This window comes from Anomaloglossus baeobatrachus, chromosome 3 (assembly GCF_048569485.1).
Source record: "Anomaloglossus baeobatrachus isolate aAnoBae1 chromosome 3, aAnoBae1.hap1, whole genome shotgun sequence".
NCBI classification, from domain to species: Eukaryota; Metazoa; Chordata; class Amphibia; order Anura; family Aromobatidae; genus Anomaloglossus; species Anomaloglossus baeobatrachus.
The window spans coordinates 502,608,749-502,897,106 of record NC_134355.1 but is presented as its reverse complement, the minus strand read 5'-3'; the positions used below and the strand labels follow the sequence as shown (position 1 = coordinate 502,897,106).

General features: G+C 47.7%; 1 protein-coding gene and 1 long non-coding RNA gene across 2 annotated transcripts; both read left to right on the top strand.

The window, feature by feature from the left end:
* The first annotated feature begins 33,422 nt into the window (after positions 1-33,422).
* Positions 33,423-39,838, top strand: LOC142295469 (uncharacterized). Its single transcript, XR_012751465.1, has 3 exons — positions 33,423-33,493; positions 36,569-36,650; positions 38,501-39,838. It is a non-coding gene; the product is annotated as an uncharacterized LOC142295469 (long non-coding RNA).
* Positions 39,839-66,372: 26,534 nt separating this feature from the next.
* Positions 66,373-197,492, top strand: NMD3 (NMD3 ribosome export adaptor). Its single transcript, XM_075338570.1, has 16 exons — positions 66,373-66,454; positions 76,393-76,446; positions 77,069-77,203; positions 95,222-95,318; positions 98,447-98,527; positions 98,699-98,827; positions 108,265-108,355; positions 111,367-111,445; positions 133,550-133,646; positions 134,964-135,081; positions 136,265-136,410; positions 141,562-141,674; positions 157,130-157,202; positions 183,611-183,717; positions 185,661-185,731; positions 197,176-197,492. The coding sequence occupies exons 2-16, from the start codon at positions 76,403-76,405 to the stop codon at positions 197,307-197,309; spliced, it is 1,515 nt and encodes a 504-aa protein (XP_075194685.1). The 5' UTR covers positions 66,373-66,454; positions 76,393-76,402; the 3' UTR covers positions 197,310-197,492.
* Positions 197,493-288,358: the final 90,866 nt, after the last annotated feature.

Below are 288,358 nucleotides of genomic sequence, written 5' to 3'. Positions count from 1 at the left end.
AATTAGACTGGGATTTCATGGTGTAGCCACCACATGTAGCAATGTAGCCCAGGCTAGCACGTGCAGTGGCCAACAACCATAATACAGGTATACTGAAAGATTACCTCCAAAATCACATGGCCAGTGCATATGAGTGGGCTTCAGCTCCATGAGTTACTAACAGCCAATATTTGAGGGTATTTCAATTATCATATAATTGCTAATAAAAAACATCCTCCAGACTTACAGCACCAAGAGAATGGAGTGATGCTAGATGAAAACTTGCAGAAAATGGCAGGAAAATGCAATTCCTAGATCATTGAGTACAGTAGTTAGGGAAAAATGCCCATGACCACATGAATGCTACAAAAAGAAACCACAATGCTCCTGGTCAAATATTCTCTTAAACACATAACTGGGTGACAATGATTGACTTCAGAATTTGCTGAAAGTAGAACTGTCACAAGTGTGTCACAGGTGACAGTCATGTGGTTTCTGGCCATAGAAGGTCACAACGTCTGGCTGCGCAGAATGCTCCCTGACTTTCCATTTTTCTTGCTGTCAGTATTCATTGGTATAGATAGCTTTCCTGCTGGATTCATCTCTCCTTTTTTGGACCCAGTAGGAGCTCACCTTCTACCCAGCTGCTGATCACCAGCATTACTGATCACCAGATTTATCTTAGTGCTTAAATATCCCTTCCTTCCTTCGACTGGTGCTGGTGATGATTTCAGTTCATTCAAGCCTTTTTTTGCAAGCAGGTGGCTTGTACTGCTCTGTGGTAGTATTGCTGAAAACTCTGCTGAACTTACACTTGTGTCATCTGTAAATATGTAGTTCATGCATTTTCCCTCTGTCTGTCCTCCTTGTGTCATCTATAGTGTTTAGTGGGCTTGACGAAGACCTCATCCCATCTGGTCCCTATTTAGGGCCCAGCACTAGGAATACCTAGGGTCAGGTATCCGTCTCAGCGCATAGGTGCGGAACCTATCTATGGTGGTGAGGGACCCCAGGGACCAGTAGTAGGTTTGGTTACCTTCTTCCCTTTCCCTAGACACAGGGTTTCCCTTCCCTGTCGCTGTTCGCTTGGTACTTCCCCGTAACTAGCGTGACAAGAACTGTCATTCCCACATAAAATCCCTCTCATAAACAGAAAAAAACATGATTTACTACCATAAAGTCCATAGCCTTTTAGTCACACTCCCTGAGGCTGATATCTCATCTTAAAAGCACACATAGTAATTATCAGTTATCTATCTACTGAGATATGAAAGTGTTTTTCTTACTCTAGATGTTTCACATTCATTTATAAGTCCCCTAAATTTAAACTTTAAGAGATGTTGTAAATACTGTACAAGTTCCTCCCTATTCAGAGATACTGTGTGTGTACAGTCATATGAAAAAGTTTGGGCACCCCTATTAATGTTAACCTTTTTTCTTTATAACAATTTGGGTTTTTGCAACAGCTATTTCAGTTTCATATATCTAATAACTGATGGACTCAGTAATATTTCTGGTTTGAAATGAGGTTTATTGTACTAACAGAAAATGTGCAATCTGCATTTAAACAAAATCTGACAGGTGCATAAGTATGGGCACCCTCAACATAAAAGTGACATTAATATTTTGTAGATACTCCTTTTGCAAAAATCACAGCCTCTAGTCGTTTCCTATAGCTTTTAATGAGTTCCTGGATCCTGGATGAAGGTATATTTGACCATTCCTGTTTACAAAACAATTCCAGTTCAGTTAAGTTTGATGGTCGCCGAGCATGGACAGCACGCTTCAAATCATCCCACAGATGTTCAATGATATTCAGGTCTGGGGACTGGGATGGCCATTCCAGAACATTGTAATTGTTCCTCTGCATGAATACCTGAGTAGATTTGGAGCGGTGTTTTGGATCATTGTTTTGCTGAAATATCCATCCCCTGCGTAACTTCAACTTCGTCACTGATTCTTGCACATTATTGTCAAGAATCTGCTGATACTGAGTTGAATCCATGCAACCCTCAACTTTAACAAGATTCCCGGTGCCGGCATTGGCCACACAGCCCCAAAGCATGATGGAACCTCCACCAAATTTTACTGTGGGTAGCAAGTGTTTTTCTTGGAATGCCGTGTTTTTTTGCCTCCATGCATAACGCCTTTTTGTATGACCAAACAACTCAATCTTTGTATCATCAGTCCACAGGACTTTATTCCAAAATGTAACTGGCTTGTCCAAATGTGCTTTTGAATACCTCAAGAGACTCTGTTTGTGGCATGCTTGCAGAAACGGCTTCTTTTGCATCACTCTCCCATACAGCTTCTCCCTGTGCAAAGTGCGCTGTATTGTTGACCGATGCACATTGACACCATCTGCAGCAAGATGATGCTGCAGGTCTTTGGAGGTGGTCTGTGGATTGTCCTTGACTGTTCTCACCATTCTTCTTCTCTGCCTTTCTGATATTTTTCTTGGCCTGCCACTTCTGGGCTTAACAAGAACTGTACCTGTGTTCTTCCATTTCCTTACTATGTTCCTCACAGTGGAAACTGACTGTTTAAATCTCTGAGACAACTTTTTGTATCCTTCCCCTGAACAACTATGTTGTATAATCTTTGTTTTCAGATCATTTGAGAGTTGTTTTGAGGAGCCCATGATGCCACTCTTTATAGGAGATTCAAATAGGAGAACAACTTGCAAGTGGCCACCTTTTCTCATGATTGAATACACCTGCCTATGAAGTTCAAAGCTCAATGAGGTTACAAAACCAATTTAGTGCTTCAGTAAGTTAGTAAAAAGTAGTTAGGAGTGTTCACGTCAAGAAATTGATAAGGGTGGCCATACTTATGCACCTGTCAAATTTTGTTTAAATGCAGATTGGACATTTTCTGTTAGTACAATAAACCTCATTTCAATCCAGAAATATTACTCAGTCCATCAGTTATTAGATATATGAAACTGAAATAGCTGTTGCAAAAACCCAAATTGTTATAAAAAAAAAAAGTTAACATTAATAGGGGTGCCCAAACTTTTTCATATGACTGTATGTATATATAAATACACACACACTGGAGATCAAAATTAGAGAACAATGTATGATCACTTGCTTTTTTCAGAAACAATATAATCTACAGATTATAACTAAATTTTCTGAAGGTATCACAATTCACCAATCAGTAGGAAGTGTACAGGCCTTTGCTTTGGATGAGTTCAGCACATCTGCAGCCAAAGGACATCACTAGTTTCTCACATTGCTCTCGTGTGATTTTGGTCCACTCTTCCAGTTCTTTGACTGTTGCAGTTTTATTGGCCATAACTTTGTCACCAAGGATTTTCCAGAAGTTTTCTATTAGGTTTAGATGAGCACTCTGGGCTGGCCATTTCATTGTTTCAATATTTTTTGTTTCAAGGCACTGCTTTACTCGTTTTGCTGTGTGACAAGGGGCATTGTCCTGCGACGAAATTGCTGGCTAATTGAGTGATGAATGCAAGTAAGGAACCACGTGTTGTACAAGAAGTGTGTGATACATACTTGCATTCACTCTGCTATTTAGCTGTATGAGAGATCCAACTCCTTCTGCAGAAAACATTCCCCAAACCATGACACTTCATCCACTTCTTAACACACATTGGGTCCAGTCTTTCCCCAGTTTGTTGACAAACATAATGTTTCCCATCAGACCCAAATAAATAATATTTGCTTTCATCACTAAAATGAACTGTGGACTACTTCTTTGTCCAAACAACATGCTCCTCACCAAAGGTGAGTCTAGCCTTTTGAATCTTTCTGCTAATGAGACGTTTAGTCACTGCAGAGTGGGCTTTCAATCCAAATGCTCTTAAATGTCATGACACTGTATGACAAGACAGATCCTTACCCTGTTCAGTGCTGAACTGGCGAGCAATTCCAGCTGCAGTGTTGAAACGATTACCTATGGAGAGTCTCCGAATTATCCTGTCTTCTCTTGCATTTGTCTTTCAAGGGCGACCAGCCTTCTTGGGGGACTTAAAAGAGTTTGTGATGTTGTAAAGATGCAATAGTCTCAAAATCAAAGACTTGGAACAACCAACTTCCCTTGCTATGGCTGATAGAGTCACCCCTTTGGCCTTCATCTGGACAACCTGCTGCCGGAGGGATTCAGTCACTTTGGAAACGGCACACAATTTTTTGCAAAGTCAGTGCAAACTGGAAAATTAGGCTGCCAATTACATACGGTTGTCTGATAATTAAGGAAATTAGCACCAGGTGCCAGATTAAAACCAATAACTTGCAGGTATCTGAAAGTCTTCTCTAATTTTGATCAGTGTTCTTTTTCATTTATCTCATTTACATTTTGATGTGATTTTGATAAAATGCAATTTATGAGATAAGCTTAAAATACTGCTAGTTTACTCATGTTAAAATATAATCACACAATGACCTTAACATTTAGGACATTGTGTGTTCTCTATTTTGATCTCCAGTGTATATTATATATCACAAAAATGAGTACACCCGTCATATTTTTGTTAAATAGTTTATTATATCTTTTCATGGGACAATACTGAACATATTACACTTTGATACAATGTAAAGTAGGCAGTGTCCAGCTTGTATAAGAGTGTAAATTTGGTGTGGCCTCTAAAAAACTCAACACACATCCATTAATGTCAAAACCGCTAGCAACAAACATGACTAAACCCCTAAGTGTCAATATTCTCTGTGGCCACCATTATTCTCAAGAACAGTCTTAGCTCTCTTGGCCATGGAGTTCACTATGGAGCTTCACAGGAGCCACTGGAATCCTCTTCTATTCTCCATGACGACATTACAGAACTGGTGGATGTTAGATACGTTTTACTCCTCCACCTTCTGTTTAAGGATGCCCAACAATTATGTGCAAATCTGTTTTTTTCTGTTTCATAGTTTTAAGGTTGAAGGTAGATTTAAGTTCATCAAGTTCAACCTATAGCCTAACATGTTGATCCAAAGGAAGGTAAAAACCTCATGGAGCTTACAGTAAGCTCCACATTAGGGGAAAAGTTCCTTCCTGACTTTACTTATGACCATCAGACTAGTTCCCTGAATCACAAAATCTAGTGCACATAACCAGTGATATTATATTTTTCAAAAAGGTATCCAGGCCTCTCTTGAATTTCAGTTGTGAATCAACCCTTACAACATCATGTGGCTGAGAGTTCCAACAACCAACGGCAAGGCAACCTCTTTTTGTTGGGTCCCTACCTGGCATTAGAGTAGGCAGGGACCCAACAAAAAGAGGTTGCCTTGCCATTGGCTGTTGGGCTCACATAAAACTTGCCATTTTTGTGTGCTAAGTATCTCAATTTTTACATGTTTATCATAGCAGTAATGCAAGTCTATATTTCCCTATTCATTGGTACACATAAATTAGCACTACAGAGTGCAACTGTCTCATTTTTGTTACTATGTTTCATGTTCAGTTTGAACCTGTTCACAATAGAAAAGTAGGATGTACCATCAGTCTTTTTCTTAGATTACATGGTCATACCTTTTGATTGAGCACTCCTGCTCTTCAGCCTCAGGCAATTTTAATTCATTTGCATGTTCCTGTCCGCCCATAAATTGGAGGTTTTTTTTTTAACCTAAAAGAGAGGTATTAGATTAGGCAAGGACCTAAGAAAAATAGGTTGCCTTGCTGTTGGGCTCACAAAACTTGGCCATTTTTGTGTTGGAAGTACTCAATATTTTTTTTTTATCTCAATTTTTATTTTTCATAGAAGTAATGCAAGTCTTTATTGCCATATTCATTGTTACACATATCTTAGCACTAGAGAGTGCAACTGTCTCCTTTTTGTGATTGGCTGCAGTCAGAGTGCCGACGTAGTTGTCCTCAGAGAGGCTGCCTGTCTGCCCGAATAAACTGTAAAAATAAATAAATAAATAAATAAATAAATAAATAAAAAGCTGCCGGGTCCCCCATATATAGATATTCAGTGCAGATAAAGCATACAGCCACAGGCTACAGCCCCCAACCGTGTGTTTATATTGGTTATCTATCAAAATATGAGAAACCCAATGCGGCTTTTTTAATTATTGAAATAAATAATTTGAAAAAATGGTGTGAGGCCCCGCCCCATTTTTGATGCCCAGCCAAGATAAAGCCGACAGCTGGGAGATGGTATTCTCAGGCTGGTGAGATGCATGGTTATTGGTCCGGCCAGTCTATAACTAGCAACCCACAGCTGCCCAGAATTTTTGCATCCATTAGATGCAACACTCCCGACACTTTACTCGGCTCATCCCGTTTTCCCTGGTGTGGTGGCTATTAGGGTAATATAGGGGGTAATATAGGGGGTTAATGACAGCTCACAGCTACCACTCTGCCCTAGATTAGTAATGACAAGGGGTCCATGAGACCCCCCTATCACTAGTACTGTAAGTGAAAAGAAATAAAACCCAGAGAAAAATCCTTTATTTAAAATAAAATACAAAAATCCCCTCTTTCTCCAATTTATTAACCCCACAAACACCCAGGTCTGATGAAATCCCACAACATTCCCTACTCTGCCACATGCTGAAGTCACAGCATGCGGGCAAAGAACATGCCCGCATGCTGTGGCTGCAGGCAGAGACTGAGTCGCAGCTGTGATCGATGACGTCACTGAGTTTATGAGCTTTTACAGATGGAGATCCCCACAGTACCTTATTTATGACTGCAGGTAAACTCATCTCAGGTGACCTCATTGACTTCCCCTCAGTTCAATCACACCTGCATGTCTTGCCATAAAACAACATTTTTTTTTGGCCAAGAGATGGAAATTTGGGGCTGAAAAATACACCAAATTCCTGCTTTGTTTTTGCTAGGAGATGCGTATTTGGTGTAGAAATTTGGTGTATAAATGTCAGCACCACATCTGCATCTCTTGGCAAAAAAACCACACAAAAACGGTTTTGACACCTTTTTCGGTGCGGTTTTCTGCCAGGAGATTTTGAAATGTCTGCATCAAATTTGCATCCCCTGGTAGATGGCATCAAACCGTTTTTGTGTGTGGTTTTTTGGCAATACATGAAGATTTGGTGCTGAAATTTATACACCAAATTCCTGCACCAAATCTGCATCTTCTGGCAAAAAATGCAATTAAACACAATGTGGTTTAGATGCATTTTATTTCCAGATACAGACTTGGTGCAGGAATGTGGTGTATAGATTTCAGCACCAATTCTGCATCTCCTGGAAAAACAATGTGTTTTTCTGCCAGAAGATGACTCGCAATCTGACAGTCCGGCAGCGGCTTCAAAGTGAAAGCGCTGTCAGATTGTCGGACAGCTGGACATGACCTTGACCCACAATCCGACAGTCCAGCAATGGCTTGAAAGCAATGGCTTGAAAGTGAAAGTGCTGCTGGATTGTCAAACTAGCAGCACTTTCACATTCACTTTAAACCTGCAGCCGTGTCTCGCTGTCTGACAGTCAGGTCACCAATGACAAACCATGGGAACCCGGCTGTGACCTCCTGTGAATTGAGTGACATCACTGCACACAGCCAGGCTCCCCCCACCGCTGTCAGTAATTCCCAAGCTTGAAGAAAGCAAACGCTTCTCCTCTCTCCAAGCTCCGGATGTAGCAGAGCTGAGGATTGTTGTGCAACTTCGTTTGGATTACGACGGATCTTCAAGGGTGTTTTTGGGGTTAATAAAGGGGAGAAAAATGGTGTGTGTATTTTATTTCAAATAAATTATTTTTTCGATGTTTGTGTTTTATTTGGTTTCACTTAAAGGATTAGTAATTGGGGAGTCTCATAACTGCCTCCCATTACTAATATAGGACTTGATGGCAGCTGACAAATCACAGCTGTCATTAATAACTTATATTACCCCGATTTCCACCGCATCAGGGCAATCGGGATGAGCCTGGTAAAGCGTGGAATTGTCGCATCTAATAGATATGACAATTCTGGGCAGTTGTGGGCTGTTATTTTTAGGCTGGGGGGCAATATCCATGGTGCCTCCCATCCTGATAATACCAACCCCACCTGTCTGCTTTACTTTAACTAGATATAAAAAATGAGGGAGACTCTATATCTTTTTTTTTACCCTGTGTTGATATTTAGCCACAGTAAAGCTGACAGGTAAGGACTGCAGACTGCGCATGTTGTTTACCCGGGGTCTTATGTCATTTTTTGAAAAAAATGTATTTCTTTTTACACAACTATACAGCAAACTAACTGTAACCAATCACAGACATGGACACAGGGTGGAGGGTGTGTATAGCAGTCTGCAATCAATCATAGACATTGACACAGAGAGTGGGCGAGGGAAACCGTGAAAATTCATGAACCTTAATTAGCGGACCCCGAAGAGAGTCTGACTGAAGCGTGATCCTGTGGGAAACATGGTATGTGTAACTATCCTGCTCTTACTACCTTTTAACTTCCACCACAGTCCCCTAGCGCTGACTACGACCATTTTACAGCTCCAAATGTCTCGTCCCCATTGACTTATATAGGGTTCGTTGTTTAGGGTTAGGTTGGGCGTTACGTTCATTTGCTAATCTCGATTTTTTTTTGTGAAGGTTTGGCAGACCAAAATATCCACTGTTTTGCTCATCACTAGTCATGGGGTTAGACGAGTTTTAGTTTTTTTTATATTTATTTGTATTGCCACAATGGAGGCACTATTAATAGCAAACATGGTGTTTCTTAGAGGGAGGGTGCTTTCTTTATCAGACTGGCACTCTGCAGCGTGATCTAGACAATATAAGAAGACCATGTATTTGTTATATGGCACACAATCTTTTTTTCCAGGGAGCAATATCTGGCCTGTTAGGCTAGTGTCTGGTGTCTTTTGTCTGTCACACAGTGCCCCCCGCACGGATTGGCCGCTCGCCCAGGCTCCGCCCCCCCCACGGATTGGCCTCTTGCCCCGGCCCCCTGCATGCATTGGCAACTCGGCCACGCCCCGCCCCCCTCACGCATTGCACGCTCGCTCTGGCCCCGCCCCCCGCACACATTCCCCGAACCGACACGGAGCCACGACTCCCAGGTGAGTGCTGTACCCCCGGGAGCCCACACCAGCGTACGCCGGCAACCCAGCCGAGACATACCCTCACATTGCTGGGGTTGCCGGTGTACGCTGGTGTGGGCTCCCGTGCGTGCGGGGGGCGGGGTACGCTGGTAACCATGGTACACATCGGGTAATATTGTGTAGCATGGTTACCAGCGTATGCCGGCTCCCTGCCCATTCAGATCGTTGGTCTCCCGCTGTCACACGCTGATGCGTGCTGCACAGCAGGAGACCAACAAGTGACCCAGCACTGTCTCTTTGAATACTTACCTGATGTGTACCATGCTTACTAGCATACCTCGACTCCCGGCACACGTACGCTGATAACAATGATACAAATCAGGTAACTATGGAAACCGCTTTGCATAGTTGCCCCCTCGGCCACGCCCCCACGTTCGGCCACGCCCCCCCACTCGGCCTCTGCCCTGCTCGGCCATGCCCCGCCCCACACTCTGCCTCGCTCGGCCACGCCCCCCCACACTCTGCCTCGCTCGGCCATGCCCCCACACTCTGCCCCGCTCAACCACGCCCCCCACGCTCGGCCATGCCTCCCCGCTTGGCCATGCCCCCCACGCTTGGCCATGCCCCCCACACTCTGCCCCCCACACGCTGCCCCTCGGCCACGCCCCCCACACGCTGCCCCCTCGGCCACGCCCCCACACGCTCGGCCATGCCTCCCCGCTCGGCCACGTGTGCCCCGCTCGGCCACGCCCCCCACACACATTGGGCACCTATACACCTCCCCCAGGACTACTCCACCTATCAGACACCTCTCCTCCAGGACTACTCCTCCTATTATACTCCCCTTCCCCAGGACTACTTCTCCTATTATCCTGCTCTCCCCCCCAGGACTACTCCTCCTATTATACTCCTCTCCCCCCAGGACTGCTCCTCCTATTATCCTCCTCACCTCCAGGACTACACCTCCTATTATACTCCTCACCTCCAGGACTACTCCTCCTATTATCCTGCTCTCCCCCCAGGACTACTCCTCCTATTATACTCCTCACCCCCCAGGACTACTCCTCCTATTATCCTCCTCTCCCCCCAGGACTACTCCTCCTATTATTCTTCTCCCCCCCAGGACTACTCCTCCTATTATACTCCTCACCTCCAGGGCTACTCCTCCTATTATACTCCTCTCTCCCAGGACTACTCCTCCTATTATACTCCTCTCCCCCAGGACTACTCCTCCAATTATCTTCCTCTCTCCCCAGGACTACTCCTCCTATTATCCTCCTCTCCCCCCAGGACTACTCCTCCTATTATCCTCCTCTCCCCCCAGGACTACTCCTCCTATTATACTCCTCACCTCCAGGACTACTCCTCCTATTATCCTCCTCTCCCTCCAGGACTACTCCTCCAACACACACACTGCACAAAACATACCTCCCCCACACACACACACCCACACAAACCGCACAACACACACAGCACCAAACACACACAACGCTGCAGACACACAGCGCTCCACAAACAACACAAAACACCCAACGCAACACACAGCACCACACACACACACACACAACACTGCAGACACACAGCGCTCTACAAACAACACAACACACAAACAACACCGCTCTCACACATCCCCACCCAGACAACACCCAGAACATTTACAGCGCACTACACAAATACTTGCCAACTACAGACAACATCTATATATATAACAAAAATCATACAGTAACTACACAATAAATTCTAGAATACCCGATGCGTTAGAATAGGGCCACCTTCTAGTATATATATATATATATATATATATATATATATATATACATACCACTACATAGCAAAGGTTTTATGCATTAGAATTTGGACAAATTGTTGAATAAGACATGAATTCTACAAGATACCAGAATAATTATATGCAGAATTTCTGTTCATCGATCTCAAAATATAGAGCCATTCAGGGTTACAACAAGAGACAAGGTAAAGTGTATCCCAAGCGGAGCCATGGCCGGAGCTATCCCATGACTCAGCTATGTAGGGCAGGGTAAGCATTAAAAAGTTTAAAAGATGCTAAGGGAAAGGGGTAAGGGTACTTTCACACCTCCGGTTTTTCTTCTGCGGCACAATCCGGCACTTTGCAGGAAAATCGCAACCGGTTTTTTTTGCTGCCGGTTGCGATTTTCCTGCATAGACTTTAATTAGTGCCGCATTGTGCCGCATGGCCTTGCGTTCCATCCGGTTTTTGCCGCATGCGGCAGATTTAGCCGATGCGGCGGCCGGATGGAACGTTGCCTGGCACGTTTTTTCGTGCGGCAAAAAAAACTGCATCGCGCCGCATTCGGCCGATGCGGCGCATCTCTCAATGCATGCCTATGGCGGCCGCATGCGTTTTTTGCCACTGCGCATGCTCAGTAGCATGCCGCAAGCGGCAAAAACCGGGCGGGCCGCATGGGAAAAACTTATGCAAAGGATGCGGTGTTTTCACCGCATCCGTTGCATAGCTTGCACAGCCGGATTGAGCCGCAGGGCTCAAGCCAGATGTGTGAAAGTAGCCTTAAATGTTCATAGGAAGGGAAAAGGGAGACAAGAGTAAAAAGAGAGCAAAGCCATAAATGGGGGTGGGGGCTGGCCTATTAAACTGACAGGTAGGCACCTCACCCACTCTGTTAACTTTGTTAAGTGTAGGTTAAGGTATTCAGGAAAAAATGGTGATGGTCTAATTTTGGGAGCTGGTGGGGAGGGGGTTCTTCCAGTTGGTGTCAAAAATTTTGAGTGGGAGGTTATGCATCGTGGAGATGGTAACCTCCTATTGGTTGCCAGAGCCTGCCAGATTTTGGTGCCCTACATGGTAGGGTCCCTGAGGGTCAGTGGTATCCACTTTCCACTTTTCAGCAATAGAGGTACCCCAAGCTTTTGGTTGCAACAGGGGGTAATAAAGGAGGGCTATTTTTATATATATATATGAAAAAATTCCAGCAGCACACTGTGAAAAAACAAAATAAATTCTTATTTATGTCCTTACTTATACATAAATGGAGGTATTCAGAATATTCTAGTGGCCATTGTAATACCAGCCCAGCGCCCCTTCACGGCAACCTCCTTTGCTGGGTCCTACACTACACTGCATCTTCTCTGGGTTTAAAAACCTACAAGATCAGCAAGTAAACAAAGAGGAGGCTAATGAAGCAGCCAGGAGCTGGGGTGCAAATGTACAATATCTTATATATTATATATATAATTTTTTTCTCATATTTATACACCATTAAGATACGCACCTGTTCACATTGTAAGGCTATGTGCGCACGTTGCGTAATTACATGCAGTTACACTGCGCTTTGTAGCGCAGCGTAACTGCATGCATCCTGCGTCCCCTGCACAATCTATGGAGATTGTGCAGGAGCCGTGCGCACGCGGCGTATTAGAATGCAGCGCTTCGGCTGCTGCCCGAAGCGCGCGTTCTAAGAAGTGACGTCACTTCTTTCCTGCGCTTTGCCTGCAGCCCCTGCTCTGTCTATGGGAGGAGCTGCAGGCAGAGCGCATGGAATCGGCTTTTTTTTTCTTCACTACGGACATTTTCAGCAGCGATTTGAAGCGCACGTGTGCTCTTCAGATCGCTGCAGAAATTGCTGCAGTGAAGTACGCAACGTGCGCACATAGCCTAAAGGTGCTGCCAGTACGGGTTGAAGTCAGGTTAGTACCAGCGTGGGAAACCAGCAAGGGAACCCCTGTTTCATTCTGTTTTTGTCTATTGTATAATGCATATAAGGCTATGTGCGCACGTGTGCGCTCTGCACCGCACCTAAAAGGTGCGCTTCAGAGCGCAGCTGAAAAGTTCTGTTCTGAAGCGCATGGTGCCGGCAGAGAATGTGCGCTCTGCATGCTGACTCTCCCTATAGACAGCATGGAAACCGCACGAAAGAAGTGACATGTCACTTCTTAGAACGCAGCGATTCGGGCAGCAGCCGAATCGCTGCGTTCTAATATGCCACGTGCGCACGGCTCCTGCACAATCTCCATAGACTGTGCAGGGGACGCAGGACGCATGCAGTTACGCTGCGCTGCAGATCGCAGCGTAACTGCATGTAATACGCACACGTGCGCACATAGCCTTACAGGGAGTCTGTTTGCTGGATTTGCACCCCAGCTCCTGGCTGCTTCATTAGCCTCCTCTTTGTTCACCTGCTGATCTTGTAGGTTTTTTAAAACCCAGAGAAGATGCAGTGTCGTGTAGGACCCAGCAAAGGAGGGTGCCGTGAAGGGGTGCTGGGCTGGTATTACAATGGCCATTATAATATTCCAAATACCTCCATTTATGTATAAGGTAAAATTTATTTTTGTTTTTCACAGTGTGAGGCTGGAATTTTTTCTCATATTTATACACCATCCAGATACGCACCAGTCCACATTGTAAAGGTGCTGCCACTCTGGTTTGAAGTCAGGTTAGTACCAGCGTGGGAAACCAGCAAGGGAACCCCTGTTTCATTCTGGTTTTTTTCTATTGTATAATATATATATATATATACATATTTTTATCCGCTATGTTTGGAGCTAGAAGGACCTCCTTACCTCAAATTGTATATTTATATGTAATTTTTATTGTAATAAGGGATGATTTGGACAATTTATCCAAGAAGTGTTGGTGTTGTTTTTTTGGGGTAGGATTAAGTGGAGAAAAAGGGGGAGGGGATAAGAGTTTAGAAACGGTAGGTGTCATTGGTAATTAAAGGTGGTAGCCTCTATATACAGCGCAACAGAAACTGTCAGAGGTGACCTCATGGGACTGGGATTTCTGTCTGTGCAAGACTTTATAGATATCGCTCAGGCTGATGACATACACATTGCTTAAACCTGCTCCTGTGACTGTAAAATAAATTACCATAAAAGAATGATTTGACATTAGTGAGCTGCGCTATGCCAGGGCTGTAGTAGAATAAGTCAATGCAGTATCTGTTTTATGTTCTATGTATATACTTTGTGTTCAATGACTGCCATTCATACCTGGAAATCCTAGATACGGGGCTGCTTTTTATGGGTTTTTTTAAATGGGTCCTATTATCTTTTCTATCACCATGAGGAAATAAATCAATTTTATATTTTTCACCAAGGATCTAGAAGACAATGTTCTAGCCATGGGCATGGGGCAATATGCATTTCATTATAACCCTTGACTGCACATGGTTTTGATCTTTTCCTTGTTTATTATATCATGGTAAGATTTATAGACCATGTGGCTCTTTGTCTATAACACAGCTATTGTTGTTCTGGGTTTCATCCCACAAGCCGGCTGCAAGAATAGCTTTGAACATCTGACATCAAAATAGGTATTGACATGGCCCAATGTATATGCATAGAAATGCTCATGCTGGATTCTAGGCCAAGGAAATATAGCCCGTGATCGGCTGAAAAATGAGCAAATGTGGCTGATTGCATCTAAAAATTACTAGTGATCAGCTGCCCAATCTGTCCTGCAAACAAGGTCGTGCTGCCGAACATAAAGAATGTGACGGTGAACAAAGTGCTGCCGATCATAAAAAGTATGATGGAAGAACAATGCCGGAGCAGAGCGGTGGGCGGGAATATGGTCGAGGAAGGAGGTGAATATTCATCTACCATTAACACAAGTTTCAATCACTGATGCCGGCACAGAGGGATAGGCAGGATTATGGGCAGGGGAAGGAACGGAATATTAATTTGCTAATTACACACGCTTCAATAACTGATACCGGCGCAGAGGGATGGGCAAGGGAAGGGGTGAATATTAATTTCCCATTAATTAGCCGGCATGTGACTATAAATTCTGGGCTTACAGCAATACAACGGGGCTACGTACACCAATAAAAGTTACATATCCTAAAAGGGCTGCCCAGGCCCTATTTAAGAATACTGTTATAGGATAGTAAGCAACTATGGCTTATTTTTGGAGTAGGGCTTATATCATAAGCAATGAGCATACTCCAAAAAGGCTGAAAAATGCTGCTAGGGCTTATTTTTAGAAAAACATATAATATAGAACAATACTCTTGTATTGGTATATAAGCAATCTGCTGAGTGTAGGTTCAAGTCCTCTAATGGGTAGACAAAATACAGTAATTTAAAAAAATACATTTTTTTGAAAATGTGAAAAAGTAAAAAATTATACAAATTTGACTCACCCCTCCATCACTGTTCCCCTTATTAAACATAAAGAAATAAAAAAAATAAACAAACATATCATGCTCCTATAAAAGAATATATATATAAAAAAAAATCAAACAAATTAACCAAATTAGTAAACACCATAGAATTATTTTTTTTTCCGACGGCTAATGTAAAAAGAAGTATTCAAACATTGTATCTACCTCAACATGGTATCAATAAAAATGTTAATTCAGAGCTCAAAAAGCAAGGCCTTACGCAGCCCCATCAACGCAAAATGTTTTGAATTTTTCTTTACAACTTACAGTGGTGTGAAAAAGTGTTTACCGCTACTTGATTTCTTATTCGTTTGCATTCATTGACAGTGACTGGCTGCCCATATATCATAGGATCCAATTCAAACTGCTTGTTCTCACCCACAAAGCTCTCCACAGTGCAGCACCCCCCTACATCTCCACCCTCCTCTCTGTCTATCAGTCCACCCGTTCTCTACGCTCTGCAAGCGACTTTCGACTAACATCCACACTAATTCGAACCTCCCACTCCCGGATCCAAGACTTCTTCCGAGCTGCACCAACCCTCTGGAACGCTCTACCCCAAGAAGTTAGGACAAATCACAACTTACTCAGCTTCAGACGCACCCTAAAGACGCATCTTTTTAGGGCGGCCTATCACACTCCCTAATCAGATTCGATTCACATAGTCCCTCTACAACCTCTCACAACATAGCTCCACATCAAACTCCATGGCACCCAAAGGCATCTCAAGGCTCGGGCCCACTGGTCCAGGAAACCATTATCCAGCCCCATTTCCGTGAGATGGTTGGATTGTCATTGTAAATAAGCACTTGAACCTTGCCTCTCCCCCCATCTCATTGTAGATTGTAAGCTCTCACGAGCAGGGTTGTATTTTTTTTTCCCCTCTAAATATTGTATTTCTATAACTGTTACTTGTTTGTATATGATCCTCCTGAATTGTAAAGCGCTACGGAATATGTTGGCGCTATAGAAATAAAGATTATTATTATTATTAGTTATCGCAAATGCTTGATTGCACATTTTGCAGCTAAAAGTGGCCCATCCAATTATCGGGTTCAGGGAGTAATCACTTTTTCACATAGGGCCTTGAAGGTTTGGATTTCTTAAGGTACCGTCACACTTAGCGACGCTCCAGCGATCCCACCAGCGATCTAACCTGATCGCTGGAGCGTCGCTACATAGTCGCTGATGAGCTGTCAGTCAGGCAGATCTCCACAGAGATCAGAGATCAGAGATCAGCTACCAGCGACCCGTGTTACGACGCTGTGCTTGGTAACCATAGTACACATCGGGTTACTAAGCAAAGCGCTTTGCTTATAGTTACCCCATGTGTACCTTGGCTACGTGTGCAGGGAGCCAGTTTCTAGAAGCTGCGGACGCTGGTAACCAAGGTAAATATCGGGTAACCAAGCAAAGCGCTTTGCTTGGTTACTCGATGTGTACCTTGGTTATCAGCGTCCGCAGAAGCCGGCTCCCTGCACATTCAGATCGTTGCTCTCTCGCTGTCAAAGACAGCGATGTGTGCTTCACAGCGGGAGAGCAATGACCAAAAAATGGTCCAGGACATTTAGCAACGAACGGCGACCTCACAGCAGGGGCCAGGTCGTTGCTGGATGTCACACACAGCGACATCGCTAGCAAGATCGCAGTTGCGTCACAAACCGTGACTCAACAGCGATGTCGCTAGCGATGTCGCTTAGTGAGAAGTGGCCTTTATTCTCTTAATAATAAACACGTTAATTTATAAATTGAATTTTATGTTTATTTCTGTTATCTTTGTCTAATATTTAAATTTGTTTGAAGTGTGAAAAACATGCAAAAGAAGTCAGAAACCACTGTAAATAAAAAAAATACAATTTTGACATTGCCACAATCGCACTGACCTGTAGAATCATATTGCATGGTCTAGTGACAAGTTTTGGCACTTTAGCTATTTACCAAAACATATTCAATATACAGTTATATAATCAATATGGGCTTAAAGTGCAGTGTCCCAGCATTAATTAGAGGGTTTTCACATTCTAATGGGAGAAAGGGTTTAGGAATTAAAGCTCTTTAATATGTAGCTGCCTTGGACAATGATCTCAGAAGCTCTTTAATGGGCTGTATGGGCTATTTCCTCATTAATTTATTATCATTTAAGCAGATAAACAGTCTAGAGCTGATTCCAAGCATGGCATTTGCATTTGGAAGTTGTTGCTGTGAATGTACATGTGTTTAAAGAAGCAGTCAATGGAAGTGAGACAGACCATTATTAGGCTGGTAAAAAAGAAGAAATCCATCAAAAAGATAGCAGAAATGTTATGAGTGGCTAATCAACAGTTTGGTACATTCTGTGAAAGAAAAAAAAAAAGAGGTGCTCTGGTGAGCTTGGGAGCTCAAAGGTGCCAGGACATCAACAGAAAACAACAATGGTGGATGATGGCAGAATCCTTTCCATGTTGAAGAAAAACCCCTTCAGAACATCAACCCACGTGAAGAACACTGTCTATGAAGTAGGTGTTCAACCCTAGAATTCGCAACCAGGTATGCGTTCTAGGGTAAGTATCTAAGTCTACCATAAAGAGACTTCATGAGATTAAATACAGAGGGTTCACCACAAGGTGCAAACTATTAATCAGGCTTCAGAATGATGGGAAGAATGTATAGAGAAGTCTTGTAAAGACTGATGATCCAAAGCATACCACATCCTCTGTGAAATATGGTGGAGGCAGTGTGATAGCATGGGCATGCATGGCTTCCAATGGCAATGGGTCAATCCTGGTTATTGATGATGTGACTGAAAGCACAAGCAGCCGGATGAATTCTGAAGTGTACAGGGCTATAATTTCTGCTAAGATTCAATGAAATGCAACAAGAATTATTGTACAGCGCTTTCACTGAACAGATGGACAATATGTCACGGATGTGTCACGCTTGACAGACCAGTAGTTTTTGGCTGTAGAAGATCACAGCGTTTGGCTACACAAGCTGCTCTCTGACTTTCCCTTTTTCACCGCTTGGGGTTTATCCCTGTATCTTTAGGATCCTGTGAATTTCCTCATATTTGCAGCTGTTAATCTTCAGCACTTCACTTTGCGTCATTAAATACCTTCATTCCCCTACTCTGTGCTGGTGATAGGTCTAATACCCCTAACAAGTCTTTAGTGCAAGCAGTCAGCTTGTATTCATCTGGAAAATTTTGTTGTTGCAGTTCCTCTCCCCGAGTCATCTAGAGATGTTATTTGTTTACTTTCCGCTATATGTATTTGTTGTGTGTTCTGTTAGAGCTTAGTGGGGTTGACTAAGCGATCATTCCATCCATTCCCTACTTGGGGCCTATTTCAAGGTTAGACAGGGTCAGTTATCTGGCTTGGCACATTGGTACGGAACCTATGTAAGATGTTGAAGAAAGCCAAGGGCCAGAGGTTTGTTTGGTCAGGGGTCCCCATCTCCACTTTCCCTGGACACACAGTTTGTCTTCTCTTCTTTTTCGCCGTTCGCTTGGTACTTCCCTGAACCTAGCATGACACAATGGCTCAATACATACAGAGAAAGTACCCAGGAGTTTTTTTAAGGCAAAGAAGTAGAATATTTTGCAATGGCTGAGTCAAGCACCAGATTTCATTCCGATCGAGCTGCATTTCACATGCTTAAGACACAACTTAAGGCAGAAAGACTCGCAAGCAACAACTGAAGCCAGCTGCAGTAAAGGCCGGCAAAGCCTCAATAGAGGAAACCCAGTGTTTTTTGTCATCCATGGCTTCCAGACTTCAGGCAGTCTTTACCTGGAAATGATTCTCTACAAAGTAAATAAAAATTATTTATGGTAAAGTTAATTTATCCAATTATTTTTGAGCCACTGAAATGGTTGTAATTCCTAAACGTTTCCCAGGATATTTTTATTTAACCCCTTTAATAAATGTTAAAGTCTACATATCAATTGCATCTCAGTTGTCCGATTTTAAATATAAAATAGTGTCATGCAGAGCCCAAATCACGAAGATTCGGTTACTGTCCAAATATTTCTGTATCTAACATACAGCACACAACAAGAAAGAAACAGTGCACATGGGTGAAAGAGGTCAAATGACGCAACACATACAATACACAAATCCAGAGGAATGACATACAACAGATATATTGGAAAGCTAAAAGAATGTGACACATGTCCACTGCTCCTGTCAGCACCACTAAGCCTAGACAGAAGTTCATTTCACCGCACTCCCGATGCGATAGCATCGAGCCTATTTCTAGTCATTTATAAATAAATATTCAAATGTGCCCTGAATGTCTTTTATGATTGTGTGAGGGGCACAATGTGTGGAATTAAAGAGGTTGTCCCCTACTTTTACACTGATATCCTATCCTTACCATCAATGTCTGATCAGCCGGGATCGGACACTCTGCACCCCTGCCAATCAGCTGTTCTCGGGAGGCAGCCGGAAATGCACAGTTCCGGAGCGGCTCCGTCTACGGATAATGGCCAAGTCCGGGTACTGCACATCCGCCTCCCATTCAGATCAATAGGAGGCGGATGTGCAGAACTCGGCTGCGGCCACTATCAGAAAATGAAGCAGCATTTCCGGCTGCCTGCTGCCACCGCTGGGAACGAGAACAGCTGATCGGCGGGGGTGCTGGGAGTCGGACCCCGGTTGATCAGACATTGATGATTTATCCTAGGAATAGGCCATCAATGTAAAAGCAGGGGACAATGTCTTTAATAAAATTAAATAAAATAAGCAGGAAAAAAACATAAAAAAGAAAGATGCTGCCAGACAAGTTGGGCACGGTTTGAAAAAAGTGTCCACTTTGTCCACGGAAAGGGGAACACCATTTAAAAAAATTTTTCAGTAGTCTTTTTTGGTCCCCCCCTCCCTCCACCACAATAAAAAAATGTGAAAAACAGACACGTATTTCCTTTTTTATATTTTCCCTTGATTAAAAAAAATGACATAAAAATTAGACTTGTGCATCATTAAAAAAATAGAGGTAAAAAATATTTGAATATCTGAAGGAGAAAAAAATATTGCGCTCTCAAAATCATGTTAGAAAAAAATGTGCATGGTCATGAATGGGGAAAATGGACACAAATTAGAGCATTTCCCATTGCTGGAGACCAATATGTCAAATGTCACAAGTCAGTGTTGAATTCTTGGCAAATTGTGACATGTAGGTTGCAATGTAGAGGATTTGTATTTGTTCTAGGTCTTTTCAAACATCGCTCTGACCTGTCTGAATGAGTTGACCTCTTTTGTGTCTTATTTCGAAATGCATTAATTTACTGTTATAGGTATCTGGTGTTGTGTTTCTTGAGCTGTGTTCACTATGTGGTGTCTCCCCTGTGTGCTGTGTGTGTGTTTACACTATGTGGTCTCTTGTAAGCGGATTATCCACGGAATTTTTTTTGGGGCTAATTAAATGTGTTAAAGGCTGTTTGTATTTTTATTGTAAATAAACAAAATGTGTGCGTGTGTGTGTATATATATATATTTTTTTCTCTCTCTCTCTAAAGGCCCCTTTACACACTGAGACTTTCAGCGATCCCACCAGCGATCCCAACCTGGTCGGGATCGCTACAAAGTCTCTGGTGAGTCTCTGGTGAGCTGTCAAACAGGCAAACCTGGCCAACGACGCAACAGCGATACGGATCTGCAGAACGACCTAGCTAGTCAAACACTGGAAACGAGTGATGTGTCACAATATCTGTCAATCACTATTCTCTGTCAGTCGATCTCTCCCTCTCGGTCTCTATTCTCTCTCTGTCGGTCCGTCACTATCTCTGTCCCTCTCTCACAGTCTGTCGGTCATTTTCCCCTCCTCTCTCATACTCACCGATCCCCGGCGCTGCACGGCATTCACACTGCTGCGGCGGCTTTTACTATTTTGAAAAAGCCGGCCGCTCATTAAACAATTTCGTATTCCCTACTTTCCCCGCCCACAGGTGCCTATGATTGGATGCAGTGAGACACGCCCCCACGCTGAGTGACAGGTGTCTCACTGCACCCAATCACAGCAGCCGGTGGGCGGGTCTATACTGTGCAGTGAAATAAATAATTAAATAATTAAAAAAAACGGCGTGCGGTCCCCCCCAATTTTAATACCAGCCAGATAAAGCCATACGGCTGAAGGCTGGTATTCTCAGGATGGGGAGCTCCACGTTATGGGGAGCCCCCCAGCCTAACAATATCAGTCAGCAGCCGCCCAGAATTGCCGCATACATTATATGCGACAGTTCTGGGACTGTATCCGGCTCTTCCCGATTTGCCTTGGTGCGTTGGCAAATCGGGGTAATAAGGAGTTAATGGCAGCCAATAGCTGCCAATAAGTCCTAGATTAATCATGTCAGGTGTCTCCTGGAGAAACCTTCCATGATTAATCTGTAAATTACAGTAAATAAACACACACAACTGAAAAAAATCATTTATTAGAAATAAAAAACACAAACACATTCCCTCATCACCAATTTAATCAGCCCCAAAAAGCCCTCCTTGTCCGGCGTACTCCAGGATGGTCCAGCGTCGCTTCCAGCTGTGCTGCATGCAGGTGACAGGAACAGCAGAAGACACCGCCGCTCCTGTCACCTCCACGCAGCTAATGAAGGCAATAGCGTGATCGGCTGAGCTGTCACTGAGGTTACCTGGATCCAGCGGTGGATGCAGCGGTGGATGCAGCGGTGGCCGCGGGTAACCTCAGTGACAGCTCAGCTGATCGCGCTACTCACCTCAGTTGCTGCGTGGAGCTGACCAGAGCGGCGGTGAGTAGCGCGATCAACTGAGCTGTCACTGAGGTTACCCGCGGCCACCGCTGCATCCACCGCTGGATCCAGTGACAGCGGGTAACCTCAGTGACAGCTCAGCCGATCGCGCGGCTGTCATCATTAGCTGCGTGGAGGTGACAGGAGCGGCTGTGTATTCTGCAGCTCCTGTCACCTCCATGCAGCGCTGGAGGTCCGTGGATTACGCCGGACAAGGAGGGCTTTTTGGGGCTTATTAAATTGGTGATGAGGGAATGTGTTTGTGTTTTTTATTTCTAATAAAGGATTTTTTCGGGTGTGTGTGTTTATTTACTGTAATTTACAGATTTATCATGGAAGGAATCTCGGGGAGACGCCTGACATGATTAATCTAGGACTTATTGGCAGCTATGGGCTGCCAATAACTCCTTATTACCCCGATTTGCCAACGCACCAGGGCAAATCGGGAAGAGCCGGGTACAGTCCCAGAACTGTCGCATATAATGTATGCGGCAATTCTGGGCGGCTGCTGACTGATATTGTTAGGCTGGGGGGCTCCCCATAACGTGGAGCTCCCCATCCTGAGAATACCAGCCTTCAGCCGTATGGCTTTATCTGGCTGGTATTAAAATTGGGGGGGACCGCACGCCGGTTTTTTTAATTATTTAATTATTTATTTCACTGCACAGTATAGACCCGCCCACCGGCTGCTGTGATTGGGTGCAGTGAGACACCTGTCACTCAGCGTGGGGGCGTGTCTCACTGCAACCAATCATAGGCGCCTGTGGGCGGGGAAAGTAGGGAATACGAAATTGTTTAATGAGCGGCCGGCTTTTTCAAAAGAGGAAAAGCCGCTGCAGCAGTGTGAATGCCGTGCAGTGCCGCGCCGGGGATCGGGGATCGGGGAGTATGAGAGAGGAGGGGAAAATGACCGACAGACTGTGAGAGAGGGACAGAGATAGTGACGGACCGACAGAGAGAGAATAGAGACCGAGAGAGAGAGACCGACTGACAGAGAATAGTGATTGACAGATATTGTGACACATCACTCGTTTCCAGTGTTTTAAGTCCCCTTTACACACTGAGACTTTGCTGCACAGCGGGAAACAAAGGACCAAAGAATGGTCCTGAACGATTTGTAGCGATCAGCAACTTCACAGCAGGGGCCAGGTCGCTGATGTATTTCACACACTGCAATGTCGCTGGGGAGGTCGCTATTACGTCACAAAACCGGTGACGTTACAGCGATGTCGTTTGAGATGTTGCAGTGTGTAAAGCCACCTTAACACACACATACAGCTCTGGTATACACTCAGCTCTAAGACACACATACACACAGCTCTGCTATACACTCAGCTCTAACACACACACACACACACACACACACAGTTGTCCTATACACTCAGCTCTAACACACACAGCTGTGCTATAAACTCAGCTCTATCATACACACAGCTCTGCTATACACTCAGCTCTATCACACACACAGCTCTGCTATACACTCAGCTCAAATACACACACACACACACACACACACAGCTCTGCTATACACTCAGCTCTACCACACACACAGCTGTTATACACTGAGCTCTAACACACAGACACACACAGACACACACACAGCTCTGCTATATACTGAGCTCACGCACAGCTCCGCTATATATCCAGCTCTAGCACACACATTGCTCTGCTATACACTCAGCTCTACACACAACTGTGCTATACACTCAGCTCTAACACACACAGCTCTGCTATACCCTCAGCTAACACACACAGCTCTGCTGTAGACTGAAATCTAATGTCAGCATCACACCGTACGATATATCGGGTTATATGTCGTCGGGGTCACGTCGTTAGTGACACACATCCGGCATCGTTAGACATATCGTACCGTGTGACACCTCGGAACGACTGTGAATGAGCAAAAATACTCACCTTATCGTTGCCACGTCATTCATTTTCAAAATGTCGGTCCTCCTTCTGTGCGCCGGTTGTTCATCGTTCCCGAGGCAGTACACATCGCTCCGTGTGACACCCCGGGAACGGCGAACACAGCTTACCTGCGTCCCACTGGCAATGCGGAAGGAAGAAGGTGGGCGGGATGTTACGTCCCGCTCATCTCCGCCCCTCCGCTTCTATTGGCCGGCCGCAGTGTCACATCACTGTGACGCCGAACATCCCTCCCCCTTCAGGAAGAGGATGTTTGCCGCCCACAGCGAGGTCGTCCGGGAGGTAAGTACGTGTGAAGGGGGTTCACGACTTTGTGCGCCACGGTGAACAAATTGCCCGTGACGCACAAACGACGGGGGCGGGTACGATCACTCGTGCGATCGCACGATAGATCGTCCCGTGTGACGCCGACATAACACTCAGCTCTAACACACACACAGCTCTGCTATACACTCAGATAACACACATACACAGCTCTGCTATACACTCAGCTCTAACACACACACAGCTCTGCTATGCACTCAGCTCTAACACACACAGCTCTGCTATACACACAGCTCTAACACACACAGCTCTGCTATACACTCAGCTCTAACACACACACAGCTCTCTCTCGCCCGTCACATCGCACACGGAGCAGTAAGGAGGTGTGGCCGGGTATGTCCATGCTTCCCTGACATCGCCATGCCTTCAGCGATGTTGCTGTGACAGGCAATCGCAGACATACCCGGCCACGCTTCCATACTCTTCCGTGACATCGCACATCTGTGATCATCAGTACCGCCGCGAGGCGCAGCTGCTACTCCTGTGGGCGCAGACAGATTTGGTGGGGGCTGAAGGTATACAGATATGGTGAGAGGGGCTGTTGTCATACACTTCGGGCGAGGGGGGCTGGGGGCATACAGATCTGGTGAGGGGGGGGCTGGAGGCATACAACTCTGGTGATGGCGGGTCTGGAGGCATACAGCTCTGTTGAGGGAGGTGCTGGAGGCATACAGATATGGCGGGGGCTGGAGGCATACAGATCTGGTGAGGGGGGGCTGGAGGCATACAGTTATGGTGACATACAGATCTGGTGGGAGGTCTGGAGGCATACAGCTCTGGTGAGGGGGGTGCTGGAGGCATACAGATATGGCGGGGGGCTGGAGGCATACAGATCTGGTGAGGGGGGGCTGGAGGCATACAGTTATGGTGACATACAGATCTGGTGGGGGGGCTGGGGGCATACAGATCTGGTGGGGGGGCATACAGATCTTGGTGGGGGTGGGCTGGGGGCATACAGATCTGGTGGGGGGGCTGATGTCCCCTTCTGTAATGTCCCCATTGTATAGTAATGTCCCCTGCCATAATGTCCCCATTGTATAGTAAGGTGCCCTGCAGTAATGAGTTCATTCTTTAGTAATGTGCCCTGGTGTAATGAGCCCATTGTTTAATAATGTACTCCTGCTGGTTCCCTTCTGTCCCCTATTATGCCATTGTTTACACACAATAAAAGCTATTCTCACCTCTCCTCCATTCCCGCGGTGCCTCAAGCTGCTTCTTGCAGTCCGCAGTCACACAGACCCCTCCTTAATAGTGTTCGGTGTACGGAGCAGCAGGATGTTGTCATGGATTTTCTGCATTTGAATGCTTTACGCGCCATAAAGCATTCAACTGCAGTAAAGCGCTGACAGTAGAAGCGGTGGCCCCGGACAGCTGAGTATACAGCAGTGTGTGTGAGTATGTGTGAGTGAAGACATACAGTATGTGTGTGTATGTGCTTGGTGTAACCATGTGTGTCTGCTATGTGTGTATATGTGCTCACGTGTGTGCGTGCATGTGTGGCGCCCTGGACTAGCCAGGTCGTCACAGGTAACACACACACACCTGTTACATCTCGTGGCTCTCCTGAGGCAAGGACTGAGGCAGTCTCCCATTCCTTGCCTGCCACGAGCACTCCTGCTCAGCAGCGCCGAAGGTCTGCCAGACTGCGCGGTGTGCAGGAGATACCTTCTCAGAGAGGCAGCAGAAGGGTGACACCTAGTGGTTCTCCTGTTACAAGGAGTGAAGCGGTCTCCCATTCCTGGCCTGCCGCAGACTCTCCTGCTCAGCGGCCCCGAAGGTCTGCGAGGCTGCACAATGTGCAGAGGTTTACTGCTCAGGGAAGCAGTGAGATTCCTGATATCTCTGCACATTGTGAGACCGAGGATCCCGCCTCTATTTCCCAGAGGCAGGAGGGTGAGCATGTGCAATGCGTGGTGGGTCCTGATTCGCTCACTGACGTCACACGGCTTGATGACAAGGCTGGTGACGTGGTGAATCCTGACTGGCCAGGCTGGGACGTCGTGGACCCTGATTGGGTCAAGTCCGTCATCTCCGCCTCGCACCCGCCCTCGGGTGGAGCTGCACCTCCTTAAAAGCTCCCCCTGCCATCATGGTGGCGCGCGACCGTCCTTCTATGTTTGGATGTCTGGCAGCGTGCTGCCACGCCACTGCTCAGGCATTACTGTCTCTTGTGGGCTTGGCCCTTGCTGCTCTGGCAGTACCTCGTTTGCAGGCCGTGTTCCTGCCCCAGGTGAGCTCCTCAAGTCTCCATTGGACTCACCTGGTTATTGAAAGCACACGTGCGTGGGCACCTCTGTGCTACCCTCGGGCCATATTCTCGTGACTTCCACTGGCACACGTGCGTGGGCACCTCTGTGCTTCCCCGTGCAACAGGTACACCGAGCCGTGAGATCTGTGCCATACAACCCTCACGGGTTAGGGCAGATCGGTGTACATAGATCGTCTGTGACATTCCAGACGATCGCTAGCAGCAACCCGCTCACTCTTCACCCACCATAGCGGCGGTCCCTTACACCGCACAGTGGACCTTGACCGGCGGAAACAGTCCATTTCCCATCTTGGCACGCTTCCCCGGGTCCCCCTCGTAACATTACGGTCGCGCCAAAGGTCTGGCTATGGCTGAAGAGCAGCAGCAGTTGCTGCGTTATGTGCAGCAGTTGGAGTCACGATTGGCAGCAGTGGAGCAGTCTTCCTCCGATAAGACTACTCTGACGACAGTCGCCACCCAGGCGGCTACCCAGGCTGTGCTATTGGGCGGAAGGTCTCCTCGCCTTGCGCTTCCAGAGCGCTTTAGCGGCAACAGCTCTGAGTGCCGTGGTTTTATAAACCAGGTTACCACCTACTTAGAGCTGTCCGCGACTCTTTACGCTACCGAGAAGGCGAAGGTAGCCTTCGTCCAGTCCCTGCTCACAGGGAGAGCGCTGAAGTGGTCCACGCCGTTGTGGGAGCGCGGAGATCGTGTGGTGAATAACTTAGCAGCTTATCTTGGGGCCATGAGAATGGTGTTCCTCGGGCCTCAAGTCACCCACGATTCCGCGCTGCGCCTCCTACGACTTCGGCAAGGGTCTGCTTCAGTCGGGGACTTTGCTGTACACTTTAGGACACTGGCCGCAGAGCTGGACTGGCCGGATAAGGTCCTTGTCCCTGTGTTTTGGGAGGGCCTGGCAGGGTTTGTCAAAGACGCACTGGCCACACGTGAGGTGCCTGCCACTTTAGAGTCCTTGATTCAGGTTGCCTCTCGCATAGACATCCGCCAGGCGGAGCGAAGGCTCGAGGTCTCTTCAGCACCCACGTCTTCTCGGCCTAAAAAGCGTCTGACTCCCGTCTTCCATCAGACAGGTCCCCCAGCCAGTCCTGTAGGCGACTCCGTGGAGTCAATGGAGGTGTCCAAGGTGGTCTCCTCTGCCCCAGGTTCTAGGTCTTGTGTCATCTGCTTTTCCTGTGGGCAGAGGGGACACATAGCTACCCGATGTCCCAAACCGTCGGGAAAAGACAGCGTCTAGTTTCTATCAGAGGGGGGACTCTAGACGCTACTTCTCCCTCTAGGTTGACTATCAGCGCCCAGTTGCAGTTCGGCACTACTCTCTTCTCTGCCCTGGCTTGCTTGGACTCAGGCGCTGAAGGCAATTTCATCTCGACCTCCCTGGCAACCCGATACTCAGTTCCCCTGGTTCTGTTGCCCAAGCCACTCAGGGTCCGGGTAGTCGACGGGTCCATACTACTCGATCCTATCACCCAGATCACCATCCCTCTCAGGATGGATGTACCACCGGGACACCATGAGCAGGTGTCCTTCCTGGTGCTTCCAGGGGGGACGGATGAGATCCTACTGGGCCTTCCCTGGTTGAGACAGCATGCTCCTATACTCAACTGGGCAACAGGGGAGATCTCATCCTGGGCAGGATCCTGTAGAGAGCACCTCGTGACTACCGAACCACCCGCTACCATTAGGTCGGTTGGGTCCTCAGGGAATACTGAGGGGCCGGGTTTACCGACACCTTATGAGGCCTACAGGGATGTCTTTTCCAAAAGGGCCGCAGATACTCTTCCTCCCCACCGGCCATATGATTGCTGAATAGACCTGAAGCCAGGCTCCGAGCCCCCCAGGGGCAGAGTGTATCCACTCTCTGCTCCAGAGACGGAGGCTATGTCCAAATATATTCAGGACAGCCTGGCGAAGGGGTTCATTCGCAAGTCTATTTCACCGGCTGGTGCAGGGTTCTTTTTTGTGCAGAAGAAGGAAGGGGATCTGCGCCCCTGTATCGATTACAGGGGATTAAATGCAATCACAATCAAGAACAAATACCCTTTGCCCCTCATTACTGAGCTATTTGATCGATTCCGCGGGGCAAAGGTCTTCACAAAGCTGGATCTACGCGGGGCGTATAATCTAGTGCGAGTCCGAAAGGGCGATGAGTGGAAGACCGCCTTTAACACCAGGGACGGTCACTACGAGTATCTAGTAATGCCCTTCGGACTCTACAATGCCCCCGCCGTATTTCAAGACTTTGTGAATGACATTTTACGGGATTTGTATCTTTCCGTGGTTGCATACCTGGATGACATTCTTATCTTCTCCCCCGATCTTACCACCCATCGGAGGGATGTCATCCGAGTACTTAAGAGGCTCCGCACCCATTCGTTATATGCTAAGCTGGAAAAGTGCGTTTTTGAACAGGAATCCTTGCCGTTCCTGGGGTACATAGTGTCCAGTCAGGGGTTAGCAATGGATCCGGGGAAGTTGGAGACAGTGATGAACTGGCCTGAGCCCCGCTCGCTGAAGGCGATCCAGCGATTCTTGGGGTTTATCAATTATTATCGCCAGTTCATTCCCAACTTCTCGACGGTGGCAGCACCCATCATTGCCCTTACTCGCAAGGGCGCTAATCCCAAAGCATGGACACGGGAAACGGTAGAGGCATTTCACACTCTCAAAACTCACTTCTCCAGAGCTCCCATCCTTCATCGTCCAGACATCTCCAAACCCTTCCTACTGGAGGTAGACGCCTCTTCGGTCGGTGCAGGTGCAGTCCTGTACCAGAAAAACGAACGAGGAAGGAAACATCCGTGTTTCTTTTTCTCCAAGAACTTTTCTCCGGCCGAGAGGAACTACTCCATAGGGGATAGGGAGTTACTGGCGATGAAACTAGCATTCCAGGAATGGCGGCATCTCCTGGAGGGTGCGAAGCATCCATTTGAGGTTTTTTCTGACCACAAAAACCTCACATACCTCCAGACAGCACAACGCCTGAACCCAAGGCAGGCCCGTTGGTCTTTATTCTTCTCCCGGTTCCGCTTTATTATCCGCCACCTGGCCGGTGAGAAGAACGTACGGGCCGATGCCTTGTCACCTTGTATGGTTGTGTTGGAGGAGGACGAGGAGGAGCCTCGTCTTATACTACCCCCGGACAGCTTGAGGATGGTCACTCCCACTTCTTTGGACCAGGTGCCACCTGGCAAAACCCTCGTTCCCCCTGAACTACGGAACGAGGTGCTATCGTGGGCCCATGCCTCCAAGGTCGGGGGTCACTTCGGGGTCAAAAGGACCAGAGACCTGGTGACCAGGCATTATTGGTGGCCGAGACTACCCCAGGACATACAGGAATATGTGGGAGCCTGTATGTCGTGTGCTCGGAATAAGCCGTCCCGGCAGAGACCGGCAGGTCTTCTTCACCCACTGCCAGTGCCGGATCGTCCCTGGGAAGTGGTAGGGATGGACTTCCTGGGAGATCTGCCCAAGTCAGCAGGGCACAGGGTCGTATGGGTCATCACGGACCACTTCTCTAAAATGGTCCACTTGGTGCCTCTCCCACGACTCCCGACGTCACGTGCTCTCGCCACCTTGTTCATTCGGCATGTATTTAGGTTGCATGGCATGCCTGACAAGGTGGTGAGCGACCGGGGTCCCCAGTTCGCGTCTCGCTTCTGGAGAGAGCTCTGTAAGCTCCTGAAGATAGAGTTGAACATCTCCTCCGCATACCATCCCGAGACCAATGGACTAGTGGAGAGGACTAATCAGACCTTGGTAACTTACCTCCGCCATTTTATATCCGCGCACCACGACAACTGGGCTAACCTCCTTCCTTGGGCCGAATTTGCCATTAACAATTCGGTCCATGAATCCTCTGGCCAGACTCCGTTCCTACTCAATAACGGACAACATCCCAGAATCCCGGTTCCGATGCCCATTACGTCACCCGATACTAGAGTGGAGGATTGGGCGACCAAGGCCCGGGAGATCTGGGATGACACCCAAGAGGCTCTTAAAAGGGCTAAAGACCGGATGGTGACAACGGCTGATGTTCGCCGCCGCCCTGCACCATCCTTCGCCCCTGGTGACCTAGTATGGCTGTCCTCTAAGAATGTTAACCTACGGGTACAGGCAGCCAAATTCGCCCCTAGGTATCTGGGTCCGTTTAAAGTACTACAGCAGGTAAACCCAGTGGCATATCGACTCCAGCTCCCTCCACGCTGGGCTATAGCCAACACCTTTCACGTGTCCCTCCTGAAACCCGTACGACTTAATAAATTCTCGGGGTCCCTGCCGGCTCAAACCGACTCCCCGTCCGACGACCCTGAGGTGGCAAAACTTGTGGAGACAAAAGTCATACAGGGCAAGAGGTACTACCTCGTGGAGTGGGCCGGCTGTGGTCCAGAGCATAGATCCTGGGAGTTGGAGGATCATATCCGCGCCCCGGGTTTGATAGCGGCCTTCGAGCTCGGACAGGGGGGGGGGCCTAGACAGGGGGGTAATGTTACATCTCGTGGCTCTCCTGAGGCAAGGACTGAGGCAGTCTCCCATTCCTTGCCTGACACGAGCACTCCTGCTCAGCAGCGCCGAAGGTCTGCCAGACTGCGCGGTGTGCAGGAGATACCTTCTCAGAGAGGCAGCAGAAGGGTGACACCTAGTGGTTCTCCTGTTACAAGGAGTGAAGCGGTCTCCCATTCCTGGCCTGCCGCAGACTCTCCTGCTCAGCGGCCCCGAAGGTCTGCGAGGCTGCACAATGTGCAGAGGTTTACTGCTCAGGGAAGCAGTGAGATTCCCGTTATCTCTGCACATTGTGAGACCGAGGATCCCGCCTCTATTTCCCAGAGGCAGGAGGGTGAGCATGTGCAATGCGTGGTGGGTCCTGATTCGCTCACTGACGTCACGCGGCTTGATGACAAGGCTGGTGACGTGGTGAATCCTGACTGGCCAGGCTGGGACGTCGTGGACCCTGATTGGGTCAAGTCCGTCATCTCCGCCTCGCACCCGCCCTCGGGTGGAGCTGCACCTCCTTAAAAGCTCCCCCTGCCATCATGGCGGCGCGCGACCGTCCTTCTATGTTTGGATGTCTGGCAGCGTGCTGCCACGCCACTGCTCAGGCATTACTGTCTCTTGTGGGCTTGGCCCTTGCTGCTCTGGCAGTACCTCGTTTGCAGGCCGTGTTCCTGCCTTGCTGCTCCGGCAGTACCCCCATCAACAGGCCGTGTTCCTGTCCCAGGTGAGCTCCTCAAGTCTCCATTGGACTCACCTGGTTATTGAAAGCACACGTGCGTGGGCACCTCTGTGCTACCCTCGGGCCATATTCTCGTGACTTCCACTGGCACACGTGCGTGGGCACCTCTGTGCTTCCCCGTGCAACAGGTACACCGAGCCGTGAGATCTGTGCCATACAACCCTCACGGGTTAGGGCAGATCGGTGTACATAGATCGTCTGTGACATTCCAGACGATCGCTAGCAGCAACCCGCTCACTCTTCACCCACCATAGCGGCGGTCCCTTACACCGCACAGTGGACCTTGACCGGCGGAAGCAGTCCATTTCCCATCTTGGCACGCTTCCCCGGGTCCCCCTCGTAACACACACCCCCACCCCCACTAGACAGTTACATTAGCCAAACACAAAACCCTTGTTGCCTCCCTCCAGGGTCTGATGTTCACACCGGGTGGGGCGGAGCCAAGCGGTTGGCCCCGCCCACCGAGGAGTTCACAGGCCTGGAGGCGGGAAAAGGAGCAGTTAGAGTTTGGAGTTTAGTCCAGGAGGTTGAAGTGAGAGGAGTAAAGTGAAGAGTGTCTGGGTTTGTGGCCCAGGCACTGACAACAAGGTTGGCAGACGGTGGTGGCCGTCTGCAGTAGTGGTGGATCAACGCGGAATCGTAGGACCGGGGTCGGGCGGTGGCCCGCCGGTACCGACCGGGGAGCGAAGTGAAGCCAGCACACACAGGCAGGGCCATCGGACCCCGACTAGGCTTGGAGTTGCCGTCAACAGTCAAATCCGAGTGTGACAGGAACCCCAGGGGTTTCCTAACAACCAAAGACCCGTTAGAAGGCAACCGTCCGCACCGTGAGGGTATACAGCTACCGCCAAAGGCTAGAGACCCAAGGGCCAGCGCCTGCGGGCAAACGAGCTCCTCCGGCATCCATACACCGGGGAGCGGACTACCGTTGGGGACCCATCGTAGTCAAGACAGTACACAAAGGTGCAGGGAAAGACAGCCACCATCACCTGTCCGGGGAGAGACACTGCAGCCAGCTGCAGGACCCGTCCATCCAGCCGTTTGGTTTACCGCAGACTTTGTGCACCTTTTGCTGAGTGAGTACACCCGTGCCATCCGGCACCGCGCCGCGCTGTCCCTGCAACCCTGCACCTCACCTACCCTGCCTCCCCATCACACCACCCGCCCCCGGGACCACCAACCCCTACCCACGGAGGGGGAAAACAACATCCCAGCTGCTCCCTACCATCGCTCCCGGGATCCCCGTCATCAGCAGCGGTGGTGCCCATCTTCACCACAACCCGTGGATGGCGTCACGGACTAAATCCCCAAACTAACTACCCCCTTTTCAGTCACGGGCGAGGAGCGCCGCTTGAGTCCCCGGATCCGGCCCACCACTCGAGCCACCAAGCAGCAGCAGCGCCGGACCCGAGCGTTAGCGAGCGCAGCTCCCCGCCGCCCGCGACACATGCAGTGAGGACGTGGAAGCTGGAGCATCAGTCAAACTGCGCCCGTGCAACTGACGGTGTATGTGTATGTATGTATGTATGTATGTATGTATGTATGTATATATATATATATATATATATATATATATATATATATATATAAAAATGTAGGAGAATTGGGATTCAGCAAAAGGATGAAATTTCACTAGAATTATAAAAAGCTACTTCTTTATTGATCCACTATCTATATATATAATTGCCTTATTCTGTCTGTCTGTCTGTCTGTCTGTCATGCTCCGAAATTGTGTCCTTACGGGGACACAAAGCTGATTGGCCGCTGGGCTCGCCATGGCCCCGCCCCCCCACACGGATTGGCCTCTCGCCCCGGCTCTCTGCAGGCCCCGCCCCCCTCACGCAATGCACGCTCGCTGTGGCCCAACTGACACGGGGCTCCGATTCCCAGGTGAGTACACACACACGCATCAGATCACACTCACTCTCACACACACCTCACACATCACAACATCCTGGGATATCGCTTGCTTCTACACCGGCTCCGTCAGGATCCCGGCAGCGCCACACATAACCTTGCGATGCTGGGATCTTAACGGAGGCCGTGAAAGCTGGTAACCATTATACACATCGGGTAACTAAGGTCCCTTAGTTACCCGATGTGTATCATAGTTACCAGTGTACACCGGCTCACACTCACTCTCATACACACCTCACACACATCACATCGCATCCACACATCAAGGTCCTGCAGCTGCGGAACATACATAACATAACAGCACACACATAACAGCACACACATACACACACACAAATCAGATCACACTCACTCACACACATCACATCGCATCCAAATACTCACAACATCCTGGGATATCGCTTGCTTCTCAGCGGCGATATTGTGCTGTGAGCTTCCAGGACCTGACGGAGGATCACATGGCCAGAAGCATGTGATATCCCCGGAAGTTGTGAGTATCAGCGCGTATGTGCAATATCGTCAGTGTCTGTGTGTGTGAGTGGATGCGATCGGGTGTGTGTGAGTGGATGCGATCGGGTGTGTGTGAGTGGATGCGATCGGGTGTGTGTGAGTAGATGCGATCGGGTGTGTGTGAGTGGATGCGATCGGTTGTGTGTGTGAGTGGATGCGATCGGTTGTGTGGGTGAGTGGATGCGATCGGTTGTGTGGGTGAGTGGATGCGATCGGTTGTGTGGGTGAGTGGATGCGATCGGTTGTGTGGGTGAGTGGATGCGATCGGGTGTGGGTGAGTGTCGGCAGAGGAGCACGGCGTGCTGGAGGAGGCTGGGAGCAGAGAGGCTGATCTTGGGGAAGGCTGGGAGGGGGAGGCTGATGCTGAGGGAGGCTGGAAGGAGAGAGGCTGAGCAAACGTGCTCCATCCGCCATACTGCGCACTCCCCATCGTGCTGCATCCCCCATGCTGCGCACTCCCAAACGTGGTCCATCCGCCATGCTACGCACTCCCAAACGTGGTCCATCCGCCATGCTGCGCACTCCCAAACGTGCTCCATCCGCCATGCTGCGCACTCCCAAACGTGCTCCATCCGCCATACTGCGCACTCCCAAACGTGCTCCATCCGCCATACTGCGCACTCCCCATCGTGCACCATCCGGCATGCTGCGCACTCCCAAGCGGATGGAGCATGATGAGGGGTGCGCAGCATGGCGGATGGAGCACGTTTGGGAGTGCGCAGCATGGCGGATGGAGCACGTTTGGGAGTGCGCAGCATGACGGATGGAGCACGTTTGGGAGTGCGCAGCATGACGGATGGAGCACGTTTGGGAGTGCGCAGCATGCCGAATGGTGCACGATGGGGAGTGCGCAGTATGGCGGATGGAGCACGTTTGGGAGTGCGCAGTATGGCGGATGGAGCACGTTTGGGAGTGCGCAGCATGGCGGATGGAGCACGTTTGGGAGTGCGCAGCATGGCGGATGGACCACGTTTGGGAGTGCGCAGCATGGCGGATGGAGCACGTTTGGGAGTGCGCAGCATGGCGGATGGAGCACGTTTGGGAGTGCGCAGCATGGCGGATGGAGCACGTTTGGGAGTGCGCAGCATGGCGGATGGAGCACGTTTGGGAGTGCGCAGCATGCCGGATGGTGCACGATGGGGAGTGCGCAGCATGGCGGATGGAGCACGATGGGGAGTGCGCAGCATGGCGGATGGAGCACGTTTGGGAGTGCGCAGCATGGCGGATGGAGCACGTTTGGGAGTGCGCAGCATGGCGGATGGACCACGTTTGGGAGTGCGCAGCATGGCGGATGGACCACGTTTGGGAGTGCGCAGCATGGCGGATGGAGCACGTTTGGGAGTGCGCAGCATGGCGGGTGGAGCACGTTTGGGAGTGCGCAGCATGGCGGATGGAGCATGATAGGGGGTGCGCAGCATGGCGGATGGAGCACGTTTGGGAGTGCGCAGCATGGCGGATGGAGCACGTTTGGGAGTGTGCAGCATGGCGGATAGAGCACGATGGGGAGTGCGCAGCATGGCGGATGGAGCACGTTTGGGAGTGCGCAGCATGGGGGATGCAGCACGATGGGGAGTGCGCAGTATGGCGGATGGAGCACGTTTGGGAGTGCGCAGCATGGCGGATGGACCACGTTTGGGAGTGCGCAGCATGGCGGATGGAGCACGTTTGGGAGTGCGCAGCATGGGGGATGCAACACGATGGGGGGTGCGCAGCATGGGGGATGGAGCACGATGGGAGGTGCACACCTCCCCCCAACACACACACACACGCGCACTGCACAACACACACACACTAGGAATCACAAACAACGCCCTACACAGACACCCACACACACAGACAACGCTGCACACACAAATATACGCACATACTGCACAACACACACATTGCTCAAAACATACCTCCCCCCAAAACACACCACACACACACAAACCGCACAACACACACACACACACAACGCTACAGACACACAGCGCTCCACAAACAACGCAACACACATACAACACCGCTCTCACCCCCCGCGACACTCAGAACATGTACAGCGCCCTACACAAACACTTGGTAACTACACACAACAACATCTATATATATATATATATATATATATATATATATATATATATATATATATAAACAAAAATCATACATGAACTACACAATACGTAAATTCTAGAATACCCGATGCGTAGAATCGGGCCACCTTCTAGTGTAATATAAAAGTATAAGGGTATAATGTGTGGGGGGCGGAGCCGCGGGTATAATGTGCGGTGAGCGGAGCTGCGGGTAAAATGTGCGGGGGGTGGAGCCCCGGGTATAATATGCGGGAGGCGGAGCCGTGGGTATAATGTGCGGGGGCGGAGCTGAGGTTGTAATGTGTGTGGGGCGGAGCCGCGGGTATAATGTGCAGGGGATGGAGCCGCATGTGTAATATGCGGGGGGGCAGAACCGCGTGTGTAATGTGGAGGGGAGGGGGGTCGCGTGTGTAATGTGCGGGGGTGGAGCCGTGTGTGGATCTGCGGGTGATGTGTGTAACTTGCACAGGTGCAGTTCGAACTACAGATGCACAACTGACAGTGGCGTGGTGCATGATGGAATAGGAGAACAGACAAAAACTGGTGATTATGTAAGTAGATTTACCCTATAACTGTCACATTCATCCCAGTTGCAGGGCAACATCAGCCTTCTGGCTGCACTACTGAGCTGATCTGAGTCTGTTATGACCCAGCAGCTCCTGCTCCCTCCTAGCACCTGGCAATCATGATTACTGGGGCCAGAGGAAAAAGCACTGTCAGTTTCTCCTAATCTGTATTCCTTCAGAGGTATGTATACAACTGTATACAACAATTAGAAAGGCAGAGATGGTAATATACCGTTTCTGCCATCTTTATGAGGGATCTAACTATATCTCAGAGGTGGCACTGTGCCCTAGAATGATATTGCAGCTTACTATGCAATGACATATTAGAGCATTATTGCAGAGTATTATGTGAACTGTCCGGTCATTTAACGTCTGTGGACATACTGGAGGTAGCTAAAGGGGTAGTCCACTACAAAGTATAGTGGCTATATTGATGTAAAGCTGTGATAGAAGGCTTTTTCTAAATACCTTCTGTTCTCAATTCTGCCTGTGAGTGCCGCTATCGCTGTCTGCTCATCCTGTGACCCGGGCTGCAGTGACCTGTGATGTCCAGTGATGTCACGTCAACTTCTGGAATTGGAAGTTGACCCAGCATCACCGAGGTGGGAGTCAGTCTCCGTGAGTGACTGGAACACCATTCTAAGTCTGAACTGGGTGCAAAAACGTGAAAAAACATCACTATATGTAGAGAAGGTATGCACACCAGTGACTATGCAAGGGGAATACATGTAATAGCAGAAACTGCTGTGTGAATACTGGCCTGAAAAATACAATAGCTACATGTAAAAATGAAATTGGAATCTGCATTACTGCCATGAAATATGAATAAAGAGAAATTTAGCTATTGAATTGATCAATGCAACAGAGCCCCATAACCTGTTCACAGTATTCTCTTATTTTTGGGGTCCCTAGCTAATGTGTGTCCTCTCATGCAGTTAAAAAAACTTACCATGTATGGGAAGCTGAGACCCAGGCTATATAGGTATAATGTGGACCGGCAAGGTATGGGTGGGGTCGGGTTCACAAACGAAAGACTACTAACAAATAAAGAAATAACGTTTGGAACACCATTGTAAGTCTGAACTGGGTGCAAAAACCTAAAAACAAAATCACTATATGCATTTTTGCATGTAGCTATTGTATTTTTCAGGCCAGTATTCACACAGCAGTTTCTGCTATTACATGTATTCCCCTTGCATAGTAACTGGTGTGCATACCTTCTCTCCATATAATAATATCCGTGAGTGACTGGGCTGTGGGTGGAATTTCACCGTACATCACAGCCCAGCATCGCAACTGCTTACTGCGCTCTGCGGTAAAGGAGAGAATGCGCAAGATGATGGGCAGTGACGTGGGAGGAAATTCCGCTCACAGCCAGTCACTCAAGGAGACTGGGTCCCGCCTCGGTGATGCCGAGTCAACTTCCAATTCCAGAAGTTGACGTGACATCACTGGACATCAGAGATCACTGCAGCCCGGGTCATGGGATGGGGATGAGCGGACAGCGATAGCGCCACTCACAGGCAGAATTGACAACAGAAGGTATTTAGAAAAAGTCTTCTGTCTCAGCTTTACATCGATGTGGCCACTTTGCTTTGTAGTGGACCACCTCTTTAAGGTGTAACATTGCTAAACACGTAGTAACAGTAAATATGTGCTGCAAATGAGGGTAGTTTTGGAGAATGCATTGTCTAATGAGTTTGAGGTTTTTGTGCCTACTTTTGCTATGGTAGTAGAACAGAAGATGGGGCGCTGTGGCTCATAATTTTATGTTTACTGCGTCTGCACATGCTTCACAGTTTACCTAAAGACTGACATCTTGACTAATTATACAGGTAATTTTTCCACATTGGAAGAGAACAGATATCCTTATACAAAGAAATCATTCTTCTGTGACAAAGAACAGAGACAGGAAAAATTCCTCTTTTGGATGAGTCGAGATTTTTCTCATGATAACCCTTCGCCTGCAGCAGCTTCTTCACGAATAATTGAAAATAGTGTGAAATATTTTTTTTTAGAAGTTGCAGAAATTACTACTGTCAATTACTGTGCTGGAGCGACTTCAGCCTTTGGACATGTTTTCCTTCAGGCTTCCACCATCTGTTTATATGCCTAATAACTAATTGAAATTTGACGATTATGAAGACTGAAATTGCTGCTGTAACACCCAACTATGGCCTCAGGCGTGTAGCTTACCAGACTTGTGTGCGACCTTCCTTTCACTGCTTGATGATACCCCAGGCATTTAGGGCGATATAAACAAGCACAATGCGATTACCGCCTCCACAGTAATTGATTGTTTCTTTTTCATATTATTTTATAACACGTGAAGTAAGAATTGAAGCCGAACTCCACACAAAACCTGTGAATTACATGCTGACTGCAGGTATAAGTAAAAGACTGGTGACTTAAGGTGGCTTTCCACGCTACGAGATCGCTAAAGCGATCTTGTTGGGGTCACGGAATTTGTGACGCACATCCGGCCGCTTTAGTGATGTCGTTGCATGTGACACCTATTAGCGATTTTGAATCGTAGCAAAAACGTTCAAAATCGCTAATCGGTGACATGCCCCCCTCTTCCCAAATATCATTGCTGCTGCAGTAACGATGTTGTTCCTCGTTTCTGCGGCAGCACACATCGCTCCGTGTGACACCGCAGGAACGAGGAACCTCTCCTTACCTGCGTCCCGCCAGCAATGAGGAAGGAAGGAGGTGGGCGGGATGTTTGTCTTGCTTATCTCCGCCCCTCCGCTTTGATTGGGCAGCCGCTTAGTTACGTCGCTCTGGCCGGCGAACCGCCCCCTTAGAAAGGAGGCAGTTTGCCGGTCACAACGACGTCGCAGAGCAGGTATGTGTGTGTGACGCTGCCGTAGCGATAATGTTCTCTACGGCAGCAATCACCACATATCGGCCGTACGATGGGGGCGGGTGCTATCACGCTCGACATCGCTAGCATCGGGTAGCGATGTCGCAGCGTGTAAAGCGGTCTTTAGGGAATGTTTACATATTGCGTGTTTTTTCCCACGAAAAAGGCAGAGGATTAGCAAGAAAAACGCGAATATTATGCCCACTTGTTCTGCGTTGTTTGTGTTTTTGCAGCTTTCTTTCACAAATTAAACTGAAATGCTGAAAGAATTGACATACTGTTTGAAAAAATAAAACAATCACACAAGGGAAAAAACACGTGTGAATGAGATTTTATACATTTAATTTATTTTCCTACTACTGTAAAACGCTGCATTTTTTTCTGCACATAAAGAAAAAATATAAGCAAAAAAATATTTAAAAAAGTAGCGTGTGAACAGATCCTTACATGATTCCAGAAAGTGATGGTCTCGGTGGGCTCAATAATCCTCTTTACCTAATAACGAAGAATAATGCTCAACAGTGTTAAAGGGGCTGCACATTTTTTTTTAAAAGGGGTAACATTTAAAATTGTGTTAATATAATAAAATTACATTACTTAGGTATTCTGAGCTGCTGCAAAGGTCCCTCCTGAGCCTTTAGTGATGGTAGATGGTATCATACCCACTGTTCACAATCACTGGCATTAGTGGTCACATGCCAACCTTACCAATGATGCCAGTGATTGGTAGCAACAGTCTTATGAATTATGGATGTGACATCATCACTACAGGACTCTCGGGCTACCACCTGAGCAGTGGGGGATTGAAAAGGTAAGCAATACCCATTTTATGTCACTTTTATTTTATATTGTGACTATCTATAACCCTTTTGTGATGTCTATTTAATATTTACCTGCTAAATACAGATAATGTAACCTTTACCTTTTACTTGGTAGTGTACTGATATTAAAGAGATATACCCCGCTAATGTGACAGGAAGTGAAATAATCAGTTCTGTGTCACAAAACATAATTTAAAATCTATTTAAACCCTTTGGTGACCACCAACATGACATAACTGACCAGAGACATAAGTGAATAGCATCCCCTAATGGGTGAAGATGTGTTATGTCAGCTGTGTACTATAGCTGAATCCCTGCTGCATCAGACACAATCGGTGTTGACACTGACTATGGCTGTTTAACCCCTTAGATACTGCTGTCAATAGTGACTGCGGCATATAGATGGTTAACAGTGTGGGGTACTCCTTCTATAAAGCCTAGCACACATGGCGAGTAATACGGAGCACGTGGAATGCGATAAAAAAAATCCCATTCCACTGGGCCCAATGTTACTCTATGGGGCAGCCATGAGCGATTATATTCTCAGCCCTAATCGGTCCGAAAAAAACAGTCGTAACAAGCATTCAAGTCTATGGGGCGAAAAAAACATTGCATTGCTCTCGCGTTACACCGGTGTAACGTGAGAACAGTGTGATTCTCGCATCAGCCGGCAACAGAGGAGATAGGGAGATAAATCCCTCCCTCTCCTCCACAGCGCCGACCCTCCCCTCTGCAACTGTGGTCTGATCGCACAATTGGACCACAGTCGCATGACACTCAGCTCCCGCTTTGCTGCAAGCATGAGGCAAGTGTCATGCGAGGACTCGCACAAATCCCCGTGTGGCCTCAGCCTAACCCCATCGCCATTCTGAGATCATGATCGTGCGGTCCTGATGGCTGCCAGTTCACGGCCAAGTTACGGCCTTAGTCTGACAGATATAGTGACCTGTTCAGAAGCTGGCAACATTTAGGTGGTAAAAATTAGTTTTTCTTTCCTGTGATGCCACTTTAATTCCTGAAAAGCAGCTGAAGGGTTAATAAACTACCTGACATCAGTTCTGAATGAAGCGCCCCTGAAGCCATCAGGGTGCTACAAGGTTCTGCATCCCCACCAGGATGCAGGGCCTACCCCATAGGGCCCCGGGAGACCAGTGTCGGTCACACACAAAAACTCCAGGTAATCCCAGTTTTCCCCAACAATCCCCCATACAATTGTACAGGGCTAGAGTCGGACCAATGGATGGCCGCCTAGAGGTGGAGCCAATCCAGTCCACTAGTTGACCAGGTGGGAGGGGCGGACTGAGGACAGGGAGTCAGATATTCTGAGGGAGTCGAGGAGTGAAGGTGGACGGGAGGAGATGTACTGACGCAGGGTTAACAGTGACCTGGTACCCTGGAGAGTAGTTGCCAGTGGAGTACTCCCAGAACTACGCACCAATGGGGTACAGGACCCTTGGACGGGAAGGAGCTCCAAGCCGACCTGTTAACACCTGCACAGCGAGGGGACCATCAAGATCTCGCTGACCTTAAGAATCCGAAGACTCAGTAGCAAAGGGAAAACCGGGAACAGGACCAGAGACTCCAACCCCACAGGGTTCACGCTACCGTCAGGCGGACAGAAGTGGACAAACGACCGGACAGGGACCCCCAGTTGCTCTACGCCATTTACGAAAGGCAGGTGCAGGGGAAGAAGGTACCAGATCACTACACTGGCACGAAGGGGACCTGGAGGTGAAAACAGCCGGCCTCGGGTAACCAGTTACCATCAACCAGCAGTGAGTAAAAAACAGTTGCACTAAACCTGTGTGGGGACTACCTTCTTCCGACGTCCGTCACATCAGGCCTGACCCTGCTTGTGGAGGGCCTACTATCCAGGCTGCAATTAACACCAGTCCCAGTAGTGACATTCTGCAGTGGTGGCTCCATCTAAATAGCCGCAACACCGCAAGTGGCGTCACGTATAAACACTAACCTAATTCCCCTGTAAATACACTCCCCATTACAAAAATGGCCCAGGGCACGGAACCGGGCAACGGCCACCACCGTGACATTCCCAATTTGACCAAAGGTCAGGAAATGAGGAAATGATGGGAATGTAATGCCTCTGTAGGTGAGGTGCTGGGGAGGAGAAAGAGTCCTGGTGGAGTAGTGGTGACAGTAGTGATGGCGGTGCCTACAGAAGCATTACACTCCCATTATTTCCTGACTTTTGGTCGAATTTGATATACTGCAAAAGTGTGGCACCTCACAGTGTGTCCTTGATGGCAGTCCGCCAGTGACCCATGTTGCCTCTCCTTTACCTTCACGCAAAACCTTGAAAAACGCTCTAGTAGCCGAAACGTCGGGTGTTTTGCTAAATTACTTGGTGCACTTTTTTGCAGATTATCAAAAAAATACTAATAAAAATATTCAAAATTACTATATTTGTCCACTATGTGAGTGCTGGGGTTCTTACTTCTTAGTTTGTCTATTTACCCCAATAGCACCTATTTACTTATAGTGGTTGAGCCTGGCTTACCCTGCCTAATAAAATATAATATGTCACGGAAAAACACTCTCAAAATCACTGGGATATGTTGAAATATTGTAGGGTTATTGACACAAAGTGACACGTCAGATTTAAAGGAACCTGGGAGATGCAATGTGCACTGAGAACCGCGAGCAGTTCTGGGTGCATATTGCTAGTCCCTGCCTAACTGTCCCTGTATACACTAGCATAGATAAAGAGATCTTTAGATAAACTATTTCTAAAGATCTTTTATTATATGCTAATGAGCACAGAAATTAGTCGCAAGGGCGTTATATCCCCCGATTAGTCTGCCCTCTTAGCATGTTAGCACGCCCCTGTAGGCTATTGAATGCCTATTGCCCAGTGTCATCAGCGGTGACGCGCGTACCTGTGTCTGTTGTCACCAACCTCAGACGCCGGGTTTAGACTAAAGGCTACTTTACACGCTGCGATATCGGTCCCGATATCGCTAGCGTGGGTACCCGCCCCCATCTGTTGTGCGTCACGGGCAAATCGCTGCCCGTGCCGCACAACATCGCGCAGACCCGTCACACATACTCACCTGCCCGGCGACGTCGCTGTGACCGGCGAACCGCCTCCTTTCTAAGAGGGCGGTCCGTGCGGCGTCACAGCAACGTCACTGAGCGGCCGCCCAATAGAAGCGGAGGGGCGGAGATGAGCGGGACGTAACATCCCGCCCACCTCCTTCCTTCCTCATAGCGGCCGGGAGGCAGATAAGGAAAGGTTCCTCGTCCCTGCGGCATCACACATAGCGATGTGTGCTGCCGCAGGAGCGACGAACTACATCGTTACTGCTGCAGTAACGATAATCGAGAATGGACCCCCATGTCACCGATGAGCGATTTTGCACGTTTCTGCAACGATGCAAAATCGCTCATCGGTGTCACACGCAGCAACATCGCTAATGCGGCCGGATGTGCGTCACAAATTCCGTGACCCCAACGACACCGCATTAGCGATGTCGCAGCGTGTAAAGCCCCTTTTAGGGTACTTTCACACTTGCGTTCAGCGGAGTCCGTCACTATGGAGAATAGCGCAGTCTGTTAACGCACTGCACTATTCTCCATAGACTTGTATGGACAACGCACTGTAACGCAAGTGTCTGCGTTGCATCCGCTGGACGACGCAGCGTCGTTATTTTGACGCTGTGTCGGGCGGAAGAAACGCAGCATGTAACTTTTTTTGAGCAACGCAATCCGTATTATTTCACTGCGCATGCTTTTTTTTTTTTTTAAATCACAAACTTTATTTTGTCTCGCTGTGGCTGAACGCTCAGCTGAGCGCCCACCCGCCGGCATGCCCGGCCGCCGGCAAGTGACAGTTGTCTGCTGCCGGTAAAACTGTAAAGAAGAAAAAAAAAAAGCTTTCCGTTGTTTTGTACGTTCCGTAGCATCCGTTGTGCTATTATATGCAACGCATCCGTTGCATCCGTCACACAACGCAATGCTACGGAAGCTGTCCAACGCAAGTGTGAAAGTAGCCTTAGTGCACATGATCAGAAGTCCCTGGCACTTCCAGTCATGCACACTAGACCTCTCTGAAGGAAGAACGTGTACACCCGGCTTTATAGTACTCATGACCGGAAGTACGGTAACTTCTGAACATGCACACTGTGCCTAAACCCGGCAGTCTAGCTGGCCTTAGTGGCCTGGTCGCTAAGGGGTTAATATTAGGCCAAATACACACCGTGCCATTACAGCTCTGCACAAGCTCCGAAGTGTACAAATCAGATTCATAGTTTTACAGATTGCATCTAGGGGAGATATCTTCAATAGAATAATGCCATAGTCTTTGGCCATTGCCAGGTCGCCTTAAGGTTGTGTGCGCACTAGAAAAGTGATTTTTCTTGAGAAACTTCTGGGAATTGAAGATTACCGCACCTGCGGTAAAAAACCGCAACAAAACCGCGGGGAAAACGCATGCGTTTTTGCCGCGTTTTTCCACAAGTTTGTCCCTGCAGTTTTTTTATGCTGAACTGCAATAAATAATATAGATAATAGATAGATAATCGATAGATAGACAGATAATGGATAGAGGGAAAGATGGATAGATGAATATAGATAGATAGATGAGAAAGACCTATATAATGTTCCACCCCCCTGCATATTCTAAGCTGGCACCCTTTAGTGACTTTCATGTGACACTAAAGGGTGCCTAGCCTTGTATTTAGCCAAAAAATAAGTAAATAATTAAAAAAAAATGACGTGAGGTCCCCCCATCTTTTGTAGCCAGCGAGGGTAAAGCAGACGGCTGCAGCCTGCAGACCACAGCTGGCAGCTTCACCTTGGCTGGTAATCCAAAACAGAGGGAACCCCACGCTGTTATTTTACATTAAATAAATAATTTAAAACAAAAAACGTGGGGTCCCCCCCATATTGGATCACCAGCCAAGGTAAAGCGGACAGCTGAGGTCTGATATTCTCAGACTAGGGAGGTCCACTGTAATTGGACACTCCCCAGCCTAAAAATAGCACTATGGGGAGATAAGGTATGCACACCAGTGACTATGTAAGGGGAATACATGGAATAGCAGAAACTGCTGTGTGAATACTGACTTGAAAAATCCAATAGCTATATGAAGAGTGAAAATGTGAAAAATGGAATCTGCATTACTGCCATGAACATATGAATCAAGAGAAATTTAGCTACTGAATTGATCAATGCAATAGAGCCCCAACACTACGCCAAAGTATTTCTCTACGTTGGGGTCCCTAGCTTGTGTGTGTCCTCTCATGCAGTTAAAAAACTTACCGTGTATGGGAAGCTGAGACCCAGGCTATTTATGCGTATTATATGGATTGGCAATAGGTGTGGTGGGGAGGGTTCACAAACGAAAAACTACTAACAATAACGAATAACGTTTGGAACACCATTCTAAGTCTGAACTGGGTGCAAAAAAACTAAAAAAACATCACTATGGGGAGATAAGGTATGCACACCAGTGACTATGTAAGGGGAATACATGGAATAGCAGAAACTGCTGTGTGAATACTGACTTGAAAAATCCAATAGCTATATGAAGAGTGAAAATGTGAAAAATGGAATCTGCATTACTGCCATGAACATATGAATCAAGAGAAATTTAGCTACTGAATTGATCAATGCAATAGAGCCCCAACACTACGCCAGAGTATTTCTCTACGTTGGGGTCCCTAGCTTGTGTGTGTCCTCTCATGCAGTTAAAAAACTTACCGTGTATGGGAAGCTGAGACCCAGGCTATTTATGCGTATTATATGGATTGGCAATAGGTGTGGTGGGGAGGGTTCACAAACGAAAAACTACTAACAATAACGAATAACGTTTGGAACACCATTCTAAGTCTGAACTGGGTGCAAAAAACCTAAAAAAACATCACTATGGGGAGATAAGGTATGCACACCAGTGACTATGTAAGGGGAATACATGGAATAGCAGAAACTGCTGTGTGAATACTGACTTGAAAAATCCAATAGCTATATGAAGAGTGAAAATGTGAAAAATGGAATCTGCATTACTGCCATGAACATATGAAAAAATAGCAGGCCGCAGCCGCCCCAGAAGTGGCGCATCCATTAGACGTGCCAATCCTGGCGCTTCGCCCCAACTCATCCCGTTGCCCTGGTGCGGTAGCAAACGGGGTAATATATGGGGTTGATGCCAGATGTGTAATGTCACCTGGCATCAAGCCCTGGGGTTCGTGATGTCACATGTCTATCAGATACCTGACATCACCAACCCAGTCAGTAAGAAATAAAAAATAAATAGACAACAAAAAAAGTTTTATTTGAAAAAACACTCCCCACATTCACTCTTTCACCAATTTATTGACAAGAACAATCAAATCCGGGTCCGGCGTAATCCAATAAGGGGGGGGGGGGGTCCCACGACGATCCATACCATAGTCACTGTCCCAGTAAGTGAAGAACAGAAGGTTCCCCATTGGCTGGGAGAGTAATGCAGTGACCTGAGCTAACATCCATAGGTCAGCTCAGGTCACTGCAGGGGATGACAAGTGCTGCTGTCAGGAGGTTAGATGAGATCATTACCTGCTGTGATGATCTCCTGCAGTCCTGCCATCAGCGCTGTCACTGACTTCTATGCCCGCCGCGTTGTCAGCAGTATCGCGAGAGCCCGTTATGTCACCGCTAGTGACAGTCTTGGGCCGCGGGCATAGACGGCAGTGACAGCGGTGACGTCAGGAGGCAGGAGATCATCACAGCAGGTAATGATCTCATCTCACCTCCTGACAGCAGCGCTCGGCATCCCCGCGGCTGCACGCACTGCTGTGTGTCAGTGCCTGCGCTGGAGGGTGACAAGCTGCTGACACTGCGGGCAGACACTGACACACTGCAGGGCAGGCAGCCGCGGGGCCGGAGCGGGACACAGACTGCACGGGCACCCGCCGGATGTCACACGGAAGTGCTTCTGTGCGGCGTCCAGGGAGTGTGACGTCTGTGTTTACTCTGCTCCGCTTCCTCTTCTGTCATAATGACATCACTCCCTGCAAAACCGCAGGCAGCGATGAGCATTACCGGAGGTAAATCGCGGCTATACCGGGGGGTATACCGCCCATCTTTTGCTACCTGCGGTATACCCCCGGAATTTCGCGATTACATTACAGTGAATGGAGTGAAATACCGGGGGTATTCCGCAGGTACCTGCGGAAAAGAAGTGACATGCACATTTTCTCAAGAAATTTTCTCAAGAAAAGCTTCACAAAGAATTTTCTTGAGAAAAAAACGCAGTGTGCGCACAGCTATTTTTTTTCCCATAGGTTTTGCTGGGAAATGTCTGCAGAAAGATTTCAAACATTTCTCAAGAAATTTCCGCAGCAAAACCGCGGGTAAATCCGTGGGTAAAACGGCCTAGTGCGCACATAGCCTAAGGCCTTGCTCCCACTTGCTTGTACATACGGCAAGTGCAATGCGAGAATAAAAAGGGATGGCACTAGGCCCAATGTTATTCAATGAGTCAGTGCTGATCTGAGATTTTTTTTCTTCACCTGTATTTGGCCTGAGGAAAAAATTGCAGCATGCAGTGTATGGTCGCGTAAAACAGCCAAGACTAACCAATGGAAGTGTAAGGGTGCGAGAAAAAAAAAAATGGACGGCACACAGAACATCCTAATATCGAACACTGTATATAGTCCTGGAAAAGATTTTAGAATAACAGTTATTAAAGAAAAAAAAATGCATTGCATACGGAAGACACTTGTCCTGCTCTTCTTCTAGATGAAATTCGGACTTATTTTTTTACACGCAGATGTGAGCGAACCCGTACGCCAAGTTCCCACGGCCAGTATTCGGTTCAAGAGCAGCACATGGACCGCACTCAGACCAATAGTATTCAATGGAGCAGTGCAAATGAACAATTGTTTTCACTGAGTGAACAAAATGGCAGCATGCACTAGTTTTTTCTGAAAATCAGATTCAAGTCTGTGTGCGCAAAAAAAATGGGATGCCATACGAGTTATTCTTTAACATACAAAACTGTAAATAGACAAGTGAAAAAAATTGTCCAAATTTTTTTTTATACGCTGGTGTGATTGTACCTTAATGTGTGGACTGTATGAAGAAGAAAGCAAGGAGGACCTGAGACAGATAAGAAGAGCACTTATTAGTGACCCAGGGACGTATGGCTGTGGGATTCAAATGTACGACATGACGAGCCACCCTTCTGAATTCTTTAGTCGCAGTCTAAAAACTAAAATATTTTTCTAGCATCCTTCAAACCCTATAGAAGACCCAAAGGGAATAAAGCAATACTCTAACCTTGCTCAGTTTTAAAAGTGGAATGAAAGCCAAAAGCAAAAATGCTGAGTGTGATGATTTTTCCACAATTTGCCAAAGACTAAAGTAACATGGGGCAGCATATTTGACCCCATAAATCTGACGTGTAAATGTACTTTCAGAATAAGTTGTGGTGTTCACACAGTAATAAAGCTATTTCTGTCCATTTTCTGCAGTTTTCCCTTACATTAGAGCCGCAGCCTTTTCTCTGTGTTCTCTGCCTTTTGCTCCCTTCAGGTTTGCTCCATCTTGGCTTCAATGGGTGATTGGATATTTTATGTTGGCACCACAATTATTACCAGCAGATCATCCTGTGTAACAGCACATACATAGCAATAATATGATGCTGTACGGCGACAGAAAAATCATAATTCAGGGGTTGTCTAGTGCTGGGAACCCTTCATGAATAGTCCATTGTGCTGGATAAAGCAAAACAAATCTATACTATCCTCCTGGATAAGTGCACCTGCTCCGCTCACAGCCCTGTGTCCCCTACCATTCTAGTGGCATAAACAAGGTCACATAACCGATGCAGTCAATCACTGACTGTTGATCGGCTGTAGCCTTTATATTTACGTCCTAGTGGGAAAGATATACTGTTCTTTCACTGACTCAAAAGGGTGAAGGCTGCACCCAATCAGAACAAGCTCACTGACACATTCTTAGCTAATCCAATCTGCAGCATGCAGTAAACAGTGTGACACAAAGAGCAAACCGTGCAAATGTTTTTTAATGAAACCCAAAAATGTATTTTTAGGCCAAGATACATGCATTTCATTAAAAAAAAAAAAAAAAGCCCACGGAAGGTGTCCATAGCCTTTAAAGGGGTTTTCTATCAGTCTTCAGTAGCGTACCGCTCTCCTTCCTTCCGACTTTCTTCTTACAGGGGGGGGGCAGTGCGCTCCTGAATGTTTAGCATTTTAGGCCCATAGCATCATTGCATCACTGGTCTGAATGCTTCCCCTGTGCTACAAAGAGAAGCAGTGCAACGCTCACCGCTGGTATTGAGACGGTGAGCAACAGTGGACCCACAGGACCACAGGAGGGAAACTGGCTTACCCTTTAGTGGGAGTGGCTTTACTAAGGTACTACTCACAGGTCAGTGAACGGGACTGTGGCAGCTGACACCCAGGAAAGTAGACGGACTCTGGAACGGACACAGGAGCAGGCAGGTACAGGTATGGGTGGCTGAGGCAGACAGGAAGGTGGGTACAGACAGGTAAGGTGGGCACAGCAGGGACAGGTATGGGAAGGTGGGCATAGGTACAGGTGATGGACACAGGAATAACAGGACATGACAACTAACTAGCAGACAGTAGACTAACTAACTAAAGGTGTTGCGCAGGTACCTCCCCTAAAGGGACAGTGTCTTAAATACTTAAGTAGCTTCGTCTTGGACCATGAATGGAAGATGGCACTGGATTCCAGGGTATTCATCAATGGGGCTTCAGGAACCAAATGTTTGTGGCAATTCTGCCCCCAATATAACACCTATCCAGATTTCCAGTCCATGGTAGGCTGGTGGGACAAGAACCAAGGGAGACCCAGGATCAGGAAAAATATCTTCTACGTATGCAAAGTTCCCACATGAAGTTCTACCTGCTGGGAAATGAAGTGTATAGGTTATGTCCAGAGTTTATCATCCACCGCAGACACCATCAAGGGACTTCGGAGGCGTTGTTCGGGTATCCGGTAGTGATCCACAATTGCCTGTTGAATAAACTTCCCAGCAGATCCAGACTCTAGGTGGGCAGGCTCAGAGAACTGAAAGCCATTACACAATATGGACATGGGCAGAGTCAACGAGGATTTGCTCTCGCCGAGAGAGACCGTCCTATAGGCCCCTGGCAAGAGGGCCTCATGGATGAAGTGTTCCACACCTCCACAGTAGAAACACAGACCCATGCTCATGGCTCAACGATCTCAACATTGTTCATAAATCTTGACATGGTCAACTTACATGGGTTGAGGAACAACTGAAAAATAGGACACCAGCAGCTTCTGGAGGAAAGGAGCCAGATGTATAGGTTCCCTATCACGTTTCATCTCCATGTATCTCTCCTGAAACTTGAGGTCGACCTGGGTAGCGAAGGAAATCAGATGATCCAGAGTAATGAGAATATCACGGCTTAACAGTTCATCCTTAAGGCCCCGTCACACTAAGCAACATCGCTAGCAACATCGCTGCTAACGAACAACTTTTGTGACGTTGCTAGCGATGTTGCTGTGTGTGACATCCAGCAACAACCTGGCCCCTGCTGTGAGGTCGTTGGTTGTTGCTGAATGTCCTGGGCCATTTTTTAGTTGTTGCTGTCCCGCTGTGAAGCACAGATCACTGTGTGTGACAGCGAGACAGCAACAACTAAATGTGCAGGCAGCAGGAGCCGGCTTCTGCGGAGGCTGGTAACCAATGTAAACATCGGGTAACCAAGAAGCCCTGTCCTTGGTTACCCGATATTTACCTTTGTTACCAGCCTCCGCCGCTCTCACTGTCAGTGCCGGCTCCTGCTCTGTGCACATGTAGCTGCAGGACACATCGGGTTAATTAACCCGATGTGTGCTGTAGCTAGGAGAGCAAGGAACCAGTGCTAAGCATTGTGCGCTGCTCCCTGCTCTGTACACATTTAGCTGCAGCACACATCGGGTAATTAACCCCATGTGTGCTGTAGCTAGGAGAGCAAGGAGCCAGCGCTAAGCATTGTGCGCTGCTCCCTGCTCTGTGCACATTTAGCTGCAGCACACATCGGGTAATTAACCCGATGTGTGCTGTACTAGGAGAGCAGGGAGCCAGCGCTCAGTGTGCGCTGCTCCCTGCTCTCTGCACGTGTAGCTGCGTGAGCTGGTAACCAAGGTAAATATCGGGTTGGTTACCCGACATTTACCTTAGTTACCAAGCGCAGCATCTTCCACGCGGCGCTGGGGGCTGGTCACTGGTTGCTGGTGAGCTCACCAGCAACTCGTGTAGCGACGCTCCAGCGATCCCTGCCAGGTCAGGTTGCTGGTGGGATCGCTGGAGCGTCGCAGTGTGACATCTCACCAGCAACCTCCTAGCAACTTACCAGCGATCCCTATCGTTATTGGGATCGCTGGTAAGTTGTTTAGTGTGACTGGACCTTTATTGTTTCCTGATAAGCCTTCCCAAAAGGTGGTTCATTATTCCAGCAAAGTTCTAGGAGAGGGTGCGGAATTGAACCGTATATTGGCTAACAGTCTCTACACCTCTTCGTAACTGGAGAAGGAAGGATGCAGCTGTGGCGACACAAACCATTCATCGAAAACTTTCCAAAAGACTTCCAGAAAGTCTAGGAAGCCGGAGGTGACTAGGTCTCATCTCTCCCACAGGGGATTGATCAAAGTGAGAGCCTCCCTGACAAAGTGCGAAATGAGGAATGCCACTTTGAACAGCTCCAAAGGGAACCAATGTGGCAAAATATTAAAGTGCAAGGAACATTGATTGATGAACCCTCGGCATTGCTTGGGATTACTGTCAAAACGTAGTAGAGCAGACAAACAAGACCAGGATCCTGACGATACTGGAGCTGCAGGCTGGACAGATGCCGATAAAACAGCCGAGCCCAGGTCGTTCAGATTGGTGTTGACGGTCCACAGAAAGGAAATTATCTGTTGTTACTGTGCCCGCGTCTGCAACATCTCCCGATACAATGCTGACAGCAAAAGGGTGTCGGAGTTAGCGGAGTCCATGGCTTGCGCAAACTGTAATGCTCACAGCTGGTTTTGAGGCGGCGATCAAGAGTGGATCTAAAGGTCCAGGGGGACCTGAACTTACCCTTTAGTGGAAGTGGCCCAACTAAACGCGTGCCGTGAGGCACCACTCCCAGTCCAGTGGCCGGAACTGTGGAAGCGGAGTGGAGTGACAGCAGAACCAGGGTCAGGTAACGGATAGGACAGGCCCTGGCAGGACATCAGGACACAGGACATTAGGCGGATGCAGCCGGAATGGCTGAGGCAGATAGGACAACAGGAGCAGGTGGGTCTGTACATAGGTGCAGGATACAGGCTGGTACCAGAGTACAGACAGGCACAGACAGGAAATGTCCACGGACACAGACAGGGAAGACACAGCAGACTCAGAGCTGTTTACATGTAGGACTGGTCCTGGATACTAGCAGACCAGAGGAGACAGGCTGACCCAACAGGCAGGCTGTAGGATGAAAAGCTAATGACTTATAAATATATATAAATATATATATATATATGATAAATGCAGAGTGATCGAAAATGTTATGCACCCAAATATCCACCAAATAACATTCAACTCAATCCACAAAATCATAAGTTGCCAATCAGGTCTGTCATCTGTCAATAGAAATATAGGGGGCTTCAATGTTAGTTGTAGCACAAAGGCTCTGGGAAAACGCTATGGCTCTCCCAAAAAAGAAATCCAGAAAAATCTGCGCTCCTAAATCCAAATGCCCCCTTCCCTTCTGAGCTGCACAATGTGCCTAAACCACAGTTAGCGTCCACATGTTTGGCATTATTGTAGTGAGGAGAGTCCGCTTAATTTACGGGGTTCAGGTATCTAGAAGCACGAGCTGGGTGCAATGTACAGGCACTACAATGTACTGGGCATGACAAGGGATTATTTTCATGTTTTAATTCTGCAACATTCACTGCATTTGATACCGTGCGTGTTTTCCAGAGACTAAATCGTCACTATACCCGTAGATGAACTCTCAAAGGGGTGTAATTTTCAAAACTGTGGTCACTTGAGGGGCTTTCTGCTGTTCTGGCACTTAGGGGCTCTGCAAATGGAATCCACAAACTACTGTAGGAAAATCTGTGCTCCAAAAATCAAATGGTACTCCTTCTCTCCTGAGCCCTGCGATGCGGTTAAACAGTACTGTACAGTCACATGTGGGGTATTGCCACGTTCAGGAGACATTGTGTAACACATCATGGGGCCTTTTTTTATACCTATTCCACTTATGCAAATTGGAAATCTGGGATTTAAACAACATTTTAGTAGTACAAGTGAAATTATTTTGTCTTCACCACCCAATAGTATAACTTTTTTTGTTTCAATTTTTTTTTATTGATTTTCAGGTTCAACATGGCAAATCATAGCAAAATATTTTGTCAATCATTCGACTTACAAATTGAATGCCAACGTATACATTATAGAGACAAAAAATGGGAATAAGGAAAGGAGATTGGAGAATCCTGATAATATAGAGGTTAGAGAAAAGAAAAGCGAAATGAGAAGAGATGGCGAGTCAATGAAATATTCCCGTTAGGGAAATAAAGAGAGAAGAGAAAAAGGAAATATTAAAGCTCCAAGTACATTACTCAACCCTACTGCGGTGAATGTCCACGGGGGACATGTGTGCGCAATCATGTTTCCCACAGCACGAACCTATCTTAGAACTGTTTGGAACAACGAGGAAGAGAGGAAAGCCTCCCAATTAAACCACTTAGTTCCCACCACTGATTGCTCGTTATTGACTGGGCCAACAAGGTCTCCATCCTGTGGGTCAAGGAAACCTCGGTGAACCACTTCTCAAGAGTGGGAGGGTCCGTTGACCTCCAATGGCGGGGAATTATTGTCTTAGCTGCTTGCAATAAATGTCGCAATAAAGATTTTTTATAGGCAGTCTTAGACATTGGAAAAATGAACAAAAGCACTGCTTCTGGAGAAGCTGGCACTGAGACATCTGTGACCTCCTTCACCATCCTGAGCCCCCCCTCCCATAAGGCTCACCCGATCCACAACGCCAGCAGATTGGATAGCCCCGGAAACCATTTCTGCAGAACCACAGGAACGCGATACCATCTTGAGATTATCTTGAAACTCGTCTCTTGAGCTTTTGTTGCTATGATAGATTTATGAAACAGGAAAAAACACCTGTCCCACTGTTCTTTTGTGAGCGTGATATAAATTTGCATTCCCATGCCTCATAAAACGATGGGGGCGCCCTCAGTCCCTCTGCCGTCAGCATAGAATAAAGGGAAGAGATAGCATGAGGAGGCATTGATGGGGCAATACAGAGTTCCTCAAATCCTGTGAGAGGGCGCCCAAGGATGGATTTATCTGTAATTGTTTGCAAGTAATGTTTGAGTTGCATGTATTCAAAGGTATGCCGAGGCAAGGCCACGCGATCCCCCAAGATGGATTGTAAGGGGAGAAGGGCACCTTTTGGAGCGACATGATGCATGCGAAGCGGTGTTCTTTTAGAGCTGGATAAAAACGAATGTGTGGAAATGCCCGTTGGGAAACGAACGGAGCTACCGGTTGTAGGGGTCCGTTAGGATCTATCAGAACTCCCCTGACTGACGGAGTGAGAATAATTTGTAAGGTTTGTTTAACTGAAAAGGATAAGGGGATGTTTTCCAGAGCGAAAGAGGGCCAGGTCCATGGGGTCGTAACCACCGATAAGGGACACGTTTCATGGGCTAGTTGTACTCACAACTTAGAGGCTCAACAATGAATTAAGTCTAACAGTCTCGCATGTGTGGTCGCAAAATAGTAGCGTCTACAGTCGGGTAACCTGGTTCCGCTGGCCAATCTTGGTCGAGTCAGCACCTCAAAACGAAGTCTAGGCTTCTTAGAGGCCCAAACAAATCCCTTGAAGGCACGTTGCATCCTAATCCAAAAGGGGGCAGGGATATATATCGGGATGGTCTGCAGGAGGTATAGCAACCTGGGGAGGAATGTCATCTTAAGGATATTAATTCTACTGAACAAAGAAAATTCTGTCCTATCCCAGGCCGCCAAGTTCTCCTCCAGCTTTGCCTGCCACGGCTGGAAGTTCAACATAAACAGTCTCGTAAGGTCGGATGGAATGAGATCCCCAATTAGCCTATAGCCTTATTGGGGGGCCACCGAAATGGATAGGTAGACTGTACTATCCCAATTACCAGTTGGGGGAGGGCAACGCCTAATACCTCGGATTTATCTAAATTGAGTGTAAAATTGGACCAGTCTCTGAAACGCTGGATCACAGACATCAATGGCGGCAGAGAAGTGAGCCGGGCAGAAATGTAAACCAATAGGTCGTCTGCAAAAGCTGGAACCACTCCTGTGGCTCTGACCCCTCTAATGCCCTGGTCCTCACGAATCGCATGCAGCAAATGTTCTATTACTAACACATAAAGGAGGGGGGATAACGGGCGGTCCAGGCGCGTTCCATTTCTAAAGGAAAAGGAGTCAGTGTACCATTAATCTTTATTTTAGCCGAGGGGGATTGATTCAGGGCCATCACCTTTGAGGAAAATCTAGGACCCAGGCCAATGTTTCGCAAAGTTTGAGAAGTGGCAGGCCAGGAAATCCTATCAAAGGCCTTCTCTGCGTCTAGCAACAATACCGTAAGGGGCGATTTATTGATATTTGCGTAATTAATGATAGCTATAGTTTTAATGGTATTATCGCAAGCATCTCTACCCAAAATGAAGCCGGCCTGATCTAGATGGATTAATTTAGGGAGGAGGGGATTTAATCTTCTTGCCAACATCTTAGCAATAACCTTAAAGTCAATATTTAGAAAAGAGATTGGTCGGAAACTCGTACATAGTTTGGGGTCTTTCGCTAGCTTAAAGGTGGTGTCACACATAGCGACGCAGCAGCGATCACGACCAGCGATCTGACCTTATCAGGATCGCTGCTGCGTCGTTACATGGTCGCTGGTGGGCTATCAAACAGGCAGATCTCACCAGCGACCAGCCCCCAGCTAGCAGCGACGCGTGGAAGCGTAACTAAGGTATATATCGGGTAACCAAGGAAAGCACTTCTCTTGGTTACCCGATATTTACCTTAGTTACTAGCGTCCGACGCTCTCACGCTGCCAGTGCCGGCTCCCTGTTCCCTGCACTCCTAGGAAAGAGTACACAACTGGTTAATTCCCCGATGTGTACTCCAGCTACATGTGCAGGGAGCTGGCACTGGCAGCGTGAGAGCACACCGCTTAGCGCTGGCTCCCTGCACTCCTAGCCAGAGTACACATCGGGTTAATTACCCGATGTGTGCTCCTGCTACGTGTGCAGGGAGCAGGGAGCCCGCACTGGCAGCGTGAGAGTGGCGGACGCTAGTAACTAAGGTAAATATTGGGTAACCAAGGAAAGGGCTTCTTGGTTACCCGATGTTTACCTTAGTTACAGCTTACCGCAGGCTGACAGACGCCGGCTCCCTGCTAGCTTCAGTTCGTCGCTCTCTCGCTGTCACACACAGCGATGTGTGCTTCACAGCGGGAGAGCGATGAGCAAAAAATGAAGCAGGACATTCAGCAACGACCGGCGACCTCACAGCAGGGGCCAGGTCGTTGCTGGATGTCACACACAGCGACGGGAAGTCGCTGCTACGTCACAGAAAATGGTGACTTAGCAGCGACGTCGTTGTCGTCGTCGCAATGTGTGACACCACCTTAAGGATCACAGAAATAAACGCAGATATGGATTGGTGGGGGAAGGGGGAGGAATCCGTCACAGAATTGAAGGCCACCAAAATCACTGGAGACAAAAGCTCAGAGAAATCTTTGTAAAATTTAGAGGTAAGGCCATCTGGGCCCGGACTTTTATTGCCCGGCAGATCACCTATTGTTTCAATTAATTCCTGTAGTGAGAAGGGGGCCTTCAACTCCTCGACCACCTCCGGGGCCAAGGGCGGGAAAGGGGGAGGGTAGGTCAACTACTGGAGATTCGGGGGGGATAAATTATATAGCTTAGAGTAATATGCTTGGAAAGCCTCAAGAATTTTGGGGTTGGTGTTAACCATCACATCATGCGAGTTTTTAACACACAGAAAATGGTTTTGAACAACTCTTGTTTTCAGCGTCCTGTCCTGCATTCTACTGGGCTTATTCCCGAACTCGTAAAACTTACTACGACCCAGCTTGAGAAGACGCTGAAAAGAGGCATCCAACAGACGCTTAACTTCCGTTCTACCCTTCAGAAGGCACCTAAGAGTTTCAGTGGAGAGAGCATGTTAGTGTGCCATCTCCAATTTACTCATGGTCTGTAGAGCTATCGTTAGTTTCCGAGCCTTCTCTCTTTTCAATCTTGCTCCATTCTTTATGAAGACTCCCCGAAGTACGCATTTTAAAGCCTCCCATTTCACCGGGTGGGCAGTATTGTCGGCCCCATGGTCCGAGACAAAGTTGGAGATGGTATCCGCAATCTCCGGCCTGCAGGTCAGATCAAGAAGCAACGATTCATTCAGTCTCCAGGGATGAAATGGTTTGGTGAAGGAGGGGACCCTAAGGGAGCAATATACGGGAGCATGGTCTGAACATAGATTACTAATGGTAGAGGAAGAGACCCAATGCAGGGCACTATGTTGAATTAGAATGTGATCTATCCTGCTGTGTCGCCCAGAGAATGGGGTACTCGGTCCCAGGCAGTGTTTAGCCGGGGAATGTCACTTTGGTGGCTATTGCTCAATCCCGTGCCCTGGGTGCTTTTTAATGGGGAGTATTTACAGGGGAGAATAAAGTCATTTGTGTGACGCCACCTGCGGGAGGCGGTTAATATGGGGGAACCGCCGCTGTTGGATTGGTTACTCCTAGGGCTGGTGGTAATGGCAGCTGAGGTGGTAGGCCCTCTGCAGGTAGGGCAGAGCCCAGGGAGCTGTATGGTGGATGTACCGAAATAAGGGAGGCCACACGGGGGTTGTAATTAACAGTCTCTACTCACTCTGAATTCTTGGACGGCTAGTTCAGGTCCCTGTATTTCCAGTGCCAGTTGATGACTCGGTTGCTCTGTCCCCAGCACTCTCAGTGTGGTTGGGTCCCTGTAGCGTGGAGCGTTTGGGGCCCGGCTGTCCCTTTGTGGTGGCAGCCTCCTTGTCCGTACGGCGGACAGTGTGGACCCTGTAGGGCTGGTCTGTGTCCCAAACCCTGATCCTTGCTTTACTGTTGGTGCCCCCGGATTTGTGGGTCAGTGAGGTCCGTGAAGGTCCCCTCACTGTGCAGGTAATTGCCAGGCCGTCTAAAACTGTTGCTTGACCTAGGGCCCTGTGCGTGCTCTGTTCCCAGCGGTACTCAGGTGTACCTGCCCTGGTGACCACTCTCCTGTGCCCCCGAGCCACCGTTACACGACCCAGCTCTCAGGCACGTCTTTCCACTTTCACTTCTTACTCAGACTGCCTGCTCTCCCCTCCCATCAGGTTGTCTAGTCCCTCTGGTTTGGCTCCGCCCTCTAGGTGGCCATCGCCTTGAGACTGACTAGCCAATTACCCCTGGTGTGGAGTGGTAACTAGGATTTTGGTGTGTGGGTGGGTGTTTCTGGCACTGGTGTTCCAGGGGGCAGGCCCTGCATCCTGGTGAGGATGCAGTTCCTATTAGTGCCCTTGTGGAGGTCGCCTGAGCTATAGCTTTGTTTGTTCAAACGTAATAACAATATCTGTGTATATAAATAATCAAAATGTAGATGTAGTTGTATAACAATCTGTCTGTCTATGTAGCAATTGCACAGATCTATAATACTCCCTGTTTAAAGCTGTATAGTCATGAAGGAGTTAACCAAAAATAATGAAGCCAGAATGTGAAGCTGCAAAGTCTTATCAGTAGCTTTCACACAGAAAGAATGTAGAAGAAACAAACTGTGCTGTGAGAAATTAAGGAGTAAAAGTACTCCCTGTCTAGCTTCAAGGTTAGAGATGCAAACTGTATAATTGGGTGTCTTGCCATACACGAATTCAGTTGAAGACGCTGGCTGAAAGAGGGAGAGCATGTCTGTGTGTTCATTGTCTTATACATTGATATATTGGCACTGATATACAGCTAATACGGCACCGTCTGTGGATATCCCAAAGGAAGACTCCATTAGCAGTCTTCACCCAAATTCCTCCCTTGACACCCTGAGTAGCTCAGGGATGCTACACTGCTATACGATTCGTGGGGCGAGGAATAAAAGCTATAATCCCTGTCTGCCGGGAGTTGAATTCTCCATGCGTTGACGAGTTGTAACCGTAATAAAGCCTTTTTAATGCATTTTATTAGTTTTAGTTTTTAGTTTTTAAGGTTGAAGGGAGACTCTAAGTCTATCTAGTTGCTGCATAAGAAATGTGTGACTTTTTCTTAGTTATCTAAAATTGGAACTAATGTAACATTAAGATCCGCTCATAGAATCGTCGTTCCAATGACCAATGGAGAGATCACCTCGACCAGATCGAGCATGTAACTTGCCCGGTCTTGATTAGGGATGTATAGGTTAATGAATGTGAATAGTTGGCCCTCAATCTTTAATGTGAGAACCAACTAGTGAGCTTTGGGTCAACGGTACATTTAAGGGTTTGAAAAGAGAGGGATTTGTGTATAGCTATGGCTACTCCTTTGGACTGTGCCAGGGGGTTATTAGCAAAATGCCACGTCATATCGTGTCTATGCTTTATGGATGGTGGGTTGCTGGACTTAGTGAGTTTCCTGAAAACAAATAATGTGTACCTTTCGGCGATGGAATTGCTGGAGGATCTGTGCACGCTTCTCTGGAGTGTTGAGTCCCCGGTCATTGAACGATGCGGTATTCAGGTTGGCCATAGTACTTTCACCGGATGCAATATGTGGAGATAAGAGTAGTTTCCCACGCTCAGAGCAAAAAGAAGGAGAGATAGGAAGAGTTAATGGAAAGAAAAGAGAGAGGATAATTTGGAAACAAAAAAGCAGAGGTAAATCCTCTGCCAACATTGCTAGTTTACTACCATCGAAAAGAAGGAGTATGGATGGTCCCGCAGGGCCAAGCAGTGGCTCCCAACCTATTGGGGGGGAATACATCGTCCAACATGCATGGAGCGAGTCATGATCCCCGGAACATATCAATAGATAAAGATTTTAGAATCCCATATAAAAGTATGGATATGCTGCTATGGGTAAAACAACAGATAAATGCACAATAAAACTGTATATCGAGGGCAAAAACATGGCATTAAATGGTATAGGGCCGCCAGGCATGAGCAGCCTTCAACAAGGAGGTGTTACGGATGACTCTCGTTCCTCTGTGAATTTTTCCCCACTTGACGGATGCCTGAGCAAGATCCCGCTGGAGACCCAATGAGATCAGATCTGAGGCCTCCGATGTTCCCCTCAGCACCTCCGATCACCGCGGGAGCGTAAGATTAGGGAGATCCAGACCAGAAAGAAATGCTGGAAAGTCCCAGGGAGCACGAAGAGAGTAGGAGCGAGAACCCTTCCTTACCGTGAATGAGAAGGAAAATTCCCATCTAAAGGGAATGCTCTTATCATGGCGAAGATCCAGCAAGGGTTTAACTGCTGAGCACTGAAGGAGGGTGAATCTTGATAAGTCAGGGATAATTCTAATCGTGTGCCCGTTGTATGAAAGTTTTTTTTTTGTGTGGAATGCCTGAAGAATGTCCTCGTTGATGACATAAAAGTGAATGCGGCAGATGATATCCCTTGGACGAGGGTCGTTAGGATTGGGGGGACGCAAGACCCTGTGAGCTCTGTCCATTTCAATGTGCGCCCCTGGCGGATGCCCGAGCAGTCCATTGAAGATCGAAGTTAAGACTGAGGGGATGTCAGATGGGGAGATAGATTCCGTCAGCCCCTGAATCCTTAGATTATTTCTACGGTTTCGATTTTCAAGGTCGTCCAGATTCTGATGAAGCTCCTATATTTGAGTCACGGTTTCTGTCAGGGTCTTGATAGAGGTCTCATTTCGGTCTTGGTTCTGAGAGATGGAGTTTACTTTTATGTTTAAGGTGGTAAGCTCTGCCCAAAACTGAGCAAACTCCAGTTTGTGGTTAAAGTAGAAATATCCTGTTTGGTGGGGATGGACTTGCATGAGAAGGCATAAGTCAGCAAGAGAGGCTGGTCTTTGGTTCTCCCTAGATTCGGAAATGATAGCTATGGTCTCATCTCTGCCCCCTTGAGGACCACGCGGCGGGGACCATGCCTCCATGATGTTTCGTAGAGAGATAGTGCCATCCAAGCATGCCAGGACTTTTGGGGCGAGACCCTGGGATTTAGTTTCCGCCTGGGGGAGAGGAGCATGCATACCCTTTGCCTCATGAGACCCCATGGGGTTGGAGGGAGGGGACAACCAGGATGACCCGGTCGACCACCCGGGAAAAGAGTTGTGTTCCATTACCGTGGGGGGGGGGTTGCACCAGGAAAGCTGAACCGTAAGACCTCCCCGCTGCTGTTCTAAATATTCTGAGGTTTTCAGCACCTGAGATGGGTGAGCCTGTGGGTATATTGTGGGTGAATCAGGCCCATGGTTAGAGTTTGGGCTCTGGGAGGGTAGTGATAGAGATGGTTGTGTGGTTTGATCATGGGATCTGTGTCCTCCAACATGAGAAGGCCTTCCTGGCACATCTACTGCTCTTTTTTCTTTTATGTCCTGAGAGGACCCACATGATGGCACCTGACTAGATTCTGTAATGGAAAGGGACAGCGTCACTGCAGGTCCCCCTGGGATCCAGTGTTGTTATTTGCCTGGGGACCCCCCACTACACCACTGTCCAAGTCTTCGGACCAGTGTTGGGCTGAGCCCAGTGGTCCTTTAGAGCCTGAGAAGGAGAACCGCTCAGGTCTCCACCCTTCCCCCTCCGACGCCGCAAGACATCGATCTGCAGCAGATCTCTACACCACATTTACTTCCGTAGCTCTGCTGTCTCCATTTGCGGGTCAGGGGTCTTCCAGGAGGAACCAGCTGAAGCCCCTCTCCCCCTCAGCTGCTCCTGGAGTTGTAATTGACTGTTGCAGGCGAGGGCTGGCAGCGAGGGTTGCGGCCGGTCTTCACTCACCACGAGGCGGTGGCCATCTTGTGAAGCCTCCATAACATCTTCTTACCCCGGTCGGATTGAAACCTCGGCGTCGGGGGGCCTGCGAGGTCGCAGGAGTCTCGTTTGAAGTCGGAAAATGGGTGCCAGGGGATCCGCGATGAGAACGGCTCTGATGCGTAATACCCGTGGGTGGTGGTTCAGTCTGATCCTGTGCCGCCGGGGCCATACTATCACGGTGGGAGAGGAACATAGAGATGTCCTCGGTGGGGGGAGAGGGCTTTGAGGAGTAGTGGGACCTCAATTTTCTGTTAGATTTTCCCGTGGTGCGGGGGGTATTTGTTAATTTTCAAAATTTCTGCTCATGAGCTCTGCACCTTGCATCTTCACTCTTGCATGGTTGGCCACACCCCCAATAGTATAACACATTGAGGGGTGCTGTTTGTAAAATAGGGTCACTTGTGGGGGGGTTTCTGCTGTTCTGGCACCTCAGGGGCTCTGCCCATGTTACATGACACCCGCAAACAATTCCAACTAAATTTGAACTTTAATATATCGCTTGTTCCCTTCTTCACTTTGTACTGTGCCTCAAAAATATTTTTTGACCACATAAGAGGTATCAACACACTTAGGAGAAATTTCACAACACATTGTACTGTTTCTCCTGTGATGCTAGTGAAAATGAAATATTTGAGGTTAAAGCAACATTTTTGTGGTTAAAAATGTATTTTTTCATTTTCATGGCTCAACGTTATAAAATTCTGTGAAGCACCTGGGGGTTCAAGGTCCTCAGCAAACATCTACATAAATTCCTTGAGGGGCCTAGTTTCCAAAATGGGCTCCCTTGTGGGGGAGTTCCACTGTTTAGGCACCTCAGGGGCTCTCCAAATGCGACATGGTGTCTTTAACAATTCTAGCTAATTTTGTATTCAAAAATCAAATATTGCTCCTGCCCTACCGTGCATTCAAACAGTAATTTCCACCACATGTGAGGTATTGGTGTACTCAGAAGAAATTTCACAATAAATTTCAAGGATCATTTTTTCCTGTTACCCTTGTGAAACTACAAAATTTGGAGCTACATTAACATTTTTGTGGGAAAGAGTAAAATTTCATTTTTTTCCTGCCAAGCTGCTTTAGTTCCCGTGAAGCACCTAAAGGGTTAAGAAACTTCTTGGATGTGGTTTTGAGCAGTGTGAGGGGTGCAGATTTTAGAATGGTGTCACTTTTGGGTATTTTCTGTCACTTAGGCCTCTCAAAGTCACTTCAAGTGTGATGTGGTCCCTAAAAATTGGGTTTTCAGCCCCCGGGCACTTTCCGTTTTTGCGTTTTTGTTTTTTGCTCCTTTTCTTCCGAGAGCCGTAACTTTTTTATTATTCCATCAATCTTGCCATATGAGGGCTTGTTTTTTGCGGGACGAGTTGTACTTTTAAATGAAACCATGGGTTTTACCATATAGTGTACTGGGAAACAGCAAAAAAATTCCAAGTGTGGAAAAACTGCAAAAAAGTGTGATTGCACAATAGTTTTTGGGATGTTTTATTCACCGTGTTCACTTTATGGAAAAACCGATGTATCTATGTGATGCCTCAGGTCGGTGCGAGTTTGTTGACAACAAACATGTATAGGTTTACTTGTATCTAAGGGGTTAAAAAAAATTCACAAGTTTGTCCAATAAAAGTGGCGTACGTTTTGCGCCATTTTCCGAAACACATAGCGTTCTCATTTTTCGGGATCTATGGCTCAGTGACGACTTATTTTTTGCGTCTCGCGTTAACATTTTTAATGGTACCATTTTTGCGCAGATGCTACGTTTTGATCGCCTGTTATTGCATTTTGCGTAAAATATGCGACGACCAAAAAACGTAATTTTGGCGTTTGGAATTTTTTTGCCACTATGCCGTTTACCAATCAGATTAATTGATTTTATATTTTGATAGATCGGGCATTTCTGAACGCGGCGATACCAAATATGTGTATATTTATTTTTTAACCCTGTAATTTTCAATGGGGTGAAAGGGGGGTGATTTGAACTTTTAGGTTTTGTTTTTTTTATTTTTTAAAAGTTTTTTTTTTTACTTTTTTTTATTTTACTAGTCCCCCTAGGGGGCTATAGCGATCAGCAATCCTATCGCTCTTATCTATCTGCTGATCACAGCTACACAGCTGTAAACAGCAGAAATAGTCACTTTCTTTTTCCCTCTGCTCCCGGCCGTGTAAAAACGAAAGTGAAACTTCGTAGCTGCAGGCGTCATCACATGACCCTGTGCTACGATGGCAACCACCAATAGTCACGTGATCACGCACGTGACTTCCGGTGGGGGCGGCGGTAAGTAAAAAACATGGCCGCGCGCATTTAGATCTTGTTGTCAGACTTTGGCAGCAAGATTTAAGGGGTTAATTGCCGCGGGTGGAAGCGATTCCACCCGCGGCTAGCAGGCACACATGTCAGCTGTTAAAAACAGATGATATGTGCGCCGACCGCCGCCTGCCTGCGGCAGGGGGCGGGGCTTAACGGGACACGATCCATGATGGATAGATCCGTCCAAGGTCGTGAAGGGGTTAAATTTTGTTGGAAAAATGAGAAATTGCTGATGAACTTTGACCCCTTCTAACCCCAAAAAATGTTGTTTCAAAAATTGTGCTGATGTAAAGTAGACAAGTGGGAAATGTTAAATAAACGCAAAACATATCGTCCTAATTTTACCACTATCATGAAGTATATAATATGTTACGAAAAACAATCTCAGAATCATTGGGATCCACTGAAGCGTTCCAGAGTTATAACCTCATAAAGGGACACTGGTCAGAATTGCAAATAGCGACCTGGGCATTAAGGTGAACATGGGCTAGGCGGTGAAGGGGTTAACTCATGTACTTCTCATATAAGTTACAAACCCTATACTCAGCTGGTGGTGACTTTCCAGTGATGGCGGCTTCCGGCTCGTAGACTTCTCCTGGCTTTATGATTACCGGCGGCCGCTGATTGTCGGCAGCGGTCACATAATAATGCCTAGAGCAGACATTGCTAGAATGTCTCCAGAGCGAGAAATTAATGGATGATATTTCTTATTTATTTATTTTACAAGACAGAGTATGTCATTTGCAAAAAAAAAAAAAGTTCCTCCTGGCAGTGGACAGCCCCTCTAAGCCTCCAGCATGTGATATATTATTACTATTACTCCTCCTGGCAGTGGACAGACCCTCTAAGCCTCCAGCTTGTGATATATTATTACTATTACTCCTCCTGGCAGTGGACAGACCCTCTAAGCCTCCAGCATGTGATATATTATTACTATTACTCCTCCTGGCAGTGGACAGACCCTCTAAGCCTCCAGCATGTGATATATTATTACTTATACTCCTCCTGGCAGTGGACAGACCCTCTAAGCCTCCAGCATGTGATATATTATTACTATTACTCCTCCTGGCAGTGGACAGACCCTCTAAGCCTCCAGCATGTGATATATTATTACTATTACTCCTCCTGGCAGTGGACAGACCCTCTAAGCCTCCAGCATGTGATATATTATTACTTATACTCCTCCTGGCAGTGGACAGACCATCTAAGCCTCCAGCACGTGATATAATATTACTATTACTCCTCCTGGCAGTGGACAGCCCCTCTAAGCCTCCAGCACGTGATATATTATTATTACTCCTCCTGGCAGTGGACAGCCCCTCTAAGCCTCCAACACGTGATATAATATTACTATTACTCCTCCTGGCAGTGGACAGCCCCTCTAAGCCTCCAGCACGTGATATATTAGTATTACTCCTCCTGGCAGTGGACAGCCCCTCTAAGCCTCCAGCACGTGGTATATTATTACTCTTTCAAATGTTTATAAACATGCGTGAATAGTAGTTTCCCCAATAAGATACATGAATAAGTCACCTCGGCCCCTCCACACTGGCTGGCAGGGTGACTGACCGCAGAGGTGGGAGCCTCCTAACCCCGCACTAGATTCTCGTGCGGCAGCTCCAGGACAGGCAGCGGCACGAACACCCCAACAAGGCCCCTAGCAGTGACGTCAGCGGAAGTGTTTCCTGCCACGTGGTGCACAGCTCCTGTTCTCGGTGTGCCCGGCCGCGGCTCGTGGTAACAGCAGCAAGCCGGTCAGTATAGCAGACTGTCAGCAGTGATCGGGGAGGCTGCAGGCGGTCAGTATAGCAGACTGTCAGCAGTGATCGGGGAGGCTGCAGGGGGTCAGTATAGCAGACTGTCAGCAGTGATCGGGGAGGTTGCAGGTGGTCAGTATAGCAGACTGTCAGCAGTGATCGGGGAGGCTGCAGGCGGTCAGTATAGCAGACTGTCAGCAGTGATCGGGGAGGCTGCAGGCGGTCAGTATAGCAGACTGTCAGCAGTGATCGGGGAGGCTGCAGGGGGTCAGTATAGCAGACTGTCAGCAGTGATCGGGGAGGTTGCAGGTGGTCAGTATAGCAGACTGTCAGCAGTGATCGGGGAGGCTGCAGGCAGTCAGTATAGCAGACTGTCAGTAGTGATCGGGGAGGCTGCAGGCGGTCAGTATAGCAGACTGTCAGCAGTGATCGGGGAGGCTGCAGGGGGTCAGTATAGCAGACTGTCAGCAGTGATCGGGGAGGTTGCAGGTGGTCAGTATAGCAGACTGTCAGCAGTGATCGGGGAGGCTGCAGGCAGTCAGTATAGCAGACTGTCAGTAGTGATCGGGGAGGCTGCAGGCGGTCAGTATAGCAGACTGTCAGCAGTGATCGGGGAGGTTGCAGACGGTCAGTATAGCAGACTGTCAGTAGTGATCGGGGAGGTTGCAGGTGGTCAGTATAGCAGACTGTCAGCAGTGATCGGGGAGGCTGCAGGCAGTCAGTATAGCAGACTGTCAGTAGTGATCGGGGAGGTTGCAGACGGTCAGTATAGCAGACTGTCAGCAGTGATCGGGGAGGTTGCAGGCGATCAGTATAGCAGACTGTCAGTAGTGATCGGGGAGGTTGCAGGCGGTCAGTATAGCAGACTGTCAGCAGTGATCGGGGAGGTTGCAGACGGTCAGTATAGCAGACTGTCAGCAGTGATCGGGGAGGCTGCAGGCGGTCAGTATAGCAGACTGTCAGCAGTGATCGGGGAGGTTGCAGGCGATCAGTATAGCAGACTGCCAGCAGTGATCGGGGAAGTTGCAGGCGGTCAGTATAGCAGACTGTCAGCAGTGATCGGGGAGGTTGCAGGCGGTCAGTATAGCAGACAGCAGTGATCGGGGAGGTTGCAGGCGGTCAGTATAGCAGACTGTCAGCAGTGATCGGGGAGGTTGCAGGCAGTCAGTATAACAGACAGCAGTGATCGGGGAGGTTGCAGGCGGTCAGTATAGCAGACTGTCAGCAGTGATCGGGGAGGTTGCAGGCAGTCAGTATAGCAGACAGCAGTGATCGGGGAGGTTGCAGGCGGTCAGTATAGCAGACTGACAGCAGTGATCGGGGAGGCTGCAGGGGGTCAGTATAGCAGACTGTCAGCAGTGATCGGGGAGGTTGCAGGCGGTCAGTATAGCAGACTGACAGGAGTGATCGGGGAGGCTGCAGGGGGTCAGTATAGCAGACTGTCAGCAGTGATCGGGGAGGCTGCAGGCGGTCAGTATAGCAGACTGTCAGCAGTGATGTGGGAGGTTGCAGACGGTCAGTATAGCAGACTGTCAGCAGTGATCGGGGAGGCTGCAGGCGGTCAGTATAGCAGACTGTCAGCAGTGATGTGGGAGGTTGCAGACGGTCAGTATAGCAGACTGTCAGCAGTGATCGGGGAGGTTGCAGGCGGTCAGTATAGCAGACTGTCAGCAGTGATGTGGGAGGTTGCAGACGGTCAGTATAGCAGACTGTCAGCAGTGATCGGGGAGGTTGCAGATGGTCAGTATAGCAGACTGTCAGCAGTGATCGGGGAGGTTGCAGGCGGTCAGTATAGCAGACTGTCAGCAGTGATCGGGGAGGCTGCAGGCGGTCAGTATAGCAGACAGCAGTGATCGGGGAGGTTGCAGGCGGTCAGTATAGCAGACTGTTAGCAGTGATCGAGGAGGTTGCAGGCAGTCAGTATAGCAGACAGCAGTGATGGGGGAGGTTGCAGGCGGTCAGTATAGCAGACTGTCAGCAGTGATCGGGGAGGTTGCAGGCGGTCAGTATAGCAGACTGACAGCAGTGATCGGGGAGGCTGCAGGGGGTCAGTATAGCAGACTGTCAGCAGTGATCGGGGAGGCTGCAGGTGGTCAGTATAGCAGACTGTCAGCAGTGATGTGGGAGGTTGCAGACGGTCAGTATAGCAGACTGTCAGCAGTGATCGGGGAGGTTGCAGACGGTCAGTATAGCAGACTGTCAGCAGTGATCGGGGAGGTTGCAGGCGGTCAGTATAGCAGACTGTCAGCAGTGATAGGGGAGGTTGCAGACGGTCAGTATAGCAGACTGTCAGCAGTGATCGGGGAGGCTGTAGGCGGTCAGTATAGCAGACTGTCAGCAGTGATCGGGGAGGCTGCAGGCGGTCAGTATAGCAGACTGTCAGCAGTGATCAGGGAGGTTGCAGGCGGTCAGTATAGCAGACTGTCAGCAGTGATCGGGGAGGCTGCAGGGGGTCAGTATAGCAGACTGTCAGCAGTGATGTGGGAGGTTGCAGACGGTCAGTATAGCAGACTGTCAGCAGTGATCGGGGAGGTTGCAGGCGGTCAGTATAGCAGACTGTCAGCAGTGATGTGGGAGGTTGCAGACGGTCAGTATAGCAGACTGTCAGCAGTGATCGGGGAGGTTGCAGATGGTCAGTATAGCAGACTGTCAGCAGTGATCGGGGAGGTTGCAGGCGGTCAGTATAGCAGACTGTCAGCAGTGATCGGGGAGGCTGCAGGCGGTCAGTATAGCAGACAGCAGTGATCGGGGAGGTTGCAGGCGGTCAGTATAGCAGACTGTTAGCAGTGATCGAGGAGGTTGCAGGCAGTCAGTATAGCAGACAGCAGTGATGGGGGAGGTTGCAGGCGGTCAGTATAGCAGACTGTCAGCAGTGATCGGGGAGGTTGCAGGCGGTCAGTATAGCAGACTGACAGCAGTGATCGGGGAGGCTGCAGGGGGTCAGTATAGCAGACTGTCAGCAGTGATCGGGGAGGCTGCAGGTGGTCAGTATAGCAGACTGTCAGCAGTGATGTGGGAGGTTGCAGACGGTCAGTATAGCAGACTGTCAGCAGTGATCGGGGAGGTTGCAGACTGTCAGTATAGCAGACTGTCAGCAGTGATAGGGGAGGTTGCAGACGGTCAGTATAGCAGACTGTCAGCAGTGATCGGGGAGGCTGTAGGCGGTCAGTATAGCAGACTGTCAGCAGTGATCGGGGAGGCTGCAGGCGGTCAGTATAGCAGACTGTCAGCAGTGATCGGGGAGGCTGCAGGCGGTCAGTATAGCAGACTGTCAGCAGTGATCAGGGAGGTTGCAGGCGGTCAGTATAGCAGACTGTCAGCAGTGATCGGGGAGGCTGCAGGGGGTCAGTATAGCAGACTGTCAGCAGTGATCGGGGAGGCTGCAGGTGGTCAGTATAGCAGACTGTCAGCAGTGATGTGGGAGGTTGCAAACGGTCAGTATAGCAGACTGTCAGCAGTGATCGGGGAGGTTGCAGACTGTCAGTATAGCAGACTGTCAGTAGTGATCGGGGAGGTTGCAGGCGGTCAGTATAGCAGACTGTCAGCAGTGATCGGGGAGGTTGCAGACGGTCAGTATAGCAGACTGTCAGCAGTGATCGGGGAGGCTGCAGGCGGTCAGTATAGCAGACTGTCAGCAGTGATCGGGGAGGCTGCAGGCGGTCAGTATAGCAGACTGTCAGCAGTGATCGGGGAGGTTGCAGGCGATCAGTATAGCAGACTGCCAGCAGTGATCGGGGAAGTTGCAGGCGGTCAGTATAGCAGACTGTCAGCAGTGATCGGGGAGGTTGCAGGCAGTCAGTATAGCAGACAGCAGTGATCGGGGAGGTTGCAGGCGGTCAGTATAGCAGACTGTCAGCAGTGATCGGGGAGGTTGCAGGCAGTCAGTATAACAGACAGCAGTGATCGGGGAGGTTGCAGGCGGTCAGTATAGCAGACTGTCAGCAGTGATCGGGGAGGTTGCAGGCAGTCAGTATAGCAGACAGCAGTGATCGGGGAGGTTGCAGGCGGTCAGTATAGCAGACTGTCAGCAGTGATCGGGGAGGCTGCAGGGGGTCAGTATAGCAGACTGTCAGCAGTGATCGGGGAGGCTGCAGGTGGTCAGTATAGCAGACTGTCAGCAGTGATCGGGGAGGCTGCAGGTGGTCAGTATAGCAGACTGTCAGCAGTGATGTGGGAGGTTGCAAACGGTCAGTATAGCAGACTGTCAGCAGTGATCGGGGAGGTTGCAGACTGTCAGTATAGCAGACTGTCAGTAGTGATCGGGGAGGTTGCAGGCGGTCAGTATAGCAGACTGTCAGCAGTGATCGGGGAGGTTGCAGACGGTCAGTATAGCAGACTGTCAGCAGTGATCGGGGAGGCTGCAGGCGGTCAGTATAGCAGACTGTCAGCAGTGATCGGGGAGGCTGCAGGCGGTCAGTATAGCAGACTGCCAGCAGTGATCGGGGAAGTTGCAGGCGGTCAGTATAGCAGACTGTCAGCAGTGATCGGGGAGGTTGCAGGCAGTCAGTATAGCAGACAGCAGTGATCGGGGAGGTTGCAAGCGGTCAGTATAGCAGACTGTCAGCAGTGATCGGGGAGGTTGCAGGCAGTCAGTATAACAGACAGCAGTGATCGGGGAGGTTGCAGGCAGTCAGTATAGCAGACAGCAGTGATCGGGGAGGTTGCAGGCGGTCAGTATAGCAGACTGACAGCAGCGATCGGGGAGGCTGCAGGGGGTCAGTATAGCAGACTGTCAGCAGTGATCGGGGAGGTTGCAGGCGGTCAGTATAGCAGACTGACAGGAGTGATCGGGGAGGCTGCAGGGGGTCAGTATAGCAGACTGTCAGCAGTGATCGGGGAGGCTGCAGGCGGTCAGTATAGCAGACTGTCAGCAGTGATCGGGGAGGTTGCAGGCGGTCAGTATAGCAGACTGTCAGCAGTGATGTGGGAGGTTGCAGACGGTCAGTATAGCAGACTGTCAGCAGTGATCGGGGAGGTTGCAGATGGTCAGTATAGCAGACTGTCAGCAGTGATCGGGGAGGTTGCAGGCGGTCAGTATAGCAGACTGTCAGCAGTGATCGGGGAGGCTGCAGGCGGTCAGTATAGCAGACAGCAGTGATCGGGGAGGTTGCAGGCGGTCAGTATAGCAGACTGTTAGCAGTGATCGAGGAGGTTGCAGGCAGTCAGTATAGCAGACAGCAGTGATGGGGGAGGTTGCAGGCGGTCAGTATAGCAGACTGTCAGCAGTGATCGGGGAGGTTGCAGGCGGTCAGTATAGCAGACTGACAGCAGTGATCGGGGAGGCTGCAGGGGGTCAGTATAGCAGACTGTCAGCAGTGATCGGGGAGGCTGCAGGTGGTCAGTATAGCAGACTGTCAGCAGTGATGTGGGAGGTTGCAGACGGTCAGTATAGCAGACTGTCAGCAGTGATCGGGGAGGTTGCAGACTGTCAGTATAGCAGACTGTCAGCAGTGATCGGGGAGGTTGCAGACGGTCAGTATAGCAGACTGTCCGCAATGATCGGGGAGGTTGCAGACTGTCAATATAGCAGACTGTCAGCAGTGATCGGGGAGGTTGCAGACGGTCAGTATAGCAGACTGTCAGCAGTGATCGGGGAGGTTGCAGGCGGTCAGTATAGCAGACTGTCAGCAGTGATAAGGGAGGTTGCAGACGGTCAGTATAGCAGACTGTCAGCAGTGATCGGGGAGGCTGTAGGCGGTCAGTATAGCAGACTGTCAGCAGTGATCGGGGAGGCTGCAGGCGGTCAGTATAGCAGACTGTCAGCAGTGATCGGGGAGGTTGCAGGCGGTCAGTATAGCAGACTGTCAGCAGTGATCGGGGAGGCTGCAGGGGGTCAGTATAGCAGACTGTCAGCAGTGATCGGGGAGGCTGCAGGGGGTCAGTATAGCAGACTGTCAGCAGTGATGTGGGAGGTTGCAGACTGTCAGTATAGCAGACTGTCAGCAGTGATCGGGGAGGTTGCAGACGGTCAGTATAGCAGACTGTCAGCAGTGATCGGGGAGGTTGCAGACGGTCAGTATAGCAGACTGTCAGCAGTGATCGGGGAGGTTGCAGACGGTCAGCATAGCAGACTGTCAGCAGTGATCGGGGAGGTTGCAGACGGTCAGTATAGCAGACTGTCAGCAGTGATCGGGGAGGTTGCAGACGGTCAGCATAGCAGACTGTCAGCAGTGATCGGGGAGGTTGCAGACGGTCAGTATAGCAGGCGGTCAGCATAGCAGACTGTCAGCAGTGATCGGGGAGGTTGCAGACGGTCAGTATAGCAGGCGGTCAGCATAGCAGACTGTCAGCAGTGATCGGGAATCACTTAACCTGCAGATAATGGAGTTAATAGCGGTCTAAAGCCGCCCGGCCAACGCACTGAAAGTAGGAGACTGCCTGGAGCTGGAGGAATAAAATCCATTTCCTCCAGGTAGCTGGGCTGTCAGTGCGGTGGTCTGGCAGCCTTAGAATGCTGTTAACCCCATATTTGCAGGTCATGCTTTTTGACTTGACAGGTTCCCTTTAAGTCTAGTGTATTTCTATGTGTTTCACATATGGAGCCTGTGCCTGTTATCTATGTGAGCATTATCCAGTCATGTAGATCTTCGACTGATTGTGGAGACTTGTCTATTTCTTTCATCCATGTCTCAGATCACAATCGCCCAGACATTTCTAGGAGTCTGTGACCATCCCTGACACATTGTCGTCTGTGTACTCGGTTTCTAGCATGGTCCTGGGGCAGAGAGGCTTTGCAGATTTGTATTTTTTTTTGTAGCAGATCCACACTCTCATATCACTGTGGTGACCATATCCTGCGTAAAATGACTTTCCGTGGATACGAAGTCAGCGCCAGCTTATGCTGTGGATGTGATTTCTGAACATGTCATGCACATTGATGCTACTGTAATATTTTGCTGATCTTCCACCTGGGACATCGAGATAGAAAATGTAGCTTTGCTGATCTCCATATAAAGCTATATAGACGTCCTACTATAGTCCGATTTGTGGCCCAAACTCCTCCACTAAAGTAAATTCGTCTCCAGATAAATGGGCAGGTGTCCTCCACGCTGTATCAGTGTGCAGTCTCCATCATAGCATAAAAATACGTACATGAGGAATGAGCAAAAACACCTGGCACACTGATGGAAGCAGGTCTGCGTTTTTCTTTGCAGATGAGACAACCCCCTCACATTACCAAAAAAACCCAATACCCAAAAACCTGTGTAAATTTAGCCTTAAGGGGGCTTTACATGCTACGACATCGCTAGCAATTGCTAGCGATATCGAGCGTGTAAGCACCCGCCCCCGTCGTGTGTGCGATATGGTGTGTTCGCTCCCGTAGCGAACATTATCGCTACGGCAGCGTCACACGCACTTACCTGGTCGGCGGCGTTGCTGTGACTGCGGAACAATCCCTCCCTCAAGGGGGAGGGACGTTTGGCATCACAGCGACGTCACCGCGAAGTCACTAAGTGGCCGGCCAATCAAAGCGGAGGGGCGGATATGAGTGGGACGTAACATCCCGCCCACCTCCTTCCTTCCGCATTGCTGCCGGCGGCAGGTAAGGAGACGTTCCTCGCTCCTGTGGTGTCACACACAGCGATGTGTGCTGCCGCAGAAGCGACGAACAACATCGATAATCAACCATTACCGATCTTTGGTTTTGGGACGACCTCTCCATGGTGAACGATTTTCACCATTTTTGAGGTCGCTTAAGGTCGCTGGTAAGTGTCACACGCTGCGATATCGTTAATGACGCCGGATGTGTGTCACTAACAACTTGACCCCGACGACAAAACATTAACGATATCGTAGCGTGTAAAGCCCCCTTTATATTCGGAGGGTTCTATGTTCTGGATTCTCATGTCTTGGCCAGTGTGGACATCAATTCTGAAGAGTATCTGTAGGACCTGTCCTTTTCTGTTTCCATACAGACAGCACATCGATGTGATTGAGCACTGTGTACAGACCTCCATACACTAGACTAAAGTCAGCTGAACCCACAGATATCGGCAGGATTGGCCAACCGGCTAATACAGTATGTATGTCTGGTGATGTCAGGGAATAGAAGGATCCGACCTGCTGAATTTCAGTGGCTGAATATTTTGTTTTTCTGGAGATAAGCCGCTGCCAGACGAGTCTGCGAGTGCCGCTCTCATAGAGAACACTGGAGCGCTCGGAAGTACTTAACCTACCTGTGTATGGCCGACCGTTATCTAATGTGTGAGGGCCTTACTGCTTTACTAACCCCTCAGACTCCTATAGGGGAAATAAGCGCAGCCAGAGGAGTCTGAAGGACGCTCTTACAGAAAGCGCAGGAGTGCACAGCCTATGTATGGGGCAGTCCGGAAACTGAGCTGTGGACGAACACTAGCTGACCGACTGTTATCGAGTGTGTGAGGGCCTTACTGCTTTACTAACCCCGCAGACCCCTATAGGAGAAATAGATGCTGCTAGAGGAGTCTGCGAGTGACGCTCTCAAAGACAGCACAGGAGCCCTCGGCAGCACTGAGTCTTCCAGGTGTATGGCCGACCGTTATTGAATGTGTGAGGGCCTTACTGCTTTACTAACCCCGCAGACCCCTATAGGAGAAATAGATGCTGCTAGAGGAGTCTGCGAGTGATGCTCTCATAAAGGACATGGGAGCACTCGGCAGCACTGAGCCTACTGGTGTATGGCCGACCGTTATGTAATGTGTGAGGGCCTTACTGCAGTACTAACCCCTCAGACCCCTATAGAAGAAATATACACTGGCAGGTTTTTGCACTGATTGCAGCTGAACGCTGGGGGACACTTCATAGTCTGCTTATTATTCAGGGATACCTTTAACAAATAGATATTTTTGAGCACACCGCCTTTTTATGGAACGTCAAATCTTGCTGTAAAGTCTGCATGAAATCAAGCTGACTTTGTAGTGGATTTCCTTGTGGAGATGCCCCAGATGTGATTCCGATTTCACCCTTTTGTACAGCCGGATATCCACAGCAGATTACCATGATATGGATGTCGGGTAGCAGCGCCTGTTTATTTCTGCTGTAGATTTTCTCTACATCGTGTGATTAGATTATATGGCGTCTCATCCGCAGTGTTGTTACATTTAGATGTTGAATATTCCACCCTGAAAAGCTTAGCTGCAAACCTCACTCCATGTCAGAAAAGTGTTGGATTACCCTGAGCTAAGCGGAGCTGTGATGGAGCGGTGACTCCTTTCTGGCTTTGTCACAAAATAAACATCTTTAAATTAATAGATTTTTTTAAAAAGGTACAGAACATTTTAGGCTATGTGCGCACTAGAGATGTGAAGTTTCTCGAGAAAATCTTCTCGAGAAACTTCTGGGAGTGAAAGATTTGCTGACCTCCGGAAAAAATCCGCGGCAAAACCGCATGCAGATTTGCCGCGGATTTGCCGCGGATTTGCCGCGATTTTCCCGCGGGTGGTTCCCTGCGGATTTTTGCAGTCTGTACTGCAGAAATCCGCGGGATACCTGCGGATTTAATGGACATGTTCATTTTCTCAAGAAACTTTCTCGAGAAACTTTTCTCAAGAAACTTTCTTGAGAAAAATCCGCACCAGTGCGCACAGCTTTTTTTTTTTTCTCATAGAATTTCATGGGAAATGTCTGCACAAAGATTGCAGACATTTCTCAAGAAATTTCCGCGGCAAATCCGCGGGTAAATCCGCGGGTATTTTGCTCTAGTGCGCACATAGCCTTAGGGAAACGTGCAATTTGCCGAATGTGGATCCAGCAGGAAGGAGAAGGCTTTCTTCTAGATCTTCCATTTACTTCTGACCATGGCTCAAAAACCTAATACAAAAACGACTGAGCATCTAATGCAGGAATAACTCCAGATATCGGCCTCCTGTCTGATTAGCCCAGTTATGCTGCTTTTTGTGGAATCAATAACTTTGTTTCAAGAAATTTTAATGGCCAAATGTTTCTTTATTTTCCAGATTGATCAGGATGGAGTACATGACGGGACCCTCCAAAAGCAGCCAAGGAAACATGTAAGAAGTTATCCTCAATGAGTTCTCTAGGCCAGATTCACACATGTTTAGTGATCGAGTACAGAGCGTGGTGCACGGATCGACCGCAGAACTCCTGACGGCCCCATGAAGCTGTTGAGTTTGGGTCAGGAGACTCCCGGACATTCTGTATTCAGACCGGGAAACATTGATGTGTCAAATTGCCTTAAAACTGGGATATTTTGTTGCAAATTTTTTGTAGATTTTACTCTATTCATTACATTTCCTCCCGGCTTCCCTTGTGGTGTATTAAGCTGTCATTTTTCTCATATTAAAGTGCAGCTTGTGAATATACTAGTGTAAAGGAGCACCAGGTAAGTTATAGTTCACTCCCTGCTGACATCTCGGATTATTAGGACTTTTTATTTTATTTTTGGGTATATAATACCTTTATAAAGCTATTATATATTTCTGTGAAAACGCTGTGTAAGATACCAGCACAGTTGGAGAATCTTAAACTGTTCACTCATATTTGATGTTCAGATCCTCGAATTGTTCATCTTACTGACGTCGGTCATATCGCATCTTCTCCAGAGGAATTAGCACCTAGATGGTATTTCTTAAGTTATCGGCATGTTCAGTGTGTTTTCTTTTTTTCTTCTAGCCTTTGTTGCCAATGTGGTGTTCCAATCCCCCCAAACCCTGCAAATATGTGTGTGGCCTGTTTACGAACACAAGTTGACATCAGTGAAGGGATCCCGAAACAAGTGTCAGTCCATTTCTGCAAACAGTGTGAACGGTAGGTACGAGATAACAGACCTTTCCACTCTTTCAGCCAACAAATATAGTATCACATGTACAATATGGCACACCTGTAGAAACCGCCTCTCATTTCAAGTGTTTTATTAAAATAAAAATAAAGGAAAATAGGAGAGCGCGAAGTAGGTTAATATCTGTGATGAGCAAACCCAAAGTCTAAAGTTTGTGGTTTGTACCGAACACCGGGTGATCGGGTCTCGGCCCCAAACATGGACTTTGAAAAAAATAAAGAAAGAAATAAAAAAATTCCATATCCGACTCGGAGTTCGAGTACTATTCGTTTGCTAATAAAGTTTGTTGAAAAGGCTTTACGGCATGTGCAAGTTGGTGGCACACGACTGTAAACAATAAAGAAAAAGAAATAAACGACTATATTTTTGATAGCCCGTGCAGGTAAAGCAGAGAACTGCGGTCAGCAACCCTCAGCTGTCTGCTTTATCTTGGCTAGTTATCAGAAATAGAGGGGATCCCACTCAGTTTTTTAAACTTATTTAATGTCCTCATATGGTGACAGTCAGGGTAATACTGTTGGGGTTATTGTTAGCTGTGAATTCACAGCTGGCATCAAACCCAGCGGTTAGTAAGGGGTAGGTGTTTATCAGACACCACCATTACTAACCCAGCAAGTATAGTGTTAAAAAACCCCAAACACAAACGCAGGAAAAAAAAAGTTGGTTTGAATAAAGACTCAGTCACACACCCTTGTTCACCAATTCATTAATAAAAAAAAATCCTCAACTTTCTAACATAATACAATTTGGGAATAAACACTCCCCCCACACTCCCTTGTTCACCAATTTATTAATTAAAAAGAAATCTCTGAAGTTCTGACGTAATCCAAAGAGTAATGTCCAGAGTCGTCAGACAACCCCCCCCCCCCTTCTCCGAGTAGTGACATCCAGCTCCTGCCCCCACAGTAGTGGCACCCAGAGCCGCCATTATCAGTATAATAACAGTTAAAACTTGATCATAGAAATCACCCTGAGGCCATATCTTTACATGCAGGGGTTCCCACTTTACCTCCATTTGGTATCCCCACATCAAGTGCTCTCACCACACTATTGTAAACCTTCAGCTGGCCGTACCATCCTCTCTGCAGCTTGCCATTCTCGGCGAATCCTCATAGTACGCTGTGAGGATTCTCCGGGGCTGAGCTCGGGTGAGTGCACGACCACAAGTATGCAATTCGCTTATGTGTCGCCCACGGATAGGGGGTACTCAGATCCGGGCCAAGGGGTCGCTTCTGGAGGTATCACGGTGGCGTGACCCAGTCTGTGATCCCAGGCACCACAACGAAAAGGGGCATTATATACAGGGGAGATTTGGTAGTCTATGTTACGTGACGCCACCTGTGGTGTGCGGTGAGGTAATGGAGCACCACCGCTGCCGGTCACAGGATCCCGGGGATAGTAATGGCCAGCAAGGTGGTGATTTTCCCTCCACGGGTAGGGTGTTGATGTCCTGGGACCCCCGGTGTGATGGATTGGGGAGTAACGACTGCAGTCCACGGCTTGAACCGGGTGGTGCAGGAGTACTCACAGTATAAGCAATAACTGACACGAATCCAGAATTTAACCAAGTTGCTGGTAACTGGTGCCCACGGCCGGCTGCTGTGAGGACGGGTCCCACACCCGTGTGTGCAATTCGGGTGTTTTTCTCCCAGCTCCCCACGGGAGCTGCTCCCTGACTTCTCCCCTCCAGCAGACTGACTGCAGCTCAAACTCTGCTCTCACCAAGCTCCTCTCTCTCCCCCCCCTCCCATTTTTCCTGAGGAGGGGGGTGAGTGGGGCCTGATTGGCTGGTGTGTGTTTGTGTGGAAACTCCCCAAGGGAGAGTGAGATCTGCACCAAAACATGGATGCAGACCTCTGTGACACCCTGGTTTTGCCAGGGCGGCACACTTACATGCTGTCACGTGCTGACTAGACGTGCACAGCCTCGCTCAATACAAGTGAATGGAGTGGTCTAGTCAGGATGTGTCCGGCAGTAAGCAATTCACATTCTTGTCACATGACCACTGCCCCCAGCACCTGAGAATCCTATGAGTATTCACAAGTCTGCAATCTCATAGTGACGGCAGACCAGAGCCCAAAGCCTCCACAACACCTTTAATTTACCTCTCCAACTTTAGAGGGGAAATCCGGTCTAAATCCACAAGTCTGCAGTCACTCTGTGACTGCGCTAGATGAGATGTAGCGTGGAACTTCAATCAAATTGAAATCAATTAATCTGAGCATTCCCAAAAGTGTGAAAATAATTGCTTTCTTTGTCGCTCCATTGGGAGACCCAGACAATTGGGTGTATAGCTTATGCCTCCGGAGGCCACACAAAGTATTACACTAAAAGTGTAAAGCCCCTCCCCTTCTGCCTATTCACCCCCCGTGCATCACGGGCTCCTCAGTTTTTATGCTTTGTGCGAAGGAGGCTGACATCCACGAAATCAACCCTTGCTCGGTGGATCAAGGAACCAATTCTCGAAGCTTATCGTTCCTCGGGGCTTCCGGTTCCCTCAGGGCTGAAGGCCCATTCTACCAGGGCCGTGGGAGCGTCCTGGGCCTTGCGGCACCAGGCTACGGCTCAGCAGGTGTGTCAGGCAGCTACCTGGTCGAGCCTGCACACTTTCACGAAACACTATCAGGTGCATACCTATGCTTCGGCAGATGCCAGCCTAGGTAGGCGAGTACTTCAGGCGGCGGTTGCCCACCTGTAGGACGGAGCCGTTTACGGCTCTATTATGAGGTATTATTTACCCACCCAGGGACTGCTTTTGGACGTCCCAATTGTCTGGGTCTCCCAATGGAGCGACAAAGAAGAAGGGAATTTTGTTTACTTACCGTAAATTCCTTTTCTTCTAGCTCCAATTGGGAGACCCAGCACCCACCCCTGTGCCCTTCGGGCTGTTGTTCTTTGTGTATACATGTTGTTCATGTTGAATGGTTTCAGTTCTCCGATATTCCTTCGGATTGAATTTACTTTAAACCAATTTATAATTTTTTCCTCCTTCTTGCTTTTGCACCAAAACTGAGGAGCCCGTGATGCACGGGGGGTGTATAGGCAGAAGGGGAGGGGCTTTACACTTTTAGTGTAATACTTTGTGTGGCCTCCGGAGGCATAAGCTATACACCCAATTGTCTGGGTCTCCCAATTGGAGCTAGAAGAAAAGGAATTTACGGTAAGTAAACAAAATTCCCTTCTTTTATTAAACTGGATTCACCACATTGTTTAACAACAAGCAATTATTTTTCTTCTGTGACTGCAGACTTGTGACTCCTCACAGTGTATTGTGTGTGTGCTGAGGATTCTCCGGTGTCAGAGCCGGGAACGGCGATCACGTGGCTGTGAGTTGTGATATGTATACTCCAGTCGGAATCTGCCTAGAGGGGGCGCAGCCTCGCTCAGTATGTTTGCATTGATCGAGCCCGCTCTCTTCTAGTTGGATTCTGACTGGGAGTATACATATCACATACTTGTGACCGCCGTTCCCAGAGAATCCTCACCGTGTACAGTGTGCGATGTGAGGATTCAGAAGTCTGCAGTTACATAGAGTGACTGCAGACTTACTGATTTTAGACTAGACAATCCCTTTAAGCGAGTTTCTGTGCATATAGATCAGCTCTTCGGTGTGCAGATAATCGCCATCTGGAGACCTGCTTTTGACATCGGTTTGTTAGATTTAGTTCTACTGCAAACCACACATTATAGGCCCGTGAGCCGCAAGTGGTTGTGGAGCCATAGATGGGGACTCCTGTTCTGCATAATGAATACACCTTTTACTGAACTTGTGAAAAGCGCTGGCGCCCTTGTTACTTGTAGTTCTACAAATGTTCATTGTGTTTTCATTCAAGGTAACCTGTCAGCAGAAGTGGCCTTTAAGCTGCGGCCACCACCACCGGCCTCTTATATACAGCATTCTAACATGCTGTGTAGAACGTAAAAATCACTTTATAATACTTACCTAAATGGTCGCTGCGATGGAGTTGGGTCATATGGGCGTCCCTGTTCTCCGGTACCGGCGCTTCCTCTTTTTGCCATCTTCGTCCTCCTTCTGAAACCTGTGCATGACATGTCCTACGTCATCCACACTCGCCGGTCCTGCGCAAGTGCACTACAATACTTTGATTTGCCCTGCTCAGGACTGCAATGCCAGCGCGTGTGCATGATGTAGGACGAGTCATGCACCCCAGCTTTAGATGTTGGACGAGAAAGATGGTCAAAAGAAAAAGCGCCGACACCGTAGAACAGAGGTGCCCATATGACCCAACTCCACCGCAGCGACCGGTTTAGGTAAGTAATATAAAGTGATTTTTACATTATACACAGTGGCCTGCGCTCTTATATAAGGCATGTTAGAATGCTTTATATAAGAGCCCACTGGTGGTGGCCGTAGCTTCTAGGCCCCAAATCTGGTGACAGGTTCCCTTTTTAATATAGAAAAAAAGACGTTCCTGGCACATAACGCCATATTTATCAATAATACCAAATCCTTAGTCAATGCAAACTTACATTACCCAGTCTTAAAAGGAACATGTGATCGGATTTGTGCTGCCTGAACTATAATCGGCATGATGCCGGGGTCAGACGGCCGTATAACGCTGACAAGTATCACATCACAGTGCACTCGCTGGCTGCGGCTCTCCTGACCTGAGCATGACTGCTTCATGTATTTCTATACAGCCCTCATGCTCGGGTCAGTGGAGCTGCTGGCCAGTCCACTCATTTTGATATGGCCGTCTGACCCCAGGCTGAATCAGAGCCTGGGTGTGCGACTGAACCCGCTATACTTCACTCTGAAACGCTGCAACATACTGAAAAGCCGGCTGGGGACAGTGCGTCTCAGATGATTAGTCCAATGTGGTCCCAAGCCGGCTTCTCCCTGCCACAGTCACTCTGATTGACAGGTCTCTTCCCATGATTAAACATATAAACGTAAAAAAGTGCCAATAAAGTTCCAAAATATTACACACATAAAGTCATTATAGCAATTTTCTGTACAGCTGAAAGTCTGAAAAAAAAAGAAAAGAAAATAAAAATGAAAAACAGGGCTGCTCAACACTGCTCACTGGTGCCATAAAGAAACTCCCAGACCCCTGCAGATTTTATATATATTTATATATTATATTATAGCTACTTGGACCAGGCAGCATCCATTAGATTAGATGTGAGATTTTGGCTTTACACTTGGCAGATATCTATGACATTTTGTCTCCAAATAAACATCCTAATTTTCTATGAAAGAGTAGCCAAGACCAAGTGTAAAGCGATTCACAAATGTTCTATTTTAAAATACAATTGGCGCACTCACAAGCGCTTAGGATAGTGCGTATATCAGCTCAATACTCTCATCGTCTTGCATGATCCCAGGGTTTCCCCCCTTTTGGCTTCTTCTGGGGTCGGACAGGACAATGAATGCATGGATTTGTTTTCCTGAACTTGGATTATATTGATGCACTGACTAATTTATTCTCTTTAGTAAGTACACTGATTGCATTTTAAAATAGAAAACAAGTTTTGAATGGATTTACATTGTCTAGGCATCTCTGATTTATAGAGAATCCTGCTGTTTGGATAGGAAGATCTGGGGCATTAAGAACAGCTGCCAAGTATAAGGTTGCATTCCAGCTCTATCCTAATAGATGGTGCCATAAACGCATCTTCGTGAAAGCTTAGAGGGTCTGTGAGTGTTTTTTCAACAGTACCCCACTGTGATAGTGGTGTGCAGCCCTAACTTTGCTTTTTTTTTTATATTTTGCATGATAGGCCATGCCCTGTTTGAGAGATTGCGCTCCCATGTCAAACATTGTGCAGAAAGTGGCTAAAACAATTAACAAATAAGTGAAACAATTTATGGTGAAAATTGCTCTCAAAATTCTGGTGGATTTAGATTAATATGCCTCGTTCAGTGAAACAAAAAAAAAAAAGTTTCCTATCAGACTTTGTTTTTCTTTATCGTTCCTTTCATGGGAGACCCAAACCATGGGTGTATAGCTAGCGCCTCCGGAGGACACACAAAGTACTACACTCAAACGTGTAGCTCCTCCCTCCGGGCTATATACACTCCCTGGATGACAATCTACCCAGTTCAATGCTTTGTGTTTCAGGAGGATACACACACTTGCATTCTCTGATATTTTTTTCTCATTTTTATTTTAATTTTAAAGATTTGGAAGAAAAGCGGGTCCAGTCTGGTCTCCCGGCATGTCCCTTCACACCCCACTCTGTCGGCGGTGCTGTTAAGGTTGACTTTATAAGGCTGGAGCCTTCACATGCCGCGCTCCTTCACATCCTCTAAGAGGCTCTGGGTTGAAGTGGGAGCCTCCACGGTCCTCTCTGCCTGCAGAAGACCGGTCTCCATCCGCAGCCCTGTCTGGTCCCTGCTGGAAGGAGCATTTACCCCCCTCTCCAGGGACATGGCCCTGCGTCTCAAAGCTAAGTATTGAGACGTTTTTCAGGGGTCCCGGGTACTTTTATTAGGGGGACAGTATGTGTTTTAGCGTTACTGTAAATTCCGGCCGATTCTGGGGATTTCCCCTGAGAACCGCGCCGAAGGTGCCTGCTCGTCGGCCGCATTTTTAAATCTAGGCCCCGGCTTCAGTTTGGGCCTAGTTTCGGTTTTGGCTTCTCTGCATGTTTTGCATACAGCGCCGCCCACCGCCCGACCAGCAGAGGGGAGGGCACTCCTCTCTGGGGAGATGTTCCCTCCCCTGTATATCTCCCTGTATCTCTCTGCCCTCCGTTTTTCCCGCTCTTGGGCTTATACACGCCCCCCCTCTTTCTCCCAGCGCCATTTTCTCAGCGTTCTTACACTGGAAGGCGCTGGATGCTGCAGCTGCATACTGTTAGGCAGGCTGACGCTTCACAGGGGAGCGGTGGAATCCGGAGGGCACACAGAGAGCACGGGCTGGTAAGCCACAACCTCTGGTTGTGGACTTTTATTACACTCTCAGGCATTCTACAGGAGTGTATTCTGGCTGCAGAACTTCCACCTCAGCAGCATGTCTGTCACGAGGAGCAAGGCTGAAAACATGTACGCTATATGCACTGCATGTAAGCTCATTCTGCCAGAGCCAAGCACATACCCACATTGTGATGCCTGTGCTAACATGGTTGTGTCTCAGCCTGGAGCCTCCGCAGGGGTCCCTCCGGCTGCTTCGGCCCCGGTGGCTGAACCCCCGGCTTGGGTAGCATCCTTTTTCACAAGCTATTTCCCAGTCTTTTGCCGACTCCATGGGGCAGCTGTCCCGGACACTGCTGACCATGCATCAGCCCCCCTTCTCAGGGTGCTTCGGCTGCTCCTAGCTCTGCGGAGCTCCCAGAGCATGTCCCAGGACCCCGTCCCCCTAAACGGAAACGCACGGACCCTTCTCCTTCCTCTTCCCACGGCTCTGATTCACGTACCGAGGTACAGGGCGAGGAGGACTCGTTTACTGTGGGCTCAGACGCTACCTCTATGTACCCCATTGACTTGTCTGAGGGTGATGCGGATGTTAGTGACTTGATTGCGTCCATTAATTCCGTACTGAACCTCAACCCACCAGAGTCTGAGGAACAAGCCTCTCTGGTAGAGATACACCAGTTTACCTCACCTAAGAAAGCTAAAAGTATGTTTTTTAACCACTCCAGCTTTCAGACCACTGTTACCAAACCCAGGGCCTGTCCTGACAAACGTTTTCCGAAGCGTAGTTCAGATGACCGTTTTCCCTTTTCCACCAGAGGTGGTTAAGGAATGGGCTCAGTCCCCAAAAGGTAGACCCTCCGGTGTCCAGAATCTCAGCCCGCACAGTCGTAGCTGTGGCTGATGGCACTTCTCTTAAGGATCCCACTGACCGCCAGGTTGACCTTTTGGACAAGTCTGTATATGAGGCGGCTGGAGCCTCGTTCTCCCCGTCTTTTGCGGCAGTGTGGGCTCTCAAGGCAGTCTCTGCCTCTCTGGAGGAGATGCATTCCCTCACCAGGGACTCTATGCCTGAGATGGAGGGCCTTAACTTCTCAAGCTTCGGCTTTTGCATCCTACGCCATGTCTGCCATCCTGGAGGCTTCTCACCGCACGGCGGTGGCCTCCGCTAACTCCCTCGCGATCCGCAGGATCTTGTGGCTTCGAGAGTGGAAAGCAGACGCTTCCTCTAAAAAGTACCTTGCGAGTCTCCCTTTTGCTGGGTCCCGGCTGTTTGGGGAACAGCTGGATGACATAATCAAAGGAGGCTACTGGCGGAAGAGTACTTCCTTGCCTCAAACTAAGGCCAGGAAACCTGTCCAGGGCAGGATCCAATCGAGGTTTCGTTCCTTTCGTTCCTCTAACTGGTCATCCTCGAAGCCCTCGACCGCGTCCACTACCGCAGCCAAGGATCGTAAATCGAACTGGCGCGCAAAGCCGCGTCCTCAAAAGACCGGAGGAGCCGCTGCAACTAAGGCAGCCTCCTCTTGACTATCTGGCTGCGCCAGCAACGTCCTTGGTCGGTGGCAGGCTCTCCCACTTTGGAGACGTGTGGTTCCAACACGTCGCCGATCAGTGGGTGCGGGATATCATCTCCCACGGCTACAGGATAGAATTTTCTTCCAGCCCGCCAAACAGATTTTTTCTGTCCACACCCTCTTGCTCCAAGGCCGCCGCCTTCTCTCAGGCTGTGGCATCCCTGCAGGCCAACGGGGTAATTGTTCCGGTTCCCGCCCGGGAACGGTTCAGCGGTTTCTACTCAAACCTCTTTCTAGTCCCCAAGAAGGACGGTTCCTCCCGGCCCATCCTGGATCTCAAGCTTCTCAACAAGCATGTTCTGGTGTGGCACTTTCGCATGGAATCTCTGAGATCGGTCATTGCCTCAATGACCCAAGGAGATTTTCTGGCATCCATCGACATCAGAAATGCCTATCTGCATGTGCCTATTGCGGTCTCACACCAGCGTTGGCTACGCTTTGCAATCGGAGAGGAACATTTCCAGTTCGTGGCTCTTCCCTTTGGCTTAGCCACGGCCCCTCGAGTGTTCACCAAGATCATGGCAGCAGTGGTTGCGGTCCTGCACCTCCAGGGATTGGCAGTGATTCCTTACCTGGACGACCTTCTAGTCAAGGCCTCATCCAGTGTAGACTGCCAGCGGAGTGTCTCTCTCACTGTCGCCACGCTAGTTCAGTTCGGGTGGCTTGTCAACCTGCCCAAGTCCACTCTGACCCCGACCCAGGTACTTCTGTACCTAGGGATGCAATTCGAGACTCTGCCGGCACTTGTCAAGTTGCCCTTAGTCAAACAGCAGTCCCTTCGTCTGGCGGTGCGCTCTCTGCTGAGGCACCGCCGTCATTCCATCAGACACCTCATGCAGGTGCTGGGTCAGATGGTGGCGTCAATGGAAGCGGTTCCCTTTGCCCAGTTCCATCTGCGTCCCTTGCAGCTGGACATTCTCCGCTGTTGGGACAAGCGGATCTCTTCCTTGGACAGGCTGGTGGCTCTGTCATCACAGGCCAGGAACTCCCTTCAGTGGTGGCTTCAGCCCCTCTCCCTGTCACAGGAACGCTCCTTCCTGACTCCGTCCTGGGTGATCCTCACCACGGATGCCAGCCTCTCCGGTTGGGGAGCGGTATTTCTCCATCACCGAGCACAGGGCACTTGGACTCCGTCCGAATCAGCCCTCCCGATCAATGTGCTGGAGATCAGAGCTGTGTTTCTAGCTCTCCTAGACTTTCACCACCTGTTGGCGGGCAAGCACATTCTGGTTCAGTCGGACAACGCGACAGCTGTTGCCTACATCAATCACCAGGGCGGGACTCACAGCCGTCTGGCGATGTTGGAGGTTCAACGAATCCTCCAGTGGACGGAGGACTTCAAGTCCACCATATCTGCAGTCCACATCCCAGGCGTGGAAAACTGGGAGGCCGATTATCTCAGCCGTCAAACCGTGGACGGCGGCGAGTGGGCCCTGCATCCGTCAGTGTTCAGATCGATCTGCCGCAAATGGGGCACTCCGGAAGTGGATCTAATGGCTTCCCGGCACAACAACAAGGTTCCGGTTTACGTGGCTCGCTCCCACGATCCTCAAGCCTTCGCAGCAGACGCACTGGTTCAAGATTGGTCTCAGTTCCGTCTGGCCTATGTGTTTCCCCCTCTAGCGCTCTTGCCCAGGGTTCTGCGCAAGATCGGAACGGAGGGCCGTCGAGTCATACTCATTGCTCCGGACTGGCCCAGGCGAGCTTGGTACCCAGACCTGCTCCATCTGTCCGTAGAGGTGCCGTGGCATCTCCCGGACCGCCCAGACCTTCTCTCTCAAGGTCCGTTCTTCCGCCAGAATTCTGCGGCTCTCAGATTGACGGCGTGGCTCTTGAGTCCTGGATCCTGACGGCTTCAGGCATTCCCTGTGAGGTCATCTCCACCATGACTCAGGCTCGGAAGTCTTCCTCGGCCAAGATTTACCACAGGACTTGGAGAATTTCCTGTCCTGGTGTCGCTCTTCCGGCCATGCTCCTTGGCCGTTCTCCTTGCCGACCATCCTGTCTTTTCTACAGTCAGGTCTACAGTTAGGTCTGTCCCTCAATTCCCTCAAGGAACAGGTGTCGACTTTGTCGGTATTGTTCCAGCGGCGTATCGCCCGACTGGCTCAGGTGCGCACCTTCATGCAGGGCGCATCTCACATCATCCCTCCTTACCGGCGGCCCTTGGATCCCTGGGACCTTAATCTGGTCCTCACGGCCTTACAGAAACCCCCTTTTGAGCCTCTCAGGGAGGTTCCTTTGTCTAGACTTTCACAGAAAGTTGTCTTTCTAGTAGCCATAACTTCTCTCAGGAGAGTTTCTGATTTGGCTGCGCTTTCTTCGGAATCCCCCTTTTTGGTGTTTCACCATGACAAGGTGGTTCTTCGTCCGACTCCGGACTTTCTCCCTAAGGTGGTGTCTTCCTTCCACCTTAACCAGGACATTTCATTGCCCTCTCTTTGTCCGGCCCCTGTGCATCGCTTTGAGAAGGCGTTGCACACCTTGGATTTGGTGCGGGCGCTCCGAATCTATGTGTCACGCACCGGTGCACCTCACTTTTTGTGCTAGCCACGGGTCAGCGCAAGGGTCTCTCTGCTTCTAAACCGACCCTGGCTCGTTGGGTTAGGTCGGCTATCGCCGATGCCTACCAGTGTTCTCAGGTGCCTCCCCCGCCGGGGATTAAGGCGCACTCGACCAGAGCTGTCGGTGCCTCCTGGGCTTTCAGGCACCAGGCTACGGCTCAGCAGGTGTGTCAGGCTGCCACTTGGTCCAGTCTGCACACTTTTTCGAAGCACTACCAAGTGCATGCTCATGCTTCGGCAGATGCGAGCTTGGGCAGACGCATCCTTCAGGAGGCTGTCGCCCATTTGTGAAGTTAGGTTTTGCCTACTTCTCAGTTTGGTTTATTTCCCACCCATGGACTGCTTTGGTACGTCCCATGGTTTGGGTCTCCCATGGAAGGAACGATAAAGAAAAAGAGAATTTTGTTTACTTACCGTAAATTCTTTTTCTTGTAGTTCCGACATGGGAGACCCAGCACCCTCCCTGTTGCCTGTTGGCAGTTTTTTGTTCCGTGTGTTTCAGCGGCTGTTGTTAGTAAACAGAGTTCTGGTTTTGCCGAGTTTTACTCTATCTCTACTTATGAGTGGATGTCCTCCTTCAGCTTTTGCACTGAACTGGGTAGATTGTCATCCAGGGAGTGTATATAGCCCGGAGGGAGGAGCTACACGTTTGAGTGTAGTACTTTGTGTGTCCTCCGGAGGCAGTAGCTATACACCCATGGTTTGGGTCTCCCATGTCGGAACTACAAGAAAAAGAATTTACGGTAAGTAAACAAAATTCTCTCTTTTTTTTTTTTTAGTATTTTTCACAAACAAAAATAAAACAGACAAAAACATACACATGTTAAAATGCCAGGTGAATTCTGCCTAAAAAGAAGCTTTCTTTTTCGCTCCTAATTGGGAGACCCAGACAGTGGGTGTATAGCTACTGCCCTCTGGAGGCCGCACAAAGAACTACACTTAAAAGTGTAAGGCCCCTCCCCTTCTGGCTATACACCCTCCCGTAGGAGTACAGATTCCTCAGTTTTAGCTTTGTGCGCAAGGAGGTCAGACACGCACGCATAGCTCCATTGTTTTTAGTCAGCAGCAGCTGCTGACTATGTCGGATGGAAGAAAAGAGGACACATATAGTGTCCCCAGCATGCTCCCTTCTCACCCCACTGTATGTCGGAGGTGTTTGTAAGGTTGAGGTACCCATTGCGGGTACGGCGGCAGGAGCCCACATGCTGATTCCTTCCCCATCCCTTTTTACAGGGCTCTGGGTGAAGTGGGATTTACCGGTCTCCAGGCACTGAGACCGTGCTCCATCTACAGCCCCTGGAGAAGATGCTGGATGGAGCGGAGTACATCAGGGACATGGCCCTGCTTCCTCAAGGTACTCTGTGTCCCCGTGCATTTGGCGCTCACACCGCAGCATGCTGGGTGTTGTAGTGCGCCGGGGGACATCAGCGCTACGGTGCTTGTGCCAGGCCTCATTCAGCTTCGCTGAAGCAGGCACACTTCTAGGAATCGGTCGCGCCGGCCGCTGGGACTGCGGCGCGGCTGGCACTTGTGGTGCGCCGGGGACTTCAGCGCGGCCCGCGCTTTTACGGCGGCCGCGCTGATAACTCGAGTCCCCGGCTTTTGCGGCCTGCTTCCGTTCGTTCCCGCCCCCGGACCTGCCAGTCAGGAGAGGGGCGGGACGCTGGCCACGTCTAGGAATCGGTCATGCCGGCCGCTGGGACTGCGGCGCGGCTGGCACTTGTGGTGCGCCGGGGACTTCAGCGCGGCCCGCGCTTTTACGGCGGCCGCGCTGATAACTCGAGTCCCCGGCTTTTGCGGCCTGCTTCCGTTCGTTCCCGCCCCCGGACCTGCCAGTCAGGAGAGGGGCGGGACGCTGGCCAGTGCATCAGCGCTGAGGGCTGGAGTCGTTTTTACATACTCCAGCCCTCACAATCGGCACAGAGGGGACACTGTTTCCCGCACTTTTGTTTGGGAACTCCCACGGACCGCCCCTCTCCACAGACGCCGGCAGCCATTCCTGCTGACACGCTGAGCTGCAGAGGGGAGCCGGGGAGACCCAGACAAGGAATCTGCAGCCTCTTACCCGCTATTCAGCGGGCGGTAAGCAGCCCTCAGGGCTCACCCCCTCTTGTGCCAGTATTATTCTTAGTATTTTGTTTCTACAAATACTTTGTATTGCATAGCGCTGGTCGCCCTTTGCCTATAGACTCTCTCACATTGCAGAGAGCCAGCAACATGTCGTCCGTAAAACGCAAGGGTGCCAAGGCACAGACATTATATGCCTCCTGCACCGCTTGTGGGACTTTTCTACCGGCAGGCTCCACGGACCCCCATTGTGTGCAGTGCTCGGCCCCTGCGGCGCTTGCACAGTCGGGACCTCTGCTGGACGTGTCCCAGGGTGTACCACCTGTGAATGCTGTCCAGGTGACAGGAACTGAGTTTGCAGCTTTTGCTGACAGAATGTCTCTCACTATGTCACAAATTCTTGACACATTGCGAGCTAGGCCTGTACTTCAGGCCACGGACACTGTGCAATCATTGCCCCCTGGTCCCCCTCAGCTCCAAGCTCCGGGACGGGCATATACACCTCAGGGTGAAGACTCTGACTCGGACGATGGCCCCGGGCAGCCTAAGCGGGCTCGCTATGACGGGCCTTCACATTCATCTCAATGGTCAGGATCCCAGCGAGATGAATCTATGGGTGATGAGGCGGACGTAACTGATCAGGATTCTGATCCTGGGACCGCTCTCAATCTAGATACACCAGATGGTGACGCCATAGTTAATGATCTTATATTTAACATCAATAAGATGTTAAATATTTCCCCACCAGCTCCTCTTGTGGAGGAGTCAGCTTCGCAGCACGAGAGAATCCATTTCAGATACCCTAAGCGTACTTTAAGCACTTTTCTGGACCACGCTGACTTTAGAGACGCAATCCAGAAACCCCACGCTTATCCTGAAAGGCGTTTTCCTAAACGGCTTAAAGATACACGCTATCCTTTTCCCCCTGAGGTGGTCAAGGGTTGGACCCAGTGTCCAAAAGTGGATCCTCCAATTTCCAGGCTTGCAGCTAGATCCTTGGTTGCAGTTGAAGATGGAGCGGCACTTAAAGATGCCACTGACAGGCAGATGGAGCTCTGGCTGAAATCCATCTATGAAGCGATTGGAGCGTCATTAGCGCCTTCTTTTGCGGCCGTATGGGCACTCCAAGCTATCTCAGCCGGGCTTGCGCGAGTTGACTCCGTCACACGTGCATGTGCCCCGCAGGTAGCACCATTGACCTCGCAAATGGCGGCATTCGCGTCGTACGCGATTAATGCTGTTCTTGACGCTACAAGCCGCACGGCAGTGGCGTCAGCCAACTCCGTTGTTTTGCGTAGGGCCCTGTGGTTGAGACATTGGAAAGCAGATTCTCATTCCAAGAAGTGCTTAACCAATTTGCCTTTTTCTCGTGACCGATTGTTTGGAGAGCGTTTGGATGAAATCATCAAACACTCCAAGGGTAAGGACTCATCCTTACCGCAACACAGACAAAACAGACCCCAACAGAGGAAGGGTCAGTCTGGTTATCGGTCCTTTCGAGGACCGGGCAGGTCCCAATTCGCCTCGTCAAAAAAGACTCAAAAAGACCAGAGACGCTCAGATTCTTGGAGGTCTCAGTCACGCCCAAAAAGGACAGCCGGAGGAACCGTTGCCAAGACGGCGTCCTCCTGACTTGCGGTCTCCGATTCCCACACCCGCGGTCGGTGGGAGGCTTTCCCACTTTGGCGACATCTGGCTGTCACACGTCAAAGACCGTTGGGTGAGGGATATTCTGTCTCACGGGTACAGGATAGAGTTCAGGAAAGATGGTAGCAGCAATGGAGGCAGTCCCGTTCGCGCAGTTTCATCTGCGCCCTCTACAATGGGACATTCTACGCCAATGGGACGGGAAATCGACGTCCCTCGACAGGACTGTCTCCCTCTCTCAGACTGCCAAGGACTCTCTCCGTTGGTGGCTTCTCCCCACCTCATTGTCACAGGGAAAGTCGTTCCTTCCCCCGTCCTGGGCAGTGGTCACGACGGATGCGAGCCTATCAGGGTGGGGAGCGGTGTATCTCCACCACAGGGCTCAGGGGATGTGGACTCTGGAAGAGTCCACCCTGCAGATCAATGTTCTGGAAATCAGAGCAATCTATCTTGCCCTGCGAGCCTTCCAACAATGGCTGGAAGGCAAGCAGATTCGGATTCAGTCGGACAATTCTACGGCGGTGGCGTACATCAACCACCAAGGGGGAACACGCAGTCGCCAAGCTTTTCAAGAAGTCCAACGGATTTTGACGTGGGTGGAAAGCAGAGCGTCCACCATATCCGCAGTTCACATCCCAGGCGTGGAAAACTGGGAAGCAGACTTTCTCAGTCGCCAGGGCATGGACGCAGGAGAATGGTCCCTTCACCCGGACGTGTTTCAGCAGATCTGTTGCCGCTGGGGGACGCCGGACGTCGATCTGATGGCGTCACGGCACAACAACAAGGTCCCAGTTTTCATGGCACGGTCTCACGATCACCGAGCACTGGCGGCAGACGCCTTGGTTCAGGATTGGTCGCAATTCCGACTCCCCTATGTGTTCCCACCTCTAGCATTGTTACCCAGAGTTCTCCGGAAAATCAGGTCCGACTGCCATCGAGCCATACTCGTCGCTCCAGATTGGCCAAGAAGGTCGTGGTACCCGGATCTGTGGCATCTCACGGTAGGCCAACCGTGGACACTTCCAGACCGTCCAGATTTGCTGTCTCAAGGGCCGTTTTTCCATCTGAATTCTGCGGCCCTGAACCTGACTGTGTGGCCATTGAGTCCTGGATCCTAGCGGCCTCAGGTTTATCCCATAAAGTTGTTGCCACAATGAGACAGGCTAGAAAACCATCCTCAGCTAAGATCTATCACAGAACGTGGAAGATTTTCTTAGCGTGGTGCTTGGCTCAAGGGTTTTCTCCCTGGCCATTTGCATTGCCAATTTTTCTTTCCTTCCTGCAGTCTGGGTTGGAAAAAGGTTTGTCGCTTAGCTCTCTTAAGGGTCAAGTCTCCGCGCTATCCGTATTCTTTCAGAAGCGCTTGGCACAGCTTTCTAAAGTACGCACGTTTCTCCAAGGAGTTTGTCATATCGTTCCTCCTTACAGACGGCCATTGGAACCCTGGGATCTGAACAAGGTTCTCATTGCTCTCCAGAAGCCGCCTTTCGAGCCTTTGAAAGAGGTTCCCCTTTCTCGGCTTTCACAAAAGGTAGTTTTTCTTGTGGCGGTCACGTCTCTTCGAAGAGTGTCCGAGCTAGCGGCGTTATCTTGCAAATCTCCCTTCCTGGTGTTTCACCAAGACAAGGTAGTACTGCGTCCAATTCCAGAGTTTTCTCCCAAGGTGGTTTCTTCCTTTCATCTCAATCAGGATATCACTTTACCATCTTTGTGTCCGCATCCAGTTCACCAATTTGAAAAGGGTTTACATCTGTTGGACCTGGTGAGAGCACTCAGGATTTACATTTCTCGCACGGCGGCTCTACGCCGTTCTGATGCGCTCTTTGTCCTAGTCGCTGGTCAGCATAAGGGATCGCAAGCTTCCAAATCCACCCTGGCGCGGTGGATCAAGGAACCAATTCTTCACACATACCGTTCTGCTGGGCTTCCGATTCCATCTGGACTGAAGGCCCATTCTACCAGAGCCGTGGGTGCGTCCTGGGCATTACGGCATCAGGCTACGGCTCAGCAAGTGTGCCAGGCGGCTACCTGGTCGAGTCTGCACACGTTTACCAAACACTATCAAGTGCATACCTACGCTTCGGCAGATGCCAGCCTAGGTAGACAGGTCCTTCAGGCGGCGGTGGCCCACCTGTAGGAGGAGGCTGTCTGACAGCCCGTTCATGTGGTATCTTTTTACCCACCCAGGGACTGCTTTTGGACGTCCCACTGTCTGGGTCTCCCAATTAGGAGCGAAAAAGAAGAAGGGAATTTTGTTTACTTACCGTAAATTCCTTTTCTTCTAGCTCCAATTGGGAGACCCAGCACCCGCCCTATTTGTTCTTAGGGTTTCGTTTTTTCGGGTGCACATGTTGTTCATGTTGTTTCTTAAGTTCTCCGATCGTGTTATCGGATTGAATTTGTTTTTGAAACTGTTATTGGCTTTCCTCCTTCTTGCTTTGGTACTAAAACTGAGGAATCTGTACTCCTACGGGAGGGTGTATAGCCAGAAGGGGAGGGGCCTTACACTTTTAAGTGTAGTTCTTTGTGCGGCCTCCAGAGGGCAGTAGCTATACACCCACTGTCTGGGTCTCCCAATTGGAGCTAGAAGAAAAGGAATTTACGGTAAGTAAACAAAATTCCCTTCTTTTAACCCAAGGATATAGTTTTGAAATATACGACCTCTTGAAACCTAAGCGTAAAGGTTGTTTTCATTTTTATTTCATAAATCAGTCGTATGCATGAAAACAAGAAACTCTGTAATATATCTTATCAGACAAATCTGCTTCTTTCTCCTCCTGGATTGGTCTTTATTCTCAGTTCCTTGGTAAAATCGGTCTTCCTTGAAGATCTATTTTCCCATTACTGAGATAGGAGATGGCAGTTGTTGCTTTTAAAATTGTATGGTGATGGAGGAGGTGGAGGCAGAAACAGAAATTCTGCAGAAAGTTCTCTTGAAAGAAGTTGCAGTTCTTCATACAACTTTATAAGCACCAGCTGTCATCTCCTATCTCCATAATGGGAGAGTCTGTATTTGAAGACAGACTTTACTCCTGATTTGATCATTTTGAGAATGAAAAATCAATCCAGGACGGGAAGGAAGCGGATTTCTCTAATAAGATATATCATAGTTTCTCTCTTTCACATGCATTAATGATGTATTAAACAAAAAATAAATTCCAGTTCTTAAAGATGTTCCCAGTCCAATATACTGAGCTCATGCAGCAATGAGCTGTGAGTGACTGTTGTGCTATTCTTTTTCCTCTTCTTTAGCTATCTACAACCTCCGGGAACATGGATGCAGTGCGCCTTGGAGTCGAGAGAGCTGCTCACTTTGTGTCTGAAAAAACTGAAGGCTTCTTTGAGCAAGGTGTGACTGATGATTGTGGAGTATTATTTCTGCATTTGTTATGGGACAGATGTAGCAATTATTAAAAAAAAAAAATTCTTATCTTATAGGGAAAAATTCTTTTGGTATAGTAGTATGGACTCGTAATTTCTAAAAAGTAATTTACACAATTGCAGTCAGTGCTTTGGTATAACCAGCTCAAAACATAAAAGGTTTTCCACTATTAATGTGACCCCCTTTCATTTGTCCTAACTATTCCTAACTAACACTTTCCTGATATACTTCTGCTACCTACCCTGCTCCTGTAAGCTGATCTCTCTGCAGCTGATATATTCCTATATTGATGTTTTAGCTTTGATCCTTCCAGTCTGGAGACCAAAATCGGACCAACTGAGCTGGGCACGTTCTTGGTGGGGGCAGGGTTGCCTCTCTGTGAGTGACGCTGTCTGGGCGCGCATGCCCATATCACTCTTCACTCTCCTCTCAGCCTGATTTACAGTGCGATGCTTTCATGTGACCAGTGCTGCAATGTGCTGATCATTAGATAGGTCATCACATTGCATGATCTGCTTGGGAATGCGTGGCCAGACTACTGTCACTCACTGAGAAGTATTGCTGACCCTCACCAGTACTGTGCCCTGCTCAGTTGGACTGATTCCAGTCTCCAGACCAGAAGGATCTTAGCTGAAACATTAAAATAGGAATAAATGTTCCACAGAGAGATCAGCTTAGAGAAGCAGGGTAGGTAGCAGAAGTATGTTAGGAAAGTGTTAGTTAGGAAGAGTTAGGATAAAAGAAAAAGGATCACGTTCGTAGTGGAAAACCTCTTTTAAGGCTATGTGCGCACAGTGCAGATTTGTTTCTCCAGCGAAAAACGCACCTTTTGGCAGAAAAACGCACATAGCTACTGAAAATCCACACCAAAAATGCATGCGCTTTTTGGTGCGGATATACTGCGTTTTTGCCTGTGGTTTTGTCCCTGTGGTTTTTTAACATTGTCAATGGTTTGCAAAACACAGGGAAAAACTCAGAAAAGAAGTGACACGCTGCTTCTTTTTGCTGCAGAAATTCTGTACCAAAATCTGTAAGGAAAAAAGACGCAACATGCGCACAGCATTTTGGATTTCTCGTAGACTTTGTTGGGGAAGGACTGCAGGAAGCTTATGAACAAAAAAACAAACGAAAAAGTGCACTAATTCTGCAGCAAAACACGAAGAAAAGCTGCAGCAAAAACGCAGTGTGTGCACAGGGCCTTAAAGGATTTTTCCACTAGCAAAATAAGTGGTCCCCAAATAATAGAACTCCTGTAAGATAACAAAACCACATAGTGCTCACCTTCCCCTAGTCCAATGCTGGTTCTCTGCTACTGCTTTGGTCTTTGTTTTAACTGCATCACATCACATTGACAGCTGACCTCACCGCTGCAGCCAGTCATGAGCTCCCTGACTGGTGCGGTCTTCATTTGCAGAGTTGCTGTGGTGGTGAAGTGATCTGTCAACATGACGTCGCCACTGCAACCAAAACACTCATAATTGAGCAGGGAGACAGCGCTGGACCTGGGGAGGGTGCGTCCTATCTGATTTTGTTATTTTACACAGGTTTTATTATTTTGGGACAACTTTTTCTGAAGAGTGGAAAACTTCTTTAATGTCTAATTCCTTGAAGACCGTAGGATAATCTGCTTTCCAGATGTGCAGTGTGATCCTCGTCTCTCCATCAGGGATACATGTGAAGCACTTATTTCATTTCTCTAAACTGTGCTATACTGGGATTGCTGTGGTCCCAAGTAGGGCTCAATCCAATGTCTTATCACATATGCATGTGGGCCAGTTTCATTACCGGTATGTTTTTGGGGTTTTGGAGGAAACCAGAGGAAATCATATAAACTCCATTAAGATATTACTCTAGGTGGGATTCAGATCCAGGACCCCAGCGGTGTAAGAAAACCGTACTAACCACTAATGTGCCCTATTCACAAAGAATCCAAAATGCTCCTCAGGTTCAGATTTTCCCGCTGTAAAGACACAAGCCCCAGTGGACTGATTTGAACACCTAATTTAAACTTTTTTCTGACATTGATGGGTGACCCGGACCCAGGCTTCACCACCAATGTGCAGGGATCGGGTGGTCTTAGTGACACATTTGACATCTCGTGTGCTGGGGCTGCTTGTGGAGATTACGGCCTCCGAGCCACATATCATCAGGGTGATCGGCTTATTCCGTCTTAGCATCACCTTCTATTTTTGCACAGCATGGAACTAAATCCAGTTAGCGACCTGTAATGTTTGTGCTGTCAAGGCAAAGTATTTCTGTTCAGCAGATCATGTCTCCCATTGAAGCATTATTATAATGTGATAGATAAAATTATAAGATACCTGGTAGATAGATGTGGATGTGCAGAACCTTAGTTAGGATATTTTTATGCATCTAGTGTTTGCCTGATATTTAATCATTAAAATGAGGGCTGCAACCATTATTTCAATATCCCAACAAGGTGCAATTTTTATGTCACTTTTTCATATTTTCATGGACGGGTGGTATTGGGAGGAAAATGGGAAGATAAATTAAATGACATGTCTATTTTGTACATTTTTTATTTTTTTAAAGACTAGAACGCACCACTAAAAAGGATTTAAAAATGTATATCCCTTTCTGCAGCAATTTTTTTTTTAAGGTTTATTTCAACATTTTAAATGCATGTTTATTTTTGCTGAATTTCCCTGTAACTTGGGCTGGTATATTGGCCCCTTCCCAACAGCTAATCTGATTTTGATCTGCACCTGATGATCACTGGGATCGGAGAAGGAAGCACTGTTAGTTCTTCCTATACTTTTATAGGAAGTGTTTATTCAGCATTATATATAGAATGATCAGGAAGGCAAAGCTGGTAATAAACCCTCTCTGCCTTCTTTATTGGGAGTCTGTTAGCCGGCTTCCCGCTTCTACGGCTGCACAATGTCAGTACAGGGGGAGAGATGACTGTACTAGCCTGTGATCTCCATTTTTTTTTATGTCACTTGCCCTCCCATACATCTCATACACGTTAACAGTCACGTACACTTTATGCTACTCGCAGACTTCAAATGAGTTCAGTGTTCAGATTATCATTGAAGTTAGACACTGATTATGTTGGTGCCATTTTTCTATAGGTGCGTCTCATCGATGCTGGCTTTATTTGGACAGAACCTCATTCAAAGAGACTGAAATTGAAATTAACGATACAGAAAGAAGTATGTAAAATCATGGTGGAACATATGTGAAATGAAACCCTTGCTACCTCTCTTGTCATCGTTGCTCCAGATTCTTGGAAGTGACAGCCGCTATTCCGAGTATTCCTCAGACTGGCATCTGAAATTGTAAACGTGCTGCATAGACGGCTCACACTATTTATTTTCCAACAGGTGATGAATGGCGCAATCCTTCAGCAAGTCTTTGTAGTGGACTATGTGGTACAGTCACAGATGTGTGATGATTGCCATAGAGTGGAAGCTAAGGATTTCTGGAAAGCTGTGGTCCAGGTCCGCCAAAAAGTGAGTACAAAAAAACTGACCAGCAGCTTTGAACAGAAAAATGCAATGACTGCATAATATACAAACAAAAGAATACAGCAGCACTCTGTAATGTATGTAAACATTAAATATATTACTCTTGAACGGCACTACTGCTGTATAGAATACAAGTATTAAAATAAAGGTACTTAGTGCATGGTCAAGTCATGACAGCTCATCAGCCATGACAAGGCGTACCTTTTTTTTTTTTTTTAATGGGACTCTAACCTAATATCATGCTTCTCCTGGTCTAAAAGGCTACATATTTAAAGAGCAGGTAGGATCCAGCCTTAAGGGTACTTTACACACAACGATATTGCTAACGATATATCGTCGGAGTCACGGTGTTCGTGACGCACATCCGGCGCCATTAGGGATATCGTTGTGTGTGACTAAAAGGAGCAATGATCGCAACAACGTCAAAAATCGTTGACACGTCGCTCATTATCATAATATCGTTGGTGGAGCATGCCGCTGGTTGTTCGTCGTTCCTGCGGCATCACATATCGCTATGTGTGACACCGCAGGAACGACGAACATCTCCTTACCTGCGTCCACCGCAATGAGGAAGGAAGGAGGTGGGCGGCATGTTCCGGCCGATCATCTCCGCCCCTCCTCTGCTATTGGGCGGCCGCTTAGTGACGCCGCTGTGACGCCGAATGAACCTCCCCCTTAAAGGAAATATTGTTCGGTGTCTCCAGCGACGTCGCTAAGCAGGTATGTGCGTGTGACGCTGCCGTAGCGATATTGTTCGCTATGGCAGCGATCACCCCCATGACGAAGCAGCGACGTGGGCGGGTGCTATCGCTAGCGATGTCGCAGCATGTAAAGCACCCTTTAGGCTAATGTGAGGAGTACTTGGTCCGAAAAGGAGGCAGTCAAAATTTAAGAAAAGTTAAGAACTTCTGCTTTTTTCCACTTATTGCTACCTCCAATAGGTGGCACTGGAGTTCGTCTACTTCCTAACTGAAAAGACAGTTTGCATTTTTCCAGGAGGAGCATTGCAGCTAAAAGTCTCACTACTGCTATGCTGGATTGGTGTGTCAGTCTCCGCAAGGAGAATACCTTTCTCCTTAGACCCCGTCTTAGCTTCTCATACAGCCAGATCAGGTCTCATACTTTGCACTGACGAGGGGCAATTATCCTGAAAACCTTGTCTGCAAATCAGGTTCTGATCTGGCATAAATGCTAAGCCATACGACAAGGCTCATTAAAGGGTCACTTTTGACTTTTAGGATTGCTACTTTCAATACGTGGCACTAGCGTTTGTCTACTTCCTCCCTGAAGAGAGTTTGCATCTTTCCATATAAACAAGGAGATGTATTGAATCTGGTCAAAGGAAAAGTGGAGATGTTGGCCATCAGTCTGGTGGCTGTTCTTATTTTCCATTTCACCTTTTGATAATTGGGGTGTGGAGTCTAATGATATGTGCAAAATCAGATTTTCTTCATCGTTCCTTATGGGAGACCCAGACCATGGGTGTATAGCTTCTGCCTCCGGAGGACACACAAAGTACTACACTCAAACGTGTAGCTCCTCCCTCCTAGCATATACACCCCCTGGTAGCCAGTCCTAGCCAGTTTCAATGCTTTGTGTTCAGGAGGTCACACACACACACATGCATTCTCTGATTTTTGATTTCTGATTTTCAAAGATTTGGAAGAAAAGCGGGTCCAATCTGGACTCCCGGCATGTCCCTTCTCACCCCACTGTGTCGGCGGTGCTGTTTAGGTTGATTTTACAAGGCTGGAGCCTTCACATGCCGCGCTCCTTCACCATCCTCTGAGGCTCTGGCTTGAAGTGGGAGCCATCACGGTTCTCACTGCTTTGCAGGAGACCGGTCTCCATACGCAGCCCTGTCAGGATCCTGCCGGACGGAGCGATCACTCCTCAGGGACCTGGCCCTGCGTCTCATAAGCTAAGTATTGAGACGTTATTCAGGGGTCCCTTGTACATTTATTGTGGGGAGTTGTGTTATTTCACTTTGTTGTGATTTCCGGCCGGTTCTCTGGTTTTTACCCGAGAACCGCGCCGATGGTGCCTGTTTGCCGGCCGCATTGTTAAATCTAGGCCCCGGCTTCGCCTGAGGCCTAGTTTCGATTTCACTGCCCCTGCATGTCAGTCATGCAGAGGGACAGTGCGGCTCCGCCCAGCGGCTGTTCGGCACAGGGGAGACACACTCCTCTCTGAGGAAAGATTCCCTCCCCTGTATATCTCCTTGGCCCTCCGGATCCCGCTCTTAGAGTAGGCCCCGCCCCCTCTCCTCGCTCCGGCGCCATTTTTTCAGCGTCCTTATGCCATGTCTGCACAGCGATCGGCGCTGACTGCAGCATCTCTCTGGGGCTCCGGGCTGTGGGATCTGGAGGGCACAGAGACAATGTCAAAACAGTCTGGCAAGCCACAACCTCCGGTTGTGGACCTGCTTATATACTGCTTATATACTGCTTATGTACCGCTTATATACTGCTTATATACTGCAATACTCTGCTGGGGGTCATTCTGGCTCAGAGCCCCCACTTCAGCAGCATGTCTCACACGAGAGGTAAGGCTGCAAGGCTGCACTCAATATGCACTGCATGTAGGCTCGTACTGCCTGTACCGAGCACATAACCACATTGTGATTCCTGCTCTAACATGGTGGTGCCTCAGCCTGGAGTCTCATCCCCAGTGGTCCCTCCGGCTGCTCCGGCTCCGGTGGCTGAACCCCCGGCTTGGGTAGAATCCTTCTCTCCATGGGACAGCTGTCCCGGACTCTGCTGAGCATGCATTAGCCCCCTTCTCAGGGCGCCTCTGCTGCTACGGCTCGCTCAGCGAGGCCTACAGAGGATTCTTCTTCTGGTCCCAGACCCCGTCCTCCTCACAGGAGAAGCAGGGTCCCCTCTCCTTCCTCGTCCCGCGGCTCTGATTCAACGAGCTGACTCGCAGGACGAAGAGGATCCCTTTACTGGGGGCTCGGACGCTTTCCATGTCCCCCATTGATCGGTCCGAGGGTGACGCAGATATTAGTGTTTCGTTTGCGTACATTAATTCTGTACTGGACCTCAATCCGCCAGTATCAGAGGAGCAACCCTCTCTGGCAAAAAGGCACCAGTTTACCTTGCCTAAGAGAACAAGGAGTGTGTTCCTTAACCACTCCAGTTTTCAGGCCACTGTGACCAAGCCCAGGGTCTGCTCTGACAAACGCTTCCCGAAGCGTGGTTCTGATAACCGTTTTCCCTTTCCACCAGAGGTCGTCAAGGAGTGGGCTCATTCACCAAAGGTGGACCCTCCGGTGTTTAGACTCTCAGCCTGGACCGTTGTATCAGTGGCTGATGGCACCTCACTTAAGGTTTTGCTGTCCGCCAGGTTGTCCTTCTGGCCAAATCTGTATGGAGGCGGCAGGGGCCTCGTTCTCCCCATCTTTTGCAGCAGTGTGGGCTTTCAAAGCCATCTCTGCTTCTCTAGAGGAGATGCATTCCCTCACAGGGACTCTATGCCCGAAATGGTTGCCTTAACTTCCAGACTTCAGTCTTTTCATCCTATGCCATGTCTGCCATGCTGGAGACTCTCACCGCACTGCGGTGGCCTCGGCTAATTCCCTCGCTATCCGCAGGCTCCTGTGGCTTCGAGAGTGGAAGGCAGATGCTTCTAAAGAAGTTCCTTGCTGGGCTCCCTTTTGCTGGGACCAGACTATTCGGGAACAACTGGATGAAATTATTAAGGAAGCTCTTGGCGGGAAGAGTTCTTCCATGCCACAAACCTAAACCAGGAAACCTGTCCAGGGCAGGAATCAGTCGAGGTTTCGTTCCTTTCGTTCCTCCATCTGATCGTTCTCTAAGCCCTCGGCCTCGTCCACTAGCTCAGCCAAGGATCGTAAACCCAACTGGCGCACGAAGCCGCGTCCTCAGAAGACCGCAGGAGCTGCTGCCACTAAGTCAGCCTCCTCCTGGCTATCTGGCCACGCCAGGAACGTCCTTGGTCGGTGGCAGGCTCTCCCACTTTGGCGACGTATGGTTTTAACACATCTCCGATCAGTGGGTGCGGGATACCATCTCCCACGACTACAGGATAGAATTCTATCCAGCCCGCCAAACAGATTTTTTTCTGTCAACTCCCCCCTGCTCCAAGGCCGCCGCCTTCTCACAGGCCGTGGCATTCTTGCAGGCCAATGGAGTAATTGTATCGGTTCCCGACTGGGAACGGTTCTGAGATTTCTACTTAAATCTATTCCTAGTCCCCGAAAAGGGCGGTGCCTTCCGACCTGGATCTCAAGCTTCTCATCAAGCATGTTCAGGTGCGGCATTTTCGCATGGAGTCTCTGCGATCAATCAATGACCCAAGGAGATTCCCTAGCATCCATCGACATCAGAGATGCCTATCTGCATGTGCCAATCGCAGTTTCACACCAGCGTTGGCTACGTTTTGCAATCGGAGTGGTCCAATTCGTGGCTCTTCCCTTGGGGTTAGCCACGGCCCCTCGAGTATCCTCAAGGTCGGGGCAGCTGTGATTGCGGTCCTGCACCTCTAGGGGTTGGCAGTGATCCTTTTGTCCTGGACGGCCTTCTAGTCAGGGCTTCATCCAGTGCAGACTGTTAGCGGAGTGCCTCGCTCACTCTCGCCACTCTAGCCAATTCGGGTGGCTTGTCATTCTGTCCATGTCCACTCTGACTTCGACCCAGAAGTTCACATACCCAGGGACGCAATTCGAGACTCTGTCGGCACTTGTGAAGCTGCCCTTAGTCAAACAGCAGTCCCTCCTCTGGCGGCCGACGTCATTCCATCAGGCACCTAATACAGGTGCTGGATCAGATGGTGGCGTCAATGGAAGCGATTCCCTTGCCCAGTTCCATCTGCGTCCTCTGCAGCTGGACATTTTCCGCTGTTGGAACAAGCGGACTTCCTCCTTCCACGGGGTGGTGGCTTCGCCACAGACCAGGGGCTCGTTTCAGTGGTGGCTTCGGCCCCTCTGTCTCAGGGACGTTCCTTCCTGGCCCCGTCCCGGGTGATCCTCACCAGGATGCTAGTCTATCCGGCTGGGGAGCAGTATATCTCCACCATGGAGCGCAGGGCACTTGGACTCCGTCCGAATCAGCCCTCTGGATCAATGTGCTGGAAATCAGAGCTGTGTTTCTAGCTCTCCTAGCCTTTCACCATCTGTTGGCGGCCAGGCACATTCGAGTCCAGTCAGACAACGCGACAGCGTTTGCCTACATCAACCTCCAGGGCGGGACACTCAGCCGCCTGGCAATGTTAGAGGTTCAACGCATTCTTCAGTGGACGGAGGACTCCTAGTCCACCATATCCGCAGTCCACATCCCAGACGTGGAAAACTGGGAGGCAGATTATCTCAGCCGTCAAACCGTGGACAGCGGCGAGTGGGCTCTGCATCCGGCAGTGTTTCGGTCAATCTGCCGCAAGTAGGGCTCTCCGGACGTGGATCTTCGCTCCACGATCCTCAGGCTTTTGTAGCAGACGCACTGGTTCAAGATTGGTCCCAGCTTCGTCTGTCTTACGTGTTTCACCCTCTAGCTCTTGCCCAGAGTCCTGCGCAAGATCAGAATGGAGGGCCGTCGGGTCATTCTCATTGCTCCAGACTGACCCAGGCGAGCTTGGTACCCTGACCTGCTCCATCTGTCCGTAGAGGTGCCATGGCATCTCCCGGACTGTCCAGACCTTCTCTCACGAGGTCCGTCTTTCCGCCAGAATCCTGCGGCTCTCAGATTGACGGCGTGGCTTTTGAGTCCTGGATCTTGACGACTTCTGGTATCCCTCCTGAAGTCATCTCCACTATGACTCGGGCTCGGAAGTATCCTCTGGCCTTTTTGCCTTGCCGACCCTCCTGTCCCTTCTACAGTCCGGTCTGCAGCTAGGACTATCCCTCAATTCCCTCAAGGGACAGGTCTCGGCTCTGTCAGTGTTGTGCCAGCGGCGTATCGCCCGGCTGGCTCAGGTGCGCTCCTTCATGCAGGGCGCATCTCACATCATTCCGCCTTACCGGCGGCCTTTGGAGCCCTGGGACCTTAATCCGGTCCTCACGGCTTCCGGAAACCCCCCTTTGAGCCTCTTAGGGAGGTTTCTTTGTTTTGTCTTTCACAGAAAGTGGTCTTTCTAGTGGCCATAACTTCCCTTAAGAGAGTTTCTGTTTTGCCTGCACTCTCTTCGGAGTCACCCCTTTTTTGGTTTTTCATCAAGACAAGGTGGTTCTCCGTCCGACTCCGGACTTTCTCCCTAAGGTGGTTGCTGCTTCCACCTTAACCAGGACATTTCCCTGCCTTCCTTTTGTCCGGCTCCTGTTCATCGCTTTGAAAAGGCGTTGCATACTCTGGATCTGGTGCGGGCGCTCCGGATCTATGTGGCTCGCACCGCTGTTCTTAGGCGGTGCACCTCTCTTTTGTGCTGACCACTGGTCAGCGTAAGGGCCTCTCGGCATCTAAGCCGACCCTGGCTCGTTGGATTAGGTCGGCCATTTCCGATACCTACCAGTGTACTCAAGTGCCTCTCCCGCCGGGGATCAAGGCACACTTGACCAGAGCTGTCGGTGCCTCTTAGGCTTTCAGGCCCAGGCTACGGCTCAGCACATGCTCATGCTTCGGCAGATGCGAGCTTGGGCAGACGCATCCTTCAGGCGGCTGTCGCCCATTTGTGAAGTTAGGTTTCGCCTACTTCTCAGTTTTTCTGTTTATTCCCACCCATGGACTGCTTTGGAACGTCCCATGGTCTGGGTCTCCCATAAGGAACGATGAAGAAAAAGAGAATTTTGTTACTTACCGTAAATTCTTTTTCTTATAGTTCCGACATGGGAGACCCAGCACCCTCCCTGTTGCCTGTTGGCAGGTTTCTTGTTCCGTGTGTTTTCACCGGCTGTTGTTGTTGTAGACAGAGGTTCCGGTTGTTCCGGGTTTTGCTCTATCTCTACTTGTTGGTGGATGTCCTCCTTCAGCTTTTGCACTAAACTGGCTAGAACTGGCTACCAGGGGGTGTATATGCTAGGAGGGAGGAGCTACACGTTTGAGTGTAGTACTTTGTGTGTCCTCCGGAGGCAGAAGCTATACACCCATGGTCTGGGTCTCCCATGTCGGAACTATAAGAAAAAGAATTTACGGTAAGTAACAAAATTCTCTTTTTTATGTGTGTTTTGAAATGTAATGCAATGTATTTTGAAATGGTCTACTTCAAAATTGATATCAAAAACGGTTTTCAATACTCTATTAAATAAATTTAAGAGGAAATTCACATTGAGTTTTTTTTTTTGCAACAAAGTTTTGAAAACCTTCCTGTGAGAAGAAAAGAAGTGACATACCACTACATTTGTCACCTCTTTGCTGGTATGCGCCATCATACTCACTGTGGGATTCGCCCTGAGCGTGGCCAGTTTGCTGCTGAATCCGCCTGTTGCTGCCGAGTCTTCTCCTGGCTATAGGGGGCGTGGCCAGACTTGGCAGGAATTTGTATTCCCTGTGTCCTGCAATGTGTCTGTCCTGCAAGCACTCACTATTTCAGGCAGTCACTCCCTCCACACGTGTCTGACCTTTTGCAAGCTTTTGTTTTTCTTGATGGCTTGTTCTGTCTGTCTGGTCTTAGAATGCTTTTGTTTCTGCCTGCTGGCAAGTTCTGCCTGTTTGCTCTGTTTTGCTTTGTTTACCTGCCTTTTTGCAAGCTCTGTTTGTTTGCTTTGTCTGCCTGATCTGAAGTACTTCTTGTTCTGTTTGCCTGTAGGGCTCTGTCTGTTCAGTCATTGCTTTGTTTGTCTTGTTTTTGCCCTGGCTTGCCTACCGTTTGTCCTGACCTGTTCTTGTATGTTTATTATTCTTAACTGTGTGTCCATGTGTCTGGGTTCTGTCTTGTCAGTCTCCTGCACTTTGACCCTCCGGTCAGCTGCTGCAGGCTCGAGGACTGCCCTGGAGTAGCACCTGCTGACTACCCGCGCCTCAGGCCTACCCTCACCATCAGAGGCTCCAGTGAAAACCAGGTAGCCACTTATGCTTCTCCAGGGTAAGCCTGGCCCCGTGGGGCAGTCGGTCCACAAAACTGCCTTGTCAGTCACAACTATAATGCAGAGTTCTCATGAATGAAAAAAAAACACATGGTGGTAAAGAGAATTTAAAAAGTGCTTCAAAAACAGATCTGAAAGACTAATTAAAATATATCCAGACTCCTGACAAGGATTGCTCTTAAAAAAAAACAAACAAACAAACAAAAAAAAACCCAAAAAAACTTCTGCCTAAACCCCACCCCCCTCCCACCCCCAAAAAAAATAATTCTGCCCATGCCTTTAGGTGTTATTGTAAAAACTTGTGTACTTTTCCCTTGCTCCAGTTTTATTACATCTGCCCTGTAGGCTGCTCTTACACGTACCACCTTATAATCTTTGGGTAAGGCTGGAACCTGAGCTGAAAATTAATAAACCTACCCGCATTCATGTCAATAATGCTTGGAAGTGCAGAATTTACATTTTGCAAAGAAATTTGTAGAGCCAAGAAGCCAAGTAATTTGCAGAGGAGACAAGTTACTTCTGGGACAAGCCTATCACAAGCAGAAGGCAGGGGAGACGGGCTAAAGCTGCAGCACTTAGGATACACTAAGAATCTGCAATGTGTGATGGCTGATAGCAGTTCTTTGTCACACCTTGTTTCGGTGGAATGGCATTTATGCTCTCTTGATAAAAAGTGTCAACTAAGGCCGGCGTCACACGGGACGATCGATCGTACCCGCCCCCGTCGTTTGTCCGTCACGAGCAATTAGTTGTCCGTGGCGCACAAAGTCATTAACCCCCCCCCCCCCCGTCACACGCACTTACCTGTCGGACGACGTCGCTGTGGGCGGCGCACATCCTCTTCCTGAAGGGGGAGGGACGTTCGGCGTCACAGCGACGTCACACAGCGGCCGGCCAATAGAAGCGGAGGGGCGGAGATGAGCGAGACGTAAACATCCCGCCCACCTCCTTCCTTCCGCATTGCTGGCGGGACGCAGGTAAGCTGTTGTTCATCGTTCCTGGGGTGTCACACGGAGCGATGTGTGCTGCCGCAGGAACGATGAACAACCGGCGCAGAGAAGGTGGGACGATATTACGGAAATAAACGACGTGTCAACGAGCAACGATAAGGTGAGTATTTTTGCTCGTTCACCGTCGTTCAGAGGTGTCACACGGTACGATATATCTAACGATGCCGGATGTGCGTCACTAACGACGTGACCCTGACGACATATTGCTCGATATATCGTACCGTGTGACGCCGGCATTAGTACTGTATGTTATTTACATGTACTGTTGCTATATTACTATTCATTTATTTAACTGCAGGATATTTGCTAATTTGTTTTTATAATTGGTTGTCTGTCACTGTACACCTACACATTGCACTTATACCAACCAGTTTGTGCTGACCCATTTCTTCTGTTTTTGCTTGAATTTGTTATATATATACTCTGTTCTTCCCCAGGTTCTTCATAAGAAGACATTTTACTACTTAGAGCAAATTATTCTGAAACACAGACTTCACCAAAACACCCTACGTGTTAAAGAAATCCATGGTAAGGGGAACTTACTCTCTATCTCTTAAGTCGAAGGGACCGCTCTACTATGAAGAAGGAATGGTTAATGTCATTTTCTATTACATTTCTAAGATATAAAAGCATATTTGATAAATGATTACAATAGATCTTCTATGTGTTCCTACAAATGTGTTAAAGAAAATCTGCTCTACCATTTAACAATCTTATATTGAATTTTAGGAGAGACGAATGTTCAAACACAAAAGCCTATTATGACTTCAAGTAGATACATAGAATTGCACAGCATTGTGCATTGAAGTAATAAATGGCTGCTTGGAATAGCAGCGAACTATTATGTGCAAAAAAGAGAAGAAAGTGAATGGAAGCACTAGAATAGATTGTATGGTGGGATAAGGCTAGGATGTGCGCTTATAGTGAGAGCATCTACAGCCATTTCTGGATGAGCTGAACTGACCCAGAGGGACCAGATTTCTGAGAATTTACTAAATTTACACTACAGTTCAAACGTTTAGGGTCACTTAAATATTTCCTTGGTTTTGAAAGAAAAGCACATTTTTTTTCAATGAAGCTATCATTAAATTAAACCGAAATACACTCTATACATTGTTAATGTGGTAAATGATTATTGTAGCTTCAAACGTCTAGTTTTTAATGCAATATCTACATAGGTGTATAGAGGCCCATTTCCAACAATCACCACTCCAGTGTTCTTATGGTACATTGTGTTTTCTGTGTTAGAAGGCTAATGGATGTTAAGAAATCCCTTGAAAACCCTTGTGCAAGTATGTTAGCACAGCTGGAAACAGTTTTGCTGATTAGAGAAGCAATAAAATTGACTTTCCTTTGAGCTAGTTGAGAATCTGGAGCAGTACATTTGTTGGTTCCATTAAACTCTCAAAATGGCCAGAAATAGAGAACTTTCAGGGCAGAGTGGCAAAGAAAAAGCCATATCTCAGACTGGCTAATAAAAGGAAAAGATTAATATGGGCGAAAGAACAGACATTGGACAGAGGAAGATTGGAAAAACGTTATGGACAGACGAGTCGAAGTTTGAGGTGTTTAGATCACACAGAAGAACATTTGTGAGATGCAGGACAACTGAAAAGATGCTAGAAGAGTGCCTGACGCTATCTGTCAAGCATGGTGGAGGTAATGTGCTGGTCTGGGGTTGCTTTGGTGCTGGTAAAGTGGGATATTTGTACAAGGTAAAATGGATTTTGAAAAGGAAGGCTATCATTCTATTTTGCAAGGCCATGCCATACAACAGGACAATGACCCAAAGCACACCTCCAAATTATGCATGAAGTATTTAGGGAAGAAGCAGACAGCTGGTATTCTATCTGTAATGGAGTGGCCAGCCCAGTCACCAGATCTCAACCCTATTGAGCTGTTGTAGGAGCAGCTTGACCGTATGGTGCGCAAAAAGTGCCCATCAAGCCAATCCAACTTGTGGGAGAAGCTTCTGAAAGCATGGGGGGAAATATCTCCAGAATACCTCAGCAAATTAACAGCTAGAATGCCAAAGGTCTGCAGAGCTGGAATTGCTGCAAAGGGAGCATTTTTTGACAAAAGCAAAGTTTGAAGGAGAAAATTATTTCAAGTAAAAAACATTATTTCTAACCTCGTCAATGTCTGGACTATATTTTCTATTCATTATGCAACTCATTTGACAAATAAAAGTATGATTTTTCATGGAAAAGACAAAATTGTCTGGGTGACCCAAAACTTTTAAAGTGTAGTGTATCTAAAGGAATAGTACTTTGTAAGTTTTCTAATCATCAGTCTAGACCTGGACCAACTGGAGACATAACTGCCAGATTTGGGCAGAGACCATACAGTTAGGTCCAAAACTATTTGGACAGTGACCTAAGCTTGGGCATGTTAGCAGATTCCCAAAAGATTTTCACGATAGTTATATAATCAATATGGCCTTAAAGTGCAGACTTTCAGCTTTAATTTGTGGGTATTCACATCCTAATTGTAGTTTGGGTTTAACACTAGAAGTCCCAAGAATTTCGAGCTCCATAGGGTTCCAATGGTAGAAATGTTAAATGATCCCTCTCTGGGACTTCTAGTGTTAAAAAATTACAGCTCCTTAATATGTAACTGCCTTTTTTCAAGGGACCAAAAGTATTTGGACAATTATCTAAAAAATCCAAAAACCTCTTTAATGGGCTGCATTTCCTCATTAAACAACCATCAATTTGGCAGGTAAAATGTCTGGAGCTAATTCCAGGTGTGGCGTTTGCATCTGGAAGCTGTTGCTGTGAAGCCACAACATGTGCAAAAATGAGCTCAATAGAAAAAAAACAGACCATCATTACCCTGGAAAAGAGAAGAAATCCATCAGAGATATAGCAGAAATGTTGGGAGTGGCCAAATCAACAGTTTGGTACTTTAAAAAAAATAAATAAAACACTGCATTGGTGAGCTTGGGAACTCAAAAAGGCCTGGATGTTAGTAGAAGACAACAATGGGGGATGATCACGGAATCCATTCAATGGTGAAGAAAAGTCCTTTCACAACATCCACCCAAGTGAAGAACACTTGAGAAAGTAGGTGTTTCAGTATCTAAGTCTACCATAAAGAGAAGACTTCATGAGTACAAATACAGGGGGTTCACCTTCAGACGCAAACCATTAATCAGTCTTAAAAATAGAATGTCCAGACTAGACTTTGACAAAAAAACATCTAAAATGGCCAGCCCAGTTCTGTAAATCATTTTTTGGACAGATGAAACTAAGATCAACCTGTAGCAGAATGACTGGAAGAAGAAATTATGGAGAAGGCATGGAACGGCTTATCTAAAGTACAGCACATCCTCTGTAACACATGGTGGAGGCAGTGTGATGGCTGGGCATGCATGGCACCAATGGCACTGGGTCACTAGTGGTTATTGATCATGGGACTAAAAACAGAAGCAGCTGGAGGAATTCTTAAGCACTGATCCAGGAGTACATTGTGAACAGAGCTCTTGATTATTGACATGCTACATTATTTACAAATTCTTTTTTTTCTTCTATTTATAGATGGGCTGGACTTTTACTATGCGTCTAAGCAGCATGCACAGAAGATGGTAGAGTTCCTCCAGTGCACAGTGCCTTGCAGGTATGTATTTATTCCTGCTGTTTGCTGCCAAGTGGTGTCTTATATAGACATCATATTTAGAAGTATAAAATCCAACAAGTTTTGAGACTGACACAAATTAAAATTTTCACAAAGTTTGTTGCTTCAGATTTTTTTTGTGGAAATTACATTAACTCTAGATTGTTTTGGAGAGTGATCGATTGATTTCAAATGTAAATCAACCATGTATCAAGAACTTTAATGAAAGTAGTTCAGTTACTGTGACAAAAGCTTTAGGGTGCCCAGGATAGTTGAGCAAATGCCAGGACCTTCTCCTAAAGAGGCTTCAGCTAAGGGATCGGTTTAGAAGAGCTTGCTCAGAAATGGCAGCAGTCGGGTGTCAGTGCATCTGCACGCCAGTGTGGTGGAGGCTTTTGGATGCTAGCCTATTGTCTATTGTCAAGAAGAATAAAAAAAATCTGCGCTGTTTGGAGTTTAAACTTTCATTCTTTACTTATTTTATATGGTAAGAGTATATCTAAAATATCTAAAAGTATTGATCCCCCTCCTCCTATCCAATTTAATTCCAGGAAGAGCTGTTAGGCTATGTTCACACAGGACGTTTTTGTAGCGTTATTTTCCTGACCAAAACCTAATCTTGTGGCAGGATGTCTCCTGGGAGTCATTTGCGGTTTTGGTGCGTTTTTTGGGGCGTTCTTACTGTGTTTTTGTATGTGCTGTCAAGACCAGTAAGGGTTTAAGAGTGCTGGGCCGAGCCGAGATTTACCTGGATCCGGCACTTGGGTAGTGTAAAAAAAAAAAAAGGGGGGGGGAAGAAAAAAAGGGGGGGGGGAAGAAAAAAAGGGGACTATACTTACCAGTCTCCAGTAGGTGCTGGAGTGTATGGGCTCCTTCCAGGTATGATTCTTCATCAGGCCCTTATCACATGGGGGGGGGGGCAGGGTGGCAAAGCATGATTGTAGTGGCAGGGAGAAAACATCTCCAAGCTCACTAACCAAGCCGTTCACACCCACTAACGTGGAAGGAGCCCATACAATCTAGGATCATCCGTAGCTGCTCCCGTGGACCCTCCTACTTCTGGTGCCGCTCATTAGCCTCATGCATATTCACTGCTCCCCCCCACACTGGAGTCTGCCAGTCTATTGTACAGTAAAAAAATAAATAAATAAAACAAATGGCGTAGGGTCCCCCCATATTATGCTACGCATCACAGATAAAGCCTACAGCCACAGGCTGTAGCGACCAGCTGTGCTTATCTTGGCTGTGTATCAAAATGAGAGGGACCACATGCTGTTGTTTTAATTATTTAAATAAGTAATTAAAAAAAAAAAAAAAAAAAGCAGTGTGCAGTCCCCCTCAATTTTGATACCCAGCCATGATAAAGACCACAGCTGGGGGCTGGTATTCTCAGGCTGGAGCCTCCCATCCTAAAAATATCAGCCTGCAGCTGTCCAGGATTGTCGCATTCATTAGTTGTGACAATCTGAGCACTTTATCCGGCTCTTCCCAAATTGCCCTGGTGCGGTGGCAATCGTGGTAATAAGGGGTTAATCGCAGCTCCTAGCTGTGACTAAGCCCTAGATTGGTGATGGGGGTGCCTCATAGACGCCTGCCATTACCAATCTGTAATAAGTGACAAGAAATAAACACAAACACCGAAAAAATCCTTTTTCTTTATCGTTCCTATGGGAGACCCAGACATTGGGTGTATAGCTTCTGCCTCCGGAGGACACACAAAGTACTACACTCAAAAGTGTAGCTCCTCCCTCTGAGCCTTTACACTCCCTGGAGAGCCAGATCTAACCAGTTCATTGCTTTGTGTTCAGGAGGCATACATCCACACATGCATTCTCATCTGATTTTTTATTTTTTGGAAAGAGTTTGAAGAAAAGCGGGTCCAAGCCTGGACCCCCGGCATGTCCCTTCTCACCCCACTGTGTCGGCGGTGCTGTTAAGGTTGATTCCCAGGCTGGAGCCTTACATGCTGTGCTCCTTCACCATCCCTCCGGGGATCTGGCTTGAAGTGGGAGCCAGCACAGTTCTCCATGCTTGGCATGAGACCGGTCTCCATCCGCAGCCCTTCAGGACCCTGCTGGACCGGAGCACTCTTCCCCCAGGGACATGGCCCTGAGTCTCAGCAAGCTAACTACCTGAGACATTGTTGTATGGGGGTCCTTTGTACTTTATTGTTGGGGAGAGTGTGCTGAGTGATTTTTTTTTTTTTTAGGACATTTCCGGCGGGTTCTCTGGCTGTCGCCAGAGAACCGCGCCGATGGTGCCTGCGCGCCGGCCGCACCGATCAAATTTAGGCCCCGGCTTCGCCAGAGGACTACTTTCGGTTTCACTGTCCTCGCATGTCATTCATGCAGAGGGACAGCGTGGCTCTGCCCAGCGGCCGTTCTACACAGGGGAGAGACACTCCTCACTGAGTACATGTCTCCTCCCCTGTGAATACCATTGTCCGTCCAGATCCCGCTCTCAGAGTGAGTTCCGCCCCCTCTCTTCTCTCCGGTGGCCATTTTCTCAGCGTTTTTCCCTGTGATCTCCACTGGTCTGCAGCATCTCTGCTGAGGTGCTTGGGAGTCTGGGCTTCGGGATCTGGAGGGCACACAAACCGCTCCGGCGGTCTGGTAAGCCACAACCCTTGGTTGTGGACCTTCTTTATATACTCTCTGGGGGTCTTTCTGGCAAGAGCCCCCACTCCAGTAGCATGTCTCACACGAGGAGCAAGGCTCAAAAGCTGTATGCAGTATGCACTGCCTGTAAGCTCCTACTGCCTGAACAGAGCACCAATCCCCATTGTGCTGCCTGCTCTAACCTGACGATGCCTCAGCCTGGAATCGTACCCCCAGGGGTCTCTCCGGCTGCTCCGGCTCCTGTGGCTGAACCCCCGGCTTGGGTAGAATCCTTATCTAGGTCTATATCCCAGTCTTTTGCCGACTCCATGGGACATCTGTCCAGGACTCTGCTAAGCATACATCAGCCCCCTTCACAGGGTGCCTCTGCTGCTAGGGCTCTCTCAGCGGAGCTCACAGAGGATTCATCTTCTGGTCCCAGACCCCGTCCTCCCAAGAGGAGACGCAGGACTCCCTCTCCTTCCTCGTCCCGTGGCTCTGATTCAGGAGCTGACTCGCGGGATGAGGAGGATGCCTTTACAGGGGGCTCGGAGGCTAATTCCATGTGCCCCATTGATCTGTCCGAAACCGACTCAGATGTCAGTGATTTGATTGCGTCCATTAATTCTGTACTGGACCTCAATGCGCCAGTATCAGAGGAGAAACCCTCTCTGGCAGAAAAGCACCAGTTTACCTCGCCTAAGAGGAAAAAGAGTGTGTTCTTTAGCCACTCCAGTTTTCAGGCCGCTGTGACCAAGCCCAGAGCTTGTCCTGACAAACGCTTTCCAAAGCGCGGTTCTGATGACCGTTTTCCTTTTCCACCTGAGGTGGTCAAGGAGTGGGCTCATTCACCAAAGGTGGACCCCCCGGTGTCTAGACTCTCAGCCCGGACTGTTGTATCAGTGGCTGATGGCACCTCTCTTAAGGATTCCACTGACCGCCAGGTTGACCTTCTGGCCAAATCTGTATATGAGGCGGCAGGGTCCTCGTTCTCCCCAACCTTTGCAGCAGTGTGGGCTCTCAAAGCCATCTCTGCTTCTCTGGAGGAGATGCACTCCCTCACCAGGGATTCTATGCCCGAAATGGTTGCCTTAACTTCCCAAGCTTCAGCTTTTTCATCCTATGCCATGTCTGCCATGCTGGAGGCTTCTCACCGCACTGCGGTGGCTTCGGCTAATTCCCTCGCTATCCGCAGGATCCTGTGGCTTCGAGAGTGGAAGGCAGATGCTTCCTCAAAGAAGTTCCTTGCTGGACTTCCTTTTGCTGGGTCCAGGCTGTTCGGTGAACAGCTGGATGAAATTATTAAGGAAGCTACTGGCGGGAAGAGTACTTCCATGCCACAAACCAAAACCAGGAAACCTGCCCAGGGTAGGAATCAGTCGAGGTTTCGTTCCTTTCGTTTCTCCAACTGGTCGTCCTCTAAGCCCTCGGCCTCGTCCAGTGACACGGCCAAGGACCAAAAATCCAGCTGGCGCACAAAAGCGTGTCCTCAGAAGACCGCAGAAGCTGCTGCCACTAAGGCAGCCTCCTCTTGACTATCTGTCCGCGCCAGCAACATCCATAGTCGGTGGCAGGCTCTCCCACTTTGGAGACGTGTGGTTTCAACACGTCTCCGATCAGTGGGTGCGGGATATCATCTCCCACGGCTACAGGATAGAATTCTCTTCCAGCCCGCCAAACAGATTTTTTCTGTCAACTCCCCCCTGCTCCAAGGCCGCCGCCTTCTCACAGGCCGTGGCATCCCTGGAGGCCAACGAAGTAATTGTACCGGTTCCCGCCCGGGAACGGTTCAGAGGTTTCTACTCAAATCTCTTCCAAGTCCCCAAAAAGGACGGTTCCTTCCAGCCCATCCTGGATCTCAAGCTTCTCAACAAGCATGTTCAGGTGCGGCATTTTCGCATGGAGTCCCTGCGGTCAGTCATTGCCTCAATGACCCAAGGGGATTTCCTGGCATCCATCGACATCAGAGATGCCTATCTGCATGTGCCAATTGCAGTTTCACACCAGCGTTGGCTACGTTTTGCAATCGGAGGGGAACATTTCCAATTCGTGGCTCTTCCCTTCGGGCTGGCCACGGCCCCTCGAGTATTCACCAAGGTCATGGCAGCAGTGGTTGCGGTTCTGCACCTACAGTGGTTGGCAGTGATTCCTTACCTGGACGACCTTCTAGTCAAGGCTTCATCCAGCGCAGACTGTCAGCGGAGTGTCTCGCTCACTCTGGCCACTCTAGCCCAATTCGGGTGGATTGTCAATCTTCCCAAATCCACTCTGACTCCGACTCAGTGTCTCACGTACCTAGGGATGCAGTTCGAGACTTTGCCGGCACTTGTGAAGTTGCCCTTAGTCAAACAGCAGTCCCTCCAACTGGCGGTGCGCTCTCTGCTGAGGCCCCGCCGTTATTCCATCAGGCGCCTGATGCAGGTCCTGGGTCAGATGGTGGCGTCAATGGAGGCTGTTCCCTTTGCCCAGTTCCATCTGCGGTCACTGCAGCTGGACATTCTCCGCTGTTGGGACAAGCGGCCTTCCTCCTTACACAGGTTAGTGGCTCTGTCGCCACAGACCAGGAGTGCCCTTCAGTGGTGGCTTCGGCCTCTCTCTCTGTCTCAGGGGCGCTCCTTCCTGACTCCGTCCTGGGTGATTCTCACCACGGATGCCAGTCTTTCCGGCTGGGGAGCGGTATGTCTCCACCACCGAGTGCAGGGCACTTGGACTCCGTCCGAGTCAGCCCTCTCGATCAATGTGCTGGAAACCAGAGCTGTGCTTCTAGCTCTCCTAGCCTTTCACCACTTGTTGGCGGGCAAGCACATCCGAGTCCAGTCAGACAACGCGACAGCAGTTGCCTACATCAATCACCAAGGCGGGACACGCAGCCACCTGGCAATGCTAGAGGTACAACGCATTCTTCAATGGACGGAGGACTCCAAGTCCACCATATCCGCAGTCCACATCCCAGGCGTGGAAAACTGGGAAGCGGATTATCTCAGCCGTCAAACCGTGGACAGTGGCAAGTGGTCCCTGAATCCAGCAGTGTTTCAGTCAATCTGCCGCAAGTGGGGCACTCCGGACGTGGACCTAATGGCATCCCGTCACAACAACAAGGTTCCGGTTTACGTGGCTCGCTCCCACGATCCTCAGGTCTTTGCCGCGGTCGCTCTGGTTCCGTTTTTCCGCCAGAATTCTGCGGCTCTCAGATTGACGGCGTGGCTCTTGAGTCCTGGATCTTGACGGCTTCTGGTATCCCTCCTGAAGTCATCTCCACCATGACTCGGGCGCGTAAGTCTTCCTCTGCCAAGATCTATCACAGGACTTGGAAGATTTTCCTGTCCTGGTGTCGCTCTTCCTGCCATTCTCCTTGACCTTTTTCCTTGCCGACCCTTCTGTCTTTTCTACAGTCCGGTCTGCAGCTGGGATTGTCCCTTAACTCTCTCAAGGGACAAGTCTCGGCTCTGTCAGTGTTGTTCCAGCGGTGTCTCGCCCGGCTGGCTCAGGTCCGCACCTTCATGCAAGGTGCGTCTCACATCATTCCGCCTTACCGGCGGCCCTTGGATCCCTGGGACCTCAATTTGGTTCTCACGGCTTTGCAGAAGCCCCCCTTTGAACCTCTTAGGGAGGTTTCTTTGTTTCGTCTTTCACAGAAAGTGGTCTTTCTAGTGGCCATAACTTCCCTCAGGAGAGTCTCTGATTTGGCTGCGCTCTCTTCGGAGTCACCTTTTTTGGTTTCTTCATCAAGACAAGGTGGTTCTCCGTCCGACTCCGGACTTTCTCCCTAAGGTGGTTTTTCCTTTCCACCTTAACCAGGACATTTCCCTGCCTTCCTTTTGTCCGGCTCCTGTTCATCGCTTTGAAAAAGCGTTGCATACTCTGGATCTGGTGCGGGCGCTCCGGATCTATGTGTCTCGCACCGCTGCTCTTAGGCGGTGCACCTCTCTTTTTGTGCTAACCACAGGTCGCCGTAAGGGTCTCTCTGCTTCTAAGCCGACCTTAGCCCGTTGGATCAGGTCCACTATCTCGGAGGCCTACCTGTGCTCTCAAGTGCCGCCCCCGCCGGGGATCAAGGCACACTCGACCAGAGCTGTTGGTGCCTCTTGGGCTTTCAGGCACCAGGCTACGGCTCAGCAAGTCTGTCAGGCTGCCACTTGGACTAGCCTGCATACCTTTTCGAAGCACTATAAAGTACATGCTCATGCTTCGGCAGATGCGAGTTTGGGCAGACGCATCCTTCAGGCGGCTGTCGCCCATTTGTGAAGTTAGGCTCCGCCTACTTCTCAGTTGTTCTGATTATTCCCACCCATGGACTGCTTTGAGACGTCCCAATGTCTGGGTCTCCCATAGGAACGATAAAGAAAAAGAGAATTTTGTTTACTTACCGTAAATTCTTTTTCTTATAGTTCCGTATTGGGAGACCCAGCACCCTCCCTGTTGCCTGTTGGCACTTTCTTGTTTCGTGTGTTATCACCGGCTGTTGTTGTTGACAGAGTCTCCAGTTGTTCCGGTTCTTGCTCTGTTTTTACTTGTGGGTGGCTATTTTCCTTCAGCTTTTGCACTAAACTGGTTAGATCTGGCTCTCCAGGGGGTGTATAGGCTCAGAGGGAGGAGCTACACTTTTGAGTGTAGTACTTTGTGTGTCCTCCGGAGGCAGAAGCTATACACCCAATGTCTGGGTCTCCCAATATGGAACTATAAGAAAAAGAATTTACGGTAAGTAAACAAAATTCTCTTTATTTGAAATTTCATCACTTTATTAACTCCATAATCATCATTGCAGTTCCGGCGTAATCCACGCGAGGTCCCACGGCGATTGAGCTCTGCTACATCTGAAGATCGCAGCGAGCAGCCATAGAACAGGACTGCCCACTGTGAGCTCCAGAGGATGAATGAGCCGGGCGATGAGCGGTCACTTCACTCAGGTGATTCCAGGGCACAGCTGGCGATACCTGTGACCGGGAATAGCCTGAGTGAGGTGACCGCTGAACGCGCGGCTCACTTATTCTCTGTATAGACCCGCAGACCAGGTCTGTGATTAGTTGTAGTCAGATGCTGGGGGCGCGTCTGACTGCAACCAATCACAGGTGAAAGTGAATATGGAATGAGTGGGGAACTGGAGGAGCTGCGGGAGCTGGGGATTCGGTAAATAGTCCTCTCCTGCTTCAATCCCCCTATCCCCACCACCATTTACAGTAAGTGCCAGCCAGATACCCTGGATCAATTCCGGGTATCTAGGGACAGATGGATTCTCAGGGTATCTGCGAGTCCACCTGTCACTGGGGTGAAAACCGTAGCTAAAGCACTGGAAAGATTTGACATGTTCATTCTTTTCAGGACGCAGCAAAACCAGAGGCGGTTTACAAAACCGTCAGGAAAACAAATCCTGACGTTTGTGTGTGTGTGTGTGTGTGTGTGTGTGCGCGCGCGCGCGATTTCAGAAATCTCATAGAGTTTGCAGGGACTGTAAAAAGCAGCATTTTATTAGCATGGATTTGCATAAAACCAAGGCAAGTCTGCAGTTAAAAAAACGCTGCAAAAATGCCCAGTGTGAACATAGCCTTAGTCTGCTCAGGATTGAATTACTAACTTGGGAGACTAGTTAATATTTAGAAATACATAAATAGATATAAAATCATACAATTGGTTGGTTGCTGTGGCCGGTAGCAAATCACCCTAAAACTAAAGTCAATACAAAACAAGAGATAAGGTAAAAAAGATGAGGAAGATAAATGCAATACATTTAATCCATATAGGTTCATATAAGTTCACAAGGTCCGTGGGTTCAAATGAGTTCAGACAAGTTCTGAAAACAGTATTATATTATCCACTTGTGGAGAAAAGCCCTGCATCCACTGAATAAAGTTCTGCCAGGTTGTACAGTTCAATTTATAGTAATTCAGTTACTTTTTCAGTCACTAGTTCATATATTCAGTATAGTTCATACTGAATATTGCCAGATTTAGCAGAGAGGCTGGGTGCTTACCCTTGATGTTGCGGCTGGGTGCTGACCCTTGATGTTGCTCTGATCTCCGTGCCGCTGCTCTTATGATCTCATTACCTGCCACTCTACAGTATACCTGGTCTAAAAGGACCACAATGGAGCGCTTTTAGGGTACCGTCTCACGTAGCGACGCACCAACGATCTCACCAGCGATCCGACCTTGCAGGGATCGTCGGTGCGTCACTACATGGTCGCTGTTGAGCTGTCAGTCTAGCAGATCTCACCAGCCACCATCTACGATGCTGCGCCTGGTAACCAGGATAAATATCGGGTAACTAAGCAAAGCGCTTTGCTTGGTTACCCGATATTTACCCTGGTTATCAGTATACACCGCTTACAGGCTCCAGCGCTGGCTCCCTGTATACGTAGCTAGGGTACACATCGGGTTACTAAGCAAAGCGCTTTGCTTAGTTATCCGATATTTACCCTGGTTACCAGCGTACACTGCTTACATAGAGTCGGTGCTCGTTGGTCTCCCGCCGTCAAACACGCTGATGCGTGCTGCACAGTGGGAGACGAATGAGCAAAATATTAATGAGGACAGTGTGTAACGATCAGCGATTTCACAGCAGGGGCCAGATCGCTGCTTAGTGTCACACACAGCGAGATCGCTGATGAGGTCACTGGTACGTCACAAAACCTGTGACTCAGCAGCGATCTCACTATGTGAGAAGTACCCCTTAGGGAAAAAGATCAGATGGTGTCCAGGAGATAGTGTCAACGAAAGGCAGTTTTTACAGAGGTCTTTGCTGTCTGCTATGGATCTGACGGCTCTGCTGTTTGAATTTCCCACCACCGCACACACAGCTCCTGCAGGGTTAGAGATAATCCTGCTAGGGATGATTAGGGCAGTTGCATTCAAACAGATAAGTTCCTCTTCCAGGATGGTCAAGAAGAACATCAAGGACTGAAAATCTGTAGAGAATTCAGGGAATGGATTGCAGAAAAATGGAGTAAAAGTAAGAAGCCCCCTTCAGACTGTTTAGTCCAGAGAAGAAAAGATGACCACTATCATGAGTTCTGTGTCATACCAATAGGTAAAGTATCCTGAGACCACTCGTGTGGAGTTGCTTTTCATCCAGTTTCACCCAACGCTGCCATGAATAAGAATACTATCTAATGATTATCCAAGATCAACTTCTCCCAATGAATCGGGAGCAATTTTGTGATGAGCAATGCTTTTTCCAGCATGATGGAGACCATGCCATGAGGCAGAAGGGATAACTGGTGAAGAAAACTTTTGATGGTTGGGGTTCATGGACAGTATACCGTATTTCCCAGATCCCAATCCCATTGAGAACCTCAGGTCAATCTCAAAATGCATGTGAGCAAACTAAAACATAGAAATTGTGATAAACTCCAAACAATGATCAGGGCAGAATGTGTTGTCATCAGTCAGGATTTGGCCAAGAAGCGGATATCCAGCATGTCGGGGCAAATTTCAAAAGTCTTGAAAAATAAGGGTCAACACTGTAATTGTTTAGTCTTTGTTTATTCTTGTATTTCTGAATAAAAGTGTAAACGCCTATGAAAAAATGCTGCAAATTCTACTTCAGTAGCCATAGAAACATGACTAAAAGATCTAAAAACACTGAAGTAGAAAACTGAAAAATAACGTGTCCGTCTCACTCTCAAAACCTTTGGCATGACTGTATATCTGCATCATGTGATCATTTTGTACATGGTTGATTGTATCCCAAGATGACAATAGTTTCCTTCTTGAAAGTGATGTGAAGTGAAGCCCTTTAAAAATGTACAGATGAGGTGTATATAGCTTCTCTCCGCTGTCTCCATAGAATCCATAGGATGGTAACATAGTTTGTAAGCTTGAAAAATCAACTTTTGTCCATTTGTGGTAGTTCTTTGAGAAAGGCAATAAAGGTGTGGTTAGCTTTACTTTGTTGGGCTCCTTTCACATTGCGTTTCAGTGGCTTTGTTGGGGCATACGTCCAAAATCCCGCCCCTCTCCCCACAAAACGTGTTTCGGACGTATGCGCCGACAGGGCCATTGAGTGTAATGCAGCAGACAAAGCAAGCGTATGCTCTGTCTTGCACCATTTTCAGATGTATACAATTTCTTCAGCGCTCTATTGGGAGACCCAGACGATTGGGGTATAGCTACTGCCCTCTGGAGGCCACACAAAGCACTACACTAAAAGTGCAAGGCCCCTCCCTCTCTGGCTATACCCCCCCGTGGTATCACGGGTACTCCAGTTTTAGCTTTGTGTGCGAAGGAGGTCAGACATTCCATGCATAGCTCCACAGATTTTAGTCAGCAGTAGCGGCTGACTAGTTCGGATGGAAGAAAAGAGGACACATATAGTGTTCCCAGCATGCTCCCTTCTCACCCCTGGATGGTGTTGTAAGGTTGAGGTACCTATTGCTGGTACAGGGCTGGAGCCTGACATGCTGTTTTTCCTTCCACATCCCCTTGGGGGTTCTGTGGAAGTGGGATCCTGCCGGCCTCAAAGCTCTGTCGCCGGGCTCCATCCACAGACCCATCAGAACCTGATGGATACGGAGCAGGAGTACCATCAGGGACCGGGCCCTGCATCATACAGGTACTCTGTGTCCCCGGCAGGCACAGACACACTCCGGGCTGGCTGGGTGTTGTAGTGCGCCGGGGACCGTACACTGAGCTGGTGTTCCTACAGTCATCTGGGGGACTTTGTGTTCTGGGAACGCAGCGCCGACCCTCACTGGACCGGGCGGCGCTGCTGTGACTTGTGGTGCGCCGGGGATACGCCGACCGCGCTTTTACGGCGGCGGCGTTTATAACTCTAGTCCCCGGCTTTTGGGCCTAGGACGCCGGCAGCTCCGATCGTTCCCGCCCCCACCCTGTCAATCAGGGTAGGGGAGAGACGCTGTTTCACGGCAGCGAGGAGGGCTGGAGCCTGATTTACATGCTCCAGCCCTCACACTAGGCACAGAGGGAGCAGGCTTCCCGCTCTTGGTCAGGAACGCCCAGGGCCCGCCCCCCTTCTTCCCTCAGGACGCCGGCAGCCATTACATGCATGGCTGGCTGGAAGAAGGACGCAAGGCTCTGGGAGACCTAGACTGAGGGGCTTTGGAAGACCACACACCCGCTCTTTAGCGGGCGGTAAGCGGCTTTTCAGCTGGCCCCTCTAGTGCCTCAGTGTATGTTAGTGTATTGTGTCACTGGACATAGAGATTTATTGATTTCTTGCACTGTGAGGTCGCTTCCTGGCTGAATACCCCAGATCGCTCTGAGGAAGCAGCAGCATGTCATCCACAAGACGCAAAGCTGCCAAGGCTAGGGCTGTGTGCACTGTGTGTGCTGCTTGTGGGACTGCTCTACCAGCAGGTTCCAAAGACCCCCATTGTGTGCAATGCTCAGATCCGGTGCTGCTTCGCCAGCCGGAGCCAGGAGAGATAGTGACCCAGGCTGAGACGCCTGTAAGTCCTGCCCCGGTGTCAGGGTCAGACTTTGCAGTTTTTGCGGTTAATATGTCGGTGACCATGGCAAAAATCCTGGAAACTTTGCAATCCATGCCTGGGGCTCAGTCTATGGACACGGCGAGGTCTATGTCCTCTAACCCTCCGCAGTTGGATTTAATCCAGACTGCAAGGGGGTCCCCGGCCTCTCAGGATGAGTATGATGACTCAGATGATTGCCCCAGCCACCCCAAGCGGGCTCGCTGGGAAAGACCCTCAACGTCATCACACTGCTCAGGGTCTCAGCGCAATCAGTCTCCCTGTGATGTGTCTGAAGAGAGTGATCAGGAGTCTAATCCTGGAACCCCTCTCAATCTGGATACCCCGGATGGGGACGCCATGGTAAACGATCTTATCTCAGCCATCAATAGGCTGTTAGATATTTCTCCCCCAACCCCTTCAGCAGAAGAGGCAGCGGCAGAGCAGGAGAAATTTCGTTTCCTCTATCCCAAGCGTAAATTAAGTGCTCTGTTGGATCACTCTGACTTCAGAGAATCAATCCAGAAACACGATGCTCATCCAGAAAAGCGTTTCTCTAAACGTTCTAAGGATACACGTTATCCTTTCCCCCCTGAGGTGGTCAAGCGCTGGACCCAGTGTCCAAAGGTGGATCCCCCGATTTCCAAACTTGCAGCTAGATCCATAGTTGCAGTGGAAGATGGCGCTTCACTTAAAGATGCCAATGACAGACAGATGGACCTTTGGTTAAAATCTGTCTATGAAGCTATCGGCGCGTCGTTTGCTCCAGCATTCGCAGCCGTATGGGCGCTACAAGCTATTTCAGCTGGTTTAGCGAAAGTGGATGCTATCTTACATCCAGCGGTGCCGCAAGTGGCGTCCCTTACCTCGCAGATGTCCGCGTTTGCGTCTTACGCTATCAATGCGGTCCTAGAATCTACCAGCCGCACCTCAATGGCGTCTGCCAATTCGGTAGTTTTGCGCAGGGCATTGTGGTTAAAGGACTGGAAAGCAGATGCTGGTTCCAAAAAATGTTTAACCAGCTTGCCTTTGTCTAGAGAAAGACTGTTTGGCGAGCCACTGGCTGACATCATTAAACAGTCCAAGGGTAAAGACTCCTCTTTACCCCAGCCCAGATCAAGCAAACCTCAGCAGAGAAAGTGGCAGCAGAAGTTTCAGTCCTTTCGAGGTTCGGGCAAAACACAATTCTCCTCGTCCAAAGGGACTCAGAGGACGCAAAGAAACTCAGATTCCTGGAGGGCTCATTCACGCCCCAAGAAAGCAAATGGAGGAACCGCTTCCAAAGCGGCTACCTCATGACTTCCAGTCCCCTCCCTCCGCATCTCCGGTCGGGGGCAGGCTCTCCCGCTTTTACGACACTTGGATGTCACAGGTCAAAGACCGGTGGGTGACGGACATTTTGTCGCGCGGGTACAGAATCGAGTTCAGTTCTCGTCCTCCAGCTCGGTTCTTCAGAACCTCCCCACACCCAGACCGTGTAGATGTCCTGCGGCAGGCGGTGGACTCCCTAAGAGCGGAGGGAGTAGTGGTTCCTGTACCGTTTCAGGAACAAGGGAGAGGGTTTTACTCCAATCTCTTTGTGGTGCCAAAAAAGGACGGCTCATTCCGTCCTGTTCTGGACCTAAAACTGCTCAACAAACATGTGCACGCCAGGAGGTTCCGGATGGAAACCCTCCGTTCTGTCATTGCCTCAATGTCTCAAGGAGACTTCCTTGCCTCAATAGACATCAAGGATGCTTATCTCCACGTGCCAATTGCTACAGAACATCAACGTTTTCTACGTTTTGTGTTAGGAGACGACCATTTTCAGTTCGTAGCTCTGCCATTTGGTCTGGCGACAGCCCCACGGGTCTTCACCAAGGTCATGGCGGCGGTGGTAGCAGTCTTGCACTCTCAGGGACACTCGGTGATCCCTTACCTAGACGATCTACTTGTCAAGGCACCCTCTCAAGAGGCATGCCAACTCAGTCTACAGGCTACGCTGGAGACTCTCCAGACTTTTGGATGGATCATCAACTTTCCAAAGTCAAATCTGTCACCGACACAGTCACTAACGTATCTTGGCATGGAGTTTCATACTCGAGCAGCGAGAGTGAAGCTTCCGCTAAACAAGCAGCGGTCCCTACAGACAGGGGTGCAATCGCTCCTTCAGGGCCAGTCGCACCCCTTACGGCGCCTCATGCACTTCCTAGGGAAGATGGTGGCAGCCATGGAAGCAGTTCCCTTTGCGCAGTTTCATCTGCGTCCACTTCAATGGGACATTCTCCGCCAATGGGACGGGAAGACGACTTCCCTAGACAGGAAAGTCTCTCTTTCCCAGACGGCCAAGGACTCTCTGCAATGGTGGCTCCTTCCCACCTCATTGTCTCAGGGAAGATCCTTCCTGCCCCCATCCTGGGCAGTAGTCACGACAGATGCGAGTCTGTCGGGGTGGGGAGCAGTGTTTCTACACCACAGGGCTCAGGGGACGTGGACTCAGCAGGAGTCCACCCTTCAGATCAATGTTCTGGAAATCAGGGCAGTGTATCTTGCCCTACTGGCCTTCCAACAGTGGCTGGAAGGAAAGCAGATCCGAATCCAATCGGACAACTCCACAGCGGTGGCATACATCAACCACCAAGGAGGGACGCGCAGCCGGCAAGCCTTTCAGGAAGTCCGGCGCATTCTGATGTGGGTGGAGGAAAGAGCATCCACCATATCCGCAGTTCACATCCCGGGCGTAGAAAACTGGGAAGCAGACTTCCTCAGTCGCCAGGGCATGGACGCGGGGGAATGGTCCCTTCACCCGGACGTGTTTCAGGAAATCTGTCGCCGATGGGGAGTGCCGGACGTCGACCTAATGGCGTCTCGGCACAACAACAAGGTCCCGGCATTCATGGCGCGGTCGCGAGATCAAAGAGCGCTGGCGGCAGACGCCTTGGTGCAAGATTGGTCGCACTTCCGCCTCCCATATGTATTCCCGCCTCTGGCACTCTTGCCCAGAGTACTACGCAAGATCAGATCCGATTGCAGCCGCATCATACTCGTCGCCCCAGACTGGCCGAGGAGATCGTGGTATCCGGATCTGTGGCATCTCACGGTCGGCCGACCGTGGTCGCTTCCAGACCGTCCAGACCTGCTGTCTCAAGGGCCGTTTTTCCATCAGAATTCTGCGGCCCTGAACCTGACTGTGTGGCCATTGAGTCCTGGATCCTATCGTCAACAGGATTATCCCAGGGAGTGGTAGCCACAATGAGACAAGCTAGGAAGTCAACTTCTGCTAAGATCTACCACAGAACGTGGAAGATTTTCTTAACCTGGTGCTCTGCTCAGGGAGTGTCTCCCTGGCCATTTGCATTGCCCACTTTTCTATCTTTCCTGCAATCAGGGTTGGAAAAGGGCTTGTCGCTCGGCTCCCTTAAAGGGCAAGTCTCGGCACTATCCGTGTTTTTTCAGAAGCGTCTAGCACGTCTTCCTAAGGTGCGCACGTTCCTGCAGGGGGTCTGTCATATTGTGCCCCCGTACAAGCGGCCGTTGGATCCATGGGATCTGAACAGGGTACTAGTGGCTCTCCAGAAGCCGCCCTTCGAGCCTCTCAAAGAAGTTTCTTTTTCTCGCCTGTCACAGAAAGTGGCGTTTCTTGTTGCGATCACATCGCTTCGGCGAGTGTCTGAGCTGGCTGATCTGTCATCCAAGGCTCCCTTCTTGGTGTTCCACCAGGACAAGGTTGTGCTGCGCCCCATTCCGGAGTTTCTCCCTAAGGTCGTATCCTCGTTTCATCTTAATCAGGATATATCATTGCCTTCCTTTTATCCTCATCCGGTTCACCGGTATGAAAGGGACTTGCGTTTGCTAGATCTGGTGAGAGCACTCAGGATCTACATTTCCCGCACGGCGCCCATGCGCCGTTCCGATGCACTTTTTGTCCTTGTCGCCGGTCCGCGCAAGGGGTTGCAGGCTTCTAAAGCCACCTTGGCTCGATGGATCAAAGAACCAATTATAGAGGCCTACCGTTCTGCTGGGCTTCCGGTTCCTTCAGGGCTAAAAGCCCACTCAACCAGAGCCGTAGGTGCGTCCTGGGCATTACGGCACCAGGCTTCGGCTCAACAGGTGTGTCAGGCGGCTACCTGGTCGAGTCTGCACACGTTCACCAAGCATTATCAGGTGCATACCTATGCTTCGGCGGATGCCAGCTTAGGTAGAAGAGTCCTGCAGGCGGCAGTGACATCCCCGTAGGGGGGGGCTGTTTTGCAGCTCTAACATGAGGTATTTCTTTACCCACCCAGGGACAGCTTTTGGACGTCCCAATCGTCTGGGTCTCCCAATAGAGCGCTGAAGAAGAAGGGAATTTTGTTACTTACCGTAAATTCCTTTTCTTCTAGCTCTTATTGGGAGACCCAGCACCCGCCCTGTTGTCCTTCGGGATTGTTTTTGCTGTTTGCGGGTACACATGTTGTTCATGTTGAACGGTTTTTCAGTTCTCCGATGTTACTCGGAGTTAATTTGTTTAAACCAGTTGTTGGCTTCCTCCTTCTTGCTTTGGCACTAAAACTGGAGTACCCGTGATACCACGGGGGGGTATAGCCAGAGAGGGAGGGGCCTTGCACTTTTAGTGTAGTGCTTTGTGTGGCCTCCAGAGGGCAGTAGCTATACCCCAATCGTCTGGGTCTCCCAATAAGAGCTAGAAGAAAAGGAATTTACGGTAAGTAACAAAATTCCCTTCTTCTGCAGGCGGATGCCCAGACGTAGCAGACTATGTTCGGGTGTCCGCCTGCAAAAAGCGTATACACCCGAAAATGGTGCAAGACAGAGCATACGCTTGCTCTGTCAGCTCCATTATACTTAATGATCCTGTTGGCGCATATGTCTGAGACTCGTTTTGTGGTGGGAGGGGCGTGATTTCGGACATATGCCCCGACGGAGCCACTGAAATTTAATGTGAAAGGGGCCTTAGTGAATTATCAGGTCCTCGTCAAAGATCGGTTTTGGTCGGCGGTCCATTTCCGGTGACTTGTAATACACTCAGATAATGATGATGGTGATTGGGTTATGATGACCTTTTTTCCCATACATATATGTACATGTACATGTACATGTGTGTGTGTGTGTGTGTGTGTGTATATATATATATATATATATATATATATATATATATATATGTACATGTACATGTACATACACAGTTAGGTCCAGAAATATTTGGACAGTGACACAAGTTTTGTTATTTTAGCTGTTTACAAAAACATGTTCAGAAATACAATTATATATATAATATGGCCTGAAAGTGCACACTCCCAGCTGCAATATGAGCGTTTTCACATCCAAATCGGAGAAAGGGTTTAGGAATCATAGCTCTGTAATGCATAGCCTCCTCTTTTTCAAGGGACCAAAAGTAATTGGACAAGGGACTCTAAGGGCTGCAATTAACTCTGAAGGCGTCTCCCTCGTTAACCTGTAATCAATGAAGTAGTTAAAAGGTCTGGGGTTGATTACAGGTGTGTGGTTTTGCATTTGGAAGTTGTTGCTGTGACCAGACAACATGCGGTCTAAGGAACTCTCAATTGAGGTGAAGCAGAACATCCTGAGGCTGAAAAAAAAGAAAAAATCCATCAGAGAGATACCAGACATGCTTGGAGTAGCAAAATCAACAGTCGGGTACATTCTGAGAAAAAAGGAATTGACTGGTGAGCTTGGGAACTCAAAAAGGCCTGGGCGTCCACGAATGACAACAGTGGTGGATGATCGACGCATACTTTCTTTGGTGAAGAAGAACCCGTTCACAACATCAACTGAAGTCCAGAACACTCTCAGTGAAGTAGGTGTATCTGTCTCTAAGTCAACAGTAAAGAGAAGACTCCATGAAAGTAAATACAATGGGTTCACATCTAGATGCTAACCATTCATCAATTCCAAAAATAGACAGGCCAGAGTTAAATTTGCTTAAAAACACCTCATGAAGCCAGCTCAGTTCTGGAAAAGTATTCTATGGACAGATGAGACAAAGATCAACCTGTACCAGAATGATGGGAAGAAAAAAGTTTGGAGAAGAAAGGGAATGGCACATGATCCAAGGCACACCACATCCTCTGTAAAACATGGTGGAGGCAACATGATGGCATGGGCATGCATGGCTTTCAATGGCACTGGGTCACTTGTGTTTATTGATGACATAACAGCAGACAAGAGTAGCCGGATGAATTCTGAAGTGTACCGGGATATACTTTCAGCCCAGATTCAGCCAAATGCCGCAAAGTTGATCGGACGGCGCTTCATAGTACAGATGGACAATGACCCCAAGCATACAGCCAAAGCTACCAAGGAGTTCATGAGTGCAAAAAAGTGGAACATTCTGCAATGGCCAAGTCAATCACCAGATCTTAACCCAATTGAGCATGCATTTCACTTGCTCAAATCCAGACTTAAGACGGAAAGAACCACAAACAAGCAAGACCTGAAGGCTGCGGCTGTAAAGGCCTGGCAAAGCATTAAGAAGGAGGAAACCCAGCGTTTGGTGATGTCCATGGGTTCCAGACTTAAGGCAGTGATTGCCTCCAAAGGATTCGCAACAAAATATTGAAAATAAAAATATTTTGTTTGGGTTTGGTTTATTTGTCCAATTACTTTTGACCTCCTAAAATGTGGAGTGTTTGTAAAGAAATGTGTACAATTCCTACAATTTCTATCAGATATTTTTGTTCAAACCTTCAAATTAAACGTTACAATCTGCACTTGAATTCTGTTGTAGAGATTTCATTTCAAATCCAATGTGGTGGCATGCAGAGCCCAACTCGTGAAAATTGTGTCACTGTCCAAATATTTCTGGACCTAACTGTATGTGTGTGTGTGTGTGTGTATATATATATATATATATATATATATATATATATATATATATCTCTATCTAATAATAATAATAATAATAATATTCTGAGTCCATGCTCAAGTGTATGCACAGACTCACACTTTCTAATGATCTCGCTGCATACTCGGGCAGGAGCTTGGCTCTCCTGTGTGACAATTTGCGTTTCAGAGATATCACCGGGAACTTCAGGACCTTGACCGTTATGTGTTTCAGAGAGATCACCGGGAACTTCAGGACTGGACGCGTCATCAATCTGCTATATATGTCATGAAGTACCTATCATTTATCTATGCTCTTTAGCTTGCCATGTATCAGTGTATGTGATTGTAAATCAGTCTGAGTTATGGACCTTGTATTGGGTTGTACGTTTATGTGGTTATTAGAGAGTTGAACATCTTTCCAGGCTACATAAATCTAGCCGGTACCATTTATATCTATGATCTCGCCTGATGTGTGCACCTTGCCAATAAAGTTACTGAAGTGGTAGCACTGTAGTCTGCAGCGCTGGGCTCCTGGGTTCAAATTCCAGCAAGAGTGATATCTGCTGTTTGTATGTTTCATTGTGGCTGCGTGGGTTTCTTTCGGGTTCTCAGATTTCCTCTCATACTCCAAAAACATATACAGTATATATTTTTTTTACCGGCCTTCTGCTCGATCTCAAACCATGGTGACTTGGTAGGTGAACACTCTGAAAGAAGAGTGATGTTGTGCAACCTTAGATACGTCCACCAGGGTCTTCTCCACCGTTATCTTGATGGTATTAAGCCATCCAAAAATATACTGATAGGGAATTTATATTTTGAGCCCCCAATGGAGACAGTGATGATCACATCTGTAAAGCACTGAATTAATAGCGCTATAGAAATGAGTAAAATAAATATATTTGCTCACACAATGTATATGTGTAGTCTGTGTTACTGCAGGGTATGTGCAGCATTATGTAATGTTGAAGTGTTAGATCTTTTTTATGTAGAACCTGATGCTTTGTGACCATGGTTTAGTGGTAAATGACCGCACATGGTTCCATCTTGGGCCTTTCTGCTGCGTCTGTTTTATATTTATACTGCGTTCTGTATGGTATATATTAAACATCAAAGTGCCATTATTGTAGAGTGCGGTATAAATTAAAGTGATACCTCGGAGTACATTGAGGATTGTCTCGCATCATACCACATTTATTTCTGAAGAGCACAATCTGGCCCATGTGTGGCGCATTAACTAGTTCAGGATCGGCCATTTACCCTCACTCCTGACCAAGCACATTTCCGTGTTTTTTTGTTATATATATGTGGTTGAAAAAGCTGTAATACATTTTCCTTATTTGGTTATTCCAATTTTTATATTTTTTGATACTTGCAGCCTCATTTATTCCTATTAGTATTTTCATATTTTTTTTTTATAATATTTTTACCAACCATCAGTAGGAAAATGAAAGAAATAAGTTTCTGTTTTACACATTTCTTTTTTTTATGACCATAAAAGACCACTGAAATACATTTATAATTGTGTCCCTTTTATAATTGTGTCCCTTTTTCTGCAACAATCAAGTTTGGATATCCGCCACACTTTTTTTTTTTTCCCCATCGGGGACAGGGCCAGTAACAGCAATTCCAATTCAACTGGACTTTTTCTTATTTTTTTTTTTTTTTTGTCCTGCTTTTTTATTATTTTGTGCCCCCATAAGGTTATGAAAGACCTTTTGAGGGCCATTTCCATATTTAAATACTTTTTTTTTTTTTTTTTTTTATCTGATTTATTTTTTGTCCTGTAACTGTGGCTGGTATGTTAGCCCTAGTTACAGTGGAAATGCAGCCTCCTGTAATGCTGACTGTCTCATTGTTCACAAGAGCTCATGCTCCCTACTTGGAGCCAGTGATCACATGACCGCTGTATGGCGGAGGCAGCATCAGTAGAGTTCTCTTACTGTATGCACAGAGCTTCTACAGGTCCTTGTATACAGCAATAGAAAAGGCAGAAATGGTAATAAACCCTCTCTGCCTTCTTCATGGGAATCTGCTTTGTCTGACAGCCAGCTTCTCACTATTGCAGTTGCTTGATCGCTTGCAACTCCTCCTGTATCCAGTGCCATTTTAGAACGTCACTACAAAGCACAATGTGAATCAAAAGGTTTATAACCACCAAAGACCTTTATCAACTAATCACAGGATTGGTTAAAAATGATTGCTGCATGTTCCATTATTGGGATTCTCATGAATTAGAAGAAGGGATCTTGATACCCCTTACCTCTTCACTCTCTTTGGCAATAAATGGAATGATCGGCACTCCAGTCATTGTCTGTCGGACTGCAAGAAATTTCCGAAAGCTGCACTAGTTCATCATCTGCAGCAGATGGTGAATGAAGCCCTAGTGATCAGTGTAGGGGTCAGACATTTACCACCTATTTTGTGGCTTGGTAATAGATGGTATGACCCCTGTATCTGTTCATACCTGTATAACCCTTGCGTTGATTCCACGTGTTGAAATTAGTGGCTGTTAAAGGGGTCCCATCACACAATTCATACTGCTAGCATAAATCAGATCCTCCGTACTACGATTGCAGCCAGGTGTAGTTTTTTTTTTTTCTGAAATGCTCTGGTGTTTCCTAGAAAACATAGTTTGAAAATCCAGCTGGGGACCATAGAGAGACGAGGACTATGGGAGTAATCTTGGAAATCTAAGTTGGCAAATAGATAGTTCTGGTTCTTTCCTAAGTCGGTGACAACACAACTTGCATCATGCAAAGCATCAGAAGGGAGTAAAGTCCGCATATGTGCAATCTAGACATCAGCCAGTTTTATATTGATGAGCCATCTATAGGCCCCCATCTGTCAGCTGTTATCGGCTCTGGTGGTGGCAGAAGGTCTCAGTTCCATGCAATGTTTGGTGACCTCTGCATCTCTGCTCCTGTTGACAGAGCTAATCTACAGCACCTAGCGGCATCTATTGCTCAGTGTATGGAGCTGTACTGTTCTGCTGTGTACTCTTTCTTCAGCGAAGCCCCCATCAGAGGCAATAACCACTGATAATTGGGGGTTCCGTGTGTAGCACCCCCACCCATCTGATATTGATGTCCTAAACTATCAATAGGTTTTTGGTGTAAAAGTGTTGGTCGACCCCTTTACTTTTTAGTCTGTGGGGAAATAGAGGCGCTATATTTAATGGTCCTGGTGTATTTACTATGTAACCATATAATTCAGTTATGGTTTTGCCATCACACGAAAACTAATAACTATTGTCTTTTCTCTTAGGTCTAAAGCTTCCCAGCGGCTCATTTCCCACGATATCCATTCAAACTCCTACAATTACAAGAGCACCTTCTCCGTGGAAATTGTTCCGATATGTAAGGTTAGTCTGAGAAACTTCGCCTTTGTTTTGTCCCTCTTGCTCTGTGCCATTGGTGCTACTCGCACAGGAATTGTTACAAATGTATTCCAGCCCACGACTCTAGTACATTTCTTGTGATGGCACACGGCAGTTGGAAGAATTGCCAAATTCACCGTGACACGGAGGACCTACAAAACGCCAGATCAGCCCCAAAATGTTCAGTTCGATCTGTAACACAGGGAATATTAGATATTTTTGGAGTTCTGACGGTAACAAACGAGCTTGCTAATCTAATTGTTCTCCTCATTCATACATCCTCTTTATAGCTGTCACTCTGGGACAGGGAAGTACCAAAGCGAACAGTGAAAGGGAAGGAAAGGGAAACCCTGTATCTAGGGAAAAGGAAGATGGTCACCCCTGACCAAACCTACTGCTGGTCTCTGGGGTCCCTCACCACCCTTGATAGGTTCCGCACCTATGAGCTGAGCTGGATACCTGACCTAGGTATCCCTAGTGCTGGGCCCTAAATAGGGAACAGATGGGATGAGGTCTTCGTCAACCTCACTAAATGCTATAGATGACACAAGGAAGACAGACAGAGGGAAAATGCATGAACTATGTATCTACAGATGACACAGTTAGAAGTTTAGCAAAGTTTTTAGCAATGATATCACAGAGGTGTACAAACAACCTGCTTGCAACCAAGGCTTGAATGAACTGAAAAATATCACCAGCACCAGCCCAAGGAAGGAAGGGGTATTTAAGCACCAAGATAATGCTGGTGATCAGCAGCTGGGTAGAAGGCAAGCTCCTGCTGGGTCCAAAGAGGGAGAGATGAATCCAGCAGGAAAGATACCTATACCAATGAATACTGACAGCAAGAACAATGGAAAGTCAGGAAGTATTCTGCGCTGCTAAATGCGGTGACCATCTGTGGCCAGAAACCAGATGACTTTCTGTCACCCGTGACAATAGCCTATCTGATTAATATATGCGGGTACTGAATGGGGACTCCACATCTATTAATTCAGAATTCACTAATAGGATAAATGAAAATTAGTTTTCTCAACCAGACAGCAGCTTTTTATGTGTCAGACGTGTTGAACCATCTGAAAAATGGATGTATTTGCAATGGAATCAAAGAAGTGTAGATACATTATTTGTATTCATTTGTTTACAGTGGAATCAGATTCTGTGTTGTTTTTGCCAGCGCTGAAATTTTTTCCATTGAAAATGCCCACTAAGATTATGGCTAAGGGTCTTATATGTACAGAACTGATGGATACCTGGACTTTGTGTCTTCAGTTTGGTTGACCTCTCTTCTCTTTGTTTCCACAGGACAATGTGGTTTGTCTGTCTCCAAAGTTAGCGCAGAGTCTGGGGAACCTGAGTCAGATCTGTGTGTGTGTTCGAGTCACAAGCGCTATTCACCTCATTGACCCCAATACTCTGCAGAGTAAGTCTGAACGCTCTGACATCTTGTTTAACAAGTAGCTCTCCACAATTTCTAACGGTAAAGTGAGTGACATCCTCACAGACCGGCCTTATGAGGCGCTGCTTTGTGAGGCAATTATGGCTGCTTGATCTGCACTTGAAATACCATGTTTTTCAAACTATAGGACACACCTTACGATAAGACGTACCCCAGGTTTAGCTCAGCTGTGTATTGGGGCGCTCAGCTCAGCTGCGTATTGGGGCGCTCAGCTCAGCTGTGTATTGGGGCGCTCAGCTCAGCTGTGTATTGGGGCGCTCAGCTCAGCTGTGTATTGGGGCGCTCAGCTCAGCTGTGTATTGGGGCGCTCAGCTCAGCTGTGTATTGGGGCGCTCAGCTCAGCTGTGTATTGGGGCGCTCAGCTCAGCTGTGTATTGGGGCGCTCAGCTCAGCTGTGTATTGGGGCGCTCAGCTCAGCTGTGTATTGGGGCGCTCAGCTCAGCTGTGTATTGGGGCGCTCAGCTCAGCTGTGTATTGGGGCGCTCAGCTCAGCTGTGTATTGGGGCGCTCAGCTCAGCTGTGTATTGGGGCGCTCAGCTCAGCTGTGTATTGGGGCGCTCAGCTGTGTATTGGGGCGCTCAGCTCAGCTGTGTATTGGGGCGCTCAGCTCTGCTGTGTATTGGGGCGCTCAGCTCTGCTGTGTATTGGGGCGCTCAGCTCTGCTGTGCATTCTGGCGCTCAGCTCTGCTGTGCATTCTGGCGCTCACCTCTGCTGTGCATTCGGGAGCTCAGCTCTGCTGTGCATGCGGGCGCTCAGCTCTTCTGCTGTTGACACTTATCATATCCTCAGGCCGATGACCAGGGTCGTGTCTGTCCACAACTAGCACCAGAACTCCACACAATTTCCCCCTTTTTGTGTCCATGTTGGTGGCTTCTTTCAGCTTCACAGTAAAGCCAGTGTATAGATCTAAATGCTGCTTTCTTTAGCGGCTCCATCACACATACTCCTTACCTAATCATACGTGTAATGGAGCAATATCGTATCTATGAGCAGTATGTCATAAATGAACATGGCTTTTCCACCTGCACCTGGAACCACTTTTCTGATTGAAGCCATTCCCTACATGTGAAATGACTGCATTATGATCTGTTACTTATTTCTGATGAAAGACATGACTTTTCCTTTATTCATCTTTTGCCGCTGTAGTTGGTGAAGTCGATGGGAACACATATTGGCGGCATCCCTTTCACAGCTTGTTTCATCCCAAGCAGCTGGAGGAGTTCATTGTGATGGACATAGACCTTGTCAGAGACCGGAAACAAGGAGCAGGTGCAGGAGTGAGATCAAACAAGGTGTGGCTTACATTTCCTCCACATGGCCGTAGTCAATGGAGGTTCCAGAATGAAGATTTAGGACCACATCATGTTGGGACAGTTATTTCTGACGATAATCACATAGAAAATAAATGATCCTGTGCTAGATACTTACTATCAACTGCAGTATTGTGCCTTGTAAGTTATAACAGTACTAGAAGGTGGCCCGATTCTAACGTATCGGGTAGTCTAGAATGTGTATGTAGGTTAGCAGATTGAATAATAAGGTAATGAATGGACTGGATGGGTTAGGTTTAATTTAGTATTCTTATAGTTGTTTATTGGTTTTAAAATGACAAACAACAGAAGGAACAGTTTTAATAGATGAGTCTAATGTTTAATGATGTCCATGGCTTGTAATGAAAGAAGGCCATGAACAGTGTAAAAATATACTGATGCTATGATGTGGCCCAGTGCTGGTATGTGCCCCCATCATGATGCAGCCACGATCCTGACATGTGCCCCCATCCTGCGGGGTAAGGGCGCTTTCACACTTGCGTTCAGCGCAATCTGCCACTATGGAGAATAGCACAGTTCGTTAACGCACTGCGCTGTTCTCCATAGACTTGTATTGACGACGTACTGTAATGCAAGTGTCTACGTTGCATCCGCTGGACGACGCTGAGTCGATATTTTGATGCAGCGTCGCCCGGAGGGAATGCTACATGTAGCGTTTTTTTGGGTCGTTAAAATAACGCACATTGACGGATTCCGTTGGAATCCGCCAAGGTGTCTAATGATTGTCTATGGTGGCGGATTCCGCCGCTTTGCGCTAAGTGGCGGAATCCGCTGACAAATTCCGTCACGTTCTACTGAGCATGCTCAGCATGTCCAGCAGAACGTTCTAAATCGTTTTTAAAATCACTCCTGCTCTCTGGTCTCCACCTCTTCCCCCCCCACCCCCCCTCATACTCACCGATCACAGGCGCGGCGCTGCACGGCTGTCACAAAGCTCCGGTGGCTTTTCCTCTTTTGAAAATGCCGGCCACTCATTGTTCAATCTCGTATTCCCTGCTTCCCACGCCCACCGGCGCCTATGATTGGTTGCAGTCAGACCCGCCCCCACGCTGAGTGACAGCTGTCTCACTGCAACCAATCACAGCCGCTGGTGGGCGGGTCTATATCGTGCAGTAAAATAAATAAATAATTAAAAAAAAAACGACGTGCGGTCCCCCCAATTTTGATACCAGCCAAGATAAAGCCACATGGCTGAAGGCTGGTATTCTCAGGAAGGGGAGCCCCACGTTATGGGGAGCCCCAGCCTAACAATATCAGCCAGCAGTCGCCTGGAATTGCCGCATCCATGAGATGCAACAGTCCCGGAACTCTACCCGCCTCATCCCAAATTGCCCTGGTGCCATGGCAATCGAGGTAATAAGGAGTTAATGGCAGCAGCCCATAGCTGCCACTAAATCCTAGGTTAATCATGGCAGGCGTCTCCCCGAGATACCTTCCATGATTAACCTGTAAGTTAAAGAAAATAAACACATACACCCGAAAAAATCCTTTATTTGGAGTAAAAGACAAAAAAAACCCCTTTCACCGCTTTCTTAATACCCCTCCAGGTCCGACGTAATCCACAGAGGTCCCACGACGCTTTCAGCTCTGCTACATGAAGCTGACAGGAGCGGCCGTAGAACACGACCTCTCTCGATCAGCATCACGCAGCAACTGAAGTGAGCCGCGCGATCAGCTGTGCCCTCATTCAGGTGACCCGCGGACACAGCTGTCGGGTGGAGGACTGCAGCTGTGGCCGCGGGTCACCTGAGTGACTGCACTGCTGATCACGCGGCTCACTCGGGATTTGCGGTTACCTCTCTCTCTTTCTCCTCCAGACCGCAAATCTCCAGGAAGGGGGTGGGGGGCAGAGCCGAGCGGGGAAGTGTCAGGCATCTTCCTGTCGGCCCGTTGTTCGGCCTGTTCAGTTAGGCTCCCTGCACACGTAGCCAGGGTAAATATCGGGTAACTAAGCAAAGCGCTTTGCTTAGTAACCCGATGTGTACCCTGGTTACGTGTGCAGGGAGCCTTAGCTGAGCCATTGGTTGCAGGCTCTTTAGCGCACGCGCGGTGGCGACTGTTGTCACTGTAATGATGTCATTTTGGAGCAAGACAGACAGAATAAGGCAATTATATATATAGATATTTTGGCTTCTATAGAAATCTGTATTCTATAGGCTAGTCCGAATTTGTCTAGGAAATTTTAAGCAGTGTCCTATACACGCCGACTTCTGAACCGTTCTGGCCTCCTAAACATGGCGGAGCAACCGTGAGTAAGGAACAGCTTGGGCTATGGTCACTGGTTTTTCATGCAGGAACCTCCTGAGCAAATGCTGTTTTTATGATATTTTAAGGCCCTGTGTGCACTGGAAAACGGAATTTTCTTAAGAAAATTCCGCAGGGTCTGAAAGATTACCGCACCCGTAAAAAACCGCGGCAAACCGCACCCGAAAATCGCATGCAGTTTGCCGCGGTATTGCCGCAGTTTTGCCGCGTGCGGGTTGGTACATGTGCTTTAATGCATTCAATGCAATAAAGCACATTTGAAAAGAAAAAAAAAAGTAATTTCCTTCTGAGATAGATAGCAGACAGATAAATGGCTAAATAGAAGAATAGATAGAGGGATAGATTGAGGGATAGAGTCCCTGTGAGCACATGCTGCATTTCTCCCGAACGGTAATGTGTTGTTCGCACTACCGGCCATGGGAAATGACCTGTGGTTACCTCTGCTGTCTCGTTGCAAGGCTGCATTCAATAGTGTGTCAGTCGCGGCTGGATGCAAGCATCAGAGGACGTGGATTACGCCGGAGCTGTGTGTTTTGGGGGGTTAAGAAAGGGGTGAACCAGGGGCTTTTTTGTGTTTTATTTAAAATAAAGGATTTTTCGGTGTGTGTTTTTTCACTTACGGGTTGATCATGTCAGCTGTCACACAGACTCTGCCATGATCAAGCCTGGACTTAGTGGGGGCGATCCGCCGCCATTAACTCCTTATATTACCCTGATTACCACCGCATCACGGCAACAGGAAAATCCGGGGACACTCCGGTACTGCTGCAAAATGGATGCGACAGTCCCGGGGCAGCTGCGGGCTGATATTCTCGGCTGTGAGAGGGATGGGGGGCATTAACCCTGGCCCTCCCCAGCCTGAGAATACCGGGCCGCCGCTGTGTGTTTACCTCGGCTGGAAGGTAAAAATATGGTGGAGCCCGCGTGTTTTTTTTTCTTTTTTCTATATGTTCGTTTGCTTTCTATGTGTATTCTATATATCTGTGTCTGTGCGTGTGTGTGATGTGTGTAATCTATGTCTGTGTGTTTTCTATGTCTGTCTGTGATATGTGTGTGTGTTTACTCTCTGCTCCGCTTCTTCTTCCTGTCATAATGACATCACTTCCCTGCAAACCGCAGGGCAGCGATGAACATTACCGCAGGTAAACCGAGAAATACCGCAGGGAATAACACAGGAAAACGCAATGAACCGCACAGAATTTGCTGCCTGCGTTATTCCCTGCGGGATTTCACGATTACATGGCAGTCAATGGAGTGAAATCCCGCAGCGACGTGTGGAAAAGAAGTGACATGCAACTGTTTTTGCTGCGGGATTCCCGCAGCAAAACATGCAGCTGTCAAATTCCGCATAGTGCGCACAGCATCTTTGTTTCGCATAGGTTTTGCTGGTGAATCACTGCAGAGATGTTATGAACATAACATGCAGTGAAACATGCAGCAAATCTGCAGGAAATCCGCGGCAAAAACTGGCAAGTGCGCACAGGGCCTAAAGGAGTTTTTCTTTTCTTAATTAGTTTTGGAGATGCTTTTTTTTTCTGAACCTTTTTTATATTGTTTTGGAGCCTTTTGATTTGACATGTACATTATTTTTTCCACCAGGTGTTTTTTTTTTTTTTTTCTTTCAAAACAAACACCTGAAAAAAAAGTGCTTTGAAAACTTCTGATTTTGAGGAAGTTTCTGTAGATAAAAATCCACCAAATCTCTGAGAACATAGAGCACACAGCAGTAGTGCCTCATTATTTATGTAGTCCTATTTCACGGCATCGGGCAGTAGTTTCCAGCAGAGTAGATCATACTACTGTATCACTTTCTTTATGCCTAAGTCCTATATAATTATGTGCTGTGGCTTCCCCCATCTCCCCACTGCTGATGGCCCGCTGATATTTCTATACGCAGTGTAGGAAGCAAGCGGTCAATCAGCAGTGGACGGGCACTGTGACTACGGCTTATGAGTACGGGAATCCCAGTGTTGTAGCCGATAACCAGGGATTTTATGCACAATAATAAAATCCAGTAATACACCCCTCGAATCAGGGCCTCTGATATTCCTCCAGATCGAGGTCATAAACCCGGTGACAATGGGAGAAGTAGGAAGAGCCGTCCTCCAAATGAATATACGGTCAACTAAATCTAGCAAATAAGTGTGAGAAAAGCAAAGTGCATCAGTTATGTTCATTTGGATTCAATGTATCTTTTTTTTTTTTTTTTTTTTTTTTATCAATTTCTGTTTAGTATAAGAAAACTTGCCATAAATGTCTAATTGTGGGTTTCGACTGCCCAATAGCTGTGGATCACTTCAGTATTCAGAACTCCCATAACAGTGAATGGAGCATGCTCGGCACCATCTCTTGGCACTATAGTTTGGGGGATAATCTAAGGCCCCCTTTACATGTGTGTTTCCAGTACATGTGCCATTTTTTTTTTTCATGAAAATCATACGTATCAATTATCCAATTTTTTTTTTTTTTTACTGACCGCACGGATGACCAGGGCCAATACAAGTCTATGGATCCGTGTAAACCTATACAGCACATGAATGGCAACCATGTTTCCGTCTGTGTGCTGTATGTGCTTAACATTGAAAGTATCGGAGAAGCTTTGTAATATTTTTTCTTTAACAATACCAGAAAAACATGGATGAGTTGCACGTACATACGGATGACAAAAACAGTCTAGCATGAAAGGGCCTGAATGGCAGAATAGGGCAGCATTCTAGAGATGTCAGATTAATTTCGTGATCTTATGACCCAAGAGGACCCAGCTTGTATTTTTTGCTCATAATACAATTTCTTGGCTTTTTGGAGACACTTTGTACCAACCTTTGTGATCATGTTTCTCTTTTCCAGCACTCCCTTGCTGAGGTTTGGGTGCAGAAAACATCAGAATTGAACACAAACCAACAGTACCACTGCCGCACTCATCTGGGGCATCTGCTGAGTCCAGGAGACCTGGTGCAGGGGTAAGATATTCCCGAAATCTCCAGGTAGATCTCTGTAGACGTGGCCATACATGACACCACGATGGGCCGAAATGGGGCTGTTATTGTCTGACATATCATATGGATAAATTATCTGACTGTCATCATTCATGTGTTTGGCATTTTTGCAAAACACTGGAAAGCCACAGGCTCCAGACATGAGTAGGTTCAGTAGAAGCCTTGCTTAGTACAACCAGGATGCCAGGAACAGCCATTAGTGATGAGGGAGCCCTAAGATACTCAGTACTCGAATTGAGCGGATCAGACTTTCGGACGGGCTCAACTCCATCAAGTCAATGGGAAACTGAATTTTTTTTACAAAAGAGTCTTCTGGAAAACTGTTTGAGTTTCCCATTGACTACCATCATACTCATAATGGAGTTGAGCCTGTCCAAGAGTGCGATCTGCTTGATTCGAGTACTGAGTATCTTGGTGCTCGCTCATCACTAATAGCCATGGCCACGTGGCACTACAATTCCATTGACGACCTACTTGCTGTACATCGAATAGCGTGGCAGTTTTACGAGCAGTGAGCTTTAGATACAGACACCTTTGGGGCAGTTTGGTTTTTCATAAATAAATGTGTTTTGAGCTATAATTAATTTTTAAAATTGACTTTGTAAACGTTTGCACAAGTTGACTTCTGTAGCCCTTGTAATTCACTGTCTATTGCTGGCTGCAGAATGAGTTATCAAAGAATCTGTCAGTGAGCGCCTTCTGAGTGAGCTTTTGACTCTTTTATCTGACTTTTTCTGAGTCCCAATTAACTGTTTTATGACCATAGACCACATCAGATAAGAACTGGAATTTGTGGTTATAAATTGGCTGCTAAGGGCTCCAAGAAATAGAGCCTACAGGTTTCTCTGATCCTTTCCAACCATTTATAAGAAGCTACATGAATTTTTTTTTTTTTAAATGTTCGGCAATGAATGGAGGGGAAAAACCTCCATATCATAATATTTTCTTACAGAATAAATTGGTAATATTGTAGTTTTTAAAGCACCACTCCAGCACTTTTTCTATTTCACCGCTGGAGTGGTGCTTTATATGTAAGTCCCCTTCCCCCGGTATTATACTCCTCTTCATTTTCTATAACCTCCGCTCCGGTGGGCCTCCTGTGATTGGTGACCTGCTGGTGGCTCTGGTGGAGAGGGACTTGAGCAGTGGGATGCTGGTGTAGTAGTTATCTACATACAGGTGATAACCCTTATCCAGTGGGTGCACCAAATCCCACACAATTTTCCTACTCACTCCCAGGACAGGGGTGTGTTTCAGGTGTTGAATCTGGCTGCCCATCTCTTCATAAACCCTAAATCTGTGCCTGTACCCTGAGGTACTCTCACATAGCTTGTAGAGTTTAATTCCGTACCTGGCCCTCTTACTGGGCAGGTACTGCTGGAATTTCAGCACTTGAAGTGAGTTAGGGACTCATCCACGTAGATTTATTTCTGGGAAATGTACACTCCAGCAAATTTATTATTGATGACCGGCCAAAATTTGAAAATCCGATCCAAATCGGGGTCATCTGCGGGAGGATGTTGTTGCATTATCATTGAAAATGCAAAAATTTGCGACTGGTCCCAAAACTTTATGGGTCATTGCCACGCGGAATACTATAGTGTAGTATAAACATCAACACTCCAATATTGCCGAATTTCTGGCTTTTTCACTATCCCATGTGAAGAACAAAACCCCAAAACTTCATCATTTCTACTGTGTCAATGAGAGTCCAGTTGGAAAATGACAAAGGGGAGTTTTGTGTGAAAATTATTTGGCAATACAAATTTATTACAGCCACCACGAGATTTATGAAATTGTCAGAGAAAGATTTTGAAAGTCAATTTTTTTTTTTTTTTTTAAGGCCGACCGTGTCAAATTTAGATTCCTGATTGGGCTACAAAATCAGGAATCTGTGGCTCATAATTTTCGGTGGTTGGCTCTTTTGGTGTCCTGGGGCGTATCCATAGGGGTTCTGTTTCACTGTAGGAAGAGGACAAGGAAAAATAAAGGCAGGTGGGATCCTCCCCTAACTGTCCGCGTCAGAGGCAAGAAAGGAGTATGCCTCCTTGACCGGATACAGTCTTTCAACGAGAGGAACATTTTTTTTTTTGTGTGCGTGCATGTGCGACCTATACTACAATGCACCACAAAAACAATGCCATCAAATAAATTATATTAAAGAAAAATAAAAAAAGTAAAAAAAAAATACATAGAAAAACACCTAAACATATAGGTTCCATGTATATCCAACAGACAACATACTTCTAAGTACTGAACAACTGCAAGTGACCCTAAACCTGACTATTTTCAGTAAACAAAATATTATAGTAGACGAGATTAGTGCAAATAATCAAAATATTCCGTATGACGTCACCATAAATTATTACATGCAGGTCAAAAACCCCCCAAAGAGAACCCCCAAAGATTCAAATGAAAGGGATAGTGACAAATTAATAATATAAAATATAATTTTTTATTAATTTTTAAAATTAAAAATATCATGTGCAGTATAAATAAAAAACATAAATACTGGACCGGATCTATTTCCCAAATATTAGCCACGGATTAACAGGTTTTGTAAAGTGCCTAGTGCAGTGACCAAATAGTAAAAGTTATATATAGCCTAGATATTAATATCATTAAAGGTCATCCCCAAACTTAACAAGTGCAAAAAATTTATGGATAAGTCCAAATTATATAAATCATTATAGGGACACAATACCTTAGGATGGTCACAAGTCCTGTATATCGCTGAACCCCCGACTCACGTTTCAAGCGATGTTTTCCTCATTTGAATCTTTTTAGATTAGTGGAATATATTTTTACTGTCCCTAATCTAGCCAATCAACTAATCTAAATTATTTTTGGATTATTTTCCTTTTTTTTTTTTTTATTCTAACCCAACAACCAGATACTGATCAGTGACGACAGTTACTGATCAGTATCAATTATTGCAGGATGCACTCACCGATGTGGTGCAAAGCGAGGGGAAAACACTCATGGGAGGAAAAAAAAAAGTCCTGGCCAAAAATGAACAAGCGCAGATGCGGATCAGTCAAGTCAGTCACTGATCAGCGACTGCAGGAAGCATGCACATAGGTGATGCAAAAAGAGGGGGAAAAAAGGACAGGGGAGGGGGAGAAAAAGTCCTAAGCCAAATGTGAGCAAGAATGTGGTGCAAAAAAAAGGACAAAAATGGACGGGGGGGAAAAAATTCCTGGACAAAAGCAGGCACGGACGCCGAACAGTGATTTGCATTACTGATCACCACTCGGCAGCTGCAGGACGTGGATACAGGTGGTGCAAAAAACCAAACTGCCAATCAAGTACTGATCAGTACTTGGCAGCAGAAGAGGAAGATGGAGAAAGGGTTAGGGAGAGGGACAAAAGGGGGGGATAGAGTGGAAAAGGGAGGAAGAGAGATCGGTGCTAAGAAAAAGGAGGGGACATGAGCAGAAAAAGGAAAAAGATCTTCAATCAGGAACAGCAGCAGTGGTAGCACATGCTTGAAAAGGCTTGTGACACCACAAGGCCCGATAGATCTGCGAAAGAATGACAGTGACCGCTCCTCTCCTCACGCCTCTAAACTGGAAAGCGGTCATTGAGATGTCAGCCTGCAGGTCTGCTGTCTGATTGAAGCGATCGCAGTCACAGGATGATTGCTCCAATCAGTTTTGCTGTTGCTAGGCTCCAGCCTATAATTGCTCCTGTTATTCAACTGATCATACCTGGACCTCAATGTTTCAGGCAGTTTTATTGCCTGAAACATTGAAATCGCTGCGATTGACTGTTCAAGATTGAGCAGCTGATCACACAGCGATTGTCGTTGCGGAGGGGTCGGCGAAGCCCCCCATGCCAATGAGTCCCAGTTCCCTGCTGTGAGAAGCAGCCGGCAACTTCATGTGATCGCCATGATTTCCAAACCATGACGTATGGTTTGTCAAATGTTGGGAATGGGTTAAACAAGTGTCCAGCAGGCAGTTGACTATAATAAGGAGTTACTCAAATCTTCTTCTAATTTCAAAAGGACCACATGGAAGAGAAATGTCACAAGACCGGAGGAAAAAATTATTTACACAAGAAAGGTGAAAACAACTAGTAGTTCAGCAAAGCTTTACACAGCAGTCAGTATACTGCTTAAACTGATACAAAACTTTAAGACTATATGCACATGATACGTTTTTTGATGCAGATTTTGATGCGTTTTTTGAGAAATCTGCACCAAAATCTGCATGCCTCTCCTGAAGCCAGAAAAGTCGGAGATTTCTGAAGTGCTGTGCACCTTGTTGCTTTTTTTTTTTCCGTGCAGATTTGGTGCAGACAAAAATTTGCAGCATGTCAATTGTTGGGGCATATTCTCCTGCATTTTTTTCGTCCTTCCAGACATTGACTTCATAAAAAATGGCAAAAAAATCACCAAAACCTCATGTGTCTTTCGGTTTGTTTTTCTTTGTCGCTCCATTGGGAGACCCAGACAATTGGGTGTATAGCTTCTGCCTCTGGAGGCCACACAAAGTATTACACTTTTAAAAAAGTGTAACCCCTCCCCTCTGCCTATACACCCTCCCGTGGATCACGGGCTCCTCAGTTTTATGCTTTGTGTGGAAGGAGGCACACATCCACTCATGCATTCTCATACATAGTTATGACGGATGGAAGAAAAGAGGACCCCGATGGGGTCCCCGGCATGTTCCCTTCTCACCCCACTATGTCGGCGGTGTTGTTAAGGTTGAGGTACCCATTGCGGGTACGGAGGCAGGAGCCACATGCCGTCTCCTTCACCATCACTTATGCGGCTCTGGGAGAAGTGGGATCCTAAGCGGTCATCCACGTGCTGGGACCGTGCTCCATCCGCAGCCCCTGGTGGAACCTGCCGGTCTGGAGCTTCTTCACCCCCAGGGACCGGGCCCTGCAACTCGGAGACGCCCCGGCCTTTGCGGCCGTGTGGGCTCTCCAAGCAATCTCGGCATGTCTGACTGAGATTAATACCGTCACGCGGAATTCTGCTCCGCAGGTTTCTTCCTTGACCTCTCAGGCATCAGCATTTTCGTCCTACGCCTTGAACGCCGTCCTGGACTCCGCTAGCCGTACGGCTGTGGCATCCGCTAACTCCGTGGCAGTCCGCAGGGCCATGTGGCTGCGCGAATGGAAAGCAGACTCTGCTTCCAAAAGGTTCTTAACTGGTTTGCCTTTTTCTGGCGACCGATTGTTTGGCGAACGGTTGGATGAGATTATTAAGGAATCCTCGGGAAAGGACTCCTCCTTACCCCAGTCCAAACCTCAGAGACCTCAGGAGAGAAAAATCCAATCGAGGTTTCGGTCCTTTCGTCCCTCCACCAAGACCCAATCCTCGTCGTCCAACCGGCCGGAGAAATGCCAGAGGAACTCCTATGCGTGGCGGTCCAAGTCATGCCCCCAAAAGGCCGCGGGAGGCACTGCCTCCAAGACATCCTCCACATGACTCTCGGCCTCATCTAACCACATCCTCGGTCGGTGGCAGGCTCTCCCGCCTTGGCGACGCCTGGTGGCCACATGTTCAAGACCGATGGGTGAGAGACATTCTGTCTCATGGTTACAGGATAGAGTTCAACTCTCGTCCTGCGGCTCGTTTCTTCCGAACCTCCCCACCCCCCCCCCCGCACAGGCCGACGCACTTTTTCAGGCAGTGGACGCTCTAAAGATAGAGGGAGTTGTGATTCCCGTTCCCCTTGAGGAACGTGGTCGCGGATTTTACTCCAACTTGTTCGTGGTGCCAAAAAAGGACGGGTCATTCCGTCCCGTTCTGGACCTCAAGCTGCTCAACAGACATGTGAGAACCAGACGTTTTCGGATGGAATCTCTCCGCTCGGTCATCGCCTCGATGTCACAAGGAGACTTCCTAGCATCGATCGACATCAAAGATGCTTATCTCCATGTGCCGATCGCACCCGAACATCAACGTTTCCTGCGTTTCGCCATCGGGGACGAACACCTCCAGTTCGTGGCATTGCCTTTCGGCCTGGCGACAGCCCCACGGGTTTTCACCAAAGTCATGGCATCCGTCGTGGCGGTCCTGCACTCTCAGGGCCACTCGGTGATCCCTTACTTGGACGATCTCCTAGTCAGGGCCCCTTCTCTGGTGGCGTGTCAACAAAGTCTTACCGTCAGTCTGGCAACTCTCCAGCAGTTCGGGTGGATCATCAATTTCCCGAAATCCAAGTTGACGCCGACCCAATCACTGACTTACCTCGGGATGGAATTTCATACCCAGCCAGCGTTAGTCATGCTACCGCGGGACAAACCGCTTTCTCTGCAGGCGGGGGTGCAGTCACTTCTTCGGAGTCAGTCACACCCCTTAAGGCGCCTCATGCACTTCCTGGGGAAGATGGTTGCAGCCATGGAGGCAGTGCCGTTCGCGCAATTCCATCTACGGCCACTCCAATGGGACATTCTTCGCAAACGGGACAAGAGTGCGGCTTCCCTCGACAAGAACATCTCTTTCCCTTGCAACCAAAACATCACTTCAGTGGTGGCTCCTACCCACATCTCTGGCCCGGGGAAAATCCTACCCCCAACCTGGGCCGTGGTCACCACGGACGCGAGCCTGTCAGGTTGGGGAGCGGTTTTTCTCCACCACAGGGCTCAAGGAACCTGGACTCCAATAGAATCGTCCCTTTAGATCAATATCCTGGAGATAAGGGCAGTATATCTAGCCCTATTGGCTTTCCATCGGTGGCTGGAGGGCAGGCAGATCCGAATCCAGTCGGACAACGCCACTGCCGTCGCCTACATCAACCACCAAGGCGGCATTAGCAGTCGTCAAGCCTTCCAGGAAGTCCGGCGGATTCTGCAGTGGGTGGAAGACACAGACTCCACCATCTCCGCAGTTCACATCCCAGGCGTAGAAAACTGGGAAGCAGATTTTCTCAGTCGTCAGGGCATGGACGCGGGGGAATGGTCTCTTCACCCAGACGTGTTTCGAGAGATCTGTCGCCACTGGGGAACGCCGGACGTCGATCTCATGGCGTCACGACACAACAACAAGGTCCCGGCCTTCATGGCACGGTCTCAGGATCACAGAGCTCTGGCAGCGGACGCTTTGGTCCAGGATTGGTCGCAGTTTCGACTGCCATACGTGTTTTCCCCCTCTGGCGATGCTGCCCAGGGTACTACGCAAGATCCGGTCCGAATGCCGTCACGCCATTCTCGTCGCTCCAGACTGGCCGAGGCGGTCGTGGTATCCGGATCTGTGGCATCTCACGGTGGGTCAACCATGGGCACTTCCAGACCGCCCAGACTTGCTGTCACAAGGCCCGTTTTTCCATCTGAATTCTGTGGCCCTCAACCTGACTGCGTGGCCATTGAGTCCTGGCTCCTAGCGTCTTCAGGGTTATCTCAGGATGTCATTGCCACCATGAGACAATCCAGGAAACCAACGTCCGCCAAGATCTATCACAGATCAAATCTTCTTATCCTGGTGCTCTGATAACGGTTTTCCTCCATGGCCGTTTGCCTTTCCCACTTTTCTTTCATTCCTACAATCTGGAATGGACAAGGGTTTGTCCCTCGGCTCTCTCAAGGGCCAAGTGTCGGCGCTCTCCGTGTTTTTTTAAACGCGTCTAGCCAGGCTTCCGCAGGTCCGCACGTTCCTGCAGGGGGTTTGCCACATGGTTCCACCTTACAAACGTCCGTTGGAACCTTGGGATCTTAACAGGGTCCTGACGGCTCTTCAAAAGCCGCCTTTTGAGCCGCTGCGGGATGTCTCTCTCTCCCATCTTTCTCAGAAGGTGGCCTTCCTGGTGGCAGTCACATCACTTCGCAGAGTGTCTGAGCTTGCAGCGCTGTCATGCAAAGCTCCCTTCCTGGGTTTTCACCAGGATAAGGTGGTTCTGCGTCCTGTACCGGAATTTCTCCCTAAGGTGGTATCCCCTTTTCATCTAAATCAGGATATCTCCTTGCCTTCCTTTTGCCCTAATCCAATTCACCAGTGTGAAAAGGATTTGCACTCTTTGGATCTAGTGAGAGCACTCCGGGTCTACGTGTCTCGCACGGCGCCCCTGCGCCGTTCAGACGCGCTCTTTGTCCTTGTCGCTGGCCAGCGTAAGGGATCTCAGGCCTCCAAGTCAACCTTGGCTCGGTGGATCAAGGAACCGATTCTCGAGGCCTACCGTACTTCTGGGCTTCCGCCCCCTTCAGGGTTGAAAGCCCATTCTACCAGAGCCGTAGGTGCGTCCTGGGCATTGCGGCACCGGGCGACGGCTCAGCAGGTGTGTCAGGCGGCTACGTGGTCTAGTCTGCACACTTTCACGAAGCACTATCTCAAGTGCATACCTATGCCATCGGGGACGAACACCTCCAGTTCGTGGCATTGCCTTTCGGCCTGGCGACAGCCCCACGGGTTTTCACCAAAGTCATGGCATCCGTCGTGGCGGTCCTGCACTCTCAGGGCCACTCGGTGATCCCTTACTTGGACGATCTCCTAGTCAGGGCCCCTTCTCTGGTGGCGTGTCAACAAAGTCTTACCGTCAGTCTGGCAACTCTCCAGCAGTTCGGGTGGATCATCAATTTCCCGAAATCCAAGTTGACGCCGACCCAATCACTGACTTACCTCGGGATGGAATTTCATACCCAGCCAGCGTTAGTCATGCTACCGCGGGACAAACCGCTTTCTCTGCAGGCGGGGGTGCAGTCACTTCTTCGGAGTCAGTCACACCCCTTAAGGCGCCTCATGCACTTCCTGGGGAAGATGGTTGCAGCCATGGAGGCAGTGCCGTTCGCGCAATTCCATCTACGGCCACTCCAATGGGACATTCTTCGCAAACGGGACAAGAGTGCGGCTTCCCTCGACAAGAACATCTCTTTCCCTTGCAACCAAAACATCACTTCAGTGGTGGCTCCTACCCACATCTCTGGCCCGGGGAAAATCCTACCCCCAACCTGGGCCGTGGTCACCACGGACGCGAGCCTGTCAGGTTGGGGAGCGGTTTTTCTCCACCACAGGGCTCAAGGAACCTGGACTCCAATAGAATCGTCCCTTTAGATCAATATCCTGGAGATAAGGGCAGTATATCTAGCCCTATTGGCTTTCCATCGGTGGCTGGAGGGCAGGCAGATCCGAATCCAGTCGGACAACGCCACTGCCGTCGCCTACATCAACCACCAAGGCGGCATTAGCAGTCGTCAAGCCTTCCAGGAAGTCCGGCGGATTCTGCAGTGGGTGGAAGACACAGACTCCACCATCTCCGCAGTTCACATCCCAGGCGTAGAAAACTGGGAAGCAGATTTTCTCAGTCGTCAGGGCATGGACGCGGGGGAATGGTCTCTTCACCCAGACGTGTTTCGAGAGATCTGTCGCCACTGGGGAACGCCGGACGTCGATCTCATGGCGTCACGACACAACAACAAGGTCCCGGCCTTCATGGCACGGTCTCAGGATCACAGAGCTCTGGCAGCGGACGCTTTGGTCCAGGATTGGTCGCAGTTTCGACTGCCATACGTGTTTTCCCCCTCTGGCGATGCTGCCCAGGGTACTACGCAAGATCCGGTCCGAATGCCGTCACGCCATTCTCGTCGCTCCAGACTGGCCGAGGCGGTCGTGGTATCCGGATCTGTGGCATCTCACGGTGGGTCAACCATGGGCACTTCCAGACCGCCCAGACTTGCTGTCACAAGGCCCGTTTTTCCATCTGAATTCTGTGGCCCTCAACCTGACTGCGTGGCCATTGAGTCCTGGCTCCTAGCGTCTTCAGGGTTATCTCAGGATGTCATTGCCACCATGAGACAATCCAGGAAACCAACGTCCGCCAAGATCTATCACAGATCAAATCTTCTTATCCTGGTGCTCTGATAACGGTTTTCCTCCATGGCCGTTTGCCTTTCCCACTTTTCTTTCATTCCTACAATCTGGAATGGACAAGGGTTTGTCCCTCGGCTCTCTCAAGGGCCAAGTGTCGGCGCTCTCCGTGTTTTTTTAAACGCGTCTAGCCAGGCTTCCGCAGGTCCGCACGTTCCTGCAGGGGGTTTGCCACATGGTTCCACCTTACAAACGTCCGTTGGAACCTTGGGATCTTAACAGGGTCCTGACGGCTCTTCAAAAGCCGCCTTTTGAGCCGCTGCGGGATGTCTCTCTCTCCCATCTTTCTCAGAAGGTGGCCTTCCTGGTGGCAGTCACATCACTTCGCAGAGTGTCTGAGCTTGCAGCGCTGTCATGCAAAGCTCCCTTCCTGGGTTTTCACCAGGATAAGGTGGTTCTGCGTCCTGTACCGGAATTTCTCCCTAAGGTGGTATCCCCTTTTCATCTAAATCAGGATATCTCCTTGCCTTCCTTTTGCCCTAATCCAATTCACCAGTGTGAAAAGGATTTGCACTCTTTGGATCTAGTGAGAGCACTCCGGGTCTACGTGTCTCGCACGGCGCCCCTGCGCCGTTCAGACGCGCTCTTTGTCCTTGTCGCTGGCCAGCGTAAGGGATCTCAGGCCTCCAAGTCAACCTTGGCTCGGTGGATCAAGGAACCGATTCTCGAGGCCTACCGTACTTCTGGGCTTCCGCCCCCTTCAGGGTTGAAAGCCCATTCTACCAGAGCCGTAGGTGCGTCCTGGGCATTGCGGCACCGGGCGACGGCTCAGCAGGTGTGTCAGGCGGCTACGTGGTCTAGTCTGCACACTTTCACGAAGCACTATCTCAAGTGCATACCTATGCTTCGGCAGACGCCAGTCTAGGTAGGCGAGTCCTCCAGGCGGCGGTTGCCCACCTGTAAGAGGGGGCCGCCGTTCGGCTCTTTTTATTGAGGTATTGCTTTACCCACCCAGGGACTGCTCTTGGACGTCCCAATTGTCTGGGTCTCCCAATGGAGCGACAAAGAAAAAGGGAATTTTGTTTACTTACCGTAAATTCCTTTTCTTCTAGCTCCTATTGGGAGACCCAGCACCCACCCCTGTGCCCTTCGGGCTGGTTGTTCTTTTGTGTACACATGTTGTTGATGTTGATTTGTTCTTTGGGCTCATGGTCTTCAGTTCTCCGAACATCCTTCGGATTGAATTTACCCTAGACCAATTTATAAGTTTTCTCCTTCCTGCTTTTGCACCAAAACTGAGGAGCCCGTGATCCACGGGAGGGTGTATAGGCAGAGGGGAGGGGTTACACTTTTTTAAAGTGTAATACTTTGTGTGGCCTCCAGAGGCAGAAGCTATACACCCAATTGTCTGGGTCTCCCAATAGGAGCTAGAAGAAAAGGAATTTACGGTAAGTAAACAAAATTCCCTTTTTTTGGTGCATTTTTCTGCCACAAGGTGCAGAAACTGCACCCATCTCAGACACGTCCAGGTCGACCAAGTTATCATCTAAACAGGAACATCTGATTAGAAGGGTTGAAGAAAATGGACATGCAAGTTCACTGCAGTTAGCTAAAGTAGAACGCCATACCGGGTGAGTGTTTACACTGATACAATACATATGAACAAACAATACCAAAAAACACGAAGAATCTCGTGCCATGATTAGCATATGGAGCGAGCCATATACAGAAATTCGATGTGGCAAGTAGAAAAGAATCTGTACAACGGCTTTTTAATTGCAAAAGAGTATCTAAATTTTATTAGGTAGAAAATACATAAGACAAGAAAGGGTTAAAAGAGGTACACCTCCTAGTTGGTGACGCGATGCACATACCTTTTAACTTCCGGTACCGCGTCACTGTGGGGGTGGAGTTAAAATCGGCACTTTGGGCCACTCACCAATGGTAGATACTATTGGAGTTTAGTTTGGAGGATTATCACATAATGGGACGTTTGATTGGTCCGGACTGACATGGCTTTTGATTGGACGCATATCATTTATAAGGATGCTCCTTTTAACTTGAAACCACCCCCGGAAGAAGGATTACAACACCGAAACCTATAGTTCGGGGCCCTGGACTCTCACCTCACGCTTTAGGTATGGCAGATTTGTAATTTGTATGATCACCCAGACATTCTGTGGTAATAATTATGCCTGCACTTTCAAGTAAATTGTTGGTATTGTATTATAACCTCAGCACAGTTAATGTCTGACAGTCAGCATATCTTAGCATTATGACGATTTATTTTTATATATTATCTAGCTGCCTTTTTGCTGACTGCTTTGCAGTATCTGCTTATGTACCGGTGTTTCGTGAGGGCGCCATCTGGTGGTATTCATCACCTGTCTCTGCATCTTTTAGCCCTTTCTTGTCTTATGTATTTTCTACCTAATAAAATATATATACTCTTTTTGCAATTAAAAAGCTGTTGTACAGATTCTTTTCTACTTGCTACTGATACAATACAGTATACATGACAGAGGAATGGCATGAGTGTTGTCCACAAAGGAAGCCTCTCCTAAAGCCCATGCACAAAAAAGCTGGCTACGATGTATCAGGGCCCATGCTGAAAAATATGAAGATCGCTGGGACCCTATACTCTGGAGTGTTTAGACAAGGATAAACATTTTTGGAACTATTGTCTTCAAAACTTTATGGTGTTGCAAACGTGGGGAGTACAAAGAAACATATATGGTGCCTACAGTGAAACATGGTGGGGACAGAGTCCTTATGTGTGGCTGCATGAGAGCTGCTGGTGTCAGAGAGATACATTCATTATACATGATACAGTCATATAACTATTATGACAAAAAGATACAGTTGCACTCTGTAATGCTTGAGATATGAGTAACAATGAATATAGGAGTATAGAAATGCAATAGTGCTATGGAAATCATGTAAAAAATGAGATACTTAGCATACAAAAATGGCAAGTTTTATGTCAGCCCAACAGCATGTTCAGTTTACACCTGTTAAAATGACAAAGTTAGGAAGTGCCATCAGTCTTTTCTTAAATTACAGGGTTATGCCTTCTGATTGAGCACTCCTGTTCTTCAGCCTTAGGCGATTTTGATTCTTCATTTGTAGGTTCCTGTTCACCCATAAATTGGAGGTTTTAAGGGAGGCATTAGAGCAGGCAAGGACCCAACAAAAAGAGGGCTCACATAAAACTGGCCTTTTTTGTGTGCTACGTATCTCATTTTTTTTTTTACATATTTTCCATAGCAGTATTGCATGTCTATATTCCTATATTCATTGTCCCAGGTATCTTCGCACTACAGAGTTCAGCTGTCTTTTTTTTTTCTTTTGTTTGTTACTATGTTTCATGCAGTTAAGGGTACTTATTCCTCAGAGCCGCTTATTAACGACGTTGAGGCAGAAGTCATTAAAATCTCTGGGGTTTCAGCAACTGAGAGTAACTAAGACCCCGGAGAACATGATCAGGGTGTTTTTTTTTTTGTTTTTTTTTTTATAACTGTCTTTGGTCCTGTAATCTGCCATTCAACGAATAACTGTGATCATATTTAAAAAAACAAAAAAAAACAAAACAAAACACAAAACTATCTATAAATATATTTTTCTTTTATCTGACCAGATCTAACATGTCAGATGAGAGAAAAAAGGTGTCCCAAGACCCCCACAGTACTTTGGAACTAGAAAAGTCTTCCCCCGGCCATTCTCCTCTTCCCGTTCAAAAATGTCAGGTGCATGCACCTGCTAAGATCTGCCTTTGGCTCACAGCAATGGTCAGGAACCAGTTACATTTGAACACTATAATAGACCATTTCACAGTAATCAAATCCCCAATATTTAGCAATTGTTGGGAGCCCTGGGCTGTGCCTCTCTCCTCTCCCCATTGTAACTGTTCTGGGAGAGAAGAGAGATGCAAGTGCTGCCAGTGAAGAATACAATCAAATATCCACTAAATCCTTCTTCAATTTCCTAATCACCCCTTGATCATCTTGCTAGTCAGATTAAATTTTTTTATTTTTTTTTTAATGTTATAATTTTTTTTTCTTAGCTAGGGTTTAAAAAAAAATCTAAATAAATAAAAATAATATCTTTTTTTCTATAGCACCAACATATTCCACAGTGCCTTACAATACCATGTTATACAATATATTAAAATTACAACTTTTACATTAGGTTTAGTAGTGATAGATTAGGTTTTTTGTTGTTGTGTTTTTTTGTTTTCTTTTTCTTTCATGAGGCATTTATAAAATATGATGGCGGCCCGCAATATGTTCATCACGGAGCAGGCATAGACGATGCTTTGTTCTGCCAGTCCCGTGATGGATACCGAATTTACCTCTGAAGCGGAACTGTTTTTACACAGTGACAACTCTGCTTCCTCCACGGGAGCCCACAGCCCGATGGGAGCGGAGTCAGGCGTCCCTGCTGAAACGTCAAAGGCAGAGCCAAGTTCTGCTGTCTCTCCTCCATTGTGGTATCCCAACAATGCATTTTCCCCTCAAATTCCCCCGTTTTTTGCAACCCCTGGTATAAACATAGATGTCATAAATTTTACCATTTTCTGTTTTTCCATTTTTTTTTTCACTCAAGAAGTTCTAGAATTAATTGCCCATCAAACAACGTTCTATGCCTGTCAATATATTTCCCAAAAACCCACACTCTTCCATTTCCATTCCTAATATTTACAAAAAGTGAGGGGGGTGTGTTTATGCATATATTTATGTATGCATATATATGTGTGTGTGTGTGTGTGTGTGTGTGTGTGTGTGTACATATGTGTGTATGTGTGTATATATGTGTATGTATATATGTGTGTGTGTATACATGTGTATATATATATATATATATATATATGTGTGTGTGTGTATATATGTGTATGTATATGTGTGCGTGTGTGTATACATATGTGTATATATATGTGTGTGTGTGTGTACATATGTGTGTATGTGTGTGTATATATGTGTATGCATATATGTGTGTGTGTGTATACATATGTGTGTATATATATATATATATGTGTGTGTGTGTGTGTGTATATGTATATATATATATATATATATATATATATATATATATATATGTATATGTATATGTATATGTATATGTATATATATATATATATGTATATATATATATATATATATATATTTATTTACACCGACAGGTACAGAAATATTTGGCTAGTGATCTAATCTTCGTGATTCAGGTTCTGCATGCTGCCATTTTTGATTTACAGTTGGTGTTGCCTGACTTTATATTTATACTGTACATGCACATGTTCTATATTGGTGTCTGTCTATATAGCCCTGTGTCTGCTTTACTTTAGTGTGTTCCTGCAGTAAGCTCCATAGGGTATCCCCTGAATGTTATTTTAGCCCAGTTTGTGCCCCTGTAGTGCCGCCTGTCACTGCCGTTCCCGAGCAGTTTGTTATCCGGCGTGCTGGGAGCCTCTGCTCCCTCTGGAGAGTGTGCGGTTGTACTTGTACATTGCGCACACCTCCAGGCATCCCAGCACCGCTGCTCCCTGATGATCTGCTTTGTTTCAGCACTTGTGAATATTGCTGAACTGAAAGAAGAAAATAATACGGAAACTGTGCAATAATACCGCCAGTAACAGCCATTGCTGATGACCCTTATGTTTCTGTTTCAGGTTTGATTTGGCAAACTGTAATTTGAATGATGAATTTATTAACAAGATGAATCCTCATCATGTGCCTGACGTGGTAAGTCTCTTCACTGCCTCTAGATGGCACTCTTGGGTTAGAAACAGGATCTGGTACGAGAGCTGGTCAGCTGCAGTATACATTATGTATCCTCCTCCGGCAGGGCTATGGCTTTTATATATGTTCTTTTATCTTTGTCATGTCCAGTATGTTTACTTGCTCACAGGTTAATGCTAAATCTGCACATTTTGTAACATAGATTATAGTGCCGGCACCTGTATGTAGCTACTAGCTGATATCAGAACGACTACGTCTGCATTTAGATGGACTAATGCTGCCATTATGGAGATAAGTACTTGTCAGTGGCCACTAAGCTATGAGAGGGGCTACTATGTTCCACCCCGTACATCGCTTTTGACTACTGATGGAGTAACTTGCAGCTGATTGCCGGGCGTGCATGATTTCACAATCCCACCAATATAATATACGGACACCCCACCCTCTAAGGGGTAATTGACATGACTCTATAGCATCTTGTCTTCATTACGGCAAAAATTAAATATTTTATGACACAAACTGACAGAATGTGCGTGAATAATATACTTAGTCCGGATCATGAGACCCGTAGTTGTGACGGGACTTGCTTCAGTAATACTGACGAGAAAATATGGCTGATGTAAAATCTTGGGAATCAGCCCTGTTTGGAACCTAGTTTCATATTGTTCTGGCCGTCTTTCGTTACAATTCCTGCACACGTTGGAAAACGTCACACACTGTGGGCACAATTATTAGAGAAATTGTATTTTTGATGATTAGTTAAAGGGAACCTGTCAGGTGCTGAGGACCACGAGCAGTTCTGGGTGCATATTGCTAATCCCTGCCTAACTGCCCTTGTATCTAGTGGCATACATAAAAAGATCTGTAAAAAAAAAAAAAAAAAAAGTATTTCTAAAGATCCTTCACTATATGCTAATGAGGCCAGTGACTAGTCCCAAGGGCATTATTTCCCCTGGCTGGTCGACCCCTTAGCACGTAAGCACGCTCCTTGTGGGCGTGCTAACATGCTAATGAATGCGCAGAGTCAGAGGCATGGTCGCGCTCACCTCTGCTGCCACCATGCCCTACGCTGGATTTCAGCTCAGTGCGCATGACCCCCGGACTTCCGGTCATGCGCCGTATGAAGCTGGGTGTTCGCGTCCCGGCTGCAAGCTGGTGTATTGTAAATGACTGGAGGTTCCGGGGACTTATGCCTAGCTGTCACGAACCACCGGGGGGGGTCACTCAGAAATCCCACCGCTGCCACCAATATGTCACGAACCACCGGGGGGGTCACTCAGAAATCCCCCGCGCTGGTTACCAGTACGTCACAATTGGGGGGTAACAAGTGGGGGTCAACCCTCCTTTATACCTCCCGACCGACAGACAGAGCACGTGACGCGCTCTCTAGCACCCCTCTTATAGTCAGGCCAATTATGGAATTGCCCGACAATAAGCAAGGAGGCCGCTATACTACTTATGCCGATTATTGAAGGGTCCCCGGTGAGAGTAGGGTATATATTCCCCCGACCTCCGCGGGCGGAATATATAAAATCTCCCCGAATCTCACTGGCCTCCCCACAATAATCCTTGGCACAACTCGCTGCCACCAACCGATTTACGGTAACTATTAGCCGAACACACAGACGTGGGATTCAAGATCGAGATAACAGAACAGCCCAAGATTAATTATATATTTTAATCAGCCTAAAGCACACTAGAACTACAATATATACAATAGGGGATCTACAGAATGTACAGTTATGTCAGAGTACAGTTACAGACAAAGCATGGTTTACAAACAGGCATACACAGTTCCAGCAGTTACCTTGTGCGTCTGGCCACAGGGGGGCGCCGTGGACCAGGTTTCCAGGATCTCCCTCACAGGTCTTCCCTGACCAGACCCCCGAGCAAAAGAACACTGGGAAATGGCCGAAGTAGGGTTATCAACCTGGGCAAATCCAGGTCCCCTCCTACCTTAGTGATCTCACAGGGAAGCACTGCCACTCCCCCTGCATTGAGTTAGAGTAATATCCCAGAAGGGGCTATTACCTGCAACTCCGGACTGGGAGGTCCGATCGGGATGGTTCTGGTGCCATCAGATCCGCCCGGGTCCCCTCTGCATTTTGAGTCCAAGCACGACTCATTTACCGGACTCCTACTAGCAGTTCTCTATATCTCGCCGCCCCAGGGTGCCATATAGACGTCGAGGATATGCCCAGATTCGGCTTGAAGTCCCGATTCTAACGATGTAGGAGGTGTATGGCTGAGACGCACGGTAATATCATAACTGGGTATGATATTACGGAGCCAGCAGTATGCTCTCCTGTGGTGACTAGCTTTGGTTTTGCTAGGTCACTGTCCACTTTCTTTGATGAGTGGACACAGCTCCCAGGGGCTCTTCCTCTCTCTCTTTGTTTTAGAGGCCTGAGAGAACAAGCAATCTCCATATCAGAGGAGATGGCTGTTGGAGGTGTAAGTGGGACTTCACACCTTTCCAGATGCTGGCATCTGAGAAGTACCTCAGTGTGTGAAGGGACAAGGGAGGGGGGTTGCCCTCAGGGGGGGTGATGAGAGAAATGATGACTGGACATAATCATTCCTCTTAATATCCCAGGATTTCCCTCACACCTCCCCCCTTTTGAGGGCGCTAGGGGGCAACACACTCCGGTGTTCCCCCGTGCGCCCGTCCGCGACCTCTCCTTGTCGGGACAGTCCGTCTGCGTTACCGTGGTCACGGCCCCTTTTGTGGCGAATGGTGAAGTGGTATTGCTGGAGCGCAAGGCTCCATCGCAACAACCTCCCATTTGTCCCAGAGACGGTGTGTAACCAGCTGAGGGGATTGTGGTCCGTCTCCACGATGAAGTGGTGCCCGTATAGATAGGGTTGCAGACGCTGCAGGGCCCACACTATGGCCAGGCATTCCTTTTCCATCGTGTAATAGGCCACTTCCCTTGGTAACAGCTTCCTGCTCAGGTACAAGACTGGGTGCTCTTGGCTCGCAGAGTCCACCTGGCTGAGCACCGCACCGAGGCCGAAGTCACTGGCATCGGTCTGTACTACAAACGGCCGCGTGAAGTCGGCTGCCTGTAGCACGGGCGGGCTGGACAGGGCGTCCTTTAGGGCCCGGAAGGCTGTCTCGCAGTCCATTGTCCAATCGACTGCAGAGGGCAGCTTCTTCTTGGTGAGGTCCGTCAAGGGCTTTGCCAGGCTACTATAGCGTGGAACAAACCTCCTATAGTACCCGGCGGTCCCCAAGAAGGACATCACCTGCTTCTTGGTCCTGGGGGTGGGCCAGGATGCGATGGCCTCCATTTTCTCAGGCTCGGGCTTCAGTGTTCTCCCGCCTACCCGGTGACCGAGGTACTGGACCTCGCTCATGGCCAGCTGACACTTTCTCGGCTTGATGGTCAAACCTGCCTGGTGGATCCGCCTGAGCACCTGTGCTAGATGCTCTAGGTGGTCCTCCCAGGTGGGACTGAAGACGGCAATGTTATCCAGGTACGCAGCCGCGTACCCTTCAAGTCCCGTGAGCAAGGGTGTTGACCATCTGCTGGAAAGTGGCAGGGGCACTCCTCATCCCAAATGGCATCACCGTGGACTCGTACAGTCCAAATGGGGTAATAAAGGCAGAGCGTTCCCTGGCCTTGCGAGTCAGGGGGATCTGCCAATATCCCCGGCTCAGATCCATGATGGTCAGGTACTGAGCCCCGGCCAACTGATCGAGCAGGTCATCGATGCGTGGCATTGGGTACGCATCAGCGACCGTGACAGCATTGAGCCCCCTGTAGTCCACGCAGAACCGAGTGGTTCGGTCCTTCTTAGGGACGAGGACTACAGGCGAGGCCCAAGCGCTGTTGGATGCCTGGATCACCCCCAGCTTCAGCATCTCGTCAATCTCCTGGCGCATGTGTTGCTGCACCTCCAGGGAGACCCGATATGCTGAACGCCGGATCGGGGGATGATCCCCAGTGTCCACGTGATGGACAGCCAAGTCAGTCTTTCCGGGCTGGTTGGTAAACAACCCCCGGAAGGGGTGTAGGGTGGCCCACAGCTGGGACCGTTGGTCCTCCAAGAGCTGGTGGCCAACCTCCACATCCTCAATGGATCCGCCTGCCCTAACCTGGGCTGGCATATCCAAGAGGGTTTCCACTTCTCCCTCCTCGGGCAGGTTGCACACAGGGAGTGCACACGCCTCCCGCTCATGATGTGCCTTCATCATGTTCACATGGAAGGGCTTCCGCCTTCCACGGGCAGGGTCCAGGGTGACCAGGTACGTTACAGGGTTGAGCTGCTGGTACACGAGGTATGGGCCTTCCCAGGCTGCCTGAAGCTTGTCCTGTGGTACGGGGACAAGTACCCACACCTTTTGACCCACTTGGTAGGTCCTCTCACAAGCGTTCTGGTCGTACCAACGCTTCTGATCGGCCTGGGCTTGAGCCATATTGTCGTGTACCAGTTGCGTCACGGCCTGCATTTTGTCCCGGAAGCACATGACATACTCGATAACCGACACTCCAGGGGTGGCCAAATCCCCTTCCCAAGCCTCTTTCACCAGAGCCAGGGGGCCCCGCACACGTCGCCCGTACAGGAGCTCAAACGGTGAGAATCCCGTTGAGGCCTGTGGAACCTCCCGGTAAGCAAATAACAGGTGTGGGAGATACCGCTCCCAGTCACGCCCGTGGGAGTCGACCAACATCTTAAGCATCTGCTTTAAGGTGCCATTGAACCGCTCGCACAGGCCATTAGTCTGTGGATGGTACGGGCTGGCCACCAGATGTCGCATCTGGACTTGCTTACAGAGGGCCTCCATCAGCTGAGACATGAATTGGGTCCCCCGGTCAGTGAGCATTTCCTGGGGAAAACCCACTCGGGAGAAAATCTCCAGCAAGGCGGTGGCCACCTTGTCAGCCCGAATGGACGACAAGGCCACTGCTTCTGGGTACCGGGTGGCATAGTCCACTACCGTCAGTATGAAGCGTTTCCCGGAGCTACTGGGGATGGCCAGCGGGCCGACCAGATCCACAGCCACCCTCCTGAAAGGCTCATCGATGATGGGCAGAGATACCAGTGGGGCTTTGGGGTGTGGCCCCGCCTTCCCCACTCTGACAGGTTTCACACGAACGGCAGTAGGCAGCCACTTCGGCCCCCATTTTTGGCCAGTAGAAATGCTGGTTTAACCTGGCCTTGGTCTTAGCGATCCCTAGGTGTCCGGCCATCGGAATCTCATGTGCGATCCGCAACAACTCCGTCCGGAACGGATAGGGTACCACCAACTGTCGGTCCCTGGGCCACGCCTCCGGTGTACCCTGCTGGACCGTGACCCGGTACAGCCGTCCTTGGTCCCAGACCACTCGGTCCGAGTCCGAGGGAGGCTGTGCCGCCTGCTCCTTTAGAGCTTTCAGGCTGTCGTCAGCTTCTAACGCTGCCTGAAACCCCTGACTAGATGTGGCCAGAATCGACGAGACTGTCACATCTTCGGTCAGTACCCCGGGACCTGTGTCCTGGCCTCCACCTGACTCGGCTGCCACTTGGTCAGAAGGGGAAGAGCTATCGGACCTCCGGGAGGCCCCTTGGCTTCCAGCACTCCCACTGCGGGTGACAGCGGCCACAGCCGCTGCGACCGTGGGTCGTACCTGCTCCTCCTCCGTTCCTGACCAAGTCGCCGGTTCAGGCAGACCTACCTGGCTTCCTGACACCCCGGTTGTGGGGGAACCCTGCACCGAGATCTTACCTGGGAGCACTTCCGCTCCGGGACCGGCCCCAATCTCACCTGCCTGTTCCCCCCCCTGCAGCAACAGAACCCCGCTGTGAAATCTCTGGGGACCCCACATTTGCTGTGGTAGCCCCCACCCCACACACTGGTCCTCCCCCTGCAGCACCCTGCTCTCTGCTTATCCCTGCAGAGGGCAACAGATCCCAGCTCACTGGCTGATTACTTGTAGAGGCATTGTCACACCTTTCTCTGACCCCCTCCCCTCCTGTCACAGCTGCAGCTGTGTGTGTGTCTATGCAAGCAGACAAATCAGAGTTCACTCCCTCCTCCCTTACATCATTCATAGATAACACATTAACATTGTCAGGAGGCATGTCAGTACTGGCTGAAGGTTCAGCCCTTGGGGGGGGGCCCAAACTGGGAGGTTATCTGCCCCAAATCTGTCCCAAGTAGCACGTTTGCGGGGATCCGATCAGTTACCCCCACCTCCCTCACCCCTCGCCCTGCGCCCCAGTCCAAATAAATGCCAGCAACAGGCAGCGCCGGGTCAATGCCTCCAATCCCGGAGACAGCGAGGGTTTTTCCAGGTACCAAGTCTTGGGGGGACACCATCTCAGGCCGCACCAGAGTCACCTCCGAGGCGCTGTCTCGCAGTCCTATGGTCACAGACCGGCCGACTGTGACAGGTTGGAAGCTGTCCAGGGACCTACCACCACCCCCACCCACACAATACACCTTGGGCAGCCCTTGGGACAGGGACGGAGCCGGGGCCTTGGGACGCTGAGGGCACATGGCCTTGAAGTGTCCAGGTTGGTTGCACTGGTGGCACCATCTTGGTTCTGCCACGGGCCTGGAGAGGGGAGTTGAGGGGGACACCCCCTACAGTCTAGGGGCAGGTGGGGCAGTCGCAGAATTTATCTTACCCCCTCTCCAGGTGCTACTGGTGGCCGCTCTCCTGGCCTCAGGGGCCCGATTGTTGGTGTAGTCATCAGCCAGGGCAGCTGTAGCCGTGGACCCCTTTGGCTTCTGGTCTCGGATGAACTGGAGGAGATCCTCAGGGCAGTTCCACAAGAGTTGCTCCGTGATGACCAAGTCCAGGATCTCCGGTCCGGTGGAAAGCTGCAAGCCTTGGGTCCAGTGGTCGGCAGCTCGGGCAAGTGCCCGCCGGTGGTCAGCCCAGGAGTCCTTTGGTCCCTTCTGCAGGGTCCGGAACTTCTTGCGGTAGGACTCCGGAGTGAGGTTGTACTGTTGGATCAGGGCCCGCTTGATGGTGTCGTAGCCCTGATCTGCCTCAGTAGGCAAGTCCCCAAGGATTTCCAGGGCCTTACCCCTTAAACGGGGGGTCAGGTATTTGGCCCACTGGTCCTTGTCCAGATGGTGCTGCAGGCAAGTCCGTTCAAAAGCAGTCAGGAAAGAGTCCAAGTCTCCATCCTTCTCCAGTACGGGAAAGTCCTCAACACGGACCTTTGGAAGTTTGGTGTCTTGAAGGTCACGTGTGGCTGATGAGGGCTGGAGCTTGGCAAGCTGCAGCTGGTGCTCACGGTCTGCCTGTCGCTCTCGCTCTTCACGCGCTGCCTGCCGCTCCGCAGCCTCAGCCTCACACGCTGCCCTGCGCTCTGCCCGGCGCTCCGCAGCTTCACGTTCTGCCCTGCGCTCTCGCTCCGCAGCCTCACGCTCTGCCTTGCGCTCTGCCATGAGTTCCTTGTAGCCCTCCCGGTCTCCAGCCTGGAGTAGGGCCATAGCCATTTGAAGAAGGCTATCCGAGCCTCCCAGGCTCGGTGGAATGGAACGTGGTGATCTGCGGCACACTGCAGAGCCAGGTGATTCACTGTCCATTTCAGAGCGGAGGACTGGCATCTGGCTCGTTGAGGACCCTTGGGTGAGCTGCTCCTCATCTTGTCCATAATTGCCAGGTTGTGCGCTGTCCTCTGCAGAACGGTTCTCTGGCGTCGGGCTCCTGGAGGGCTCGTGGACAACCTCCTCATCGTCTCTGGCCTGAGCATCGGCCATTCCTTTTGGCTTTGCTCCTGGTGCTCTCAGCCATTGTTGCAGACTTTGGTCACTGACACAGAACTGCCACCTGATGCACCCACACACCTCACAGTATCTGCACTCTGACACTCTAGTGTTGAGCTGGTCTGAAGACCCCAGCAGCCACAGCTGCTGCAGGCAGTCTTTAGTGTCTGGGAGTATGGGTCTCACACTCACACACACTATTATCTCGATCCCACCGCTATGCCACCAATATGTCACGAACCACCGGGGGGGTCACTCAGAAATCCCCCGCGCTGGTTACCAGTACGTCACAATCGGGGGGTAACAAGTGGTGGTCAACCCTCCTTTATACCTCCCGACCGACAGACAGAGCACGTGACGCGCTCTCTAGCGCCCCTCTTATAGTCAGGCCAATTATGGAATTGCCCGACAATAAGCAAGGAGGCCGCTATACTACTTATGCCGATTATTGAAGGGTCCCCGGTGAGAGTAGGGTATATATTCCCCCGACCTCCGAATTTCACTGGCCTCCCCACAATAATCCTTGGCACAACTCGCTGCCACCAACCGATTTACGGTAACTATTAGCCGAACACACAGACGTGGGATTCAAGATCGAGATAACAGAACAGCCCAAGATTAATTATATATTTTAATCAGCCTAAAGCACATTAGAACTACAATATATACAATAGGAGATCTACAGAATGTACAGTTATGTCAGAGTACAGTTACAGACAAAGCATGGTTTACAAACAGGCATACACAGTTCCAGCAGTTACCTTGTGCGTCTGGCCACAGGGGGGCGCCGTGGACCAGGTTTCCAGGATCTCCCTCACAGGTCTTCCCTGACCAGACCCCCGAGCAAAAGAACACTGGGAAATGGCCGAAGTAGGGTTATCAACCTGGGCAAATCCAGGTCCCCTCCTACCTTAGTGACCTCACAGGGAAGCACTGCCACTCCCCCTGCATTGAGTTAGAGTAATATCCCAGAAGGGGCTATTACCTGCAACTCCGGACTGGGAGGTCCGATCGGGATGGTTCTGGTGCCATCAGATCCGCCCGGGTCCCCTCTGCATTTTGAGTCCAAGCACGACTCATTTACCGGACTCCTACTAGCAGTTCTCTATATCTCGCCGCCCCAGGGTGCCATATAGACGTCGAGGATATGCCCAGATTCGGCTTGAAGTCCCGATTCTAACGATGTAGGAGGTGTATGGCTGAGACGCACGGTAATATCATAACTGGGTATGATATTACGGAGCCAGCAGTATGCTCTCCTGTGGTGACTAGCTTCCTTTTGGTTTTGCTAGGTCACTGTCCACTTTCTTTGATGAGTGGACACAGCTCCCAGGGGCTCTTCCTCTCTCTCTTTGTTTTAGAGGCCTGAGAGAACAAGCAATCTCCATATCAGAGGAGATGGCTGTTGGAGGTGTAAGTGGGACTTCACACCTTTCCAGATGCTGGCATCTGAGAAGTACCTCAGTGTGTGAAGGGACAAGGGAGGGGGGTTGCCCTCAGGGGGGGTGATGAGAGAAATGATGACTGGACATAATCATTCCTCTTAATATCCCAGGATTTCCCTCACACTAGCGTTCTGAGGCGGTGCAATGAACACAGGTGCACATGTAACTGCCAAACATGACACTGGGCATTGAATAGTATGTCAGCATGCCCCTGTGGGTGTACTAAAATGCTAAGAGGGCGGAATGAGATCAGGAACGAACGCCCTAGCGACTAGTCCCTGCGCTCATTAGCATATCATAAAGGATCATTAGAAATACTTCTTCTAAAGATCTCTTTATTTATGCGACTAGATACAGGGACGGTTAGGCAGGGATTAGCAATATGCACCCAGATCTGCTCCTGGATCTGGGTGCGTATTGCACCTGACAGGTTCCCTTTAAATTAATGAATGACTATAGTGCTGTCAATTAATCCAAAAGGTTAATAAGCTTGAAACATGAATATTTAAGAAAGTAAAAGTGAGTTTTTCTCTTTAGTAGAATATCTGTGAAGATTTATTATACAAGTAAATGAAAACTAAATCTTTTTCATGTCATTTGTTTATTTTCATCCTTTAAAGTGAGAATAATCATCAAACAACTCAAGATGTACAAAAATATATTTCTGACTAATAAAAAGCAATATTAGTGACCAATATAGTCACCCTTCTAATCAATAACCGTCATAAGCCTTCCATCCATGGAGTCTGTTAGGTTCTTAACTTCTTAATGATGAACTGTTTGGGCAGCACCAACCACAGCCCCCCAGACTGTGATCTCAGAGGTGACTGCTTTCCTTCACCGTAAATCTCCTGATTAAGAAAGGGCCCACAAGCTCTCAATAGGGTTAAGTCAGGTGAGGAAAGACCATGTCATTGTTCTTTCATCCTTTCCTGGTAGCCTTACAGTGGAGTACTGCAATGCAAGAGATGGAGCATTGTCCTTTATAAAAGTCATGGTTTTCTTGAAATATACAGGCTGTTTCTTGTACCATTGCTTGAAGAAGGTTTAGATGTTGATTTTGTCCATATTCAAATCATCCATCTTTAATAATACCAGCCCATAGCTGGACCCCACCTCCACCTTGTTGGAATATGAGTTGAAGTGGAGGTCTGTGCCCATTACTCACACTGACCACAGGCCCACCCATCTGATGCATCCTCACTTTCATCTGATCAGTCCACAGAAGCTATGATAAATCTGTCTTCAGATATTTCTTGGCCCAGTCTAGACGTTTCACCTTATATGCCTTGTTCAATGGTGGTTTATTTTGGTTTTCCCTACCTTGGCTAAGCCTCTGAGCTTCTTGTAGATCTGGGCACTCCAGGGCAGGGATAAGTTCTGGAATATGCCAGCACTGGAGGCTAGTGGGTTTCATATAGTTTCTTGAGTCCGTTAACTCTTATTTCCCCGGTTTACCCTAGGAAAACTAGCTGTTTAACCCCATAGCGACGGCCTAACGTCTCAAGACGTCGGAAAAACAGGGTACTTATTCTGTTCCGACGTCTTGAGACGTCAGGCCGGAAAAAGCTTGTAGCGCCCCCCAGTGACGAAAAATCTCGGGGGTTTCAGCTACCGGGGGTAGCTGAGACCCCCAAGATTATGAATCGGGGTGTTTTTTTTTTGGACCCCGATAATGTGATCGCCGGTATACACCGTATACCGACGTACCCATAAAAAAAAAAAAAATGGCAAATAATACTGATTTCTTTCTCATCTGACATGATCAAACATGTCAGATGATAAAGAAATATAATCCTCTAGTGCCCCCAAAGCCCCCGGTACCGGAGAAATCAACCCCCACCCCCACCGGACTTCCAAACTGCCGCCGCCGCCGGCTCTGCATTCATTTCCCTCCGATCTGAGATGATGAAACATTTCAGATCGGAGGGAAATGTCCTCCCCCTGACCCCCTCCTCCAGTACACCGGAGATCTCTGGTCCCCCGGAGCACCCTCCGGTTCTCCAGAGCGCTCCCCCTTCCCTCCTCCGGAGCGTGCAAGATGGCGGCGTGCAGCGCACAGTAGCGCGCGGCCGCATTCATCCTGCTCTTTCTGCTGCATGTGACACGTCACATGCGACAAAAGTCATCTCCAGGTCCCGCCGTCACCCCCCCATAGCCCCCGGTCTTCCGTTACCTGGCTGCTGCTCAGTCCCCGCGATCACTCCGCCTCCCCTGGTAAGCTGGCGGCGCATGTGCAGACAGCAGCTGTCAGCTGGATCCTTGCAAGCAGGGACGCTGACCGCGCTGCTTGCACATGCTGCTGTACTGTGGACCGGGGGAGAGTGAGTGCAGTAATCTGCAGCCACACTCCTCACATGGAGAGGCTGCTGTTCTAGAAAATGGGGGGGTACGTTCTGTGAGCGTGCCCCTCATATTCTGGAATGAGGTTACTGCAGGTCACTCTGACCTAGGTTGGACCGGGGCAGTGTGAGTGCAGTATTCTCAGATTACTGCACCCACACTGCTCATGGAGAGCTTGCTCTTCCAGAAAATGGGGGATACGTTCCCTGAACGTGCCCCCATATTCTAGAAGGTCCATAGTCGCCGAGGGACCTCCAAAATGGATTACAGCGACCGAAATTTATTTATTTTCAATAAATTGGTGAAAAAGGAATGTTTCGGGGAGTTTTTTTTCCAAATAAATTTTTTTTTTGTCTTTAGTTTTTTCTATTACTGACTGGGTTAGTGATGTCGGGTATCTGTTTAGATGCCGTGACATCACTAACCCCAGGGCTTGATGCCAGGTGACATTACAGCTGGTATCAACCCTGTATATTACCCCGTTTGCCACTGCACCAGGGCGCGGGATGAGCTGGAGCGAAGCGCTAGGATTGTCGCATCTAATGGATGCGCCACTTCTGGGGCGGCTGCGGCCTGCTATTTTTAGGCTGGGAAGAGTCCAATAACCATGGCTCTTCCCACCCTGAGAATACCAGACCCAAGCTGTCCGCTTCACCTTGGCTGGTGATCTAATTTGGGGGGGACCCCACGTTTGTTTGTTTGTTTTGTTTTTTTTTTTAAAAAAAACGCTTGGGGAGCCCTCCAAATTGATCACCAGCCAAGGTGAAGCTGTCAGCTGTGGTTTGCAGGTTACAGCGGTCTGCTTTACCCTAGCTGGCTATCAAAAATAGGGGGTCCCCACGTCGTTTATTTTAATTATTCATTTTTTAGGGGGGCTAAATACAAGGCTAGGCACCCTTTAGTGCCACATGAAAGGCACTAAAGGGTGCCAGCTTAGAATATGCAGGGGAATGGGACGTTATATTTGTTTGACATCTATCCATTCATCCATTGTAGCATTTTAGGCTGTGCGCCCACAATCGGGATTTGCAGCTTTTTGGGCGCAGAGTGTTTTCCCTGCATCCATAGCACTGCGTTGTGCAATAGAAGCACAGTGGAAGGATTTTTAGACATCCCATGCCCACTGTGCTTCTCTTCTCCGCAGCATAAACCGACCTGTGGTGCAGCTTCCCGAGCCTCAGCATGTCAGTTTATGCTGCGGAGACAAGAGTGTTCTCTGCAGGTAGCTTAGAGCTCCACAGCAGCCTGAACCCAAATCGTGGGCATGGGCAGCTGCGTTCTCCCGTGGACAACACTCATATCTCTGCAGGAAGGCTGACACTGTGTACTAGACGCCGTGTCGCTGGATCATGGCCACATAGCCTAAAAGTGAGAAATTTGTTGCTACAGCAACATTTTTGTGAAGTACCTGTGGATTCAAAATGCTTACTATCCTCCTGAATAAAATTCAGTTTCCAAAATAGGGTCACTTGTGGGGGGTTTCTGCTGTATAGGTACCCAAGGGGCCCTGCTAATGTGACATGGTGCCCGCAATTTATTTCAACTTTTCCAGAATTCAAATGGTGCTCCTTCCATTCCAAGCCCTCCCATTTATCCAAACAGAGGTTTTTGGCCACATGTGGGGTATCCCTGTGCTCATAAGACATTGGATAACAACCTCTTGGGTCCACGGTTTGTTGTTGCCTCTTGAAAAAGTAAGAAATCTGATGCTAAAGCAACATTTTTGTGAAAAAAATGAAAATTTTCAATATGGCAACCTTAGCTTATCAAATTCTGTGAAGTACTCTTGGATTCAAACTGCTCAATATACACCTAGATAAAAGCCTTGAAGTGTCTTGTTTCCAGAATGGGGTCACTTGTTGGGGACCTCCACTGTTTAGGCACCTTAGGGGCTTTCCAAATGCAACATAGCGTCAGCTAATGATTCCAGCCAATTGTGCAGTCAAATGGCGCTCCTTCCCTTCCGAGCCCTGCTGTGCACCCAAACAGTTGATTTCCACCACACATAAGGTATCAGCATACTCAGGAGAAATTGCACAATAAATCTTATGCTGAATTTTTTCCTTTTACACTTGTAAAAAAAAAGCTACCTGGTTGAAGTAACAATTTTGCGGTAAAAATGTATTTTTTTTATTTTCACAGCTCAACATTATAAACTTCTGTGAAGCACCTGGGGGTTCAGGATACTCACCAAACATCTAGATAAATTCCTTGTGGGGTCCATTTTCCGAAATGTGGCCACATGTTGAGGAGCTTCACTGTATAGGCACCTCAGGCGCTCTTCTAATGCAACATGGTGTCCGCTATTGCCAGACAATTTTGCAGTCAAATGGCACTCCTTCCCTTCCGACCCCCGCCGTGTGCCCAAACAGTTGATTTCCACCACATATAAGGTATCGCCAAACTCAGGAGAAATTGCACAATACATTTCATGGTGATTTTTTTCCTGTTACCCTTGTGAAAAAAAAGCTACCTGGTTGAAATAACAATTTTGTGGTAAAATTTTATTTTTTTTATTTTTATGGCTCAACGTTATAAAATTCTGTGAAGCACCTGGGGGTTCAGGGTACTCACCAAACATCTAGATAAATTCCTTGAGGGGCCTAGTTTTCAAAATGGGGTCACTTGTGCGGGGTTTCTGCTGTTTAGGTACCTTAGGGGACCTCTAAATGCGACATGGTGCCCGCAATCTTTTTCAGCCAAATTTCCTTTCCAAAATTCAAATATTGTTCCTTCCGTTCCAAGCCCTCCCATTTGTCCAAACAAAGGTTTTAGACCACATGTGAGGTATCACCGCGCTCATAAAAAAGTGGGTAACAAACCTTGAGGTCAAATTTTTGGAATTACCTCTTGAAAAAGTGAGAAAATTGATGCTAAAGCAACATTTTTGAGAAAATTATTAAAATTTTCAATATGACAACGTAACATTAACAAAATCTGTGAAGTACCTGTGGATCCAAAATGCTCACTATACCCCTAGATAGAAGCCTTGAGGGGTCTAGTTTCCAAAATGGCGTCACTTGTGAGGGGTTTCTTCTGTTTAGGTACCTTAGCGGACCTGTAAATGCAACATGGTGCCCCAATCTATTTCAGATAAAATTTGCTTTCCAAAATTCAAATATTGCTCTTTCTGTTCCGAGCCCTCCCATTTGTCCAAACAGAGGTTTCTGACCACATGTGGGGTATCCATGCGTTCATAACAAAGTGGGGAACACGTTTTGTGGTCCATTTTGTTCTGTTATTTCTTTTAAAAGTGAATAAATTTGGGTTAGAGCAACATTTTTAGGTAAAATTTAATTTTTGCTTTTTTTCATTCCACATTGCTTTTGTTCATGTGAAGCACCTGAAGGGTTAATAAACTTCTTGAATGTGGTTTTGAGTACTTTGGAGGGTGCAGTTTTTAGAATGGTGTCACTTTTGGGTATTTTCTGTCATCTAGGCCTCTCAAAGTCACTTCAAATGTGATGTGGTCCCTAAAAAAATGGTTTTGTATATTTTAATGTAAAAATGAGAACTCGCTGATAAACTTTGAACTCTTCTAACTTCCTAACAAAAAAAAATGTTGTTTCCAAAATTGTGCTTATGTAAAGTAGACATGTGGGAAATGTTATTTCTTCATCGTTCCTTATGGGAGACCCAGACCATGGGGTGTATAGCTTCTGCCTCCGGAGGACACACAAAGTACTACACTCAAACGTGTAGCTCCTCCCTCCTAGCATATACACCCCCTGGTAGCCAGTCCTAGCCAGTTTCAATGCTTTGTGTTCAGGAGGTCACACACACACATGCATTCTCTGATTTTTGATTTTTTGGATTTCAAAGATTTGGAAGAAAAGCGGGTCCAGTCTGGACTCCCGGCATGTCCCTTCTCACCCCACTGTGTCGGCGGTGCTGTTAAGGTTGATTTTCCAAGGCTGGAGCCTTCATATGCCGCGCTCCTTCATCATCCCCTGGGGCTCTGGCTTGAAGTGGGAGCCATCACGGTTCTCACTGCTTTGCAGGAGACCGGTCTCCATCCGCAGCCCTTTCAGGATCCTGCCGGACGGAGCGCTCACCTCCCAGGGACCTGGCACCTGCGTCTCACAAGCTAAGTACTGAGACGTTATTACCACAGAAAGTGGTCTTTCCAGGGGTCCCTTGTACTTTATTTATTGGGGAGAGTGTGTTTTATGACTGTGTTAACATTTCCGGCCGGTTCTCCAGTTTTCACTGGAGAACCGCGCCGATGGTGCCTGCACGCTGGCCGCATGTTTAAATCTAGGCCCCGGCTTCGCCTGAGGCCTAGTTTCGGTTTTCACTGCCCCTGCATGTCAGTCATGCAGAGGTACAGTGCGGCTCCGCCCAGCGGCTGTTCAGCACAGGGAACGGACACTCCTCACTGAGGAAAGATTCCCTCCCCTGTCTACCTCATTTGCCCGCTCTCAGAGTAGGCCCCGCCCCCTCTCCTCGCTCCGGTCGCCATTTTCTCAGCGTTCTCAATGTCTGCATAGGCACAGAGATACCACATTGTGACAAATGGGGGCCTGGGCTGGGGGACTGGAGGGCACAGAAATGTATGTTAAACGGTCTGGCAAGCCACAACCTCCGGTTGTGCAGCTGCTTATATTATCGGTTTATATACCCTGCTGGGGGTCATTCTTGACAGAGCCCCCACTTCTGCAGCATGTCTCACATCAGAGCAAGGCTGCAAGGCTGTTCTTAATATGCACTGCATGTAGACTCGTACGGCTTGTACCGAGCACATAAACACAGTGGTCCCTCAGCCTGGAGGCTCATCAGTGGTTCGTCCAGCTGCTCCGGTGGCTGAACCCCCGGTTTGGGTAGAATCCGCTCTTTCCAGGGGACAGCTGTCCCGGACTCTGCTGAGCATGCATTAGCCCCCTTCTCAGGGCGCTTCTGCTGCTACGGTTCGCTCAGCAAAGCTCACAGAGGACTCTTTTTCTGGTCTCAGACCCCGTCCTCCTAAAATGGAGACGCAGGGTCCCCTGTCCTTCCCCGTCCCGCAGCTCTGATTCACGAGCTGACTCACTGGACGAGGAGGATGTCTTTACTAGAGGCTCGGACGCTACTTCATGTACCATTGATCTGTCCGAAGGTGATGCAGATGCTAATGATTTGATTGCGTCCATTATACTTGTACTGGACCTCCATCCGCCTGTATCAGGGGAGCATCCCCCGCTGGCAGAAAGGCATCAGTATACCTTAAAGAGAACAAGGAGTGTGTTCCTTAACCACTCCAGTTTTCAGCCCACTGTGACCAAGCCCAGAGCCTGTCCTGTCAGAAGCTCCAAAAGCGTGGTTCTTATGACTGTTTCCCCCTTCCACCAGAGGTGGTCAAGGAGTGAGCTCATTCACCAAGGGTGGTCCCTCCGGTGTCTAGACTTTCAGCCCGGATAGTTGTATCAGTGGCTGAGGGCACCTCTCTAAGGATCCCACTGTACATTAATTCTGTACTGGACCTCAATCCGCCAGAGTTTACCTTGCCTAAGAGAACAAGGAGTGTGTTCCTTAACCACTCCAGTTTTCAGGCCACTGTGACCAAGCCCAGGGTCTGCTCTGACAAACGCTTCCCAAAGCGTGGTTCTGATGACAGTTTTCCCTTTCCACCAGTGGTGGTCAAGGAGTGGGCTCATTCACCAAAGATGGCTCAGCCCGGACCGTTGTATCAGTGGCTGATGGCTCCTCACTTAAGGTTTTGCTGTCCGCCAGGTTGTCCTTCTGGCCAAATCTGTATGGAGGCGGCAGGAGCCTCGTTCTCCTCAGCTTTTGCAGCAGTACGGGCTTTCAAAGCCATCTCTGCTTCTCTAGAGGAGATGCATTCCCTCACAGGGACTCTATGCCCGAAATGGTTGCCTTAACTTCCAGACTTCAGTCTTTTCATCCTATGCCATGTCTGCCATGCTGGAAACTCTCACCGCACTGCGGTGGCCTCGGCTAATTTCCTCGCTATCCGCAGGCTCCTGTGGCTTCGGAAGTGGAAGGCAGATGCTTCTAAAGAAGTTCCTTGCTGGGCTCCCTTTTGTTGGGACCAGACTATTCGGGAACAACTGGATGAAATTATTAAGGAACCTGTTGGCGGGAAGAGTTCTTCCATGCCACAAACCTAAACCAGGAAACCTGTCCAGGGCAGGAATCAGTCGAGGTTTCGTTCTTTTCGTTCCTCCATCTGATCGTTCTCTAAGCCCTCGGCCTCGTCCACTAGCTCAACCAAGGATCGTAAACCCAAATGGCGCACGAAGCCGCGTCTTCAGAAACCGCAGGAGATGCTGCCACTAAGTCAGCCTCCTCCGGGCTATCTGGCCACGCCAGCAACGTCCTTGGTCGGTGGCAGGCTCTCCCACTTTGGCGACGTATGGTTTTAACACGTCTCCGATCAGTGGGTGCGGGATACCATCTCCCACGGCTACAGGATAGAATTCTATCCAGCCCGCCAAACAGATTTTTTCTGTCAACTCCCCCCTGCTCCAAGGCCGCCGCCTTCTCACAGGTCGTGGCATTCTTGCAGGCCAATGGAGTAATTGTACCGGTTCCCGACTGGGAACGGTTCTGAGATTTCTGCTTAAATCTATTCCTAGTCCCCGAAGAGGGCGGTGGCTTCCGACCTGGATCTCAAGCTTCTCAAGCATGTTCAGGTGCGGCATTTTCGCATGGAGTCTCGGCGATCAATCAATGACCCAAGGAGATTCCTTAGCATCCATCGACATCAGAGATGCCTATCTGCATGTGCCAATCGCAGTTTCACACCAGCGTTGGCTACGTTTTGCAATCGGAGTGGTCCAATTCGTGGCTCTTCCCTTGGGGTTAGCCACGGCCCCTCGAGTATTCTCAAGGTCGGGGCAGCTGTGATTGCGGTCCTGCACCTCTAGGGGTTGGCAGTGATCCTTTTGCCCTGGACGGCCTTCTAGTCTGGGCTTCATCCAGTGCAGACTGTTAGCGGAGTGCCTCGCTCACTCTCGCCACTCTAACCAATTCGGGTGGCTTGTCATTCTGTCCAAGTCCACTCTGACTTCGACCCAGAAGTTCACGTACCCAGGGACGCAATTCGAGACTCTGTCGGCACTTGTGAAGCTGCCCTTAGTCAAACAGCAGTCCCTCCGCTGGCGGTCGACGTCGTTCCATCAGGCACCTAATACAGGTGCTGGGTCAGATGGTGGCGTCAATGGAAGCGATTCCCTTGCCCAGTTCCACCTGCGTCCTCTGCGGCTGGATATTTTCCACTGTTGGAACAAGCGGACTTCCTCCTTCCACGGGGTGGTGGCTTCGCCACAGACCAGGGGCTCGTTTTAGTGGTGGCTTCGGCCCCTCTGTCTCAGGGACGCTCCTTCCTGGCCCCGTCCCGGGTGATCCTCACCAGGATGCTAGTCTATCCGGCTGGGGAGCAGTATATCTCCACCATGGAGCGCAGGGCACTTGGACTCTGTCCGAATCAGCCCTCTGGATCAATGTGCTGGAAATCAGAGCTATGTTTCTAGCTCTCTAAGCCTTTCACCATCTGTTGGCGGCCAGGCACATTCGAGTCCAGTCAGACAACGCGACAGCGTTTGCCTACATCAACTTCCAGGGCGGGACACTCAGCCGCCTGGCAATGTTGGAGGCTCAATGCATTCTTCAGTGGACGAAGGACTCCTAGTCCACCATATTCGCAGCCCATATCCCAGACGTGGAAAACTGTGAGGCAGATTATCTCAGCCGTCAAACCGTGGCTCCACGATCCTCAGGTTTTTGCGGCAGACGCACTGGTTCAAGTTTGGTCCCAGCTTCGTCTGTCTTACGTGTTTCACCCTCTAGCTCTTGCCCAGAGTCCTGTGCAAGATCAGAAAGGAGGGCTGTCGGGTCATTCTCATACTCCAGACTGACCCAGGCAAGCTTGGTACCCTGACCTGCTCCATCTGTCCGTAGAGGTGCCATGGCATCTCCCGGACTGTCCAGACCTTCTCTCACGAGGTCCGTCTTTCCGCCAGAATCCTGCGGCTCTCAGATTGACGGCGTGGCGTTTGAGTCCTGGATCTTGACGACTTCTGGTATCCCTCCTGAAGTCATCTCCACTATGACTCGAGCTCCGAAGTATCCTTTGGCCTTTTTGGCCTTGCCGACCCTCCTGTCCCTTCTACAGTCCGGTCTGCACCTAGGACTATCCCTCAATTCCCTTAAGGGACAGGTCTCGGCTCTGTCAGTGTTGTGCCAGCGGCGTATTGCCCGGCTGGCTCAGGTGCGCTCCTTCATGCAGGGCGCATCTCACATCATTCCGCCTTACCGGCGGCCTTTGGAGCCCTGGGACCTTAATCCGGTCCTCACGGCTTCCGGAAACCCCCCCTTTTGAGCCTCTTAGGGAGGTTTCTTTGTTTCGTCTTTCACAGAAAGTGGTCTTTCTAGTGGCCATAATTTCCCTCAAGAGAGTCTCTGTTTTGGCTGCACTCTCTTCGGAGTCACCCCCTTTTTTGGTTTTTCATCAAGACAAGGTGGTTCTCCGTCCGACTCCGGACTTTCTCCCTAAGGTGGTTGCTGCTTCCACCTTAACCGGGGCATTTTCCCTGCCTTCCTTTTGTCCGGCTCCTGTTCATCGCTTTGAAAAGGCGTTGCATACTCTGAATCTGGTGCGGGCGCTCCGGATCTATGTGTCTCGCACCGCTGTTCTTAGGCGGTGCACCTCTCTTTTGTGCTGACCACTGGTCAGCGTAAGGGCCTCTCGGCATCTAAGCCGACCCTGGCTCGTTGGATTAGGTCGGCCATTTCCGATACCTACCAGTGTACTCAAGTGCCTCCCCCGCCGGGGATCAAGGCACACTTGACCAGAGCTGTCGGTGCCTCTTAGGCTTTCAGGCCCAGGCTGCGGCTCAGCAGGTCTGTCAGACTGCCACTTGGATTAGTCTGCATACCTTTTCGAAGCACTACCAAGTGCATGCTCATGCTTCGGCAGATGCGAGCTTGGGCAGACGCATCCTTCAGGCGGCTGTCGCCCATTTGTGAAGTTAGGTTTCGCCTACTTCTCAGTTTTTCTGTTTATTCCCACCCATGGACTGCTTTGGAACGTCCCATGGTCTGGGTCTCCCATAAGGAACGATGAAGAAAAAGAGAATTTTGTTACTTACCGTAAATTCTTTTTCTTATAGTTCCGACATGGGAGACCCAGCACCCTCCCTATTGCCTGTTGGCAGGTTTCTTGTTCCGTGTGTTTTCACCGGCTGTTGTTGTAGACAGAGGTTCCGGTTGTTCCGGGTTTTGCTCTGTCTCTACTTGTGGGTGGATTTCCTCCTTCAGCTTTTGCACTAAACTGGCTAGGACTGGCTACCAGGGGGTGTATATGCTAGGAGGGAGGAGCTACACGTTTGAGTGTAGTACTTTGTGTGTCCTCCGGAGGCAGAAGCTATACACCCCATGGTCTGGGTCTCCCATGTCGGAACTATAAGAAAAAGAATTTACGGTAAGTAACAAAATTCTCTTTTTATTAACTATTTTGTGTCACAGAAATCTCTGGTTTAACCCCTTAACGACCTTGGACGTACTGAGTACGTCATGGTCACATGGTGCTAAACGACCCATGACGTACTCAGTACGTCCTGGCGAAATCGCGGTCCCGGAGCCCCGGGGAGTGAAATTTGTTTACCTAAACGGTGGATTCGGGAAGGAGGGGACCTCTGCCTGACCTCAGGAGGGGTGGTGCCTCCTCCCCGAACCTACAGAGACTGTGATTGGCTGACGAACGCCGCTCAGCCAATTACAGTCACTGTAGTGTGTCAGCCATTGAAAATGGCTAACACATTGCAATCCAGCCATAATCAGTGCTGCTGTAGCACTGATGATTGGCTGGAGCTGGGTGAACTTTGTTTCACCCGCCCCCAGCTCTGATTGGAGAGACCGGCCTTGTGACCGATCTCTCCCAATCACTGTGGATCTTGTGCCGGTGACCTGTATGTGACCGCTACCCTCAGCTTCACTCCGTCCGTGAAAGCTGATGAGAGCGGTCGCTGCAGGTGCCCATCGGTAAGTTATAGCACCCCCCCCGATCCACCGCTGCTCCCCCGCCGCTCCCCGCCGAGATCCCCCGCCGCTCCCCGCCGAGATCCGCCGAGATCCACCGCCGCTCCCCGCCGAGATACACCGCCGCTCCCCGCCGAGATCCCCCGCCGCTCCCCGCCGAGATCCACCGCCGCTCCCCGCCGAGATCCACCGCCGCTCCCCGCCGAGATCCACCGCCGCTCCCCGCCGAGATCCACCGCCGAGATCCACCGCCGCGATCCACCGCCGCTCCCCGCCGAGATCCACCGCCGCTCCCCGCCGAGATCCACCGCCGCTCCCCGCCGAGATCCACCGCCGCTCCCCGCCGATCCACCGCTGCTGTCCCTGCCCGCCGATCCACCGCTGCTGCCCGCCACGCCGCTGTTCCCGCCGCTGTCCCTGCCCGCCACGCCGCTGTTCCCGCCGCTGTCCCTGCCCGCCGATCCACCGCTGCTGCCCGCCGATCCACCGCTGCTGCCCGCCACGCCGCTGTCCCTGGCCGCCACGCCGCTTTACACGCCGCTGTCCCTGCCGCCACCGTCCCCTTTCAGTCGCACCCACCTTTTTCAGCCGCCGCTGCACCCGATCGGCCACCGCCTCCATCGGCTGCCACTGCACCTAATCGGCTCCCCCCCTCCATGTGCTGCCTCCCCTCCCCCCCTCCATGTGCTGCCTCCCCTCCCCCCCTCCATGTGCTGCCTCCCCCCTCCATGTGCTGCCTCCCCCCTCCATGTGCTGCCCCCCCCTCCATGTGCTGCCTTCCCCCCTCCATGTGCTGCCTTCCCCCCCTCCATGTGCTGCCTTCCCCCCCTCCATGTGCTGCCTTCCCCCCCTCCATGTGCTGCCTTCCCCCCCCTCCATGTGCTGCCTTCCCCCCCTCCATGTGCTGCCTTCCCCCCCTCCATGTGCTGCCTTCCCCCCCCCCCCATGTGCTGCCTCCCCCCATGTGCTGCCTCCCCCCATGTGCTGCCTCCCCCCATGTGCTGCCTCTTCCCATGTGCTGCCTCCCCCCCCATGTGCTGCCTCCCCCCCATGTGCTGCCTCCCCCCCATGTGCTGCCTCCCCCCCATGTGCTGCCTCCCCCCCCATGTGCTGCCTCCCCCCCATGTGCTGCCTCCCCCCCCATGTGCTGCCTTCCCCCCCCATGTGCTGCCTCCCCCCCCATGTGCTGCCTCCCCCCCATGTGCTGCCTCCCCCCCCATGTGCTGCCTCCACCCCCATGTGCTGCCCCCCCCCATCTGCTGCCTCCCCCCTCCCATCAGACTCTGCCCCCCTCCCTGATCTGCTGCCTGCTCTCTCCCATCCTTTTCACCCTCCTTCATCTGCTGCCTCTTCTGTCTGCTGTGATCCTGCTGCCTAGATCCATCCTGTAAGGTAGGTATCCCCATCTCACCCCCCCATCCTCTGCCGCTCCTCCATCCGCTGCGCCATTTCCCATCATCCATCCGCTGCGCCCTTTCCCATCCTCTGCCGCTCCTCCATCCGCTGCGCCCTTTCCCATCTTCCATCCGCTGCGCCCTTTCTCATCTGCCGCCCCGCCCTCTCGCATCGCATTATCCAGCGCAGTTGCTCGCTTCCAGACTGCAGTGGATGATGCGATGCGAGACTCGTGCATTGCTCTCACGTTTGGCACTGGTCTTAGTGGCAGGCGCTCTTTTTTTTTTTTTTTTTTTTTTTTTTTACTGATGTCTGTATTTTTTATTTCGCCAAACTAATTTTTTTTGTATGGGAAGGGGGGGGGTCTAGTTTCCAAAATGGGATCACATGTGGGGGAGCTCCATTGTTTAGGCACCTCAGGGGGGTCTCCAAATGAAACATGGCGTCTGCTAATAATTCCAATCAATTTTACTGTGAAATGGCGCTCCTTCTCTTCTGAGCCCCGCCGTACGCCCAAACAATTGATTTCCACCACATATGAGGTATCGTCGTACTCAGGAGAAATTGCACAATACATTTTATGGTGCATTTTTTTCTGATACCCTTGTGGAAAAAAAAGCTACCTGTTTGAAAAAACAATTTTGTGGTAAAAAAAAGAATAAAATATTTTCACGGCTGAACATTACAAACGTTTGTGAAGCCTCCAGGGGTTCAAAGTGCTCACTAAACAGCTAGATAAATTCCATGAGGGGTCTAGTTTCCAAAATGGGGTCAATTGTGGGGGAGCTCCATTGTTTAGGCACTTCAGGGGGGTCTCCAAATGAAACATGGCGTCCGCTAATAATTCCAACCAATTTTGCTGTGAAATGGCGCTCCTTGCCTTCCGAGTCCTGCCGTGCGCCCAAACATTTGATTTCCACCACATATGGGGTATCTGCGTACTCAGGAGAAAATGCACCATAAATTTTATGGTGCATTTTTTCCTGATACCCTTGTGATAAAAAAAGCTACCTGGTTGAAGCAACAGTTTTGTGGTAAAAAAATTTTTTTTTCTTTTCACGGCTCAACGTTATAAACTTCTGTGAAGCCCCCAGGGGTTCAAAGTGCACATCAAACATCTAGAAAAAATATTTGAGGGCTCTAGTTTCCAAAATGGGGTCATTTGTGGGGGAGCTCCATTGTTTAGGCACCTCAGGGGGTCTTCAAACCCGACATGGCGTCCGCTAATGAGTGCAGCTAATTTTGCACTCAAAAATTCAAATGGCGCTCCTTGCCTTCCGAGTCCTGCTGTGTGCCCAAACATTTGATTACCACCACATATGGGGTATCTGCGTACTCAGGAGAAAATGCACGATACATTTTATGATGCATTTTTCCTGATACCCTTGTGAAAATACTAATTTTTATGGCTAAAGTAACATTTTTGTGTTAAAAAAGTAAAATTTTCATTTTTTCGTCTACATTGCTTTCGTTGCTGTGAAGCTCCTAAAGGGTTAATAAACTTCTTGGATGTGGTTTTGAGCAGAGTGAGGGGTGCAGATTTTAGAATTGGGTCACTTTTGGGTATTTTCTGTCGCCTAGGTTTCTCAAATCACTCCAAATGTGATGTGGTACCTAAACAATTTTTTTTTGTAAATTTTGTTGGAAAAATGAGAAATTGGTGATGAACTTTGAACCCTTCTAACTTCCTAACGGAAATTTTTTTTTTTTTTCAAAAATTGCGCTGGTGTAAAGTAGACATGTGGGAAATGTTATTTAGTAACTTTTTTGTGTGACATATCTCTCAGATTTATGGGCATAAAATTTCAAATTTTGAAAATTGCAAAATTTTCAAAATTTTCACTAAATTTCCGAAATTTTCACAAACGCAAAACATATCGGCCTAAATTTACCACTGACATGAAGTACAATATGTCACGAAAAAACAATGTCAGAATCGCCAGGATCCGTTGAAGTGTTCCAGAGTTATAACCTGTCAAAGTGACACTGGTCAAAATTGCAAAAAATGGCCGGGTCTTTAAGGTGAAAACAGGCTGGGGGCTGAAGGGGTTAACGGTATAAAAATTCAAAAGTTGAAAATTGCTAAATTTTCAAAATTTTTGCCAAAATTCAATTTTTTTCATAAATAAACGCAAAAAATATTGTCCTAAATTTGGTACTAACATGAAGTCCAATATGTGACGAAAAAACAGTCTCAGAATCACCGGGATCCGTTGAAGCGTTCCAGAGTTATAACCTCATGAAGTGACACTGGTCAGAATTGCAAAATTTGGTCTGGTCATTAAGGTGAAAATTAGCTCCGTCACTAAGGGGTTAATAATTCTCCACACCCTGATAAAGTGTATTGATATCATAAGACTGCACCCTCCCTCATTACTCAAATACACATTACCTGATCTGCTTCATCTAATAAGCATTCAGGTACCATATTTTTCGGATTATAAGACGTACTTTTCCTTCCAAAAAATTTGGCAGGAAAATGAGGGGTGCGTCTTAGAATCTGAATGTAGCTTACTGGGGGGTAAGAATGGTGGAGAATGGTGGCATGAGTCAGGAGCAATGTTGCAGGCTGTGTGCTGTTCTGGGCTGTGGGTTGCTCTGTGCTGCAGTCGGCTGGTGCTACGGGCAGTAAGGCAGGGGACATCCTTTGATGACGTTGGCGGTGCGGTCTTTAGATAATGGCGCCTGGTAGTCGGCGCATGCATAGATGGAGCTCTCGGCTCAAGATCTCCCGCAGCACTGTCCGCAGCAATGCTCCTGCCTCTTGTGACCCCTGCTTCACCACCGCTGCCGTTCCCACCTGTAAGACACCTTAGATTAGAAGATGGACCCCATTTTTTTTAACCTTTTTTTTTTCTTCTATATTTGGGATGCATCTTATAATCCGGTGCGTCTTTATAAAATGAAAAAGACAGTATATAACGGCTTTGAGTTGGAAAATAAAAATGATTAATATGTATAGTACAGAGCTTCTAATGTCCAAAATGTCAGATGGAGGCCCAATTTGTTGGGATTTTTTGATCGCCAGCTTCTTCCCATTTCTCACATGTGCCCTTGGTTTGAGAAATGAGTGGTAGGGCTCCATCTAGAAGAAATGTTATGCCACTTTATCTGCAGGAGTATGAGACCAGAGCGGTCAAGCAGCCTGCACAGAGGAAGTCTATGTTACACTTGTAGGAGGGGCTCCGTCCCTAGGAAGCATGTATATAGCACGTGTGTGTATATGTATATTTATACACTCACCTACCTCTTGGCTGTGCTAGTTGTCTTTTGAGAGTACGTTCCCAGATGTTCGGTCCCTTTTTATCTATAATCTATATTTACTTTTCTAATGTAATATATTTTTTTTATGCAAGTAGCACTTTTCTATTTTTTTTAATTTGTTGTATTTAGAAAATGATTTATAATTCCAGGAATTGGATAAAAACAGATTGGTGGTAGGGGATCTTTAACATGCCAAGAGGTAGTTTAATTGCCATGTGGTCAGATAATTTCTTTTGATTGCCTCTGACGTAGATTTCTTTTGATCTTTCGTTCAGGTTTTAATCAAGAAGAGTTATAACCGTACTAGACGTCAGCGGAGGAGAAACTGGAAGCTGAAAGAGCTGGAAAGAGAAAAGGAAGGCACGGACACAGATGATGAAAGGTCTGTAGGTCGAATAGCCTTCTGTTCTGGCTCTGTAGTTTTAGGTCAATAGGTCTATTTTGTGTATATTTTTGCAGATGAATGTGACATAATGGCGCTCATCACGTCTTCAGTTACGTTTAATGTCCTTAAAATTTTCTTAATTCATGTACTTATGAACGGAGGAATGCAAAGTACTTGAAATGTAATCTCTGAAAGACAGATGTAGGTTTTCACAACTTCTAAGAAACTTAGTATTTTTAATCCCTTGTGCTAACTGTAACGTTTTGGGCACAAAATGCGTTGTGGTCTTAGACAGTTTTTTTGGTTTTATGTTGGGTTTTTTGGTTTCAGTATAAGCACATTTTATAGGGGCATTCCTATCTTATGCATGTATGGCATATGGACATCATATTCCATAAATGTGTAGCAGATGCAGACCTCATCTCTCTGACCCACAAGTGTCTTCAGATTGGCGCTTCCCTGACACCTGTCCTCCTTGGTGAGGCTAACCCGCACCCATGTAAAGAATACATGGAGAGATGGGTTCTTGCTCTGTTTTATATGTTCCAATATAGGTAATGGTAAGGCTTAGGTCCATCATCATAATAAAAATTTTGACCTTTTATTTTAATTGATTAAAACATGGTGAAGATAAAATACGACACCTGACGCGTTTCTCATCCCCTATGATTAAGGAATCTGTCTGAAACGCAGCAAATCTCATCGTATTTTATCTTCTCCATGTTTTAATCAATTACAGTAAAGGTCAAGAGTTTTATTTTGGTGCTGGACCTCCGCCTTCCTGTTACTTCACTTTGTGGACACCAGCCACATGGATCCGAGTGTGAGCGGTTAACGTTTCTTGATTGTATGTTCCAGTATAACCAGGATTAGGTACTAGATCTTGGAGTAAGACCAATAATCTGTCACAAACTTCAGTCTTCACTATGTCACAGGGTTTTCTATGGAGAACTTAAGCAGAGGCTCGGCCTTGTCATTTTTGACCAAATTGGGATGCCAATTATGCACAAGACATAATCACTCCACGTTACAAGTTTTCTTTTGGCCTCTGCTTCCATCTGTTTTGGTGAAAGTCTGATCAGAGCATAGAAGTGGCCTCTGTTAGATATTCGTGTACACATATCTGCAAAAACCTACAGGGTAGATACGGCTTTCTTTAAGCTTGCATAGCCTGTGTATGAAGTGCGGTGGTCTGATTCATGCTGCCCGCCAAGGTGACTAGTCAGAGACATATCTCTTCACTGTCTTTTTCCTGCCTGCTCACCTAGATTGATCGGAGAGACTTGGCAGTCTAGTGGAGCAGACAACGAAAAGCCAGCAGGGACCTGCCTCTTGTCTGATTATCCTGCCTCTGACCCCGGTCTCAATAGTTTTCCATTTTTGCATTTCTATTTTATTTAAGCACACAGATGGGATAGGGGATAAAAAGAAACAACACATGGCCTACCGCTGCTTAATGTCCTCCATGACGTTCCTGCAGGGCCTGAGCAATGGATGACTTAAAGCAGCCATAGGCCATGTGCTGATCATTTGTATTCCTAGTTCTATCTATGTACGTCTAATAAATGAAGACTTGTATACCTTCCCCTATTGGGGGCCACAACTGAATTTATTTGATGAAGCTATTTCTGAGACTGTTGCTCTGAACCACAGAAGAGATTCCATTGTTTGGATGTATATTATTGCCGCTAGGTGAAGCTCGTAGATGAGCGGTGTCGGCATACTCTGGATGAATACATGGAAGCTTGTAGGGCAGGCGTTTCTCTGATTTTTGCTGCCTGATGTTTGTGCAGTGTGAATCGCTCACCGGTTCCTTTTTATTGTGGTTTTAAATGTACCCTGAAACCGGTAGAAAGATTTTGTAAAAATTTAGCAGCGGAATATTTTGGTATCCATGTTGTTCCATTTAATTGTCTTTATTTTTTCCTCTCTCTTACCAGGCAATATCAAGATTTCCTTGAAGATCTAGAGGAAGATGAAATTTTGCGGAAAAATGTTAACATTTATAAAAGTAAGAACTGCAGTTTGTTTAATCCCAAAATTGCTAATCTGGTATATTAATTTTACAATGAATAGAAATTAGGCAATGAGGCATGTTAACAGTGTCAAATGATGGCCCCTGTGCACATTGGACTAACAATTGGACTAACATTGTGTTAACCTGCTTTTATAATGTTTATTACATTGGGACAACCTCTCTGCGGAGTTCCTTTAAACCCTATGAGTAGGTGTATGTACCCCGAAGAATTGATGCCATTGAAGGCAAATGGTCACACCAAATACTGATTTAATTGCTCTTAGGTTCATTCACTTTGTATCTTAATTCATAAAAGTAAATTAACACTTCTATTTTTGAAGTATTCTTACTAAGCAAAATGTTTCCCACATCTGCCTTTTTATCATGTTTGACTTGTGACAACTTAAAGATAGGAAATATTAAAGTGGATTTGCTAAGCTAAGAGTTCTTGCATAATATGTTCCAAAAAATGGTCTTGCAATCTCGCACCACTATTTGATTTAGGTAGTGTTTGTGCCGTGCTCATCATAAGGCGTAGCTTCATGGAATGGTGGAGAAAGGCAACAACATTCCAAAAAGTTTGGGGAAAATTTGTGGTACAAATTAAGCCAACTAATACATGTTGTATACTTTAAGCTAGACCGTCTACCGATTCCCCAGATTTATCATCCAGCATGAACCACTATGATTAATATGATTAGTGTGACTGTCTAGTTTAAAGCACCCCACAAATATTAGATGTATGTCAGACGAACAACGTCCGATTTGGCAGACAGGTTTCTCTCCCACGTTTGCCATACACAGAAGTGCTTCAGTGAATCAGGAGAGAGGGGTTGTAATGCCGCGCTGCTGGATAGACTCAGAAGTATCATTAAAATCAGCAGGTTTTATTGTTCATAGTTCTACACATTTCGGAGTTAGCATGCTCCTTCTTCAGTAACAAACAATATCAGTGTATGTTGCTATTGTTGGCTCCTGAAGGAGCATGCTAACTCCAAAACATGTAAAACTATGAACAATAAAACCTGCTGATTTTATTGAAAATTCTTCTGAGTCTATCTGGCAGCGCGGCATTACAACCCCTCTCTCCTGATTCACTGAATTACTTATCCTCGTGGGGCTGCAGCAGCCGTGTTTTTTTTTTTTTTTTTTCCACGCTAACAAGCTGTCTACAGTACTTGTGACTTGCACAACTTACCCAGGTGAGTAAAGCCCCCGTCACATTTAACGACTTGCCAGCGATCCCGAAAACGATGCAACCTGATAAGGATCACTGGTAAGTTGCTGGGAGGTTGCTGTGAGATGTCGCATAGTCAGACCTTACCAACGACTCAGTAACGATACAGGTCGCAAGTAGCAACCTGTATAACGATCTCTGCTGTCATTGGGACACTGTCACGCAGTGTCAAACATAGCGATGTGTCCTGCCCAGAAGGACATCGTCTTTGAAGAACATGGTCCAGGACATTCAGCAACGACAGGCGACCTCAAAGCAGGGGCCAGGTCGTTGCTGGATGTCACACAGCGACATCGCTAGCAAGATCGCTGTTGCATCACAAAAACCGTGACTCAGCAGCGATGTTGCTAGCGATGTCGCTTAGTGAGGCGTGGTCTTAATTCTCTACAGCCTCTTACACTGGTTTCATCTGAATAAGACGCCAGGTTTGAGCCTTCTTGATTTTTCAGCTCCTTTGTTCTGAATACACAGAAGTGCTAGCTCTGCTGATCACTCCTGTGATCTCCATGACTAAGGGTACCGTCTCACTAAACGACGTACCAGCGATTCCGACCACGATATGACCTGTTCAGGATTGCTGGTGCGTCGCTACATGGTCGCTGGTGAGCTGTCAATAAGGCAGATCTCATCAGCGACCAGTGACCAGCCACCAGCCCGCAGCGACTCGTGGAAACGATGCTGCGCTTGGTAACCAAGGTAAATATCGGGTAACTAAGCAAAATGCTTTGCTTGGTTACCCGATATTTACCCTGGTTACCAGCGCACACCGCTTAGCGCTGGCTCCCTGCACTCGTAGCCAGGGTACACATCAGGTTACTAAGCAAAGCGCTTCGCTTAGTTACCTGATGTGTACTCTGGCTACGTGTGCAGGGAGCCAGCACTGGCAGCCTGAGAGCGGCGTACGCTAGTAACCAAGGTAAATATCGGGTAACGAAGCAAAGCGTTTCGCTTAGTTACCCGATGTGTACCTTGGTTACCAGTGTCCGCAGCTTCCAGATGCCGGCTCCCTGCTCCCTGCACATTCAGATCGTTGCTCTCTCGCTGTCAAACACAGCGATGTGTGCTTCACAGCGGGAGAGCAACGAGCAAAAAATGAACCAGCACTGTGTGTAACGATCAATGATTTCACAGCAGGGGCCAGGTCGCCGCCTAGTGTCACACACAGCGAGATCGCTGATCAGGTCACTGGTATGTCACAAAAACCGTGACTCAGCAGCCATCTCGCTATGTGAGAAGTACCCCTAAGTCATTATGAGGCTCCTTGGCATTATCTTATCTCAGGAATAAGAAAATGAATACCAACAAAAGTATCCTTTTCTCCGAACGTCATCTGTTGGAAGAGAGTTTGGAAGCTTCCATACACTATTATATATAGATGGGTAGATAGCTACAGTAATGGCCAAAATTGTTGGCACCCTTGAAATTGTTCCAGAAAATAAAGTATTTCTCACAGAGAATTATTCCAATCACACTTCTTGTTATACACATGTTTTTCTTTGTCGCTCCTAATTGGGAGACCCAGACAATTGGGTGTATAGCTACTGCCTCCGGAGGCCACACAAAGCACTACACTTAAAAGTGTAAAGCCCCTCCCCTTCTGCCTATACACCCCCCGTGGGATCACGGGCTCCTCAGTTTTCATGCTTTGTGCGAAGGAGGTCAGACATCCACGCATAGCTCCACTGTTTAGTCAGCAGCAGCTGCTGACTATGTCGGATGGAAGAAAAGAGGGCCCATACTAGGGCCCCCAGCATGCTCCCTTCTCACCCCACTTTTGTCGGCGGTGTTTGTTAAGGTTGAGGTACCCATTGCGGGTACGGAGGCTGGAGCCCACATGCTGCTTCCTTCCCCATCCCCCTTAGGGCTCTGGGTGAAGTGGGATTTTACCGGTCTCCAGGCACTGAGACCGTGCTCCATCCACAGCCGCTGGGGAATCTGCTGGATATGGAGCTGAGTATCGTCAGGGACATGGCCCTGCTACGTCAAGGTACTCTGTGTCCCCGTACAGACCGCGCGCAGACACACTGCAGCATTGCTGGGTTTGTTAGTGCGCCGGGGACAACAGCGCTGCGCGCTTGTGCCACTACTCACTACAGCTCTGCTGAGTGAGTTAATGTATTGGGAACTGCCGCGCCGGCCGCTGCTGTCAGTTTACGCTGCGGCGCGGCTGGGACTTGTGGTGCGCCGGGGACTTCCGCGCTGGCCGTGCATATATGGCGGCCGCGCTTATTACTCGAGTCCCCGGCTTTTGCGGCCTAGTTTCGCTTCGTTCCCGCCCCCAGGCCTGCCAGTCAGGGGAAGGGCGGGACGCTGTACAGAACATCAGCGCAGAGGGCTGGAGTCTACTTTACATACTCCAGCCCTCACACTGGACACAGTGGGACGCCAGTTTCCCGCACTTTGTCTGAGGCACGCCCACGGTCCTCCCCTCTTCACAGAACGCCGGCAGCCATTCCTGTGTGCAGTCTGAGCTGGAGAGGGGAGACAAGTTCTGGGAGACCCAGACACGGGATTCTGGCGACCACACACCCGCGTTTGAGCGGGCGGTAAGCGGCACCTCTGGTGCTGACCCCACTAGTGCCGAAGTGTACATTTGTATTTTTATGCTTGCATGCTATACATTGCACTGTACGGTCGCTGGTGATTCTTGGCTATATACCCTCCTAGATTGCTCAGAGGAGACAACAGCATGTCATCCGCAAAAAGCAAGGGTGCCAAGGCACAGGCTTTCTATGCTGCTTGTACCGCATGTGAGGCTACTCTACCGGCAGGTTCCACTGACCCCCATTGTGTGCAGTGCTCGGCCCCTGTGGCACTTGCTCGGCCGGGGCCTCTGCTAGAGGTGACCCAGGGAGAACCACCTGTGAATACTGTCCAGGTGACGGGGACGGAGTTTGCAGTTTTTGCGGATAGATTGTCTGTGACTATGACTAAAATTCTAGAAACTTTGCAGTCTAGACCAGTAACTCAGACCATGGGCACTGTTGAATCATTGCTCCCTGGTCCCCCTCAGTTGGAACAGCTCCGGGCTCCGGGGGTGTCCCATGCATCCCAGGGTGAAGGCTCTGACACGGACGACAGTCCCAGACAGCCTAAGCGAGCTCGCTATGAGCGGCCCTCGACTTCATCACACTGGTCAGGGTCCCAGCAGGAGGACTCTCTGTATGATGAGGCGGAGGTAGCTGATCAGGATTCTGATCCTGAGACCGCTCTCAATCTGGATACTCCTGATGGTGACGCCATAGTGAATGATCTTATAGCGTCCATCAATAGAATGTTGGATATTTCTCCCCCAGCTCCTCCAGTGGAGGAGTCAGCTTCCCAGCAGGAGAAATTCCATTTCAGGTATCCCAAGCGTAAATTAAGTACTTTTCTGGACCACTCTGACTTTAGAGAGTCAGTCCAGAAACACCACGCTTATCCAGATAAGCGTTTCTCCAAACGGCTTAAGGATACACGTTATCCCTTTCCCCCTGACGTGGTCAAGGGCTGGACCCAGTGTCCCAAGGTGGATCCTCCAATCTCCAGGCTTGCGGCTAGATCCATAGTTGCAGTGGAAGATGGGGCTGCACTTAAAGATGCCACTGACAGACAGATGGAGCTCTGGTTGAAATCCATCTATGAAGCTATCGGCGCGTCGTTTGCTCCAGCATTCGCAGCCGTATGGGCACTCCAAGCTATTTCAGCTGGTCTTACACAGATTGACACGGTCACACGTACATCTGTTCCGCAGGTGGCATCCTTAACCGCTCAAATGTCTGCATTTGCGTCTTACGCGATTAATGCTGTCCTGGACTCTACGAGCCGTACGGCAGTGGCGTCCGCCAACTCCGTGGTTTTACGCAGAGCCTTGTGGTTAAGGGAATGGAAGGCAGATTCTGCTTCCAAAAAGTGCTTAACCAGTTTGCCATTTTCTGGTGACCGACTGTTTGGTGAGCGTTTGGATGAAATCATTAAACAGTCCAAGGGTAAGGATTCATCCTTACCTCAGCCCAGACAAAACAAACCCCAACAGAGGAGGGGACAGTCGGGGTTTCGGTCCTTTCGAGGCTCGGGCAGGTCCCGATTCTCCTCGTCCAAAAGGACTCAAAAGGATCAGAGGAGCTCAGATTCTTGGCGGGCTCAGTCACGCCCAAAAAAGACAGCCGGAAGACCCGCTACCAAGGCGGCTTCCTCATGACTTTCGGCCTCCTCTCTCCGCATCCTCGGTCGGTGGCAGGCTCTCCCGCTTTGGCGACATTTGGCTGCCACAGGTCAAAGACCGTTGGGTGAGAGACATTCTGTCTCACGGGTACAGGATAGAGTTCAGTTCTCGTCCTCCAACTCGATTCTTCAGAACTTCTCCACCTCCCGACCGAGCCGATGCTCTTCTGCAAGCGGTGTGCACTCTAAAGGCAGAAGGAGTGGTGACCCCTGTTCCTCTTCAGGAGCAAGGTCACGGTTTTTACTCCAATTTGTTTGTGGTGCCAAAAAAGGACGGGTCTTTCCGTCCCGTTCTGGATTTAAAACTGCTCAACAAGCACGTGAAAACCAGGCGGTTCCGGATGGAATCTCTCCGCTCCGTCATCGCCTCAATGTCTCAAGGAGATTTCCTAGCATCAATAGACATCAAGGATGCTTATCTCCACGTGCCGATTGCTCCAGAGCATCAGCGTTTTCTACGCTTCGTTATAGGAGACGAACACCTTCAGTTCGGAGCTCTGCCTTTCGGGCTGGCGACAGCCCCACGGGTCTTCACCAAGGTCATGGCAGCAGTAGTAGCAGTCCTGCACTCTCAAGGTCACTCTGTGATCCCGTATTTGGACGATCTACTGGTCAAGGCACCCTCTCAAGAGGCACGCCAACACAGCCTGAACGTTGCGCTGGAGACTCTCCAGAGTTTCGGGTGGATCATCAACTTTTCAAAGTCAAATCTGACTCCGACCCAATCGCTAACATATCTTGGCATGGAGTTTCATATTCTCTCAGCGATAGTGAAGCTTCCGCTGGTCAAACAGCGTTCACTACAGACAGGGGTGCAATCTCTCCTTCAAGGCCAGTCACACCCCTTGAGACGCCTCATGCACTTCCTAGGGAAGATGGTAGCAACAATGGAGGCAGTCCCTTTCGCGCAGTTTCATCTGCGTCCACTACAATGGGACATTCTCCGCCAATGGGACGGGAAGTCGACGTCCCTCGACAGGAATGTCTCCCTTTCTCAGGCGGCCAAGGAATCTCTTCGGTGGTGGCTTCTTCCCACTTCATTGTCAAAAGGAAAGTCCTTTCTACCCCCATCCTGGGCGGTGGTTACGACAGACGCGAGTCTTTCAGGGTGGGGAGCAGTTTTTCTCCACCACAGGGCTCAAGGTACGTGGACTCAGCAAGAGTCCACCCTTCAGATCAATGTTCTGGAAATCAGAGCAGTGTATCTTGCCCTACAAGCCTTCCAGCAGTGGCTGGAAGGCAAGCAGATCCGAATTCAGTCGGACAACTCCACAACGGTGGCATACATCAACCACCAAGGAGGAACACGCAGTCGGCAAGCCTTCCAGGAAGTCCGGCGGATTCTGACGTGGGTGGAAGACATGGCATCCACCATATCCGCAGTTCACATCCCAGGCGTGGAAAACTGGGAAGCAGACTTCCTCAGTCGCCAGGGTATGGACGCAGGGGAATGGTCTCTTCACCCGGACGTGTTTCAGGAGATCTGTCGCCGCTGGGGGATGCCGGATGTCGACCTAATGGCGTCCCGGCACAACAACAAGGTCCCGGCTTTCATGGCACGGTCTCACGATCACCGAGCTCTGGCGGCGGACGCCTTAGTTCAAGATTGGTCGCTGTTCCGGCTACCTTATGTGTTTCCACCTCTGGCACTGTTGCCCAGAGTGCTGCGCAAGATCAGGTCCGACTGCCGCCGCGCCATCCTCGTCGCTCCAGACTGGCCGAGGAGGTCGTGGTACCCGGATCTGTGGCACCTCACGGTAGGCCAACCGTGGGCACTACCAGACCGACCAGACTTGTTGTCCCAAGGGCCGTTTTTCCATCAGAATTCTGCGGCCCTGAACCTGACTGTGTGGCCATTGAGTCCTGGATCCTAGAGTCTTCAGGATTATCTCAAGAGGTCATTGCCACCATGAGACAGGCTAGAAAACCATCCTCCGCCAAGATCTACCACAGGACGTGGAAGATATTCTTATCTTGGTGCTCTGCTTAGGGAGTTTCTCCCTGGCCATTTGCATTGCCTACTCTTCTTTCTTTCCTACAATCCGGTTTGGATAAAGGTTTGTCGCTCGGCTCCCTTAAAGGACAAGTCTCAGCGCTATCTGTATTTTTTCAGAAACGCCTAGCACGACTTCCTCAGGTACGCACGTTCCTGCAAGGGGTTTGTCATATCGTCCCTCCTTACAAGCGGCCTTTAGAGCCCTGGGATCTGAACAGGGTTCTAATTGCTCTCCAGAAGCCGCCTTTCGAGCCTATGAGGGATGTTTCCCTTTCTCGCCTTTCACAGAAAGTGGCCTTTCTAGTAGCGGTCACGTCTCTTCGGAGAGTGTCCGAGCTAGCAGCGCTGTCATGCAAATCTCCCTTTCTGGTGTTTCACCAGGACAAGGTGGTTCTGCGCCCGATTCCGGAGTTTCTCCCTAAGGTGGTATCCCCCTTTCATCTTAATCAGGATATCGTCTTACCTTCTTTGTGTCCTCATCCAGTTCATCAATGTGAAAAGGATTTGCATTTGTTGGATCTGGTGAGAGCACTCAGAATCTACATTTCCCGCACGGCGCCTCTGCGCCGCTCGGATGCACTCTTTATCCTTGTCGCTGGTCAGCGTAAAGGGTCGCAAGCTTCCAAATCCACCCTAGCTCGGTGGATCAAGGAACCAATTCTTGAAGCCTACCGTTCTGCTGGGATTCCGGTTCCCTCAGGGCTGAAGGCCCATTCTACCAGAGCCGTGGGTGCGTCCTGGGCATTACGGCACCAGGCTACGGCTCAGCAGGTGTGCCAGGCGGCTACCTGGTCGAGTCTGCACACTTTTACCAAGCATTATCAGGGGCATACCTACGCTTTGGCGGACGCCAGCCTAGGTAGACAAGTCCTTCAGGCGGCGGTTGCCCACCTGTAGGAAAGGGCTGTTTTTTCGGCCCTATCACGAGGTGTTATTTTACCCACCCAGGGACTGCTTTTGAACGTCCCAATTGTCTGGGTCTCCCAATTAGGAGCGACAAAGAAGAAGGGAATTTTGTTTACTTACCGTAAATTCCTTTTCTTCTAGCTCCAATTGGGAGACCCAGCACCCGCCCTGTTTTCTTAGGGATTTTTGTTTTTTCGGGTACACATGTTGTTCATGTTGAATGGTTTCAGTTCTCCGATGTTTCTTCGGATCGAATTTGTTTTTAAACCAGTTATTGGCTTTCCTCCTTCTTGCTTTTGCACTAAAACTGAGGAGCCCGTGATCCCACGGGGGGTGTATAGGCAGAAGGGGAGGGGCTTTACACTTTTAAGTGTAGTGCTTTGTGTGGCCTCCGGAGGCAGTAGCTATACACCCAATTGTCTGGGTCTCCCAATTGGAGCTAGAAGAAAAGGAATTTACGGTAAGTAAACAAAATTCCCTTCATTTCCTTGGTGTGTATTGGAACAACACAAAAAAACAGAGAAGGCAAGCAATTATAACATAATTTCACACAAAAATGGGCCGGACAACATTGTTGGCACTCTTAACTTAAAAGTTGCACACCCTTTGGATTAAATAACTGAAATCAATCGCTTTCTATAACCTAGAACAAGTGAATAACCACTCTTCTTTTGCAGACTGCTCCAGTTCTCTCATATTTGAAGACTCCTTTTCCCCAACAGCAAATTTAACATTTCCCGATAGGAGTTCAATAGGATTTAGATCCAGACTCCTTGCTGGTCACTTTTGAAGTCTCCAGCACTTTGGTTCCATCCGTTTCTGGGGGCTTTTTGAAGTATGTTTGGAGTCATTTTCCTGATGGAAGACTCATGACCTAGTACGCAAACCCAGTTATTTACCCACAATTTTGGGGAGTTGGCAACAATTTTGTTCAACCCATTTTGAGGGGGTTTGTGTGAAGCTATGTCCAGTTAACCTTTTTCCTGTTTTTCTTTGGGTTATTCCAAAACACACAAAGGAAACAAACATCAATGACCAAACTTTTTCTGAGAGAAATACTTCATTTTCTGGAACACTTTCAAGGGTGCCAACACTTTCGAGCCTGACTGTGTATGTGCGTGTCTGTCTGTGTGTGTACATGTATTTGTACCTGCAAGGAAAGATATATGCACACCAGTGGAGAAGGATAATTTTTAGATATACAGTGCTGGCCAAAAGTATTGGCACCCCTGCAATTCTGTCAGATAATACTCAGTTTCTTCTTGAAAATGATTGCAATCACAAATTCTTTGGTATTATTATCTTCATTTAATTTGTCTTCAATGAAAAAACACAAAAGAGAATGAAACAAATATCAAATCATTGGTCATTTCACACAAAACTCCAAAAATGGGACAGACAAAAGTATTGACACCCTTAGCCTAATACTTGGCTGCACAACCTTTAGCCAAAGTAACTGCGAACAATCACTTCCGGTAACCATCAATGAGTTTCTTACAATGCTCTGCTGGAATTTTAGACCATTCTTCTTTGGCAAACTGCTCCAGGTCCCTGAGATTTGAAGGGTGCCTTCTCCAAACTGCCATTTTTGAGATCTCTCCACAGGTGTTCTATGGGATTTAGGTCTGGACTCATTGCTGGCCACTTTAGTAGTCTCCAGTGCTTTCTCTTAAACCATTTTCTAGTGCTTTTTGAAGTGTGTTTTGGGTCATTGTCCTGCTGGAGGACCCATGACCTCTGAGGAAGACCCAGCTTTCTCACACTGGGCCCTACATTATGCTGCAAAATTTGTTGGTAGTCTTCGGACTTCATAATGCCATGCACACGGTCAAGCAGTCCAGTGTCAGAGGCAGCAAAGCAACCCCAAAACATTAGGGAACATCCGCCATGTTTGACTGTAGGGACCGTGTTCATTTCTTTGAATGCCTCTTTTTTTTTTTTTCCTGTAAACTCTATGTTGATGGCTTTTCCCAAAAAGCTCTACTTTTGTCTCATCTGACCAGAGAACATTCTTCCAAAACGTTTTCGGCTTTCTCAGGTAAGTTTTGGCAAACTCCAGCTTGGCTTTTTTATGTCTCGGGGTAAGAAGTAGGGTCTTCCTGGATATCCTACCATACAGTCCCTTTTGATTCAGACGCCGACGGATAGTACGGGTTGACACTGTTGTACCCTCGGACTGCAGTGCAGCTTGAACTTGTTTGGATATTAGTCGAGGTTCTTTATCCACCATCCGCACAATCTTGTGTTGAAATCTCTCGTCAATTTTTCTTTTCCTTCCACATCTAGGGAGGTTAGCCACAGTGCCATGGGCTTTAAACTTCTTGATGACACTGCTCACCGTAGACACAGGAACTTTCAGGTCTTTGGAGATGGACTTGTAGCCTTGAGATTGCTCATGCTTCCTCACAATTTGGATTCTCAAGTCCTCAGATAGTTCTTTGGTCTTCTTTCTTTTCTCCATGCTCAATGTGGTACACACAAGGACACAGGACAGAGGTTGAGTCAACTTTAATCCATGTCAACTGGCTGCAAGTGTGATTTAGTTATTGCCAACACCTGTTAGGTGCCACAGGTAAGTTACAGGTGCTGTTAATTACACAAATTAGAGAAGCATCACATGATTTTTCACACAGTGCCAAAACTTTTGTCCACCCCCTTTTTTATGTTTGGTGTGGAATTATATCCAATTTGGCTTTGACAATTTTTTTTATTTTTTTTTCATTGAAGACAAATTAAATGAAGATAATAATACCAAAGAATGTGTGATTGCAATCATTTTCAAGAAGAAACTGAGTATTATCTGACAGAATTGCAGGGGTGCCAATACTTTTGGCCAGCACTGTATATTTAAATTTATATTTGTAAAAGTCTTTCCTGGTGTGAATATCAGTGCACACATAGATCTCTTAACTGTTACACCGTATATCTTTATCACTGGAATGCATTGGTTATGAATTGTATGCACGTAGTTGATATGCTTTCCTGTGTGAGCACTACAGAGAGCCCTTCAGGTACTGAACAACCTGCATTATCTGCTTTCCTGGCACTTTTTGTCCTGCTCCATTTCTGAGCTCATGCTGGCTTTTCTTCTTTCAGACGCTAACATTCCAGTGGAGAGTGACACTGATGAGGAGGGAGCTCCCAGAATCAGCCTGGCAGAGATGCTAGAAGATCTTCACATTTCTCACGATGCCACCGGTGGGGAAGGGGCAGAAATGCTGACAGAATAGACTTGCTTCAAAGCATCCCGCTGCTGTGTCTCATAGAAGAGGATTTAAAATGTGTCCAATTTCATTTTGAACCATCTGAAACGTGCGCTCATACATATTTCTCTCTGAACTTGGATTACTGTACACTAAGCTCTTGTGTGTTTTCCCCTCCAACTGCCAAATATTAAAATAACTTGTGGTTAAGCTGTTTGGATCTTTCTATTTTCTCCTGCGCAGACATCTTATGAGGAGCTGATGAGCACAACACATACTCCAGGTGTCTGCAGGACAGATTACCACAAACTACACTGTAACAAAACCTCACGAGACCTGGAGCTTCACAGCACACGTCTGATGTCTCTGGCAGCTGTGCTATAGAAGGAGCTCGAGACACTTCATTTCGCTTCTAAATGCAATGTAAATATTAAAGGGGTTTTCCACTTTAAGGAAAGGGAACTCTAAAAGCTCTTGTATACCTAAAATATCTGACAGAGTAGTTACTTGCTCTCCCTAGTTTCAGCGCTGGCACTCCCCCTCTCCAGCACGGGTACTTCTTCCTGGTTACAGCATGGGCACTCTTCCCTTCTTTGTGTTGTTCCAATACACACAAAGGAAATCAACATCTATGACCAAACTGCAATCATTTTCTGGGAGAAATACTTCATTTTCTGGAACACTTTCAAAGGTGCCAATACATACATATATGTGTACGTGTATATTTAATATAATATAAAATGTATGCACAGGTACGATTCCCTTCGGCCAGCACGGGCACGCTTCCCTTTGGGCAGCACGGGCACGCTTCCCTTTGGGCAGCACGGGCACGCTTCCCTTTGGGCAGCACGGGCACGCTTCCCTTTGGCCAGCACGGGCACGCTTCCTTTCGGCCAGCACGGGCACGCTTCCCTTTGGCCAGCACGGGCACGCTTCCCTTTGGCCAGCACGGGCACGCTTCCCTTTGGCCAGCACGGGCACGCTTCCCTTCGGCCAGCACGGGCACGCTTCCCTTCGGCCAGCACGGGCACGCTTCCCTTCGGCCAGCACGGGCACGCTTCCCTTTGGCCAGCACGGGCACGCTTCCCTTTGGCCAGCACGGGCACGCTTCCCTTCGGCCAGCACGGGCACGCTTCCCTTCGGCCAGCACGGGCACGCTTCCCTTCGGCCAGCACGGGCACGCTTCCCTTCGGCCAGCACGGGCACGCTTCCCTTCGGCCAGCACGGGCACGCTTCCCTTTGTCCAGCACGGGTACTCTCTGTCCCCCCCCCCCCCCTCTTTCTTCCGGCACGGGTACCCTCCGCTACCCCCCCCGGCACGGGTACGCTTCCCAGCGTCCAGCACGGGTACTCTCTTCCCCCCACCCCTTCTTCCAGCATGGGTACCTTCCCCTAAACCCCCCCCCATCCCGGCACGGTACTTTTCCCTTCGTCCAGCACGGTTACTCTCTCCATCCCCCTCTCTTCTCACCCCTTCGTCCAGCACGGGTACTGTATTCCCCCCACACCTTCTTCCGAGACGGGTACCCCCCCCCCCTCCCCTCCCCTCCTTCATCCAGCATTGGTACTCCCCCCTTCGTCTGGCAGAGGTACTCCCCCTCTCCTTTCCAAAACATCTAAACATAAAGCGCCACAGTTTGTTTAGATGTTTTGACTGCAGTGCTGACATCTCATTGACATCATGCATCACTGCTGTAGCCAGTCACTGAGCTTAGAAGCTGTGTCAAGGTAAATGATATGTGCAGCTGTGCTCAGGGATTGCTGACAACGCGCTATCTCCACTGCATCCAAAACCTAATCAGTGATGGGGAGCTGGCACTGGACCCAGGGATTGAGCGTACCTGCTGTTTTGGTTATTTTAGGTATATAAAAGGATTTTACGGTTCACTTTCAATAAAGTGGAAAACCCCTTTAAATGACAGTCATGAACACAGTCTGACATTGACGGTTCTGTGAGGATGGCAGCAAGTTTGTGAAGTCCCTTTTGTTTTAAGTCCTAAGGTGTGGAGACATTAGGACTGAAATATGACTGGATTCAAATGTGTCTGCCTACACCTATGTATTTTATCCCCCTAGGACGGGCATACACATTGGATAACCCTTTTCACAGCCCGATCGTAAAGTGCACCTTCCCAGCTTCTTGTTTTCCATCTATGTCTGCCATCGTCTGAATCCTGTACATCAGGCAGAGATGTATGGAAAACAATATAGGTGGGAAGGTGCACCGGACTGCTCGGCCATGTCCAGGGTGCACCGGGCTCGTGTGCTTGACTGGAGTAGACATTCTGTGCTGATGGACTCCATGTAAGCCATGTGATTGCCTTATGAGGCTATAATACATAGAATTTTAAGACCATGGATATTTTGGGGACCTATTGGGTCAAAACTTTACAGCAATCTCAGGGCTTTAAATATTGGATTCTCCCCAAATCGTATGACAAATGATCCCCATCGACATAAGGATCCCATGTAATATACAATATCCCAATTTAATTTGTTTCACCTCTCACAGGCAATTTAATTTATAAAGCTACAATTTTGCAATCTCAATCTCCTGGAAGATCACATTGCAAATCCCTGCCCGAGGTAAGCTGCTGAATCCGATGTGTCTGATGCATGTTTATGATCCTGAAGCACAAGTCTGTTGTATCCCAATGATCAGCACTACCCCATAGACTTCATTATAATATCCATAGGAGCTATTACCACTATAACTGGTTCTCTTGTGCTCCGCTCTCCATGAAATCCAGGTATAGTTTGCTGTGTCCTATAGCTCTCACCATGCACTAACACACCATCTCTAAAGCAATTTTCTATGCTCCTCAGCTCTTTATATGAAAGATGCTGGTTCAGCTGGAAACTACTGACAGTTTAACCTGCTTTGCAAATGACAGATGTGATTAAAGGCTCTGGATCTATCAATCGATGATGAACTTGGGGTTTCATGACCCACATCACTGATTTCTAGCCCTTAAATCTCTCGCTGACAGTCGATGTGCTCAGAAGCATGGACATGCAATGAGTGTTATCCACTAGAGCCACTAGATGGCAGTAATGGTCAGCATTTCCGATCTCCCTTTGCCTTAATCAGAAAGTGTAGTCAGTTCTGCCTCCATCAACGTCGTGCTCTCTCAGATGCGTCCCTTTGTGAATTCTAATAAATGTCATGATTGCTTATTTACTTAGTTGCAAAGTAGTTGTGGAGCCCATAGCCTCTCCCCTCCCAGGGATGAAAGTGAACCTAATTAGAATGTAAACTGCTGCGCCGTCAAGCAAGGTAAACTATGAAAGATTACACCTGGCTCCTGCACAAATCATGTCACATCATGGCAGAAGTGACGTCACTATGGGAAATGTGTGATATCTGGCAGTGGACAGTTAATAAGTGGAGTCTTCAAGATCCGCAATGTAATTTTAGCTGTCAGGAAATGTTTCCTCCGGTCCCACTGGCTCCCTCAGCTGCGTGTCATCTGTTGGGTTATAGTTTTGTGTCAGCAGCCTGTAATTACTGTAAATGGGACAGTCCGCTCCACGCAGCAAAGTGCAATTTACAATATTTTACATTATCAAAAATCTGCATTGACGTGCTGCTGCCAGTAGATGGCGCCAACACCATATATAAGACTAGTCTTTCGGAGCGATCTTCTCTGACCCTGTGATTTCGTGTTTTGTGTTTTTAGCCTGATTCCTAACCCCTCCAGAATAAGCGGGATAATCTGCAATGTCAATTGTAGTTTATTGTGTGTGATAGATGGTCAGTGACGGGCTTACACTGTATATCGGATGGTAAATATTTCATGCTGGAGGTTTCTTTCATATATTATAGATATAGTTGGCGTATAGTGGGTCGGAGAAATCTACAATTTAGGAGCTAAATGAATTTCAGGTTTCGCATGCCGTACTATTGATATGCCTGAGGATACTTGGAAATACGATGGAATAAACTAACAGGTTGTTTTCTCCAGAAACTGCTCCACACCAGTCCTCAGGTAGGGTAGGTTACTGCAGCTCTGTGCTACCTGCAATACTAGGCTCAACCTTGGTGTGGCGCTTTTTTTATGGGTCTTGTCCACATGTCCGTGTTTCATCCATTTTGTTTGTTTTTTTTCATGGATAACACACGTACTCCAGACTTTTTGTGATCTTCCTATGTCCATGTTTTTACCAGCAGTACAGATGACAAGTCTATGGGTCCCTACATAAGCAATGATGGTTGACCTTAGGGACATCAACATCCAACACCGCGGAGACACCATCACGTGTTTCTCAACGCAGTGATTCTACAGCAATGCCCCCTGGGAAATATTCAAAACAAGAAAGCCTGCGGAGACACCATCACATGTTTTTCAACGCTGGCAGGAAACTAGCCAGGTCTTTCACCGGGAAGGAACAACCACGGGAAGGGCAGTCTCCAGTCAAGGAGACCACCTATGCCAAACATGGTATCCATCCACAGACAGCTCTTTCTGGGTATTTGCCCCTCATCAGTGTGGAATAGGAAACTGGCTAGTGGGGAGCAATGCCTGGTAGAAGACTACATAAGCAATGATGGTTGACCTTAGGGACATCAACAACTTTTTTTAAGTCTATTGGTCCATGAAAAACACGTAGAGCACATGGATGACGTTGGAGTGATGTATGTCATTAACATTCCAAAGAATGGGAGAACCTTTGGCATTTCTTGTTTCTTTATAACACACTGATGGGGGAAAAAATGGGCGATGATCCAAACCACTGATGACAATGGTAAGGTTTTTTCACATCCGGATGTGAGAGGAGGCCTTAGATAATGCCATTAATGAGCACCTACCAGTGATGACTGTGAGGTGGGGTGGTCCTGCAGATGTGGGAGAGTGGTATTGGCAACCCTAATATATTGGAGTATTTCCTTATTTTGGTTCCCTGTATAAGCAAAATCCCACATAATGGGAGGTTTATCGATTTTGCTGTTGCTGAGATCTGCCCTTGTTATATTTTCACAAATGTAAAAGGGATCATGTTTAGTAGGAAAAGACAGTGATCCTATCAATCATAAGCGGTAACCTCAGCTCAGAAAAAGAGTATGAGGTGAGTATATTCTTTAAAATCCAGGACTAGTGAAAACATGAATGCCAGCGTTTCGACCAGTGAAATGTTCTGTGGGTTCCATGGAACAGAGAAAAGAAACGGTCCCATGGATTTGGTTTAGGCGATCTGTGTGAGGAAGGAGCCCTGGTGTATGGTCATGTGAGGCATTATGGAATTCACCTGTATTTACCAATGCCGGATCATAAAAAAAAATACTCCCCTTTCCAAAAACACCGAGCCTTCATCTTTTTCAGTGCTCAGGTTACCCATTATATTTTCAGCATGGCCTGAATGTGAACAGTAATTCAGCATTTTACGTCCCGATAATTTTTCAAAAAGTATTGTATAGTATATGTAATTTTTGACACACAGACTTTCTTTAACCCCTTAACGCCTGCAGGTAGTAATATTACTTCCCTGTGATCATAGTGTTAATCCCCATTGGCTGCGCGCACGTCGGCTGATTTGTACAGCTGATGTGTGCCTTGCAGGCACAAGTGGAATCGCTATCCACCCCGTACCTGTTAACCCCTTAAATGCCACTCTCAAATTGTGACAGTGTCATTTCAATGGCGATTGCAGTAGATCTGTACTCACCGGCTTCCACCGGAAGTCACGTGACGTGATCATGTGGATACGATGGTTGTCATGATTGTGCAGGGTCATGTGATGACTCCTGTAGCTCATGTGACTCAGGTCCTCTAAGGCTATGTTCACACAGTGTTTTTTTGGTAAGTTTTTTTTTTCCTGACCAAAACCTGATCTTGTGGCAGGAAATCTCCTTTGAGTCATTTGTGTTTTTGGTACGTTTTTTCTACAAAATGGGTTGTATCAATGGAAAGTCGCTGCAAAGAATTGGCATAGTCACTCTTTGAAATCTGCAGCAAAACGCATAGATTTGTCAAAACAGGAAAAAATCTGCAGGTGTTTGTGTGTGTGCAATGAGATTTCAGAAATCTCAGACTTTGCTGGTACTGTAAAAGCAGCATTTTATTAGCATAGATTTGCATAAAACCAAGGCAAATCTGCAGCAAAAAAAACCCCGCAGCAACAACTTACCAAAAAAAGCCCTGTGTGAACATACCCTAACAAGTAGCAGAGTACTGCAAGTTACAGGAGATGAACATTTCTCCTGATCTGAGCGGTGGTGCTCTGATTGGGAGAAAAGAATGAGCAATCAGACTGCTGATCCTTATAGCCCTCTAGGGGAACTAGTAAAAATAAAAAGAAAAAAAAAGTTTGAAAAAATTAAAAAAACAAAAAAACCCCTAAAAGTTCAAATCACCCCCCCTTTCACCTCATTGAAAATCAAAGGGTTAAAAAAAATTAAAAAAATATACACACATTTGGTATCGCCGCGTTCAGAAATGCCCGATTTTTCAAAATATAAAATCAATTAATCTGATTGGAATTTTTTTGCCGCTGCGCTGTTAACCAAACGCCAAAAGTAAGGTTTTTTTGGTCATCGTACATTTTGCGCAAAATGCAATAACAGGCGATCAAACCGTAGCATGTGCGCAAAAATGGTATAGTTAAAAACTTCAGCTCAAGACTCTTGAGCCATAGATCCTGAAAAATGAGAACACTACGGGTCACGGAAAATGGTGCAAAATGTGCGCCACTTTTTTGGACAAACTTAAGATTATTTTTTAGCCCCCTAACCCGTAGTCTACTACGTTTTGGTGTACGCCTGCAGAAACGTATATGCCTGAAAATAGTACAAAACAGAACAAACGCTAATGTAGTCTGCTTCCTTACAGTCGATGGCCCTGTCGGCGCATGCATCCAAAACACGTTTTGCGGGGTGGGGGAGGGGCGGTTCAGACGGATGCCCTGATAGGACTACTAAACATAAGGCAAAACGCAGTGTGAAAGGGGCCTTAGGTGTGGAATACATGCGTTTTTGAAGGGTTTACGACATGTAAACTTACCAAAAACACGTGGTTTTAGCTGAGGATATTCCACATCTAATAAAAGTCTATAGGAAAAATCTGCATAGAAAACGCCACGTATCCGCAAGAGAAGCTGAGGTGTTGTGAAAATGATACACGCATCGCTGGTCAGATTACACGGAGTAAAAAAGAAGAGATCTCCGTAAACCCCGTCAACTTTGCTGGAACTGTAGCATTTCTGACATAGCAAAAATACGCAGGGTCAAAAATGCATCAAAAGCTCATCGTGGCAATGTAGCCCACGGCCATGTGCACAAGTTCAGTATTTGGTGAGACTTTTACCTCAGTATTTGTAGCCAAAACCAGGAATGGAATAATCAGAGGAAAAGTATAATAGAAACACGAGCACCACTTCTGGATTTTTTACCCGCTCCTGGTCTTGGCTTACAAATACTGAGGTAAAAAAACTCACCAAATACTCAAAGTGTGCACGTGGCCTAATATGAAATATAAAAAATTCATTGAGAGGTGGGGCTCTTAATTAATCCGATGCATCTTTCAACTGTTGTGTGCTTCTGTCAGAAAAATATACTAATGAGGGAGTGCTATAATTCATGCCTCTGTGGTGGAGTAAATTAGATGAATTAGTCAGGGGATCTTGACCTCACCCCATCCTTTCTGAGGCTTGTCCACTTTTCAAAAAGTTGGTGAATCTGGCCAGGACATCAAAAGTCACAACATTTTTGTGCAACTTTAAAGTTGCGCAAAAATTTGGCAACATTTCAAGCAGTTATATGCCAGAAATGTAATTGTAATGCTTGAAGATTCAAGGACTATGTGTCCTAAAAAAAAGATCAGCAATCACTTAGTGCAGTATAAGCATGGTGATACAGGCACCGAAAATATCCAACACACATAAAGCAAAAACAGCAGCGCACAATACCTGTAATACTATGAGACTATCTAAGTAGCTATGTTAATAGATGGACCTTTAGATTGCAGAGGCCATGCCTTCTTAAAGGTTTAGTCAGAGTTATTAGGGTTATCGCTAAAGATGAGCGAATACGAACAGTAAACTTCGGGGTTCGTACCGAAAGTGGACTTTACAAAAAAATAAATCAGTTTTTGAGTTCAGAGTTTGGTGTTTGTGTATACTGATCACTCGATCGAGCAACCCTGTGCCCTGGTACACTCTGTGCTCTGCCCAGTACGAGCCGCTTAGGCTATGTGTCCACGGTAGAATGTACCTGCGGATTTTTCTGCATGAAAATCCGCGACTTTCGCGGCAAATCCGCACCCGCGGATTTGCCGCGGATTTATTTGCCCCATTCTATACCCAAAATCCGCACCAAATCTGCAACAAACAATTGACATGCTGCAGATTTTTCCGGATCAAAATCCGCGGCAAATCCGCAGCGGAAAAATCCACAGCATGGACACAGCATTTCCAAAATGCCATTGAAATGGCTTGGAAGTGCCGCTGCTGCAGATTTTCGGGAAATCCGTGGCAAATCCGCGGCAAAATCCGCGGTAAATCCGCAGCGTGGGCACATAGCCTTACAGTCCCTGAATAGCTCTCACGAGAAGTTACAAAAAAGTCCAGCTGAACCTGGCAAACCCGAACTTCTATGAGTCCACTCATCTCTAGTTATCACTTTGGAGCGGACAAGAAGCGCCAATCGTAACATTATATTTCTATAAATCGCCCTAGCTAGATAAAGTACTATGGCGCATGTCTGTTAGATAACCTAAGTCACCTCAACTGGTCAATGTTTAGTTTTGGATATCTGTTAGGCTGGTTTAGATTGACTTATTGAAAATCATCAGGTTTTTTTTATCCAGAAAAAGCTGATGATTTTCATCTATATTGTTAACTATATATCCATTTATTCTGTTATTACGTCCATATCAAATTTGTTCTTATACTCCAGCAATTAATGTAATATACCAGACCAAATACAGTTTCTTATCTTAACATTTTTAACGTCAGGTTTATTCTAACTGATCTCCTGGAAGGATGATCTAGAGCATGAGGAGCTGATCAGATTAATATGCATTTTGTGGGAAAAGTTTCAATGGGTGGTCTTATACATTGACAGTTTTCCCTGTATGAGACCTGTCAGTCACTAGTAGCACCGCCCACTGGACTCCTAAACGTACAAACACCTGAGATTTCAATGGTAAAATAGAAGTTCTAAGGAACTTTTTCTATACCTATGTATCACTCTGCTCAGCTTCTCCTCTATGCCATGACGTCCACAGAACAGATTACATGTATAATGTGACAAGTTCTCTTTGAGAATTGTAATTTATCTATAAAAAACAATTGCCATACAGATGATCTATATGGGACTTGGGTCTTTTGCGCAGCCATAGACTTAAATGAACATATCACATCTGAAAAATGGAGACTACTGTAATGTAAGCGGTGATTTTCCTCACACAGTCTCTCTGACCTATCCTGTTGAATAACATGGGTCCGTGGGCTATCTGATTTTAAGACGGCCAGGCACGCATACATGTAATACACCTGTTTTCATTAGCTCTAAGCCAGCTATTATCTAAATCCCATTGGTGAGCATGCATGCGGTCTATATAGTGTTGTCATAATATTCCTCTACTACTTGGACGAACCGTACATCTCAGGGGGTTTACAATAGTCTGGCACTGCATGCTGGGACTCTGTATTTCCCCTTTTAACAAAGCCATAGCTTAAGAAGACTACCCATGAGCATGGCCATTAATCATGCTACAAGCTTCTTTCTAATCTGCCTCTTCTCTGCTAGGCCTCATTCAGTTGTCCGTTTGTCACGTATATGTTTTAGCAGTGCTTTTCCTTTGACTGTTCATGTGACTGTGGTTTTTTCCAGTCTAAGTGTCTGCAAAAAAACCAAGACACAAGTCTGTTTTTGATCCAAGTCATGTTTAAACCCCCCCCCCCCCCCCCCCGACAACACTCGGATGACATCCTAGCTACATCCATGTGCTGTCCATTGTTCATTGGCCGATGTTGGGAGAAGCTTGAATAACCTCCATCAGGGTTTTTGTTACATACTAGGAGAACTGGTGAAACACTGATGGAGATCAGACCTTTTTAATTTTTGAACACAACATCTGAAAGAGGCCTTATGTAGAGGAGGGGGTGATATACTACTAATATTAAAGGGAATCTGTCACCAGGTTTTTCATACCCAATCTGAAAGCATCATGATGTAGAGGCAAAGACCCTGATTCCACTAATTTCCCACTTACTTGGCTGATTGCTGCAGTTTTGATAAAATCACAATTTTATCTACTGCAAATCTATTAGTCCTCTGAATACTGAGCTCTGTATAACAATGCCCACATGACTGACAGCTTTCTGTCCATCCTGTGCATAACCAGAACGCTGACAATCAGTGGTGATGGTGGATTATACAGAGATCATGAATATGGAGGACTACATGGTAGTAAATTTACTAATCCTCTAGTGATAATGTCCTGTGATATTATCTACAGCCAACAGCCAAGTTATGCATTGCTTGGTAGATAGGTGCAGGGCGGTAGTCTTGGGCGAGGGATTGACTCCGGAGACTGGGCACGCTATATTAAATACATGGTCCTGGCTTGGTGTATGGACTTTGGCCGTATGGGCTAGGATCCCATGTAGGCTCCATACTGCCGCTGTTGTCAGCTGGCTAGGACTGGATGAAGACCCACGTTCACAAGGAGACCAACGGTTAATTTTAAACAACTGTATTGCATGGTTCATTCTTTTTTACATGTTTATATTCCAGATAGCGGGCACTTATCTTCCAGCACTTTACAGTTTTATTCAGTATTATCAAACACAGTTCATCTTCTTTCTGTGTTCCATCAGATCGAACTGTGGCGTTGCGTCCCAGTGCAACACAGTCCAGCACACACTGTGAGGTCACCATCCTTTTCTGTATATGCACATCCAGTCTCCTTGGGGGTCCCATAATTTATGGAGTAAAGATTTCCACTCTCAGATGTCTAGCAGGAAACCGCTTGGTGGGTTGATTGCATTGTCATGCCAGTTAAGGTTAACCTGATACTTTGACTGTAAGGCTGGAGTCACACTTGCGAGTGTCTCACGTGTAACTTGCGCGAGTCTCTCATTGCATTACTCGGCACGGCCGCACACTCTCCTGACAGGAGCAGGTCAGTTGCATGGATCTCTATGCAGCTGAGATGCTCCTGTCCGGAGAGTGTGCGGCCATGCCGGGTGATGCAATGAGAAACTCGCGCGAGTTACACGTGAGACACTCCCAAGTGTGACTCCAGCCTTAAATTACCTGTCCACTAGAGTCCTGCGTCACTAAAGATCCGGTACCTTGACGGTTTAAGGGGTCTGACAGCAAGGGTTCCGTCCTCCAGCTCTTATCATCTGGGGTTACTGCATTTGAGTCTTTAGTTACAACTCTGTTTATACCCTGTCTCTCCGGCCACTCTCATGGTTTACGCTATCTTGCCTTCAGCCTCCTTTTCTTCATTTACACAAACCCCCCACCGTACGTGACCTTCACTCGTGACTGACTTCACGTCTGTCACGTTAGCTCACTAGACCTTCACTGACTTGACCTTCACTGACTCTTCTAGAATGAACCGTCACGTTGCCTTTCAGCTGTGAAATTTTGCCATGTGGGCTGAGAACCCATGTGGGCAGCATACTGACATTGGCTAGCATGCTCAGATAATGACTCACAAGGAGACCAACAGTTCACTTTTAACAACAACTCATTACTGTACAGTTCATTCTCTTTTACAACTTTACATTCTAGATAGCGGGCACTTATCTTCCAGCACTACAGTACACAGGGTGTCATCACCTTCCTTTCCTACAGTCCCAGGGCCACGTCCAGTTTCTTTAGGGGTCCCATAATGGCTGGAGTAAAGATTTGCACTCCCAGACGTCTAGTTGGAAACTGCTCAAGTGGTTAACTATGTTTACACATAAGCTGAGATTAATCCAGTACCCTGATGGTTTAGGGGCCTGTCCAATAGAATAGTTTCCTACACCAGTAAAGATCACCCAGTACCTTAACAGTGGGGTATGGCTGCTAGGGTTGTTCACACCCTCTCTCTCCGGCCACACTCAAGGTTCCCGCTATGTTACCTTCTGTCTCCTTTCTTTCGTTGCCACAAACCACCCACTGTATGAAACCTTCACCACTGAGTGACTACATGTCTGTCACATTCGCTCACTAGGCTTTCAGTGATTCTTCTAGAATGAACCATCACTTTCCCTTTTAGATGACCCCTCCCAGGGTGGGCTAGTTCTAACACTTTACTTCTGGCACTGTAGTGCAGCAACTCCCTGACAAGTGCTATATAACACATACAATACATTATATTCTTGCAAACAACACTGCTATACCTTATATATCATTGCTATTAATGATGAGCGAGTTTTAAAATACTCGGATTTGCGATACTCGTAACAAGTACTGTGTAATACTCACGTATGCGTTCCGCATAGCATGTGCAATGCAAGTCCATGGGTAATACTCACAATGTAACCCGAATGCCGGACTATTTGTGCGAGTAGTGAATAATACGGCATTCGGGTTACTCGTTACATTGCGAGTTTTTCCCCATTGACTTGCATTGCACATGCTATTCGGAATGAACACGCGAGTATTAGACAGTACTCGTTATGAGTATCACGGATCTGAATATTTCAAAACTCGCTCATCATTAATTACAATACATTACTATATATTATCACACTCTACATCACAATACAATTCACATGACACAATATTTACAAAAGACGCAAGACACCATACTCATAATACCTTGATGCGATTGGTGTCTTCAGGGGTAGGAACTGAACAACAATTGACCAACACCCTTAGGCTATGTGCCCACAGGAGCTTGCACCTGTGGATATATCCGCAGGTACGGCTGCGGGGTTCCCCCAGCTGCTCGCCGCAATCCGCAGCTATTTTTAGCTGCGGTAGTACAGCGAAATAGCTGCGGTAAAGCTGCGGATTACCTGGAGAAGTCCCGGCCCTATCTCCATAGTGGAGGGCCGGGGTTTCCGCAGGTAATTCCGCAGAAAGAATTGACATGCAATTACGTGCGGCTGCGGGACATCCGCAGCATGGACACAGCACTCCCCATGTCCCATAGGATAACATGGGGAGTGTCTGTGCATGCTGAAACCTGCGGATTTATCTGGAAAATCCAGAAAGTCCGCAGATTTTCCACAGATAAATCCGCAGGTTTAATCTCCCGTGGGTATTTAGCCTTACAGCTGCGAGGGTCTCTGTCTCTACATTTTGCTCATATTTTTGTCTTTCAGATAAGGTGGCAAAAACCTTGGTGACAGATTCCCTTTAAGCTCAATGTAAACGTATATTCATGTTTCCATATTTTGTACGTTTTCCTACAGTTGTTTTTTATGGGGCAATTTTACAACATTCCTTAGGGCCCAATTTGGCACATATACTCCAGAGAAAAAAAGCATAACCTCACAGAATAATGGGCTGTGAGTCCTACAGATAGATCTCATAGGAGGACAGAGATTGAGGTAGATGCTCTCCATACTTGCCATCTATCTTCATTAGTTTGGTATTCCATTACTCCATAGAGAACTTAAGACTTTGTTTATATCCATCTCCATGTCATATAATGGAGTGCCGAAAACATGCAATAGCATCTGCTGATGGACGCCATTTAGCATGTCTATACAATTGACAGCAATGACATGCTCTTATAACCTAAATTTATGACCAGTATGCCTGACACAAGGCAACAATCAGTAAAGCTCGGTATGATCAATGAGGGGTATGTCAGGCAGTCACGTTAAAATGATAACCTACCCAACATGGACACACTACTGGTGATTTTCAGTAGGGCAATTAGAGTCCCGAAATCACTAATGATCAACAGAGGCTTCTATGGACAATTACAGTGTACAGGGTCTTCCTTACTTCGTGCTTGTTCCATATTCACAAACCTAAGCCTAATTGATTACCTACATTTTGATTTTACAGTTTTTCGTTTTTTCTATGTATTTCACATACTCATCTGGAGCTGTAATCAGCATAATTTTCAGTTCTGGAAGAACCTAATATTCCCAAAGCAATAACCTAAAATCTCACTGTATTTTGTAATCAGCTTAATCCTATGTTTTAAGGCAAAAAAAAGAAACTGTGAAATGTCACAGGGTACTTGGAAAATCACATGTCTACTATGAGCGTACATGCAATCAGTGGGAAAAGTCACTTGGCTCTTGCTACTCAATTCTAAATGAAGGAAATTACATGTCTACAAACATGGTATTACAGCCTGCCAATACAGCGCCGAGAGCAAACAAGACAGCTCTATATGTGATTAGAAAAATACAACGGAGCGCAACCAGGGCATGTGTATGCGGTATTCTAATAGGATTTTATACAAATCTAATCTTAGTGTTAGAATAGAGGAAAGAATTATGGCCCCAATTTATTAAGACTGGCATTTTATACTTCAATACAATGTTGATTGTCCAGGAGTAAGGTGCACCGAATTTATTAAGAGGCACTCGTCACTTTATGAATTAGGTGTCTTTTATCAATGGTGTCTGCCTCTGTATGCTCCGCTAGAAATATTACTCCAGGCATTAACTAGAGTAGAATTCTGGCCGTGGCGTAACTTTTGAAGAATTTGTTGGGCTTGTTTTGCTCCATCTCACCCGTGTTTTCCCACTTTGGTGGACCTAGTAGGGACTGGCGTGAAAATTTAGACAGAAATCTGACTACAGCACTGATTAATTATATCTTCAGTCTCATTTAATCCTTTATGATATTAAAGTTTAACATATACAGTTGTGTAAAAAATATGAGTTAAGCCCCAATAATAGAATAGTTTTTATTGTCTATTTTCTAAGGCCGGTTTCACACTTGCGTTCAGCGCAATCCGCCGCTATGGAGAATAGCGCAGTCCGTTAACGTACTGCGCTATTCTCCATAGACTTGTATGGACGACGCACTGTAACGTAAGTGTCTGCATTGCATCCGCTGCACGACGCAGCGTCAACATTTTTTGTGTCATTAAAATATCGCAACTTGACGGATTACGTTAGTATCCGCCAAGGTGATAATGATTGTCTATGGCGGCGGATTCCGCCGCAATGCTCTAAGCATCGGAATCCGCTGACGGTTCCCATCATGTTCTACTGAGCATGCTCATCATGTCCAGCAGAACGATCTAAATTGTTTAAAATCACTCCTGGTCTCTCTCCCCCCTCTCACACCCTCTCTCATACTCACCGATCACTGGCACGGCGCTGCATGGCGTTCACACTGCTCCGGCGGCTTTTCCTCTTTTGAAAATGCCGGCTGCTCATTAATCCATCTCGTATTCACTGCTTTCCCCGCCCACCAGCGTCCATGATTGGTTGCAGTCAGACCCGCCCCCACGCTGAGTGACAGCTGTCTCACTGCAACCAATCACAGCCGCCGGTGGGCGGATCTATATCGTGCAGTAAAATAAATAAATAAATAGTTAAAAAAAAGGGCGTGCGGTCCCCCCAATTTTGATACTAGCCAAGATAAAGCCACATGGCTGAAGGCTGGTATTCTCAGGATGGGGAGCCCCACAGCCTAAAAATATCAGCCAGCAGCCGCCCGGAATTCCCGCATCCATTAGATGCGACAGTCTCGGGACTCTACCCGGCTAATTCCGAATTGCCCTGGTGCGGTGGCAATCGGGGTAATAAGGAGTTAAATGGCAGCTTATAGCTGCCACTAACTCCTAGGTGAATCATGGCAGGCGTCTCCCCGAGATACCTTCCATGATTAACCTGTAAGTGAAAATAAATAAACACAAACACCCAAAAAAATCCTTTATTTGGAATAAAAGACAAACCCCCCCCCTTTCTCCACTTTATTAATCCTCAAACACCCCTCCAGGTCCGGCGTAATCCACAAAAGGTCCCGCAACGCTTTCAGCTCTGCTACATGAAGCTGACAGGAGTGGCTGTAGAACACGACCGCTCTCTATTAGCTCCACGCAGCAACTGAAGTGAGCCGCGCGATTAGCTGTGCCCTCATTCAGGTAACCCGGGTGGAGGACTGCAGCTGTGGCCGCGGGTCACCTGACTGACGACACAGCTTATTGCGCGGCTCACTGCAGTCACTCAGGGGATTTGCGGTCACCTCTCTCTCTCGCTTTCCTCTCGACCGCAAATCTCCTTTCCCGGCGAAACATTAACAAAAAAAACAACGCGAAACGTTCTTTTAAAGGAATCCGTTAGCTTTATTAGCACACTATTTGCAATGCATCCGTCACATGCATCACACAACGCACTGTGACGGATGCCTCACAACGCAAATGTGAAACCGGCCTAAATCAAAACCTGCAGAGAAATTTCTATCATTTTTAACTACTTTACAGAAAATAAAAAAAAACCAAACATAGGGCTGTTCCAAAAAATAGCAGTGTCTGCATTTGTCTTTACATACTAAAATCCTGTCCTTTTTATTCAGGATTTGGCATTTCTGCAACTCTCTTACCTAATATTTAGTTGTATAACCACTGCTTTTTAGAACTGCTTCACATCTATGTTGCGTAGGCAACCAACTTCTGGCACCTGTCAACTCTTAAGGGTGCTTTACACGCTGCAACACCACTAGCGATTGCTAGCGATGTTGCAAGCGTTAGCACCCGCCACCGTCGTTGGTGCGATATGTGGTGATCACTACGGCAGCGTCACATGCACATACCTGTTTTGCGATGTCGCTGTGCCCTTCGAACAATCCCTCCTTCAAGGGGGAGGTGCGTTCGGTGTCACAGCGACGTCATAAAACGACCGTCCAATAGCAGAGGAGGGGCGGAGATGAGCGGCTGGAACATGCCACCCACCTTCTTCCTTCCTCATTGCTGGTGGACGGAGGTAAGGAGATGATCGTCGCTCCTGAGGTTTCACAACGAGGAACAACCTCGCTACGTACGAGACAACGATTTTTGGTAAATGAACGACCTCTCATATACCAACGATTTTTGTCTGTTTTGCGATCATTTAAGGTCGCTCCTGCCTGTCACACACTGCGATGTTGCTAACGGCGCCGGATGTGCGTCACAAACACCGTGACCCTGACGATATATCATTAGCGATGTTGCAGTGTGTAAATGGTCTTTTATTCCAGCCCATGATGCTTTGACTACATCCCACACTTTATTTGCCTTTATTAAAAGAGTGTGGGCAAGATGTGACGTGAAAAATTGCATTGAATGCAGACTACACCCTAATAATCAGTATATGAATGAAAGAACAAGGGGAAGGGTAGTCAAAGGTCATCCAACAGACCAGCCAAGCATAAAGGACGTCAATCACTACTTTTTTGCAAAAATATGACAAGTATTTATTGAATTGAATAAATAGCAAAAAAGTGACATAAAGACATAAACAAGCACATTACATACAGATCAGGCTCAAAAGGAGATGTCACTATAATATAATATATATAATTATAATATATAATAAACCAAGGATCCATATCCCATCAGGGGAGCAGTATAGCAAGATAGTGGAGAGGGAACATGGTTTGAAGGAGACTCCGGACAGTAGATATAGTACAACTCCAATGTCTCCAAGTGTGCACCCCTATGACAGTAGGCACACACAGGGACAACAACAATAAGGGGTCCAATGACCGGAGAATCAGACCATGAACCATGTATCAAACATATCCAAACAGGTGACAGTCATTAAATATACCAAGTCGTATTAGTCCCTGTACTGCACTCACCCATGATGTGGAGGTGGAACCCGAGCAAAACGTGCCCCGACGCGCACGTTTTGATGTCTTCTTCGGGGGGCCGTGGTGTGATATGACATAGTGTACCCGCGTTTAAATATACCGCTCCCATACTATGGCCGGGCCCCGATTGGACGCGTGCGGGGTGGGAACTCCGGCAGTGAGCCGCGTCATAGGGCATTCCCGGATACGACGCGAGCACTTCCTGTGTCGTCACACAGGGCGCCCGCGTCACTCCGTACGGAAGCCAGCTGGCGCGAGCACGCCTGGAGTCCCAGCGCGCACGCGCTCCACAGCTACGGCCATTAAAGAGATGGGCAAAGAAGAGGGCAAGTAGAAATTGAATAATAAGGGAAAATATCTACAACTTCATGCAACCAAATATTAGATCTCAAGGGACTGCATATACGGGAATCATCCCATCTAATATTGCCCAAAAATTGACAAAGCATGAAACTAGGACACCGGAGATAACATCTAACAATGATACCAGTTATAATTATGAACCTACACACAGATATGGAAACAGTCTTTAAAGGGGGGCAAGGATATATGTTATACTAAAGGAAAGCTGAGAAAAGACATATGTATATTATATATTATCATATCCATACAAAGTGCTGTATGGACAATTGCACATTTCCTTCTTTAATGGCTTTTTTTCTTTCTTTCTTTTGCTACGTTGGAGGAATTGGAGGAGGAGTCTATGGGTACTCTCACAGGTAAATTTCCACCCAAGGTGTACCCTAAATCTACCACGTTCCCCCCTGTGGCCCTTTGCCCGCAGGTGGAGATTTTTAACAAACTAGTGATGGAAGATCTGAAAAAACTTGATAGATCAAGTCACCATCACAACCTCTCCATTAAACAGAAAAATGCTTTGAGTGAGCTGAGATCAATGGAGGGGATCTTAATCAAACCTGCGGACAAAGGTGGGAACGTGGTCATATGGCCAGTTCAGATGTATGAGCGTGAAGCCTTTAAACAGCTTAAGGTTCAGGAAGCATACACCCCATTGTCTTACAACCTCACTGGTGAATTCATCATCTCTTTAATGGCCGTAGCTGTGGAGCGCGTGCGCGCTGGGACTCCAGGCATGCTCGCGCCAGCCGGCTTCCGTACGGAGTGACGCGGGCGCCCTGTGTGACGACACAGGAAGTGCTCGCGTCGTATCCGGGAATGCCCTATGACGCGGCTCACTGCCGGAGTTCCCACCCCGCACGCGTCCAATCGGGGCCCGGCCATAGTATGGGAGCGGTATATTTAAACGCGGGTACACTATGTCATATCACACCACGGCCCCCCGAAGAAGACATCGAAACGTGCGCGTCGGGGCACGTTTTGCTCGGGTTCCACCTCCACATCATGGGTGAGTGCAGTACAGGGACTAATACGACTTGGTATATTTAATGACTGTCACCTGTTTGGATATGTTTGATACATGGTTCATGGTCTGATTCTCCGGTCATTGGACCCCTTATTGTTGTTGTCCCTGTGTGTGCCTACTGTCATAGGGGTGCACACTTGGAAACATTGGAGTTGTACTATATCTACTGTCCGGAGTCTCCTTCAAACCATGTTCCCTCTCCACTATCTTGCTATACTGCTCCCCTGATGGGATATGGATCCTTGGTTTATTATACTTCAGTGACATCTCCTTTTGAGCCTGATCTGTATGTAATGTGCTTGTTTATGTCTTTATGTCACTTTTTTGCTATTTATTCAATTCAATAAATACTTGTCATATTTTTGCAAAAAAGTAGTGATTGACGTCCTTTATGCTTGGCTGGTCTGTTGGATGACCTTTGACTACCCTTCCCCTTGTTCTCTCATTCATATACTTTATTTGCCTTTGTTGGCTTTGCCTCAAAAACAGCATTTTTGATGTGCCTCCACAAGTGTTCTATCGGATTTAAGGCCCTGTCACACACAGAGATAAATCTGCGGCAGATCTGTGGTTGCAGTGAAATTGTGGACAATCAGTGCCAGGTTTGTGGCTGTGTACAAATGGAACAATATGTCCATGATTTCACTGCAACCACAGATCTGCCAAAGATTTATCTCTGTGTGTGATGGGGCCTTAAGGTCCGGAGATTGGGCTGGCCACTCCATAACCTCAATTTTTTGAGACTGGAACAAAGATTTATCTCGTTTACTGGTGTGTTTGGGGTCATTGTCTTGTCAAAACACTCATTTCAAGGGCATTTCCTCTTCAGCATAAGGCAACATAACCTCTTCAAGTATTTTGATATATGCAAATTGGTCCATGATCACCATAGTAAGAGAAACATTCCCATATCATGATTGCACCTCCATGCTTCATGGTCTTCAGAGTGTACTGTGCCTTGAATTCAGAGTTTGGGGTCATCTGAAGAACTGTCTTGGACCCAAAAAGAACAATCTTGCTTTCATCTGTCCACAAAATGTTTCTCTCTTTCTCTTTAGGCCAGTTGATGTGTTCTTTGGCAAATTGTATCTGCTTCAGTATTTTTTTTTTTTTTTTTTAACAGTGGGTCTTTGCAGGGATGTCTTGTTAATAGATTATCTTCCCACAGGCGTCTTCTATCTGTCACAGGTAACTTGAGACTGTGTTTGATCATCCTGGAGCTGATCATTGGCTGAGCCTTTGCTATTCTGTCTATTCTTCCATCCATTCGAATGGACGTCTTCCGTTATCTTCCACGTCTCTCTGTTTTTGCTTTCCATTTTAAAGCATTGTAGATCATTTTAGCCAAGCAGCCAATCAGCGTCTGTACTTCTTTATAAGTTTTACCCTTTCCAATCAACTTTTTAATCAAAATGCGTTGCTCTTCTGAACAATGTCTGGAGCGACCCTTATTTCTCTGGCTTTCAAGGAGAAATGCATGTACAACATTTGCTGGCTTCACCCTTAAATAAAGGCCACTTGGTTCACTCCGGTTTCTTCAAAGAATGATTGACCTCATGTACCGCCGCGCGGCCTTGGCAGCGACCGCCGAGCCGCTCGGATCCAAGCTTGCACTGCGGGCAGTGGCTCGAGCCCCTCACGGACCCGGGGGTCACGTCGCTCTGAAAGGGGGTTTGGCGCTACACGCGGGCGAATGCGGGTGTTTGGTTTTGAGATGATTGTTCATGACGCCACCCACGGGTTGTAGTGATGGTGGACACCACCGCTGCAGTGAAAGTATGGGGACTCCCGGGAGCGGTGTAGTGGTGCAGCTAGGTGTTGACCCCTCCGTGGGTAGGGGATATTGGTCCTGGGGCCCAGTTGCGCGAGGGTCGGGGTGCAGGGCGGCGCGGTTCCAGATGGCACTGGTGTACTCACGATTAAACCACACAGAGTCACTGGTAAACCAAACAGAGGGATGGACGGGGCCCGCAGCCGGCTGCAGCTTCCTAGTCGGGTTGGCAATGTCCGCCTTTCTCCTGCACCTTGGTTTGTAGTGTGACCACTGTGTCTGGGCACTGGTAGTCCGCTCCCCGGCGTGTATGTGTCGTAGGAGCCCCTTTTGCCCGCAGGCGCTGGCCCTTGGATCTCTGGCCTCTGGCGGTGGCTACTATCTGGACGGGTTGGGCTGTTGCCTTCAAATGGGACTTTGGTGGGAATGAACCCCTGAGTTCCAGACCGCAATCAGTTAATTCGACTATGGTGGTGGCATATAGCCTAGTTCGGGGTCTGAGTACACTGCCTGGTGCTCCGGTATCCTGTTGGTTCCCCGGTTCGGTTCCGGCGGGCTACTACCCTGTCCCGGTCCCTTACGGTTCCACCGGTTGTATTCCCGGTCTCCTGCAGGCAGCCACTGCCGTCTGCCTGTCTGACTGATCTGGGGTCCTAGGCTCCAGCCCAGGCCCCAAGCAGAACGGTACTCCACTACTCTCCACTCCGCTGTACTGAACTGAACTATTTACTGTGTTCCTGCCTCAGGCCAGCAGACTCCTTAGGGGGGCATGTCTTTCCGCCTGACTCCGCCCACTTGGTGTGCCTGTCTGACTCTGAGGGAGGCAATCAGGTCTTTGTGGTTGACTGGTGGTACCTTTCTAGTGTGGGGGTGTAGGTAGTGAGTGTTATGACTTGTGACCCCTGGGTTCCAGGGCGTCACATTCACCTCTGCTTTCAATTAATTATTCAAATACACAGACTCAAAAACCTGCAGAACATGAATGCCAAGTCTGGTGCTTTTCTAGCAATCTATTGTACCAACTGGTTAATTGCTTGACATGTGGTGATATAATTTATACCAAAAACAGTGAATAATCTGGTTAGTCATATTGGACTGCTATTATTTTGAACTGTACTGTATGAAGACCGGCCACAGTGTGGCTTACTGGCAGGAGTACACCTCTATATCCCTGCTACCGGAGGCGACAAGTGAAATGAAGAGAGAATTGATGAAGCACTATAAGACTATTTAAGTCAAAACACTAAGAAGATATGGTGTAATAAATAGAAGTAGCCAATAAATGTTTAGTAATAGTAATTTATTAAAGATAATTATATTAAAAATACAATAAGCAGTGCCTCTAAAATAGAGGGAGACATAGGAGTACGCAACTATGGATGGAAGCTGAAAAACGGTAACAGATGCAATATAAGCACAACTAAACAATGGCCTATCCCTGTGGATATTAACCCTTTAACGACCGCGGGCAGTAAAATTACGTCCTAGCGGTCATGACGTTACTGCCCGCGGTCTGCCGGCAGCAGCATGCCGCGATCTGCGCACATCTCAGCTAATTTTCACAACTGAGATGTGTGCCTGCTAGATAATGATTCTGCTCGTGCCGTTTAACCCCTGAAATGGCGCTGTCAATATGTGACAGCGCCATTATAATCGCGATCGCGGTAAAGTTTTACTTACCGCCCAATACCGGAAGTCACGTGACATGATCACGTGACTTCCGGTGGTTGTCATGGTAGCACAGGGTCATGTGATGAGACTCCTGTGCTAGACATGAACCACTTTCAGTTTCGCTTTCTACGGAGGCCAGGGAAGCAGGAAGTGCACATATCTACTGTTTACAGCTGTGTAGCTGTGATCTAGCGATCGGATTGCTGATCGCAATAGCCCTCTAGGGGACTAGTAAAATTTAAAAAAAAAAAACAAAAAAAAAACACCTAAACGTTCAAATCACCCCCCTTTCGCCCCGTTGAAAATTAAAGGGTTAGAAAAATAAAAAATATACACACATTTGGTATCGCCGCGTTCAGAAACGCCCGATCTATCAAAATATAAAATCAATTAATCTGATCAGTAAACGGCGTAGCGTCAAAAAAATTCCAAACACCAAAATGACGTTTTTTGTCGCCACAACTTTTGCGCAAAATGCAATAACAGGCGATCAAAACGTAGCATCTGCGCAAAAATGGTACCGTTAAAAGCGTCAGCTCGAGTCGCAAAAAATAAGCCATCACTGAGCCATAGATCCCGAAAAATGAGAACGCTACGGGTCACGGAATATGGCATAAAATGTGCGCCACTTTTTTCAGACAAACTTCCGAATTTTTTTTAACCCCTTATATAAAAGTAAACCTATACATGTTTGGTGTCTACGAACTCGCACTGACCTGAGGCATCACACCCACACATCAATTTTACCATACAGTGAACACAGGGAATAAAATATCTCAAATACAATAGTGCTATCGCACTTTTTTTTGCAATTTTTCTGCATTTGGAATTTTTTTGCCGTTTTCCAGTACACTATATGGTAAAACCTATGGTTTCATTTAAAAGTACAGCTCGTTCCACAAAAAATGAGCCCTCACATGACCATATTGACTAAAAAATAAAAAAGTTACGTCTCTCAGAAAAAGAATGGCGAAAAAAAATGGAAAGCGAAAAATCGGCCGGTCGTGAAGGGGTTAATTAATCATAGTTATTATAAGTATAAGGTGCCAGAGTGCATCGGTATAATTTACCTGAAAGATGGCAGTAAAATGTGTGTTTCTTCAGGTAGGCATTTTACCAAGCTTTTTGCCCCCTGAAGAAGCTGGGTGAAACGCGCGTCAGGGTGGAGGGACATGGAGGTAACTTCATTTTACTACTATGGGATCTTTCAGGTAAATTATACTGATGCACTCTGGCATTTATACTTTGCTGCACTTTATCCTCTGTGGATCTATTGGTACATAGCTGCACCTGATCACCTATTGTATTCTATGTGGCTAATACATGACCATGCATACTGAAGGGATTATGATTGGGTTCACTGATATAATATCACTATGATTATCCTTTACTAGCCGTAGGGATAGGCGCTTGTTCAGTTGTTCAGTTGACGTCAGCTGCTGGCCTCTGATACATTGGCGGCCATTTTAATAACCACATCAGATATTTGGACTAGCAAGAGAGTGCTGATCAGGAATGGAAGTAAGTAATCTGTTGTTTTTTTCTGTTTTTTATTTCTACAAGTACTGGTATATAGGATGGCTATGTGGGAGCTCATACTGTCTATACAGGACTACGTGGGGTTAACACTGCCACCTTCCTTTCCTGCACTCCCATGTACGATTTCCTTAGGGGTCCTATAATGACCAGAGTAAAGTTTTGCACTCCTGTATGTCTAACAGAAAACAGCTCAGTTGGTTGACTATGTTCACACTAGAGTCCTGCATCAGTAAAGATCACCCGGTACCTTGACGGTTTAAGGGGCCTGGCTGCTATGGTTCCACCCTCTGGCTCCGATCATTTGGGGCCACTCCGATCAAGGATCAGTCTCTAGTTTCAACTCTGTTTGCACCCAATGTCACTGTCCACATACGAGGTTCACTCTATCTTGCCTTTCGTCTCCTCTACTTCACTGCCACAGACCACTCACTGTATGCAACTTTCCCAAACGGCTGGCTACATGTCTGTCCCATTCACTCTCTAGGTCTTGACTGATTCTTCTAGAATGAACTGTCACTTTCCTTGACAGCTGAGCCCTCCCAGAGTATGCTCCACCCACACTTAACTACTTCTGACCCTGCTGTCATTTGCTGGGCACATCTCTTACAATATATCCTACCTTTAACGCTGCTATAAATTTTTACCTTACATATACCTTATATAAGCAAACATTACATTACAATTGACATAACACAATATTTACACGAGATAATTCACACTACAATACAACACAGTGACTTGATTTGGTGTCTTCAGTGGGAGGAGCATGATAGCCACAGTCCACCACTCTTACAAGCACACGCTGTGAAGATTCACAAGTGTGCTGTCATACAGAGTGACTGCAAACTTTCGTGGTAAACCAAGGACTACCCATTTAAAGATGCAGGGCTGCAAAATAAGATAATTAAGCACAAAGATTCATAACTTTACAAAGGGCCAGCATCATCAAAGCATTATATTTATATTCACACACACACACATTATACATACATAGTACAGACCAAAAGTTTGGACACACCTTCTCATCTCTAGAACAACTATTAAGAGGAGACATTGTGCAGCAGGCCTTCATGGTAAAATAGCTGCTAGGAAACCACTGCTAAGGACAGACAACAAGCAGAAGAGACTTGTTTGGGCTAAAGAACACAAGGAATGGACAATAGACCAGTGGAAATCTGTGCTTTGGTCTGATGAGTCCAAATTTGAGATCTTTGGATCCAACCACTGTGTCTTTGTAGAAAAGGGGAACGGATGGACTCTACATGCCTGGTTCCCACCGTGAAGCATGGAGGAGGAGGTGTGATGGTGTGGGGGTGCTTTGATGGTGACATTGTTGGGGATTTATTCAAAACTGAAGGCATACAGAACCAGCATGGCTACCACAGCATCTTGCAGCAGCATGCTATTCCATCCGGTTTGCGTTTAGTTGGACCATCATTTATTTTTCAACAGGATAATGACCCCAAACACACCTCCAGGGTTGTGTAACGGCTTTTTGACTAAGAAGGAGAGTGATGGGGTGCTATGCTAGATGACCTGGCCTCCACAGTCACCAGACCTGAACCCAATTGAGATGGTTTGGAGTGAGCTGGACCGCAGAGTAAAGGCAAAAGGGCCAACAAGTGCTAAGCATCTCTGGGAACTCCTTCAAGACTGTTGGATGACCATTTCTGGTGACTACTTCTTGAAGCTCATCAAGAGAATGCCAAGAGTGTGCAAAGCAGTAATCAAAGCAAAAGGTGGCTACTGTGGATATAAATCCCCAACAGTGTCACCATCAAAGCACCCCCACACCATCACACCTCCTCCTCCATGCTTCACGGTGGGAACCAGGCATGTAGAGTCCATCCGTTCACCTTTTCTGCGTCGCACAAAGACACAGTGGTTGGATCCAAAGATCTCAAATTTGGACTCATCAGACCAAAGCACAGATGTCCACTGGTCTAATGTCCATTCCTTGTGTTCTTTAGCCCAAACAAGTCTCTTCTGCTTGTTGCCTGTCCTTAGCAGTGGTTTTCTAGCAGCTATTTTACCATGAAGGCCTGCTGCACAAAGTCTCTTCTTAACAGTTGTTCTAGAGATGTGTCTGCTGCTAGAACTCTGTGTGGCATTGACCTGGGCTCTAATCTGAGCTACTGTTAACCTGCGATTTCTGAGGCTGGTGACTCGGATAAACATCCTCCGCAGCAAAGGTGACTCTTGGTCTTCCTTTCCTGGGGCAGTCCTCATGTGAGCCAGTTTCTTTGTAGCGTTTGATGGTTTTTGCCACTGCACTTGGGGACACTTTCAAAGTTTTCCCAATTTTTCGGACTGACTGACCTTCATTTCTTAAAGTAATGATGGCCACACGTTTTTCTTTACTTAGCTGCATTTTTCTTGCCATATTACAAATTCTAACAATCTATTCAGTAGGACTATCAGCTGTGTATCCACCAGACGTATGCACAACACAACTGATTGTCCCAACCCCATTTATAAGGCAAGAAATCCCACTTATTAAACCTGACAGGGCACACCTGTGAAGTGAAAACCATTTCCGGTGACTACCTGTTGAAGATCATCAAGAGAATGCCAAGAGTGTGCAAAGCAGTAATCAAAGCAAAAGGTGGCTACTCTGAAGAACCTAGAATATAAAACATATTTTCAGTTGTTTCACACTTTTTTGTTAAGTATTTCATTCCACATGTGTTAATTCATAGTTTTGATGCCTTCAATGTGAATCTACAATTTTCAGAGTCATGAAAATAAAGAAAACTCTTTGAATGAGAAGGTGTGTCCAAACATTTGGTCTACACTGTATCTATGTGTGTATATATATATATATATATATATGTATATATGTATATATATATAAAATATATATGTATATATATATAATATGTTAAATTTTAGTATAGGGTCAGTCTGCTATGGTGCAATGAGCACTAGTGTTTGGAAGAATTCAAGGGTGTCTTTTATGTCAGCAGGTCTTGCCATTGGCAATGCCGGAACCTTTTGCTGTAGTGTGTCCTTCTGTTCTGTGATTCCAGGCTCTTGAATGGCAGCTAGCCATTGTATCTTGATTACTAGAATGCAAATCATACTATTTTTTAAATGAGCATAAACTAGCTATAATGAGATAAATACATTTTTACATACAGCAATCATTGTTTGGATTTCAATTGAACAGCTAAAATTGATATTACTTATGATCCCCTTTTATTGCAGTGCGGAGATCCCCAAAAATGTAATTTAGGCTTTGTGTATTTTTTTTCTCGCTTTACCATTTACCGATCAGAATAATTTATTTTATGTTTTGCTAGATCAGACATTTCTAAATGTGGAGATACCAAATATGTGTGATTTTATTTTTTTTTTAATTGTTTTATTTTTAATGGGGCAAAAGGGGTGTAATTATTTTCCCCAGTGTTATTGTGGAGGTGGCACTGAGCTATAGCTTGTTTGTTCAAACGTAATAAGAATATCTGTGTATATAACTAAATCAAAATGTAGATGTAGATGCAAAATTATCTGTCTGTCTGTGTAGCAATTGCACAGACCTATAGTATAATTCAAAGTTGTATAATCATGAAGGAGTTAACTAAAGATGATGAAGCCAGATGTGAAGCTATAAACTCTTATCAGTAATGTTCACACAAAAGGAATGTACGGGAGGGCAGGAGTGATGTGAGAAATTGGGGAGTGAATGCACTCCTTCGTTAGTTTCAAGGTTATTTAGGCTTACTTACTGTATAATTGGATCTATCTCATTAAAACCAAGTCAGTTGGTGATGCTGGCTGAAAAGAGAGCATGTCTGTGTTCTTTGTCTTATATACATTGATATATATCGGCACTGGTATACAGCATTAATGGGGCACCGTCTCTGGATCCTAAACGAAGACTCCATTAGCAGTCTTGACCCAAAATTCCTCCCTTGACAGTTTGGCGCACTCAACGTGGAGCTCCTTCAAGGACGCAATACCGACCTGCAAATACCGATCGTTTGGATGTCACGGACTGAGACCTCCCTCCGCTCCAACCAGGCTGATCACCTCCGACCCCACGGGTAAGTGTTACATACTGTGTATTCACTACCGTTGTGGTTGGTTTTGGAGAGGAGGGAGTGACGGGCTGTGTGTCCATATCGGTGTTAAAAGGTACCTGATTGTGACTCAGGGGTAGTGCCCGCTGGAGCTCAGAGCACGATCCCAGCCCTGAGGTGTGGATCGAGTGTCACATGGGATCCAGAGGACGGTTGTTAGGGCAGGAAAGATGGTGGTGGCTGGATATAGCTAGTTAGACTGACCCGGTCTGTAATTAAAGACGCGGGGGGGTTCCCGTGGCTGAAGATAGGGATTAGGACATTAATTTTGATACAGTTGACCAAGTCCCGAGGGAATACCTTTTGTACCCCTCCTCCATATCACGAGATATCCTTATTAGGGGGTTCCCGTGGCTGAAGATAGGGATTAGGACATTAATTTTGGTGCAGCTGATCAAGTCCGGAGGGAATACATTTTGTACCCCTCCTCCATATCACGGGATACCCTTATTACTATATAGCTGAGGAGTTGCCAGCTAGTATAGAGGTGTAGCCTTAGGTGCCGGCCGGACTCTAACGTACACCGCATAGTCATATTAGTGTAATCCAGACACCACCAACATAGCAAAACTGTTCAGACAGAGGAGACAGAAAGCTGAGAGGCCTGAAGGTTCACAGAATGTGTTAGAGCTAGTTGCAGAGAGAGAAGGGAAGAAAGCTGTACGCCATGCCTTGGAGATGTTTAAAATGTTAGAATTACCAAAAGGAGGTCGGCTACAACCGTCACTATGGGCAACAGCATTGAAAGCAAAAAAGGGCAAGTTACAAGACAGGAGATTGTTGAATGATGCAGAATTGTTTGGCAGAATATCGCAGGCATTGCTATCAGAAAGATATATTGAAGTTGAAGATGACGATGAGCAAGGGGATGTTGTGTTTTACTATATGTTACCCGAGTCTGAGGACAGATCTGAGGGTCCTCCAATAGGTTGTTTTGCTGCTGCACCACAACCTGATCCCCATTCTATTCCCCCGTCCCGGAGATATTCACAGATGCTGCAGTCACTAGACAGCATCCCTTAACCCTTTCCACACCCATACCCATTTTCCCTCCCATACCTGCAATGCTGTCTCTCCCCTTACCGGCCAGTCTGCCGTCACACTCCCCAATTACCAATCCCCTCCCCTTGGATCCCCCTTTTTCCCTTAGGACACATAGTGAGCCTTACCCCGAACCTGACGAGGAACAGCCCTCATTTAAATATGTCCCTTTCAACCCCATCCAGTCAGCGGCATTAATCCCGTGCCTGCCAGATCCCAGCATTAACCCTATGCGATTTTATAGGAAGATGCTACAGGTCCATCAGTTATACTCAGCTGCCCGGAAAGACCTAGATAATCTCACCAAAGTAAAAGCAGGAGACAGTTTTTGGCCCTTAATGGAGCCCCATCTCACAATGCCCCCAGGCACTGATGACACCATTTTCCAAAGTGGACAACAGTATTGTGTTGCTTTAAAAAGATGGGCCCAAGATCAATTGGTATATACAAATGTGCCGGTGCAGCCCCCGCCACAGCCCATGCCCCAACAAAGTCCAAACCCTGTATACGTAGCTCCCAATCAACAAAGCCAGCAACAGAATTGTTGGCGTTGTGGTCAGCCCGGTCACTATCAAAGAAAGTGTCACACCCACAAATCTCAGTGTTTGGCCAGGTACCCTCAAAACCGTAACCAAAACTTGCAACACATAAATTTACAATAAAGGTGTTCCCTGTAGATCCAGTAATGATCTACCTGAAGCCAGGTGTGCCTTTTCCCAGAGTATCATAGTATCCCTTTAAATCAGTCCCAGGAGATTTCCCAAGATACTGCCCACAGTCCGACTGCACCCAGGAGTCTGCCCCAACCTTCCCTATTGACACAGGGGGGAGCCCCGGACTGCTTGCTTTTGTTGCAGTGATTTCCAGTCCCAAGCTACCCGCTCTAATGATGCTCTCCATTCCACTCCATCAATCTTAAGGTTTCTATAATATATGTTGCTGTAGTACTTTTGTTTCTGCTGGCTGACACGGTACAGAAATATATTTTATATATTTCTATAGTGAAAGTTCTGCCCATGGTTTTTTTTCTTGTATCTGTTTTTCCCACCAGCTGTTCTAACATCGCGCATCCTGAAGGAGTCAGGGGGGGCATAAGTCAGTGCAGGGATGTGTGGGAGTATTATCAGTAAGCTGCTGCTAGTCACAAGTTGTAGAGAGCAGAAAAAAAAATGAAAAAAATAAGGAAGTAGAGAAAAGTAAAAAAAAAAAAAAAAAAAAAAGGAAAAAGGTAGCTTCAGCAGATTTACAAAGCTGTTTCTGTCTTATGTACTAACCAGTGCTTTTTCCGGCTGGTGGAGTGGATTTTGTTTAATCTTTAGAGTTCAAAATTTCATAGGAGATTATCAATAGTATTCTGCTGCTATTTAAATAATTAAATTAATTTTGCAGGGAAAAGTATATTTTTAAAATATACAAATTAGGTTTTCGTTTTTATGGTTACGTTTTTGTTTTTTATTATTTTTGCATACAAACTGCCAATATTGATTGTTTTCCTTTTTTTTTTGTAGATCTAGAATATCTATGAACCCTGTTGTAAGGTTTCAAAATTTCCCAGTAGAGTATAAGTTATATTTATTTGTTGGTTAATCTTATTGTTTACTGTTATAGATCTATATATTTTGCCAAAGTAGTATATAAAAAGGGAGGAAGTAGATATCTATTGTATTTTTCCAGCAGTAGACATATTGGATAGGCTTTAAAGCAGGCTTTAAAGCTGGCCTTTTTTTTGCAACAGTTATGTCATGTTTATTGGATTATTATGAATATAAGAATATATGTCTGTTATAGGAATGATCTAATCTATATTTCTTTTAGTTTTTGTTTTTATAGATGAAACCAGATGGTGGTCGATTCTGCACTGGATATGCTACAGTTTATACAACATGAGGTAGTCTAAATTTAGGCCACTCCCTCCCCTCCTATCGGTACGGAAGGAAGTGACGTAAGTGCCTCTCTAGATGGGTGGAGCAGAGGTAGGTAAGATAGTCAAAATGTATGTAGGATGTAGATCTTTCCTGTTGTCAAATAAGCTAGGTACGCCGAAAAGAAAGTCTAGATCTGAGCTGATGGAATCGGATGGAGATTCCCGCACAGGTGAAGCTGACCAAGAAGCAGTGAACGGGCCTAGAGTTGAGGAGTCCTTTACCATGCATAAAGACCATGTCTCGGTGACACCGGTCACGTCAGTGACTTCTGTCGCTCCTTGTGTTCTTAAATCCCTACAGGAAAAAGTGAACCAATAAGAAGTGGAGTGCGAGACGCAGGGAGCCGGCTGACTGAGGAAGGTCTGTGGATGAAGGGCGGTAAGCTTTCTCTGCCATGAGATCTCTTCTTAATGATGGCCCAAGTAACATGGACTAACATCTGTGAAAGTTGGATATCAGTGTGCGCTTTGGTGACGCCAGGGTTCAGTACCCAGGTAGACAAACTCACCCGGTCTTGTGAAACACGTTCTTAAAACAATGAGGAAAAACTGTAAAGAGTCCGTAGAAACACCCTGCACCTGCTCTACCCATTCTTAGAGACTGCAAACTAATTATAGATGTTTATCATGAGCACGTTGTATGCAAGTCTGTGCGTGTTGTGTAGATTTCTTTCCAGGTCTGGTCAGAGGCTTTCCAGTGCAGAAAACGACATCATTGCTGAAAATCCACATAATGCAAGTGGTATGTAAAAAAAAAACCCAAACTGATAAGTTGTAAATCAATGCGTGTTTTGTTTCTCTTTAGTGTGTGTTGTGTTTCTCTTTAGTAATAAACAGGTTCCAATGTAAAATGTTTTTCTTTGGTCTAGCGCAAACCACGTATAATTTTCATATGATTGACTAATTAGAGAAATAAACAAGTGTATTTTCTAATTCCAGATCCTAAATCAGAGTTAGTAGTTTATGGTTTTCGGTCAGGAGATTGATTAATCCTAAAAGGACACAGAAATTTCGATAAAGCTCAACGGCAGGACAACATGGATTCACGCCCCGCATTGCAGAAGGGTGGATCCACCGGAGCTGCACTGAGTGTCCTGCTTATATTTATCCTTTACAAAAAACCTGTACAGTCCCAAACCATCATTGTTGAAACAGTTAGAAGAGAGGACTTAGAGAACCTTGAGACATGGGAAAGTCCAACTACAAAGGGTGAGGACTCGCCTAGGGGTCCTTGGTCTCAAACCGGTGAAGAAATCCCATTCCCCTCTCCACCCATGCCTCAACGTTCAGTCAGGCAGGATTTCCCAATAGATCTTTCTTCCTCTTTTCCTAAGGGAACACAGTACCCTTAGTATTTGGAAATGGCAGAAGTAAGTCAAGGGGGACTGTTGAGGGTACGAATTGAGTAATCTAAAATACTTAATTCAGCCATTTCATAGACCCAAAAATGTGGTTTGGTTAATGTAATCTAACCATTTACAAATGCTTTTGTCTCCTACTAACTCATATCAATATATTCAGTGGTTTTCCTTAATATAAAATGCTAGTTATGGATTCTCTCATCTCGGGAAAAGTTTTGGAGGAGCCTATCCCATCAGGCTGATGTCTCTCCGGCTTAGTCTGCTGAGCACTGGCAGTGACACGCGAGTTGACGTCACATCTCAAAAACCAATGGACGCGACACAACCGAAGCAGAAAGCGGCCGCTATTCAACCCATTATCCCAGAAGGTTTTTCCAAGTCTGCGCCACAAACTGTTCACATGAAGCCTCATCATGTTTTGTTGTTTTTTTATCAAGAGCAGATTATCCAGGTTCACAAAGTGGCCCTAAGTGGACTAGCACTGACTAAGCATCCTCCTTTTTGTTTAATATCCAGAAAGAAGAACCATGGACAATTTCCAAATGTCCTTTTGTTTTTTGTTTTTTTAATTATGTGCTAATTTTTAAATAAGGTTTAGATTCAATTTTTCCTAATCAGGATAATGTGCCCTAATAAGAGTAATAACGCCAATTCTAATAGCCCCTATAAATCATACAGTTATGTTTAATAAATAAAAATAAGTACTTAAGGGGGGGAGCAAAAAAAAGCCTATAGTGTTAAATTAAACAACCGATTTCATGAAAAGCCCGCATATATAGATATAGATATAATTAAAGTCCCAAGGGCAGTAGGTCACAAATAAGTCCCAAATAATAAAATATATCTAAATGGGGAAAATTTTTAAATTTAAGGTGAATAATATTCACAGATATTTTATTAAAGGGGGGACTGTGGAGGTGGCACTGAGCTATAGCTTGTTTGTTCAAACGTAATAAGAATATCTGTGTATATAACTAAATCAAAATGTAGATGTAGATGCAAAATTATCTGTCTGTCTGTGTAGCAATTGCACAGACCTATAGTATAATTCAAAGTTGTATAATCATGAAGGAGTTAACTAAAGATGATGAAGCCAGATGTGAAGCTATAAACTCTTATCAGTAATGTTCACACAAAAGGAATGTACGGGAGGGCAGGAGTGATGTGAGAAATTGGGGAGTGAATGCACTCCTTCGTTAGTTTCAAGGTTATTTAGGCTTACTTACTGTATAATTGGATCTATCTCATTAAAACCAAGTCAGTTGGTGATGCTGGCTGAAAAGAGAGCATGTCTGTGTTCTTTGTCTTATATACATTGATATATATCGGCACTGGTATACAGCATTAATGGGGCACCGTCTCTGGATCCTAAACGAAGACTCCATTAGCAGTCTTGACCCAAAATTCCTCCCTTGACATTATTGGCTTATAACTCTGCCAAAACAGGGATATTTTAAACCTTTTTAAATTAGAAAACCATCAAGAACAGTCATTTGGACATTTTTTTTCCGTGTAAAAGGCTTATACAGAAACTACCTACTATTAACGGCACAATGCCAAATATACTGCAGCTTAACTTTCAACCTAATTACCATAAAAATAATTTATTTTCTGTACCTCACCCTTTACTTGCGAGACAACACAATCTTCTACAATATGTGCAAACTACTCCACCCTAATAAAAATTCTCTGGGCACTTTTCCTACAGTAGTTTAATGACCCTTTAGATACATGTAACTCTTAAAGGGAACCTGTCACCAAATTTATACCTTATAAGCTGCAGCCACTACCAGTAAGCTCTTATATACAGCATTCTAGAATGCTGTATATAAGTGCCCAGGTTGCTCTGTATAACATAAAATACATTTTTTATTATACTTACCTGCAGGGCTATCGGGTCCGATGGGCATCGTTGGTTTTGGCCCAGTGCCTCCTATCTTCCTTTCATCACCGTCCTCCTTCCCGGCTCTGTGTAGATGACGCATCCTATGTCATCCACATAGAGTCCTCCATTGCGCTCCTGAAAGGCCAACAACCGGCCATGCATGTGCACTAAAATAATTTGATCTGCCCTCAGTAGGGCAAAGAAGAGTGCACGTTCTCAGGAGCACAATGGAGAAATCTGTGTGGTTGATGTAGGACGCATCATCCACACTGAACTGGGAAGGAGTACGGTGATTGCAAGAAGATAGGAGGTGTTGGACCGAGACCAACAAGTTAGATAAGAATGGGAAGCATGTGTGAAAAGGTACTATCACTTTGTTGCTCTTCATAAAGCTGGCCTAGGCTATAAGAAGATTGCAAACACTCTGAAATTGAGCTGCAGCATGGTGGCCAATACATACAGTGGTTTAACAAGATAGATGCCACTCAGAAGACCCCCTCACTATGGTCAACCAAAGACGTTGAGTGCACGTTTTCAGAGTCATATCCAAAGGTTGTCTTTTCAAAATAGATGTATGAGTACTGCCAGCATTATCACATAAGTTAAAGAAGTGGGGCGTCAGCCTGCACACTGCATCAAATTGGTCTGCATGGCTGTCATCCCAAAATGAAGCCTCTAAAGATTATGCACAAGAAAGTCCTCAAATAGTTTATAGAAGACAAGCAAACTAAAGATATAAATTACTAAAGCAATTTCCTGAGGTCTGATGAGACCGAGATAAATTTATTTGGTTCATATGCTGTCAAGCTGTGTGGTGGGAACCAGGTAAGGAATACAAAGACAAGTGTTTCTTGCCTACAGTCAAGAATGGTGGTGGGAGTGTTATGATTTGGGGCTGCATGAGTGCTGCCGGATGTAGGGAGCTACAGTTCATTGAGGGAACCATAAATGCGAACAGTGAACACAAAATACTGAAACAGAATTGCCCATTTTCAGTTAGGGTGTACTCATTTTTGTTGCTAGAGGTGTAGACATTAATGGCTATGTTTAGTTATTTAAAGGGCACATCATATTTACACTGTTATACAAGTTGTACAATGACTACTTTACATTGTATCAAAGTGCCATATCTTCCATTTTGTTCCACGAAAAGAAGTAATGAAATATTTTAAAAAATATGAGGGGTGTACTCACTTTTGTGACAAACCATATTTTTCAGATTATAAAATGCACTTTTTTTCACAACAAATTGGGGAAAATGGGGATGCATCTTATAAGCCAAATGTAGCTAACCGGGGGTGCGGGAAGTGGAGCAGGGTCGCAGGAAACTGGTGGCAGCGCAAGTTTGGCAATTCTGTGAGACCTGAACTGGGAGGAGGTGGTTTACTGGTGGTGTGAGGCAAAAATAAAAAGAAAGTAACAGTTCACCAGACAACAGGCATATGGGTGCGGTGCTCGGAAACCTGGGCCGGAATTCAAGTGTTCACATGAAGAAAAGTACTCGAAAAATCCAGCATCTGTCAAATGTAATAAAATTTAAATTTTAATGAAAAAAGTTAAAAACATGAAAACATTTCATGGAAGCATGTGTAGACACACCGGCTTGTGTGAGGCAAGCGCCACTGATCTCCCGATGATGCACTCGAGGGACTTCAGGGAAATGGCACAGGTGCTCAACTAGGAGAGTTGAGATCTCAATCTGCACATGTGCAGCCTCCAGCGCCATTTTCCTGGATTCCATTGCCGAGAAATGAATGGCGTCTGCCTCTCGCCACCGTGTCGCCCCCTCCTCTCAGCATCGCCCCACTCATACTGCAGCCAACTTCCTATCACCCCGCGCCCCCTCATTCGATAAGCTACATTATGCTTATAAGAAGGACCATAAGATTGCAAGACAGACCCCCATTTTAACATTAACCCCTTCACCCCTGGGCAATTTTCCGTTTTTCATTTTTGTTTTTTTCCTCACCTTCTTCAGAGAGCCATAAATTTAGTATTTTTCCATTAATATTACTTTTGACACCTTATTTTTTGTGGGACGAGTTGAACTTTTGAATGAAAATATTAGTTTTACCATATAGTGTACTGCAAAAGGAAAAAAAAAATTAGATGTTGAGAAATAGTGAAAAAAGTGCAATTGTACAATTATTATTTTTTTGTTTATTCACCATGTTCACTATATGATAAAACTCACATGTCCGTATGATGCCTCAGGTGAGTACGAGTTCGTAGATACCAAACATTTTTACTTTTATCTTTATCTAAGGGTGAAAAAAAATTCAGGATTTGCCCCCTCAAAAAATAGCGTTGTTGTCACCAATTCCGAGACCCATAGCGTTCTCATTTTTCAAGATCTGGGACTCAGTGATAGCTTATTTTTTGCGTCTTGAGCTGAGGTTTTTATTTATACAATTTGTGTGTAGATGTTCTGTTTTGATCGTCTGTTATTGCTTTTTAAAGAAATGTTGCGGCACCCAAAAAAATGTAATTTTGTAGTTTGAAATTTTTTCTCCCCACTCACCGATCAAATTAATTATATTTTGATAGATTAGACATTTCTGATTCCCACAATACCAAATATATGTATTTTTTTATAGGAAAAAATATAGATGGAAAGGCACTCACCAGTACCGCTGTGCAAAAAATCCTTTATTAGAACATGGGGTTACGTGTCAGGGCATCGGGGGAGGGAGAACACAAACAACATGCCAGACAACAGTTCTTTCGCGCCCGCTCACGGCACTTTCACGGGTCCAGCATATATGTATTTTATTAGCTGTTTTATTTTCAATAGGGCAAAAGGGGATGATTTGAACTTTTAGTTTTTTTTGTTTCATGGTTTTTAAATTTTTTTTTACGTTTTATTTTTTTTACTAGTCCTCCTAGGGGACTTTATCATTGCACAGTCCGATCGCCTGTGCATTTCTGTTGATCAGAGAGCATCACTCTGATTAGGAAGTTTGCACATCTATGAGTGCTGGTGCTCTGTGGGGTCTCACAGGAGTCATGGCAGTGTCAGGGGTCGTCAGCTGACCCTGCACTACTATGACAATACATCGGTGCCCCGCGCTCGCATCACTGGGCTGCCGATGGAGGCAGGAAACAGTGCTATCTCTGCCACAGCCATTTAACACTAGAAGTCCCAGAGAGGGTTCATTTAACATTTCTTACCTTTGGAACCCAGAGATAGGTCGAATGACCTGAAGGATTTTAGATAACATCCTATAATCACCGTCTTTTGTTCTGTAATTAAGGCCATTACTGTCGCACCACAGGAGGTTGTTGTTTTCCATTGAGTTTAGCCATTTAGTTTCTAATTAGTTCTATTCAGTTTATTATCAGTCGTTTGACCCTCTTTCACGACTTCAGGGGGGAGCTTGAAATTTCTGGGACTTCTAGTGTTAAATCGTGCTGCCAGTGTTTAACACTGCGATCTAAGGGGTTAACAGGAGGGGGTGGATCTTTGATCCACCTGTGCCTGTTAGCCACACATGTCTGCTGATCAGATCAGCAGACATGTGCGAGGATTACGGTGAGCTTGCCGCCGGAGCCCGTGGTAATTGGAGGGAGGTGACCAAGGATGTACCAATAGGTCCTTGATTGTAAACGGGTTAAAAACGATTTTTTCCCTATTTTCCTCCTCTAAATTTGGGGTGCATCTTATAGTCTGATACGTCTTATAATCTGAAAAATACAGTATTGAATATATAAAAATGTAGTACGGTGACTTTGTGGAATTTCCTCATACCATTAAGCGAACTATGCCAAATGACGCAGATTTTATGAGACAAGACTCTTAATAACTGTGTCACATCTTACTCCAGTTGACATCTGTTTAAGGGTGATTCATCTGTATATTTCCATTTTCTCATCTGCTATAGTTGAATGGATGATGTGTCCACTATTGACAGATTGTACAGATAAGTTTAAGTTGGGTTTTGTGGTTTTTTTTTGCTCTCACCAAATTAAGTAATGTATCAGCTTTTCAGTAAAGATGAACTTTCCTACAGTAATATACACATCAGAACTATAAATAGCTGTACATTTATGACCTGTTACAGACAGTATAATTATGACACAGCTCATTTTTTACTACATTTTTTATAGGTCAATTATTAGTCTGGAGGATGCTGCTGCTCACTTTTTTCTGTAAAGTTTATATAAATTTATGAATGTTTATCTACAATTTCAATCTACGTTATTCAACCCTCAGTGATAATTAGGTTTATTAGCAAATTGTACAAACTTTCAGCTGTTAGAAAAAAATTAACAAGAAATTTAAGACGCTCAACACAACTAATATAAGTGGCTTTTAGCCATTGTACGCACTAGAAAATTGACTTTTCTTAAGAAAAATCCACACCCTCTGGCAGAATACCGCACTCGCGGCAAAAACCTTGGTGAAACCGCACCCGCGTTTTTTCCGCGATTTGCCGCAGGTTGGTCCCTGCGTTTTTTTACCATTATCTATGGCAAAAACCGCAGGTACCTGCAGAAAAGAAGTGACATGCTCATTAATTCCACAGCGTAAATTCTGTGGGTAAATCCGCAGGTATAAAAAAATGCAGTGTGCGCACAGCATTTTTTTATACCCATAGGTTTTGCTGGGGAATGACTGCAGAAATTTTAGACAGATTTTCTGCAGCAAATCCGCGCCAAATCTGCGGTGAAATCCGCGTTAAATTTGCAGCGTGCACACATAGCCTTAAGATCAGTTTCTCCTAAAAGGAAAAGGGGGGAGGATACAGTGCGGCACTGATCTAAGGGTAGTAACAGGGCCCCTGTGCCTTTATATAGAGCGGGTCCGCTCTCAGGACCAGTGTTATGTTCAGACAGACTTGACAGCTAATCCAGGTCCCCCATGCTGTGAGGCACCCCAGTTATTCAATCATAACTGGAGCAATAATACAAGTTCAGTACTATCGCTGCAGTTTTTGGGGTTGCAGAATGATATTTGGTGACATGACAGTCATGTGACTCGCCAAAGGTCTTGCACTGCGCGATCCAGACCTGTATGTGCACAGGTCTTGGAGACAGCGCCTCTATTCAAATGTAGCGAGCGTCATTTAGACACGCGTACATTTTAACAGTGTGGCCGGTGACATTACTTAGGCACAGGAGCACTCCTCTCAGCCCCGCACCATCATCACACTTCCGCCAGGGCTGGGGATGCAGAGATGAAGAGGACGCGCAGGACTGCAGAGAAGAGGTAAGCGCTCCATTAGGAGCCGAAGATGACAAAGAATAATTTGAGATCAGGGGGCCGTGGTGGGGGAGGAGTGGTGGTACTTTACAAGTGACATTATGGGGCGGTGGGGGACTTTATGTGGTAATGGGGTACAATCTAGAACAAATAGGGACATAATGGGGCAGTGGGGAACATTATGGGGCAGTGGAGGACTTAATAGGGAACATTATGGAACAAATTGGGACATTATGGGGAAATGGGGACATTATGAAGTATATTGGGACATTATAGGTTAGTGAGGGACATTATAGAGTAAATAGGACCATTATGGGTAATGGGGGACATTATGAGGCAATGGGGGACATTATCGAGCAAATTGATTAGGACATTATGGAGCAACGGAGGAAATTATGAAACAAATTGGGACATTATGGGGAACATTAGGGGGAAATGAGGATCATTATGAGGCAATTAGGAAGGGGATTGTGAAAGGTAGGATACTATAATGAGGAGCGGGGGGTACTTTATGCGAAGAATATGGGGCAGATATTATAGAAAAGGCAAGTTTTGGGGGGACATTATGGAAAGGGGAACTTTGTGGGGCTATTTTGGTATTTTGTGCAGGAGGCAATTAACAGTGCCTTCTGATTCCCCTTGTTTCCCCAGACATTATTAAATAAAGGGGGGCAGGAGGGGAGACATTTTTAAATAAAGAGGGCCAGGATGGGGGACATTATTAAACAAAAGGGGCCAGGATGAGGGACATAATTGCTATATGGGGCAAGAACGAGAAACATACATTATTCGTTTATGGTGGCATGTGGTGACATAATTACTATAGGGGAACATTAGGAGGCATTATTACTGATTAAATATAACTTAATTTTGAGGAACTGTCTTCAATGGAGGAACCAAAAGTCTGACATAGCGTAGAAATTAGGTAAAAAGTGTGGACTGTGCTCTGGAAGTGATCAGCTATAGGTGACTTTGTTGTATTTTCTGTAGAGTAGCGTCATGGCAGTAAGAAGTGTAGGTCAGTGCTGGATGAAGAGGAAAAGTAATGAATAACTTTAGCTAGAGATGTCACTGGTAAGTCAGTGTATTACATGTACAAGTAAACTATATACAGAGCTCCTGTGTATAATGTCACTGGTGATCACTGTATTATCTGTACGCTGACACTATATACATAGCTCCTGTGTATAATGTCACTGGTGATAATATTAGTGTTATTAGTATTGTTTTTGTTCAAAATAATTATTGTGGTATTGTTCGTCACTGTGTGGTTGTAATATGTTGTCTGGTCACGATTTGGTGGTATTTGTGTCTTGTATGTTGTATTATTTGGTCATTATGTGGTCTGGTCATAGTGTCGCGGTAGTTCTCCCTTGTATGTTGTAATATTTGGTTACCATGTGGTCTAATTATGGTGTGGCGGTATTTCTCCTGTGTATGTGATTGTAGTCGATCACTATGAGATGGTAATATGTGGTCTGGTCATGGTGTGACAGTATTTCTCTCTTGTATGTGGTTGAATTCGGTCACTATGTGGTGGTAATATGTGGTCTGGTCATGGTGTGGCGGTATTTCTCCCTTGTATGTGGTTGTATTTGGTCACTATGTGGTGGTAAATGTTGTCTGGTCACGGTGTGGCAGTATTTCTCCCTTGTATGTGGTATTATTGCTCTTGGCATGGACTGAGTTGTGTATGGAGGTTACTTTTTCTCTATCTATAAGGGGGAAATTATATCTAGTAGAGATTAAATACTTGTGAATATTTAACCCTTTCCTGTCCTGTGATTATTACACTGTAGCAAATATGCACTTACAGAGGTTCTCTGCTGTAAACAAGCAATTACCTTTTCTAAGGCCACGTGCACACGCTAAGTATTTGGGCAGTATTTGTAGCCAAAACCAGGAGTGGTAAAATCATAGGAAAAGTATAATAGAAACACAGGCACAACCTCTGCATTTTTCACCCACTCCTGATTTTGGCTACAAGTACTGATGTAATATAATTAGCAAATACTGAAAGCGTGAACGCGGCCTAAGGATAAGTGATAACTTATTTATCAGTGGGGGTCCGATTGCTGGGTTCCGCACTGATCTGCCAAATGTGCAACTTTTATCCCCATTGGAGCTCATGTCTAACTCGACCACTGATCCATTAATTCCCTCAGTGGCTGCGAGCACTGTGCTTGTTTTATTTGACTGCTCCACAGAGGATGAATGGAGCTGTGGTCACACATCCGACCTGCCACATTTTATAATGGGGATAAAAGTGCCCTGTCAGGAATAAAAGTTCCACATTCTTCCATTCAGTGCGGTTTCCACTGGTCGGATTCCACTGATCAATATGGTATCACCTATCTAACCTGTGGATCGGTGATAACGTGTTTTCACCAAAGAACCCTTATACATCAGTTATGGTGTGTGTCACGAACCACTGGGGGGGTCACTCAGAAATCCCCCGCGCTGGCTACCAGTACGTCACAATTGGGGGGTAACAAGTGGGGGTCAACCCTCCTTTATACCTCCCGACCGACAGACAGAGCACGTGACGCGCTCTCTAGCGCCCCTCTTATAGTCAGGCCAATTATTCAATTGCCCGACAATAAGCAAGGAGGCCGCTATACTACTTATGCCGATTATTGAAGGGTCCCCGGTGAGAGTAGGGTATATATTCCCCCGACCTCCGCGGGCGGAATATATAAAATCTCCCCGAATCTCACTGGCCTCCCCACAATACTCCTTGGCACAACTCGCTGCCACCAACCGCTTCACGGTAACTATTAGCCGAACACACGGACGTGGGATTCAAGATCGAGATAACAGAACAACCCAAGATTAATTATATATTTTAATCGGCCGAAGCCACACTAGAAACTACAATATATACAATAGGGGATCTACAGAATATACAGTTATGTCAGAGTACAGTTACAGACAAAGCATGGTTTACAAACAGGCATACACAGTTCCAGCAGTTACCTTGTGCGTCTGGCCACAGGGGGGCGCCGTGGACCAGGTTTCCAGGATCTCTCTCACAGGTCTTCCCTGACCAGACCCCCGAGCAAAAGAACACTGGAAAATGGTCGAATTGGGGTTATCAACCTGGGCAAATCCAGGTCCCCTCCTACCTTAGTGACCTCAGAGGGAGCACTGCTCCACCCCTGGCTGGAGTTATGGACAATATCCACAACAGGGAATATGGGCCATAACTTTGCCTGGGAGCGTCGTAGGCGGACGCCAACGCTCTCATTGTGACAGTTATGAATTTAGCCGCGAAACGAGAGGACTCATGACTTGTCTACTAGTTCCCCATTGGCTGATATCACGCCTGGGGAATTTCCCAATGTCCTACTCCCATAAAAAAGGTGTGCCAGCATAATCCGCATGTGGAGACACCATTTTTATGGTTGCCATTTTTATCGGAAATATGGCTTGCGAGATATGAACCATATTTTACTGGAGTCGTTCTGTCTGGATACTTCCATAGCCTTATAATGAGATACAACTCTTGTTACAGGGTGACGGCAGGGAGGCATCCTGTCTCCACTGTTCCCAGGTCATCTAATCTCCATATCACAGGAGATGGCCATGGGATGTGTTGCTAGGATGTGACACCTTTCCAGATGTCGGACATTGAGAACAAGAAGGGAGGGGGCACTGCCAGGGAGTGATGAGAGCGATTATGACTGGACATCATAATTCCTCATCATATCCCAGGATTTTCCTCACACCTCCCCCCTTTTGAGGGCGCTAGGGGGCAGCACACTCCGGTGTTCCCCCGTGCGCCCGTCCGCGACCTCTCCTTGTCGGGACAGCCCGTCCGCGTTACCGTTGTCCCGGCCCCTTTTGTGGCGAATGGTGAAGTTGTATTGCTGGAGCGCAAGGCTCCATCGCAACAACCGTCCATTCGTCCCAGAGACGGTGTGCAACCAGCTGAGGGGATTGTGGTCCGTCTCCACGATGAAGTGGCGCCCGTATAGATAGGGTTGCAGACGCTGCAGGGCCCACACTATGGCCAGGCATTCCTTTTCCATCATGGAATAGGCCACCTCCCTCGGTAACAGCTTCCTGCTCAGGTACAAGACTGGGTGCTCTTGGCTCGCAGAGTCCACCTGGCTGAGCACCACACCGAGGCCGAAGTCACTGGCGTCGGTCTGTACTACAAACGGCCGCGTGAAGTCGGCTGCCTGTAGCACGGGCGGGCTGGACAGGGCGTCCTTTAGGGCCCGGAAGGCTGTCTCGCAGTCCATTGTCCAATCGACTGCAGAGGGCAGCTTCTTCTTGGTGAGGTCCGTCAAGGGCTTTGCCAGGCTACTATAGCATGGAACAAACCTCCTATAGTACCCAGCGGTCCCCAAGAAGGACATCACCTGCTTCTTGGTCCTGGGGGTGGGCCAGGATGCGATGGCCTCCACTTTCTCAGGCTCGGGCTTCAGTGTTCTCCCGCCTTCCCGGTGACCGAGGTACTGGACCTCGCTCATGGCCAGCTGACACTTTCCCGTCTTGATGGTCAAACCTGCCTGGTGGATCCGCCTGAGCACCTGTGCTAGATGCTCTAGGTGGTCCTCCCAGGTGGGACTGAAGACGGCAATGTCATCCAGGTACGCGGCCGCGTACCCTTCAAGTCCCGTGAGCAGGGTGTTGACCATCCGCTGGAAAGTGGCAGGGGCATTCCTCATCCCGAATGGCATCACCGTGGATTCGTACAGTCCAAATGGGGTAATAAAGGCAGAGCGTTCCCTGGCCTTGCGAGTCAGGGGGATCTGCCAATATCCCCGGCTCAGATCCATGATGGTCAGGTACTGAGCCCCGGCCAACTGATCGAGCAGGTCATCGATGCGTGGCATTGGGTACGCATCGGCGACCGTGACAGCATTGAGCCCCCTGTAGTCCACGCAGAACCGAGTGGTTCGGTCCTTCTTAGGGACGAGGACTACAGGCGAGGCCCAAGCGCTGTTGGATGCCTGGATCACCCCCAGCTTCAGCATCTCGTCAATCTCCTGGCGCATGTGTTGCTGCACCTCCAGGGAGACACGATATGCTGAACGCCGGATCGGGGGATGATCCCCAGTGTCCACGTGATGGACAGCCAAGTCAGTCTTTCCGGGCTGGTTGGTAAACAACCCCCGGAAGGGGTGTAGGGTGGCCCACAGCTGGGACCGTTGGTCCTCCAAGAGCTGGTGGCCAACCTCCACATCCTCAATGGATCCGCCTGCCCTAACCTGGGCTAGCATATCCAAGAGGGTTTCCGCTTCTCCCTCCTCGGGCAGGTTGCACACGGGGAGAGCACACGCCTCCCGCTCATGATGTGCCTTCATCATGTTCACATGGAAGGGCTTCCGCCTTCCACGGGCAGGGTCCAGGGTGACCAGGTACATCACAGGGTTGAGCTGCTGGTACACGAGGTACGGCCTTCCCAGGCGGCCTGAAGCTTGTCCTGTGGTACGGGGACCAGTACCCACACCTTTTGACCCACTTGGTAGGTCCTCTCACAAGCGTTCTGGTCGTACCAACGCTTCTGATCGGCCTGGGCTTGAGCCATATTGTCGTGTACCAGTTGCGTCAAGGCCTGCATTTTGTCCCGGAAGCGCATGGCATACTCGATAACCGACAGTCCAGGGGTGGCCAAATCCCCTTCCCAAGCCTCTTTCACCAGAGCCAGGGGGCCCCGCACACGTCGCCCGTACAGGAGCTCAAACGGTGAGAATCCCGTTGAGGCCTGTGGAACCTCCCGGTAAGCAAATAACAGGTGTGGGAGATACCGCTCCCAGTCACGCCCGTGGGAGTCGACCAACATCTTAAGCATCTGCTTTAAGGTGCCATTGAACCGCTCGCACAGGCCATTAGTCTGTGGATGGTACGGGCTGGCCACCAGATGTCGCACCTGGACTTGCTTACAGAGGGCCTCCATCAGCTGGGACATGAATTGGGTCCCCCGGTCAGTGAGCATTTCCTGGGGAAAACCCACTCGGGAGAAAATCTCCAGCAATGCGGTGGCCACCTTGTCAGCCCGAATGGACGACAAGGCCACTGCTTCTGGGTACCGGGTGGCATAGTCCACTACCGTCAGTATGAAGCGTTTCCCGGAGCTACTGGGGATGGCCAGCGGGCCGACCAGATCCACAGCGACCCTCCTGAAAGGCTCATCGATGATTGGCAGAGATACCAGTGGGGCTTTGGGGTGTGGCCCCGCCTTCCCCACTCTCTGACAGGTTTCACACGAACGGCAGTAGGCAGCCACATCGGCCCCCATTTTTGGCCAGTAGAAATGCTGGTTTAACCTGGCCTTGGTCTTAGCGATCCCTAGGTGTCCGGCCATCGGAATCTCATGTGCGATCCGCAACAACTCCGTCCGGAACGGATAGGGTACCACCAACTGTCGGTCCCTGGGCCACGCCTCCGGTGAACCCTGCTGGACCGTGACCCGGTACAGCCGTCCTTTGTCCCAGACCACTCGCTCCGGGTCCGAGTCCGAGGGAGGCTGTGCCGCCTGCTCCTTAAGAGCTTTCAGGCTGTCGTCAGCTTCTAACGCTGCCTGAAACCCCTGACTAGATGTGGCCAGAATCGACGAGACTGTCACATCTTCGGTCAGTACCCCGGGACCTGTGTCCTGGCCTCCGCCTGACTCGGCTGCCACTTGGTCAGAAGGGGAAGAGCTATCGGACCTCCGGGAGGCCCCTTGGCTTCCAGCACTCCCGCTGCGGGTGACAGCGGCCACAGCCGCTGCGACCGTGGGTCGTACCTGCTCCTCCTCCGTTCCTGACCAAGTCGCCGGTTCAGGCAGACCTACCTGGCTTCCTGACACCCTGGTTGTGGGGGAACCATGTACCGAGATCTTACCTGGGAGCACTTCCGCTCCGGGACCGGCTTCAATCTCACCTGCCTGTTCCCCCCCTGCAGCAACAGAACCCCGCTGTGAAATCTCTGGGGACCCCACATTTGCTGTGGTAGCCCCCACCCACACACTGGTTCTCCCCCTGCAGCACCCTGCTCTCTGCTTATCCCTGCAGAGGGCAACAGATCCCAGCTCACTGGCTGATTACTTGTAGAGGCATTGTCACACCTTCCTCTGACCCCCTCCCCTGTCACAGCTGCAGCTGTGTGTGTGTCTATGCAAGCCGAAAAATCAGAGTTCACTCCCTCCTCCCTTACATCATTCATAGATAACACATTAACATTGTCAGGAGGCATGTCAGTACTGGCTGAAGGTTCAGCCCTTGGGGGGGGGCCCAAACTGGGAGGTTATCTGCCCCAAATCTGTCCCAAGTAGCACGTTTGCGGGGATCCGATCAGTTACCCCCACCTCCCTCACCCCTCGCCCTGCGACCCAGTCCAAATAAATGCCAGCAACAGGCAGCGCCGGGTCAATGCCTCCAATCCCGGAGACAGCGAGGGTTTTTCCAGGTACCAAGTCTTGGGGGGACACCATCTCAGGCCGCACCAGAGTCACCTCCGAGGCGCTGTCTCGCAGTCCTATGGTCACAGACCGGCCGACGGTGACAGGTTGGAAGCTGTCCAGGGACCTACCACCACCCCCACCCACACAATACACCTTGGGCGGCCCTTGGGATGGGGACGGAGCCGGGGCCTTGGGACGCTGAGGGCACATGGCCTTGAAGTGTCCAGGTTGGTTGCACTGGTGGCACCGTCTTGGTTCTGCCACGGGCCTGGAGAGGGGAGTTGAGGGGGACACCCCCTGCAGTCTAGGTGCAGGTGGGGCAGTCGCAGAATTCATCTTACCCCCTCTCCAGGTGCTGCTGGTGGCCGCTCTCCTGGCCTCAGGGGCCCGGTTGTTGGTGTAGTCATCGGCCAGGGCAGCTGTAGCCGTGGACCCCTTTGGCTTCTGGTCTCGGATGAACTGGCGGAGATCCTCAGGGCAGTTCCACAACAGTTGCTCTGTGATGACCAAGTCTAGGATCTCTGGTCCGGTGGAAAGCTGCAGGCCTTGGGTCCAGTGGTCGGCAGCTCGGGCAAGGGCCCGCCGGTGGTCAGCCCAGGAGTCCTTTGGTCCCTTCTGCAGGGTCCGGAACTTCTTGCGGTAGGACTCCGGAGTGAGGTTGTACTGTTGGATCAGGGCCCGCTTGATGGTGTCGTAGCCCTGATCTGCCTCAGTAGGCAAGTCCCCAAGGATTTCCAGGGCCTTACCCCTTAAACGGGGGGTCAGGTATTTGGCCCACTGGTCCTTGTCCAGATGGTGCTGCAAGCAAGTCCGTTCAAAAGCAGTCAGGAAAGAGTCTAAGTCTCCATCCTTCTCCAGCACGGGAAAGTCCTCAACACGGACCTTTGGAAGTTTGGTGTCTTGAAGGTCACGTGTGGCTGATGAGGGCTGGAGCTTGGCAAGCTGCAGCTGGTGCTCACGGTCTGCCTGTCGCTCTCGCTCTTCACGCGCTGCCTGCCGCTCCGCAGCCTCAGCCTCACACGCTGCCCTGCGCTCTGCCCTGCGCTCCGCAGCTTCACGTTCTGCCCTGCGCTCTCAGCCATTCTTGCAGACTTTGGTCACTGACACAGAACTGACACCTGATGCCTCCACACACCTTACAGTATCTGCACTCTGACACTCTAGTGTTGAGCTAGTCTGAAGACCCCAGCAGGCACAGCTGCTGCAGGCAGTCTTTAGTGTCTGGGAGTATGGGTCTCACACTCACACACACTATTATCTCGATCCCACCGCTTGCCACCAATATGTCACGAACCACCGGGGGGGTCACTCAGAAATCCCCCGCGCTGGCTACCAGTACGTCACAATCGGGGGGTAACAAGTGGGGGTCAACCCTCCTTTATACCTCCTGTGAGACTGTGACCGGGGTTATCTATGACGGCCGGTACGTCTCGCCCCGGTTGTGCTCACTCCATGATAGAAAGTAACTCCACTCCGGGGTTAATGCTGTTTCCCTACAGGCTGAAAGGAGGGTTAAAAGGGAACAGGAAGATGGGCGTGGTCGCCTAGTGTGTGAGGGAGTGAACACAACTCCCTGAGTATCTGCCGGAGAAACAAGTGTATGCTGTATTGGACTTGTGATTTGTGCAATAAACCGTGTGCTGTGACCCTTGGTGCCTGGATCCCGTGTCTTCTTCTACGCAGCCGACCACGCTACCTCACATATGGTGGAGAATGCGGGCATGCCAGCCCGGTGAGGTGTAGCTTCCATTTCTGGTGACCCGGTAGCACATGTCCTGGATTCAAGCGGCTATACTACAGCCCAAACCCGGCGACGCCATGGTGGACATACTAAAGCAGCTGGTTCAGGCCAATGCACGTCAGCAGCAAGCCTTGCAATTGCAGGAACAAAGACATCAAGAACAGATGGTTCTCCTGGCCAAGGCGATCCATGCCGGACCGGCAGCAAAAACCCCGGCACCGGGTGACGACGGCAGCGTCCGGAAAACGGTGAGACAAGTGTTGCAAAAGATGACCCCGGGGGATGATGTGGAAGCGTTCCTGGCGGTGTTTGAGCGGGTGGCCGAGCGGGAAAAGCTGCCGACCCCCCAGTGGGCTGAGGTATTGTCGCCCTATCTGACGGGGGAGCCCCAAAAAGCGTACCTGGACCTCTGTACCGAGGACGCCATAGACTATGCGACCCTGAAAGCCGAAATACTTGCTCGGTTGGGAGTGAATACCTATGTACGGGCTCAGCGGGTAAATCAGTGGTTCTATGAGGAAGCCAAACCCATACGCTCCCAGGCCTATGACTTGTTGCATCTGGTAAAGAAGTGGTTGCAGCCTAACACTCTGAGCCCTGTGCAAATGGTGGAAAGGGTAGTGGTGGATCGCTTTGTGCGTACCTTACCCGTCACCATTCAAAGGTGGGTAGGACAGGGCGACCCAAGTACCCTGGACCAATTAGTAGCTCTGGTGGAGCGGCATGTGGCTACGCAGGACTTGATACGGGACACTGAGACTTTGCGTGCCGCCCGTCGGTCCGGCCCCTCCAAGCCTCGGGCCAAGGACCCACCGCTGACACCGGTGCCGGAGTCCGTTACCGTTCCGTCTGAGGCCGTGCCCGCCGTCCCTGCGGTCCGGAAGGCTATTTACCCTAAACGACAATTCGTCAAGGAGGTATCCTTCCCTATTAGATGTTGGCGGTGCCAGCGGGTGGGACATATGGAGGCCCAGTGTCCACTCACCACGGAGCCCATGGATTGTGGGGTTACCCGGCGGGGTTCAATGTATGCTCAGGCGGTATATACCACGGACCTTGTCTCCCCGGAAACTGAGCCCCACTTGTGCCAAATACAGGTGAATGGACTTCCGGTTACAGGCTTGTTGGATTCCGGAAGCTTAGTGACCCTTGTGCGATCAACCCTAAGGGCTAACATAAAGGCCACAGGGCGTACCGTGGGGGTGGTTTGCATACATGGGGACCGACGAGACTATCCCACGGGGGTTGTCACCATCACAGCACCCTGCGGACAGGTGCAACATGAGGTGGGACTTATGAACTCTCTTCCCTATGACGTGATCCTAGGAAGGGATCTGCCGTATTTTTGGACTCTATGGAAGGGGCCTCCTAAGTCCCTTCAGGTATTGGACCGTCCGGGACCTGAGCCCGACAATCCCGAATCCGGGACGCCTGCCGTAGGGGTCACCATGATAGGGACAGAGTGTTTACCCGATAGGTCACCCCTAGAGGTATTGGCAGGAGAGGCTGAGATGGTCGAGCCCATCCCGGAGTTGGAGGCGTCCCCGGATACGTTTGGGACAGCCCAACTCCAGGACCCTACGTTAATACATGCCCGGAGTCGGGTGACAGTGGTTGACGGGGTGGCACAGCTACCCGGTGCCCAGGTAAGGTACCCCCATTTCTCCCTGAAGCAGGATTTACTCTACCGGGTAGATGAAATAAGGGGCATGGGGGTAGAGCAGTTGGTGGTGCCCCAGCCGTATCGCCGGCGGGTCCTCGACTTGGCTCATAAACACCTGATGAGTGGCCACCTAGGGGTCAAGAAAACGCAGGAGCGAATATTGCAAAGGTTCTATTGGCCCGGGGTCTTTGGGGAGGTAAAACGGTTCTGTGAAACCTGCCCGGAGTGTCAGCTTACCGCACCCCTGGCCCACTTTCGCAGTCCGTTGGTGCCCTTACCCATTATAGAAGTCCCTTTTGAACGGATAGGGATGGATCTGGTGGGGCCCCTCGTAAAGTCCGCTCGAGGGCACCAACACATCCTAGTGATCGTTGACTATGCCACCCGGTATCCCGAGGCGATACCTCTCAGACATACTGCAGCAAAGCTTATAGCTCGGGAGTTGTTTGCTGTGTTCTGCCGGGTGGGGTTGCCCAAGGAGATCCTTACGGATCAGGTGACCCCATTCATGTCTAAAGTGACCAAAGAGCTGTGCCGGCTACTCCAGATCAAGCAGTTGCGTACGTCTGTGTATCATCCTCAAACGGACGGTTTGGTCGAGCGTTTCAATAAAACCCTGAAAACCATGCTAAAAAGGGTGATTTCAAAAGACGGGAAAGACTGGGATATGATGCTTCCCTATTTGATGTTTGCCATCTGAGAGGTGCCACAGGCATCCACGGGGTTTTCGCCTTTTGAGTTGTTATACGGGCGACATCCCCGGGGATTGTTGGACCTGGCAAAAGAAACCTGGGAGCAGGAGCCCACCCCCCATAAAAGTGTGATTGAACACATTTTAGGAATGCAGAACCGCATAAGCGCGGTCATGCCAATTGTGAAGGAGCATTTACAGGAGGCTCAGGCCGCGCAAAGCGGCCGCTACAATAGACAAGCCACCGTGCGGACCTTTAAACCCGGGGATCGGGTGTTGGTATTAATCCCCACGGCGGAGAGTAAATTCCTGGCTCAGTGGCAAGGCCCCTACGAGATAAAGGAAAGAGTCGGGGTGGTCAACTATAAGGTATTGCAGCCCGGTAGGCGGAAACCTGAACAAATATACCATGTCAACCTATTAAAACCTTGGCAGGAACGGGAAAGCCTGATGGTTGATTTTTCCCCATCTCCCTCCTCTTCGGGTCGTTCAACCCCGGCTCCAGCGCCCTCCGGAGAGGACGAACCGGAAGTAAGGATCGGAGAAGCCCTCACCAAGCAACAGAGGCGAGAGGCCAGACGGCTGGTTCAGCAGAACCCCGATGTCTTCTCCGAGCTGCCTGGTAGGACAAGTCTGATACGACATGACATTGTCACCGAGCCTCACCTGAATGTACGCCTGAAGTCGTACCGGGTACCGGAGGCTCGAAGACAAGCCATATCAGAGGAAGTGAAGACAATGCTACGACTAGGGGTCATCGAAAAATCCCGGAGTGAATGGGCTAGTCCTATTGTCCTAATACCAAAACCCGATGGCTCCTTAAGGTTCTGCAATGACTTTAGGAGATTGAACGAAGTATCCAAGTTCGATCTCTACCCCATGCCCCGGGTGGATGAGCTGATTGATAGGCTGGGACAGGCGCGATACTTCACCACGCTCGACCTGACCAAGGGGTACTGGCAGGTGCCACTGACGGAGTCCGCAAAGGAGAAAACCGCTTTTGTTACGCCGGAGGGTCTCTTCCACTATGTTGTCTTGCCTTTTGGGTTACACGGCGCTCCGGCCACATTCCAGAGGTTGATGGACTTGGTGCTGGAACCCCACCAGGCGTATGCATCAGCGTATCTTGATGACATCATTATTTACAGCTCCGATTGGCAGACCCACTTGGAACAGGTACAAGCGGTGGTGGACGCGCTCTGAACAGCCGGATTGACAGCCAATCCCAAGAAATGTGCGTTGGGGCTCACGGAAGCCCGCTACTTGGGCTATGTAATAGGCCAAGGAGTGATTAAGCCCCAAATCAACAAAGTGTAGGGGATCCAGAAGTGGCCTAGACCCCTGACCACGAAGCAGGTTAGGGCCTTCCTGGGTATCGTGGGGTACTACAGGAGGTTTGTAAAGGATTTTGCGGGACTATCGGCCCCCTTGATGGACCTTCTCAAAGGCAAGAAGTCCGTCATGGTGCGCTGGACTCCGCAGGCTGAGGACTCCTTCCGGGCCCTGAAGGGGGTCCTGTGCGGACAGCCCGTTCTTGTCAACCCTGATTTCCGGAAGGAGTTCATAGTACAGATTGACGCCTCTGAGGTCGGCCTGGGGGCGGTGCTGTCTCAGGTGGTTCAGGGGGAGGAACACCCCGTCACCTTCTTAAGTAGGAAGCTCACCCCTCCTGAGCGGAATTATAGCGTAGTGGAGAAGGAGTGCCTGGCGATTAAGTGGGCCTTGGAGTCCCTGCGCTATTACCTGCTGGGACGGCAGTTTCGCTTGGTGACTGATCACTCTCCGCTGGTCTGGATGAGGTCCGCCAAGGAACGGAATGCCCGGGTTACCCGGTGGTTCCTTTCTCTGCAGAACTTCCGGTTTACGGTTGAACACCGGGCCGGTAGGTTGCAGGGCAACGCCGATGCCTTGTCCCGCGACCCGTGTTTGATGGCGGGAGTTCAACTCCGCACGCTTGAACTGAGGGGGGGGGGTATGTGAGACTGTGACCGGGGTTATCTATGACGGCCGGTACGTCTCGCCCCGGTTGTGCTCACTCCATGATAGAAAGTAACTCCACTCCGGGGTTAATGCTGTTTCCCTACAGGCTGAAAGGAGGGTTAAAAGGGAACAGGAAGATGGGCGTGGTCGCCTAGTGTGTGAGGGAGTGAACACAACTCCCTGAGTATCTGCCGGAGAAACAAGTGTATGCTGTATTGGACTTGTGATTTGTGCAATAAACCGTGTGCTGTGACCCTTGGTGCCTGGATCCCGTGTCTTCTGCTACGCAGCCGACCACACTACCTCACACTCCCGACCGACAGACAGAGCACGTGACGCGCTCTCCAGCGCCCCTCTTATAGTCAGGCCAATTATGGAATTGCCCGACAATAAGCAAGGAGGCCGCTATACTACTTATGCCGATTATTGAAGGGTCCCCGGTGAGAGTAGGGTATATATTCCCCCGACCTCCGCGGGCGGAATATATAAAATCTCCCCGAATCTCACTGGCCGCCCCACAATACTCCTTGGCACAACTCGCTGCCACCAACCGCTTCACGGTAACTATTAGCCGAACACACGGACGTGGGATTCAAGATCGAGATAACAGAACAACTCAAGATTAATTATATATTTTAATCGGCCGAAGCCACACTAGAAACTACAATATATACAATAGGGGATCTACAGAATATACAGTTATGTCAGAGTACAGTTACAGACAAAGCATGGTTTACAAACAGGCATACACAGTTCCAGCAGTTACCTTGTGCGTCTGGCCACAGGGGGGCGCCGTGGACCAGGTTTCCAGGATCTCTCTCACAGGTCTTCCCTGACCAGACCCCCGAGCAAAAGAACACTGGAAAATGGTCGAATTGGGGTTATCAACCTGGGCAAATCCAGGTCCCCTCCTACCTTAGTGACCTCAGAGGGAGCACTGCTCCACCCCTGGCTGGAGTTATGGACAATATCCACAACAGGGAATATGTGCCATAACTTTGCCTGGGAGCGTCGTAGGCGGACGCCAACGCTCTCATTGTGACAGTTATGAATTTAGCTGCGAAACAAGAGGACTCATGACTTGTCTACTAGTTCCCCATTGGCTGATATCACGCCTGGGGTATTTCCCAATGTCCTACTCCCATAAAAAAGGTGTGCCAGCATCATCCGCATGTGGAGACACCATTTTTATGGTTGCCATTTTTATCGGAAATATGGCTTGCGAGATATGAACCATATTTTACTGGAGTCGTTCTGTCTGGATACTTCCATAGCCTTATAATGAGATACAACTCTTGTTACAGGGTGACGGCAGGGAGGCATCCTGTCTCCACTGTTCCCAGGTCATCTAATCTCCATATCACAGGAGATGGCCATGGGATGTGTTGCTAGGATGTGACACCTTTCCAGATGTCGGACATTGAGAACAAGAAGGGAGGGGGCACTGCCAGGGAGTGATGAGAGCGATTATGACTGGACATCATAATTCCTCTTCATATCCCAGGATTTTCCTCACAGTGTGCACAATAGATATTCAGGAGCCGCCTTTATTTTACAGGTATTGCTCCACTATAATGCGGTCGGGGATAACGGCTAATTAGGTATTTGCATATCGCTGTAGGGAGGGCCCCTAGAGTCAATTCCCCCTGTGGGCCACACACCCCAGTCCGACCCTGAGTAGTAAGTATGAGGTGTAGGACAAATTTTTTGATTAAGGTTATGTGCCCACGGGAGCTCGTACCTGCGGATGTATCCGCAGGTACAGCCGCAGGTTTACCGCAGCTGCCCGCCGGCATCCGCAGCTATTTTTAGCCGCTGTAGTACAGCGGAAAAGCTGCGGTAAACCTGTGGACTTTCATGTGATTTACCTGCGGACAACCCGGCCTCTATCTCCATAGTGGAGAGCCGGGATTTCCGCAGGTAATTCCGCAGGAATAATTGACATGCAGTTATGTGCGGCTGCGGGTCATGCGCAGCATATTCCGCAGCCGCACATTCCACAGCGTGGACACAGACACTCCCCATGTCCCATAGGACAACATGGGGAGTGTCTGTACTTGCTGAAACCTGTGGAATTATCTGGAAAATCCAGATAAATCCACAGGTTTTCCACGGCAAAATCAGCAGAAGCAAGCTCCCGTGGGCACATATCCTAAAAATGCACTCATCTATTTGTAGATGCATAAAGTCATTTAGTACTCCTGCCAACAAATGGTAATGTGATCCTGGAAGGGTAAGGCTACTTTCACACATCCGGTTTGAGCAGTGCGGCTCAATCCGGCTGTAAAACCTATGCAACGGATGCGGCGAAAACACCGCATCCTTTGCATAAGTTTTTACATGCGGCCCGTCCGTTTTTTTCAGGTTGCGGCACGCTACTGAGCATGCACAGTGGAAAAAACCGCATGCAGCGGCCGGATGTGGTTTTTTCCACATCGCGCCGCATCCGGCGTCCATAGGCATGCATTGAAAAATGCGCCGCAGCGGCCGGATGCGTTTATTTTGCCGGACAAAAAAACGTTGCAAGCTACGTTGCCTCCGGCCGCCGCTTTAATTAATTTTCCCGCATCCGGAAAAAAACGGATGCAACGCAAAGCCATCAGGCACAATCCGTTAACAATGCAAATCTATGGGGATAAAACGGATGCGGTACCGGATCCGTTTTACCCGTTTTTTTCCGGATTGTGCCTGATGGAAAAAACCTGATGTGTGAAAGTAGCCTAAGCTGCTCACACGATTAACTGTGGAAAGATTCCTCCTTCAGAATTCCACAGGTAAGTATAGCAATTGAATAATGATTGTGGCACTCCCAAAAATTGCAGAGTCCTTGTGGCTATACAGTCTTCAGTGTATGTACCCAATGGTCTGAACGATGTAGTAGAACAGGTCTGACTGGTCGTCAAAAAAGTACAACTAGTTAAAATGATAAAATCATCATTTTTCATTAAATGTATATTTTAATAATGTATTGTAGTTTTTTTAATATCTCCACAGGGTTTAACACATATGAAATGATAAAGGTACAGTGGTAAAAATACTAAAATGGAATACACAGATATATGTATATAAGCTTAAAGGTAACAAATAATAGGTCCAAGCTGCAAATATAACATGGCATGTATAAGCATAAGTACCGTAAATTAATAAAAAGAAGCAATGGTAAAAATCTAGAATAACTGTAAAGTCCAAAAAGTCCACTGATGTGTTCATTTGTGTGAGTGCTCCCCTGAGTGGCGATGCATTGCGGGGCGTCACCCTGTGTAGATCCGAAGTGGCAGGTGCTGGCAGACGCTGTGGGTGTAGTGGAAGTTGAGTCTTTGGTCTATGGTATGATCTTGTCAGCGGTGTGTGTTGCCAGCGCGCCTGTCATGTCTGGTGATGTCACTCTGCTACGGAGTCATGGAGTCCTTTTTAATTATATAATTGCCTCCAGCCTTTCCTTTTGGATCCACTCTTGATAATCCTCAGTCTATATATTTCTGTAACACCTAAAGCCAGCTTTACACCTTACAATTAGGTATGCGATCTCGTATGCGATGTGACACGCCCAGGTCGCATATGCGATTGAATGAGATTGCACGTAGGTCGTTCATTTGCTGTCACACGTGCGTTAGTAGTCTATGTTAAATTGGTCAATTTTGTGTGCGATCCTTTAGATCATGTGTTCTGTGACGTATGCATTGGGCACCCTTTTTTTTTTATTTATTGACTTGACAAGCGTGTGTAATGTGTAGGGATGCGTTTTTACTATGTCATCTGCCATTCAGCTCTGCTACATGGCCGCTGACAGCAGACACAGACAGCCATGTAGCAGAGCTGAATGGCAGATGACAGCAGACACAGACAGCCATGTAGCAGAGCTGAATGTTAGTTCACAGCAGACACAGACAGAGCCGCACTGTCAGAATGAACTTGGGTGAACTTCACCCGACTTCATGGTCATGCTGCGGCTCTGCGGTGACCGCTAATCTCCTGAGTAACTGAATTGAGCAGCCCTCTCTCATACTCACCGATCCCCGATCCCCGGCTCTGCACGGCATTCACACTGCTCCGGCGGCTTTTACTGTTTTGAAAAAGCCGGCCGCCCATTAAACAATCTCGTATTCCCTGCTTACCCCGCCCACCGGCGCCTATGATTGGTTACAGTGAGACACGCCCCCCACGCTGAGTGACAGGTGTCACACTGCACCCAATCACAGCAGCCGGTGGGCGTGTCTATACTGTGTAGTGAAATAAATAATTAAATAATTAAAAAAAACGGCGTGCGGTCCCCCCCCCAATTTTAAAACCAGCCAGATAAAGCCATACGGCTGAAGGCTGGTATTCTCAGGATGGGGAGCCCCACGTTATGGGGAGCCCCCCAGCCTAACATTATCAGCCAACAGCCGCCCAGAATTGCCGCATACATTAGCTGTACCCGGCTCTTCCCGATTTACCCTGGTGCGTTGGCAAATCGGGGTAATAAGGAGTTATTGGCAGCCCATAGCTGCCACTAAATCCTAGATTAATCATGTCAGGCGTCTCCCGGAGAAACCTTCCATGATTAATCTGTAAATTACAGTAAATAAACACACACACCCGAAAAAATCCTTTATTGGAAATAAAAAACACACACACATTCCCTGGTTCACCACTTTAATCAGCCCCAAAAAGCCCTCCATGTCCGGCGTAATCCAGGATGCTCCAGCGTCGCATCCAGCGCTGCTGCATGGAGGTGACCGGAGCTGCAGCAGACACCGCCGCTCCGGTCACCTCCACGCAGCTAATGAAGACAGCCGTGCGATCAGCTGATCTGTCACTGAGGTTACCCGCTGTCACTGGATCCAGCGGTGGATGCAGCGGTGGCCGCGGGTAACCACAGTGATAGCTCAGCTGATCGCGCTACTCACCGCCGCTCCGGTCAGCTCCAGTCAGCAACTGAGGTGAGTAGCGCGATCAGCTGAGCTGTCACTGAGGTTACCCGCGGCCACCGCTGCATCCACCGCTGGATCCAGTGACAGCGGGTAACCTCAGTGACAGATCAGCTGATCGCGCGGCTGTCTTCATTAGCTGCGTGGAGGTGACCGGAGCGGCTGTGTCTGCTGCAGCTCCGGTCACCTCCATGCAGCAGCGCTGGATGCGACGCTGCATCATCCTGGATTACGCCGGACATGGAGGGCTTTTTGGGGCTGATTAAAGTGGTGAACCAGGGAATGTGTGTGTGTTTTTTATTTCCAATAAAGGATTTTTTCGGGCGTGTGTGTTTATTTACTGTAATTGACAGATTAATCATGGAAGGTGTCTCATAGACGCCTGACATGATTAATCTAGGACTTATTGGCAGCTATGGGCTGCCAATAACTCCTTATTACCCCGATTTGCCAACGCACCAGGGCAAATCGGGAAGAGCCGGGTACTGTCCCAGAACTGTCGCATATAATGGATGCGGCAATTCTGGGCGGCTGCTGGCTGATATCGTTAGGCTGGGGGGCTCCCCATAACGTGGAGCTCCCCATCCTGAGAATACCAGCCTTCAGCCGTATGGCTTTATCTGGCTGGTTTTAAAATTGGGGGGCACCGCACGCCGTTTTTTTAAATTATTTAATTATTTATTTCACTACACAGTATAGACACGCCCACCGGCTGCTGTGATTGGGTGCAGTGTGACACCTGTCACTCAGCGTGGGGGGCGTGTCTCACTGTAACCAATCATAGGCGCCGGTGGGCGGGGTAAGCAGGGAATACGAGATTGTTTAATGGGCGGCCGGCTTTTTCAAAACAGTAAAAGCCGCCGGAGCAGTGTGAACGCCGTGCAGCGCCGGGGATCGGAGATCGGTGAGTATGAGAGAGGGGGATAGACTGACATGGACAGAGAGAGAGGGACAGAGATAGTGACGGACTGACAGAGATTAGTGAATGACAGACATTGTGAGGCGCTTCAGAACGCAGCTTTTCAGCTGCGCTCTGAAGCAGACCTTTTTTAAGCTGCGGTGCAGAGCGCACACTGCGCACATAGCCTCAGACATCAAAATCGTATGATGGATGTCACACGTTACAATTGACTAGTTTCGTACTACCAAACGTCCAATGTATGAGGAATAAACGACGTGTATGCGATCACCGTATTTTCGTTCAATATCGATCGCACGTAGGTTTCACACGCAAATACATCACGAACGATGCCGGATGTGCGTCACTTACAACTTGACCCCGACGACGGATTGAAAGATCTATTGAAGTGTGTAAAGCAGGCTTAAGAGGTAATATATCTTTTTTGACACGCATCTGGTTATTTTTTTTTATCACATTTTAATTAGGTTATAACGCATTGTATTTTAATTACTAAGCCTTTTGGACTATCAATCTACCTCATCCTCCCATTGGATCGTTTCCTGGCTTTTTGGGGGTGCCACAATCAATATCCAATTGCTATAAGTGGCTTTTAGAAACTCACACAAAAATGTCACTTAGTGACTACTGCAGAATCAGAATTCTTAAACCCCGCTATGAAAAGGCAAATCTAGGTTTTGCTGCAACAGAGGTGAAAATTCACTTTGGCGCACCTTCCTATACAAGGTTTATGTTTAAGTACTCGTCATGTGACTGCATATATGCTATTTGCATGCTGTAACAGCAGTCTAGGACCACAGACACAAAAAGGTTAACCGACTAGGACAAGCCGCCACTAAGCAGGATCCCGAGGTACCCTGAAACGCTTTAACCCCTATAGAGGGATCTGGATTTACTGCAAGGTCCAGGAGTTCGCTGCCTATGGAAAGACTGCAGTCCAGAGATGGGGATAGTCACCAGGCAGGGTCAAAACCATGATGTCAGCAAGGTACAAAATCAGAAGGCATAAGTAATGTCCAGAAAACAGGCCGGGGCTAAAACCAGGATGTCAGCAAGGTACAGAATCAGCAAGCAGGAGGAACGTCAGGAAAACAGGCTGAGGTCAAAACCGAGATGTCAGGAAAGGTACAGAATCAGCAGGCGGGAAGAACGTCAGGAAAACAGGCTGAGATCAAACAGGAGACAAAACAGCAAGGTGTGCACAGTACTAGGAAAGCACATAGCTCTAGCGAAAAAAACACAAGGCTATATCTGGCAAAGAACACCAGACCACTGAAGGTATAAAAAGGTTGTGATGCATTCCAATTGGCTGGAGTGGAAGTTGATAACTTCAGCTGGAAGGCACACACACACCACCACAGTCAGCCAGAGGTACTGCAAGTCCCAGCCATATGAAGCTTAGTGGATGGGCGGAGACTGCTCCCACCAAAACTACTGGTACTGACTCCTCTCCTATGAATATGAAGGTAAAGAACTGCCACCAAAATACACATAAAAAACATGCACAATGCAGACTGACAATATGGGCCCATGGACGTCCATCACTGATTTGATCTCATCATTATGTGGGTTGTTGTTAGGGGTCCCTGCTCTGTTCATTGGTAAGGGATTGATGCTCTATAATACAGTCAGTCAGTCAGTCAGTCAGTCAGTCAATCTTTTCCAGCTCATAACAGTCTGGTATGTTGTCAGGTGTCTTAGTGTAACATCATTGGTAGAGCCTGTAGGGTTCTGTAGAGTGGGGTTCTGTAGGTTACGGGGTTAGAGCGCAGGTTTTTGTCCGGAATTTGTATATTACCAGCAATGTTGTATTCCTCTTTAACTTTTTTAGTTCTACTACAAATTGACCTTCACAGAAGAGTCTCTTGAGTTGCTTGAATCTTACTTTTACAAGTGTTTAGTGTTCTCTTGTCTTATTTTATGCAAATGCTGTTGCACATTAAAACATGTATCACTAATATGCAGTCATGAAAATGCCAACGGATCAATCAAACAGTATAAATTCATGTGCAGTAGTCTTTCCTACAGGCTCAGAGATGGTAGTGACTGATATAGGTAGCATGACAGTTTTATAGCCGGAGCTGTCAAACTTTACAAGCCTCTTCTAAATTCACAGCCATGTCTGTACACAGTCTTCCATCTCTAAGAAAGTTTTCTCATAGAAGGGAAAGCAAATTAAGAGAAGCGGTGAAAATTAAAATGTCTGTATGAATTAGCACCTTACTCTTTGGATGGGTACTTCAGTGATTTTCACCAGGGAAAACTGTCCAGAAGTATAATGCAGCTCCTGACAGACATAGATAATTATGACTTTTAGGCCATAACACAACTGCGCTTTTATTGTGCAGAAAGAGTGTATATTTCTTAAGCCAGCGGCTCGGGAACAGTTGGGGCAGATTTATCAGTATTTATGCCCTGATAAAGCTGGAACTTTTCTCATTGAATGTAATGGAATATTTTTTTAATATCGTCCTGGGCTGTGTTTGCAATCACTACCTAACTTTACAATCTCAGAGAAGAATAAGACATTCTTGTTATAATTGTGCAATAAACAGACAATAATTTGCCGAACTTTACTTTTGATTTCTTAGTTCGATATACTTAGAAGTCCAAATTACGAAGTCAGAGAAGCAGTTTGTTTGCGTAATTACCCAAATCACATCCAATTATGAAATAAAATTTTATTACAAATTATAGATCATTTTCCTCGAAGTAGAGGAATCCTAGCGGCTTCTATGTAAGAAATCAGTCAATCAATCGGCAGCCAAGCCGGCGTGATGCTGTAAATAATTTAGACTCTCCGTGAATGAGATCCAAGAAGATTGATAGGTCAGTCGGGGGCCAATTTTTCGGGTCTACAAAAAAATAGAAACATATTTTAGAGATGTGTCTTAATAATTACAGCACATGCAAGTTTTGTACAGAAAGGTTCACGTTAAACCATATTAACAAAACTTTTCTATAGTCAATGACTGATCATCGGGGCTAATTTATATCCTACATTAAGCTTATTTAAAGAATTATGCTATTGGAGTAGTTGATAAGGAAAGTGTGTGCTAAATCATGATAATTTTCCCATATTGCTGAAAAAGGGGCCAAAATATAATCTCTAAAATAAGCAATTTAAAAGTCTAAAAATGTTGATCAGCTCTCTGTCATTAAAGTGGACCTGTCACTTGCTTAAAAAATTAAATACATTGTAAAAATCCCTGAGCTCCTCTGATTCTGCCGCTTTTTTCTGTTTTGTGCTACATCGCTCCATTGCAGAGATATTTGTTTGTTTCTTCTGGAGCGCAGTATGTGAAATCTCGGCTTGTAGTTCAACCTGGCGTTTCTTCAGCACTTTCTCTGGGGTCATGCACTTTCACCCCTTCCTCCCAGATACTGCCAATCACAGCTCAGCAGCATAGGCTAGATCAGCTGTTGGGCTACGATTGTCAATGTATAGGGGGGAGGCGTAATAGGGCATACCCCAGAGAAGACTCTGGTCTACAAGCAATAAATGTGAATATCACTGCAATGGAATGACAGCAAAAAACGGAAAAAAGTGTCAGAATCAGGTGAGCTTAGGGATTTATATAAGGTAGCTAGCTTGATTTTTTGAACACTTGACAGGTTCATAGGGTTACTTTTCTGTTTGTTGTTTCAGTGGGTATCTTCAGGTACTTTATTACATGTGGTGATCTACGCCATTATATCAGACTCCTCCCTCCACTCCGTCAATGGTACCAGTGAGTTCCAACTGCCCTGTAGTGCATGCATATGTGGCGCCCCTGAGGCTTCAGTCACCACAGGGTACTGCACCTGATTTAAGGTGCAGTGCTTGACCCAGATCCAGAGGAGGTCAGTACCGCTTCCACTTACACAACTCATACGCACAACCAGGTTGCCCTCTCCACTGGGGACCGGGCTAGGGTCGGGTTTTTAAGGCAGTCACCAAACATGGGGGGCAGCCACCCTCTAGTGACAGGGCATGGGAGAGGAGCAGCCACCAGGGGGAGTCAGGAACCAACACAACAGTTAGAGAGTTCTCCAGCAGGAGAGGAAAGGAGTAGTCAGGTTTTACCAATGGCTCTGGTGGGACGTAGGAGTCAATACAGTCACCGAGAGGAGAGCTTCATTGCTCCCTCGGGACTGGCGCAGTGCAGGGTGCAGAATCCTAGGGTGGATTATGCTTCAGGTTGTCCACCAACATCTGCAGGCCAGGTCTCTCTGACCTCCACAGTTCCTGAGCAGTGTGCTATATAGGATCTGTGGTCATGTTCCAAGACAGGCCCCACAACGGAACCAAGGCACCTGCATACGGAACTGGAGTAGAACACTCTTCAAGAACCCAAGAGTTTCATGCCACGGGGATCCAACACCAAGCATAAGGAGGAAGGGCCCACCATCCACTGTAATGGTTCTGTCCTCTAAAGGATCCAGGTTCGACGGGGCCCATCACAGCGGGTGACCGGTACTTCCTGGGTGAGCGACATAACTGTGAGTAAAACACCTGGAACCCACAGAGACTGTGTCAGCCTGTCATTCCCGGCGCTGCCGCCCTGCGCTTTGACGCCCGCCATTACTACTCCCCTTATCATCCTCCTCGGGGCCCAGTCCACCTGTGGGGAGCAGAAATACCTCAGCTGCTACTACCATCTGCCCCGGAGGACAGCGACAGCAGCGGCGGCTATTCCTTGGCCGCATACCGCAGGTGGTGTCATAAAATCAATCTCCACTATCATCCTTCACCACCCCCTCCTTTATTGTACACCTCGGGGCCACGAAACTGGGCAAAAGGGCCACCCCGTGACATCCCCAGACCCGACATCACCAAGCCTGGCGACAAGTAATTTAACCCCTTGCCCCGTGGATGCTACACATACTAGTAGGAAGACCCTTAGAGGCCATATAGCATATAACCTATTGCTACAGTAACCAAATTAATATCTTGGGTAATAACACTGGGTAGAGTATTGAAGGAGACGTTATGATTGAACTTAGGTTACTATGCTACTCAGTAATGTGATCAGTGGTGATCCTACAGCTCCTGACAGGTTCCAATTAAGCACATAAACAACATTGCACAAAGTGACAGGTCCTAGTAAGGATGTCCTCCTTCAGCCCCCTCTATATTGAACAGGTCCTGGTCTGAAATTCAGATAATCTGGGGTACTCTCTTCTGTTGGTATGACTCAATAGTCTATTTGATGTTCCATATGTTTTTTTCAGTAAATTGGTCCTCTTCAATAATTTTACTAGTGGCTTAGTTTTTTCTGGAGTTTCTTGTTTTACTCTTTTCTTCTCAAGTGTTTCCTTCATCAAAAGTCTCTCCTCCCCCAAACTACCGGCACTTTTTCTTATCACTTTTTACTACTGTAGAATTTTCTTAAAAATTGAAATGGCTGATCAGTATAGCTACATACTGTACATCTGTGTGAATAGCTCCTACCTAAAACACTTTTGTTGCAAAACTCATGACTCCGTAATAATTTAGACTGAATATACTTGCGTAAGTTCTTGTGAAGAGATCTTCTGTGGTTTTTTTCTTGCTGATTCTCAGCCAAAATCCTCCTAATTTAAACATGTAATAATTTGGGGCATGGCAGTATGTGCCAACCTGCTCTGTAATTGAAATGAATCAGTATATTCTACATTATGCCAGCCTTTAGTTTTAGTAATTTGTACTACAAGCACAGTGTGCACCATGTTAATCACTTTTAAAAGAGACTTGTTCCGGCCATGCTTGCTTTCGAGATCAAGGACTAAAAACGTTGAGTTAATTGAGACATTCATTAATTTTGTTGCTTAAATGGTGAATTATTTTAACAATGTTTGCATATATAAACACCATAAGCAAATATACATTTTTTTGTGATATATTTTGTTTTCTTTCTACACTTATTAGCCACTTCTTGTTTTCCAATTACCTCCTGAATTTACCATTCACTCTAAAACCCCAGCTCAAATCCATCATGGGTAACATAACAACTTATACTCTATGGAGAGAGAAATAGATGTGAGGAGCATTCAACATAGAGAGACTATGCCGACACCGGCAGATAGTAGTGCATCTTCAAGCTACTGTTTCAGCTTTGTCCAGTGCTGGATTCACAGCCACACATTTCAGTACCACTGTATAATGCTGCTCCTTCTCTATAGAGAATTCCATCTTTCTGTGTATGCAGTTATAGGATACAACTTAGCAGCTAGTTACCACCCACCAGCTCAAAGAAAAACATAGAGATAGAGCCTGCAAAGTTTAAAACTGGGGAAAAATACAGGATACAAATTATACAACTCCTGGCAAAAAATATGGACTCCCCTGGCTCTGAGGATGTTCATTCAGTTGTTTAGTTTTGTTTAAAAAAAGCAGATCACAGACATGGCTCAAAACTCAAAAAGTAATTTCAAATGTCAACTTTCTGGCTTTAAGAAACACAAAAAAAAATCATGAAAACATTATGTGCTAGCCAGTAACAGTTACTTTTCAAGACCGAACAGGGGGAAAAATTATGGAATCACTCAATTCTGAGGTAAAAATGATAGAATCATGAAAAACAAACAAACACAAAAACACTCCAATACATCACTAGTATTTTGTTGCACCACCTCTGGCTTTTATAACAGCTTGCAGTCTCTGAGGCATGGACTTAATGAGTGACAAACAGTACTCTTCATCAATCTGGCTCCAATTTTGGCACCTCTGATTGCTGTTGCCAGATCAGCTTTGCAGGTTTGAGTCCTGTCATGGACCATTTTCTTAAACTTCCACCAAAGATTTTCAGTTGGATTGAGATCCGGACTATTTGCAGGCCATAACATTGACCTTATGTGTTTTCTTTCAAGGAATGTTTTCACAGTTTTTGCTCTATGGCAGAATGCATTATCATCTTGATAAATGATTTCATCATCCCCAAACATCCTTTCAATTGATGGGATAAGAAAAGTGTCCAAAATTTCAATGTAAACTTGGGTATTTATTGAAGATGTAATGACAGCCATCTCCCCAGTGCCTTTACCTGACATGCAGTCCCATATCATCAATGACTGTGGAAATTTACATGTTCTCTTCAGGCAGTCATCTTTATAAATCCCATTGGAACGACACCAAACAAAAGTTCGAGCATCATCACCTTGCCCAATGCAGATTTGTGATTCATCACTGAATATGACTTTCATCCAGTCATCCACAGTCCACGATTGCTTTTCCTTAGCCCATTGTAACCTTGTTTTTTTTCTGTTTAGGTGTTAATAATGGCTTTTGTTTTGCTTTTCTGTATGTAAATCCCTTTTCCTTTAGGCGGTTTCTTACAGTTTGGTCACAGACATTGACTCCAGTTTCCTTCCATTCGTTCCTTATTTGTTTTGTTGTTCATTTCCTGTTTTGGAGACATATTGCTTTAAGTTTCCTGTCTTGATGCTTTGATGTCTTCCTTGGTCTACCAGTATGTTTGCCTTTAACAACCTTCCCATGCTGTTTGTATTTGGTCCAGATGTTAGACACAGCTGACTGTGAACAACCAACATCTTTTGCAACATTGTGTGATGATTTACCCTCTTTTAAGAGTTTGATAATCCTCTCCATTGTTTCAATTGACATCTCTCGTGTTGGAGCCATGATTCATGTCACGCTCCCGGGATACCGGCGCCGCCCGACACTCACCGATCCAGTGCCCGGGCGCTCTGACCATGGCTGCTGTCCCTGCTCACCCTCCTGTGCGTGCTACGTGCTCCCTGCCCGTCGGTCCCAGCATCCCGCTACGGTCTGGGATTCTGCTTCTGGCTCCCTTGCATCTCCTCTCCCTCCTCCTCTGCATCCTGAACTGGTCTCTGGCGCTCGGGCTTCGTGCATGCGCACTACGGCGCGGGCGTGCTCACTCACCTCTTCTTAAAGGGCCAGCGTCGCTGAAACAGGATATGGCTGATTACAGGTATTGGGTATATAAGACTTCCTTTTTCTTGTGGGCAATGCCTGTTCAACGTGTTCTTGTAGTTTGCCTCTTGTGCTAAGTGTTCAGGTCCCTCTGTGCTTCGTACCCAGGTTAACTCTGTCTCTGCCCACAGTGTCCGTCTGCCAACCTAGGTGCGTCCAGCCTGCCGGTTTCCCAGGAGTTGCCCCAGTGACTATCAGCTGTGGATCCCATCATCTTCCGCCAGCCTGTACCTGTCGCCGGTTCTGGACTTCATCTGGCAACATCAGCCTGCACTCCTCGCTGGACCCAGACTCCATCTGTTATTACCACTCAGCACCTGTACCCGGTTCCAGTCATCCGTCCTGCCCACAAATACCGTCGGACTAGTAGCCATATCCCGTACGGACATCTGAAGGACATGGAACCATGGAACCCGAACTCACTTGTTTCCCTGCTGCTGTGCATCTAGGCCCTCTGAGGGGGCCACCAGACAGTCCCTGTATAGGGGTTTGCTCCTGGTTGTCTCTCTGGGGGAGTCCGGTGCACGGTCCCGTGGATCCACCTCTGGACTGAACGTTACACTTCATGTCAGTCCACTTGGTGCAACAGCTCTCAAAGGTGTGATCACTCCTTTTTAGATGCAGACTAACGAGCAGATCTTATTTGATGCAGGTGTTAGTTTTGGGAATGAAAATGTACAGGGTGATCCCATTATTTTTACATCTGAATTGAGTGATTCCATAATTTATTCCCCCTGTTTGGTTTTGAAAAGTAATAGTTATTGGCTAGCAGATTAAGTTTTCATGATTTTTTTTAGTGTTTCTTAGGCCTGTTTCACACGTCAGTGATTCTGGTACGTTTGTGCTTTTTTTTAAACGTACCAGAATCACTGACATACGCAGACCCATTATAATGAATGGGTCTGCTGACACATCAGTGATTTTTCACTGCACGTGTCTCCGTGCAGCGTACCCGCGTGTCCGTGATTGCCGCATGGAGACATGTCCATTTTTTTTCTGGCATCACTGATGTCCCACGGACCACGCAGTGGTGTGGTCCGTGAAACACGTGCCAGAAAAAAATGTGCTTTTAAAATAAAAAACATTTTTACTCACCTGGCTCCAGCGATGTCCTCTGCAGCCCGTGCAGCTTGCTGCTTCTGAGCCGGCTCATTACTGTCGCGCATATTCATGATGCACGAAACAGCCGACCCGGAAGCAGCTGCTGCGGGGGTTAGCGCCGGCCGGATGCTGCACCGTGGGAGCGATCAGCACCATGGAGAGCGGGAGCACGCACAGGTGAGTTAATCTCTAAGTGCAATCACGGGCCACAGAGAACGGAGCCCGGATTGCACTTAGACAACCCACGTGTGCCGTGATTCACGCCACACGGAGGGACATGTGCGTGTTTTACACGCCAGTGAAAAACGTCAGTGTTTTTCACTGACGTGTGAAACGGGCCTTAAAGCCAGAAAATAGACATGTGAAATTACTCTAGTTTTGTGCCATGTCTGGGATCTGCTTTTTAACCTTCGTCTGGCTGAGTAGGTACAATTGTAACTATTCCGTTTTAAAATTGCAATAATTTTTTTTTTCCTAAAGCCGTAGAGGGCTGAAATTTCGTGACATCTCTGCAGTTTTGGTCCAGAATATATTTGCTAAATTTCAATAAAATATCTCCACCCCCTTCCGAGATATGTATAACAGCCAAAAGTCATGTAAGTCCGCATGTGAACACATCCCTGTTTATTTTGGAAAGTTATCTGAAATGACATAGTGTTTAAAGGGAATCTGTTACCAGGTTTTAACCACATAATCTCAGAGCAGCATAATGTAGATCCTGATTCCAGCAATGTACCACTTACTGGGCTGCTTAGTGTAGTTTTGATAAAATCACTGATTAATCAGCAGTAGATCATCATTAGATGACTACTTGGTGTGCTGCCAGATAGTCCAGGATATTCATGAACTCTGTATAACTGCTAGATCTGCAGCAGAGAAAACATTGATTTTATCAAAATGACAGCTTTCAGATGAGGGAGCCAAAACCTTCTGACAGAGTCCCTTTAAGAAGGCACAGACCATGTCCCTAATGATCCTCTACTGAGTATCCACTTCTGTTAGCCACATTTCGCAAACTTAAAAATATTTTTCTCCTCACACATTTAAACAATATCTCAAACACAGATAAGAGAAGCACAGTTGCTTTTATTTTTTACCCTTGCAGCATGCTGGCCGCAGCTTACATTGCAAAATCTGTTGACAGATTCTCTTTAAATCTTTCCAAAGATCTTTCCTGTTCCGAGTTTTATAACCTCTGGGTATTAATGTGTAGAGATGACACCAAGGCTGAAAGAAGTAAAAATACACATACAATATGTTTTCAGACATCACTGTTGTGAAGTATGCTATTGCATCAAGGAACAAGAATACTTCTTTAGGCCTCTTTCACACGTCCGTGAAAATCACGCAAGTTTTTCACGGACGTGTCAAAGGTGAGTATTTCCCTGCGTGAGCCGTGTTTTTGGCACACGTGTGTTCTCTGTGTGTTATCCATGATAACACACGGAGAATGGGAACTTTCTGCTCACCTGTCCCTGGCGTCGCTGTCCGTGGTGCTGATCTTCAGTCTCCGGTCCTGCCGACTCCCCGCTGCTGCAGCTTCCGGCCGCAGTGAAGTGAATATGCAATGAGCAGCGGTCGGAAGCAAGTGACAGCAGCGTCAAAGACTGCAGGGCTGGAGAAGGTGAGTAAAGTTTTTTTTTTCTCAGACACGTGTGTTTCCTCCGACGCGTGTCACACGGAACACCTCCGTGTGGTCCGTTTGCGTTCTGTGTGACACCTGTGATGCCGGAGAAAAATGGACATGTTGACGTGTGGAGCACACGGACACATGTATGCTCCACACGGACACACGGTCCATGGCAGAACACGCACGTGAGCGCAGACCCATTTATTTTAATGGGTCTACGTGTGCCCGCGTCTCCGGTACGTGAGGAAAAGGACCAAACACGTACCGGAGACAAGGACGGGTGAAAGAGGCCTTAGGAACTTTTTAAGGTTTACGATCACACTTAATGGGAACCTGTCATATTAGATAATGAACGCTATTAACCTGCAGCTATACGCTAGGGGCCAGGTCACACGAGTGCAATCTGACAAAACATTGGAGCTCAGTCGGATCAATAATATTCTAAGGGGCAATGCACATGTCCAATTTTTTCCTCGGACAGAGTCTGACCATGGACAAACTTCCAGTCTGCACAATTTGCCCCCGTAAATCGGATCGCACTTGGCCGTGCAAGTCAATAAGTCAGTAGATTTTTTTTTTTACCACAGAATGAATTCTCCACATGTGAGAAAATAGGAGCACACTGTGATCAGACTCTGAACAAGGTGTGATTAGCACTATTGGACCAATCTTACTGATACAGCTGCCGCCTATTGCTGTAAGCAGCGACTGTAACTACTCCAGGCACAACTGCATGACGAAAAGTCTTCAATTCTAGGGAGAAATAAAGGTCATTTTCTCCTAGGTGCTGCACTACCATTACTGCAACTGGGCACCTTCATAACGCCACTTAACTGCAGATTAACCCCATATCGGCAGGTTAATAGTGTTATCCCACATGACAGGTTCCCTTTAAGTACAATTTAAAAAAAAAAAAAAAAAAGCTGACTTTTACACTAGTAAATAGTAGTATCTATCTGTACTGTTACCTATTATAGATATATTTTCAAGAAAAGCTGATATTTATTTGAAAAGTGTTCCTGTCTAGTATTATGTAATTGAAATTGATCCTCCATGTTAAAAATACGTGTTGTCAAACAGGCTGAATGGTGAATGGGGGTCCTGCTCACTGTGTGTAACTAGGACTGTCCATCAAAGGCCTAAGAATGAAAGGTCTAGAGACTGGGATCAATGACAAAGAAAACTTCCCTATCCTGTTAATAAACACACACATTTTAAGGTTCTTATCCTAGTGTTTAACGTTTGATATTTACACAAAGATATATTTTTTTAGGATGGAAATACTTTTATTAAATACATTCTTGTAAAATAAAACACAGCCATACTAAACCCTATAGAAAGCATTTGGGTCTGATAACCAATTAACATGCTAACATTATATATACAGTATATACACAGTATTAAAAAAACCTTCCCTTGATCCGTCCTGCACAAGCAACTACAGACCAGTCTCCAATCTCCCCTTCATCTCCAAACTCTTGGAGCACCCGGTCCACTCTCGCCTCACCCGCTACGTTTACACTCACTCTCTTCTAGATCCTTTACAGTCTGGCTTCTGCCCTTTACACTCAACAGAAACTGCCCTTGTCAAAGTGACCAATGACCTGTTGACAGCAAAACGTAAGGGTGACCACTCTCTGCTTATCCTTCTTGACCTCTCTGCCACCTTCGACACTGTTGACCACCATCTCCTTCTCTCTATGCTCCATTCTGTTGGCCTAAAGGACACTGTGCTTTCCTGGTTCTCTTCCTATCTTTCTGGCCACTCATTCAGCGTATCATTTGCTGGCTCCACATCTTCTCCTCTCCCTCTCACTGTTGGGGTCCCTCAAGGTTCAGTCATTGGCCCTCTTGTTTTCTCCCTCTACACTGCCCCAATTGGACAGACCATCATTAGATTTGGCTTTCAGTACCATCTTTATGCTGATGACATACAGCTATACACCTCATCTCCTGAACTCACCGCCGCTGTACTACAGAACACCAGTGATTGCCTGACTGCAGTTTGCAATATCATGTCTGCTCTCTATCTGAAACTTAACCTTTCCAAAACTGAACTTCTTCTTTTCCCTCCGTCTTTCAACCTTCCTAAGCCTGACATCTCCCCCTCTCTGTGTGGCACAACGATAAGTCCTAGGCAGCAGGCCCGCTGTCTGGGTGTTATACTTCAATCAAGAAATAACGTCTGGAACACCATTCTGAGTCTGAACTGGGTGAAAAACCTAAAAAAAAATCAATTCAATAGCTAAATTTCTCTTTATTCATATGTTCATGGCAGTAATGCAGATTCCATTTTTCATATTTTCATTCTTACATATAGCTATTGTTTTTTTCATGTCAGTATTCACACAGCAGTTTCTGTTTTTCATATATTCCCCTTACATAGTCACTGGTGTGCATACCCTCTGTCCATATAATGGGTGTTATACTTGACACTGATCTCTCCTTCACCTCCCACATACAATCTCTTGCCCGCTTCTGCCGCTTGCAACTCAAGAACATCTCTAGAATCCGCCCCTTTCTCACAATGGAAATGACAAAACCCCTCACCGTGGCCCTGATCCACACTCGCCTTGACTACTGTAACTCTCTATTAATTGGTCTCCCCATAACTAGACTCTCTCCTCTACAGTCCATCCTTAATGCAGCAGCCAGGGTCACCTATCTGGCTAACCGCTACTCAGATGCCTCTGCTTTGTGCCAGTCATTGCACTGGCTGCCCATATATCACAGGATCCAATTCAAACTGCTTGTTCTCACCCACAAAGCTCTCCACAGTGCAGCACCCCCCTACATCTCCACCCTCCTCTCTGTCTATCACCCCACCCGTTCTCTACGCTATGCAAATTACTTTCGACTAACATCCACACTAATTCGAACCTCCCACTCCCAGATCCAAGACTTCTTCCGAGCTGCACCAATCCTCTGGAACGCTCTACCCCAAGAAGTTAGGACGAATCACAACATACTCAGCTTCAGATGCACCCTAAAAACGCATCTTTGTAGGGCAGCCTATCACACTCCCAATCAAATTCAATTCACATAGTCCCTCTACAACTTCTCATAACATAACCCCACGTCAAACTCCATGGCACCCAAATGCATCTCAAGGTTCTGGCCAACTGGTCAAGGAAGCCATTATCTATCCCCATTTCCTTGAGATGGCTGGATTGTCATTGTAAATAAGCACTTGTACCTCCCCCCCCCACATCTAATTGTAGATTGTAAGCTCTCACGAGCAGGGTTGTCGTTTTTTCCTCTAAATATTGTATTTTCTATAACTGTTACTTGTTTGTATATGATCCTCCTGAATTGTACAGCGCTGCGGAATATGTTGGCGCTATAGAAATAAAGATTATTATTATATATAATGCACACACACACATGCTTCTTATTAAATTAGAATATCATCCAAAAGTTAATTTTTTTCTCTAATTCAATACAAAAAGTGAAAATCGTATATTATAGAGTCATTACAAGCAGAGTGATCTATTTCAAGTGTTTATTTCTGTTAATGTTGATGATTATGGCTTACAGCCAATGAAAATCCAAAAGTCATTATCTCATAACACCAGAATAATTAACACAAAACAACTGCAAAGGCTTCCTAAGCGTTTAAAATGGTCCCTTAGTCTTGTTCAGTAGGCTATACAATTATGGGGAAGACTGCTGACTTGACAGATGTCCAGAAGGCAGTCATACACACACACACACACACACACACACACACACTTCACAAGGAGGGTAAGCCACAAAAGGTCATTGCTAAAGAAGCTGGCTGTTCACACAGTGCTCTATCCAAGCTTATTAATGGACAGTTGAGTGGAAGGAAAACGTGTGGTAGAAAAAGGTGCACAAGCAACCAGGATAACCGCAGCCTTGATAGGATTGTTAAGAAAAGGCTATTCAAAAATTTGGGGGAGATTCACAAGGAGTGGACTGCTGCTGGAGTCAGTGCTTCAAGAGCCACCACACACAAACATATCCAGGACATGGGCTACAACTGTCATATTCCTTGTGTCAAGTCACTTATGACCAATAAACAACGCCAGAAGCGTCTTACCTGGGGCAAGGAGAAAAAAACCTGGACTGTTGCTCAGTAATCCAAGGTGTTGTTTTCAGATGAAAGTAAATTTTACATTTCATTTGGAAATCAAGGTCCTAGAGTCTGGAGGAAGAGTGGAGAGACCACAATCCAAGCTGCCTGAGGTCTAGGGTGACGTTTCCACAATCAGTGATGGTTTGGGGAGCCATGTTATCTGCTGGTGTAGGTCCACTGTGTCTTATCAAGACCAAAATCAGCGCAAGCTTCTACCAGGAAATTTTAGAGCACTTCGTGCTTCCCTCTGCCGACAAGCTTTTTGGAGATGGAACTTTCATTTTCCAGCAGGACTTGGCACCTCTCCACACTGCTAAAAGTCCCAATACCTGGTTTAATAATTACAGTATCACTGTGCTTGATTGGCCAGAAAACTCACCTGAACTAAACCCCATAGAAAATTTATGGGGCATTGTCAAGAGGAAGATGAGAGACACCAGACCAAACAATTCAGAGGAGTGTCAGCTGGCATCAAGGCCTGGTGTTAGTAATGAAGAGGTGTCTATCAGACACCCCCATTATTAACATGGTAAGTGTAGAGTTAAAAAACCACACACACAGGAAAAAAAATAGTTTTATTGGAATAAAGATTTTACAATACAAACTGCGTACATATGATGGAACTCCCTCGTTCACGAATTTATTAATTAAAAATAAATCCTGGAAGATCTGATGTAATTCAATAGTGTAATGTTCGACGATACCCATCGTTTTTCACGGTAGTGAGAAATTCCAGGTCTGCAGCTGACCGGCAGTGACTTATGGAGCCTCATCCACCAAAACATTTGAAAACTGGTTTTGGTGTACATATCATTGTAGCATATCCACAAACCTTGCCTGTTCTCATACACTGTAAATTGCCAACTACTCTTTTGGAGTTGGCGATTCCTCTTCATCAACATCTTGCTAGCTCTGTAGGTGCTGGAACATCCTTTCCCTCAATTCCAGTGCTCCTGGTATTCTCTAACGGCTTTTCTGCTAAGAACTGAAAACCTGCATTTCTTCTACAGCTTTTATGCAGTATGATAGACAGGAGAGCAGTAGAATAGAGACAAAGAACCACCGGTAATCAGAGGATCTTCTGCAAAAATGCATAACACTTAACCCCTAGCAGTGGGCACCAAGTTAGTCAGAAGTTGGATACCTAGTTGTAGGTACTGTAGAGCAATTTCTCAGGCTACAAATGTAATTTTGAGTAAATAATGTACTGTTCAGTTTTGTTAGTCATTGCATTGCCTATTGTATGAGCATACATTTGTTGAAACAACAAGTTTCCTTGTAAGCTCATGAAACAGAAATATGTACAGTATATGGAAGGGGCAGGTCGCTCTACATTACAGGTTATATCGTATATACATATTTATGTATTATTTTATATGCGTGTCTTTGTATCTTAGATTACACCGTAATGTGATGTGTAATGTTGTGGCATATATATATTTGCCTCACCTGGAAGGCGTAGTTACTCAAAATGAACCTATATTCACATGTGTTATACAACGCTTATGTGGGAACTCAATCTCATCATTTAATGAAAGGTGTAATTCTCGGACGGAATATTGCAAGCTCACCACCCTTATCACTGGCAATCAGGGTATCTAAGACGAGAAGAGCAGCGACTCCTGTTCTATAAATAATATGCTAATGTAGAAAGCTGCTTTGAATGAGGTCACACTGAAGAAACAGATGGACTATCTGATCAGAATGCATATACAATGTTATTAATTCCAGCCTTTGCTGAGCAGTGCTAAATCTAATCTAGCACTGAGACAGGTGTCTATAAATAAGGTCATCTATCAGATATCCCTACACCACCTTACTATGACAAAGGACAAACTAAAGATGTCCTCCGACTCCTGAGTAGGAATAATTAGGAAGAACTGTAAGAAGAGTAGTGTCATTGCTCTTCAACCCGTAACCCTCATTCCCCCTCATACTACAGGGGTTAACCACATTTGGATATATTTAGTTTTGCTTAAAGTGTAACTGTCGTTATCATTTTTATTTCATTCATTTATAGGACATATTAAAATAAGCAACTTTGTAATATATCTTAGCAGATAAATTTACTTTTTTCTCCACCAGGACTGATAATTCATTTCGAAAATTTCAGTTCTCGGGTAAATTCTGTATTCAGTGAAGACAGATTTTTCCATTGCTGAGATAGGATTCTATCTGTAGTAATGGCCATGCCCTATGTTAACCAGAGGATGATGGGAACTCTACTTCCAGCTCCCCCTTCATCCTCCTCCTCACCACCTCAATTTACATAGGAGATGACAGTTACCACTAATCATCCCATCCAGGGTTGGACTGGGGTGTCTGGGGCCCACATGGGGAATTGACTCTAGGGGCCCACCGTACAACGATATGAAAATACCTAATTCGCTGTTATCCCCGACCCTATTATAGTAGAGCATTGACTGTATACACAGGCGGCTCCTGCACATCTCCTGTGCTCACCATAACTGATATACATATATACTGTATAATTACAATATAATATAATAATACAATATACAATAATAATACAATATACAATATAATATACATATATACTGTATAATTACAGTAGTTTGCAGTAAAGGGTTTTTCGTGACAAGTTATAACTGATCCACAGGTTAGGTTGGTGATAACGTATTGATCGGTGATACCAGACCAGTGGAAACCGCACCGAACGGAAGATTGGGTAACTTTTATGCCTGACAAGGCACTTCTATCCCCATTATATAATGCAGCGGCAGGTGGGGTGTGTGACCACAGCTCCATTCATCCTCTTTGGGGCGGTCAGATAAAAGCAAGCACAGCGCTCACAGCCACTGAGGGAATGAATGGATCAGGGGTCGAGTCGGACACGAGCTTCAGTGTAATGGAGATAAAAGTTGCACAATTTGCAGATCAGTGTGAGCCCCAGCAATCAGACCCTCACTGATGAATAAGTTATCACTAATCCTTAGGCCACGTTCACACGTTCAGTATGTGGTCAGTATCTTACATCAGTATTTGTAGCCAAAATTAGGAGTGGGTGAAATATGCAGCAGTGGTGCCCGTGTTTCTATTATACTATTATACTGCAAACATATTACCACCACATAGTGACCGAATACAATCATACAAGAGAGAAATACCGCCACACCGTGACGAGATAACATATTACCAACTCATAGTGATGAAACACAACCACATACAAGACATACAAGAGAGAGTAATACCGCCAAACCATAATTAGACCACATAGTAACCAAATATTACCACGTACAAGGGAGAAATACCACGACATTATGACCAGACTACATAATGACCAAATAATACTACATACAAGAGACAAATACCACCACACCATGACAAGACTACATATTACTACTACACAGTGACGAATACTACAATAATGATCATGAATAAAAACCACAATACTACTACCACTAATATTACCATTAATGGCATTAAATACAGGAGCTCTGTATATAGTGTCAGTGTACAGGTTATACATTGATCACCGATGACTTTATAAACAGGAGATCTGTATATATGTAATACAGTGATCACCAGTGACATTATACACAGGATCTTTCTATATAGTGTACAGTGTGTGTGTACATGTACTTGTGACTTTTAGGATCACTACTTCCAATAGGTGGCGCTGTGCTAGAGTTTGTCTCCTTTACTGGAGAGACAATTTGAATATTTCTTAGAGGGGCGTGGCAGCTATAAGTCACCTTACTGGCAGCCAGACTGGCTTGCAAAGTCTCCTTAAGGAGAATAGTGTTCCCCCGTGGCTGTCTGATCTGGCTTTCTCATGAGCCAGATCAGACACCCCATACTTTGCACTGACGAGGGGCAAGCACCCCGAAACACCGTGTCTGCAAATTGGGATTCTGATCTGGCATATATCCTTAGTCATATTGCAAAGGATTGTTAAAAATCCACTTGTGACATTTAGGATCGCTACTTCCAATAGGTGGCGCTGTGCTAGCGTTTGTCTCCTTTATTGGAGAGACAATTTGTGTACATGTAATACACTGACTTACCAGTGACTTCTCTAGCTGAAGTTATTCATCTTTGCTTTCTCTCTTCATCCGGTGCTAACCGCCATCACTTCTTCCTGCCATGACACGACTCTGTAGAAAATAAGACATAGTCACCTATAGCCGATCACTCCAAGAGCACATTCCACACTTTTTCCCCAGTTTCTACACTACATCAGACTTTTGTTCCCCCATGGAAGACAGTATCCTCAAAATTAACTTGTACTACAATAGTAATAATCTCGCCTAATTTTCCTCTACAGTAATTATGCCCCACTTGCCACCTTAAACCAATAATGTAGTACCTCATTCTGGCCTCCTTTATTTAATAATATCTGGGGGAACAAGTGGAATCAGAAGGGGTTGTTAATTGCTTCCTGCACAAAATATCCCCCCACACACTGCTCCTCTCCAAAATAGGGCCAAAAGTGCCCCTTTCCAAAATGTACTGTATACACTGTACTGGAGTGTGCCGAATCCGGCAAAACGGCGAACAGCCGGATGTGTGAAACTAGCCTTAAGGAGCTTTCACTGGGTCAAATTGTCTTCAGTGTTTGGCAAAATCTTCACTCCTAGAGCTTTGCTACAGATTCTCTTGCCTATAGAGAATTAAAATGGCTATTAGGGCTATTAAGCATATTTTCGGTTTGACAGCTAGTCGTCAAAAAATCGGATCACACTCTGACCAATTTTATTCAATGAGGTCGTGCACTATGACATCCAAGTGTGGTCCAGTTTTCATGGAGTGACAGAATGGAGAAGGTGGAGAAACTTTTTTTTTTCTCTCCTCCTCCGACAAAAATGGATCCCTCTCTGATCAGACTCTGGTGAAACTATGGCATAATTGGACTTTTTCTTTCATATGGAGAAAATACAGTTCTGTGGACCTACCCTTGCGTGTCTTGCCTACGTTCCTCATTTGGAAGATAAGTTTTATAAGATATCATATTTGTTTTCTTTTGTGTTCAGCCTTCAGCTGATATGAAGCCAGAAAATTCTTCTCAGCTATCATTCATTAGCCACCAAGAAAAAGCTAAAAGATTCATCAGCAGCACCACTCCTTAGAGCCAATCTCTAGGATCATTGTTTTATCAGTTGGTGCCCAGACAACAGCCCCACCCTGAATGAGAACAGTCTGTAATCTAGTTAGAGGAAGGTGGATACACACCCACAAAGCTAGTACACAGGCAGCGATTGCTATAGACATTATGTAGGAATGCAGGAAAAGCCAGTTTCTGGAACTATGACAATCTTGTTATACGGTAGATGCAGTGCATTTACACGCTTGTACAGTACACACGGACAAGAACATGATTCAGATCAAATGTATGTGCTTTATACCCGACGTACATAGAGAAAATGCGACATATTGTTTTCCAAATAATTTAATAGCAGATTAGCAGTAAATTAAAGGGATGTGATTTTTTTGATTTTTTTATAATAAGGCTCTGTTTATCATTGTGTAAAGAATTTATGTTTTCTCTTCTGCTCTGGGAATATAAAAACAGAATTTATCCTGGAGTTTGATATGACACATAACGGTCATAAATGGCACCAGACAAAATCCATTGAATATAAAGGGTTCTGTTAGGCAGGGGCGGACTGGGACTAAAATTCAGCCCTGGCATTTGGAGTTACACAGGCCCATTTTTCGCGTGGTGAATGTGTAATATCTTTGTGCACTTGTAGGTTGTGTAACACGACCATATAACATGTAGTCATGGCTGCCTCCAGTATTACAGCTCAGGCCTATTTATTGCTCTTAGTAGCAGGACTTGGTGAAGCCGCTATTTTCCCTACAGAGCTGGGTCTCGCAGATAATGAAGACGATGCTGCTCTCCATATAATGCTGTGGTCATATAGCTGATGGGCAGGGATACAAAATCACATCCCCCTGAACTAATATTGATGACCTATTCTACAGATAGGTGATCAGGGAAGCTGTAGTTTTCACTGGTGATAATTTTGGACACATACCACTTAGGGAATAGGCAATGACATTTTTGGGGGGCAGATCCCACGGAAACTACTATGAAAAATACTCGAATCACCATATGCATCTCCTCGCTGTGCACAGGTTCAGGCTTTTGAGCATCTTTTACCCACTTCAGTTTTCTAAAACCACCAAGTGATTAAAATAAGTGACCGCTCCATTCTTCTGGTGTTTTCCACTCGGAAAACGTTCTGTATTTTACAATGCAAATCAATGGGAAGGCTCGGAAGATGCCGGAATCTACAACTCCCAGCTTGTCCTTAACAATGGTAAGGAGATACTGGGAGTTGTTATCAGACTGCGGACCTTACAGGAACCACAATACTGATAAGACGCAGGCAGTATCACAAATAATCATTTACATCCAGGTACCTTTATAGGTGACATCGTCGATCCCTTTTGTCTCCATGCAGTACAGACGCCATGAGGTTTCGTGCCCACAGCTCGTCTCTGAAGCCCTCCCTCTTTATTCTTCAGCAGCACGTCTGTGGTGCCCTGGACTAGCCAGGTCGTCACAGGGACTACAACACGACACCCCCACCCCAAGATAGGCACATCAGCCAGACACAAAATCCTTGTTGTCTCCCTCAAGGGGCTAATGTCCACACCAGGTGGGGTGGAGCCAGACGGTTGGCCCCACCCACTGAGGAGTTCACAGGCCTGGAGGCGGGAAAAGGAAGGCAGTGAAGTTAAGGAAGTCAAAGTGAGAGGAGTGAAGTAGGAGTAGAGGAGCAAACTAACTGTGTCCGGGTACGTGGCCGGGGCACCGAGAGCAAGGTTGGCAGACGGTGGTGGCCGTCTGCAGGAGAGGCAGATCAACGCGGAACCGTAGGACCGGGGACAGGCGGTGGCCCGCCGGTACCAAACCGGGGAGCGAAGTGAAGCCAGCACAAACCGGCAGGGCCTGCGGACCCCGACCAGGCTTGGAGTCGCCGTTAAACAGGTCAAGTCCGTTAGTGACCGGAACCCCAGGGGTTTCCAAACAGCCAAGACCCGATTGAAGGCAACCGTCCAACCAGCACAAGGGAAATACAGCTACCGCCACAGCTAGAGTTCCCAGGGCCAGAGCCTGTGGGCAAAAGGGCTCCTCCGGCCCATATACACGCTGGGGAGCGGGTTACTGGTGGGAAGCCATCGGGACCGAAGATACATAAAAGGTGCAGGGAAAGGCAGCCACCACCAACCGTCCGGGAGAAACCACAGCACCCGGCTGCGGGACCCGTCCATCCAGCCGTTTGTTTTACCAGAGACTTTGCATCCATTTGTGGCTGAGTGAGTACTACCGCGCCATCCGGCACCGCGCTGCGCAGTCCAAGCGACCGTGCACCTTGCCAACCCTGCCTCCCCGACACCTCACCAGGCCACGGGACCACCAACTCCCCTACCCACGGAGGGGAGAGAAACATCCCAGCTACTCCCTGCCATCGCTCCCAAGATCCCCGTCAATAGCAGCGGTGGTGCCCAACCTCACCACAACCCGTGGGTGGCGTCACAGACTAAAATCCCCCAAACCAACCACCCCTTTCACTCACGGGCGAGGAGCGCCGCTCGAGTCCCTGGATCCGGCCCACTGCTCGAGCCACCGAGCAGCTATCGCAGCAGCGCCGGACCCGAGCGTTAGCGAGCGCAGCGCAGCGGGGTCCTTCCCCGCCCGCGACACGTCCCCACACAGCACCTTTAAAAATAAGAATCATTATACTGCCCCATAAATATAAATATCTCCCATGCTGTGCTCCTGAGTAAATAATTGCTGTGCTTCCTTCATAAAATATTCCCCCACACTGCCATTATCCAAAATACCTCCCACACTGCCTCTCCCCTTATATACCCCCATGCTGCCTTTTTCCATAATGTTCCCATACACAGCTTCTCTCCATAATGTCCCCTCCACACTGCTGTCTTTATAATATACCCCCACACTGCCTCTCTCCATAATACCCCCCCATATTGCCCCTTTATTATTATTATTATTATTACCGTATTTATATATTCCCCCGAAACTGCTCTTTGTAACCCCCCCACACACAATACGATACAATGCACCCTCCATTACCCCCCCAAACACAGTACACTGCACCCTCCATTACCCCCCCACACACACCAATACAATGGACCCCCATTTACCCCTACACACACACACACACACACACAATGCACCCTCCATTACCCCCCCCCCCCACACACACACACTACAATACAATGCACCCTCTATTACCACCCCCCCACACACACACAATGCAATGCACCCCCATTACCCCTATACACACACACACACACACACACACACTCCACCTCTCCCCCCACAAAAACACACACAATACAATGCACCCCCAATAACCTCCTACACACACACACACAAATACAATGCACCCCCCATCACCCCTGTACACACACACACACACACAAACACACAATGCGATACAATGCACCCTCTATTACCATCCCCCACACACACACACACACAATGCAATGCACCCCCATTACCCCTATACACACATACACACACACACACACACACCCTCCATTACCTCTCCCCCCACAAAAACACACACAATACAATGCACCCCCCATCACCCCCTACACACACACACACAAACACACACACACAAATACAATGCACCCCCCATCACCCCCGACACACACACGCACACACACACACACACACACAATGCAATGCACCCCCCATTACCCCCTCCCCTCACACAGACACACACACACACACACACACACAATACAATGCACCCCCGATTACCCTTCCCCCACACACAATACAATGCACCCGCCATTACCCCCTCCCCAGACATAATACAATGCACCCCCCATCACCCCCTACACACACACACACAAATACAATGCACCTCCCCATCACCCCCTACACACACACAGACACACACAAATACACACACAAATACAATGCACCCCCCATTACCCCCTCCCCTCACACACAATACAATGCACCCCCGATTACCCCTCCCCCACACACACAATACAATGCACCCTCCATTACCCCCTCCCCAGACATAATACAATGCACCCCCCTTCATTCCCTACACACACAAAGTACACTACCCCATCTCTACACTCCTGCCTCCCCCCTCCCAATACAGTTCTCCCCCTCTGCCTGTCACAAAGCTGTGTTCCTTCACAAATGTTCTCCGTTGTGTCCTCAGCCCCTCCCAACTCATCCCCATTAATTAAACCTGTCTCTTCAGCTCCTCCATGGAGCGCTTACCGCTGCCTGATGTATCCAGTGTTTCGCCCGCAGCACTGTGATGATGTCAGCAAGGTGCTGATTTCATCACAATGCTGCATGTCGGGGGCGGGGTTAGTCCCAGTGCGCTGTTCAAATGTATTTACGTATGAAAGACGCAAATACATTTGAATAGGAAGGAGGAAGCTGCAGTCACCGACACCGGCACCGCCACGCTCTTCAGCAGTGTGTGCATGCTGGGCACACTATCACACAGCAGGGCCAGCACAGCACAGCACCTCCTGGTCCTGCTGCAGCTAGTGTGCCCGGCATGCACACACTGCTGAGGAGCGCGGCGGTGACTGCAGATACAGCAGCCCACTACAGGCACCAGCCCACTACAGGGACCGGCCCATCTGGCATTTGCCAGAATTGCCCTATGGTCAGTCTGGGCTTGCTGTCAGGTTTGGGTGATAATATCCTTCTAGTATTTTTGATATTGTTTACAGTATAATTGATGAAATATGTGATCATGGCATGAAAGTGGATGTGAACAGAAAATAAAGTGCAATAAGATAATTGCATCTTGTTCTTATACAGTTATCTAACTTCCCCATTATTGGCAGAGACCAAAATGTAGACACCACACCTACTATAGATACAGTAGATATCACATCTACTATAGATAGATACCACACCTAGTATAGATAGATTCCACACCTAGTATAGGTAGCTACCACACCTACTATAGGTAGATACCACACCTACTATAGGTAGATACCACACCTACTATAGATAGATCCCACATCTACTATAGATAGATCCCACATCTACTATAGATAGATCCCACACCTACTATAGGTAGAAACCACAACTACTATAGATAGATACCACACCTACTATAGGTAGATACCACACCTACTATAGGTAGATACCACACCTACTATAGGTAGATACCACACCTAGCATAGGTAGATACCACAACTACTATAGATGGATACCACACCTACTATAGGTAGATACCACACCTACTATAGGTAGATACCACACCTAGCATAGGTAGATACCACAACTACTATAGATAGATACCACACCTACTATAGGTAGATACCACACCTACTATAGGTAGATACCACACCTACTATAGGTAGACACCACACCTACTATAGATAGATACCACACCTACTATAGATACAGTAGATATCACATCTACTATAGATAGATACCACACCTACTATAGGTACATACTTCACCTACTATAGGTACATACCACACCTACTATAGGTACATACCACACCTACAAAAGGTACATACCACACCTATTATAGATACTTACCCCACTTACTATAGATGCCACACCTACTATAGGTAGATACCACACCTAGTACTATACCCTGGCAGATGAAGATCTTAAAGCATGTGACTACAGTAGATGGCAACATTAATTTTTACATAATGTGTCGTACAGGAAGTATGTATTCATAAAAATATCTGGTGTTAGTTATAAAAGCATAATATGCCTTCCCTTACAGTTGGTTGTAAATGTAAAAGAAAGGTAAAAAAATCTGCTCTGCTATGAAGAATCCAAAAGACTTGTAAAATTCACCAGTACATCTGTGATTTTCCTGATGGAGACTACACTTTCCGAAACGTGTTGAATAAATGACTTGTGAACCTTACAAGTCTTTTGGATTCTTCACGGCAGCGTGCGTTTTTAACCCTTTCTTTTACATTTACAACTGATTAGTGTTGAGCCACCCCCTAGTGTTCGAGTTCAGTTCGGTTCGTCGAACGGCGGGTTAGTTCGGCGAATGTTTGGGACTGGTGGTTGCCTGGACTTGCTGTGAAGTGGTTAGTAGCTTTTGGTACTATAACTGTGAAAAACTGTGGGCTGTGGGTACGTTGGTTATAGCTAATACTGTTCCTAGCTATGTGAGCAAGGCCTTGGTTGTACCACAATGATGCTATGGACTTGACATAGAGATAAGTGATCACATTGGCAATGTTTGAAGTAGGGTATTTTACCATCAAACAGTTTTTGTAGGAAATTTCAGTGTGTGCTTACGTGTAAACCACTGTATTACATCCTTGTTTTGATTAAATACTGTGATCTTCTTGTATGTATGTCCTGTTGCTAACTGTCCACAACTATTGTTATTGACCTAATCCAGCAGTTCAGTTAACCCCTTGAGGACTTACTTGCTGTATTTTAATGTATTTATAATAAAGATTATTTTTATTTAAAAGGATTCATACCACATTTTCTCTGTGTATAAAATTGTATAGTGGTGTCCCGACACTTCCAATGAGGTTGAGGAGTGACCTAAATTAAAGGATTACAAAACAGCACGATCTTCTTTAACAACGCGGAGGGAACCCCTGGCTCAGTCCAGCATCAGGCTCCTTCCGGGCTCCGTAGCTTGAACAGGTGGAAAACGATAAAACCTTTCTGGCTCTTCAACAATACCGGTAATCAATACAAACAGGTCAATTATCTTCCGGTCATGACAGTTCACTCGGGGTGATAAGCCCGTTGCCATTCAACCCGCTGAGCCCTCACGTAATCAGACAGGGACTGACCTGGCAAGCGGCGCAGCCTCCGGAAGGGTTCATAGTTGACGGTTGGCTCCGGTGTCTCGGTCTCCGGTCTTGTCTCCTCAACCCCCGACGGGGGTGATGGGGTCGCCGAACGGGACGGCTGGGGGCTGCCCATGACGATCACCGGGTGAGTAACCAGGCTCTGTTGAATAGCCAGCACCGCCGGGGTCCCCTTCTCTGGGTCAGCGCTCGGTCCGGTCATGACTTCAGGTGCTACTGCCAGTGTGCTTCTCGGGTGGGAAATCTCAGCCAGCACCGGTCTCTGCTGTGTACGTCTCCGGTACTGACACTCTTCCCATCCGATCTCTTGCAGACCTTCCTGTAATGGCGCCGGGGACGGTGGAGATGCTGGGGAAGGTGGAGGCGGGCCTTCTTTTCCCGCTCTTGTATACGCTCCACCCCCAGTCTCACACATTAAATCGACCCAGCATAGGCGACTCTTCTTTTTCTCTGTACTGCCACCCTCTTCACATGTTTTCAGTAACATCTTAGGGCCAGCACCTCCCCTCTTTGGACGGCGTACTCTGTACTTCTTTTTCTTCGCCGGCCAACTCAGGGTCTTTCGTTTGGCGCCAATTCTTCGCGCGCGCGCTGTACTCGTGAAGACGGCGGCCATCTTACTGCCGTCTTGTGCCTGGTCCAATGCCTTAGGCACCACTTGGTCTCCATCTTCTTGGATCGGGACCCCCTGCAGATAATCCGTATCCTGCTGACTACGCCACATGTAACGGGGTGCCAGGGGTGCCTCGGGGCTTGTAGTCGTGGCCCCTTTTTCTATCAGGCTTACCCCCGGCTCCGCCGTCACTTTTGGGACAGGGGATTGTTCTGTGGGGCAGAGTGTGGTGTAAAAGAGCATACTTTCAGCCGCAGGAAGACTCTTCAGGCAGGGATCAGATAAACCAAACGACATCTTTATTGCACAGAGTTTCACAGACAGCTCAATGCACGGAGTTGCACTGCACGGTCACAATTCCTGTCCGGGGAAATCTTTCCTTGTTGTCTCCTCTAGTGGGGATGTGCCCGGCTACTCCACTTCACCTAGGCTCCCACTCCGGCTAACACAGACTGGACCCACACCAATTCTGCTTCACCCTTGAGGACACTTCTTCTCTTCTTCCCGTCTTTCTTTCTTTCTGCCCACTCAGCTCCACACTCTGCCCCTGGCTGTTCCTTCTCCCCCCTCCCGGAATCAACTGCCTCTCACACACACACACTTCTCTCCCTTCCCCCTAAGCTGCCGGCTCCTCCTCCCTCCTGCACAGTTTCTATGGGGACAGCCGTCCCACCCGGGCTCTAGGGGAAACCCACTAAAACAGTGCAATTACAATAAAACATCAACATAATACATCAACAGCTTTGTCTACCCCAGCGGGGGTATCTTCAGGGGGAAAACTGCACCTCCTTGTAAGGGGTCTGCCCACCCCTTACATAAGCCCACATGCAAGGACTGGATGCCACAGCCGGTGAATAGCGGCACCGGGAATCAGGTGCTATAGTAACCCGCCTGTCAGATTACTATTTCAACGGTGGCAGCGGTGATGTCACTGCTTACAACCTGCAGCCTCTGCTCACTCACAGAGTGATTAGACTGCACGGGAGCAGCAGCGTTCTTCCTCCCATTCAGTGCTGTCTGATGTAGCAGAGCTGCATGGGTTGAAGGAGAAAGAAGACAGAAGACCAGGATCATGGAGGGGTGAGAAGAAGTAATAAACTTGGAGTCTCTAAGTGTGTCTGTGTATTTATTTCTATTAAAGTATTTTTTCTGTGTGGTGTCTTTTTTTTAACCCTTTATTGGGGATTCTTAATGGCCGGGTCAAACTTGCCCGCCATTAAGAATCTTTGGCTTAATACTAGCTAGTAAAACAAAGCTAGTATTAACCCATTATTACCCAGCGAGCCACCCGTCACCGGGGCAGCTGGAAGAGTTGGATACAGCGCCAGATGATGACGCTTCTAAGAAAGCGCCATTTTCTGGGGTGACTGCGGACTGAAATTCGCAGCAGAGGGGCCCAGAAACCTCGGGCCAACCTGTGCTGTGGATTCAAATGTGCTGCAGAACTACAAGGCTCAGCATACTCCATCCAGGACTGTATGCAGGAGTTTTTTGCCCCCCAAAAAAATTACGTGGGCTTCGCCATATTTTTGTATGCTAGCAAGGTACAGCAGGCAGCTACGGGCTTCCCCAATCCCCAGATGCCTATTTGTACCCGTCTGGGAACCAAACATATAGGGAAGCCCTTTTTTTTAATTATTTCACGAAATTCATGAAATAATAAAACAAAAAAATGACGAGGGCTTCGCCCAATTTTTGTGTCCAGCCAGGTACAACTAGGCAGCTGGGGATTGGAATCCACAGCGCAGGGTGCCCAAGCTTTCTGGACACCCCTGCTACGAATTGCAGTCTGCAGCTGCCCCAGAAAATGGCGCTTTCATAGAAGCGCCATCTTCTGGCGCTGTATCCAACTATTCCAGCTGCCCTGGTGACGGGTGGCTCACTGGGTAATAATGGGGTTAGGGCTAGCTATATACTATCAACTGGCCCTAAGCCCGAAATTCATGGTGTGACGCCAATATTAGACATAGCCACCATGAATTTCTAGTACAGATAAAAAAAAACACAACACAGAAAAATATTTTTATTATAAATAAAACATAATACAATTAGTGACTCCATCTTTAATAATCCTGGGTCAAGGGTCCCGCGCCGTCCAATCCGGATCCAAAATCATCTGACCGCTTTGCTAGAAGGCAAAGCGATCAGATGATGTGTTAGGTTCAAGGGTCTGAATCACATGACACAGCAGCTGATTGTATAAACGTCTTTTATACAATCAGCTGATGCATCAGTGCAAATGAAAACCAACAAAAACTACACACTTCTGTGCAGACTCCTGTCTGACAGCATCAGCTGATAGTTTAGCCGACCGGGCGGTAAAATGCCGGCCTCACCACTCGACTTATAGTGTCAGCGGATCCCGTCAGGTGACCGCGTAAGCTGATCATCGCCAGGTCTGAGAGAGAGAAAAGAGAGCGAAAAAGAGAGAAAGAAAGAGAGAGAAAGAGAGAAAGAGGGAAAAAGAAAGAGAGAAAAAGAGAGTAAAAGAGACAAAAAGAGAAAGAGAGAGAAAAAGAGAGAAAAAGAGAGAGAAAGAGAAAGAAAGAGGGAAAAAGAGAGACAGAGAGAGACAAAGAGAGAGAGAGAAAAGGAGAGAAAAAGAGAGAAAGAGAGAAAGCAGCCTCATTCCGTTAACTGCTCCGATTTTAGACGAGTGTCCCGCAGCTCACAGCTGATGTCCAGCTCCTCCCCTAAGTGCATAATTAAATTAAATTATAATTATAAATAAATAATAATTATAATTTAAAATTATTAATAAATTAAATTAAATTCTTTACCGGGACGGCCAGGACTCAATCTCGTGAACTAATTCTCCTTAGGCGGCAGCTCTACCCATTGAGCCACTGACTGTAATGAAAAGCATAGGAAGATTTGGTAATCTTGACCTCTGTATTGCAGTAGAGAATCCAGAAGTGGATTATTCAGCTACAAAGAGGAGAGAGAGAGGGAGAAAGAGAGAGAAAGAGAGAAAAAGAGAGAAAGAGAGAGAGAGAGAGAAAAAAAAGAGAGAGTGAAAAAGAGAGAGAAAAATAGAGAAAGAGAAAGACAGAGAGGGAGAGAGAGAAAGAGAGATATCACACGCAGGCACTACCTGAGTGAAGTCTCCGGTGACAGCGCGGCTCATTTCAGTTGCTGCATGGAGCTGACACATAGCTGTCGTGTTCTACGGCGCTCCCTGTCAGTTTCATATAGCAGAGCTGAAAGCGTCATGTGGATTACTTCGGACCTCGATTGTTGTTTGGGGATTAATAAAGGGGTAAAAGAGGGTTTTTTTTGTCTTTTATTCCAAATAAAGGATTTTTCGGGTGTATGTGTTTATTTACTTTTGATTACAGGTTATTCATGGAAGGTATCTCGGGGAGACGCCTGTCATGATTAACCTAACCTTATTACCCCAATTGTCACCGCACCAGGGCAATTCGGGATGAGCCGGGTAGAGTCCCGGGACTGTCGCATCTAATGGATGCGGCAATTCCGGGTGGCTGCTGGCTGATATTGTTAGGGTGGTGGGCTCCCAATAACGTGGAGCTCCCCATCCTGGCAATACCAGCCTCCAGCCGTGTGGCTTTATCTTGGCTGGTATCAAAATTGGGGGGGACCGCAGGTTTTTTTTTTAATTATTTATTTATTTTTCTGCACGATATAGACCTGCCCGCTGGAGGCTGTGATTGGTTGCAGTGAGACAGCTGTCTCTCAGCGTGGGGGTGTGTCTGACTGCAACCAATCATGGGCGCCGGTGGGCAGGGAAAGCAGGGAATACCAGATTGAATAATGAGTGGCAGCCATTTTCAAAAGAGGAAAAGCCGCCGGAGCTTTGTGACAGCCGATCAGCGCCGTGCCAGTGATCGGTGAGTAGGAAAGAGAGAGGGATTGTGCTGGGGACGCAGGACACATGCAAATACACAATGTGCGCACATAGCCTTACTGTGAAAAGCCACGCTTTTGGTGATCGAACCGTTATCGAATGGTAACTTGAACGGCCGAACTTGAAGCAAATCGTTTGAGTTCGTCGAACAACTCGAACACCGCCCAAAATCACTCGCATTTGAAATTGGCGAACGGTTCGAATCGAACATGGCTCATCTCTACAACTGATCCTCCATGAGAGCAAGGCAAGTAAAATACAAGGCACAGACAAGTACAGGAGAAGAAATAACCCTGCTTGAGAGGGTCACAGTCTACAGGGGATGGGTGAGGATACAGTAGGTGAGGGTAGAGCTGGTTGTGCAGCGGTGTAGTGGCACAAGGGTTACTGTAGGTTGTAGGTTTGTCGGAAGAGGTGGTTCTTCAGGTTCCTTCTGAAGGTTTCCAAGGTAGGCGGGAGTCAGGTGTGTTGGGGTAAAGAATTCCAGAATATGGGGGAAGCCAGGGAGAAATCTTGTATGCGATTGTGGGAAGAGGAAATAAGAGGGGAGTAGAGAAGGAGATCTTATGAGGATCCAAGGTTGTGTGTAGGTAGATAGAGCTTATTTAACTACACACCGCACTAGAAGACTTTTTCGGGTAGATGTCTGCTTTGCTGGTGTTTATATACAGGCAGTAGAAATGGAAGACCGTTTGGAGTGTATAAAGAGCTTTATTCTTTGCTAAAAAAGCAAGTGATATTGTAACACCCCGGGGTCGAGGGGTTTTCACTCGACACGTCGCCGGGCCGGCGGTGCAGATCCTCTGCGTCATCATGCGCTGGCCTGGCCCGGTTTCGTGACCCCAAGACATCCAGGAGGGAGAGAAGGCGGTGGACGGGAGGAAGGATGGAAGATGGGGGTGGTAGTGATGGTTAGGAAAGTCTTTTTAGATAGTCATGCCACCTGTGGTCCGCGGCCAGTGATGGGCCGCCGCTGCGGGTGCTGCTCTCCGGGGCTGATGGTGAGGGTCGCAGCCGGGATGGTGTCGCTCCCCACAGGCAGAGCAGGATTACCCTGGGAAGGATGATGAAAAATGGACGGGGGTGGTAGTAGTCCTCATTGGCGCCGGCAAAGGTGAGGCAGAGACAGGGGCTGCGGTTCCAGGTCTATTACTCACAGGTAGTTCA

Coding starts and splice junctions, on each gene's coding strand:
- NMD3 (XM_075338570.1), top strand. CDS start 76,403: ATGGAGTACATGACGGGACCCTCCAAAAGCAGCCAAGGAAACAT. Junction 98,828..108,264: donor TGGTCCAGGTCCGCCAAAAA/GTGAGTACAAAA, acceptor GTTCTTCCCCAG/GTTCTTCATAAGAAGACATT. Junction 141,675..157,129: donor CCAGGAGACCTGGTGCAGGG/GTAAGATATTCC, acceptor TTTCTGTTTCAG/GTTTGATTTGGCAAACTGTA.